The sequence below is a fragment of the Rhinolophus sinicus genome, chromosome 1, assembly GCF_057876585.1.
Source record: "Rhinolophus sinicus isolate RSI-liver-muscle chromosome 1, RSI-T2T, whole genome shotgun sequence".
Taxonomy (NCBI): Eukaryota; Metazoa; Chordata; class Mammalia; order Chiroptera; family Rhinolophidae; genus Rhinolophus; species Rhinolophus sinicus.
In genome coordinates, this window is record NC_142501.1 from 28,644,211 (window position 1) to 28,932,568 (window position 288,358).

At 41.8% G+C, this 288,358-nt stretch overlaps 1 protein-coding gene, 1 long non-coding RNA gene and 1 pseudogene across 5 annotated transcripts; 2 read left to right on the forward strand and 1 right to left on the reverse strand.

The window, feature by feature from the left end:
* The first annotated feature begins 16,311 nt into the window (after positions 1-16,311).
* ETV6 (ETS variant transcription factor 6) lies at positions 16,312-235,412 on the forward strand. Of its 4 annotated transcripts, none has more exons than XM_019744764.3 (8): positions 16,322-16,785; positions 107,407-107,536; positions 189,779-189,943; positions 202,406-202,540; positions 215,944-216,489; positions 228,774-228,916; positions 230,835-230,935; positions 234,889-235,412. In XM_019744764.3, the coding sequence occupies exons 1-8, from the start codon at positions 16,753-16,755 to the stop codon at positions 234,992-234,994; spliced, it is 1,359 nt and encodes a 452-aa protein (XP_019600323.1). In that variant the 5' UTR covers positions 16,322-16,752; the 3' UTR covers positions 234,995-235,412. The 4 variants fall into 4 exon arrangements, with proteins under 4 accessions (XP_019600325.1, XP_019600326.1, XP_019600323.1 ...); XM_019744765.3 differs by having other exon boundaries at positions 107,410-107,536; XM_019744766.3 differs by lacking the exon at positions 189,779-189,943 and having other exon boundaries at positions 16,312-16,785.
* LOC141568799 (uncharacterized) lies at positions 81,903-93,405 on the reverse strand. Its single transcript, XR_012492011.2, has 3 exons — positions 93,343-93,405; positions 84,877-85,013; positions 81,903-83,953 (listed from the first exon to the last, which is right to left on the reverse strand). It is a non-coding gene; the product is annotated as an uncharacterized LOC141568799 (long non-coding RNA).
* LOC148759041 (small ribosomal subunit protein eS6 pseudogene) lies at positions 158,286-160,287 on the forward strand (annotated as a pseudogene).
* Positions 235,413-288,358: the final 52,946 nt, after the last annotated feature.

A 288,358-nucleotide genomic window follows, 5' to 3' on the forward strand; every position in this document is an offset into this window, starting at 1 on the left:
CATTGACTCTTCACACTGTTTAGTAAGAATAAACTTCATGTTGTGATCGACAGGTTGTCTAGGCAAAAGAGCCTATATCAGTTGTCACAAAGTCTGTGTGGAGTCTTGCCCAGGACTGAAGTCTTCCTGCCCCACAGATCAGATCTTTCCTATCCTTCCTGCTTCTCTGCTCCATCTTTGCGTGCATGAGTACTGATCAGCTCCTGCCCCTTCCCCCTAATCATTATCCACCTTCTGTCCCAGGAGACAGGCTGCTGTGTTGGTTGTATAAGTTGTACCCTTACATACGGGCCCACCAAAGTGGCACCGTGCAGAGGAGGTGAATGGAGGCTGAAATCTAGCCGTGCTTTCCTGACCAGACTCTATGGTGGGGGAATGCCTTTTTCTAATTCACACAAAGGTACCTGATGAGCTAGCCATAGCCATGCCAGTAATCCCTGCATTGTATTTTTGGGCATATCTGACTCTACAGTAGTTTTTTGAAAGAAACTTCTCTTAACATACTCTCTGGATTAACCCATACTTCTCATGCCCTGTGTAACACATACTGACAAATGCCATCGCACACCCATGCCAGCAATTGGTAGACACTCTCTAGTATGCTGTGGGCACGTCGACTCCCTCCAGTTATGTTCTATGTATGTCAAGCATCCCAATTTGTTCCCAGACTGGTTTCTACCAGTTCTACTTGTTTTAATTATCCAAATTAATTAAATACTGAATGAACTGATGACAGTGTAAAAAGAGAGAGGGTTGTGGTTTCTGTGACAACTAAGCTTAACACTTTGCAAAGATTGGAAAGGGATAAATACTAGAAATAGCTATACTCAATTATTTTATATGTGATTTAAAGTTCTCAATTCACTTTAAAGAAATTCAAGCTAGAAATCATAGACTATGAATTATGTGTGTGGTTTATGAAAGAAAGATGTGTTACTGTAATCTGCAGACCATGTTACAAACAAAAAGTAATAAAACATCTTTTTTAAAAAAAGCTTTGGCTGTATATGAAAAAATCATATATTTACATGTTTCAAGGCAAAACACTCACTTAAGAAATATTTTAATCAATTTTCCAATTAATCAGCTGTCAATACCCAGTATAGATGTTGTCATACAGGGAAGTTTCTATAGAATTTATGCCTAATGAGATTTGTCTAAAGAAGCTCTACCTTTGTTGCCTTTCCATGAAACTTTAAGTATCTTTTAGTATATCTGCTTTTGTTAACGATAGTTTTTGTTTTTGAACTTTTTTATTTTTAAAACACTGACAATATTTTTGAAAACAAAGCAATAATGTACCACATGAGAAGAGCCATTCTCGATGACAGCCATACAATCATACCTACGAATTGAAAATGTAAAAAATATTCTTTTGAATCCAATTTAACTTTATGAAATATACTTTATCACAGGTTAGAACAGGACACAATCTATCTGGCAACCACAAATCAATATTTGTCACCTCTGCTGGGAGTTTTGTAAAAATTGCCTTTTAAGTTGAAACTGTCTAGAAGACAGGTGGCTGTAACAAATTCAGAACTTGTATTAGGAAGGATGACTCAATGTGAGGTTAATTATTCATGAAGGGAGGAAGGAAGAAGGCTGGAAAAGAAGTTTTTTTCCCCATCATTTCCATTTGGAATCAAAGAATCATGTGGATTAAAACTGGGGAGAAACTTAAAATCCAACGGTTATGCCTTTCTCTCATGGCAGAAATTTCTCCTTTAGATTAAATGATGCCCCACTATTCTATTACCATCAAAAATGAGATGTCTCCACACTAGAACAGAGTATGCTTCATTATTGAAAAGCTCAATTGAGAAAATTCTTTCTTAATGTGAGTTTTGCTCTGTCATTTTATTACCTCCACTTTTTAAAAAAATTATAATTGACTTTCAGTATTATTTTATATCAGTTTCAGGTGTACAGCATAGTGGTTAGACATTCATATAATTTATGAAGTGACCCTCCCAATAAGTCTAGTACCCACCTGGCACTATACATAGTTATTACAATACTATTGACTATATTCCCTGTGTTGTACTTTACATCCCTGTGACTATTTTATAACTACCAATTTGTACTTCTTAATCCCTTCACGTTTTTCACCCAGTCCTCTTCTCCTGCCTCCCATCTGGTAACCATCAATTTGTTCTCTGTATCTATGAGTCTATTTCTGTTTTTTCAGTTTGTTAATTTTGTATTTTAGATTCCACATATAAGTGAGATCATATGGTATTTATCTCTGTCTGACTTATTTCACTTAGCATAATACTCTACAGGTCCATCCATGTTGTCACAAATGGTAAGTTTTCATTTTTTATGGCTGAATAATATTCCATTGTTTATATGTACCACATCTTCTTTATTCAGTCGTCTATCGATGGGCATTTCAGTTGCTTCCATAACTTGGCTATTGTAAATTGCACTGCTGTGAACATAGGGGTTAATATGTCTTTTCAAACTAGTGTTTTGGACTTCTCTGGATAAATATCCAGAAGTAGAATTGCTGAGTCATAAAGTAGTTCCATTTTTAATTTTTTGAGGAAGTGTTCTCAACTTGTTTTCTATAGTGGCTGCACCAATTTGCAATCCCACCAACAGTGCATGAGGGTTCCTTTATCTCTGCATCCTCACCGGCACTTGTTGTTTTTTGATTTATTGGTGGTGGTCATTCTGACAGGTGTGAGGTGGTAGCTCATTGTGGTTTTAATTTGCATTTTTCTGATCATTAGTGATGTTGAGCATCTTTTCACATGTCTATTGGTTATCTGTATGTTCTCTTTGGAAAATGTCTATTGATATCACATCCACTTTTGAATATTCATTCTGAAATCTGCAATTTGAACATTTTAATCCTTGTATATTTTGAGGGAACTGGGTGTATTTATCCTGAAGAAAACAAAATGTGTGTGTGTGTGTGTGTGTGTGTGTATGTGTGTGTCCTAGATGGATTGTGGCTAAGAGTAATAAGCTTCTCAGTTTAAGGAAAAACTGCCTCAGTGATGACCTACTTGGAAGTCTTTAGGATGGGGATCTTAAATTGGATAGAAGGTTAGAATAAGAGGTCTCTAAAGATCCTTCTAAAATTCTGTCTTTAATATACTTGACATTTTCCCTGACTTTCTACTCTATAACTTATTTTGTTTCTTCAAATATCCTTCATATGTATAGCTTCCAGAACTTTTACTATTTTACTTGATCTGCTATGAAAGCATGTTGATGTGACAAATATCCTTAAAACTTTGTATCCAAAATTAAAATTTATAATCAGTGTACATGATGCTGAAATGGAGTCATCAGGATACGGCCTCCTTTTGGTGAAGTTGCTATTGCTAGTAAAAATCAATATGAATGGCATTGTTGCTAAAGAGCCTTGGAAAACCTTAATTTCAACTAACATGGCCAGAACTTACCCTTATAACTAGAATGTCACTAACAGATCAATAAATTAATCAATTACTTTGCAGCATAATAAATACAGGTCAAGAATCCTTTAATCATAATTCCAGAAAAATATGAAAAACAAATTGTTTCATAACTAATTTAGTGGCAGGCTGTGATGTCAACCACTGGAGGCAATTAATTGTCTGTATTTATCCTATTTATTCTGAATAGTCACACATTTAGCTGTTGAATTATTTTAATCTTTGATTTGGAGGTGCACTATATAAACTTTTTAAATCCAAAATGTCTGAATTCAGAAACACACCTGGACAAAGAATTTTGGCTTAGGGATTACAAACTTGTCATATGTGACAGGAGACTGGTTGTGGGCTTCTGTGTATTTGCAAGAAAAAGAGCAGTGATTCCACTTGCAGTAGTGTGGTGCTCCAGACATGCTGAAGGATCCAGCAATGCAAATAAAAACAATTAGATTCTGAATAAAACATGCTTTTAATGCCTTACTGGGCTCCTAAGCAGTAAAGAAACTCTCTCTCTCTCTCTCTCTCTCTCTCTCTCTCTCTCTCTCTCTCTCTCTCCACACACACACACACACACACACACACACACACACACACATAGATCAAATACATTCCAAACCAAAGGGGGAAAAGGAAAAAGAGGAAAAAATTAAATTTTATCATTCCAAGTATTTTAAGATAACATATTAGTCATAATAGGCTACTTTACGCTACAATGATAAATTAACTTCATAATCGCACTGATAATAACACAAACAAAATGTACGTCTTGCTCTTGCTGCACACCACTGTAGGTTGGCTGGAGACTCTGCTCTACACAGTCATTGAAGGACTTGATTGATGAAGGTTTTGCCATCTGGCATGTTGTAAGTTGTTGCAACCGGATAAAAGAACACATGGAGAACTCCAACCCTCCCTTTCCAGCTCTGAACCAGAGGTAACATTCACTTTCATTCCTATTGTTCAGGGTTATTCATGTTGCTTCCTCTAAATGTAGGGCAGCACATGGAATACTTGCCGGTTGACGCTCTGCCATAAAAGGAGAATAAAAGGAGAATAAGGAAACATTGAAAAAGTGGGACAAATAGAAATTTAAAATGACATGGTACAAACAAGTCCAGATAAATCTATAACCACAATACACAACTAGAGTATATTCATAAGTAAAACAGCAGGTAATGTCAGAAGGATTTTTAAAATCTAGTTATATGATGTTCAGAAGAAGTCCACCAAAAATGTTAAAACAAATAAAGCTTTAAAATAAAAAGATAAAAAGGGATAAAACAGGCAAATACTAACCAAAATAAAGCCGATATAGCTATATTTTTACTAGAAATAATAGATGTTAAAATTAAAAAACTATTAAGTAGGGGTGGCCGAATGGCTCGGTTGGTTACAGCGGGAGCTCTGAACAACACAGGGTTGCTGGTTCGATTCCCACATGGGCCAGTGAGCTGCACCCTTCACAACTAGATTGAAGACAACAAGCTGCCACTGAGCTTCCAGAGGGGCTGCTCAGTTGGTTAAAGCATGAGCTCTTAACAAGGTCGCCGGTTCAATTCCCACATGGGCAACTAAGATTGAAAACGGCAACTGGACTTGGAGCTGAACTGCGCCCTTCAGGAAACTAGATTGAAGGATAACGACTTGGAGCTGATGGGCCCTGAAAAATCACTCTGTTCCCCAATATCTCCCCCCAAAAAAACTATTAAGTATTAAGGGGGACACTCATAATAGTTTTTGAAATACCCAATTGACCAAGAAGATATAAAAATCCTAAACTTATGTGCACCTAATAAAATAGCATCAAATTATATAAAGTAAAAATTGATAAGGTGAAGAGAGACTATGTCTCAAAAGCATAAAGTGTTTACTATCTGGCCTTTTACAGAAAAAAATCTGTAGACTTCTGTACATGAAGATAAGACATCTCAGCAAATTTCAAAATATCTGTATCAAAAGACAATACTTTTTGAATCACAATGCTATTGAGTAAGATGTCAATAAAAAAAATAAGCAAAAAAAAAAAATTCCATGCTCCAGAAAATTTAAAAGGAAATCATATTTTTAAATAATTGCATGCGTGAAAGAAGAAATAATAATGGGAATTTTAGAATACTATGTAGTAAATGATAATGACACCATTATATTAGAACTTGATAGATGGCCAAGGGTGGACAATTTGAACATTACTAAGGGCACTACTTGCAATCCCTTAAAACAGATCAACTATGTTTAAATCCATGAGTTTAGATACTTGAGAAAAAGCTAGTAGTAGGTCACCTTGGGAAGATTATAGAGAATCATTCACTATGTTGAGAACTGGTAACAAGAGAAAAAATCAAGTATTTGTCATGCCTTTTCTACATAGACTGTGCCGGTGAGTAGTCAATAATCTATCAAGTGGAAACACTGGCACAGGTGGACAAGTTGAAACTTGCAGGGAAACCCAAGAGGTCAATTATGTCCAGTTGCTCAAAAGAGGGAAGCTGTTGCCTCTGTGGGTAGATCATGGAATTTAAGGAGAGAAAAGACAAGTTTAGCTCCAACAGGGACCTCTGCATCTCTCCATCACCATACTTGACTGCAGCAAATACTGAAAGCAATGGCCACTACTTCACTTCTGCTTTTCAGACTTCATGTAGACTCTTCTTTCAGCCAACTCAGAACTATAAAGGAAAGGGAATTCTGGGAAATAGCAGACTACTGTTTTTCAATTTTGCAGCTGTATACCTTTTAACTACTTCCAAATAGAAATAATAGGAAAAATCACACTTTCACTTAACTAGATATAACTACCCCTCATACAACTGAAAAGCCACTGGTCTCCTTCACAGAATACACAAATGAGATTCATCTCTAGATGATGTCCATTTGTCCTATAGCTGTATCTCACTTCTCCTTTGATATCCTGTAACTTAAATACCAATGTATAATGTTAATATCTTATGTTAGGCAAAAGAATGGAAAGAGAAATAAGAAAAAAAAGTGATACACACACTCGTATAACTATATTTATTTCAGAGAAAATATACTCATAACTACTACAATCCTCATTTCTGCAATTGGTCACATGGTCATAGCTGGTATTGATAACCTCCTTTCCCCACTATCCAGTCAGTATTCTCTGCTCTCAACTTTCCTTGAAGGTGACCCAAACCTTCATTCCTGAGGATCTGTACCATTTTCAGTCCTGCTGTTTTAGATTGTTCTAGTTTGCCATCAACTTTCGTCATGGTACATACGAATATGAAGAGGGGTCTTCAGAGGTTCTGCTGAATTCCAGAGATGCTCCTCCCTGCCCACACTGTGTAGCAACAGGCTAGTTTCCCCTTGAGAACCAGGATCAATCGCACTAGCTAACATAATAGGCCACTTTTTTTGCGACTTGGTTCAGTGTCATAAGGTCAAAATGGCCAGGTAACAGTCTCAGCTTCCAGTTTGATGAAACCATTGTTGTTATTCCCAGTGAAAACACTCTTCTTTGGGAATGGAAACCTCTAAACCAACAGAGCACATGTTTGAGAGGATGGGAAGCACCAATTTTTGCTAGTGGACCATTAGAGTTAGTAAAAAATGGCGCCAATCCCATTTCTACCCCTTAATTCTTGAACTTGAGAGAAAAAGCACAAGATGGTAGTTGCTTCTCAGTGCATATATTGTATCCTGAAAGAATTTACGCTAGGTCCGCAAAGTGTTGCCATTCAGCTGGCACCACTACTGAATCTTCAAAGGGCCATCCCACTATCCTATCAGGCCAACTGCTTCAAAACGATGGGGAACATGATAAAACCAGTGAATTCCATGAGCTTGAGCCCATTGCTGTGACTTATTTGATAAAAAATCAGTTTTGTGTTGGGAAGCAATGCTGTGTGGAATACTGTGAGGAAGAATGACGCATTTTGTAAGTCCACAAAGGGTGGTTTTTCCAGAAGTTTTGCAGACAAAAAAGGCAGATCCATACCCAGTTCTGACCACTGGAAAGATGTTCCATAACTACTAATTTTTTAAAGGCCACTCCTAAGTAGGGCAATAGCCAGAGTTGTCCACTTTCAGGTGGTACCAGCATAACCGCCCCCCGACAAAAACTCCCCATCTGTAATAAGACCTGAACTTATTCTTCCTTAATATAATATAGAGAACCTCCCATGAGACCATAAGTGTAGTTTGAGAGAGAGGACACAGTTTAATAGGACTAAGATCCATAGGAATCTGAGCCAATGGCTCAGGCAATTTACTTGTGCCTTCAGAACCTGCTTAAGCCCAGTCTCGTATATACTTATTACTTCCGCTCATGTTGGAGTGCTGCTGTGCATACCTAACATGACAGCTGAGTGGGTCAAACAAGAACTAGTTCCAAAAGGGCAGTTCAGGGCCCATGACAGTCCAAAGTGAAGCATTCAGCTTCTTCTAGGGTCCTCTAGCAAACCAGAAGCTATTTCTTCCACCCCTCCTCTGGTAGCTTTTATTTTAAAATTTTTATTAAAAATATAGCTAACATACAATATTATATTAGTTTCCAGTGTACACCATAGTTACTCAACTTTGATATATTTAAAGACGTGATCACCATAATAAGTCCAGAAGCTATTTCTTAAAAGGACAATGTTTACGTTTAGAAATGACATAGCTTTGCTCCAAAATCCTAAAGATCTGCACAGTAATTCACCTATAGGATTATGCCAAGGGTCCCATACAACTTCCCTATCTGTCATAGACATGTCAAATATCAGTGGATCCTTTGGATCAAAGAGCTCAAGGGGCAAAGTTGCTGACACACAGCTTGGACCTATTGCAGACCCTTCTCTTACGCTGGGTCCCACTTGAAACTGGACTCCAACTTGATGTTGTATATCTTTATTTGGAGTAGGAAGGGCTAGATGCAGCAACTTGTTCTTCACCTTAGAAGAGATATCTTGACTATATCCCAGATCAGAGGAGGCAGTCACTAAAGTAGAAGACCCCTAAACTTTTATGAAATTTCTTTCTCAACCTCTGGATATTTGCTACTTTCTGCTCCTCAGATCTAGTCAACATGCTATTGTTACTGTAACAGACCAAAATGATATTTTGTGGAATGGAGAGGCAATCAAGGTCTTTTCAGACTAGAATTATGCTAGAGGGCTGTAAAGGTTTGAGATAGGACAGTGAAGTGTATTGCTAGTCCTACCAGTTGAAAGCAAACTGCTTTTTGTAGTCTTGTACTATGAGAGATAAGAAAAAAAATATTAACCAGATCAAGAGCTACATACTAGGTACGAAGGATTATACTGGTTTGCTCCAATTAAGAAACCTCATTTGGAATAACAGATGCAGTTGGAATCATGGCCTGATTAAGTTCACCATAAAATTCATCAACATTCTCCAAGATCTGTCTCTTCTTCACAGACCAAATAGGTGAAATAAATGAGAATGTACTAGAAATCCATTTTTCCATTCTTTAAAGCCTTTATGATGGCACTAGTTCTTGCAATTCCTCCAAGAATGCTAAATTGCCTTTGGTTTATTGTTTTGGCAAGTAAACACAGTTCTAGGAATGTCTTCCTGGACTTTTCTACTATAAAGCCCTCACTACAAAATTTGGAGAACGATGTGGGGATTCTGCTATCTGCTGAATATATAAATTCCAACTCTGCAGTTAAGAACCAGAAAAATAATCATGGGGTGGGTTTGGGTATCCACCAGGCCACTGTGAGTTGGGCTCAAGCCAAAACTTTGTTTATTCCCTGATTTCTGAGGCCCAACTCTAGCACACCAAAGTGACATTTTGGGTTACTAGGAATCAGTGTTAATTCAGAGCTAGTGTGCAATAATCCCACCAAATTCTGGTTATTTGCCCTCCCTCAATGCACATTCACACTGGTAAGTGCCCACAGGTGCCTTTGGGGAAGGGTAGATTTACACTATACGTTTTGGCAGTGTAGCAAGATTCCTCCCCAAAGGACCTGTCTCTCCTTAATTTAAGGGGCTCTGGATCTATTTGATCTGGACTGAATCAAGACTGGAAATCAGTTGAGGATCCAGAACCATCTGTTCTGGGATTCAAGTGAGAATTCTTTACTCCAGACCTAGAGCTTTTTTATGTGTATAAAAATCAAGTAAGACATTAGTAGGGCATATATATATATATATTTCAATCCTAGGAAGATCACAATAAATCAGCCAACACCAAAGATCAAACACTCCTGATGATCACTTCAGCTCTGTCCATTGTGACAACCATATTTCCCTTGTCTCTGGTAGTTAAGATAGTTAAGTTATGTCACTTGCCCCTGTCACTCCAGTATCCCACCATCCCCAATGAATTCAGGGAGCCCAGTTTAATGATAGCATTAATGGCTTACAGAGAATGGCTGCTACAGAACTTGACAAAGATGCTGATGCTTGCTTCAACAATGCATTTCTTAAAGGCTTGATGAAGGGAGTGTCTTCTGAACACTCCCAGGTCATAATTAGGGGACAGCTGAGCAGTTCTTACATAACAAATCCATGCCAGCATTCCAAGTCCTTATCTTTTGGACAGCCTCCATTTATATAGTGTGAGATGGATTTATGAAAGAGGTGGTTTTCAGGTACTACTTGACAGAAAACAAATACTTTCATAGTTAGTGTGTGTGGGTGTAGTTTTGAGTAATATGGGACAAGTCCTAAGGCCAGAAACGGGAGTAATGAAGTAATGAAGTAAGAGATCTGAGCAGAGATGAAAGATCCAGGAGTGAGAATAGATGAAGTATAGAAGTTCGGTGGTGGAAAAGGGAAGTGGCAATAATCCAAAATGGAGAGTTGCTACTCCTGGAAAGATAGAGGAGAATCTGTGAATGAAACAGAGAAATTCGGAAATAGGCAATGTATATGGCATAAAAGAGAGGAGAATGTCAAAAATTATTTTGAGTTTCATTAAGTTGGACGTTCATAATATGGTGGCGTTAGTAAGAAAGATGGGGAAGCCATAGGGAGAAGGTATATGGAATACAATAGTTTGAAGGTTAAATGGGAAAAGATGTGACAGAGTACTGAAACATTCTGAAAATGTAACTGTCGGGGGGACTTATCAAAAGCTGATTATTTTATGTAAAAATTTTGTAATTTGACAACTTGGCTACGTTGAACTACATACCCAGACTTCTCTTCTTTGTGCTTCCAGTTAGGGAGAGTCACCAAAGAGAGTCTTGTGTGATTTGGAAGATAGAAATGAAGCAGCAGACATTTCGTACCTCATACACTTTGCCATTAATCTGTTGCCTCACCACAGTAGGGTGGGGCAGTGGCTGAGCCTGTACCGATCCTCCTTCACTAAGAACCTAGTTCAGCTTCTGCAACTCCTGGGTTGGGGGTGTGTATGTCTAATTTCATGACAAAGGGCCCATATTGTGTAGGACACCCAGGCCATCACAGTCAGAGGCAATTAGAACTGACATGGGTTTTAGTGCATCCTAATGGACTCTAGCTCATGCTTTTGAGTCGTAGTTTATTCTTGATTTTACCCACTTTACATCTGTCTGCTCTTCCCAACTGCCTGCCCTATATATACATTTCCTTTACTGTATCAGAATGAAATCAGAGAAGCAGAATTACTATATACATTTATGTATACATATAATACACACCACACACACACACACACACACACACACACACACGATTCTGCTTCTCTGATTGCACTCTGACTCATATAATAAAGGAAATACATAGTTTAGGGCAGTGATTCTCAAGATTTCAAAATCCATGTCTTATCTGGATAAGCATAAATATTTCTCCTCTTCTTTCCCACCTCACTAGTTACAACACACCCCTCTTAAAGAAGCATGCCCATTAGGTTAAGGAATTCTGGTTTGGCAGAAATATATGGATGGTGTTTCTTATTATAGTTTGTATTGCTTAAAATGTTCTTGTTTTCATTTTTAAAAATATAACACTATACTATGATAATGGCTACAGGTTTTTAAATTAAACACATCCCACTACCACATATTCTTAACTGATCATTCTTCCCCACTCTTTGCCCCTGCCCATCACTCTTCTGGAGAATAAAGATTAGATATTCACATTCCTCTTTCAGTTTGCATGTGGAAAGTCATAAGAGACCATAATCCACTCCCTAACACCTCAAACAAACCAGATAATCTACATAATTATAGTTTTAGAAAAAATCAGCAGGGACATGAGAGCACGGAGGAAACCTAAGTGAACTAAATTTCAGAAAATGATAATCCTTCTTATGAAAGATCCACAATGGTTCTCATCCTGACTAAAGCCTAGAGAGGAGGAATCCACCATAGATGATGGTAAGGAGAAATCAGCCTAGCTTTTAACAAAATTTAATGGCAGTGTGTAGGATGATAAGCCAGGTAAGGATCCAGAAGCATTACAGGCACAGAGCAAATCTGGACTACCTCACAATTCTTTCTTACTTATGTTCACTAAGTACTGGGGTAAGACCATGAAAATAAGGGCAATGAATAATTGCTAAGAGGAACTCTCAGAGGTACACTGGGCTTTCCTGAAGGACTTGTAGATGGGTAGAAAAGCTGGGAGAAAACTCCATACTTTCAGATAAAAAAGATTGAGGTTGGGTTGGGAGAGAAGTGAGATCTTACCCCAAGGCTAAAAACTAAAGAAGACATCAAGAAGGGCAGAAAAGCTGAGACTAACAGCTCTAAGATGATACTTGTTTGTAGGAAAAGTCATGATCCTGCATTCAAAATATTTGAAGCCAGTGGTAAATTGAATCAAACTAAAAAAATTACAAAATACAAGTAGACCAAATTCAGCTCAACTACAAATTATATTTACTCAGCCTCAATTCTAGTGGCCTTATCGGAGAAAGTGTATGGCCCTTTTTGGAGGAAAATATCATTTAATTCATTGCTTACTGTATTTTTACATAAAATGTCCAGCATACATTTAAAAAAGAAAATCAAGACACACACATAAAAGTAAGCAAATGTAACCCATGGTCAAGTAAGATAGCCATCAATAGAAGTTAATCAAGAAATAACCCAGATATTAGAATTATCACCATAAGACAAAAATGCTAAAGGACTTAAAGGAAAAGGCGGAAACCATGTATGAAGATATGGGCAACTTCAGAAAACTGATGGAGAGTATCAAAAATGGAAATTATAAAAAAATATATAGTATTAGAAGTAAAATATTAGTTTGATAGGCTTAACAGCAAGTTGAACAATAAAGAAACTTGAAAAGAGATAAATAAAAACCACCTAAATTGAAAAACAAAGAGAAAAAATTGTTCAAAAAAAGCAGTATTTGAGACCTATAGAACAATGTCATGTGGTCTAACAATTGTATTATTGGATTCATAAAAGGAGAGGAGAGAGAGAATGGGCAGAAACAATATTCAGAATAATTGATGAGAATTTTCCAAAACTGATGAAAGATATCAACTTACAGGTCCAAGCACCACAGCCAACATCAAGCAGAATAAACACATAGAAAAGCACATTTAGGCACATCATAGTCAAATTTCTGAAAACCAGTTTTAGAGAACAGATCTTAAAAACATCCAGAGGAAAATATACACTACACATAGGGAGATAAAATATGAACTGTAAGTGACTTTTAATAAAAAATAATGTAGATAGAGATAGAATGACATATTTAAAGTGCCAGAAGGAAAACAAAAATCTGTCAACCTAAAGTTTTATATACAGTGAAAATTATCCTTCAAAAATGAATGTGAAATAAAGACATCCTCATACAGACAAAAGCTAAGAGACTTCATCTCCAACAAACTGCACTATAAGAAATGTTGTAAAAAAGTTCTTGAGGCCTAAGAGAAATGATATATGATCTGCAAGAAGGAATAAAAATGTACCAGAGAGGACAAATATCTGGGCAAATTAACATATATTTTAGTATCTTCATTATATACATGTATTCACAATTTTTTAAAAATAAAAAACCCTAAAATGTATGTTGGGTTTTAGAAAATATGTAGAAATAAAATATAAGATAGTATCATAAAGCATGAGAGAGGGACAAATGAATTTATGTTGTAAATTTCTTATATTGTCATAAAATAAATAAAATTATTTGAAGATAGACTGTGATCATTAAAGTTGGAAATTGTAATTTTGAGAGCCACCACAATATTTAACATAAAGAAGAAAAGCTATAAAGACAATATAGGAATTTAAACAAAACATGAAAAAAATACCCAATTTACCCAAAAGAAGTCAGGAAACAAGGAAGAGACACTTCTGACAAATGGGAATGAATGAATGAAAAGCTCTCAACCACTATTATTAAACACTGAATGGCTTCGGAGATTAGCTTTTGCTACAGAATTGATAACATTTTTCATGAATTCAACCTAAAACTACAAGGCAAAATAGAACTATATGTGAAGTTTATACTGCAGTTAAATCATTTTGACACAACTAACATTGTTTAAATCGCAAATAATATCAAGCTGCTTTATACACTTTCCATGTTGTCAAAAGTTAAAACAAGAAACAAGATATCCATCCCAACACAAATTTGCAGCATTTATTTTTTCTGAACTCAAACTACTGTTCCAACAGTGGTTTTTGGATTTTGATGTAAGTGAAAAGGAAAATTCCTTATTTAAAATCCACTTAACTGTGCAATTGAGGTGCTTCCATCTAACCTTCAAGAGGTAAGCGATTATGTGCAATGTAATGGCATGCTAAAGGGGAAATATCAAGAGAACTTAGAGAATTCTAATAGAATTGTATAAATGCCTTCTAAGCAATGAATATGCTCAAGAAAAATCATATGCTCATGGATTGATATATTTGGAAATACCTATCTGGTTGAAAAAGTTTTTTCAAAAATGAAATATGTAAAATCTCAATTAAAATCAGTGTTAACAGGTAAACATTTGCAATCAGTTTTGATAATAGAGAACACTTAATTTGCATTGGGGTTTTAACTAAGTGAAATGTTACCCCCCCAAAAGAAGTTACATTCCTCTCATTGTTAGATCTGTATTAGTTATTAGTATTACACCTTACATTTTTGTCAATAAAACATTAATTGAACACATTTAATATATAGCAAGCACTCAAGTAATTGAGCATTTTGTGTATATTATATATTTGCTCATTTAATGCTCACAAGAATCTTATGAGATGGGTATTATTCCTCACCCCCATTTTACAGAAGCTGAGAACGAGTTCCCAACTATCGTATAGATAAGCATGTAATACTGAGGTTTACAACATTTAACCCAGCATTGGGACATCGGAATCAATGTCTGCAACATCAGTGGAGGGATCAAAAGCAGATAGATAATTGTTGTAGGAGGCAGGGGCAGCAAGTGGTCCAAGAGGACTGGGTGTGGACATGAGCTCTCTTGGGGAGGATGGGACTTCCAGGTGATAAAAACTGCTGAGGTCCTTGGAGGCTTACAAACAGCCATTAGTCCCACCTTCCCAGCAACAGGACTCTTCTGCACCCCAACCCCTTTAATAGTAAATTCTAGTTCAGAGTGTTCTGATGAGCGTGTGAAAAAGTCTGAACTTTTGGAGAACTGAAGGACAGCGGGTAGGAAAAATCTGTAGGATGGGAAGATCTGGGAAATCTGTCCTGGTACACACAGACACACACACACTATATTTATACATATATATTTATATAGTTGTAACATAACACATATCCACACATTAAAGCCCTTTGTATGTAACAGCAGGGTTTAAAATTTAAACATAATTATAATGTTTTCAGTCTTCTGAAGTGGACACTTCAGAACATTTAAAGAGACTATAAATAATAAAAAATAATAATCACACTACGTGTACACTAGGCTAGAACCCTCAGCCCCATCGCCTTGACTTCCCCTCACTGTTTTTCCAACCATTTATTGCTACCCTGGCAGGATCCCAGGGACCTCCAGTCCACCGATGACAGTTTCAGAGCAGTAGTCCCGGGGAGGGCTATTATCGTCAGGAACACGTCCTGTCAACTTTGCAGGCGAGTCACCTATTTCGGTTGGTTGCGACCGCTATTTCTTTAAATGGACAGCGGATTTCGAAACGAGAAGAAGGGGGGCCAGGAAAAGGAACTCAACTGCCTTTGATAACTGCCCGGCAGCCTTCCCTTCCCCAGAACGCGTGCTCGGTTAGGGAAGCGCCCGCGGCGGCCGCAGCCCCAACCCAGCGCGCGCGGCGCCTCCTCTTTTCGGGGCGCCCACCGTCGCGGGGACTCCCCCCACCCGGCCGTCCTCCCGCGTCCGCAGCGGGGCCGCCGGGGCTTTGTCTCCGGCGTCGCGCTCGGGCGCTCGCTCTCCCCACATTTCCCGGTGTGCAGGCTGTAATCCGATCTCCCATTTCCTGGTGGATTCTCTTAAAGAGGCAGCGGTCGAGAAGCAGAACAAAGGCTATTGTTTTATTTCCTCCTTTGGATTCCGCGTCCTTACCGGAATGTCCCTTCATATATAATTATTTTCGTCGCGTCTGCGCTTAGGGGGGGAAAAACACCCTTGTGCTTATCAATGTATCTAAGAGACGGAGCTGGGGAAGGTGGGAGGCGTGTAATAAACCTGTTTTGTGGTTTCCTGGGCCCCAGTGTAACGTTTTTTTAACCGTGTCTTCCTTGAGTGAGGCATTTGTTTGGCTCAGCCAAGGAAGCCCGACTCCCGGGCTGGCGGAGGGGCGGCGAGGGCGGGCGCCCGCGCGGGGGCCGCGCTGCGGTGGGTGGGTTGCGCCGCCGGCCTCCCGAGCAGCCCGGCCTCGCGCGGCCCCGCTCCCCCGGGTGTCCTCCGCCCGCAGCCCCGTCGCCGCCCCTCCCCCCGACCGGCTTTTATTTCCCCGATGCCGGGCTGTAACCCGAGCTTTTATTTCCTGGTGGCTCCTTTAAGAGGCAGAGCTCAGTGCTGGGAATTCACGTCAGTTTCTGCACTGAAACTCTCAAGATCAATGAGCAGAGAGCTTTCTCAGTTCTGCCTTTCAGTTTCTCTCTTCCAGGAAGGAAAACATTCGAGAGAGCGAGCGAGGGAGAGCGGCGGGAGGGCGGGGGGCGGGGGCGCCGGCCGCGGGTGGGAGGAGAGAGCGGGAGGCCGGCCGGGCTGCACCCCGGGTCGCCGCGCCGCGCCGCGACCTGCAGACCCCGCCGCCGCGCTCCGGCCCGGCTCCCACGCCCCCGCCGCCCTGCGCACGCAACTCCGCCGGCCGCCCCGCCCGCCCCGCGCGCTCGCAGACCCCCGGGGCGGCTGCCGGGAGAGATGCTGGAAGAAACTTCTTAAATGACCGCGTCCGGCTGGCCGTGGAGCATTTCTGGGTTGGGGAGAGGAAAGGAAAGTGGAAAAAAACTGAGAACTTCCTGATCTCTCTCGCTGTGAGACATGTCTGAGACTCCTGCTCAGTGTAGCATTAAGGTAAAGATCTCCTCCCCCTCCCTCTCCGTGGTCGAAATCCTTGAGCTGCACCAGCCAGGGCAGTCGTGCTGGGCTCTTCAGAGGGGGCTGTTGCAGTTGCTCTGTTCGCAGTAAATTATTTGGGGTGCCAGGAAAGGAGATGCAGCTCGTGGCGGCTGCTGTACCCTTTAGTGTAACCTTGCTACTCCCCTCGTCGAACCCCCTATCGGCTCTTTCGCTCCCACCCCACCCCCTTTCTTTTTGACAATGAAATGCCGGTCACAATTGGTCAGGAGGAGCCGGAGTGGTCTCTAGAATTGTAAAACACCCCGGTAATTAGTGCGCTTTAAAAAAAAAAACCTGCGCCCTACTCCTACTACCGACATGTGACTGCAATGTAACTTTTGTTCCCCAGGGGTGGTCTCCTTAGAAAAAAAGTTCTCCAGCCCCCATTGGGGATGGAATCATTTCTTTTTTAAAGCACTCTCTGGGTCTGATCAGACAGGATTCCGCCCCCCCAATGATAATTGCAAGCGCTTGTCGGAGAGACAGTCCTGGTGTCAGCTTTTCCTGGGCATTGCACAATGAATGCTTTTTTTTTTTTTTTAAACCAAGGTGAATAAAGTTGCTGAATGGTTATTTTACTCCTATGCATATGAAAGTTGAGCAATAAATACCAAAGTAGAAAACTCCTGTGATGCAGGGAGAGAGGGAATTATCTAAGTGACCAAGCAAAATGACCTTCCCTGTTTGACAGTGCAGAGAGGATATCTAAGAGTAGAAATGTGCCGGCTTTCTGGCCATGTTTTGCAGTATTGTAAATGCAGGATGGTGGATATTTGCAAACACTGTACTTGGCTTCCGACTAGTTTTGTGTGTGCATATAGACAGACAGACCGACAGACAGACAGATAGGCTGGCAGTGCTGTGGTTTGTTGCTTCTTAAAAGTTGTTGTAAAGTTTGCCACCGTGAGGAGACGGAATGATTTGTCCATCTTCCCCAATTATTTTTCCCATCGCTGCATTTCTTGGGCACTTTATTCGTTTCACTGTTCTATTAGGTAGAAAACCGTTCTGCTTCTGTGAGAGTCTGAAGCTGCTGAAGTTTGTTTGTTTTTGGTTTGGCCCATTTAGTATGTGTTCATTGAGTGGATACTGCAGAAACAATGAACAAATAACCTGTTTCTTCATCTGTGGGGAATCAGAGAAACCTTTCCTGTTTTAACACTGCTTTTCCATTAGGATCTGTTTAGGGGAAACATAGTATTTTATTATATTTGCTTATTAGGTTTTCATACTTATACTCAGATTTTAGTGTTCATATCGGGAAAGATTTTCATGGGTTTGAAGTAGGGCTAATGTGAACTGAAAAGGTGGGTTGGGTTTCTTTGTTTTTGCCTCACAAAAATGCCCAGTGGATCTGTTGGGCTTCTGTGTTTGTACATATCTGGAGGTAGCAATACTTCTTTGGTGAAGAGGATGTCAGAGTAAAGAATTTAGGGCACTTTGAGGCTTCAAAACCAGTTTGTGTATAAATTAGACTCCTCAACAAGTTCAGGAAAATCCTACGGTATGGATAATCTAATTTATTTGACATTTAATAACACAAACAGAGGTAACTAAATAGTAGGGTATTAAATCAGTAAATTGTTTTTGCTTGGCAATAAATCTGACATCAGGAAAACCTGGATCAACTATGGGGCAGTAATTTTAGGGTGAAAACAACAAAAAAGCAACCCTTTCTGTGACTTCTTTTGATTCTTCTTCTAAAGAGACTTCATATCCCCACTATTCTGATAGGCTTATGTTTGTGTGCTGCCGGCAGAAGTGTTACCAAGTGGCTCATTTCATTGTATTCTACCTAGTGGGAAAAGAGTGCAGCAGCCCCTTTCCGTACACACACGCGCAGAACCAATCCCAAACCCAGACAAAACTCTTGTAAATGTGATATAAAAATTACAGCTGTAGTTTACGTATCATTTTTCCTCCTTATTTCTTACCCTCTCAGTTCTTTTTAGGTGCCTCTTTTCATGACCACGTATTTCTGTGTAATGAAAATAAATTCAGTGTTCTTCACTAGTAATAAAATTACCCAATTTTTCTTTATAGAACCAGTATACAGATTGTTTAGACTGTGTATCTGTTTAGGTACACATATGTGAAGTGTATTTTTCCGTGGAGTTTGTTTAATTCACAATGTTCCAATAATAAGCGCTGGAGATCAAGGACTGGGATTATTCCAGGTCATCTGAAAATGTTCTGGTGATGGGTGCAGTGTTTCATTTAGTCCTTGGGATGTGGTACAGTGACTGCATAATAAAAAATGTTTGCTGGTAACCCACAAGCAAGTACTGGGATTGCTTCTAGAGTCCAGCAAACAATAAACTTTTCTGTCGAGCGGAGAATGGATGTCAGAAGCTTTCAAGGATAAATTTGATGTACTGAAGACATGTGACACAGGAAGCTCTCTGTATGTGGAGAGATTTCCCTCACTCTTCCTCTCTACTCCTGAAACCTTCCTCACTTGCTGTCATTCCTTACAAGCAGCTGGTCAGCAGGCAGGAAGTTCCTCAGCAGCTGGGGTGATGGAGCAGAGAAGGCTGACCAGAGGCAGCCACGGAGGGAAGGACTTTGTTTACTTCTGAATAGTGTCTTTCCTAATAGAAGAGAGTAGTGTATGATTTAGGCGGAATTTCCAAGGTGAAAGTTTCTGAGTCAGGCAGTCAGTGACACCTTTGTATGTATTGCTTACGTGGTGGTGGTTGCCAATGAAGGCCTGATAATGGCTTTTACATTTCTTTTGCGCTTTATAAGCATGTCCCTTCCCATCACCTATATTAAGTTATTATCAGATATGCATTTTATAGTAGAAGACTGGTTGACTAGAGCAGGATCACTCAAACTGTCACTGAGCCCCACTGTTTCTCTGCACTGGGTTGCCCCCCATGCATAGTGGCACTATCCTCATGAGAGTTTAAATGCTTCCATTCCTGACCGTTTGGGGCTTAAATGTAAGGACAGGAACAACTAACTACATAAAAAGACCAGTGATTTTTTTCCCCCAGAGGATTGAGTGGCTGAGTGTGCTGGTCACAGGAGGAAGGAAGAGGCTGTCTTTTCCATCAGCAGCCTTCACCTTCAAGTCACCTGTTCGGTTTTAAGTTCAGCCAAGTTGCAGCGGAAAGTGGTTATGGCCCAGCAGGTACAGTCCTCCGTAAGGCTTGGCACGGCGCTTTAGTCAGGGAGGGCTATCCAGAAAACAAAATCTAGCCGTGTAACTTCCTGGTCCCCCTTTCCCTGTCCTCTGTACTGGTTGGCTTTCTTAGCAGAAGAAAATCTCTTTTTATTTTGGTACTAACTGGGAGACTCTCTGTGTTTCCCCTAATGGACTCTGAGCTCCTTGGGTTTAACAGTGATTAACTTTGTGTCTTAGTACCTAGCTTGGCACCCAACACAGAAATGTTTCTCAGTAATGTTTGCTGATTTGAAGTGAGGCATGGGACGAGGTCAGGGCTCCTTCCTCTATCTGGCCCTGCGTACCTCAGGGTGACTTAACACCTTCATCCACTCGTTCGTACAAAGTACTTGCTAGGGCCACACTGCTGGCCCAGGGAGGCCTGTAGCACTCCCTGGATGTCTGTCCAAAAATTACCATCAGTGGAATTTTGGTATAATAATGATGTTTTATTATTTTGATAAAATGTTCAAAAACTGCTTTTATGTCTAACCAGACTGAAAAAAAAAAAAAAAGGAATTGAGTCAAAGACACAGAAAAGAGGCTTGAGGAATCACTTTAGGAGATTCAGATTAGCAGGCTTCTAAATTTCCCCCAGTTTCTTTGTCAATCAAATCAGGGAACTTTTAGACTTTCCGAGCTGAAAGACCTTAGAGATCAGCTGAGCCAACCTGTTTTTGTAGAGAGGAGGTCCAGAGAGCTAAATGGTTTGCTTCAGCTGATGGGTGAGTAAGTCAGGTTTAAAGCAACAAAGACCTCCTGATTCTCAGGCCACTGCCCTGCATTTGCTAGGTTTACGGTGCAGTCCTATAAAAGGCCAAGGAAATTTGATACAATAGGCCACGCTCTCTCTGGCACTTCCTAGCTTGGTCCATTTTAATCACAAGCCAGCTGGTATGAGGGCATGGAGGTATGTGCCAAGGAAGATGGTGTGTGTGTGTGGGGGGGACATTGGGCCAAGAGGGTATATTGTTAGATGTGAGAAGAGGAAGTAGTAGGAGTAGGGGATGAAGGAAGAAAGGCTTGATGGACTTGTATTTGCACCACTATTTGCAGCACTAATTTTTTTATTATGATACTAAACACAGAACATTAAATTTACCATCTTAACCATTTTTAAGTGTACAGCTCAGTAGTGTTACGTATATTCACATTGTTGTGCAACAGATCTCGAGAACTTTTTCGTCTTGCAACACTGAAACTCTATGCTCACTCATCACTAATTTCTCCTCTCCCCTCCTCCCAGCCCTTAGTAACCACCTTTTTCTTTTCTGTTACCATGACTTTGATGACTTTAGGTATTTCACATGTGTGGAGTCATACATTATTTTTATTTCACCTGACGTAATGCCCTTGAGGTTCATCCATGTTATATAGCATGCAACATGGTTTCCTTCTTTTTTTTTTTTAAGTCTGCACAATATTCCATTTTATGTACATGCCACATTTTCTTTATCCGTTCATCTGTTGATGGACATTTAGGTTACTTCCATCTCATAGCTGTTGTGAATAGAACTGCAATGAACATGGGTATGCAAATATCTCTTCAAGATCCTGCTTTAAGTTCTTTGTACCTACCCTCAAAGATGGGTGGGATGCAACAATACTTTTCTTACAGCGTGTGAAGGCCTGGTACTTGTGCTTTGAGCTGAGGGCACTGGGCCTGTTTAAAAGGGTCTTCTTCTGAGGAATCCTTTAGCAGGCCATAGGCTCTTTTATCCAGAGCAGACAAGCTTACACCTTATTAATGTGTAGTAAGATCCCTGTTTCAAACAGAATCAGCTAAAAACATGGCAGCTGGCCCTAGAGAAATAACTTATTTCCTTAGCATAGGCAAGTCAAGGGCAAAATACATCCCAAATGTGGGCGCCAGAGGAAGGTAGAACTAAACCAAATTTTGTTAAGTCTGAGTTGAGCTGCATTTAGTCACACTGAGGAAAGTCAGGGGCAAGGGAGCAGAGGATTGTTGAGACTAACTTGAAGAGCAGTTGCATTTTATTACTGATTTTCAAAAGTTGCCCTTTGGTGTGGATCTCCCAGCTGAGTGAATGGGTGTCAAATGAAGTCCCCTAGGATATGGCGTATACAAATGACATATTTTTCTCTGTGAATGCTACTTTAGAAAAAGCAGTGGAGTTTGTTTTCTGGCAGAGTCCTTCACTGCTGTATTTGTTGTTAGATGTGTGTAAGAAACCAATCTCTATGTATATTGGTTGAATAGAATGAGTGTGAGAGTATTCAGGGTTCCCACGCCAAAAGGGGCCCAGCTTAAAGACTGTTCACTGGGGAGAGAAAGACCAGACTAAATTCGTGGGGAGTTAGAATTATTGCCTACTACGACATAAGCACAGTTCTATTGATTTTTGAACATATAGGAACCAGGGTAATAAAGTGTTGCTTACTGGGGCATCTCAGGGTGAGCCTCAATGAAGAGGCAAAAATGTCTCATGTTCCACATCTTCTGTTGGTTAGAAACAAGTGCTACTATGCGCTTGAAACTGTTCCTTCCGTGTCGATATATTACCACAGGTACATTATTTGCTCTGTTCATTTGCTTGATAACCCTTTCTTGATGGTGAAAACCTACAGTTCAGCCTGGTCTTTGTCTAAATGATCTGGAGTTTTCAGAGTATGGACTGGGAATGAGGTACTGACTAAGGAAGGCATCCGATGAGCGTAACTGCTTACTCCATCCTATGGACCACACTCATGGAAAACTGTGGAACACATGCATTTGGGGGCTTTATAAATTCTGTGTAATGGAAGTGTTTGTGTGCTGTTATGGTGGTCAGTGCTCCTACATTTCTTCCTCTTCCTCCTCCTCCTCTTTCATCATCATCATCACCACTGTCATTATTGACTACGACTGCCTGCTGGTCCTTGTCCTAAGTGTTTTATTACATTAGCTCCTGTGCTCTTCACAACTCTCTCAGGGATGCAGTATTTGCCCCCATTTTACAAATGAGAACCTGAAACCCAGAGTGGTTAAGTGATGTATTGGCCTCAGATCCCACAGGCTGTGTCCATGGCAAAGGTAGGGCTAGAACCTACATCATGGGACTGTAGTTCCAAAGCATTTCCCATGACACTATTCTCAAGTACGGCCCTCTTTATGAAGAAAATTAGGAAACTAAGAGTGATGCGGGTATGGTGGAGCTTCGAGTAAGCCAAGATGAAAGACAGGAATAGAGCAGGTGGGGATGTTTCCTGACGTCCTGACTTTCCTTCTCTCTCTGGTCTCCTTTCAGGGTGGGTTTTTCTAGCCATTCTCTCATTGTGGGAATAGCCAGGTGGTAACACCACACCACCCATGTTGGAATGAATGTCCAGATCTTCGATTTTTATACCAATCCCTGATATTCTCTAGTCATATTTTGTTCGATGGGTTTCATTTAGGGCCCTTCATTTCTTCTCAGAAACCTTTCATTTCCCTCTCTGCCTCTCTCTTTCCTCCAGTGCCCCATTAATTACTCTTTCATTAAGTGGGTGACAGGCTGAGGCTGTGTCCTCTCGTCCTGCCCTAACTTGGGACTAGACACCTTCTCTGTATCACTTCCTGGTCAGTCTCTTCTTTTTCTGCAACTTATTTTTTTTTCCTTAAAAACTTTTAAAACAATCCATGCACACAATTTTTTTTTTTTTTCCCCAAGCTATTCTCATGTACATCTTTAAAACTGATTTCTAGGAATCTACTTGAAGTCTTTTCAGGTGTTCCCTGATGGTTGTTCATTACCAAAGGAAAAATTTTTTTTTTCCCTCTCTTCTGAGAGCCTGACCATGTTGGCCTTGTTCTAAGTTACTTGAATGAAGAGAGGATTTTGGCTTTTATTTGATAAATTTCTGGATTCAAACAGTTTTAATGAAGCATATCTTTAGAGCAGGTATAGAGAAGGAAGCAGAGAGAGATGTGTTGTGGAGGTAATAAGAGTGGATTAAGAAAGCATAACCCAAATTTTTCATGAAACAGATGAGGAAACTGAGCCCCATGGCATTTAAATAGCATGCCTGAGATCACATTGCTCATTGTGGCTGAGCCAGTCAGAACCAGGTTGTTCTATCCTATGGCCAGGTCTCTCTAACAGTGTGGCCTAGGAAAACAGATAAGACACAGACAACTCAGAAAGCATAGCTTTATTGTGAGGACACATAATGCAGAGAGGTAAACTGATGATATTAATGATTATAATTATGACTTCCAAGTTAAAGACAAACTGTAAATTATGAGATTTAGGAAGTGAGGAAATAATGTAATGCATTTTGGAATGCTATCCAACAAGAATGGCATAAAAATAATGTTAAATTTCAAAAGGCTGCATTTCATTTATCTGGACGAATGACTTACGAAAAATACTTGACTCCCCAGTGAAGGCAGGAAAGAGCTATCCAATAAATCTGCACGCTCACCAGACCTTGTGTTCTTCTCGGGGGTATTTTCCCTTTGTGTGTGGGAGTCAGACATACGGAAGACGATCTCATTTCCTGAGTGACCTGAAAAGGACGCATGGCCCTGGTGGTATGAGCGCTGTGGGTGAATGTGCTCAGTGATGTACGTGTGGCCACAATGCAGTTCCAGTCATGTCTCCTTCAGATTTTGATTTGTATTTTATTGTGTCTGATGTTGTTCTTTGGTTCTTATCTGTAAAAATGATTTCTCTTAAGAGGATTGTAAATTGCTGAGAAGAGAGGTCCACTCATCGCCATACTGTGGAGTGTTTCTAGGGAAAGAACACAGACACAGAGGAGGCAGAACTGAGTGTGAACTTGAACTTGTTCATCTTCTCCTTGAACCTGTTAACTCTTCTGAAGTGGTAATAAAAATACCTATCTCTAAGGGTTTGGGATATGTAAATTGCCTACTGCAGTGCCTTACACTGTTTTTTTTTTTAAAAATAGTGTTTCTCCCTCTTTATGAATCGTCGACATCGTATGAATCTAGAGGGGGCTAGAGATTTTCTAAGTCCTTTGCTTACATTACACAGTTGAGAATACGGAGGCCAGAGATGTGTGAACTGTCTTGCTCAAGTTCATGGCTCATTCATGGCCCTGCCTGAACTAAAATCTAGGCCTCCCAAGTTGGCTGACTCCCAGCAAGTGTGCTTGTCACTATCCCATTCAGTTTCTCATAGGGCTGGGGTCATTCAGTCAGTGCTCAGAAAAGCTCTTATTCTAACTTTAATTGAATATTAGCCTCAATAACAGGAGAGATGAGCCAACTGCAATTACAGGATAATAACAAATGCCTTTTGCATCTTAAAGTTTTGAGGGGATAGCTAGTATGGTTCTGAATAAGCTTCCAAAGATGAAAGAAAAGGAAAAAAAAACCTAAGCCTGGAAGTACTGTACAGTGACTCTAACCAGCATTATTACTCAGCGCTCAAGTATTTGAACCTATTCAGGGATCCGCTTGTTCGTACAGTTGCTTATTATCTGCAACTGGGGTGAGTCTTGAAAGACAGCATCAATTCTTTCGTCTGCGTTTTGTTGAACAGGCAGTTCCATGTCTGTCTGACCACAGAACAGACACTGTTTGCTGTGGGATGGTGAATTTCCAGTTTCAAGAACGGGGAATAGATGGCTATTAGTGGGAGTTTATACAGAAGAGTTGGAAAAAGCCAAATGTGTTACTTTGGGGCATGAGGGAACCTTCATGTTTAGTAGATGTTAAGGAACTGAAGTATCTGTTTTCAGCAGCTGTGTTCTCTTTGCTGTGGACTTAAACTGCATGCCTGCGTTTCCCTTTGTATGTACACGTTAAATGAAAAGGTGAACTACAGACTGGAAAACGACCCTTTTTGAGGAATACTGGAGAGAATGTTAGCTGCATCTTCTCCTGACCCCGTGAAGCAGGTGTGGACATGAAGAAAGAGCTTATTAGGTTTGGAGAGACATCATTTCTCTGCAGTCCTCCTGGAAAACACAAGTGCCAGTTTGTGATTTTCTCCTCAGCTGCCTTGTACCCTCTCTAGAGTGTTATGACGGGCCATGTAACTTGATTGTTCTGAAGACTTATCTGTAGAATGAGGTCAGTAATCCAGCTTCACTCACATCCCCTATACGTGAGGAAGCAGAAACCAAAGATGAGATGCTGACTCGAAAGTATTTCCTGGAAGAAGTGAGCTACAGATAGAAATCAGCCTCGTAATTAAAAAAATCCAACTCCTTGGGGGAGTAGGGTTATCACTTTGTGAGGGGTGAAATGTCTAATTATTACATTGTTTTGTACACCTGAAACTACAAAAAAAAAAAAAAAATTCAACCCCAAAGAACAGCCTGTTTGTCCCTGAAGTTGCCTGTTTCCCTAACACTTGTTCCCTAGTGGAAGTGTGAGTCTAGGTGTGGCACTTGTGGCACTGCTGAGTGACGAGAAAGAGCGGACGGCGCCGATGGCTGCCTTGCTGCGGGTGTGGTCAGGAGTAGTGCTGGGGTCTCTAACAAAGAACCCAGGTCAAGAGACATTGTAGAATTAGTATTGTTCCTGCCTAATGATGACTATTCAGATAAAGAGATCTGCACTGGAGTGGGCAAGAGGAAATGTGATACTTTATAAAAAGGGGAGTGGGAGTTTGCTAAGCGCTTTTCTGGACTGCCTTCAGGAGCTCAGAGAAGGGAAGGAAACTTCTCTCCACACTACTGTTTCCCCGAAAATAAGACCTAGCCGGACAATCAGCTCTAATGCGTCTTTTGGAGCAAAAATTAATATAAGACCCAATCTTATTTTACTATAAAACCGGGTCTTATTTTACTATAATATAAGACTGGGTCTTATGTTAATTTTTGCTCCAAAAGACACATTAGAGCTGATTGTGCGGCTAGGTCTTATTTTCGGGGAAACACTGTAGTTCCTTCATTATTCATTATTGCTTCTAGACCATTTGTCTTTCCCAGACTATCCTTGACCATCCAATCAGACTCCTGCCAGAGCAAACCACGGTGTCCTACCTCAGCCATATGGCCCAGCTCCATATTTTTGTGTATAGATTTGTGATTGCAGGCCGGGCAACCAAAAGAACAGAACTGAATTCTATTTTCTTTGGGCCTCTTTGTGTGTTCCGGCCCAACTTCCTGCCACAGAGTTGGCACACCTGGTTTTGGGGAATGGAAAATTTTAAGGATTGGACCCCGGGTGTATTTTGTAGCTGCTGTGTCCTCCTTTTCACTTAAGTAAGATCTGAAAGATTTTAAAAATCCACGTCAGGAGTTCACTTGACTCTGCTGCTTTCCACTGTTGACACCCAGGGCTCTCCTGACTCACGAGTCTTGACAATAATATCCAGTGATGGGTGGGGGCAGCAGGTCAGGAATCACTCTCACTTTGCACCTTTTGATCTGATCTATATTCCAAGTGATGTGAGCCAGGTGGGAGAGCTGTCATTTTGGCCATGAAGTCTGAGTCATGTAGTTTCCCCAGGTTGGGTAAGTCTCCTCTTCTCCTCGACTTGGAGACCCGAATGACCCGATCTGGCTGACTACATCTCAAATCCCCTGGAAAGCTGCCAGCTCCCTTCTTGACTTTGTGCCATTTAGTGCTTCCCTTAGTCTGCTGACTCGAACACTTCAGGGTGAAAAGAGAGACCATACCAGTTAGAAAGGTAAGAGTCTTTACCCTCGGAGAACCAGAGCAACAGAGGCTCCCTTTCTGAATTTTGCATTGTGTTCTTTTGTGTCTGTGAGGCTCTGTGCATTTTGCGGGGCCATGAGTTAGGTGGTGGGACGCATTGCTCTGCAGGCGGAAGTCAGCTGTAGGTCAGACACAGCTTTTGAACACGATGGAATCCAGGGGGAATCTTGGCGAGCACAGGAATGCCGGAGTGATGATCCTCTAATCGTTTTCAGCATGCTGTAAAGGTATCTAACTTGTACCCAGACAGGCAGGAAGATGGGCAAAGGGACCTGGGTGTTTGGTTGCATCTCAAGTAGGGCACCTATTAGTGTGTCCATCTTCTATGTGCCCACCTTTCCTGGCACCTTGGATTTTCTAAGCTACGTACCCTCAAAAATGAACAAAGAGGCACTGATATCAATAGCAGGCTATTTATATGTTATTTTCTGGGTGCGAGGGCGGTGAACTGTGCTTGGAGATATGTGGGATAAGGCCTCAGAGAGTAAAGAACCTTCAAAGTGCAAGAAGGAACAAAGGCAGAGAGCCATGCAGACCCCAATGGAAGGGTTTGTTATTCCAGCAGAGAGGCAAGAGGTGGACCCAGGGGCACAGGCACTGTTCACATGAGCCGAACTGAGAATTTGTCTATCTTGAAAATTTTGGTAAAATGGCCAAATGGAGCTTCTTGAAGGTAGGGAAAAGGCCTCTGTGTGCTTTTGTGGTTAGCCATTGCGTTGAACAGTCCGATGTAAGGGAAAGATGGTTCTGTGTGCATTTCCATTTCAGCTGTGGTATTTAAAGGTTTACCATGGAGGAGATGTGGGTGGATGAGAGTATAGTCCTCTTGCCTCTTGGTTCATTTATATCTAGGTTATAGGTGAAAGTGAGTTCACAGCACATCCTGTTTCAACTTATTTGGGTACGTTTTTGGATGACCTGCAGAACCTAGGACAAATCCAGTTACTCTGCCTTGATGCTCGTGTTGGTGGACTGCCAGGCAGGCTAAGTGCCCAAGGGGTTGTTGGAAAGAATTCACTTCACAGCTCTGGCCCCCAAACTGGTGACTGGTTCTTCTTGGGGTCTAGAATTCTTAGGGTTCTCTTCTTTTAATCCTTTTGGGACTCCCAGTGGGGACTGTGTAGACAAGATTATATTAATGTGGGGAAGTTCTGGCTGCACACCTCCCCAGGCAGGGTGAGGCAAGTGTTAGTCCAGCTAGCTGCATTTTGGGCAGATGACCATGCTTAGTGCTTCAGGGGTTTCTAGTATACCATTTGCCAGAAAGGCAGTCTCTCTGCCGGTCCTAGTGTCTCCAAGGCACAAATGGGGGAAAATTCACAATTTCAGGTTCCCTCTTTGTTTACATTTGTGTGCATTAATAGCCTCATAAGTGGAGGGCATTGAAAGATTACTCCACACTCCAAAGCCTAGAAAATAGCTTCTTTGGGTCTGGGAAAGGTTCCTGGGTAAAGTTATTGAAGGCTCAGGCTTAAGAATCAACCCTGGAGGTTAGAATTAGCATGTTCTAGGGAGAACAGTGAGAGAGTAGCTGATACCATGCCTTTATCTGCTATTTTTAGGTCTAGGAAGGACTGTATGATAAGGCTTGTGCTTTCTTGGGCATCATTCTGCTTTTATTCCAAAGGTTTGTTTTTGTGACTCTGTTTGCATATGTGCCCATATATGGTATGCTCACAGGAGCCTACGTCCCAGAAATTGTAGTATAAACTGATTTCTAGCTTACAGAGTGAAAGGTGCAAAACCCAGTTTTGTGTCAAAGAAACCTTACATAGAGATGTAAAATATACCTCCTTGGGGTGTTGGCTTTCTGATGGGCTATAAACGGATTGTTAAATAGCAATGTGAAGGCTGTTAACAAGCTGTTTCTAAGAGCATCTCCCTGGTCTGGTCTGGGAAGGTAATGTGGCCATATTGCAGCTACAAAATAGTTCGCCTGTGTGACGTTTATACATTGGTAGATCGTGTGTATGTATCTTCAGTGGCGAATGAACTGACAAAATACTTTTAAATGTTTATTTGCTCCTGTGGTAGCATCCACATTCTACATTGGGGTATATTCTGGTTTGTTTTTTAAGCTGGCTTGAATGAAGAGGTGTTTGGTCAGCCACAGGGCATGAAGCAACCAAACTTCAAAAAGCTTCAGAATGTTTATGATAGTACCCTGAGTATGTAATAGATGCTTTAAGGATTTAGAATACTTGATGAATAGGTAACCGCCTCCCAATAAGCAAACCTGCATTCAGGTTTCCATGTTCAGCAAAGCAGAGTTCCTATTGTGTGTCTAATCTTAGTTGAATTCTTTTCACATTCGGGTGACATAGCTGAAAATCGGTCTGTACCAGTTTCTGCTGCTATTGGATTTTCATGGAACTCTTTCTTGTAACTAGGATGCCGTGCTTCTGTGTTCGCAGCTGCTGTGTTAAAAAACAGGTGTCTCTTATAATCCTCTGACTGGATCAGTTGGCCAGCCTGGCAAAGCCTTATTATTATTGCCTTTATTTATTTGTTTTGCCTCACATAGGTCAGATACTGCCAAGAGGTGTTGATGAGCAGGATTCATGTGAGAGAAGATGGCAACTTTTTTTGTTTTTTCTTCTGGTGGAAGTTTCTGTTAAAAGAATCCATCTAAGAGTGTCATACCATAAAGATAGAGCTAAATAAAATTGTGTGGGATACAAATCACAGTGGAGAATAGCCAAAAGAAGGAGAGTAAATGAATAGTTCTGCCAAGTCACCTCTCTCTCATTTTTCAAAGGCCAACTTAAAGCCAGTGCTGCCACCAAAGCCATCCAGGACTAAGGAGAATGAGGAATGATCTTTCTCTGGCCCATGGTGTACTAACAGACTTATCCAGTTGCTTCTTTAGGCGACTGGATCATAAGCTTCTTGAGGGCAGATGTGCTGTCTTCTTGGGCCTGCAAGGCACCCGGGGCAGTATTCCGCACCCCATATCTCTCACGCTGTTCTTTCTTCTCCTTTCTGACCAGCACTATCTTCCTTTGGGCCCCAGACTCTTCAGTTGTCGCCCATCTGATCTTCCAACATGCGCGCATGCACCTTTCAGTCCACCCGGGGATGTGTTTTGCAAATAAAAATTAGTCACACCAGTTTCTTTGTGACACTGCAGTTCAGGATGAAACTCAGCTCTTTATCATGGCATACAAGGCCCCGGACAGTCTGCCTTTCTAGAATCATCTCCAACCTCCCATTCCATGTTATGTTCCAAACAATAACCTGCTCTTCTCACAAACCATGTAATGAACTTTTATGCCGGGAACCTTCCCCTGATCCTCTTTCTGCCTGGTAGACAACTTGTCACCTGAAGCCCATTTCTTAAGCATTGCTATTGATAGACACAGCCTCCTACCACTCATTGAACATGCTTCTGCTGTTGGCAATGATCCTGTTATAGTTTAATTGTTAATCATCCTCTCACTAGAGTGAAAGCCCACTGAGAGCAGGAGTAGCAGGAGTCTGATGGATTCGTTTTTATATTTCCAGTGTCCAGTACGGTGCCTGGCACAGAGAAGTTTCGATGTGTGTTGGTTGAATAGAATCTGTTAAATCAGCAAGTATTTTTTAAGCTTCTATTCTGGGCTCAGTGGGTGCTAGGCTCTGTGATACAGAGGAGAAGTGTAAGGTAAAGACCTTGCACAGTTGAAATCCTGAGCAAATACTCCTTAAAGGCAGAGGAAGGAAGAAAGGTAGAAACTATTTTTGTTGCGGTGTCAGGACCGCATGGTGGGGCTAACCGCACTGCCTCTCCCGACACGTGAGGCTCTCCCGTGAGACTTAAGCACTGAATAGACATGTGCACATAGAGCATCCATTCATTCTTCCCTCTTGATTGCCCACCTTCCAGGGAGGAACCTAGACAGCTGGAGAAAAGGCTTGAGAACCTTTAAACCCGATGTACAGGAAGCAGCATGGACAGCCCCAAATGAATGAACTTCATCACTTATCTACCCTGTTTTCTTGGCTTGGCTCATGATGCCTCCTGGGTGAGGGAGAGAGAGCTGATAGCTGTTTGTTGCAGCCATGTACAGTCATAACGTTGCTGGCTGTGATACTCTGGGAACCAGTGTCCTGTCACCACTGTGTGGGGCTACCAGTTGTTTCCCTACCTCATTCCTCTGCTAGCTGATCGTTAGCGATAACCTGCAAGAGCAGCGCAGCTTTCTGAGGCCTCTGTGACGTCAGCGATGGCCTTTCCAAGCCTGTGATTGCCTTTCACGTGGGTCAACTCTTTTCAACCCTCTCCTTCAAATCCCGTGTTCTGGTCTACCCTTATCTGAGATGATGATCTCTTTGGACCTCTTATTTCACTCCCAGTGTCTTGCCCTGGAGGACTAAATCAGTGAGAATGACTGAGTATTCCACAGGACTAGAAACACAACTCAGAGTCATGTCTTATGGATGACACGACAGCTGCAACATTTTTGTTTACAGTGGACAACTCAATGTTATTCGCCTAAAGAGAAGACTGTGGGGAGAGTATATTGGGGTTATGGACAATCTGATAAGTGTGAAATGGACCAGTCGGGAGAAATCAGGTCTTTTCAGTAGAAGTAGATATACCTGAACCTTCCACATAAGCCCAAATGGCTTGTTTTCTCCTTATTTTGTTGCTTTTGACACAGAACAGGGATTCGAGGCAATAGGATATGTGAAAGTTTTAACTTCTGAACCTAACGCCACCCCGTGAAGGGTTCTTTTACAGTCCCCCCAAACTGTCATCTGCCAAGTTTTCTTGGCTACCTGCCACGGGCTGTCTTTTCCAGACCCATGCTGCCTGCCAGCCCTCCTGGCCTTGATCTCATCTTGGCTGCAGGTGGGTCATCTTCGTGCTGTTTTACTTCAGGCCTTTTTGTCCTCTCAGGGGTCCAAGCTTGCCCTTTCCCCGCTCAGATAGGCTCCAAGAAGGGTTGTGTGGCAAGTGGAGAGTTGTTAGAGGAATGCTAATCTAAGCTGCTTTGGAGAACAGCAAAGCATAGGTCCGTGTGTTCCCTATGCTTTTAACATAAATCTGTGAAAATCCAGATTTATGAAACTGCTAAGGTGGGAGTGGCTGCTAATGGTGTACCCTGTTGTGAACACTCGGCTCTTATACCTCATTCTTGGACAACGTGCTGCTGTCAGGTTTCCTTGCCCAATATCTCCACTGCCAAGACTGTTGATATAGAGGCCATTTCCTTCCCAGTCCACTTCCTCTCTTTCCTTTTTGCCTTACCAGAGCCAATGGTAAGCTGACCGTTCAGGGAACACGGGAACCTGCAGCTTAGCACTGATGGGACCTAGGGTTCCTGACAATTAGTATGTCACAATCTAATCTTGGGACTGTACCTCATTTAGTTCTATGAGGAATTATGATCCTAGATCTAGCCATGTGCTTAAGAACAAAAATTTGAACCTCTGTGACTCTATTAGGGCTATCAGTTATTGTTTTTCTTTGAAGTTGCTTAAAAATTGACCTGTCTAGGAGAAAATTTCTTAATAAGCTGTTGAAATGTAAATAGGAATAGAATAACAAGTGTCCATGCAATTGTTTGGGAGGAACCCCGCCCCCCCAGCAGAAGTTACCATATTTTCCGAACCCTAAATTGTGATGTGTGATCTGACAAAGGACTTCTCATTGTTCTTTACTTATGGGGCAAGCCTTACAAAAGGACATGCGGTTATATTTTAACAATTCTTATTGAAAATAAAATTGCACGAGATCAGGGCTATCGAGGAATGGCCTTACTTCCAACCAGTCTTTGAGTGGAAGGAGACACTCAGCGATCAAAGACACCACACCATGGGTCTTTTCTGAATTTTCTCCATTTTTACGACCCCTGACTGACGTTGAGAAGGACTCTTCAGTGTGTCTTTCTTCCAGATAAAAGTTACAAGGACACTTAAGCCTTATGCTTCAGGGCAGAATCTGATCACAGGCTGAGATCGGGAAGAAATTTTCCCCCAGTGGTATCAGATTGCACAACTGCCCAGCCAGGTGTGCTACCTCTGTTAAACAAACACACAAGCACACGCCTCCTGCCTCCTCGGGCAATCTTCAGAGCAGGATGTTGGACCTCCTGGGCCAACCGCCTAATCCCTTTGGCAAGTCCTGCACTCCAAGATGGGAGGCAGCCGCCCCATATGCTCCTGCATTGGGCTCTCCTCCAGCTGTGCTGTGCTGAACTCAGGGCCATGTCTTCAGACCCCTTCAACTCTGCAACCCTCACTTTGTGGGAGACGTGAAATTGGGTCTAACTAGATATACACCCACACACGCATGCACACACATCTTTTAAAGAGTTTTCTGTAAACTCAACTTCCCCTTTCCTGGGCTTTACTTTAGTTCCCACACTACATGAAACCCATATGCTTTTCCAGAACATCAAAATGCTGTTTACAGCTAATAGTAGAATTCTTTGACAGAAGGCCCGCAGTTGCCAATCTCAAGCTTGTGTTGTGACTTTGAGGTCTGACCTAAAAGAAGTTGGGGTGGGGGCCAGATGGATCTTTTCTTTTCTTTCTTTCTTTCTTTTTTTTTTTTCCCTTCAAGGTCCTATCTGTGCCACCTCTTGTGCAATAGGATTATTACCAGCGCCTCCCAGGCTCACCCGCCGGCTTCTCTTCCTTTGCATCTCTATCTCCTGTGGTGCAGAACTTCCTTCTGTCTATTATTAGCCTACTTAGCCTTCGCATTCACTTCCCCACCTCTCCCTGGCTGCCTCCTCATCTTCCCCCAGTCTTTCTTTTCCGTTCACCTCTGTAAACTTATTTGGGGAAACTTCTCTTTATTAAAATAAAATACGTTTGTTTCTCCTCCATTTCATCAGGCATTCATTCATAGTGCCCAAAGAGAAACCATTGCCCTCCAGCGCACAATGCCTGGCTTGTGAACCTTTAAACGGGATGTGCTGAAGTGAGTTCTCCAAAAACACTCTTGCTCCGACCCCTGGACTGTGGGCTCTCATACCCTGGGTGCCATGTACTCATCTTCACGGTGTCTCTTGTCCTGCCCTCTGCTTTTTGATTGGAAAGAACCCCAATCATGTTCCTTCCCCAAATTTCTGTTTTAGTACTTAATGGTTCACCTTGTTTTGTTAATTTTGTAGTTTATTTTCAACCTTTACATTTTTCTTGTTCTTGGGGGTATGATAATCTTCCTATTAATTAGAGATTATACCAGTTTTTATTACGTAAATTTGCCAAGCGGACGAAATAGTATTTGGTACTTATATCAAGTATGCCTGTTGGAAATAGGGCAAGACATTTTGGGCAGCTTTTGATATAGCGATTAATTCCAATTTAGAATAATTGAGAAATTGTTCATGTGATTCTGATAGAATAAAAGCTTCATAGTTACTCTTTGTAATTTATGCAGGTCTCATTCAGTTTGGGTAAGAAACCCAGTTTAAATGTGTGACTTTTTCAAATAGTGGCCTTAGAAGTTATTGTAATTATTGCTTTAATTTCAACAACTAATAATTTATTAAGAGTTTTAATGTTTATGATACATTACTGTGCCATATTAGAATACTGGGAATTATCATTTTCTGATTTTATAGTAGAGTTGATCATGTGTGCTGTGCTGTATTTAAGTAGTTAAACTGCATTTTTTTTTTATTAGTTTCAGGTGCACAAGACCAAGTAATACTTAGACATTTATCATTTATATCCCTCACATTGTGTGAACCCCCCACCCCCATCCACTATCCCTCTGACATTGCACAGAGCCATTACATTGCCACTGTCTCTATTCCTAATGCTGTACTCCACTTCTTGTAAGTATATATATAAACTTGTAGTTGACATTCATTATTGTTCAGCTTCAGCTTCAGGTGTACAATGCAGTGATCAGGCATCTACGTCATCCCTGAGGTGGTCTCCCAAATGGGACAAGTGTCCATCGGATACCCTACAAAATCTTCACAACATTATTGATTACATTCCTTAAATTAACTTTTTAACCCCGTGGCCATCTTGTGGTTACTTTCTAATCCCCTCACCTTTCCCCTTATCCCCACCCTCCGGCCCATCTAGCAACCCTCAGTTTTTCCTCTATGTCTCCAAAACTGTTTCTGATTAGTTCATTCACTTATTCTTTTCTTTAGATTCCACATATAAGTGAGATCATATGGTATTTGTCTTTCTCTGTCTGACTTATTTCACTTAACATAATGTTCTCTAGGTCCATCCATGTTGCTGCAAATGGTCAGATTTCTTTCTTCTTTATGGCTGCGTAATACTCCATTGTATAAATGTACCACAGTTTCTTAATCCAGTCATCTACCCATGGGCATTTCGGTTGTTTCCATGTCTTGGCTATTGTGTATAGTGCTGCAGTACACATAGGAGTGCATAAAGATTTTTGAATTACAGTTTTGGATTTCTCCGGATAGATACCTAGGAGTGGAATTGCTGGATCATAAGGTAGTTCTATTTTCAGATTTTTGAGATAACTCCATACTGTTTTCCATAGTGGCTGCACCAATCTGCAATCCCACCAACAGTGCACCAGCGTTCCCTTTTCTCCACATCCGCACCAGCACTTTTTGTTTGTTGATTTATTGATGATAGCCATTTTGACTGGGGTGAGGTGGTATCTCATTGTGGTTTTTATTTGTGTTTCTCTGATGGTTAGTGAGGTTGAGCATTTCTTCATATATCTGTTTGCCACCTGTATGTCCTTTTTAGAAAAATGTCTCTTCATGTCCTCTGCCCATAAACTGCATTTTTTAAAAAAGTCTTTCTTATTCAAACATTTACTGAGATAGCAATACTCTTTGACCCTTTATTATGACCTGTTTGTAGGATTTTTCTGTATAAGGGTAGTTTCATCCTGTTTGCAACATACCCTGTTCTGGGAAGGGATGGAAGGAGTTGAGGGAATTCAGTTTGAGTCATACCCCACCAAAGAGCAACATCATTTAGGAATAAAAGCAGAGAGGTTCTCACTCTTCTAAAAATAATGGAGAGAAGATTTAGAGAGGTGGCTTGGCTTACGAGATCAGTTGTAAGACCAGGCCAGACATACATACTACTTCCCTTGTTGTAAATGAGAAAGTAGCCTTGAATAGCTTTAAAATTTTATTCCACCTAAAGCATGACACTCCTGTAAGTATTATAGTTGAAGCCTGCCTTGTAGGATTCTAAACACGTCCTTTTCAGGATTTTAATCATTTATAATAAAGCAAAGAACCACTGGCATTTGCAGGGACTGTGTGGGTTGTTCTTGCTTTTCCTTATCTATTTTGCCCCTAAGAAGTGATGGGAACAACCAAAACCTTAAAGGTTGGTGTACATTTCCCCTTCTCGGGACGGAGACCCTCTCCCGGTACTTGCCTCCCAGTGGTTCTGCAGAAGAGGGGAGGAGAGAGCTGTTGATTTTTTTTTAGAACTCAGTGTTAACCTCCACAGCAATTCCAAAACAATGACACTAACTCAGACTCAGGCGTCCAGTGGGGTTTAGTGGTTGGGGTAGAAAAACTGGGATTTTCTCGAGACTGCTGCTATAGTCTGAGAGTTGTTTAGGAGGGGCCCGAGTTGGGAGCTTTAGTTCTTTGACTCTTATATCAAACCTAGATTTGCTGTACAGGGCTCTGGTTCTCCGGTCACGATGATAAAGGATCAGAATGAGCAGCATCATACCGTCTATCCAGTCAGTTGTGACTGCTGAGCACTTGTAATTCAGAAGATAGTCATTAGAATAACAGAATTTAGACATTTACAGCTACAGCGTTGAGGAATTTTAGATTAAGGCCCAAACTAGGACCCAGGTCTTCTGGCTCCCAGCTAGCTTACTGATTTTTGATTTGGTAGTTGTTTTTATTTACTTTAGGCTGTATTTTCAAAATAATAGATCCATTCAAGTCAAATCATTCTAATTAGTGGGAAATTTTTTTTAATCAACCAGGTGAACTGAGTGAATATATCTACTTTTCAATTGGGTGTCTTGATCATGTAAAGAAAATCATAAACTCAGAAGGTTTTGAATGCTTCATGTTTGGATTCTTTTCTTTTTTAAACTCAAAAGGAAATAGACCATATACATAATACACCATCGGCTCCCCTGTCTTACCACCTGCCCCTCCATTGGGTGTTTCAGCGCTCATTTTAAGGCGAAAGGTTAGTTCTGGCCCACTGACCGTCCTGTTTCCTTCTGGGGTCGTGAGGTATTTTTTGTTTTTAAAATTTTTATTGGGGAATATTGGGGAACAGTGTGTTTCTCCAGGGCCCATCAGCTCCAAGTCGTTGTCGTTCAATCTAGCTGTTGAGGGCGCAGCTTAGCTCCAAGTCCAGTCGCTGTTTTCAATCGTTAGCTGCAGGGGGCACAGCCCACCATCCCACGCGGGAATTGAACCTGCAACCTTGTTAAGAACTCACGCTCTAACCAACTGAGCCATCTGGATGCCCGTCCAGAAGCTCAGTGCTAGCTCGTTGTCTTCAATCTTGTTGTGGCGGGCGCAGCTCACTGGCCCATGTGGGAATTCAACCGGCAGCCCTGTTCAGCGCTCACGCTCTAACCAACTGAGCCATCCAGCCGCCCCAATGATGTTTTTATTTTACAGTACACTTTGACTATGGAAAGGAACCAACTCCCAATCCAAACAGAATCGCCTCTGCGATCCTATTAAACAGTGAATGCCTTGAACACCACTCTATGAAAATGCTTTTCTAGGAGGAGCTCAAAGCATTTCATCCTCCAAATAAAATCTATCTGTTCGCACTTAGATTGTTCAAAGGCAGATGGTAGGCAATTGAAACCGAGAAGCAAGCTGGCAAAAGGAAAAATAAAACCACAAATATCTATACGTGAAGGTGATCCACGCTCTTGCCAAACCCCCTTCTAACTTCGTTAACACAGCAGTGTAGCAATTAAGTAACATGGGAACTCAGACTCATATGGCTAATACAATTGTCCTCAGTTAATGGGGTGAAACAGAGCTTGCCTATAATATACAGTGCTACATTCACCAAAATGCAGAGCTAAAGGACAGTGAAGAGGGAAATCAGCAGTATAGCCCATAAACCGTGCTACCCATAGCAGACGGCCACCTTATTGAAATCTCACTGACCCTCACCACATGTTAACAGTGGGGTCACCGGTATGAAATGTTTGCTATTATGGAGTTGTGTCTTAAGGAAAGGGACCACTCAGCAATATAGAGCTTCAGATTGGAAGTAAAATGTCCGCATGGTAAGGGAAGGAAGGTGGTGAGCAGAATCACTCGGAACACTGGAAGAATCCATGCAGGTGCTTTGTGGGAAACCCCGAGTTAACTAGGAACGAAAGTTATTGCCTTCTTACTGCTGTGGGAAGGCTGTGTGATGAAAAAGCCCTCTCCATTCCCTCAACCTTTTTACTGACGGAAGAGGACTTTCCAGACTCTAAAATCTGGCACGTCTCACTAACCTTGAACTTGAACATTCAGTGACAGAAGGGAAAGGGAGTGTTTCAGCTGCTGGAGCTGGGTATTTGTGTGGCTGCTTCCTCAGCAGGCCATTTGTGGCTCTGACGGTGCCAAGCTGTGGTGTTCTGAGGGTGTGTGCCTCAGAGGGTGTTGATCCAGACTGCGGAAGGGGGCAGCTCTCTGAGCAGGTGGGCGTGGTGAATGAGGAGGGGACGTGCTGGGCAGGATGTGAGATGAGTTTACAATGCTGAGAAACAATCTGGGGATGTCTGTGAGGAAAAGAAATCTACATGGCTATTGAGAGTGGGTTGATGTAGGAGAGAAGCTCCTAGTGCCAACTAGAATAAAGGAAAGGCTATCTTAGGATCAAAGGGGAAACCACTGTTAGGATATTAAACTTTTTGCTGCCTACGTGCCTAAGGGAAGACGTGGAAGAGTTCAACATGTGAAATGGCAGTAAAATCAGGTCTAACCCTGAACTTTTTCAGTCATACGAAGTTTAAATACGAGGTGTCTGAGGAGCAGTGATTAGAGGAAAAGTATGTTGGATGAATGAATAGGTTCCTTCATAAGTCGATATTTTTTTCCACCCAGGGCCTTCAAATTTTATCGTTGTAGTTATCCCAAATACATCAGTTTATCTCTTACACAAGAGAGCTTGTCTCATTTTATTGCCATATTCCATTTTCAATTGCTTTCTTGCTTAACGGTCCCGTATTTGATCCTGGCCAGATATTGCCAGTGACTATTGTTAGAATGATCTTTTTCCTTTTTTCCCAGCCCAACCTGCCAATGTCCCATGGTCTCACAACAGTGATTCACGACTATTGTGAGTGAAGTTCAGTAATAAAACGCAGGAATGGAATGGCTGTGCTGTGGAATTTGGTCGAAGCAGGTGTAGTGTTTATTCCTCTGCCAATGCAAATCTATCCCAGATAATTTTTCTTTACCCAGAAAGCATGGCCTCCATACCGCCTTCCTCTGAAAGGTACAAGTTCACGGCTATGCATATGCAGTCAGCATTTACCACGGGGCCCGCAGACCACCCCAGCAAGGACAGTACACAGAATCCAGCCAACTGTAAAGAGCGTGTGCTCACGTGGCCAGATCATTAGCTTCCTTCCTTTTTTCCCTGATATTTTGGGAAGTCCTTGCTTCTTACTTCCATAGGCCAGGGGACACAACCATGTAAAATGCCAGAGGAATTTCAAATGAGTGTGTGGAGGAAGAGGGAAAGCAGGAATTCTGGTCCAGAGAGCCGATGGCCGCCCGGTGACCCAGGAAAGGAAGTTCGGGCTTTTAAAGTGAAAAAATAGTAATATTTTCTTTTATGTGTGGTTTTCATTTAGTGATATCATAGCTCCAAGTTGGAGAGTTCCAAAGGTGGTTATAGGGTGCCTGTCCTCAGGGGTTTACAATCCAAAGAGGAGACGGTGTTTTTTAAATGTCATAATGATGCTGTGCAGAAAACAGCCAGAGAAAATGGAAACACCCGTTAGTTTGGCACCTTCTGTGGCCCTGCTAAAGTGTGTGTTCTGTGGCTCAGGGCCTAGGGGATTTTTTTTTTCGGTTTGTTTTTGGTGTTTTCCCCATGATGACCTGGTTTTGCAACCCTGCATTTGGAAGCCAGCTGCTTCCTGCTCCTCTTTTCCAGAAGATCATGAATGTCCATCTCCTGGAATGATGATGGCGGCAAGCGGGCAGGGAGGGAGATAGCTCGGCTCTCTCACTGCTCCCATGTCCTCTAGGAGCCAGAAACCAGGCCCTGCCTCGCTAAGAGTGGTAGGAACCTGGTGGTAATCTGATGAGGGCCACAGTGCTTCTGATGTTGGAGGGAAGCTGTAGCCCCCAGTCAATATTTATTGAAGGCATTGAATATGCTTATGGGCTGTGTAGGTACAGCTGGACCCTCTTTCAGCTCCCCACGACAGGCCTTGCCTCTTTCCACGTACATATTTATTAATAGTTACAGACCTAACAGCAGTCACAGTGGTGAGCCTAGTTTTCTAACCCATAAAAGTTTATTACCACTGGGATGTTTTTTGCCCCAAAGCACCTGCAGCTCCCAGGTGTTTTCACATGGATCTCAGAATTACCCAGAAAATCTTCAGGGAGGACCTTGTAGAGATCACCATTTGTACTTCTGCTATAAAGCACAGAAATCAAGCAAGCAAACAAACAAACAAAAAGCCTGTGGTAGTCCTTTAGTCATAGTAATGTATATTTGAAAAGTATTTTAACTCACTGAGCAGGGGTATCTGTACGTTTCAGACCTTTGAGAAATGCACTCTCTCAGACTTGACGATACAGTCCTCTAAAGTTAGTTAGCACATGTTGTACATTCAAAGGAGATGTTAACTTGAAGCTGAAGACATGGGGCTTTTTCCCCCCTAGAAAACAGTAGTTGAGGAGGAGCTATGTGTACCTAGAAATGGTTACATGAAACACTACTGTGAAAAAAAAAAAAAAAGAGTCATTGAAGGCAAGTTGAAGGTTCCTATCTTGTTCCTGGCCCTATGTTTCTTGCCATAGTCTATGGCCATGTTCATGTCACTTTCCTTGTTAGTTTGCAATGGGACCAGGCTGGGTGATGGCTTTGGATGACTGCAAACAGTCAGTAGGGCCTGGGAGCTGCCCAGGGAGGCAGCGTGATGGAACATACGAGCTCTGTACTTTTTTCTTAGTCTTTCAGCATGGACATGCAGGAGCTGTCATGGCACTACTCCGTCTGCCTCTCCCTCCCTTCAGTTGGCAGGCTTTTCCCAAACTGCTCCAAGAATCCCCTGTTGCCCTCAGGTGAAAGCCCAGCTAACCATGAGAAGGCTGTGAAGCCCTGTGTGATCGGGCCTTGCTTACCTCTCTGGCCTGTCCCTCGCCCCTTACCCTCAGGCTACTCACATCGATGCCTCAGGATTCTAGGAGGTACCATCCTAGCCTCTCCCGGTCTTTGCACATGCCATTCCCTCTTCCTGAAACACTCCTTCCATCTTTCTTCTTCCAACTGACTAGTCATCCTCAAGTCTCACTCCTCAGGAGCCTTTTCCTGGACTCCCTGAGTCTGGTTGAGATATCCCTCTTCTGTACTCTCAAACACCCACTTCGAAACTTCTGTCACACGATCTTGTAGTTGCCTGTTTATATCCATCACTTGACAATAAGCCTATTAAGTCAGGGCCCTTCTGGTTTTGCGCCTATGACCACAGTGTTGGGTGTACAGTTGGTGCTCCATAAATATTTGTTGAATGAAGGAACGTGTAGAAAACAGAATGTGGTCTTTGATTAATTTTGTGTTTGGCTTGGTGTCTGATGCCCCTCCGATCCTTTTTATCAGACTCTGCAGGACGATTAGCTGAGGGTAATGTGTATCTGCAGTTCTGTCAGATGCAGTCAGGTTGCTAGCGGTTTACTTATGCAGAGAACAACATGGATTGTTTTAATTGTGACTTCAGAATCTTCTGTTATACGTGAGCTGCAGTGGTTTGGTTTTTAAATTGAGTTTCTGCTTATTGTTAAATCCAAACCAAATCAGCGAAAGGAAGGTCCCCCTTATCGTTTGCTCCATCCTACAAAGACTCTGTGGCTTGCTTGAATGTTCCTGTAAGACAGGAAAAGCGATCAAAGATCAATTCTAGTTGCAGCCTCTGAAAAAAAGAGAGGAAGATAGATGGGTCTGGCTTTGTGAGGAACCTTCCCTGTCTCTTTCCTCCTACTCTCTCTCTGCCAGTAATTGCAAAGCTGAACTGAAGTGCTACCAAGAATCCAAGTTCTTTCTTGGCTCTGAATAAGAGAACATAGCATCTAGACTCTTTGGAAATACGCAGTCACTTGCTCGCTTGCTCGCTTGCTCACTCACTCACTCACTCACTCTCACACACTCTGCCTCTGCCCTAAAATGATAGCCCTACATGGAGATGTTTCTTTTTTCTTAAGCAGATAGACAGCTAGATTTATGTTTATCTGAATCTTTCTTGGTTAGTTTACTGGGATGTAGCTAACATAACATGGGATGTGGAGTCTGATGACTTGGATTAATTGAACAAATACCGAGTGAGCATCTGTGATGTGGTAGAGACTATCACAATTACTGTAGTAAAGAAGACAACATCTGATTCAAGAGGCTTGCTAGGGAATGGGGTCAAGACAGTGCCACTTACTCTGTCACTTTAGGGAACAAATCATTTACCTCTTTAAACTCCGTTTCTTCACTGTAAAATCAGGGTAGTAGCACCTACATAGGGTTGCTGTGAAGATAGTCACACCTACTTTATAGGGCTGCCAAGAGCATCTGCTGTACTAATGTTTGTTGAATTTCACCTCATAAGCACCTGTTGATCCTTGATACCTCTCGGTGCAGTCACCCAGCCCTTGTTGACCCCCTCTGTTTGAGAGAAGCACGCCCCACCAGAGCTCCACAGTCCTTCACGCAGTCTGCTGGGGCCCTTCACTCCTCACCCGAAGCGTCGCTTGCTCTGGTGCCTGCACCTGTGCCAGTCTCTTCTGGATGAAGAGCCACAGTGTACCTGTCTTCTGTAATCCCAGGGCCCAGCACGATGTTTAACACGTGACACTTGATACATAGTTGTTGCTGAATAAATTAAAGAATGAGGTTTATGAGTGACCAAGTACTGTACATATCAACACATAATCATATTATTACTATAAGACCTTTGGGCAAGCAAATAGACCAATAGAGAGTGCGTTAAGGCTCTGGACGTTGAAAGAGATTTTGGTATACGCAACTCCTATTTTAAGGTTGTAAATGTGTGCCACTTTTTACTATGCTGATCAACTACCTAAGTCTATTTGATCAGACATCAAGGTAAAGAAGCTTCTTGAGGTTGGGGAGGAAGTCTACCTGTGTGTTTAATCTGGAGGTTAGTACCTGGTTTCATTAGCTAACAAAAATTATCAGATCTAGGTGGTTGGCAGGGAGGGGCTCATTCTGATCATTTTATGGCACGTTCTCCACAACTCATATGGTGGCACCTTCTTCCCCCTGGTTTCTTCTCCCGTCACAGAAACAAATGTGTTTCTTCTCTTCTTGGAATCGCCTTTTTTTCCTGCCCTGACCGTACATTTTTGTTGTTGTTGTCCATGTAAATTAGAAAAATTAGCTTGAGTTATTAAAACATTTGAGTTGAAAAATGTTATGTCCATCGCTCGCGTGTCTGTGTGTGTGTGTGTGTGTGTGTGTGTGTGTGCGTGTAAAATCTTCAACATAGTCTGAACGTGTGAGAAATAAGGGGTAAGTGCCTTTGGGAGGAGATCATGCCTTGAAGGATTATTTTTTCTCTTTATCCACCTCTTTGGCTCTCAGCATTGAATTCAAAGAAAGGTCAGATGGTTGTTTAAAAAGAAAGAGCCACTCAGCAGTTCTGTATAGTGTTTGTAGATAGACTAAGTTCTTAGTGCTTGATGAATGAATGAATGAATGAATGAATGAATGGTTGCATTTTTTAAAGAACTTTCCTTCTTGAGTAAAGCTTGGTAATTCTTCCCACAATGTCTGCTTTCATCTCTTCTCTAGTTTCTGTAGATTGGGGTGACAGACTGATTGCCTCCTTCCTTGCGGGACTGCCACAAAGTTCACTTAGGGCATGTTAAATCGTCTTGATGTTTCTCCAATCAATCAATAAATACTTTAAAATGGGGCCATCATGGGATCTGACTGTATTTATTCGTGTCACTCTCTTGTTCTCTCTTCTCAGAGGGAAGTGGCCCATTTAGGAAGAATTTCCCTCATTGGTAACATTTGACGATTTGTGTCTTTCATAGATCATGTCTCTCTCCTGGTATCAGAGCTAGAGAAATGGACAGTTTCTTACTTTCAAACATGCTTGTTCAGGTTTCGTGAGTGGTCTAGTAGAGTGACCACACTCCTGTTGGCCTCCATCGGCATGACATCTTCTGGGTTTCACACATCTTCTTATCATGCATCTCTTCTCAAGTTCACAAATCTCTTCATTGATTTCATTTTAGTTTGGCATCATGATGTAGTGGGACGAGCACTTGGCTGGGGATTAGGACTAACTGTTCCCTTGGATAAGATACTTATCATTCCTGATTTGTAGTTTTTGCCTGTGTAAAAGTTGAGACATCCAGCTTGATAGTTGTCTGGCAGTTAAGTAAGGCATTTTGACTTCTGGAGGCTGAAAGGATGCAGGTGAGATTTCAATCTTTCAGATTTCATACTTTCTGGGAGTATTTTAGTCAGTAATCTATGCGTGATGAGTCGAAAAAATCCTGTGTTCCCATGAGAAGCAAAGGGAACTATGCTGGTCCCTTCAGATGGTAGCTGTTAGAAATAGAAACCTTACAGTTGTTGGTGGCAATTTATTTCAGGTCTATTGATAATAAGCTAGAAACCAAATTGCAAAACTGACCCATGTATATTATTTAATATCATCATCACTGTTCATATATTTAAAAAAAAAAAAAGAAAAATTCTAAGCTACTTCTGATGGCAGAGTATTTTGCTTCCTTTGTTTTGTTTTTTGGTTGAGAACATCTTTGCCCCTTAGTGATGGTGCTTTTTATAGCTGACCTCATGCCAAAAGGCCCATATTACATGTCCAGCTAGGACAGGAGCTGCATCAGGGCAGGCGTCTCTTGTAGAATTTGACTCAACCTGAGCACAATGATTTTCTTGCAGCCAGGGCTTAACACCCTCTATTGAAGACTCATGTGAGGGGAAGAACAGATAGCAAAGTGTTTGTTAAAATGATGGACTGTCCTTATTTCGCCTTCCGGCAGCAAAGTGATCTGCTTGGAAACTAATTAGAGCATTTCCCCGATGGTGTTGATGATCTACTTCTCCTCCTGGCTATAATTTGAACACTCCTGTGGTCTCTTAGACAGTAGTACCACGTGTCAGGACCTGGCTGCGAAGCAGCCGCCCGTCTCCCCATCTTTCTAGCCTGCCTCCCTCGAGTAGAAGAAGAATGCTGAGAATGGCTTCTTCCTTCCAGTGAATCTCAGACCTTTTATTTCAAGCTTGTTTTAAAAGGTGTTTTACTCCTCTGTGATGTTCCCTGCTTTCTGCTTTTTAAAGTCTTTTTTCCTCTTGGATCTTGTGTGGACAGGAAAATGTTCATCATCTTTCATATCATACATAGGGAGTTAGGAGACTTTAAGGCCTTCAAACTTCAAAGTCTGGTCCACACTTTTCTGGCAGCTCAGGAACGAAGCTGATCTTTTCTCTGGAAGCCTGCTGGGCCAGCCTCTCTGCTCTGCATCGTATTGAGTCTAGACTAAATTTCTTTCTAATGTGGCTGGCGTACTTGCCACATAGAGGAGAAGGATGACCTTTTTCACGCCAAGGTAGCTGTAAGCCACTTGTATCTGGGTTCCATAGTGGCTGAAGCATCAAGGCCGTTGGGTTTCTTTGTTTTTCAGGATAAATTTGGTTGGCTCATATAATGAGTGGCAGACACAGCCCACCTTTTCTTTCTGTTAAAGAGTGCTAAAGGTTTGGGTCCTGTGGCCTGAGACATATCGTGTTTCCCCAAAAATAAGACCTAGCCAGACAATCAGCTCTAATGCATCTTTTGGAGCAAAAATTAATATAAGACCAGGTATTATATTATATTATATTAGACCCAGTCTTATGTTTATTATATTATATTATATTATATTATATTATATTATATTATTATATTATATTATACCTGGTCTTATATTATAGTAAAGTAAGACCGGGTTTTATATTAATTTTGCTCCAAAAGACGCATTGGAGCTGATTGTCCAGCTAGGTCTTATTTTTGGGGAAACACGGTAGTTAAAATTAGCTAGTAATACTTGTAAGCCAAATTTTATGCCTCTTTCTGGTGGGTTCCTGGTTGTGTTCACATGTCATAAACCACAAAGTCCAATGACTTGCATGGGATGATGCAGAAAATCAGGATGTAAGAGTGAAATTAGGAATGAAAAGTTCCAGACTATAAGTATGATGCTCATTTTCACCACTGGCTAAAGGGTTCAGGCCACACAGTTCAGTGAGTACATTTACATGGCATAGTTTGATTGTCAAGGCTAATTGTTTTAATTTAAAGATTCTGCCTAATTAGATTCAGTAATTTCTACTAGACATAAACTCGTAAAATTTGTTTGAATTGCTACAAGACCATTTTAATTTCATACTTCACAGATAACACATAGACTTAGCCATACTTTTCATACTGATATCTCCATTACACGTAAGATATTCAGATTATAATGCAACTCAGGTAAGTTAAAAATGTAAAAAGAACCCTAATAAATGAATTCAATTATTCTTTCTTGAGAAATTCATTTATTCATTCATTCATTGATCCATTTTTAGCCATGATTTATACACCACTAGACTGCATGACTTTCTAATTTATGCATAGGGTACAAATACTAGGAATGGAAAGAGGAGCATCAGCTTTTCCTTAATACTCCTTTCTAAGTCTGGCTAGTACTTTCTGTAACTCGTGTGTCTCAAGTGAGAGCAAACTGTGAGCCTGAATTTAAAGTTTGTTTTCCTAGAAATGTCATCAGAATGTAAACTCAGAAACAAATTGCCCAATGAAAAATTCCCTAAAGATTTGTTGTTACTTTTATTTTTATGTTACTGGTTTTCTTGTGGGATTTCATATAATAATATGTACTTCATAAAGTTACTGCCCAAACTTCCCTGCTTAGCTCCTTTTTTAGAAGATGTATTTCTTTAATTACTGTATGAGCATGTGCAGAAAGACGAAAGCCTGACCCTCTTAAACACTGTATTATAAAATTAATTGATAATTAATCCCACAAATGCGTATGGCCACATGGATAGAGGTAAGAATAGTCATTTGTCACAGACATTGACAAATGAGTCAAAAGTGATTTAAGGGAGTTAGCCCTACATTTAGGAAGTTTTAGGGAAACCATGACAATTAATTCTACTTATTTTTCTTTCAGTATTTCACAAGATGAAAGTAAGTATCATATATACATCTAAAAGTTCTTTCAGAAAGTACAAAATAATGTAAATGATAAAGCAGGTTTTTTTTCTTAGTGGTAGATGAATCGGTATATCATGGATGGCTTCTTATCTATGGAGTGTTTTGAATCATCTCTAATTTCATAAACTGAATGAACATCTAGTTTTATTTAGCTTTAAAAAAATTCTTTGTTTTTTCCTTTGATATTTTACTTAGAAAGGCTTTCTCTCCCCTAAGATCAAATAAATATTCAGTTAATTTTATGGAGTATTACCTGTTTCATCTCTCCATTTAGGTTTTAAGATTTTATTAGGGAAATTTCCATACATATTCAAAAGTAAAGAGAACACTATAATAAACTATATATACTCATCACTCAGCTTCTACAATTATCAATACATGACCAATCTTATTCTATCTATATCCACATTTCTCACTCCTTTCCCACCCTATGATTAGAAGCATACATCCCTTATGTAATTTCATCATCTATGTGTATTCAAGTATATCTCTTTAATAGACTTTTAAAAAAAATAAACAAAATGTCATTCTCACAGCTAACGAAGCTGACAGTAGTTTCTTCGTATTAGCTAATTAATATCTGGAGTTCAAATATACCTGATGTTTTTGGCACTGAGGATACAGCCTTTAAAAGTAAGGCCTGTAAGGTTTGGATACCAGTGAGCCAGTATTCTAGTGTGAGGAGGCCTACAGAAAAATAAGTAAAATAAAAACAAGATCTTTCCTGCTAGCCATGAGTGCTCTGAAGCAAACACAATGGGTAATATAATAGGAAAGAGAATGACCCAGGTGAGGGTGGGGCTGTTCCAGGGAGGATGGTCAGGGAAGTCCTGAGTGGATGTCATGGGAGCTGAGACAGGATGAAGAGAAGGAGCGAGAAACAGCTTTCCCCGGGCAGTTGGAGGGATTTGTCAGCTCGCTAAGAGTTTGGTGGGCCTGGGGAGTGTATCATCTAACCAAGCAGACTTTTTTCACTGTTAATGCTGTTTTTAGTTATAGTGTTTTTAGTGTCTAACTTTTTGGCAGGGTGAATAGAGACAACCATTAAAAATACACTGATATTGAACTTTGTGATAATTTTTGGCTGATTTGTTTATCAGATATGCTTAATTGTCCCAGGACAGTCCAGAAAATGACACTGAAAATTCAGGCTACTTAAAGACCCTTTGAAATATGCAAACTCCTAAGGGCACAGAACCATATCTTTGTAATAATAGAGCTCTACTTTCTGCAGGGCAGGTTCCCTCTTGAGATTTTGGGTACTTCCTGGTTTTTTTCTGGGTAAAATAAAAGTGACAACTTCTTTTATTTTTCGTATGACTTTTTAATACTTCTCCTTCTTTGCTGGGTAAAAACCAGGAAGTGGGAAACGAATATATAGAAACCAACAATATACACACATATACACACGTGTATTTTCATGTATATATGAATATATATGTGGGTGATAGGAAGGAGGGAAAGGATGCATAGAGAAGATAGCCTCTAACAAATTTGATTTAAATGTAATAACAAATTAGAATATATTCTTGTCCTAATCTTTTTTGTAATAAAGATAAAATGGGGTATTATGTTCATGACATTGAACAAAGGTGGATGATTCCAGCCTTTTTCTTCTTAGCCATTAACAGAAGAATTTGGGAGAGATAGTCTTTGCATATACATACAAAGAGTTTGTCAGCTTTTCTTTAAACACAGCCAGCCACAGTCAGACTAAACATTGGTAGACATTTCATTTAGTTCACAGTGGAGATATTTGTTGATTCACGTATTTCTTTTTTAAAGGAAATCTTCAAGGTTCCTATTCACTTTAACCCAAAGTAAAATTCCATTGTGTTCCCAATGAGTAAAAAAACAGCTTAAAATGTTATCTTTGATTTAATCTAGAAAGTTCTGTCACCGTCACTTCTGAAAAAGGTTCTGGTATTTTAGGCTTAACCATCAGCTACATTAAAGTCTATGGATAGTTCTGCAGTTTATGAAATTATTACTCTTCCTTATTTGTCTTCTTCGTCTGCTAAACATCAGTGCCCCTGTGTTCATCAGGGACTGACTTTTCTGTTTTTCTTCTTGGTAGGTGGGATGCCAATAGTTGGGATAGGGAATTTATGGGAGATTCAGTTTGTCTTTATTTACTCAACCGCTCTGCAGACCCTGGAGCTGTCAGCTGCGAACCAGGAAATTATTGTTGACACCTGTCAGGAATTCACTGTTCTCTCTTTTAAATGAGCTTTTATGCCCTTCGGAGACCATTCTGTACACCTGGATTGTCAGAAAGGGTCTGCGATATTTTTGGAGTGGTACAGAGATTGCTTCTCAACAACTTAGTCCACTGTGACTCTCAATGCTCTGTAGTATCTGCTTTCGTAAAACTTAAGTTTTTTTGGCAATGACTTTTTTTTTTTTTAAATAAGAAAATAGGTAGACACACCCCTGGGAGCTCACCACTCATTTAGTCAACGTCACTGAGTGTGAGAAATCAATAAATGCAGTGAGTTAATGCATGTGAAGAACTTAACACAGTTCTGGCCAATGTAGAGCTTAATGAGTATTATTGTATTGTTGTTAATCGCAAGTATTTAGTCTGTCCCTGCATTTAAGACACTTTCAAATCTTGTAGGAAAAGAAAAGCACGTGAGCTATGTAGTGTTTACCTTTAGGGAACTTGTAGCCTAATTGAGACAAGACATAAGTGTAAGAAGATAAATAGAATCTAAAAGCAGTATGTAATCAATGCCAAACGCAGATGTGTAGTAAAGAGGTTTACAAGAGGGAGAGAGTTCATCGCAAACTAGACTAATGATAACAATGACAGCAGCCAAACAATGACAAAACCGCTTATTGAGTATTTCCCATGTCCTTGGTCCTGTTCTAGTATTCAACAGGTATTGACTCACTTAATCTTCATGTCAGCCATGTGAGATAGGCATTTCTATTATTATTCCTCTTTTGTAGATCAGGAAACTGAGGCAGGATTTGCTAACTGGCCCAGGGTTACATGCCAAGGAAATGGTGGAGCCGCCATTAGATTCTGGGCGGCCTGACTCCAGAGCCACAGTCTCATCCACACCAGGGTGGTCCAGGAAAACCCCAAGTGAAGGGGGTACCTTTTGGGCAAAGGAAGCATACCACCTCACCGAGGCAGCCGGTATAGACAGGGCCAGAGTGACGTCTCAGGGACATATTGAAAGGCATTTTGACTTGATCAGGAAGGCAGTTGGAGAAACAGTGAACGAACTTATCAAGAAAATAATATGCTCCCAACAACCTGGGGGGACGGACCTCACAGAAGAGCATGGAAGGTGTTGCAGAGCAGCAATCACTGTTTCGAGTTTGGGCTTTCTCATCATTTCTGCTTCAGTCTTGTTGCTGTCTAGTGGTTTGTTTGATTTTCCATTAGCCCTTTCTCCCTTAGCCTTGAGGGATCAATAACTACAAAATCTCAGTCATCAGGCAGTATGAGCTCACTGTCCCACTAGTCTCCCCAGCAATCATACAGGCCTACATGCTTGTGGAGGCTGCTTTGTCAGACAGCAGAAGGTAAAGCCAGGGGGTGTCATTCCCCCTCAGGGATCCCGTTAATCTCCTCTGGATTTGGGGCTAAAGAATGCAAAACCACATTTCAGAGAAACCTTGGAAACTCAGGAGAGTGGTGGTGTGTAGAGATCCTTCCAGAAGAACTGCAGCCCAGCTGCCCCTGGAGGCTTGGCTCTGGGTCCCCAGGGGCTAATTAGAAGAATCCTTTGATCACCTGGTCAAGACTGCATATATTTAGAGAGCATGGTTAGGGGAGTGACCACAGATTTCTGCTCCATGCTGATTAATCTAAGGTTTAAATACAGGCTCCAGAATAAAGTGTACGTGCTGGTAGCTCAAAGAGGCAAACCAAGCTTAACATTAAATGACACGGGAGTCCTAAAAATGTGGGGAGGACTAGGAACAAAGGTTACTCACTACTTCTATAACTCTTTTTAGACAAAGAAAATATGTGATTAAGAAATGTTTTGGCAAGATCTCACCAAGATTATTGACTGGGAAGGAGGCCCAGGACTCAGGCAGGCAGGAAAATGTGGGGTGTTTGCTGGGGTTCTGGAAGAAGAATAAAGTATGGAAGTAGAGTGACTGCCTCTGGAGGGGGAGGGGGAGACAGTACCATAACACAGTTTTGTGCTTTAAAAGACCCCTCCAAAATCCAACATAAGTAGAAGAAAGGCCCTGCTTGAAATTTAGAGACCAGACTGCACGTGGTTGGGAGGGGTAGGGCTCCAACCATCACTCTGCTCATTAATCGTGCTTTGAATTATTAAAGACAGCACAGTACGTTGACTTTTTCGTTGTTGCTGATTTCTTTTATTTTAAACCATGACTAGGTCTTCTTCAGGGAAAAATCTTGATTGTTGTAGTCATCCTGGCATAAAAATGTCCTCAGTTATATGAATGGGAAGGCCTAGGTGAACAGAGAAAATCTGCCTTTCACTATCTAGCTTTCTATAAAAGAAAAAATGAACTGCCATCACCTGAAATTTCAGGCTAGGGGCTTGGTTTGAGGGTGTTTGGAGAAGTGGGAGCTCTTTGACATGTCTTTTGTGGACATTGGACGCCGTTCAGTGTCCTGGCTTTACCACATTTCCCCCTGGGCGCGTTCTCTCCAGAATCATTTGTCTCCCACGGGGAGATTCTTCCCTCCCTCCTCTTTGTCTATTTCTCAGACATCTGCTGCACACTTTTCTGGGCATACAGTCCAGACCATCCAGAGAGAGCTTTGTCTGCTTTGTGTAATTTCTAGAAGAAGATAGAACTGATTGATTTTCATGCACAGAAACAGGGATGTTCTTGCCAGAAGCTCTGCGTACTCAGTGTCACAAGCATGAATTTACGATGCAATTTGAAAAGGGACACAATATCTGAAGATGAGATTAGTGCTGGTCCATGAGTGCTTTTTGGTGCTGGGGTTACCGAAGTGTATCTGGTGTTCTCCAGAGCTCGAGTTCTCCAGCAAACGCAGAGAGGAAAAGGAGCGTGCCATGGATTGACACTGGGACATGTGGATGCACGTATCTTGCCTCCTTTCAGGTCGAAATCTAGACATAGACTGGCTGGTGGAAATCAAATAGTGGCAGAATGTGGCATGAGCTGTCTTCTCGATGCCCTCCTCAACCCCGTGTCGGACACCTGTTCATTTTGCATGGATTCAGGCACCATATTATAATTCTTGTGACTTCATTTTTTTTGTTTTGATATTGGACTTTATATGCCAAGCATTGGATGAATCATAATCCTTACTTCATGACACATTGTCTTCGTATTTTCACTTATTTAAAGGCGACCATAAACCCATTCCCCAAAACAAGCTAGGACCTTGATCCTAACCTGCATCTGATGGTCCTCCCACATCTTATCCCGCTCCTTCCCCTGCCCAAGGTAACCATCACCGGACTCCTGGGTACATCATTCCCTTGCTTTCCTTTCTGCATACTTTCTTTCACCTATATGTAGTACTAAACTGGAAACATAAAACATATGCACATAAAAAGTATGCAACTATACCGATGTATATTTAATTTTACTTTCTTCTAAGTCTATAAAAAAGGTATCAGACTGTGTTACAATCTTTTGGGATTACTTTTTTACTTAACATTTTTGTTGCTATCGGTCATGTGTATTGCTGCGTGTCATTGTAGTTCATTTGCTTCGTTTGCTGTAATGTTCCATTGTGTGATTATACTCAGTTGATTCACTCCCTCTCCCTTTGATGGGCATTCAGGTTGGTGCTAGGTTTTTTGGCTACTGCAAACATGTTTGCTGTAAAGATTCTTGTACATATAGTCAGTTGTCAATGTGTGAGAGATTACTTTGTGTACATGACTTCATTCTTTGGAAGCCAGCAGCAGTACTCTGAGCTGGAGGGACATTTGTGGGAAGCACGTTGAAGATAAATCCTCAGTGCTTTTTATCTCGGTGTGAAGAAGTAGCATGTACACTTTGCATGAGATGGGACACCATTTATTTTCACTTTTCGTTCCAACCATCTTCCCGGTCCTATCCAGTGCTGAAACAGTTCTGAAAGCACTTTCTTTATTCATGCCTTCCGTGTAGTCAGTGCTTGTTGACTTCATTTTACTTGAAGCTCTTTAAAGGTAAGACCATGTTCCTTATGAGACCAGTCTTTTTTGTGCTTCCATGTTTTTAATCGGGTCAATTCTTTGCCTTGTATTATCTAGCGCCTGCCATAAACCCGGCAGGCACCATCTTAAGAAAGCATAGTTCTTGCCCTTAAAGAACTTCCTAGCTAATGCGGGGAGGATGTGTGAAAACTCAGAATTGTAAAGCATTATGATATGTGCTATAACACTTCGGTTATAGAGCAAGGATGCTTATCTTTCCCTGGGACAGAAGACTTCTGGGGTGAAAGGGAGAGAATGTGTGGGATCTGAAATTTAGAGAATGAGTAAGAGTTCACGAGAGAAATTAGGGAGGTGGATGGGGTGGGTTATTTCAGGGAAGTTAGAGGGCTGGGAGAGCATGACACACTCAGGTCCGGGCAAGTGGTTGATTTTTTACTCAAACATGCATTGTGTGCAGTTAAGTGGGCACAGAAGAGAAATCAAATGTGCTTATGTTTTCGTGAGTCTCTTCAGTATTGAGGATTGTAGCTGGACCAAAGTCATTTTCACGTACTCCCAGCCTCTATCCCAGTACCAGTCATCTGGCTGGGGTACTTAGTGACATCCCTGACCCTTCCTCTTCATGGCATATCCTTTTGGTGAAGAAGGCAGACCTGACCATGTACCCAGAGTAGAGGGAAGATCCCAATTACCTCTGGTCCTTGTCAGCCTGTTTGCTTAGACAGTAGAGTTCACCCAAGTTAGGATTCAGGAATAGTCTGTGGTCAAGGAGTTGTGTTTTTCTGTCCAGGGACGAGACCAAGAGAACTCCATTTAGGGACAGCAAAAGTTCATACTGGGAAACGCCTCCGACTTCTGGTGTCTTTTGGCCTCAGTGCTCTTTCTTGACCACATGTCTGCCCTCGGCAGCTTTCACAGATTTGCTTCCTAGCGATGAAGGCCTGGGGGAGCTTCAGGGATGATGGCCTCACCTGCACCCATCCCTGCCCGTCTGTTCTCAGAGACTCTATGCCTGGCACAGGGAGTGATGATTTGGGAGAGGAATTCCAGAGGGGGTTGGTGGACGGCAGACCTCTCTCTTCTCAGAGAAAACAACCAATCCTCTGTGGCCAATTCTCACTCTAACTACAGAGATTATACAGCCACTGCACAGACACACATACTCGGGAAGATTGGATGGCGTTATACCAAATACAATTTTTATTGGAATGGATGGTGGTAGAGAAACACATTTTATTATGCCACAGCATAATATGGTAGTATATTTTGGTTGACGTTTTGGAAGTCTTTATTTTAGGTTTGCCTTATTAGAGATCTAATTTCTTGGTATTCTTGTATTGACCTTGCACAGTGGTTAAGAACACAGCCTTTAAAGTTTGATAGACCTGCCTGTGTTTGAACTATATTTCTGCCACATTGTAGCTCTGTGACTTTTAGCATATCATTTAACCTCTGAGACTCAGTTTTCTTAGATGAAAAATGGGCCACTGATACTTAGCTCCTACACTAGGTTATTGTGAGGTTATGTGAGGTGTAATGCATGTAAACATTTTTACAGTAAACTTTTTATGGAGTTGATTGAATTTTGGACCCATATGACGTTGCTTTTATAAAACAATTCTGTTCGTCCTTTAAGCTGTGTCAGCTTGGCCATCTTGAAACCAAATGGCTGTCTTCCGTAGTATTTTATACACTTTTAATATCGTCCAGTGCAGAGGTTAAATAGAAGGATGATCATATACAGAGTGGGCACCTCTCTGCCTAAACATGGCTCTCTCGCTTTCAAAACAGTGCTTTAAAAATCTCCTCCGCTATGCAACTTTCCCAATAAAAACTCTTTTTCCACCTGGTTATTGTCTCAGTGTTTGTGACAGCCTTCTCTCTGCTTTCATATATTTAGCTCTGCAAAGTCTAAATCATTTATCCACATGTACTTTTGTGTGTGCTTGTCCCTTCTCTCTCTGCTGGTGCGTGGAATGAGATGTGTCCTTCCTTCTCCATGGAAATGTTGTTTTCCCCTCCTCAAGGAGCTAGGAAGGAATTTGGCTTGATTCTCATTATGTGTCAGTTTATTACTATGATTTTCTTCCCTTAGTTTGCCATGTGATTAAAAATAAATAAATAAATAAATTGGGGCAACGGTCATGTAAAGATGGTGTGTCCCTTAGTGTACTTCATCTGTAACTTCTGTATACTGAATTTCCCTGAAACCTGTCAAAGAATACGAGACAGGACCACTTGAAACATTTAATTTTTTGGCATTTTCGTATATGTCAGACTGATCTATCATGAACTGAAGGTACTTGGTCCTTCCTTTTCGTGATGTTATCAAATCTAGCCCAAATCCAAAGGACTCTTAAGAAAATTACTGTACAATGAACAGATTCTAATGAATTGAAATAGAGATTTCTCCACCTTATGTAATCAGCATTTGAGAGTTAAATAATGAAGTGGAGGTTATGGGCAGACAGCCGTAGAACAGTGTGCAGGAAGTTGGAGAGAGGAATAATGAGGAGGTAAAGGGAACAACAGCCTCAAAGACCATTGCTTTGAAGCAATTGGAATTCTTTGATCAGACACTAGTTTGCCCAAGGTCCTCTCTGCTCTCACTGCATCCTGTTCCCCAGTTCAAGTAAGTTGTACTATAATCCTGCCCAGTTCTGCACCTCCTGGGGCTGAAATGGAGAGCATACTAATGGTGCAAGCTAGAGGGAGAAATACTAGTTTAGTCGGGGTGACTTAATACCCACCAAGGCTGTCGTTTCTCAACTTAACTACATTTCACCTGGCAGATCCCAGAAGATAAATGGAGTCAGATTTTGAGGGGTTTCCAGCTCTCACCTTCATGCTTTCTTTACCTAGTAGCCAGGCAGAGGGTGTTGCTCCTAATGGCACCTCCTCTTCCCTCTTCCTCCAATGCTGAAGACCTGGGGGAAGTCTTGCAGGATTGGAAGGAAGCTCAGCCCCTCCCTTTGCCCTCTGACCTGAGCACTGGGGTCTCATGGGGTCAGTGCCCTTCGCATGTGTTCAGTTGACCTTTTACACGTTACTAGTGACATCTTCCTTCTTCTTAGTCATCGACTCATGGAACACTGAAAAAGGCTTTGCAGTTCCTGTAGTCTGACTCCCTCATTTTAGGGGTGAGGACCTCTGTGGCCTGAGGAGGTGAGGTGACAGGCCTACAGAAACTCTTTTTGGATAGAGGCAGAGCTAGGACCAGAACCCAAGTTTCTGGAATTTTGGTCCAGGGCTGTTTTCTTTGCACGATGCCCTTTCTCTCTTCTACTTTGCAGTGTCAGACTTAGAGAACTGCTCTGACATTTTTAGCTGATGAACCTCAAATCTTCGTAAGAAGTTTCTATAAAACCCAATTTTGTTAAAAAAAAAAAAAAGAGCCTATTACTCTTATAATCGGACAAGAAAATAAAGCTCTTTTCAAAAGTTGCTAGTAGGACAGTCAGACCTCCACTCATCTAGCTCTTTTCACACTGCGTTATGGTGCAGAGGCCGTTAGTATAATGGCTTGAACACGGCCTCTGCAGCCACCACTCTGGTACTCATGAGCCCTCAGGTCTCCCCTGGAGTGACACCTTATCTGTGAGGCCTCCATGGACCATGCTTTTCTAAAAAGCAGCCACCCAACCCTCTCCAAACAACCCTTTTATGGTCCCTTCACTGCTTTGTTTTCCTGTATAGCACTTGTCACTCTCTGACAAGAGAGTATCTGATTCTAGTTGTTTTTGCTTAATATTTTTTTCCTTTCACTATTATGTAAACTCCACACGAACAGGGATTTTTTTGGGGTTTTTTTTTTGGGTCTTTTTTTTTTGTTCATTGTTGTATCTCCAGCATCTAGAGCAGTGCCTAGAATACCGTAGGCAAATATTTGTTGAAACAATGAATACATGAACTTTGGGCAAACAACTCAGCCTTTCTGTGCCTTAGTTTTCCTGTGAGTGAAATAAGGGTTAAAAATAAAGCCTAGCTCATTGAGTTGCAGTGAGAACTTGAGAATTCATCCATGCGTATAAAGCAGGTAGAACCACCCAGGCACCTAGTAAATGCTCAGTAAAGGTTCCCTGGTATGATAATAATTATTTAATATTTGACTTCCTCGCTAGACTGTAAACTCCCTGAGGGCACAGATTGTTTCTTACGTCACCTTTTTATTCCTGGTAGCAATGTGCGGCTCACACATGATTGATATTTCGGTGTTTGTTAAGTAGACAAATAAATAAATCACAGAGAAATTGTCAGCAATACCTCTGTAAATGTTTGTTAAATTTAAATGAATAGGTTTCCTTCCTACCTTTCCCCCCAAGCCACAGTTGGTGAATAGTATGGTTACGTTGTACCTTAGCTCTTCGTGTAAGCAGTGGGGCCAGTAATTTCTTTCTGTCGTTGCCATGACTTGGCTAAAACCTCCTGGTGATCGAGAGCCATGGCAGGAACTTGGTGGGTGATGGGTGTCACCCGAGCCTGTATGAGAAACAGCAGTTACTTGAGATCGCTTCCATTCATAGTTGGGACTTCACAGAAATGCTTCTCTGGTGGAGGGGGTGTGTGGCAGAGGCTGCAGGCGTCTGAACAGACAGATGCAAGAAAAGATGAAAGGGAAGGTTAAGAGAGAAACAGACTCCTCCTCTCTGTCCTCAGGCAAGAGTTTAAAGGTTGTAAAAAGATCCAGCTTTTAAACTTCAGCCAGTCATTTGAATTCTGCGGGCCTCACAGTTTTCTTTTAGTAAAATTACAGAATGGGACTGGATGAACTCCTAGGAACCATCTTACTTTTTAAATATCCTGATTCTGTGGAAAATGTTTAAGAAGGCCCCTGACTGAATAAGAATTTAAATGCAAAGGTTTAAGTCGAGATAACTGATAAAATGGAAGGGAATGTTACTGTGGGAGCATTGGGCAAGAGGCTAAATTAATGACATGTAGTGTCTGTCTGTGAGAGGAACTGGAAAATTATAGTATTTAAATAGAAAATGAACTCAGAACCCACATCTTAACGAAAGGCTTTTCTGATCTCTTGGTTTGGGTCAGTTGATTTAATGTGAATTAAGTTGCATGTTGGCTGTCCAGTCTGGGCAGTCTGATTTGTGACTCTTTCCCATAACTAAGTCCCGAGAGATTTCCCATCATGCCTATAAGGTAATGCAGTTTGGCAAGTGGATTTGGGCCTTGACAAAATCTCTTGCCCAATTTGGTTTCCCGAAAGGCTGACGTACCTAATTTGAAAATAAATTGAAAGCAAACTTTTTGGTTGTTACTTGTTTGATGAAATGCTACAGAAAGCTATAATTTTTTTCCCATACCCCATTACTATGGAGAAGATTGTTACCATTTGCTGCTAAATATTTCTCCTTGGTTTACTGTCCTTCCTGCTGTAGTGTTCCAATAAAACTAAATCACTACCACAATGCTATTAAGTCATAGGAGCCTGTGTGTTCATGCATGTATGTGTGTGTACATGTGTATATATTCTGTATGTGTATCTGCCTGCATTCTCCATATTAATATTAGTTTTATATTGCTGCATAATAATTACCACAAACATAGTGGGTCAGGAATCTGGATACAGGTAATCTGTGTCATCAATTTAGGGTTTTACAAAGCTGCAATTAATATGTCAGCCAGGGCTGTGGTCTCATCTGAGGCTTGACTGGGGAAGAATCCACTTTTGTTGGCAGATTAGTACCTTGTAGTTATAGGACAGAGGGTTTCAGTTTCTTGTTAGCTGTTGGCCGGAGGCTCCTTAGCAGGTGAGCCTCCCAATCTAGGCACCCTACACATGGCAGCTTGCTCTTTCAAAACTTGCTCCTTCAAAACTAGGAAGTTTATTGTTTTCCTGTAGCTCACATTTCTTTATAAATGTGACCTCAGTGTTTCCTCGTAAGGTAAGATAATAGTAGGGAGAACCACGAAGCTTCAAAAAAGCTAAATGAAATGTCTAAAGTTGCAAAGCAGCTAGTCGTTGCTTTAAAAACTTACATTTGCTAAATATTTGCTAAATATCCGATACTGTGTGAAGAGCTTTATGTCACTGAATGATCCTTCAATTCTCGGTACCATGCTCTGGGTTAGGTGTTACGGTACTATTACTAAACTATTTAACAGGCCCGGTAATTGAGGATTAGAAAGGTTATATAACCTGCCCAAGGTTTGCAGACAGGAAGTGCCCAGGTTTTAATGTAGGCAGGCAGATTCTAGAAGCCACTACCATCCTACTCTGAAGATTTTGCCATTAGAACATAATGCTCAAAATTCTTCCTCTCTTTTTGTCAGGTACTTTAATCATTGCAGTATTGCAAAGGGATAGTTGTTAATAAGTTGCTCCTCTACAAGTACATTAACAAAATGGAGGGACAATGTTTTTTGTTTTCTACTCTAGCCAGGCTTTGTCATTTTTCTGAAGACATACGGGACAAATTGAAGGAAACCAGAATTTAGTGGGATTTACATGTATTAATAACATTTTTGCTGCATATGCATCTAAAAAAATCAAAATTACAAACTCCTCAAAGTTAATAAAATATACTTTGTTCATTTTAATTCATTTAAAATGTTTTAATTATGCACTATGCATTTCATTATTCCATAAAATGCCAATAATCTGAAAAAGGCAGAATAGGGCCTACTTTTCTACCCTATAAAACCATTTGTGTAGTTAGATCTTGTTGAGAGATGTGCAAGATTTGATTTGAGTATTAGAAACTGAAATTTTAGAAGAAAATAATCTAGTGCGTGCATGTGTGTATTTCTTCTATATTTCTGGAAACCTAGAAAATTATCCTGTAAGATACATTAAAATCTATAAAATACAGAGAAGGTTAGTTGATTATTGAGCTTTTTCATGAGTAGCAGAACGGAGCAGCTGCAGATAGAGGTCAAAAGGGTAGAAAAATGCCACACTGGGTCAGATCCAGCCAAACACCTGAAAGTGGCGTGGGCACCCTTCATGTCACACAACTTGGAGAATGGCAGTGTCCTCTAGCTGGAAGGACCTTTGGGCGTACCAAGTCTCCTCTCTTCATTGCTAGTGGGGATGCAAAGGTGAAAGTGGGCTAAGGTCACCATCCAATATCCTACATTAAATGCTTATAAATTTGCCTTTCTTCAACTCATGTTGGAAATCTTTCTTGAACTTTCCAACTTTCCAATAGGTTTACTATTGTTCTTTCTCCCATATGTCATTTGTATTTCTTTTTATAAACTTCAGTCCAAATCAGTGCAGTGCTATAGTTATTTGGGTGTGTGTCTCATTCTCCCTAGGATGCCGTAGTCTATTTTTAATCAACTTTGATCTCCTTTCAGTGTCTAGCAGGAGGCTGAAACATTGGAGGTGCTCAATAGATACAGTAGCCCCCCTTGCTCATCTGTGGTTTCACTTTTCATGATTTCAATTGCCTGTGGTCAATTGTGGTCCAAAAATATTAAATGGAAAATTTCAGACATTTTGAGAGAGAGAGAGACCACATTCACATAATTTTTATTACAGTATATTGTTATAATTGTTCTACATTATTAATTATTGTTAATATCTGACTGTGCCTAATTTATAAATTAAACTTTATCATAGGTATGTACATATAGGAAAAAATATAGCATACACAGGGTTCAGCACTATCTGTGGTTTCAGGCATGCACTAGGGGTCTTGGAACATATCCCCTGCATTAAGGTGTGTGTGTGTGGGGGGAACGACTGCTATATTGGTTGAATTGTATGAAATGTATTTGAACACATTTAATATACTCATTCCTACTGTGGAAGGCAGGGATTCCAACCATTAGTTCTGAAACTTCCATTGTAAGGCTTTGAGGGGATCCCTCATTCCAGGAATCTGAGAGTTGGTGAACAAATTCAAATCTACTGTGTCACTACGATATATGTATATATATATATATACACACATACACACACACACACATATGTAAATTTTGGAGGGGCTCTCAGCTATTGTCTTTTCTACTTAAAAATATAGTTAAAATATAAAATACACATAACATAAAATTTACCATTTTAACCATTTTTATGTGTACAATTCAGTGTCACTAGGCACAATCACATTGTTGTACAACCGTCTCCACTATTCATCTCCAGAACTTTTCCTCTTCCCTAACTGAAACTCTGTACCCATTACACACTAAGGCCCCCTTCCCCCTTCCCTCCAGTCCTTAGTAATCACTATTCTTTTTGGTCTCTATGAATGTGACTATTCTAAGTACCTCACATAAGTGGAGTTATACAATATTTGTCCTTTTATGATGGCTTATTTCACTTAGCCTAATGTTTTAAGGTACATCACGTCGTAGTCTGTATGAAAATTTCATTCCTTTTTAAATCAACCATTGTCTTTTAGGGCTCAAGAGTTGCAGTGTTTTTAGTTTTTGTAGCCAAAGGTAGATTTTTTTTCTTCCAGACATATCCTTGGCCTTTTCCTGGGATGAAACATCCAAGAGTATGCCCTGTCTTCCTGAGTGGTATTCTTTGGGGGACCTGCATAGCAAAACTGAGGAATTTAATGTCAGTGCAACAAGTGAGCACCTACTGTGTATCAGGGGCTCTGCCTAGGACCAGAGATTACACAGTCTTTTGGAGGAGACAGTTGTATGTATACCAGTACTCAGCTAATTACATAGTACCATGTGCTAAGTGCTAAAGGAGGGGCCGAAATGGATCAGGGACATTTAGGAAGGGTTCAAAGAGGAGGTCATATTTCCAATGGGCCTTGAAGAGTGAATAGGTGTTCAAGCTAGAAAAAGAAGGGATGCCATTCCATGAATAGCCTGAACTCTGGCAAGTGAAAGAAAACACATGGTTTGTTGGAAGAATAGCCAGGAGCAGTGCTGTGGTTGTGGAAAGCATAGCGAGTTGGGGGTGGGGTGGTGAGGATGGTGGGAAGGTGACGGTGCTTGAACACCATGCTGAGGACTTTGAAGGAAGAGGTCACTTGTAGGCCTCATGTAGTTAGAGTGACCTGATTAGATATGTGAGTTGACAGGGTGGTGGATGGATCAGAGTAGAAGTGATGGAGACTGGAGACCAATGTGTATAGAAGGGCGTGGGGAGGCAATGTGGTTGCGACATTTTAAGCAACAGATGATGAGGGCCTGAACCAAGGCAGCCCCAGACAAGAGTTCACTCATAGTCAATATCATCAGGTATGTTGACCCCAGAGTTCACTGGACCATGCCCACCTAGCCTGTCTTTTTATGTTCTGAAATTCTCATAATTTCAACCCCAGTTTAGAGTTCTGTTTTTGTAAAATTTCTATCATACCTTTCCTTATTGTAACCATAGTGGCAAGAAGGAATTGATTTATGAAAGACAATGGGACAGATTCCTGCTTTCCACTCAATAATGCACACTTCGGGGTAGTTTTTCATAGTATTTCATGTGATAAGTGATGTGGTATCTAACATGTAGAAAAAGATACGGCTGCTAAGATAGTATGTAATATAGAACAGATGGAATATAACTGTAGTTAGAATAGCTCAATTGAGCTATACTAGAATTGCCCCCCCCGCCCCCCCCCGTTATCTCTTGGTAACACAAGAACGCAAACAAAACTTTCATGCTAGTTGAATAAACTTAAACTTTGAAGAACAAAGATGGGTTGGCCTCAGAAATCATTGGCGTGGCCATCAGAGTGTATCTAATGGTCCATAAAGAACTTGGCTCTTCACAAAGTGCTTTGATAGTAAGTTTAACAGGAAACACATTCTCCCTGCCCATATGCAGTTTACATTCTAAGTTGTAAAATGTCAGAAATTACTCTGGAAAATTAGAAAAATTGACTTTAGTCAGTACTCTTAAAAAGTGATGTGTAAGGAGGGCCCCAAACATTTACATACAGAAAGGGAAAATACTACTTGGTACGAGTATTGAAAAAAATACCCAGTCGTCGTTAGTTCACTAAGAGATGATTGAGGAAAAAGTGCTGAAATACACTAAACATAATGAGTTTCAAGGAAAATAACCCTTTTACTAACCTTTGCATTAGTCAGTTCCTTATTAGCGTATTTTTTCCTGTTTTAGTCACACTTTAAAAGAGTGTGTATAAATATAGAAGATCAAGAGAAGTGTGATAAAAATAATTTAAGATGTAGAACATGAGTTTTAAAAGAAAAGGTCAGAGAAATTTGGGGATTAAAACAGGCTGACTCAGTTATCTTCAATAAAAAAAAAAAAAATTAAAAGAATATTTATGGGCCAGCCAATGAGAATGTACCAAGAAGTTTAAAACACACACTCTGCCCTTACGGGGTTTAATGGAGTGGCCAGGTTTGCATTATACAGTGACTGATCAATTTTTTAAAAATTTCCCAGGAGCCCTAAGTGAAAGGAAATGCATGTTAGGTTGTGGGAGGTATTTTGAATGATCCTCAGAACCTCACAGAGTGCCTGTAACTACCCATTGGGAAAGGAGGAGTTTCCTTCCTTGGAGGTAGACAGGGCGGAACTGAGGGAATCTGGGCTGAATGATCTCAATTGTGTAATTCCTTTCCATTTAAAGAATGGAGGAAAATTTTAGGAAGAGATAGGTTAGTTACTACCCTGTGAGTATTAGAGTCAACACCTAAAAAAAAAAAAAAGTATATTTCTAAGGTTTTGGAGATAAAGAAACGCTATCTTGGTCATTCCAAACTGTTTTCAGGCCCTCCTTCTGTAGTTTTTATCTCAGACTCTTGTTTGCTTCTTTCTTAGAAGTACTATAAGTTGCAGAAATTTTGTTAGCGTACTCATTATTTTGTCTGTCTTGCCATTACAAGGTAGGCATCATGAGAACGGGGATGTCTCTGTTTAGTTTTTACTGTGTTTCTAGCATCAACCACAGTGTTGACACATAGTAGGTACTCAAGAAATATTGTTGAATGAATGAATGGATGGATGGATGAATGAATGAATGAGAGTAGATCAAGGGGAAAAGAGTGCTCGAAGACCAGAGAGTGGATGGGGATCAACTGGAAGGGATGTTAGCCTGGGGGTTAGAGAAAAAAGAGAGTGGGAAGGGCAAAGCAGAGTGCATTCACAAGACCTATTTTCCCTGTTGTTTTTACCAGTACCTTAGGTAAGAATGTGCTAAAAATGGAAGTCATATAGTGTCATATAAAAATACAGGAGACAACATAGGCTAGTGCCCAGACACTCTAGCTCTGGGAAACAATTCACGATGACTTGCCACTGGGTAAAGTTTGTTAATTTTTTTTCTAAAACAGCCAAAAGCGCTCTAAAACCAAGTTTTTCTGGTGTGTAAATCATTTGGGGTTTTTTTACTGGTAGAGTGTGTGTGGCATCCAACTCCTTTATTTATATTCTCTGCCCTGGCCTTCAGATGTTTTTTGAACAGCTTTAGATTAGATTATCTGCATTGGGATAATGGGGCAATTTTGTGGCAAACCGCCTCAGTGCTGTGGACTGTTCAACTCTTTTCGGCCTGAGGAGTCAAAAAATATCTTGATTTAGTCTAGTCTGGTCTGTTGTAGTCTGACTTAAGGACACAAAGTCCCAGACCTTAGGATGCTTGACTTAAAACATTAATATATTAACAAAAGGGCAAAAAAATAAAAAAATAAAAACAAAAGAGGGAAAAAAAAATCACTTCTTCCAAAACAAATAGTCCTTACTAAACCTAAGTAATTCCACCTTCCAAACTGCCCCATGCTGATGGAGCTTTTCAGGGAAATGTTTTTGAACCACAGGGTTCTGTCATAACTAGAAGAATATTCCAGGGGTAAGATTAGAAGACAGTGAAGACAACTCTAACCCCTGTCAGCCCACCCAAACTCTCACCTCCTCTGCGCTCCCTTCCAGCTGCCTGTGTTTAAGTGCTTTTAAAATCCCAGAAGCATAGAGAAATGAGAGTGAGAGCCTTGATCCTATGGACTTTTCCAGAATTGTTTTGAGGGACTTAACTGTAGTGGTGGGAGTCCCACCTTTTGGCACCACCCTCTGAGCTTCCATGGTGTTACAAATCTTCTAGAGGGCCTTGGACTTCCGAGGCTCGGAGGTTCCCTGCCAAGACCTTGTTGAGACAGGGATGATAAGAAGCAAATGTTCCTCCTCCTGATGTGCCTTGTGTCTGAGCTCTCGATGTCCTCAGTCCCCACGTCCATGTAGGTGACAGGACTGAAAATAACAGTGTCTTTCTGTAAAGCAGCTTTCAAAATATTTGCTTTGGTTATCTTTGTCCATCCTGATAATAACTGTGAGAAAAGCAGGGTAGCGTTCTTATGGTCCTTGTAGGCATGTGGAGAAACTGATGCACAGACGTTAAGTCACCCAGTTTAGTAAAGGGCAGAACAGGGACTAGACTCCATGTCGTTGTGCTGTGAGAGCAAGCTCAAGGGCAAGATTGTCTCTCGTGAAACAGTCCTGATGGGGAAGAAAAAGGAGAGGGCCTGTTGTGAACTTCAGCTTTTTGGAGGCTAACACTCGTTTTCCTCAGTATAGTAGTGAATCCATGTTCTCCAAGCCTCCGTGTGAAGAGGCCTCCTTCCTCCTCAGCCACCCAGGCCTCATCTAGATGGGCACTGAATTTTCTAATGACCTTAAGTTTAAGTGCTTGAGAAACAGTAGGGTTACCTGGACTGTCTTTTGTGAGTAGGACAGATAAGAGAGTAAGTCTTAAGTGAACTGAGCATTAATGGAATTCTGAAATTGGCACGTGGAGACGGCAGGAGCGTCCCGGGGAGGCTTGCTTCTTGCAGCACATCTGCTCTTCCAGGCCTGGACTGTGAAGAGCCGGGTAGTTCCAGGACGATTGCTTCCATAGCTGTATCTATTTGCTTTCTGATGGGGCATATGATTTACCTTTTGAGTTCTGTAATTGGAATTGGGGGTAAAATCTTGACTCCGTTGGACATCTGACCTGCAAGTTGGTTTTTCTTGTTTGGGGAGCCCTCTGCTTCACAGTGAACATTTTGTACAGAAAGGTAGACCTCTCCGCCAGAGGACCGACTCCTGTGTGTTTGAAAAGGAAGACAAACCTGTATTTTGTAGAAAGGGCCTATTGTTCTCAGGGAGTGGCTGTGGCCAACTTCTTGGGCTCCTTGGCTGGCTCTGAAGAAGGAATTGAAGTCAGAATGCTAATCACTGACTTACACAGACATCAACAATCAAACCTCGGGAACTCATAAGAAAGTAAACAAAAGTGCTCAATTTCAGATTCTAGAAGAAGAGCAGTAGTGTGTAAAAGAAGCTTGCGATGAAAAAAATGTTAGTGAGAAAAAAGAAATTTCTCATTCCCTGCTTCTCAAGTGGGTAGTCTTAAAAGTAATGAAGCAATCCTGAGGTGTGGGCTCCTTTTCCAGGACCAGGATTGATGTGGCTGGCAGCCTTACGCTCTTAGAGGCCGTCTGCTTAGCTCAGGGCTGCAGCACAGCTGTGAGAATCACGGCCTATCTAAAATGCAGGATTCCTCCATGTGCGCTGGACAACAGCCTTTTTTATTCTAGTTGTGCTGCATTTCCCATGATGCACTGCATGCTCTCACTTGTTCCCTCTCGTTCCAAACAGCAGGCTTGTGTTGAGAATTCTGTCACCATGAAGGAACATTTTCTTCTAAATGTGAGAAATTTTGGAATTATTGGAACCAATGTGTAAATCCTAGCGGTGGGTCCGTGAAATGTTCTCAGTTTCGTTTAGCCCCTGATGGTTTCCTTCTCTTAGTGTAAGGAGAGAATTATTTCCCCCTCAGGACTGCCCGCCAACCTCTTTTATATAGATTTATGTATTCTAATCTGGACCTTTCTTTGATTCGGTGCCAGTTTCCACAAACTCCAACTCATATATATGGCAGGTGGCCAAAATTATCTACCCTATAGTCAGCGTGGTAAAAAGAGCATTGGCCTTGGAGTGGGGAGATCTGCTTCTAATTCTGACAGTGACTTGACATGTCACTGAGCTGCTCGTGTCACTTCAGAGGGCCATGTTCACCTGTTAATTGATGAGGCTGGACTAGAGACTTGGCTACAGTAATTGGAATTACCTGGTGGGGCATATAATTTACCTTCTCACCCTCTATCTCTCAGCCTTCTCACTTTCTATATTATAACATATGAAGTGACCTTTTAGCAGGATCCATTTATAACCTGTTGGAAGTCTATCCATTCTTCTCTCAGCAGTTGTATTTGTCATTCTCCCAGCCTGATGCCCCAGAGTTCGTGGAGTAGAAATTATCCCCATCCAGCATTCTGTTAGCCTTCTGTATGTGGTGAATATATATCAAAAGCTATACTTTCTCCCCAACAGGAGAGAGCTCTCACCACCACATACAGTCTTGGTCTTCTTTAACCAAAACTGGAATAAGTCAGAGCTGGGGATCCTGGGACAAATGGGAGCATCTCATGTTTAGGGTGGAGGAGTCTTGATGAGAAAAATTAACAGTGTATGGCCTAGGGATTTGAAGATACATGAGCACTCCTCACTGTTGGCTTTTGGGGGAGTCCTGTTATCTTCCTAGCTATTGACTGGACTGGGTAAGAAGCTCGTGAATTGGTTACAAGTGCCATAGTGCCATGTTGCGTTTCCTTATGGACACCTGGGGCTGAGGTGCGCCCTCCCTGGGAGGTGCTGCCCTCTGGCTGTTTGCTGTCTGGACATCACAGATGATCTAGGCCCTCACCTGTCTTGCGTACATCCCCTTCTACAAGCCTGGCTGTGTTATCCTTATTAACACGGGTGCCATTTATAGTCACCACCGTGTGGGATGGGCATTGTTTCATGCCAGGCCTGTAAAAATCATACGTGTGACCCTGCCTGGCTTCTGATCTCTCAAGCCAACTTGTGGAGCTGTTAATGCCTTCCATAAAACTGAAACCCAGTGCCGCTCAAGCACCTCTGCTTTTCCGCTGGTTTATTTTTGTTATCCTTGCCCCCACCCACCTTGTTTTTCAGCCATCAATGAGTTTTTATTGAGTTACTCAGACCTTCAGCCAGACTCTGTGGGGGAATAGAAAGATGTTGTAAGAAACTGTCCCGGAACATAAGGGACTTAAAATCCATTTGAGAAGGGAAGGCCTTAGCACATGAAAAGTTGTCCAACAATATCAGCCCACGGGTAGAGTAAACAGTGTGAGAAGGAGATTTCTGTTCAGGAGTTGTCAGGGGAGGATGTACTGAAGTGGTGGTCTTGCTCCGTGGCCTGAAAGCTGGATTTACCCCCCTTTTTGTTATATGTGCTATTTGATATAATGCAAGGAGATGTGTGAGTTAAAAAGCATCATGATAAAACGAACACCTATGAATTCACCACCCAACTTAAGAACTGGAACGTTACCAGTACTACTGCCCTGCCAGTGTGCTTCTCTCCCCTTCGACCCCCTGTTTTCCCACCTGAGTTAGCCACGATCTTGCATTTTGTTGATTTTATTCCCTTGCCTTTTCTTTTTCTTTTTTGAAGGTGTTTGTAGAACTCATGTTTTCTTCGGAGATCTCGTAATTCTCTGTGATATGGGATCTCTGAAGGCAAAACACCAAGGGCATATGTGATGGCTAATTTTATGTGTCCACTTTGCTGGGCCACTGTGTCCAGATAAGTACTAATGTATTATTCTGGAAGTTTCTGTGAAGGTGTTTATGGATGAGATTGACATTTCAATCTATAGACTGAGAAAAGCAGGTTGCCCTCCATAACGGGAGTGGGCGTCATCCGATCAGTTGGAGGCCTGAACAGAACAAAATCTGACTTTACCAGAGCAAGAGGGAATGTTGCAGCAAATGGCCTTTGGACGTGAACTGTAGCATCAACTCTTGCCTGGGTCGCCAGCCTGCTGACCCACCCTGCAGATTTTGGACTTGCCAGCCTCCATAAATGTATGAGCCAATTCCATAAAATCAATCAATCAATCAATCTCTCTCTCTCTCTCTCTCTCTCTCTCTCTCTCTTTCTCTCTCTTTCTCACTCACACACACACAGACACACACACACTCACACACACAGGCCCATCCTATTGGTTCTGTTTCTCTGGACAGCCCTGACTAATACAGCATATCACACTTCTCTGCATGCCACGTGGATAGCTTTACAGAATTGATTTACAGAGTGTTCTTATGTCAGCAGAGCAACAGTATACTCATAGTTATCACATGCTGGGGAAGCATTTGCCTGATTCTGGCCTAGACCCTGGAAGAGAAAGCTTGATTTTTCTGTAGAAGCAAAGCCCACGCTCTCCATTTAGAGCACGCTTCTCCTTTTCCGTACTCTGTTCCCTTCCAAAGTCCTATGGCTTTCTCTGTTCACTCAGATATCTACCTACCATCCGCTCCCTATACACCCGTCCCTTCCCAACACATGTGCACAATTGTATTTGTGTGATTCCGTACCTTCTATGTAGAACTCTGGTTTCTGCTCATTCCCAGGAAAGACATTAAGCTTCTTTGAGCCCATGTCTCCTCATCAGCCCAGGGTTGGAGGGAGTCATCAAACTGTCGACTGTTCGGTGTCGCAATGTGCCAGGCACTGATCAAGGTGCTTTGCTGGTTTATCCCATGTTATCCTCACAGCAGGTGGTAGCTGCTGTCATCATGCTCACTCTGCAGTGAGAAAAAGGCAAGAAAGTCATAAAAACGGGATTTGGATCCAGGCAGTCTGATCTGACCTTAGATTCCCCCACTCCTTATACTTTTAAAATGCATTATAAACTGGAATGTGCTCTGCAGATGTAAAATATGGTTATTGTTAAAATACGCCCACTGCCTTGGGGCCCTGCGTTCTGCTAGTTGATGTCTTAAGGCGTTTGAGGAGTTGATTCAGGCTGATGAGGTCATTGGTAGGAATGTATAGCCCTTCCTGGAAAGCTCTGGTCTTTGAAAGAAGCCTTCTGGTGGCCACAGTTCTTGAGCCCCAAGGGGCCTTTAGGACCTGACGGTTAGTAGCAGCTCGGATCTTGTTAGCCTCCTCTCAGATCACACCAAGAAAGCCACCCCCTACTTTGTGTTAGATGGGTCCTGCAAGCTGCAGTGTAGCCCACGGAAATGAGGTGACACCATCCTTGACTCAGCTGAGGTCGCCTTAGATTGGAGTGTCAGAGCCCTCAGCAAAGCATGGCAAGTATTTGGCATTTTCTCTCCCTCCCAAGACCATGGCAAATGTTGTTAAATAATCAGAGCACTCTTCAGAATAACCACCATTAACCACTAGATTTGGGCAAATAGCATGAAGGTTCTTTGGCCGTTTGGATATCTGGGTGTCCCAGAGAACTGAGCCTGGATTAGTCTTGCCTCTCCTTTCTCTTTTCTCAACCATATTTCTCCAGGTTTTTGACACTAACTCTGCCCATGAGTCTTATTTCTTCAGTGTTTTTAACGCTTTTTCCTGTCTGTTAAAAAGTAAAATTGTACCATACCGTAACTCAGTTTCCAAAACTGATTCTCAAGGAATCAGTTCCATGTTTTCATAGAGACTCATTCCCCCCCCCCACCTTTTTTCTTTAGTAATGGCAGTACATTGAGAAGGGGGTCACACGCCGAGTCCTAGGAGTATATCTGTGAGGTCAGTTTTCTCTACCCTACTTGCGGAGGGAGCAGAAGTTATTCCATTTAAGTGTAGTAACTTACTTTTTATAATACCTTCTTTCCTTTTTCTTCATATATCCTGGTTCTCTCTCTTTTATACTCTCATGTAGACACTGATATGTAAAGAGATTGTTTCTGACCTCAAATTCCTGTTTTGAAGGAAAGAGAATGTTTGTGTATGCCATTGTTTTCTGTGGGAGATCCGTGCTGCTCCCTCTGCTTTTCAAACATTTCTCCCTAAAGCATTTTCAAAATGTCAGTCCTACAAGGTAACAATAGTCTCTGGGTCCTTTTAGGGGCATTTTCTTAATTACACAAAAATTAATATAATATAGAGGAATACACATCTGAAGTCTTGATTTATATGTCATTTCCTTGCTTTCTTCAGCATCATTATTTTTGAACCAGTAAGTATTTTGACCAACATTTTTTGAGGAAGAAATATATGGTATTTCCCAACCTTCCCCCGTGGGTGGAATTGCATCACTGAATCACTTTTCTCTATTTTTTCCGCTTTCTGTCTCCTGTTTTGTCAAGGCTCCAGCACACTCCAGACTTTTTTCAGTGTTTTTTAGTACCGAAGTTTTAGCATGGCATCTGTGATTGTGTTAATTTCCCATCATTATTTTCCAGCCCATCAAGACAGCCTCATAAAAACAAAGCATTTTGTTGAATCCTCAGGTGGGGGTTTGAACCCTGGTCAACATAGATCCTTCTGTCTCACTTTTTAGCAATCCTAGAATTTGGAAGGCTGGTGATCTCATCAACCATAGACAAAGTGAAGTACATTCCTTTTATTTGCCCTTGCCCTCATTCCTTGTATCATCCACTCAGTCCATTTTAAGGGATTAAAAACATTCCATGTATGGTCAGCTTTTTCAGCATTTTGACCTGGTCTGAGACGTACTAAGATGAAATGCCAGTTTTAATAAAGGCCTTGGGTGGAATACAGGACCTGGAGGCCAGCCTCAGTCCCATCCCTTCCTAGAAGTGTGACCTCTCAGATGCATTATCTCATCCTAGATGGGGATGATATTACTGATTGTGCCCATCTGAAGCAGCCAGGGTTCTTCAGAGAAACAAAACTAATAGGGCGGGTGTTTGTGTGTATGTGTGTGTGTGTGTAAGTATGGAGAGAATGTTATTTTAAAGAATTGGCTCATGCAGTTGTAGAGACACGAAAGTCCAAAATCTGCAGGTGTCCAGAGACCAGGGAAGAGTTGATGTTGCAGCTCAAGTCCAAAGTCAGTCTGGAGGCAGACATCCTGCTTCCTTGGGGGACTTCAGTCTCATCTTTGAAGGCCTTCCAGTGATTAATTGGATGAGACCCACACACATTATAGAGAATCTGCTTTACTCAAAGTCCACAGATGTAAATGTTAACCTCATCTGAAAACTTACCTTCACAGCAGCATCTAGACTAATTATTTGACCAAATATCTGGGTTTCGTGGCCCATCCACATTGACACATAAAATTAATCCTTACACCCTCTCTCAGGGCGTTAGGTTCGTCCGCTGCGAATAGTCAGGAGCGGAAGGCATGTCTGAAGGAGGCAGCTGTCCTTCAGTGCTTCTCGTCTTTTCTCTCTCTGCCTCCTTTACCTCCTGAGATTTTCTTCTCTTCCCTCCCTTGTGCCCTTTTCCTTCCTACGTCTGACATGTGCACTCCTTCCCTCTCCCACCCATTGTGCCTGAGATGGGGGACACACGTAAGAGAGAACATCCCAGTGTGTGCTTAATTCATAGTGTAAAGAGAAAAGATCTTGAAGTCATTCCGACGAGTTAATCTCGCCCTTTTATGATCATGGGCAAGTGAATATACCTCTCTGAGCCTCTGGTCACTTATTTCTAAAAATGTGGATAATGATATTTATCCTATACAATTCTTATGATGATTAAATGACCTAATACAGCCACATGCATTTCTCTTGCTTCTAAATGTTTGCCCATCTCACAGTGCTTTTTAGATTTAAAACATCACTCATTTTGAACTCCTTCAGACCTTGTGTGTCTAGACTTCCCATTAAGATCAGACTAAATAATTTCCTATGATTGTGAACCATTGTTTCAGTAGAGTCTCCTAGTGAATGTTCTCATATGTTAGTCTCCTTTGCTATTTATCAAACATGTCAAGCACACTCCTACCTCAGGGCCTTGGCACATGCTATTTCCTCTACATGGAACTCTTCCCTCGGATAACAGCATGGCTTAGTCCTGCACACCTTTCTGGTATCTGCTCAATGTCACCTCCTCAGAAGGGCCTTCCCTAACAACCTAATATAAAATAACATACTGTCTCTCTTTCTGTTGCACTTAGCTTGCTTTACTTTTTTTCATGGTACTTGTCTGAAATAAATATTTGTTTTCAATCTACATCTCCCACTAGAACAGTGGCTCTCAACCTTGGATGTTCATTGTAATCACCATGGGAGCGTTTTAAAATCTTAATATCATGCTGCACTCCAGAACATTAAATCAGAAACTCAGGGGAAGAGACCCAGGCATCAGTATTTTCTAAAACTTTCCAGGAGGTTTGTGGGGACAGACCCAGGCGTGCAGTTTCCAGGCTCTCAGCCTCACGTGGAAAGGTGCTCACTCAGGTAGTAAATGGCCATCAACTGCGATTGGATGGTCATCAGCTGTGGCTAGTTGGCCATCAGCTGTAACCAGTGAGTCATTGGCCACTAATATAACTGCCGAGGCTACGCTAGCAGAAAATGGGGGCTAGCAAGAAGATGGTGGCTGGGCTGGCAAGCGCGGATTGCAGTTAGCACGGCGGAGTGTGGATTGCGGATTGCAGAGAAGTGTATGGCAGGTTGCGGATAGTGTGGCTCCTGCTTCCTATGTCTCCAACCCAGCTGCCAGCGAGAATATAGTGGTATGACTCCCCTCTCTATGGCTCCGTGGGTGTTCCTTTTTGGCCTCACCGTGTCCTGCATTCTTATGGGGGGAACGGGAGCTGAGACCCCGCGGGCCGCCCTGTATGACAAGGTTCCTATGTGCAGCCAAGTTTGGGAACCAGTGCTCTAGTCTAGAGCCTTTCTACAGAGAATATGGACTGATAGTGTCAGCATCACCTGGGAACTTATTAGAAATACAGGTGCTTGGCTCCCCCCTCGACCCCCTGAGTCCAATTCCACTGCTTTGGCAAGATCCAAGATAATTCAGATGACATTGAAGTTTGAGATGCACTGTGCTAGAATGTCAACTAGTGGCTTCATTTTGCTGTATTCTAGTGCTAGGACAGTGCCTAGCACAGAGGAAGCACTCATTAAATATTTATTAGATGAATGATGAATTAAATGTGGAGATAAGAGAGAGAAAGAGGCGGTAAGGGAGAGAGAATGGAGAGAGGGAAAGGAAGACAAAAGAAAACAGCTTTGCCCTGCCCAAGATTCCTGGGCTCAGGAATAAGCATGGCTGCTCTCCCGGCTCTCTGCTACCAATAAAAACTTAACCAGGCTGGTGTCCATCGTCTCGTGGGCTGGCCTCCAGCTTGCTGTGCTTTCTAAGGTGGTAGCTAACTAATCAAAGACACTGTGATAATAAATTGCCTAACTACCCAGCCCTGCTTCTTCTCTTCATGCATATGTTTAACTAGAGGCCTGCTGAAACCAATTAACCAATTAAGTAATAATTTATTAAGACTTTATGGGCTGCCTACTACATGCCTGCCTTAACATGGCTCAAGAGGCTACGAACCAAAGATGGAAAAGACACAACTTACAGTTCAGCAGTAGAGACAGTCGTTTAGAACATGAGGCAAATGCTGTAAGAGACATGTGGACTGAGTGTTACGGAAAGTCAAGAGTAAGTGATTATTTCAGACTGGGGGATCAGAGTAGACCTCCTGGTGGAGAGGGCCAGAGACATTTGAGTTGGGGATGCGAGTGTCTGGAACACGGGGCAGGTGAGGCCAGCTCATGCGTTTGGCCTGCAGCAAAGGCAGTTAGAAGGCAGTGAAGGTGTTGGAGGAGCATAGTCAGTTCTGTTTTGCGAAGATGAATGATGGCTATGGAAGGTGATGGAAGAAAAGGGTTGATGGATGTATGAGAATCAATTTGGAGATGATTACAGATAATATCCCCGTTAGATGACAAGGCCCTGATTTTGGGCAGTGCCAGTAGGCTGTAAAAAGTGGGGAGAGTTTTGAGAAGTTTTTCACACATGGAAGATTGTCTTTGTTATTTAACATAAACAAGTAGGAATTCTTGAGGTGACAAAATTTGATACCGTGTTTCCCCGAAAATAAGACCTAACCGGAAAATAAGCCCTAGCATGATTTTTCAGGATAATATCCCCTGAACATAAGCCCTAATGCGTATTTTGGTGCAAAAATTAATATAAGATCCGGTCTTATTTTCAGGGAAACATGGTGATATTTTGAGCATATACTTTGAAATGCTGCACTGTTATAGAAGCTGTTTCTCTTTCGTTGGCCATCAGATACACTGGATTAGTGGAGAGTTGAGCACTCTCCTCAGAGGTTCCTGTCCAGACAGAGCCTAGTGATTATTTATTTTGACGCTGAAGAGAATGAGACCAAGATATAAAATGATCATCAGAGCCAGGCCTGGAGCTCCTGCTCGCCGTTATTGGATGTACATTGAGTGTCAGGCAGTGTACACACTGCCTCCTTCAGTCCTCACAGCAATACTATGAAGTGGGTGATGTTATTTTCGTTTTATTTATTTTTCATTGAGATATAATCGACATATAATTTTATACTAGTTTTAGGTGTGCGACATAATGATTGGATATGTGTACATATTGCAAAATGGCTACCACGGTAAGTTTAGTTGACTTCTATCACCACACATAGTTATAAACTGTTTTCTTTTTCTTGTGATGAGAGCTTTTAAGATTTACTGTCTTAGCAACTTTCAGGCAACAGTATTGTTAGTTATAGTCACCATGTCATACATTAGATCCCCGAGATTTATTTATCTTCTACCTGGAAGCTTGTACTTTTTGACCCCCTTCACCCCTTCTAAGACTTAGAGGTTAAGTAACTCATCCAAGGTCGCACAGCTAGTAAGTGGTGTGTCTGGGACTTGAACCCAGCTCTGTCCCATCTAAGCTGTGTTCTTGACTGTTGTGTCCAGCTGCCTCCTGAATCAGCACTCTCTCCCACTACTGATGATGAGTCGACCTTATAAAGAAAAATCGTATTTGTTTTCCTTAATTCTGAACCAAGTTTTGTTTTCCATGATAATTGTACATTGGGGATTTATGAAATCTTATGTCTCTCTGTAACTGTGGTCACAGTGACCTTTTTTGGAAGTTAAGTCTTTGAGTTCCTTTTAAAAAAATCTAAATTGTAAGAGGGAATAGAGGAAAACTAATTCAAATCAGAGAATTTCTATCAGATTTCTTTGTTAGGTTTGTTACAATAATCAATAAATGTTCAGCAATTGTTTCTTCACATAAATGGAAACCCAGGGAAGAACAGTAACTTTTGACCTGTGTTGAGCCGACACCTTGGTGAAAGGGAATGCACTGAGTCCTGTGGTCTGGTACTAGAAAGCTGAAGAAAGCAACATCTTGCTAATTGCCCTTGTCTTTAAGACCCTTTGTGCCTACTTAGGTGGAGACCAGGGCTGTGAATGGGTGAATGGGGACTGACTTATGTCATCCAGGTGAGTTGACCTGAGTGAATGGGACCCATCCAGACTGCTTCAGTTTCTAGACTGGCATTTATATTAGTATTTGGTGGAAGTTGGTCTACTTTGGGTTGAGATTGTAGACGTGGGCAGAGTAGAACTGGTTTCTCTCTGTTGTCCTCTATTCTAGAAATGATTTAAGGAGGTTCAAGAAGACTCACTATTCAGACCAGCAGGTCAGCTACTTTCGCCGTCTCCATTTCTCACCTGTGAAATAAGGGAACCAATCAAGGGGATCACTCTTTCCCCTTGTAGCTCTAAAAGTCTTTAATTTAAAAAAAAAAAATTATTTTATTTTTATTTTTTATTTTTTTACACAGTGAGTGAGCTGAGCTGGTGTGTTAGGTTTATTTCTTCACAGATCGGTATGATTCAACTGCATGTTCATGGCATCCAGTTCTCAGAACACCAGACTGGCCTAACGCAGTTGTACACAGTCCGTAACCCGCTCAGCCACTTATCCCAAGCTCATGAGTAGATGCCGATTCCCTATCTCTTAGATGTAAAATAATTAGGTGGATATTTGATTTTAAGAGTGAAAGGGCCAGTGTGGGAAGCAGCAAGCTCTCCTTCAGGCAGATATTTCAGAAGGTGGTGTCGGGTACTTGTGGTCTCAGTGCACACAGGTGGATGGCTTCCCCTGAACCTCAGGGGAAACCTTTCTTTGGCCTGTCATTGCTCTTCCTGTAGTGTGTACGTTAATGTTCTACTCCAAGGACAGCAGTGTCTCCTCAGCTGTTTGCTTCCTCTTGCCAAGAAGTAGGCAACCAGCTTGTCTTCTCTGCCTTCCCAAGAGAGGACAGACCTGGAGCCAAGAGTGCCACATTTTCATCTTTGATGGCAGTGGCTTCAATTCCCTATGTCGTCACCGCTTTGGATGTGCAGACAGTGCTAAGTGACACATAGCCCATAAAACATACCTGCTTCCTGCTAACTTCATGGTTCTGGAGGAGAGACCGTGCACGGGACTTAAGATAGACGGGAGTACCAAGCAGGGGTGCTGTGGACTGTGGACTCACACTAAGGAGAATAGCTGTCCTCTCGAAGGGAACACAGCTGCTTTCCCCTGTAGTGTAACCCCTGTGTGGTGTGTGTGCATGCTTGCACGCTGAAAAGTAAGGAGTGTCCGTCCATCTCTAGCTGTCACATCTGAGAATGTTAATAAAGGCCTCAACCTCTTATGCCTGCAGGTGATCACAAGACAGCTCTTGAAACATCCAAAAAACCAAAAGTCTTTGTCTTCTGGCTCCTTTTGGGAAAGCTTTCCCAGAGCCTCTTCTTAGCAAATATACTTTGGGGACAGTTCTGTACTTTGCTATTGGTGCTGAGCATTTGGGAAATTTCCATTCCCATTCCATTTCCCATTCCATTTCCATGCCCTAGACTGTGAGTGGCCCCGATATTCCCACCTATCGTCCTGATCGGTGGGGTCTGACCCCGTGTGACTTATGCAGCAACCCAGCTGTAGTTGATGGAGTCTGGGCTTTCAGCAGAGAATAAATAGCCTGGAAGTGGAGTTCTTTCAATCTCAACAACCCTCATCTCATGCAAATTTCTCTCAAGCTGAAAAGAAAAGAACAAACAAATAGAATGCCAACTTTTAAAAGAAATTTATGTAAATCATTGGGGAAAAGTCAGACTGTGTATAAATCAGAGAGACAATGAGGTCCATAATCAAAGATTGAAGATAGATTTGGGGATTTTCGAAAACATAGTGTTCCAAAGCGAGCAATACTTGGCATGTGTATTTGAGAAATTCTTTCTGGTGCCACCATCGCACTGGTGGTGTCGCCCATACCGGGCACTCCCTGTCGCTGGATCAGCTCCCTCTGTAGAGCGGTCACTCTTCATGCCTCAGCTTCCACCCCTCATCCCTGCCAGCCCAAAGCCTCACACGCTGCTTGACGGCACCCTGCTTCTATGGGCACAGCTTCCCACACTTACTAGATGCTTTGAAGTGACTCTGACTGGAATGAACCTGCTCGGCAGGACCTCCTATGTCATTTGTGAGGCCTAGTGCAAAATGAAAACGCCAGGCCCCTTGTTCAGAAATTGTGAAGCATTTCAGCATAGCCACAGCAGAGCATTGAAACAAGTGCTTGAGGTCAAGCTCAAACAAGCCCAGGCCCCTGTGTGACTGCACAGGTCACACACGAAGCCAGCCTGATGCTCAGGATTGTATTTGGGAATTAGCAGAAGTCAGTTTTGAGAGCTAACTGACTCTCCAGCCCAGTCCCTGAGAGGGCGTTTGGCAGATCCCTGACCTGTGATTCAGAAAGAGTCACTTGACAGGAACTACCCAGGGTCTGGGCTTCTCTCTCTTTTCTGAAGTTGTTGAGGCCGTGCAGAATGTATTTGGTGAGTGTTTTCATCCCGTCTGGTTCGGCAGTCAGTGTGGTTTCTCTGGCATCTCCAGAACTGGAAGTAGACCAGATTAAATTAAGGATGTTGAAGCTACCCAAGGACTGGCCAAGCTGCCGTGCTGTGAGTGAGACTGTGGGGAGAGGAAGCTGAAGCCTGGGCCATGGGGAGACACGTTTCTGGAGTCTGGGATCCATTTGCTCCAGGCAGGAGGCCTGCATCTCAAGTTAGGAGGCACTGCCTGGTTGTCTAGCATCGTATCGATGTTCTTTGGTGAAGAAATATGGTCCTTGGCCCAAATTATTTTATAGTCTCTCTGGGCAATGTGATGCATATTAAAAATACCAACAAACGTTAGACCCGTGAAAGGTACCGATCTTCTAGGTCCATGAAATGGTGGAAACAATAAGTGCTATGCATAGGAGAGTGAAGAGATTTTCTTTCCTGAAGGACAAGCTTTTGTAGTGTGTCCTGCACTGAGATTAAGCCATGCTGGCCCATCTTTCACTCACCATGGATGGCAAGGAAGGACTGGCTGATAAATAATGAAGCAAGCCCATTTGTAATCTTACGGGACACGGAATAAAGATGAATTTATCTCTGGTTAGGGTTTCCAGGTGGGAATGGCCGCCCGTTCTCAGGAATTTTTTTTCGCTTTCCCATTCCCGAATCCTGAGATATAAACTGTTTCCTGTTCTCCACAATGAATCGTTTCCACAAAGTGACAGCTGATACTACCAACCACCTGGGTTCAAGGAGCCGATTTTCCCGATTTCCCGGCCAACTTTTCTCGGGATTCGGGAATGGAAAAATGAAAAAAATTCCTGAGAATGGGCTGGAATTCCCACCTGGAAACCCTATCTCTGGCTAACACCATGAGGCCTTGGTGTTTCTCACAGTGAGACTTGAGGTTCTGTGGCTTCTTGGGGTGCTAGGGCAGAGTCGCAGGGAGCAAGCAGCCTGGCCAGTGGGGCTTGGGAAGGAGACAGGCAAGTTCAGGCCCTAAAATCCAGCAAGGATGAGGCTAGGGAAAGGAACAAGAGCAGAAACAGGGGAAGGGAATATGGGGATTAAGAATGTCACAGAGTCACTTCCCCCTTTCTTCCTTCTGCCTTTATACTAGAGCATTTGGCTACTTCCCTCACTGAAGTAGGAAGTGGTCATGTGGTGACATTGAGGGTATGGGCTTCTGCTGCACAGGCTTCCTGGTATACTTGCTGGCCCTGAGTCATAAGGAAGTGAAGGCATCTCTTACGACCTCCTCTACCACCGTGGCCTCAGGCTTCTGCCAGACTGGAAAGCTCTGGTCTCCTACTAACCAGAAACTATGAACAAGACTAGTGGCAGTTTGTACAGATTTGGCATAGGGCTAGCTGGAAGCTGGAGGTTGTTTGTGCCACTGCTGATAGCAGGGGAAACAGTAGATATCTGAAGATAGTATGAGAGGCTTCTGAGGATGCTATTAGTACAGCTCGAATTGTTAGAAGTCATGGAACGCAATTCGCACAGTCATCCCCCAAAGGAGCCTGGCAGCACTGCCATAGCCAGAGTTCTGGGTGGAAGGAAGAAATCTTACCCATGAGGCGGAGTTGTGGAGTGGAAAGAGCATAGGTTTTGGGGTGGGGGTGGTGGAAAGACAGCTCTGTGTTCAAATCTTAGCTCTGGTACTAATTCTAGGACTTAAATTCTCTACATCTCAGTTTCCCTATAAAATCAGGATAAAAGTTTCTTGCCAAGATGTTTTAAAAATAAGCAAGATAATTTTTTTAAGATATCCCCGCAGTCTGGCATCCTAGAATGTAGTAGGTCTAATTAATGTTAGGTACCTTATATTCCTTATGAGAATAAAGGTATACATATTCAGGTCACAGAAAGTTGGAATGGTGGGGAAAGTGAACTGTTGAAATTAAAATGGGATCCATAAACATGTGGTCACTTTTCCGAGACTTTACACCTGTGATCAGAATGACCTTTGACATTTTTAAGAGTTTTGATATAAGAAGATATCATAGGTTACCTCTGTAGAAATTCTAGAATTTGAGCGTTATGCTTCTGTTCATTTGTAAACTGGGCTAACACTATAAAGTTAGGTTGATTTGACTGTATGTGATAATTAGGGGAAGGGAGAGCATGGAAAATTGAAAACCATAGATAATCCCAGTGTCTCATTTTAGCCAATAACAATTCTTCTCCCACCAAGTCTACCAGAACTGCTAACAAGGAAAAAAATTGACTGGTTTGAGCTTCCTCACCTTTTCTTCTCCCCTGCTTATCCTCAGTAGAGGTGCTAATGAACAGTGAGGGGGAGCTGCCCCAGGGAGAAGCAGAAGGCTTAGATAATCCACAAACTGGACAATCGGTTTGAATCATCGAATTAACTCCAGTAGAAAGAACAGACAAATCCGCCTTCAGTGCATTGTTAGAAGTTAAATTAATACATCAGAAGCAAAGCTTTCCTTTTCAAGTTTCATTTTTAATAGTAATGGTAGATATTTTGGGACACTGCACCCTATTAAGTTGAGATGCTGTGAAGGAGTTAAACCATTCTAAGAATATCCAAGGATCCTCACCCCCTTCTAGCCTCCTTACGTCAGGGTGTCAAGTTGGAAAAGCCAAGTCGACTTCTCTGAAAATCAAGAGAATTGAGGTTGTTCTCCCACGCCCCAATCCTAGGCCACTCACTAAACAGAGGAATAGATGACCCAAGTATTTCCACCTTTGCCCATTACCACGTGAGGCCAGTCGCAGTGAGGGTGAGGTATTATCTGTCTTAGATGGAGCCACTGCTATATGCAGAAGTACTGCAGTGTATTATAATTAATGCTTTGGTGCTCAAACTCTCATGTTCACCAGACTCGCCTAGAAAGCTTCTGAAAACAGTTTGGCCCTTCCCCTAGAGTTTCTGGTTGAGTAGGCCTGGTTTGGGACCACGAATTTGCAAATCTGAAAAAATCCCCAGGGAATCACACCTTGAGAATCACAGGTGTAATAGATAAGATGAGCTCTGAAATCAGACGACCTGGGTTTGAATCCCAGATCTCTCACACGATAGTTGTGTGACTGGGTAGGTATAGCTTATGTAATCGCTTAGTGCCCAAGTTTTCTCATTTGTAAAATAGAATACTAATATCTCGTAGGATTGTGAGCATTAAATGAATTAATACACGATAAGCCCAGACACGGTATGCCTGCTATATTGTCAGTGTTCAGTGTAGACTAGCTTGACACAGTTTTAGGCTCTTTATAACAATGAGTATAATGGCTAATATTTGCTGAGCACTTACTGTATGTCAGAGAACCCGACAACACGCTTTATAAGGGTCATCACATTTAATACCCACAACCCTCTATCCCTCCTTTCTTGCTTCCTGCCTTCCTCTTCCCTCTTCTATTATCCCTTCCCCTCCTACCTACCTTCCATTTTGTCTTGCTCTTCATAAACAGTATTGTGACAAAATTGACAAAATTCTCAATGAAAAAGAAAACACACACTTGTTATCATAAAGTGTGACCTTCAAGAGTATGAGCTCTTTGAGGACTGTCCCCGTCTTCTTCATCCTGGCATCCCAGGGTGGTACCAGGCAGGTAATAGGAATTTAGTAAATGCAGATTACACAAATCTTGTCATCCTTACAAATCAAACTGGATTCATCCATTAGTGTTCCCTTCTGCTTCCTTGTCCAGTCCAGGATTCTCCTTGACTGAGTTTCACCTGTGCTGCAGGCATACACATGCCAAGGCAAAGGTGGTATTGCCAACCGTCTACTAACCTTTTGTTTCATTGGTTGTTACTTGGACTACCTGTCAAAGAAATTTTAAACAGGTACCCCCTGGGACAAGGCTAGGGCTCCTTTTGAGCTTCCAGGAAGTATGTGGGACCCCTGGTTGGGGAGGGTGGAACCCACACTCCTGAGGGTTTCCGGAGTGAAAGCAGACCATCTGCAGCCACCCTGTGCCCCTTGACCCAGAAGAATTGGATGGCATTGGTCTGCAGTAGCTTCTGCCCTCCCCACCCCCAACATAATGGCTGCTGCAGGTTAGCTCGTTCGACTCTTGGTCTTACAGGGAAGTTGGTTGTCAAGTATTGCCCAGTTACAGTTGGTTTAAACTCACAACCAAACTGACTGCCTCCGGATCGCAAGCAGGTCAGCTGCCCAAGTCTCCGGTTACTCTTGCAGCTCCGGTTTCCCTCCAACAGGTCCTGATAGGGGCTAGTTTTGCAGAGTTGATGTGGCCAGGGCTTACGTCAAGGTGTAAGGTTTCCATGGACAGCCTTCTTAGCAGGCAGCTTCTAGAGAGGGAGTATGTTCTGAGTGTTTGGAAGGAAGTTTCCTTCCATGCAAGTCATATTCATGCATCTTTAGTACTTGGGACCAATCATCTGGAGTGGACCTGTGCCAGTCAGAACAGGAGAATTTATCCTTGGGAGAATCCATAAACTCTGTGATGTTTCAAGGGCCCGTTTCCTCATTGTTTCTCTGCTTGCCCCAGACTGGGTAATACAGTGAACATTGATTGAGGGTCTACTATATGCCAGGTACTCTGCTAGATACTAGTGGGGGTGGGGAGTAGAACACAAAGATAGGTAAGACCTGGCCTTCAGGAAGCCTTTATTTCTGCTCTGTGTACCAGTAGAGGGTTGAGTTGGTGACAAGAAAAAAGTTAGGGGAAAGGGGGAACTAAACGATAATGATAAATCTTAGGAATAAAGCGTTAGCTTTGAAAATTGTTTAGACTGTTCATGAAGGTATTTGTAGTAAATATGTATCTAGCTATGGGGCTCGTCTGGCTATGTGTGGTGCACACATAGACTCTTGGCAGGCTTCCCACCATTTCTGACTGGCCTGCTCTGCATTAGCATGAAGCTACGTAGGGGGAGCCCTCCTTATTACATGACAACAAGGTTTTGGGTAGAACTACTCCAGTGTCCACACAGATAGGTCCTATCCTCCTGCTCTTGGGTTCTCCCACTTCCCATTTGGGAAGATTGGAGTTTTATGGCCATGTGTTTCTTCTGTCATGACCTGCCTACCACCCGCTTCTCGGCCCATTTTCCCTATCAGGTTCACCTTGCTTCAGGGCACATCTTTTCTCCAGGATCCATTCACTCTCTGCCAGGAATCAGCAGGAAGCTTTTAAGACTTATATTCCCCCCATCTTCCCTTCCGCCACCCCCCGCCCCACTCAGCACCTAATCTAGTGCTGAATACTTACATGTTATGCTGTATGGGTGTGGATGGGCTGGTCAGAATTCCAAGTTTGAGTTGCAAAAAATTTCTTTTGCATTGCAATGTACATGGCTTCATACACAAGAAAAGGTTCTGACAAGTACTTGGCAATCCTGAGAGTGTCTGTGGAATGACATTTGAATTAATAAGTGTTGACCTGTTTTGTAATCGACCAGGATGGGGTTTCCCTTTTACCTACTATTTCAACAAAGTAAGGGCATTAAAGGTCTTATCTCCAAGGTAATGTATATTTAAAATTTCATAATAGTGTTCTCAGGCTGAATTAAGATTTCTTCCTCTTTGTCCCATAGGACTGACATATACACTCTTCTCTTAGTATCTGGTACATTATATTATTTTGAATGTTTTCTTTTCTTTTTTTTTTTGCCTTACCTTTTGACTCCCTCCAGTTGCCGCAAGGGTAAACGAGAGTTGTGTCTTACCATTTCTATGTCCAAGTGTAGAGTCCCAGTGCCTCTTATTGGCACATAGTATGTACTCAGGAAATGTTTGTGCACTCAAGAAGTGATCAGATGAATGAATAACTTGGCTTATGGGTGTCCTTCAGGGCATTGCACATGGCAGAGGTATATGTTTGGAAGAAGGGCCATGGGGAGAAGAAGGGACAGAGGGGCGATCAGCTTCATCCAGAACTCACAGTAGTTTCCTCAGGAAACATTGCCAGATATTATTGGATGTGGGGGAAATGATGCTCTTGTTCAATATCCTAGACCACAGTTGTCATATTGGGTAACCACTGTGTGCACAGCTCATACAGTGGAAAGAAAAAATTAAAATGACAAGATTCTTTACAATCTAGGTAATATATAAACATGAAATAATTAAAAAGTGCGAATCAGTTCAGGATTAAGCATATGAGTACTTAGACTAGAGAGAGAAAGAAACACACCTCCTGTGTGTTTAATACAACGGTAGGAGCCTTAGGGGGGCACACACACACACACACACACACACACACACGACTTTGTTTATTCTGCATAGCCTTTCAAGATAGGTGTCTTTGTCTCCTGTTTCGAGAGGAAGAAACTGAGACTCAGGGCCCAGGTCACTTGTGCAAAATTACACAACTAGTAAATGTCAGTGTCAAAATTTGAACTTGTGGTCACGGAAGAGACATAATGTTGTGGAGGGTAGGTAAACTGTGGATGGTCAGAGGGCAGAGGACACCAATATACAGAGGCCCTGCCTTGCAGTTCTGAGGAGATAGCCTGCCCTTGCATACATATCTAAACACCACCCCAGATGACAGGCTGTTGAATGTGGAGTGTGTATGACTGTCCCAACAGAGAGAGCCATATGGAAGGGACTTCCTCTGTCACAGACATGCTGCATCCCATGGGCTACGGAGGCTGTTTGTACTCACACACGAGCCAATGGCACACCTCACAGAACTGGCTTTTGTGCCATGGGCCCCATGGAAAAAAATACCTTCTAGGGCCCTCTCCCTTGTAGTGGCAGTGTACCGGGGAGCTTCCTTTTCCATTCCTGGTGTCCATATTTCCTTTGATCATTTTGTATTGCTTTGTTCCTTGTCTCCCTCAGCTGTGTCACTCATGAGGTCACTTGAGAAGAAGAGTAATCCTAAAGAAAGACTCAGAAAAGAAGAAATCAGAAGAGCTAAGGAAATACAGCCTCCAGTACTTGGAGCTGATTTTCCAGTTCAGAGGCTTGAATAAAAGTGTGGAGGAATGAATCTGACCTCCATCGTTATAAAAAGTGAAGAAAGTGTGTAGGGAAGACTCTTAAGGGCTTGGTGGTCTTCAGGTGTGTATAGAGTGCTACGGCCAAGTGCCCCTCCTTACCCTGGCAGGAGAAGGTGGCTTCGTTTCCAGTTAGAAGATGGAGTGATCTGTAATTCTGTGAACGGAGCTATAGAAAGCCCTCTGTGGCCTGTTCATTCCTCTTTCCAGCTGGAATTTGTTCAGCACAAAGGAGTAAATTAGGGAAGGATTATACACTAGCAAGCACAAGAGAATAGTCTACACCTTAAAAAATACTAGATTCATTTACTTTGCAGTGGGTGATAGAGGAGATGGGGCTGGGCTGGCTTGAGGCTACCTGGAGACCCCCTTCAAAGCTAAGATTTATGATGCTAGTTTTACTCTCAAGTTGGATCGTAGACATTTATAAATAAGAGATACCATTGAAACTTATTTAACATTTCTTAAATGTTTAAAGCTCTTCAAATGATTTTTTTGAATCGAGCCTTTTTACATAGGTACCAAGTACCTGTACATAGTTACCAAGTACCTGACTTCTTCAGGGCTTTAGCCACATGCTCACACAGTCGGTCCACAATTGTTATCGGTGTGTACTTACAATTTAATATTCTACGTTCAGCATTTTATATCAAAATAATCACATGTCATATTGTATGTAGTGCTTTATAGTTTCAAAACACTGTGACATACATGCTCTTTGTTATTTTTGATGGTTTTGTGACATTCCATTGACCAGTTTAAGGTTCTATTTCTAAACTGATTTCTGCTCAAGTGTGAGAAACCATAGCAGTCAACGTGAACTAGCTTTATTTTTAGCCTTATCACCGCTTCCTGCGCGGGCAGGTAAGATCTGCTAAAGGAAGGAACAGTTGCCAAATGGCCAGGTGTGCCAGTTTGTGGCCTAGGAGGGGCAGCTGTGGGTTGAACTTTGCCCATGTTTTCAAGATTTTATTTGATCTTAGTACACTCTTGTGGGTGGGAGAGTTAGGATCGAGACCTTGTCAAAGGCCTTGTACTTTTAACTGAAGAATATTTCTGAAGGTCCTCAGAGCTGTTAGGCAGCCATCTTGGAACAGAGTGGTGGGTGTGTATTCATGCCTAATCAGTGGACTCTTCCAGAATATGAGAGGGTTGCTCCCTGGGTGTCACTTACTGTACTAGGAAAGGAAAAGGGGATACGCCAGGAGTAGCCAGTTTCCCAGTCCTATTTGGTGTTACTGTTGGCAGTTTGATGAGTCCCTCCTTAACCCTGAGGCAATCTCAGTATGACTGACTCATACCACGCAGAAGATACTGGCATTTGAACTCTTGGTTCTAAACACTCTTGACCTTGGTTAGATACCATCTTGACCTCTAAAAAGAACTGTGCCCTGGGCTACTGTTTTATTGATTCTTCTCTCCAAAAAATAACTGGTGTATTTTAAGATTTTTTTTTTTTTTTAATCTTTTATGTCTAAAGTTGAAGGTCATCTCCTCTGTAGTGAAAAAACACAAAACAAAACAAAACCATTTTCTTTGTGGTGTGCCGGATATCTGGGTTAAAGCAGGAAGACTGGCTGTCCTAGGTTCTATCCCTAGGTTTTTTGCTGATTCACAAAGACATTTAATTTCTTTCTACTACTTTTTCTAGATCTACAAAATAGAGAGGGAAGTTTATGAAGATCTTTGTGCTCCTGGGAGATATTTCTAGGCAAGTGAAAATTATTATTGATACAACCGCAGGACTTGCCGCCTGCTTCAAGGGGTGTATTTTACTCTCTCTGGAGTGAGGCCAGCCATAATGATAGAAACACAGTGCATTTGACTTTGACCTTACTTCTGACAACTCTTCCCTTACAATCTTTAAAAACACACTCCACCACTTAAGAGAACAGCGGCAGGCCTTCAGCGAAGCCTATGGCCTATGAAAGCCTTTGTATGTCTTTGGGATTGTGGTGAGAAAACCCTATTCTTCGTTTGCTTCCTGATATCTTGGTATTTTAGAAGTGTCTGGAAGAAAAGTGGCAGAAAAACTGCATAACCTGCTTGACAAGTCTTGTATAAACAGAGGAAGTCCAATAAGGCTCCTGGTCTGGGATTGCCAGGCTCAAAGAAGCCAATTGTAATGTGCACAAAGGTGCAAGTCACTGAGGCCCAGCGAGCTCCCCGAAGGCCCGCACACGGGCAGAAGTCTAATCAAGGACGGGAAGTCCATCGCAGCCCAGGGGGCGAGCTGAGGTCAATGACTGTAGAGTCTTTGGTGAGGTGGCATTGTTTGTGATGAACTGGCCATGTTGCTGGGTGGACATTTGACAGTTGTTCCTGCTCTGTTCTCCTGTCACCCTGTCATCTCTGTTCTCTAGACTTCATCCTATAGGTACCTAGAATGGTGTCAGCAGCTCTCTCCACTGCAGAGTGTAGGTGGATTTGTGAGCTTAATTTTAACTTTCCTCTTTTGTTTTGGAGGCTACAACAGTCAGCCCATTGGAGTGGAGGTGGCAGGAAAGAAAGCCTTTCCCAGGGCCCTCTGGCCCTTCAGTGGGCTGCCATTCTGGGCTTCCCTAGAATCTTATATTATTCAAGTCATGCTTCCAGGAGATCAGAGAAGGTAGGAGAATGCTTTTCCCAAATATGTTTACAGGGCAGCTTTAAGCTGTTCTTGTGAGTAAGGCAACCGATTGACGTGTGCCCCAGTGTAATAACCCCTTTGTTGGCTCACATCCTTTCTACCCCATTTTAAGCCGAGTGCCTCCCGTGTGTTTGGTGACTCAGAAGTGGTGAAAGTAAGACAGCTTTTTGTGGCACTGCTCTTTTTGAATGGGAAGTTCTGCCTGGGAGAAATTATTTAATTGTGAAGTTTTTTTGTGCGGGACGGCTCTCTTTCTCCCGTGCAATAAGAAGATTCGTGAGTAAATCTAAAAAGGCAGTTTTTGATCTTTAGGATACTGTGATATGTGAAAGAAAAACGTATTCTCCTTATTTAATGTTGTCTTGTCAGCACTTAGCACAGTGCTTAACAATAAAAATTTTTGATTCAAAATATAACTAGATGGCTGAATGAATGGGTGTTACCTAAGCGCACATACTTATCTTTCCTAATCCAATGGTTTTATACTTACCCCAAATTACATGTAGCAGAATTTAAGATGCTTATGGAGAAAAATGAGAGCTGTTTGTTTTCCCATAATATTTCTATATGAGAACAAGAGCTTGCTAAACTTTGAAAGTCTTTGGAGGTTTTGAAATTCCCCACTGTTATTCTTAAGAAAAGAAGAGAGAACACTTTTTTTTTTTTCTACCTTCTTGGCCGATAGGGAAAAGCGAATTTCAGAAAAACATGGGACAGAACAGGAAGTGTTTAGAGGTTTAGTCATACTTGTTAGGTATGAAAAAGCCCCACTGCGTTCTCATATTGTTTCTTTTATGGACCTAACACTTCCTACTTTGAGAATACCTTCCTCCCCAAGGGCTCAAAGCCCTTTATACTCATTAATCTTCATCCTGCTTCTTTTCTAAAAAACTGGAAATGTTAACTACCATTTAGCTGGTGTCAGATCGACTGAAACTTCCAGCTAAATGCCATTTATCTGTTTGGATCTTTTAGCTCAATTGTATATGTGGCCCTACTGAAGGCAATAGGGAGACCAACTTGTCCTGGTTTCCCTGGGACTTTGCTGGTTTTAGCACTGAAATCCCACATCCCAGGAACCCCCTCAGTCCCAGGCAAACCAGGGTGGTTGGTTATCGCCAAGAAGGCGAATAGTGCAGGGAGCCCTGTATAAAGAGAAATCCCTCCACCCCACAATCCTTACCTCCAACCTGACTGGGTGCCTTAGAAATGACCTAGGCAGTAATTTGTGAATGATACAGTACAAATCTTTAATGTCACTTGGTAGAAGATTCAAAGCACACAGTCCTGGAGGTAGCCGAATTCAAGACACATAGGGATATCTTTGTGTCTACAAAGTAAAATTTCTGGTTTCTTGTTTTTTTTTTATTTTTTCTTTTTTTTCCTTTTAAATCTATCCTGGCTCTCTTTACTACGGTATATGGTGAAAAACGAAAACAAGAACTGATACCTACCTGATTTCTGAAACAAGAAGTGTGATTTGAAATACTTCTGTTGCTCTCAGATTTTTCATCTGAGAAATTAGGATGCTGTTCTCGATTTCTAGGGCCCCTTTCTGTTCAAACTTACTATAAGGAAAGAAGCAGGAAGTAGGAAGCAGGAGAGTTCAAAAAGAAAATGGACTCCATCTCTTTTAATAAGCTGTGTTCACAGGAGGGCATTTTCCTTTAAATAGCAATCTTTCAACATATTTAGGGTATTTCCACCCATGATAGCCACGTTATCTTTTTCTACCATCTTACATGATGATGTTTGAATGTGCTGCTTTGTCAGTGTCAGGGAGGGAGTGGGCGGCTGCCATGGTTCTCCTGGTGCACTTGACATACAAACAGACATCCCTTCCTTTTCCTCCCTCTAGAGGACCTAGAACAACTCTTGCGCTTAGGGGTACGCTGACACTGGGCCTAAATACATTATCCTGGTTGTCAGAATATGCTCTCATATTTAAATTGCCCAACTCCAGGTTTGCAGTCATCGTGTAGAACACTGGAACTTCCAAAAACTTTCTAATATATTTTTTTACTATCTTCCATGATTCCGTGGTACCACTTTCATTCTGCCAAAGATCCTTACTCCTCATTTTGGGGAGAAAATGTAGACGGATCATGGCTTTGGACTGTGACATACCTTGATTCAAATTCTAGCACCACTTATTGTATGACATTGTAAAATAAGTTCTTTAAGCTTGCTGAGAGTTAGTTTATTTCATTTATAAAACCGAAAGGTACCACATCTTCAGTGTCTGGCACATAGAAGGTGCTGAATGTATTTTATTTACCTCTTCATTTTCCGTTAGCCCTTCTGCCTGCACCATGCTCCCTGACACATCACCTTGTTTTCCTTCTTTCCCCTCTGTTTAATTTCAGAGGTTACAGGAAAGGTTACAAGTAAAAGAGAGTAAATGCACAATGAGTGGGTACTGATTGAATAATTATACCAGGCTCTCCTCCTGACAACTCATACTCGGCCACGCTGCCCCTGAATGTTTATGGAACCAACTGGAAAAGAGGTGTCATTAGCAAAGAACCGGTTACCGCAATGCAATAAATGAAATGTGTTCATTATTGGAGCAAGGCAGGCACTTTCCACACCAACCCCTTCTGCATGCTCAGTGGTATTGCACAGTTGATCTGTAAGTCCAGGTGAAGCTGACGCTGACAGATGGCCGACTGTACTGATTGTTGTAGCAGACAGCGGGGAAACCTCTGCCCAGCAGACCACTTGGCGTTTCATGCAGTCACTAACATGTTAATCAAAGGAACCAAATGCATGTTTTCCCTTTGGGCAGAACATGGATATTATGTTACAGAAATTACCTTGAAATATCTCTATTTAAGTATCTACCCAATCCGGGTAGATGGATTATCCATTCATGCCAGAACATGCAAACGTGGCAGTGGCTACCTCTGTTGCAGCATCTTTATAGGAATCGAGTCTTTTAATTTCCATTTTTCCACTTTGCCCACTGTTTTTTCCCCTGCTTAAAAACAGATGATTTGCAAAGCCTCTTGAAAGTGGCTTAAAATAGATAATAGTTTTACATGAGCATTGTGTTTTTTGTTATGTAGTTCTCTATGTAATTATGTGATATCTTGAGCGTACCACAGATGGAGCCACCAAACCATCTCAGAAATGACCATGTCTATATGTGCATATATCTGTATGTTCTTAAGATTTGTCACAACACTGGCAACATGTCATTGGTAGTTATTAAACTTTTTATGTGCCAAGCCCTATGCTAAGTTCTAGTTACATTATCTCTTTTCAATCCTCACAACCTTTTCAGGTCAAGCCAGTGCTGTTATGACCCCATCCTGTAGATGAAGAAGCTGAGTCTTGGGGGAGTTTAAGTAACTTGTACAAAGCCATGCAGTTTAAGGGCATGAGCCAAGATTCAAAACGAGGCTGATGCCTCTGAGCAATAGCTCTTAACCACCACCCTGAACTGCTCAAAAATATATTGAGAACTGACTGAAGAAGTCTACATGACTAGCTACAGGATAGGGAAACGCGGTGCCTAGATTCTAATGTTGTTTGTTTGTTTGTTTGTTTGTTGTCTTTTTGTCATAATGTGAAACTTTTGTCCCTTTAAGATGTCACTGAAATGAAACTTGAAAGGCTCCATTCTTCATCTTCTCCTTAGTAAGAATGGGCAAAATGTCTTGGCAATTTACGGCCCAAAGGTGGCCACTTTTAGTGACACTAGTTCCTGCTAACAAGCCTCCTTCTTCCTTCCAGCTCCATGTGTACCAGTGTTTATCTACTGCTTAATCTACTCACCCCCTCTTTAGGCATTTGTAGGTTTACCAACTTCACATGACAACTTCTACTAAAAGGACCTTCACCCCAACCTCAGCACAGAACGGGGGTCATGGATATCTGATTAAGTAAGCCTTACTTCTTGATGCGTGTAGGAATAAGGGCAAAGCAGCTGGTCTTTGGAGTACTTTTAGTGAGATGAGAGTTGATGTGTCACCTGACGTGATTTCTAGAGTACTGTGGGATAAGGCTAAAAAAGGATATTTGCCTGCGCTCAAATATCCATGTAAGTCTTTTTTCCTTCAGAGTTTAAAAGCCGTCACTTATAAGACAAAACACTTACTTGAATTGTACACGCCTTGCCTGGTGTCATGGAGGGAAGGACGTAGGTTTTGCTGTCTCTAGGCTCTGGGTTCAAAGACTGGCTTGTCACTTATTAACATTAGGCAAGTTGTGTAACATTGCCGAATCCCAGTTGCTTAATCTTTAAAATAGGGATTAAAATATCCCTCTCATTTGATTGCTAGGAAATTTAAAGGAAGTAATATATGTGCCTGTTACATAAGAGTTGACAATAAATAATACTTTGTTTTCCTTTCCCCTTATTTTGTATTCCCCTCTAGACTTTAAGCTCCTTAAAGAAGATTTTTTTTTTTTTCTTACGCACGTCCATAGTCTCATCACCTAGCAGTGCCAGGCAGGTATTTGTTGAATCAAAGAAAAATCTTTTGGAAAGGTCTTCACATTATTCTTTCATTCACTCACTACTAATTAGTTGTATATCTGCAGTGTATTAGGGACTGACTGAGCTGGGGGAGTGCAGTGCACAACACAAACATCGTCTGTGTCACCACTTTTGTGTGTATACCTGGGAGAGAAACAGTACACAGATATTAGAGTAATGAACAACTTTGGTCTTCCCATGGGATTTAAATTTTAGAAACAGCTGGAATCATTTGGCATCAAGTCTGATGAGTAAGGTACACGAAAGAGCAATAAACCATTATCTATAACTGGCACTAAGTCCTAAAAGAAATGTTTCTAAAGTACTTTTGAGGAATCATCATTCCTCAAAATTGGAATAAGGACAAGCACATTATAGAGTATCTATCTTAGAAGGCAGCAGAGTTTCTGGGATAAGGTCCTAGGAAGTAAGGTATTCCAGGAACTTGTAACCACCTGGAATAAGGCCTAAAAACAAGTCACATAACTGGATAATCGGACAGTGAATGTGTCCCTGGAGAGGAGAAGTATGAGGTGGGGTAGTATTGACAGCTTGTAGCAAGATGTTTATGTAGACAGTTTGACTTAAAACTTTGTCACTAAGTCGCTAGATGGCCCTAAGGAAAACACAGGACAAAAGATGAGTTTAGAAATGCTCTGAGAAATTAAGAAATGCTCTGAGATCGTCTCATGTGGCTCATTCATTCATTCATTCATTCATTCATTCATTCATTCAGGAAATACTTAACAAGTGCCTACTGTGAGCCAACAGGCACCGTTCGACATGCAGAGGATGTGGTAGTGAACGAGACAGGCAAGGTCCCTGCTCATGGAGGATTTTCTGCTAATGACAACCTCCTCTCCTGGGTGAGTGGGAGGGCCTGGGGCTCCAGTTTGGTGTTGGGATCTGAAGATGGGTAAAGGTAAGGTAGGCCCCCAAACACGGATGTGGACATAGGAAAATCAACGTTCAAGCTCCAGCAAACCATTGCCCGGAAACAAGGAACTGTTGTTGCCTTAGAGCCAAACTCAAGGGCAGTGTCTGCTGAGGAGGTCAGGTGAGCATGGACTTGGGAGACTTGGTCTGGGGCTTGAGGAGAGGCAGGAGGGGAAGCCCTGCATGAGGGCCTGCATCTGAGTCCACGGACGGGGAGGGAACTACTTAAAGTGGTGAATCAGGATGATAGAGTTAGAAACCTACAATCAACTGTAAGAAGTTTTCTAAACACCTTTATTGAACTAGAGTGTTTATTGACAGTGGTTTGAAATGAGTGGGATTATTATTTAGGTCTTAGGATACTGAAGGTCATGCAGAGGTTTTCATCTTCTCGGTGTTTGTCCCGTAATCTAAAGGTAACACATTCAAGGCCAACTTCTGAAAATTAGACTGATTTATTTTTGTAGTCTCCATGTTGGAACTGTTGTTGACACCATTGGTAAGGCTTGCCTGGTGATACTGCCGCGTGCTTTCACAGCTTGGTTTGCCAGTTGCTTTCTAAAGATGCAAAGAGAATTACTGTCTACTCTAGTAGTTTCAACATCTGAGTGAATTTCAGATGATAACGTCAGGTTCGTGTCACAATTCTATCACTGTTTTAGAACTGTATTTTGCTTAAAGGAAGAAGAGAGGAAATACTAGTACCATCAAAATGGTTGGAAACTGTTGAAAATTTTGTTTTATAGGAAGAACTTGAGTTCTTTAAGTGCCAGTGGGTTTTTTATTTTTATTTATGTTTTTGAGAAAGTTTTTATCAAGGAATGAATAAATCAGTCAGCTGGTTCTTAAGTAAGTAAGCTGCTCCTCCCATGCAGTCACTTCATACACAGACTTTATCCTGATAACCAAGATTTTAAAAAGCATGATAGGCAGAAGGTAACTGGAGAAAGATGACAACTTTGGGTTCAGGGCTGCTAGCTCCATCCAGAGAAAGTAGGTGATTCATCCGAGAATGTCGTTAACCCTTCAACCTCAATTCTTATATCTATCAAGTGGGTTTTGTGCTACTTCTGGTGCCGTGACTCTAGGGGTATTAGAAGGACACAGCAGCATGGAACAGAAGGACTATAAACTGTCTTGGTTAAAAGCCTTAGTAGGCGCTTTCCTTCTAGGCTTCTAAGATTTTATTGTAGTAGTCAGCTACTTGGAGTACAAGGCATTTCTTCAAGTTATAATCAGTTGATAGTTCATTGTGCAAAACCAAAGACCTAAACACTAGTAGCAAGGTTACTTTGGGGGGAAAAAAACCATGTCCACCTCACCACGTTAGAATGGCACCAATGCAGCCCTGATAGCCATCGTGAGCATCACACACTTAGGGAAAAAAGGCTCTTCAGTTTCCAGGCTGCTTGATATGGATTCATTTGTGAGCAGAAGGGGGTCTGGGGCTTGTTCACGTGAAGACAGAGTCTTCTGGGTAGGAGAGCAGGAAGTGAGGGCAGGCCAGAAATGGAATGGTTTTTATTCCTTCTCGTTTTTCTTTGATTAACCTTCTCTTGCTCCTGATACACACTTCAAGTGCAGCCGGAGCTGAAAACATGGGCTCCATGAGAAGCTCTAGAAAGTGAAGCTGCTCAGCCTTCCTGGGGTTAGAGGATGAGGGAACTCCAAGGGCAGTTGGGGGAGAGGAGGAGCCACTGTAGACACACCTGTCTGGGCAGTTATTAATATATAGGTCAGGTAGTCATCATGCAGGAACTTCCTGTATTGCACTGATAATCTCCATTTTACGGTTAAAGGCAGAACGATAGCCATTTACTCAGGAGGGAAGGACAATTAACACATTGGTTCATAAGGTTTCTAAAAACCGATTGTGAAAATCGTTTAAGATGCATCTTGCCTTACTCTGTTTATTTATGTCTTGATTTAAGACAGTGATTCTCAGCCTCATCCCTGTGCATATTGGAATCACATGGGGAGCTTTAAAAATACTGATGCCTGGCTGAGTTATGTGGATACTGGGAACTTTTTTTCTTAAAGCTTCTCCAGATGATTCTGGTGGGCAGCCAAGAGTCAGAATACCTGCTTTAAAATGTGTGTTTCCTAAATGGTGAGCTGAGCCTCAGTTCCCGAAGTATGTGGACATTCAAGCATAATTTTCATTTGCTGTTGAGCACTGAAAGCACAGGATCTTACGCAAAATAAACTATCGATTAGTCTCAACCACAGGGCTACACGTGTACAACACATGAATTTCTTTATTATTTCAAGCTGCTTAATATTCTGTTAATCACTGTTAGCATGGTACACACACATTTATGTTTTATTCTCATCCCTGTCTTTATATTTTTAGAATGACATTCACACCGATGGCATTTTTTTTTTTAATAGTAACACTCACCTTGTCAGTAGTAAACAGGTGCCAAAAACCAAACTCCCAGATCTTTCTAACTGTGACCACACGGCAGGGGAAGATGCCTTTTCTGAGCTCCTATAAGGAGTCTTTTGTCTAAGAATTAGGGAATTTCTATGAGTTTTGACAAGTAGAGGTAGAAATTACTTGCCAAGATGGTTATTACTTCTGGAAAAATTTATCCAGAAGAGGAAATGCAGTTGTATGACTCTCTTAATCAGCATTCAGTGTTACTTATATGTTACTTCTTAGAGTTATAGAGGTTGGAGGAAAAAAGATAAATTCGGCCCTAATTACTCAGTCATATAGTGAAGTCATTGTCAGTCTTCAGTCGTTTCAATTAAGTAAATTTCCCATTTTACAACATAAAGACAAGTTTAATTATTAAAGCATACATAAAAAGTAATACTTTATTTGGGACTTCTCAAATTCCTCATAATAACAATGCTTTGCATTTACAGAGAGCCTGTGTTTCAAGAAACTCATAATATTTTATAATCTTCATCTCCTTTATCTTTAAAATAATATTATGTGACAGTAAAGGTTGGGTGTGGTTATGCCAATTTCTCAGACAGCAACACTGAGGCGATACTGACTTATTTCTTTTATGTTGCTCTTTAAGCATAGTGTTCTTACATGGTTTTATTGAAAATTATTTTGGAAGTAAACATTTTATAGAGATATAAATCTTTTCCAGATCTAATTTGCAGTTGTAACTCCAGGTATAGTTTACAAGGCTTTTTCTATTTCTCTGCCTGAGGCAACCCAGGAATTATCTGATATGTAGAGCAAGGGAATTTGTTCAGTTTGACCATAGCAGTGGTTGAAACCCAGCCTTCTTCCTTACCGATTGAAGCATGTGGGGTTGGGGGTGTCTCCTGGTTCATTGGAAATGGGCTGGATCCAGTCAGGTCCTTGTAGGACTTCGTGCAAACAGCTTCCTTGGGTCTCCCATTTTAGAGACTTCATTCTGCGTTTCTACACATCACTCTCATGTAGAATTGGAATGTAAATCTTGCTCTGGTATCAAGTCTTTCAAACCTTTTTATTCGGCACGTGGTCCATTTAAGCTATAGATATTTTGTAAAGATGGATCACAGGGCCCCACCCCCCCAAAATATCTTTTTAGTTTTAAAGGAGGTCTGTCTGAATTGCCTCCCCTCCAACCACCCCCAGCAACCAGCTGGGGTTGTGGGTTTGAGCCATAGTTTCTCTTTATCTCTCTTCCTTTTTATAAGACGTTCAGATACAGCCATTCGAGAGATGACGATGAGCAAAGCCCAGAGTGACGTTGGAACAGAAAGAAGAAAGCTGGTTGGGGACGGGGTGAAGGGTTTATGAGGCACGAAAGGCAGGTGAGACAGGAGGGAGGAATAATGGTTAATGCACAGGTTTGAAGTAACCCTTTGGGCTCCTTCTGCCTCTGGGCTCTGCAGAAGCCTGATCCTCATGTTTCCTCTGCCCAGGTTTTAAGGTCTCAGGATTCCAGGGGAGGTTCCACCCCAGGGGCACTGTACGTGCTGTAGGAGGGCAGTCACATGGCAGGTAGAATATGCCTGGAAGGTATCTCTCCATTGGGGGGAGAAATTGAGAAGCCTCTGTAATGGTGCCCTTGATACAACTAAATAGCAGCTCTCGCAGTTCATTACTCATTAGCCCCAGGCAGGGACACTGCAGATTGGTTAATTGTAATAGCCAAACCATTACAGGGAATAGCATTAATAGAGGAGAAAGCAGCTAATAAAGAGCCGAACTTGGCCACTTTGTTGAGCCCAGGATCTAAACTGCTGTTAATTTAAGTACCTGTTTTTTCTGCTATTAGAATTAGTTTGGAAGAAAGGATTTAGTTGACCCTCTTTCTAAAGGTTGATCAAAAGCTTAGGGGCATTTCTGGATAAATCCAACAGCAATACTTTATTTTTTCCCAGAAGTAATGCCTGCCTGTTCTGTATAAATAAAGTCACACCACCTTTCTTATACTGAAATGACCCACTCTCAGTAGTCCATGCACTTTCCTGGGGTTTCCAGGAATGGTGATGTGTGGTGCTGAGCTCACCTAATCTCCACTTTGAGCTAAAGCAGTCATCTGCATCATGGCAGGCATAAGGGGTGTAATCTGAGGCATGGAGTGGCCCGCATTTAATTGTCTGACCCAGGTCCAAAGCCTGTGACCTCTGCATCAGCACTGGGTTCCAGCCAAATGAGCTGAGCACCCTTTGAGCAAAACACATCCCTGGAAACCACAACCTGGCAAGAAAAAGAATCACAGCTTGAGATTCTGCTTACTATTCATGTCAGAAATATTTAAGAAATTCAGAAAAAATATCCATAGCATCTCAAGGTTGGAAAGGATCTTAATTAAAATGTTTTAAAATTACAACAATAAAGAAATCTATTTGAGTTTTTTTGCTTTGGGGGCTTGTCTATAAAGGGGTTGCTTTTAGTTCTAGGCACTAGTGCTGTTTCTAATTATATTAGGTAGAACCCTAGGATCCTGTGAGGGGACTCGGGGGACTAATCAATAGAGAAGGAGATTGTGGTATGTATTCATGTTTTGTTTGGATCTGTTCTGCCCACACTGTAATTAATAACCTTTGACGTGTCAGTAGATGTAAGATCATTTAGAAGCAGCATCTTAGAGTTATGAGTCACTTCAAATTCCACCTGAGCTCCTTCCCAGTGCAGGAACCCCTTTCAAAGTTACCTTCTAGTCTCAGCTTAAATCAGCTTTTGGGGGAACAATAAGTGACACACATATTTCTGGTGCACAGATATATGTTACTGGCCCTGACATTTGAGATGCTACAGGTCAGCCTTAACCCTTTCCTACATTCATCCTTCCTGTGTCTGAAGACATTTAGGAGGGTCCTTTAAATCTTTCCCCCGCCACAGGCTACATATGTCCTTAGTGCCTTCATCCATTCCTTATTTGAGAGAAGGGGAATCTGCATCTGCAGGCCGTTAGAGAAGCCTTGTTGGATTGTGGCCACTGTGCTTTCTGGAAGCAGACTCAGCTCCTTCTTGGTATAGAAATCTGCACACTGCAGGTTCCAAATAAATGTTGACAGGGGCCTTTCCTCCTCACTGCTCCTATCTCACCTGTACGTTTAGATTTGCTACTCTTGGATAAATGCAAAGAAGTCGAGTAAGGGAAATATATTTTGTTGTTGTTGAAGAAAATGTTAGAGACAAAAGTAATGTATTTTTACTCAATAGTTACCTAAGATTTCTGCACAAGGTGATGTCATTGTATGCAGAAGCCATCTGTAAATGCGCTGTTGGCCCTGCTGATCTTGTCCACAGGTAATACACATCCCTGGATGAATATTGATGGCTGCAGAGAGCATGCCAGGAGAACTTCTCTCGTACATCGTATTTGGACCCCTTCCTTAAGCTAAATGCATTGACTCCATCCATCCATGCTCCCCGTAGGATAAGAAACACGCTTAAGAAAGTTGGCAGGCTGGCTTGGGTGGCTCTGTGGACTGACCCTCAGGAACTCCACTACAATTCTGTGAGAAATGAGGGTACAAAGCATTGAAATATTCTAAAGCTGTAACAATTCTCACCAGCTTGAGCTTGTCTCTTGGGATTCCCCATACGTTGTGAAGCCACTGTGGAGTGGCCAGTGCTACTTAAATGTAATTTCTTATTTCTCCTTTATACCAACCTTCCCGTTTCCCAAGCTGATGACTTGAACAGATTGCTCAACCCCTGCAGTCTTCAGATCAGTTTCCTCATGTGGAATGGAGATAATGATGCTTTCCTTACAGGGTTATTGTGAGTCTGAAATAAAGGCTTCATGGGAAGCCCATTCCAAGGGCTCTCTTAATGCTAGCTGCCCTTCCTACAGTGACTGTATTTTCCAACTAAGATTGGGACATATGTTCTGAGGGTTATAAGTACTATGCATAAGTACCTATATGTATTTATGGGTAAATGACACAGAATTTTTAGTGTTAGGGCCATCTTGGAAATTCTAGGACTTATGGCGGCAACATGCGTAATGCTGAGTACAGGCCATGGCTCCTAGTGGATACATGATGAATCCTAAAATGTTTCATGACAATCATAGGGAAGAAAAAACCTGAATGACCTTTTACAGCGATGCTTGATTGCTGGGTCTATTTCTAACGCTTCTTTTTATTCACCTCATTGTGTATAGATAACATAGTTCTGGGTAAAGGGAGACATAAGATGCTTTGACTTAATTGTATTTGTTTGACAGACACAATACACTGCCTTCTGATTTTAGAAGGTAATAGGCCAGGAAGGTGAGGAAAGGGACTATTTCAGTTCTAACTATGGAGGAGTCTGCATATTTTAGGTTCCAAACCCATCTCCTTCAATGTCTAAAGCAAGAGCACTTCTTAGACTGGTAAAGCTGAGCTCCTAGGAAGATCCCCATATCAGTGTGAGTGTGGTTTGTTGCCCCGTCCCCCACCCCAGGGCTAAATGGGTGTCTGGGTGACCAAGGGAAGAAGCTCCAGAGACCAGGAGTGTAGTTCCCACTCACCCTGATTTTCACAGGGTTCTCCCATTTTCTTTCCCTGAAATTATTTCAAGCATGGTAAAAGCCAAAAGCCAAAGACCAATTGGGTTGTAAAAACCTAATGACTCAACACCCAGAGAGACGTTTCTGTCAGGAGAGGAGCTAGACACTAAGAGGAGAGTTGCCTCGTGCTGCTGGTTTAGACGTCTTCTGGAACCTCTAAGGGATGAAGACATAGCATCGCAACTTCAGGGCCGTGATTCGGTGGGTCTTCAAAATTCATATTTGAACACCTCAGATCCTAAGATATATCCCTGATCCTAAGGTATACTGTTTCTTTCTAGGGAGATGCCAACAGTGCCATGGTCTGTGGCTGTGTGAACAGTGTATATTATTTAAAAAAAAAAAAAAAAGTCCAGCATTTGCATCTTTTCTCAAGATCTTTAAGTTGGTCTCACAAAATTTTGGGGGTAAACAAAATATTCAACATAGTTGTTCAAGTAAAGAAATTGACATTAAAGAGTCTGTTTGTATCCATGGTACCAAGCACCTAGAAAATTGTGCAGCTGAAATTTCAGTCTCGTTCATTTTTTTGGTAATGCGCCGCTTCTGCTTGTTAATGAAAGCTTGTTTAAGGATAGCCAAAGTCAGCACCTTGAATCATTTTGCAGCCAGAAGAGTGTACTTAAATAATTGTGTATTCAGACCTCAGTTTAGCAAATCTCAATAAATTGCTTCCCATAGGAGAAATTTCTTCTGTTCAATCTACAGAAAACAACTATAGTACAAGCATCAGCTTTCCTAAAAACCTGCAGGGTAGAAAAGAGTCTTTCCCTCAAAATAGTGACTATTACCCGCATGACTGCTGTATCTCTGGTGCCTGCTGTTTTCCATCTTGTCTGGGTTGCTGATTTTCAGTGCAGTGATGGGACCCCAAAGTGCTGCAGGATGCAAAGGGTACCTGTGGCATTTTTACTACAGTGCCCCAGAAAATGGCCATGGTCACCACTCTTTCCACGATACTCTTCCTCCTCGGGAGTAAACACAGGCTTCAGAAACCATCATTGGGGTAATCCTGGCATTTATAATGGAGATGAGGACTATTTCTGGACAAAGATGCTAAACCAAGGATATCTCCGCTCTCCAGTGAGGAATCTTTGAAATTACCTATTATGAACCCTCCTTTTGCAAGTACAACCAAACTTTATTTCTGTCTTTCTCTATTCCAGAAATGCTTTATCTATATTTTCCGAAAGTTAATATTTCATTAGCAATAGTTTCTCAACTTTTCAGCCTTTTCAAAGAATTAATGGTGTAAAAAGAAATGCATAAATACACTAGATGGATCCCCATGATTTACAGAAGCTCTGTATTGAATAGCTTTGAATAAGAAAGACTTTTTTGGTAGTGAGAATATTCACTTTTTGACTCTTTCGTAATGTGCAGCCATGAGGTGGGGATGGGGAGAAATGCCACTTTTCTACTCAGCACAAAATGTTAAGCTTGTTTTACATGATAGTCACAGGTTCCTAAGCAATCTGTTTAAAAATGAGCAGAAGTAGATGGGTACCCTTCATTGGCCCTTCATAGTTGGGGGAAGAATTGAGGAGAGAGAGTAGAACACAGTCTGGTTTCAGGAGTTGTGCTTGCAACCGCCCTATTCTATTTTCCATTAAAAAATTTTTTTCAAGCTTCCTATAATGGTTAGTAAAATTTGCATTTGCATCTCTTGCCTACAGTTATTTTTAGCCTTATTTTCTCTTTTCAGAGCTTGGTGCTGCTCTTCCTCGCCCGGTGCCCCCACCCTTCTCATAGGTATTACAATTGGCCTTAGAAATGGCAGGGCCTCCCTTTTGAGCTGCCAGTTGGTTTGACGGGGTCTGTCTACAAATTTGGGAGCAGCCTGTTTGATATTTTCAGCATCTAAACAATAATGTAAGCACGTCACGGCATTTTTTTGTCACATCATTGACCTCCTCTGGCAGTTTATCCCCCTACAACACTTGAATGCATTAATATCACTGTCTGTAGCATTGTAATTTAATTAGCGCAGTGGTTATAATCCTCTTGGGAAAATTGTTATCCTCTCTGTAATGTTAAAATGAAACACGTTTGGTTTTCCTCCAACTAACTATTTAGTGATGAATGAGCTCTAAGGAGGTGCTCCCCTTCTCACGGTTGGGGTCAGATCAGAGAAGCAGTCGTGAGAATAAAGAGGGTTCCCCTTATTTGGGAAATTGGATGTTAGTCTCCGTTAGCTTCTCTGTCTCGATGTCTCCATCTGAGATAGCGGGATTTGTTTCATTTTTCTAATTGCTGGTAGTCTGCTAAATGTGCCACTGTAGATGTTAAGTGCATGGTTATAGTAATAGATTAAAAAATGTGGACCACGTGAGTCACCCTAGAGGTTAACAAAAAGGAAAACCAAAGGAGATAAGTCTGTGGTGTGGGATTCCTAGGTGAGTGTGTTGTTCTCCTCAGAAGGGAGCCCACGCCCTGGGCTGCATCCTTTCCGGGATCCCTGGAATGCTCTGCTGGCCCCTGAGCCCAGAATCATGGTAGGTGTGTAATGGCTTCTAGCAAATCGTTCGAGACCCTAGAAGTGCATTCTGCTTTTCCCCATCTTGGTCACGATAAAGGTGCCCACTCTTCTGTTACTGATACTGAACCATTTCAAAAGAGCTTCTGGTGCCAAGCTTATGGTGTCACAATCTTGCGGAGTAGAAACCGTCATTAATAATGAGAGGCATTCAGGGTCCACAGTCATTCAGTCTCTGGCCTTCTTTTTATTGGTTTCGTCATCAAACAGCACAGTGGTCTCCTTCTAGAATTGTTTGGACATACATGGGTGGGGAGGGGGCATAAAATCCCAGGGCAAGCACTGAAGTGTGGCATTTCAATGTATCAGTAAGGATGGACGGACCATGCAGAAATGCTCACACACTGGGGGCTGCCTCCAGAGAAAGTACAGTGAAATGAAGGTACAACGCAGCGGTATTTAGCAAGTCAGAATATACACATTTTAAAGATGATAGCTAGCTTGACTCTTTTATAACTAGGCCAGAGGTAAATGTCCTCCCAAGTAAAGTAAAATCAGCTTCGAAGGCTGGGTTTCTCCCAGCTTGTCTTCAATGGAGTGGTGAGGAGTGAGGGAGCTGGCACGAGGTATCCTGTCACTCCTATGGACTAGTTACTGGATCTTGAGAGTTTCTCCTTGTTTTAAAGAGAAAGTCACCATCGCATTATGAAATGCCATCTTTTTGTCTCATACTTATGCCATTTGAAAACTCTTTGTACAATGTTTTCTTCATCAACAGTTTCACTTCTGCAAAAAAAAAACAAAAAAACAACCCTAACAAAACAGAAAAAACTATTTCTGGGAATAAAGTTAACGGTAGATAAACTATCTAGATATATATTGGGACTGGGGGGTTATTCAAGGGTTGAAGTGTATGGAGAATTTGTTACCCTAAGAAAATAGACTATTTTAAAAAGCCTATATCACCTCAAAAAACCCCTAAGCAGATTTTGTATGTTTCCCATATGTGTGTTTATGCCTTTGCCTCTTTCACCCCCAAAACCCCAAACCAAACACCAAAAATATAACATCCTTATGTTAGAGTTGTTCAAAATATGTGTGATGTTTGGTAAAGTTCAAGAAAAGTGAAGGGGAAGGTTTCGCCTCTGGGTGACCTTTTTCAGGATGTCTTGATTAATACAGAAATGAAATTTAGGATGCCTTTAATTTAAAAATTCACCAGGAAACTTTAGGGTGTCTGTTTAAACAGAAATACTCCAAATGCCCTAGTTTCTGGTAGAGCATGCCTCAGGGAAGGTATAGCGATTCCATTCGGAAATTAGCAAAAATGTGCATATATTCATTTAAAATCGAAACTTCCTACCACAACCCCCAAACTTTCCAGACTATGAGCAGAAAAAAAGTTTTAATTTGGTTATAGGGCTGGGGGATGCCCCTGTTTCCCTTTGCACTTTGATGAAATGTAAAATGTTAGAGAACTGTCTTTCCAAAACATAAACACCCCTTTGCTTTATTTTAATCTGTGATTTCTCTTTTGTTCCTGATTTCTATTTTCATAATGGCATCTTACTGATCTTTTTCCCCCCAACCTATTTTTGGACCTTGTGTGTCCCACTTTACTTTGCCCAATTAAACCACAGAAACTAACAGAAGTTATGTTTAGTATGTATAGACTGCAAATCAAACTAGTGGGTATATAGGCTGTATCATGTGCATTACACTGCTCTTCTGGCTGAACACGATAGTTGGTTTCTTGCCATTATTTGCCATGTTTTAACTTCAAACAAATAATAATCCTTCCCATCCCATCCAGTTGTTTTGATTGATCTAACAAATACCGCCTGTTTGAATTTAAACAGTGGATCTGCTGAAGCTCCCCTCCCCCTTTTCTTGTCATTTGAATAAGTACTTCAGTTAAACAGTACTTTTCTTTCTTTTTTTAAATAGTATTTTATTTATTTGTAGAAGTTCTTTTTTTTTTTTTTTTTTTAAGATTTTATTGGCGAAGGGGAACAGGACTTTATTGGGGGAACAGTGTGTATTTCCAGGACTTTTTTTCCAAGTCAAATTGTCCTTTCAATCTTAGTTGTGGAGGGCGCAGCTCAGCTCCAGGTCCAGTTGCCATTGCTCGTTGCAGGGGGCGCTGCCCACCATCCCTTGCAGGAGTCGAACCAGCAACCTTGTGGTTGAGAGGATGTGCTCCAACCAACTGAGCCATCTGGGAGCTCAGCGGCAGCTCAGCTCAAGGTGCCGTGTTCAATCTTAGTTGCAGGGGGCACAGCCCACCATCCCTTGCGGGAGTCGAACCGGCAACCTTGTGGTTGAGAGCCCACGCTCCAACCAACTGAGCCATCCGGGAGGCAGCTCAGCTCAAGGTGCCGTGTTCAATCTTAGTTGCTGGGGGCGCTGCCCACCATCCATTGCGGGACTCGAGGAATTGAACTGGCAACCTTGTGGTTGAGAGCCCACTGGCCCATGTGGGAATTGAACTGGTAGCCTTTGGAGTTAGGAGCATGGAGCTCTAACCGCCTGAGCCACCGGGCGGGCCCGAACAGTACTTTTCTTAAAAGCAGATGATTCTTTGAGCTCTGAACTACTTCAGAAGGAAAGGAAATATTGATTCTGAGATGGAGAAAAAAGGAACAAGGAGATACTCTTAATGTTACAGACAATTCCTTACTTCGAAGAAAAAACTTAAAACATTAGATATTTTTGGTGATTATTGTATAATGAGATAGGTAGATAACAGAAAAATATTGCTTGTAGATTTATTAACTAAATCTAGAATGTATAATCTGTCACTGTGAGCTCACCTCTCATTGGATGTGCGTACAGGATCATACTTGGATTAGAAGCTGAGGATTTGGCAGAGAAGAGGAAACGTGGTTTTAATGTATTGGTGACATTAATTATGTGACTTGGAAAAGTCCTTTTTGAGAGTAGTCTTTAAAGCCATTCTCTTGGACCTACCGCTTCATTTCCTCCTCTTGCGTCCCCTTTGTACTTGAACTAATCACTAGTATAAAGAGAGAAAAAAATGGACATCTATTGACCCCTAGTCCAAAGGCAAAACCCTGTTTTAAACATTTCCAGAGTTTTGTTATAAATCCCAAATGCTGGAGAACTGAAAGACAACCCTATAGTGTCTAGAGAGGGGGTAGGTGGGATTGCTGTGAAGCCTGGCTCTGCCCGTGTTCAGATGCAACCCCCCCCTTATGCCCCCCTTTCCCTGATTTCACACCTCAATTCCAAGTGTTCACTGTCTTTTCCCCCCTCCCCTCTTCCTGTCCTTGTTTTTAACAGCAGGAACGAATTTCATATACACCTCCCGAGAGCCCAGTGCCCAGTTACGCTTCCTCGACTCCACTTCATGTTCCAGTGCCCCGAGCGCTCAGGATGGAGGAAGACTCGATCCGCCTGCCCGCGCACCTGCGTGAGTGTCTGCGCGCGCCAGGGACGGGGAAGGACAGACTGACAGACGGACAGCCAGCCAGAGGGACTGCAGGGTCAGAAGGATTGACTGAGCAGGGCCAGGGGGCAGGGCCCCAAGCTGGAGAAGGGCAAGCTCTGAGATGGTTTTCCCGTGACTTCGCGAAGCTGCTTTGCAGTCTTTCGCCCCCTGCCCAGCATGGTTTTGAAAACCTTGAGATTTCTGCCTCTTGTTTCTCAGTGGATTCACTTCCGCTCTATGACATGTTGCCCCCAAATCTGGAAATGGGCACTCTATGGCAGAGCCAACTGAATCTCCTAAGAGGTGAGGTGACTTTGTTGGGACAGCTGATCCTCCTAAATTCACACTAACTCCCCTTTAATGTTTTCTTAGGCCTTAAATTTTGCTCAGCTTCTGAGTCAGACTCACTCCCTGCTTTGCTTTTTATGCTCTGTGCTCTTCCTGTCTTTACAGAGCCTGCCTCCACCCGCCTTTTCCATGCTGGATGCTTTTCTCTCCTTCATTTTCTGTGCCTAGAAATGGCCTTTTCCTCTTGCCTTTTTTCTGCTCCCCTCTCTCTTGCTTCGCTTATGCCGGCATGCCTTCACAGCTTCAGTCAGTTTGTAGTGTTTTCACCTTTCTCTCCCAGATCATCTCTACCCCTTGCCTCTACCACCTCTTCTGTCTGAATCTTCAGCTGCAACTTGGCAGGGCATCAGGGCCAAGACACTTGTGCTGCTGGGGCCAAGCTCCAAAGCAGCCGACACCTGTCATTTCCTTTTTTGTCTTTCTTTCCTGTGCTGCCACCCAGCCCAGATGATACAATGTGATGGGGGCAGCTGGGGAGAATGAATCACCTGATTCCCACCCTGATCACAGTGTCCAAGAAAATGCCAAATTCTCTGGCTTGAGTATTATCCTGAGGGCACAAGTCCAGGTGATGGAGGACACTGGGGGTCACCTTGGCCCTTCCCTAGTTAATTCCTAATAACTTAAATTGTGGCGCGGTTGTGCTTGCCGTCTCTTTCTGGCATGGTATGGCCCCCAGGTTATTCTCCTCCTCTTGTTCCATCCCTCCTCAAAAGCCAGAAGGTTGCTTGCTGAAAGTGGAGAACAATAGGAGACAGAGGATGCAGGTCTCTCTTTCCTCTTTCTGTGATAATTCAGGGAATCAGATGACTGATGCTGGGATGTACTAGGGGCATATTGCTGGCTTATCCTTCCTCCCCCACAGTAAGGATGGTGGCTGGGCTTTTGGCAAGGAGTTGGGGTCCATAAGAATTCTCCTCCTGCAGCTTGCTGTGTTGGTCAAGATTTCCAAAGTTGCTACATGTTACGATCAGTGCATTCCCGCTTCACTTGGGCCAGGAGATAAAGGGCAGAGCTCCACTATACCATCTTCTCCACAGTGAACTCTTATTAAAGATGAGATTGGGACTGTAAAGGTGCCAAGGTCATGGCTGCAGGCACTGTTGTCCTTAGTAAACTGGCGTGTTGTGTGGTACCATTGGAACAGACAGGATTGCAAAAGAAACCACAGCCAGGCAATAGCATCTTTCCCCCAGAAACTGTCCTATGACTGGTATACTCACCTCAGGATGGAACACACACATGCTATGAATACTCCTACTACCTAATTTCATTCATTTATTCATTGAACGAATAGTTATTGATTAGCTGTGCTGTGCCAAGCACGCTTCTGGATGCAGGGGATACAGAAGTGAACAAGCAGACCAAACACCCTCGCCTCGTACAGAGAGAAAGAAACTGGGAACACTTGTCCCAAAGGGGCTGCTGTTTCTTTCATAGCTTTGTATTCCTACACTTTGACGCATCCTTCCAAGGAGGCCCTAATTCCTGGTTCGACTCTGTATGCCTTCGCATGTGTCGGCTCTTCTAGCATAGAACCGCTCTCCATAGGAAGTTGTCATAGTAAAACTAACATACACACCTAACTTGCAATCGGGAAATCTTAATTCTTAACTAGTTCTTCTGTTAAACCAACTGTTTGACTGTGAGTCAGTCACTGTAATACTCAGTTTTCCTACCGTACAATATTGTGATTGGATAAGAGAATATTTAATAGCCCTCTTAACTTAAAAATGTTATGATTGTCACCTAAGGGATTAATCTCTCTATTTGAAACTGTTTCTTCCATACCAGCACTTTAATTTTGGGGGGAGTAGACGGTTTCCTCGTTGAACCACAGCTGTGCTGCTTCACCACTGTTTTGCCAGGCCCTATTATGTGCCTAGCACACAATCATAACAGCTAATGTTTATTGTGGATTACCCTGTACCAGGTACTGTGTAAAGTCCTTTATGTAAATTATCTTATTTAATTCTCACAGCAGTACTTGTACGATCCATATTCTTTTTACATCCATGTCACATAAGGAGTGTAGGGCTTAGAGAATTTAAGTGTCTTGCCAAAGTCACACAGTAAGAGATAAAGTCAGGATTCAAACTCAATTCTGTCTGATTCTAAAGCTTAGGCTCTTACCTATTGTGCCACTATGTGTGTTCAGTAAATATTTTTTGGATGGATGGATGAATTCAGGGTTGGCACTTAGCCATTATTCACTGATATGGCCATAGCATTGGTTTATGGCTGGAATCTGTTTAACTGATTCTATGCTCTGTTACAACATAGAATCTAACAGTCTGTTCTAAGTGATTCAGTGTTCAACTATGGTCAATCAGTTGTTGAAGGGTTTGCTCCACTAGGTGACTGGATGATGGAAGATGGATGGATGGATCGACGGATTCCCACATAATTATCAGATGCAGGACTATGTCACATTATTGCTGACCTTAGAATATAATCAGTTGTTAGATTATGGATTCAGGTCAGGGTGATAATTTTGCCAGGGTGCCTATTCTCTGGCACCTGACGTTAGAGACCTCCTTGGTAATCTGCATGAGCCCTGGTGTGACAGCAGTAGTTGTAACATTTGGAATGAGTCCTCCGAAAGTGGAGGTTCCCAGGCTCTTGCTGCTTGTCCGCAGCTGGGGCTTTCCACAGGAGGCTGAAAGGCCCTCCTTCCTGTCCTGTTCCAGGACTCGGCTGCCCATCAGGCTGCTTGAGAAACATTTCGTGTAGCCCCTAGGATGGTGGAGTATACTTGAAGATGCATCCCAGCTGGGTTTCCAAACCTAAAAGAAAATAAATATTCTAACAAGGGAGTTGGGTTATTGCTGTTTTAATCTGGGATTCCAGACAATTCCCGGTGGAATGCTCATGGAAAGTACGGGGAAGAATCTGGAAGCCAAGACAGCAGCAGGACATTTATGGTATTGCTAGGTTGAAAGCATTTTTAGCTGCTTATTTTAAAGAGATACTCACCAGACTGGTGTGCCTCAAAGTGGCTTCTCTTCACTATTTATCCTCATTGATCTCCAGATAAACCCTCTCTCTTAGATCTTTCTTTTTCTCCTTTCATTCTTAAATTAAAATATATCCTTTCCAAGTTGGAGGGAGGGCAGGGATCATAGTGTTTAAGGTTCTCTGACCAAGGGTTTCTCATCGTCTTGTTCTGCAAATGTAGGGCTGTACCCAAACCGAAGACACAGTGTGACAAATTAGCAAGCCATTGAGAAGTGGAAAGTAATGCCTTTTCCTTTTATTTGCCTGTGATAAAAACAAAGTGATAAATGGAGCAGAGTGTTAAGTGGTGATTGTAGAGGCCTTGAAAGGGACAGGCAGGGGCAGTCTGAGCCTAAGAAAGGAGGAGAGTCAAGAGGGGCAGGGCCAAACCTCTGCCATCTTGGTCTGGCTTCCTCACTGCCCCATGTGCAGGCCAGTGCCCTTTAACAATCCGACAGCAGGTTCCTGGAACTTCCTGTTTCATCAGGAGAGCAAACACAGTATGTTTATTGAGAAGATAGAAAAGGCTTTTTTTTTTCCCTTCCATAAAGAGTGCTGAATATTTTTTTTAAGCTTGAGGGTAGAAGAGCTAAAGTATGCCAATTATAGCAGTTAGATAAAAACAAAAAATTCCATTCTTTAAAGGGAGCCATGAGTCTTTCATCGTAGCTTGAAAACACTTAAAAGGACCAAAGACCCCCAAGAGTTCCTTGACAAGACCTGCTTGATTCTCTAAGCAGTGAAGGGCTGTTGCTTGGAGCAAGGCATGCCTTTTTCTGATTCTCACTAGAGAGCTCATGGTGTGAGGAAGAGACTTTTTCTCATTTGTCTGCCCAGGGGCCTCCTTTTTCTAAATTCATGGAGGTGTGAGTGCTGAGGGCACAGCAAAAGGTGCCTCATGAAGTTGTGCCAGCCCTGTGAAACACTTGGCCTCAAACAGTGATTCAGTGCTACCCATATAATAACAATAAGCATGTTTCAGATTGATGGGGCATTTAAATAAGGAAATGTCTTTATTCTACATCCCTTCCATCATCATTTCACATTTAGTTGATATAATTGCATCTAATTACATAATCGCCATTTGCCCAAAGACTTTGCGTTCTGCAGAGCCAGTTTGGTTTTCTAAAATCCCTGTGAACTGGTATTTAAAATTCGGAACCTAGGACTCATTCATCGTATTTAATAGGGTTACAGTTTATGATATTGCGGGTTAATAAATAGCCATAATAGCTGCTTGGAGTTTTCTAGAGTCAGAACACCAGAAATAGTCCCTTGGCTCTACTTCCTCTCCTTGTGAATCTTTCAAAATTCTTACATTACTACTTCTACTGTGTGTGTTTAATAATTAATTTAATGCCTTCCTCTGGAAACGTTACCTCGCCGCTCACATACTTGGCAATTTTGCATTCTCAGCAGACTGAGTTTAAGACAGTCATGTGACAAGCAAAGCTATATTAGAACGAGGACAGTGAGTGAAAAGAGATGCAGTGGCTCTTGTTTCTAATTAGCTGGAGCAACCAACAATTTTATAACTTTCAAGTTATTTTTGTTCCCCAAGAAGAGGCAAAAATGGGAATTCAGTATAATCGCAGTTAGTACTCTATATTGTCATAAGTAACAAAATGCATTCATATATACCATCTCATTTAATCGTGCAACAGTCCTTGAAGTAGGTATTACTAATTTTGTTTTATTGATGAGATGACAGTGGCTCAGATAAGCCCACTGAATTGTCCAGATTCACACAGCACATGAAAAAGCTAATGTAATTTCTATTTCAGAAGTCTCACGGCAGAGTCTCACGGACTTGAAAGTGGAGGCATTGCTCACTATTGGAGTGTGGGAGACCATGGGCACGGGGATGGGCGTAGTTATGGCTCTAGTGATGCACTTGACTAGTAATTTGCGCTGAACCACCAACAGGCTGGCTTTCATCAGGAATGCGATCCTGTTACTATGGGCAATTCATTCTGGTTTTGCTCACCCATTTCTACTGCTCTTTACTCTCTTGTGAACAAAAGTTGAAGTTCAGTTTATCTCTGCAACCAAAAGGACAGAGCTGGCTGTAAAGGCCTCAGATGGCCAGCACTGGAAGTGGAGCTCAACCAAGTACCCCCATTCCCTGGCATTTCACCTCCTGGGAACAGTTCCCATTTTCCTTGCATTTTTTCCAAGTGAAAAGTCATGGTAATAGGAGGGCCTTGGGATCAGACAGACCCGAGTGGGCTTGATTCCCGGGGCTCCTCTCTCTGTTGATTTAAGCTTGCTAAGACTCAAATTTCTCATATACCTACTGATGAGGGTTTCCTTACACGTATCAGAGCTAATTTATATATAACACCTAGCACAATGCCTGGCAGACAGTGGCCAGGTAACTCACTAGAGCTCAATTTCAGTTTCCCAAGCTGGTAAAGAGCCTCTTTTAGGATGTGGCTTTCCCATTTTCAAGGGCCAAGAGAAGCGTATATATCATTGTCTGTTTCATGAAAGAAAAGGCCTAGAGTTCTGTCTACCCAGTATTGAGACTGATTTCCCTAAGTGACTATGAAAATCAGCTTCGTTTTCTAACCATTCCCTGTGATTTCTAGGAACCCAGTTCTGCTCTGGGGCACTCTATCCCAGAGCCTAATCCGTACCCACACCATATCGGTACCTCTCTCTGTAACTGTTTGCTTTGCTAGCCTTGCCTGAGCTGTAAGCCTCCTTCCTCAGCTTTCCCCACCCTTCTTCTAAGACCTAGCAAGCCCTCCCCTGTCGTTTGCCATTATCAGTGTTCCAAAAATGGCCTCTCCTCACACAGCTGCCTGTGACGTATTGTGACATCACCAGCAGAGTTGAGGCAAGGACATGGGGAAGAAGATTTAATTCTCAGGATCTTGACAAAGCAATAATGACTTCTCACGAAGATGGTCAGCCACCAGTATTTTATACTGTGTTCCCCTGAAGCCTTCCTTTGAGTGCCTGTATATTTGACATTCAAATGCTTGAAGGCTTTCTACTTTTCCAGCAGCCCCTGCAGCTGTACCACGGCGGCCCAGGCTAGCTGCTTCAAACAGCTTGAAGAGAAAAAACAGTCTACAACAGACCAGCCAGGATGCTTTGGAAGGGAAATTTCCTTTTTGGGTTTGCTGTCTGAAAGAATTTCCGATGCAGGCAGACGTTAATTCCTAGCTCCATGCTTCCTGATAAGGAAGCAGCTTCAATAAATGCAGCTATTTTTAGATGCCTTTTTAAAATACATATATATAACCAGAGGTCTATTGACCTTTTCTTTCACTTCACATTTCATGCCATGCACTCCGTGCACATTTAAGGCAGTTCCTCCAGCATAAGCTCTGACAGGGTGGCTGTGATCCTGTGGGGATGGGGAGAGCAGGGCTCTCAATGTCCTCAGCATTCTGAAGTAGACATTTGGATGCTATTGGCACTTGGTTGTCCCTACCTGGTACTGTGGGTTATTTATGTGAGCCCAGAGATGCCCAGCTCTATTCTAGACCCAATATTGAAAGTTTATGACAGAGTAAGCGAGAGAGCCACTTAAAAATAAATGTTCTATGAGTAGAGACTTGAACAACAAAAGATAAGAAATGACATTTTGATTTTTTTTCTGTCTCCTCTCAACTATCTCCCCTTGGATTTTCCCAACCATTAGTGCCTCTGTGGTCTTTCTCTTGGCATATCAGAGTTCTGCAGAACAGGAGGTGCCTGTCCATATGTTCCAGGATTGGTCTCATGTATACCTCCAGAATTCTGCTGGCAGGTGTGGTAAAGATTCAGTGTGACGCCGGCTCGAACTATGCTTTCTAGGTTATTTGCCATCTCCTCTACATGATCTCAGAGCATTGATTGGGCTGAGTCTACACCAATATGTTAACGTTTCCCTTCCCAAATAACAGATATTGTCTTCATGTTTGAATTAAACCTCATCAGTAGCTCAGATTCTTGGAGGTTCTGACAGGAATGGCTTTGACTGCTTCATCTTGGTGCTTTTCCGGAGGTAAATGTTACCAAGGCCCTTCGGGTGTTACTGATTTCACTGTTGCCGTAGGAGGGTTCTGGGTCAGTTGCCTGAACCATCCAGTGTGTGTTGGGGGTTCTTTTCTCTGGTCTCTTCTGAAGCAAGATAGAGCAGGATTTGAAAGATTTAAACTGTTCCTGTTTCTGGCCACATGCTGACTGTAAATTCCCAAGAATTAATTAGTCACCCTCCCGTGATATTTACTGCTTCCATCTTGGGTAGGTGGACTTAACCCCATTCTTTTTGAAATTAGTCTCTATTTCTGTTTCCTCTAGATCATAGATAGAAATAGCCTCCAGTGGAGCTATAAGACTTCAGTGATAGAAATGCAGATTGCGGATATGGATGCTGGATGGAGAGCTGTGGATGTGTGGTGGGTACAGATTGGATCCCTGGAAGGAAGAGTAACCCGTGCAGTGCTTCACCCATTTAGCTGGGGCTGAATTCTCCACTCCACGGGTGGAACATTAACTAAAGTAGTTCACTGAGGAGGGTGGAGGTTTGTCAGGAGAGATGCCACTATCATTAAAAAACAAAACAAAAGCAAAAGGTGCCTAGGTGAATGTTGTAGGGTGTGGAAGAGCACTACCTTAAGGGGGTATCCAACATTATGTGGCTCCACTTTAGAGGTAACAATGTTAGGGTCCAATTACCCATGTGTTTTCCAGAAGTGGCTTACCTTTGCAAATGAGTTTGTTTGTCTTCATACCCCACCTGCCAGTTTAGGAGCTGTGCTCTTCCGTAGGAGCCATTCTGAGGCCACCTGTGTATAAGAGGCCACTCTAGAGAATCACTGTTACAATACTGTGTGAAATAAGTAATCATTGTCACTCCTATTTACTGAGTACCTTCTAGTGCCAGGAACTTTAGACATATTATTCTGAATAATTGCTAACACTACAAGGTGGATATTATATCTGTTTTACATTTTGCTCAGAGTGGTAAATCCCTTGCCAGATACGCGCAGAGAGAAAGTGGCAGAGCCACAATTTGAATCCAGCTCTAATTCCAAAACCCAGGCCTTTTTTCACTTCACCATGTGGCTTCTTAAAAATATTAGGAACTGATGAAAGTTATTTCCTTCTAGCTGTTGGTTAGAAGGAGAAAAGCCAAGCTAAGAGGTTTTTTTTTTCTTTCTTCAATTTAAACAAAGTTTATATAAACCACAGACAAGAAAGGCCAAAGGGGTAAAATCAGAGACATAAACTAAATTGTCTTTTGAACTTATAAAGGAAGATAAAATTTCAAATTCAGTTCTCTATGCAGACTGTTACCTACAGCGTGTTTTCAGGTACCCATATAAATTCTAAAGTGTTAGAAACAAAATCAAATGAAGCAAAAAGAGGTTCCTGGAGTCCATGATGTTTCATCTTTTTAAAAGAGATGATCTACCTCCCAGATTATTATTATACAGTAAGGAAGGTGTTGTGCTCAAATGGAGATTGTATTACTGGGTTCACAAATGAAAGAATTTTACTGCCTAATACTTTTGTTTAATCTGACCTGCTTCAGAAAGGTTGTCTGATATTTTGTGCCTCAGTTTAACCTACCTGGCAGATGTGCTGGGAAATTCTACCCCCGGGCAACAGAGCAGGAGGTGCACTTGTCTTGGTGACCATCCTCTGAGCACTGGCCCAGTGTGGTGACTAATGGAGTCACCCCAAACGATTCATTCCTTCTTTGCAGGCTGCTGTAGTTTGCTCATCTGTAAAGGTAGCCTGGATGTATGATTCATCAGGTTCTTCTCACCTCAACCGTTTCTAATTCCAGAAGAGAAATCCAAGGGGTATCAGCCGTGGAGCATTATCTATAAATGCTAAGAATCATGGTCATTCACTTGATTTCGGGCATTCAACACAACATCACATTTTCGTGCAGATAGATGGTGGTATTTAAGTGACACAGGAAATTGGCCTCTACTTTCACTGATTGTTCTGTGAGGACGCAAGGAAATATGGAAATGCCACACCTGACACTGTTGGACGCTTTCCTACGCTGCCCATGATTGAGATCCAGGACGGAGCCAGCTCCTAAGACTCAGGTCTTCTGAGGGCTGTCATGGCCTCTTGAACCTTATGCTGGTTCCCAGGACCTTACAGTCAAATCTCAGGCCTGCTTCCCTGTTCTCATAGCACCCCTTTCGGCCTGAGAATTGTCTGTGAGTTGGCCCTTTGCCCAGAGCATTATGTACAGGTGTGGCTTCTGGTAACTACCTACTTGACCCCAACTGTATGATTTGTGGAAATGCCCTCTGCAACTTGAGACATGTTGGCCTTTCCTGTAACCTGTAAAAATGACTGTGCATTTTGCTCCCTCTCTAGATGCTATCCGTCGGATTGAGGGCTTTACAGAGCCAGCTGATCTGCATGGATAGGCCACACTATCCTCCTTCAGCCAGCCCCATAGCACATGCACAATTAATACTGCATTAATTAATTATGGGGAAAAATAGCACAGTTGGCAAGGGAATGAAGGCTTTCAGCTTCTAAAGTGAAGGCTTTGATGGCTGAGCTTTAAAGTACATTTCCACCCGCCCCGCCAGCAGAGAGAATCTGTGACACTTATACCATCCCCTGGGCATGAAAACTCACACCCAAGAAACTATTTCTAAATGGAGGCCCTGAACTAGTTGCTCCAATCATCTACTCTTTGCCACAGGCTATGAAAAGGGAGTGTGGGATTAGGGAGAAAAGAATTGCCCAAAGCAACAGTGATTCGTGAATAAAGCCGAATCAATGTTGCCTCCTTCAACTATCTCTTGCATCACCAACATCAGGACCCCTTTGTAGAGAAGTAAATATGAGCAAATGATTTAGTGCCAACCCTCTTGAGTAAATAAAAGTACTCATTGCTCGTCCTCCCTGTATGCCTTACTTCAGGAGGCAGCCCAAAGGCAGAGCAAATTCACAAACGTGTTATTCTCATGGGTTGGAGGTTTGTCTGTTTTGGGCATATTTTCATACTAGAAGTGAACAAAGTGGGGGAGAAACTCTTTCCTTTCTTTTTTATTCTGATTCCTTCCACACCGTTGTTCTCACAGAACTGAACTCCCACACTTACCCTTTTCACTTCTCATGCAAGGTGATGGAGAAGCCACCTCCCAAAATTCCCGCCCTGCACAGGTAGTTTTCGTTCTCTATTTCCAACGTCATCCTTTTGTGTGGGGCTCTTGCTGACCTTAAAATTCGGCCACAATTCCAATAGTCACCCAGATATTTCGGGTTTTATTTAAAGGTCTTTTAGGAACACAAAAGTAGAAATTCCCTAAGAGAGATACTCCTCATTTGAGAGTCATGGGTTAGAAAAGTCGTTTTAAACTACACTTTAATTCTCTGATCATACTGAGAGGGACTTCAGAGACCTACAGAAATCTAAACTGATAGAAAATTTGTTTGGCCCTTATAAAAGGAAGATTTTTTTCCTTTTGATTCTTAGGCAAAGAAAAATTTTACTTCAGATGTCTCTAAGTGTGTGTGTGTGTGTGTGTGTGTGTGTGTGTGTGTGTGGTTTGGATGGTCTCATAGCTGTTATTCCAGTTTGCTTCATGGAGCCTCTGTGATGATTTTCACCACCCAAAGTGATCCAGGGAAAGAACTTGAAGACACACAACTGGGTATTGTAGCACTGGCATTGCGCATCCAGCTGTGTAACAGTCTCATATCTGGTACTTCTTTGTTTGCTGAAGGAGAATTGATATTCAGAAAGTGGCTGGCTTCTAAACTTTTATTGTCTGGAAGGGCACTGCTCTGGATCCAAGACAGAGGACTTATATAGTTGTCTGTGAACAGGGCCAGTGTTATGCTACAGCAGGATACGTCGTCACTCAGTTGCAGTGATTTCAGACATCCCTGAACTTAAATATCTCCCATGATGAACTACTGTGGTACCTGAAATTCCACTATTAAGATAGATTCCTTTTGGACCCAGCATTGTTTCTGCCTAGCTCTACTTTTAAGAGTAAAGAATTATCATCGCAGCTAGTACACCTTGGATAAAGATGATACCTTAAGTCCCTGATACCTTAATGAAAATTAGTTTATCGAATCTCTTGACTCTTTTGAAATAGAAGAATCATGGCCAGCATGGAAAGTCAAAGGAGGTAACAGAGTTGTCAATAAACTTTATATTTTGCTTGCGACTGGCCTTCTCCACGGAGGAGACAGACATAAAATTAGATGGAAAATCCAGGCCCTTTGATTTAGACAAAACATTGTGAATCTGGACCTCTGAGACCAAGATGAGTAATCTCACACTTCCTGTGCCCAGCTTTTGGTCTCCAGACATCGCTAGCATGAGTATTGGCCAAAGTTGGGCCCCCTCTAGCACACTGTCAACTTGAGAATGTGCAAGTCATCTGTATTGCCTTGAGAGGAGTAATGAATTTTGGAATGTAAATCAGAACTCTGAAGCCTTTCAAACCGTTCTCTGGGGTGACAAATGTTCGATCGTAATGCCTAGACCATGCAGATGTACAAAGGACCTGTTCATCCAAGTCTCAAGTTGAAGTCAGGAAAATCTTGACTTGTGGGTAACTTAAAGGAGCTAGCCGAAAGTGAGTGGCTCAAATGATGAGTGGGTGTGTGGAATTGGGAAGAAAGATCCCTGGTAGCTCTCCATGCAGAGTAATAACTTCATTTATTGAGTACTTACGGTAGGTACTTTTCACATGTTTTGTATCATTTAATCCTCACAACAGTCCTAGGTACTAAGTTTTCTTATCCTCACTTTACTGATGTTCAATGAGGTTTAAAGAGGTTAAGGGACTTGGCTAAAGCCACAGAGCTGGTAGGTGTCAGCACGGGTCCATCAGATTCTCCACCTTTCCTCCCAATATAAGCCAAAGACCCATTCCCCAGACCAGTCTCTTTAAGAATATGAAAAATAATGTTGGGTCCCCCTCTGAAATCCAGCTGTGGTTAAAACCTCATGCGTTTTAGAAAAATAGAATAACTCATTAAAATGAAATTATAAATCTACTCCACAAGAAAAAAAAAAAATCTACCACAACCCAAAACCTCAGAGTTAACATATTCAGATTTCAGTGAGCTATATGATTCTCTCTAGTCCCTTAAATATCGCTGTTTCCTGGTCAGTAATATCCTTTACAGAGTCCTGGCACTTGAATAGTGTAATGAGATCAGATCCTATCATCCTGCGATTCTAGTGCAATCTAATTGCAGGGTGAAAATCCAGGGCAGGTCTTAGTTCCTCATCTGTCAGTGTCCCCCTTGGTCCCTCTCTTGCTCTACAGTGTGACGCTCAGTGCTACTCCCTCTTTTTGTGCTTTTGGTCTCTATGTTGTTTTCTTTTCACAACTGTTTTTTTTCTTCTTCTTTTAATGAAGTGATTTGAAATGGAAAATTAAGGACTTAACTGTGAGCCTGGCAGTTTCCTGCTAATGCCTCTCTGCTAAGAAGCATCATAAAATCCTATACATTATTATTCACTTCAGCACAGCTGCTTTGGGCTCTCACCCGCTTAGTCATTCACAGTATGTCTGAGAGATTAATTTTCATAAGGCTGTGGATGGAGATATTTCCCCCCTCCATGTTTTACTTAAAATCCTCAGTGGGGAAGTGTATTTAAAAAAAAAAAATCCACCATCCTTGATAAAAGGTAATTTGGTAATATACATGCTTTAGGAACTCTAATTGGTTATTTTATCTGCGTGCACCCTCTTCATTTGAAATACTGCCATCTTTCTACCAGAAGTCTCAAGTGTGTAGAGGAGGACTGAGGGGGAACAAGAATTGGTGGTTCGTGTTGAAGTGTGGGTGCCTGTTTGTTAGAGTGTGCGATGTATGTAAGTCTACACACATACCTGTTGACTGATGAAGGTTGCAGGTACTGATGCCCTCTTGGAGAGTTAAAGCTCTCGGTGTTACACAGAATGTGAGGGGGGCGAGGGAACAGGAGAATGATGAAGAGGGAGGAAGAGGTGGGCCAGGGTCCATTTCAGAGGGGTCCCCACACCCTGGGTGAGAGCTCAACTTTTATGCTGACATTCCAGCAGCCGCAGAAAACCAGGGGTGTTTTCAAGACTCAGCTGCCAAAGTTTCTTGAAGCAGCTCTACTCAAAGGCATATGCTGGGCTCAATTCTGAGGGAAATTTCCTTTTTGGGGAAGTTGAAGCAAAGGAATTTCCTGTGTGGGCAGACAGAGCTTCCTGACTTGAAGGCTTCTTGGAAGGGAAACAGTTTCATAATGAAATGACAAATTAAAGACATACCAGCCGGGTTCACTTCAAAACAGCTATTGAGAGTGCAGGCAAAGCCCTATTATACTCCCTCACAGAACAAAAATAAATCCCATCCTGACAGGTTTCTGTATGCTGGATTATATCCGTCCCCCCGCACCTTCCTTCACAGGCTCCGTCTCCCTTCCTCCCACCCCCGCCATTAGCTGCCACCATCTCTGTCTTTAATAGCTCCCTGGAGCAACCGGCAAGGAGATTTGGGGCATACCTCTTGCTGCCTTTCTTTGTGACTTTACCCATCCCTGACCTACACAGGGGCCTTATGGGTTATGTTACAGCCCCATGCTGCCAAGACTCACAGAAGTGACCTCTTTCCTTCCCCCTTTGACACAAAGCAATGATTGAAGATATCTTCAGCAATAGGGTATTAAAAAAAATGCAGCTGTTTCCTTGGGCTGGCCTTTAAAATCTTGTAGGCAATAAACGTAAGGGCTAGTCTGATGTTGGGATCTGGGTCTGAAGGCTTCGTTCGCTTTGTTGAAGGAAATGAGGGTTTGTGTTGGACAGAGGATGTTCTTATACCTGAAGATATCATTATCTACCGTCAGTCAGCCTGCCTTTTTAAAAAGTTGACACGAAGATGCCTTAAGAATTAAGTTTCTTTTTTTTTTTTTTTAATGGAACAGACTAGGAGAAAGAATGATATTGGTATCCTTTGGGGTCAGCATTAATTAAGCTTAGGCAGTGAAGTAGAAACAACACAGGTTTTAGAATCAGATATTTAAGTTCAAGTGCTAGCTCTAGCAGTGTACAACTAGCAGTATAACCTTGGACAAGTCCTTCAACTTCTTGACTTCAGCTTCCTTATCTCTAAAATGGGTACAGCAATACCCTTTTCACATTGTGAGGAAATTATTAGATTATGATTTTAAAAACACTTTGTAAACTCCACTAAAGTCTTCACCAAATAGCACTTGTTATTTAACCACTGTTGGGATCTTTTGGGATTGAAATACAATGCTAGGTTACAACAGCAGAATAGTAGATTGGTAGATCAATTTAGCAAATATTTATTAGGGGTTTTCTATGTGAGCAGTATGCTTGGGCTCTGTGAAGGAAAGTAAACTATGATATTTAAAGCACCCACATAATATAGCAGAAAAAAATCTTGGACTTAGAGTCAGGAGGCCAGGATTCAATTCCAACTGGCACTCAGTAGCTCTGTGACTTGGGGCGAACTGTTTAACCTTTATGAGTCTCATCTGCTCATCTGTAAAATTGGGAGACATGAAACTCTATGACTTTAATAAGTTCTGTCCAACTCTGACATTGTATAATCAGTTTTTAGTGGTCCCTGCCTTTTGCAGTTGTTTATAAGATTTATTCTATAGAGTAAAGGAGACGTATTCACTGTATAACAGCCTGTCTGATGAAGAAACTTGCGTCAAAAAGCTCGATTATTTTTTTTATATCAGATGTAAACAGGAAAAATTGGTGCTTGCCAGATATGTCAGCTATAGCAATTTGGTTTTGGGTGTTTCTGAGTGAATGCTGACTTGAAAATAACTAGGGTCATGGGTTAAACATGGCAGTTTCCCCAAGACAATTTGTCTCGGGGCTTTGGTTTACCTTCTCCCAGCTGTTCCAGGGAACCCTCAGGATGTTTCCAAATGGTTGTTCATTTAAGCCATTCCGGTCATGGAGATTCTTGTTCAAATAGGTATTCAGGATAGAGGCCACAGTGTTGCCAGTTACGTATTATTATGTGCTGATATGTTATTTTAGGACAGCCACATTCTTCCTCTATTTTTCAATTTGTATAAGTATAGGACTATTACTAATTTTGCCTCAAAAACAGTCTTCTCAGCACCCATTTTGGATTTGAGAAAACCGAGGTACTAGAAAAATTAGATACCATGTCTATAAAATCACAATTGCAAAATGGTGACATCCAAAGCACTAAGTAAAAACAGCTGCCATTTACTGGGTGTGTGCTATGTGTTACAGGTCTGGGAGGTAGGTGATACTATCTTTGCTTTACAGGTACAGAAAGGAGGGCTTTGAAATGTTCCGTAATTTGCTTAAGGCCACAGAACTGGTTGGTGTTAGAGCCAGAATTTGTACCCAGGTCTTTCTGCTCTGGAATCTGTGTTCTTTCAGTGCATCCCATCTGTGTTATTGATTGTTATTAAATTGACCGCAGTGCTTAGACGTGAAGTCCAATCTATCCCAGGTCCCTGAAGAGAAACAAAACTAACGTCATAGTCAACATACTCTTATAATGGCCGAAAAGCCTGCAGCTTCTCATTGTGGAAAATAACCTACCAGGGCAATAAACTGAGCAAACATAACCCTGCCCCTGGCCTCTGGAAGAAGGCCTGTTCTGTTTCATCCTAGGGCCAACTTGGCCTAGAACCCCAGTGGCCAGTTCTGGTTACACCTTGCAGATTCGGACAGAAAGCTGCCAGCCATGTTTCAGATAGGTAAGGAAAGTGACCAGCAGCAGGTGCCATTCTTTTCCATGTGAAATTCTTTGGAAATACCATTTGTGGATGCCTGGGCTTGTTCTGAAGAAAATTCAAATCTTATTCTATTCAACAAGGATTTATAGAAGTACCACTAAATTCAAATCTCATTCTATTCAACAAGCATTGATTGAAGAACCACTTTGTTTAGTGCTCGGAATACAAAGATGAGTTAGGTAGGAACTCAATCTAAGAAAACAAAAACTCAGATAATCTTATGTCATAAAACTAGTATTTACTGAGCACCCACTGTGCCCAATAGAATGATCATTAAGGGAGATAAATATCTAAAACTGACAAGGATATGTGTTATATCTCCACAGATAGTATATTTTTTTCTTGATTCTAGGTTTGATTTTATTAACGTTTCCTCTGTACAAAGTAAGCTTATCGTGTGTTTCCTATTAAGTCCAAAGTTGTTTTTCCCCGCTTATGTGACTATAGTGTAAATCACTCCAGAATTAATTTCTTCTCCTCATTCCCATCATTAATCTTATTTTTCTTCCCCAAAGAATATAGTCTTTCAAAACTATTTTTCAATAAAGGCCAAGATAGTTTTTAAATTCACTTATATTTAAAACACAGATAACTTCCAGGAGAAAAATCTGAGAAAAAAAATACCATTTTGGTGGTACCTAATTATAAAAGACTCACAGTGCTAAGTTATTCTTTGGCATATGTAGCAAAACACTGTGTAGATGTCATTTTGAGTTCATAGTAAAGGGAGAAATGGGTGTCGTTTCTCCTGTAGAGAAATGGAATCTCTCTTTTTAATCTTTCATTGGCCTCTAGCAGCCAGGGGGTTCTTTTTAAAAAATTCCTTTTCTTCATTACTTTGTATTCTCCCTTTGGCCTTATGGTACCAAAAAAAAAAAAAAAAAAAAAATAGTACTGTTGGAATGCTATGACCAAAGTAAACTTCAGTGTGCTCTTTTGCTCCTCTGGTGAGGAAGTGAGGGGATGGGGAAGAGATTGATTGATTTATTATTTACTTTGGTTGGAAGTGAGAAGGGAGGTAGAGGGGAGGGTTTGGAATAAGAGCTGGTGTGCATTCCCCTACATCTCAGTCCTGTGATTCCTTGGGTGCTTTTCTTACCTGGCACTCTCAGGCAGCATTGCTAGGAGAGAATACATTAGGAGGAGGATATTAATGGAGAAGTCGCAGGAGCTGAAGAGGTGTTAAAAGGAGCAAGACAACTGACAGGTGGATGAAATTCAATATCCTTTCTGTTCTTTTTAACTTTTCTTTCCTTTAAAAAAGGAAAGTTGCTAATTATTAAGTGTGAGTTATGTCCTTTTCAGTATCCCCTGCTCTTCACACACAGGTGAAAAAAATCCACTGCGCTTGAGGTTGCTAAGCAGAGCGGCAGACCGTGGACGTTGGGAGTTGACAGTGTCTTCTTCCTCAGGCCTAACAGTGTCACTGGACCACCAAGGCCCCAGGTGATAGAGCCAGCGGCCCAGGTTTAACTCTGGGTGTGCAGAGAAACGAAGCTCCACCTCCTTTGTTCACCCCACACTTGTTGGATGCTGGTAGCCTCTGGCAATCTTAAAGGAAACCAGAGACCTTGATGTGGTCCAGGCCCTTCCTGAAGCCTGAGGCTTCTAAACATAAACATGTCAGATCCAGCCTCCTTCCCATAATTGCTGGGAATCCCTAACCGAGAGGGTCCTATGCAGCCACTGTCAACCCAAGGATAGGTCATAGCCCCTCTTCCCTCCTCCTGCCCTATAACAACCTTTGGATTTAGGGGAAATTAAAATAGACCTCCTAGGAAGGTATCACATTCTCATGCACAAATGTAGCTTTTTTTTGACTCTAGAGAAAAAAAGCCTTTTGACGTCTGGTAACAGGAATAAGCAATGGCTAAGTCCACCCTCCTGGATGATCCAGGGGTCTTGCCTAAGACCCAGAGTGATTCGGACACGCTTTAACGGATGGCCAACATCAAGTCTTTTTAATTCTCCCATTAAAGACTGATTGTGACAGCACTGCCATTGACCTGCCACATACAGGAACTCCGGTTTCTGGGAATGTCGTGGACTATTAGGGATTGACACCGAGTAATGCTTTAACATTGCACAACTCACAGTAGTGAGCTAGATGCTGTAGAAACAGTGCATTGCAGATGGTCCGTACGTGTTAGGTAGTAATTCCAATGGTGTGTGCATTCCAGTTTTACTTGTGGTTCTTTGTCAAGTAATGTAATAACCGAGTTCATAATTCTAACCTAGGGAGGAATTGCTATATGTGAACTTTGTTGCTTTAATATCTTGAGACATGCTTTCCTTACCTCCCTCTTTGTCTCCGAGGATTTATATTTTTAATGGCATTCAAAAGTCAATCTCCAAACACTTTAGAGCTAAATCCTAGCAGAGACGAGCTTTAAACTGGCGGGAGTCAGAGGTAGAGAGTCAGAATGAGATACTGTATGTCTGGATGGTGGCAGGTTTGTATATTACCAGAGTGATCGACATGGCACCAGTGAGAGCTCTGCACTCAGCGCTGTAGGTTCCCATGAGAAAGTGGATTCTCATAGCCAACAGAGGGGAAGAAACTGAGGACTGTGGATGCATGCTCCCCTTCCTTGTAGAGTTCTGGTCACGATGTTTTAGTCCATATAACCAACGGCATGGCCTCTTTAACCACTTGGGTTCCTCTGAGTAAACCAAGACTCTTCAGAGAATGAATGGTGTTCTCTTGAATGTCAGCTAAACTCATACAAGGTTTAAACAGGCTTTCCCAGTGAAGAACTACATTGCAGTGGAATGAGACTGTGACTTGGAGTCAGGAAGCCAGACCCAGCTCTGACGACATTGCCTTGCAGGTCCTTACTTTCCAGATTGTCAAGCTCCCACCGGTTCTAACAGTCAATCATCCAATTATACTGAAAGCCCCTAGTACATATATGATACATTGGCAGTAAAAAAGATAGCTGACTAAATATAATACAGTGTACCATGCTCACTGCCATCAAAGGTATAATGATGTTGTGATCATATGTATGCAAAGTTTTAAACACCTGAAAAGGAGAAGGTGTGATTCATCTCGATTAAAGATTAATCTGAACGTGACAACCAAAATCTGGAGGCTGGTCAGCCAACAGAAGAGTTCATTTTTCTTTAGCCTTTCTTACAAAAGGTTATTAAGTTTAAAGAAAGAATCAACAATCACTTGTTTATCTTAAACCACAAGAGAACAGTTGTGAATTCAGAAGAACAATTATGTAATTGGGTAGTTTCTTGGGCCTCTTCCCTGGGGAATTTTATAACTCAGTGATCAAAGGTATCAGAGTAGTGAAGACAGTTTTCCTTGGTCAGGTCTGTGCCCCGGGCTGGGCTTGGGTACACTCTGAAGTGAGATGCTTTGTGGCCAAGACCTCAGGGTGTTTGGGAATGGATGATTTGGGTGGTGGTTTCTGTTGTATACATTTAAAGGGGAACAGTTTTTCACCAAAGGGAAATTTCTAAGGAATTTATTTCTACGGCTATGGGGAATTAAACCCACTGAGTAAAGGAAAGGAGGTAACTGATTGATATTTCCTGTAAAAGGCAACTATGAATTTGATATTGACTACAGCAAAACAGCAGCTCCTTTCTACCACAGAGTCAGAATATTTCTTTACCGCACTTTGCAAGAATTGAAAGAACAACTAATAATGGTAGTGTTCAGTTTGAACTTATCTTGTGATTCTTCCTGATCTGTCTTTAACCAACAAATATCTACAATGTTTATTTTAGAATCGTAATGCTGGAGGAACTTTAGATTGCCTACATCATAACACTGCTTCTAAGATTCATTTTAGGAAGGTCTATGCTCAGGATTTAAGTATGAAAAATCTTGATCTTATCTTACTCCCGTTGTCACTTCTTTGTCTTAAGTTTACTGTGTTGAAATAAAAAGAATTTTTGTTTAGTTCGGCAAGAGCTAAAAGAGCCATATACAGAGGGTGCCAAAAGTATACCCATTTTTAAAAAGGAAAAAAACTATTAAAATTGTAATACAATGAATGATGCTAGCAGTCATTTGATTAACGCCATCTTTTGAGCAAACATCATACTACACATTGCTACCATATTTTAATTCAGCTTCGAAAAGTAATACATAGATAACATCTCTTAAAATGTGTACTTTTTTGGCACCCCTGGTATATGTGTGTGTGTGTGTGTGTGTGTGTATTAATAAAGATACTTTTGCGTGAGAATTAGCTGTGCTTGAGACTGTTTCAATTAAAAATGGGAAAGTTCTTGAAGTGACATCAGAATGGACAAAGTGGAGATTTAGAATTTCAGAGCATGGTTTTATTACTGTGCAATTCCAGTTCCAGAACGTGAGCAGTGTTTATGTTCAAATGTAGATAAATATCCATTCATTATTTTATTGTTATCTGCTAGTTTACATTTTTGATTTTGCTTATAATAAAGAGGTAACTTGATAGTTATGAGCCTTCTTAAAAGAGACTTTTTACATGCATCAGTCCAGGTAAGCTAAGGTTCTAGGAGAAAAAGGAGGGCAGTCGAGGAAAACAGAGCATGTATTTATAAGGAGAACATTCTGTCGTTCCCTTCAAAACACACACACACAAAAAAACCAACCAACCAACAAACAAAAAACCTCAGACTCTCAATCCCAGGTCTGGAAGGAAATCACATCATTTTAAGGTTTCTCTGCAGCCTCCTCCCCTATGGCTTCTGGAGGAGGAGCAGTGTTTCTGGGGCTGCAGCATATATTTTTAACTGAAAGTTGGGGAAGGGGAATATGGTCAGCTGCCGTGCTAGTGTGTGCCCTCCTCCTTCTCTTGGTGCTGCCAGAGAAATGAGAGAGAGAGTGAAGAGAGCAGGGATAGACAGATATACAGTGACATGGATGAGAGTGGACCCCAAGCCCAGAGGGATGAGGACCCCTGTGGGGAGCAGGTCCCAAGTCAAGGCCGATCTCAGAAAGGGGAGGGAAAGAGAGGTGTTTTGCTTGTTTACTTTGTTTTTGCTTTTGATGAAAGAGGGAGAGTTAAATGAGAAAGGAGGATGAGTTAGGAAGGTTCTGGGCTGTTTTATGTCCGGGATTGAGAGAGATTCTTCCCAGTCAGCGAACTGCCAGGATTTCATTGAAGTGTGGCCTACCCACCTAGGGAACTACACAAAAATCCTGAGTTTTAACTACCCAAGAGAGTTTAAATTAGAACATGGGGGCTTGTACAAACAGAACTCAGAAAGTGAAGGGCTGGATTTGGACAAAGACTGTGGACTCCACCTTCAGTGTCATCCATGTCCTGCACACCTGCCTGTCCTGGGCCCTGGGAAAATAAGAAATTACAGGGCTGATCTTCATCTAGAATGTGTGACCCAAAACTTTGTTGATACTTGGAGTGTGCCACCACCCCAAGATGCATAAAGAAATGTAGTTAAATGGTGTTCAGATGTTCATTTAGCTCGCAAAAGCCCACATAACTCATAGTCTCTCTGAATTATACTTCAGGTAGACCTGTTTCAACTAACTACCTTTTTTAGCATAATTTATCTGGCAAAATACATGCTCAGATTCCAACCAGAGTACACTGAGGAGCATTTTATAACCACTGCCCTGCCCCTTGAAAGAACTTGGGAGAAAATGAACAACTAGGGACTTGTTAAGTAGCCTCTGGATGAGGGACGGTGCTGCTTTAGACAGCCCCCAGGAATCCTGAATTGTACAGCAGGGGCAGTCGCTGGGGGCAGGCCAGGGAATTAGACCCCCTTCTTCCTTCATGTGGGTCTCTACTGAGTGTCTCTGATCAGGAACTCCGTGTATAAAAACATGATCTCTGCAGATCAGGGCATGGCTAGATGCCATCCTTGTCTGCTGTATCTCTAATTCTCTTCCTATCTGTGGTCTCCACCTTGCAGGACACTTTGCGCCAGAGGACAATCGGTTTTCTCTAATCAAAACCATGGTTGGAGAGTTTGGCTGTTAATGTAGAAAGTGAAGGAACATGTTGGAATCTGGAAGGGTAAAGCTGATGTCCCCAGAACTATAAGGAGTATGAAGCATGGATGGTGGCTGCAGAGTGGATGGGAGAGGCAGGGAGGCTGATGGTGTGCTGCAGTCTCCTTCACTCAGATTCTAATCTGGGAAGTTAACTGAAGAAGACGAGGTAGCCATTCGCGACACACATTTACCAAACTAATGTTGTGGGGGCTGGGGTTATCCTATGGATAAAATATGGACACTACTCTCCTTATTACTTATTAAAATGTCCTTATGTAAGTTTGTGTTCACTTAACTTCTTCAGCACATATTAATGGAGCATCTTTCATGTGCCAGGTAGGTGCTAGACACTATGGAAACCGTGGTGAACATTTTCCTTTTTGATTCACGGAATTTACAATCTAGAGGGGAGACCCCACCTATCAGATGCATGCAGGCGACACTGTCTACCTTGGATCGAGCATTAAAATTAAATAATTTGCCAGAGAATAAATAGTATATACTAGTAATAATAAAATTTTTGGTTTTTTTAACTGGCACCTTTTTTTAAAAAAAAGTTAATTCTGAACTCACATGGAGTTGTGGGGAGATGGGCACATTTATTTGTACCTGACACAGCTTGTCACTTCCAAACTTCTAGCAGCTCACACAAGAGGCATTCATGTGTAAGTGAAGTAAAAAACCACCGGTAGCGACCTGAGAACAAAAATATAATTCAGTGAGCGTAACCTTTCTAGAAACATTTGACAATACGGGTAAAGAACCTTAAAACAGTTTTACTCATTGGTTCAGTAATTCCTTTTCTAAAAATCCATCACTGGGATATGCTGTCAGATGCTGACAAAGACTCTTATCCGTGGTTGTGCAGAACAGTGGGCGCCAACAGGAATCCGTTAAATACATTAGGGCAGGTCATTATGCTGGAATATTATTCAGCAATTAAAAATCACGTTTTTTAAATGCTCACCTGATGTGAGCATTTAATCTAAGAGGCAGGATACAAATCTCTCTCCTCAAAATAATCCCTTTTTTTTAAATCCATAAAAACAGACCAGAAGGAAATGCAAGAAAACAGTTATTGTGGTTAATCCCTAGATGAAAGGATTGTGAGTAGAGTTCTTTCCTTTTGTTACTGTAATTTTTTCTGGCATTACCTAGGATTATTTTTGTCCATAGGGGCCTATGAAATCGTGATCCGTCTATTCCCAGCTGGCCATTTTACACCTAGATTTATTGTGTTAAAATGCAAAGTTGGGCATGTGTTTTCCATTGTCCCTCTCTATCCCCTGAAAACGCTTCAAGGCCCTCCCACTGAATGTAGGATAAATGCAGCAGCCTGCCAGGTCTTGCAGGGTCACCTCTGCAGTTTCATTTTGTACACACACCTCTTGGCTCAGGGAATCCGGGCCTTTCCTAAACTCCTCTGTGGGTCACATGCTCTGTCATCTTCCTTCTGGCTGCAACAGTCATCTCTATACTGAGCCCTTCCTTCTGATCTACCACATACCCCTAACTTAGCAAGATAAATTCAATAGAAATCTAGTTCATCCTTTTCATCACCCCGGACCTCACTGAGGCCTCAGTGTAAGTCACCCCGGACCTCACTGAGGTCTCGCCAGCACCCCCAGGGTGCTTCCAGCAGGCTCTCAACTTCCCTTCTTACAACACGCATTCGCTGTCTGTCTTCACCACTGGACCACAAGCTCCCTAAGGGCTGGGCTGTATCGATCACCACTGTGTTTCTCAGAACATAGCATAGGGTTCAGCTCACTGTAGATGGTTCTGAAGTATGGATGCGTGGGTGACTCTCATCAAAGTGGACGGAATCTCCTGTTCTCAGGGCAAGCCATGCCTGGCAGTAGAAAATGCATGGGCTTGGGTGCCCTGCAGACCAGCATGTCACAGAGTCTCATTTTCCTCATCCCTAAAAGGGGGAGAGGGGATCACAAAGACCTATTGTGCACCGTTGTTGTGAGTTAATTGTTTACCAAGTGCCTAGTGTTTAGCGCTTGGTGGATGCACAGTAGATGATATACACTGTCGTCATGGGTAGCCTGCAGTGCTCGGCCACAAAGCCAGGCCTGGCACACACCTGTTTTTAATATGACCTTGTCTGTTGTAAGTCACTTGAGGGAAGGGTCCCCCAGAAGAAATATCTTTTTTCCAGAAAATGAGGTCTGGTTAGTTCTCATCATGAGCTCCGGGGAGGCAGCATTTTGTCTTCACCATCTTGGATTCTTAGGGCCCAGCACAGTGCCTGAGACTCGGCGTACATGTGCTGAACTGGACCAGAACCAGACTGAGGCCCTATGGGACCCCTAGGTGTCCACCTGCTTCCTTTTCCTCATGGATACAAATCATTCTGAACTCTGCCTGAAACTGTTTGACACCTGGTTGGAAGAAGAGAAAGATACCTCCTCGGATGAGCCAAACAAGCTCTTATTTTCCCTTTCTAAAAATCACTGTTTTTTCAAACACCATTAAACTAGCCCAATTGTGTACACTCGGCTTGAATGGCACGGTGTAAAAGCCAAGTTCTTTCTTTGATGTTGGAGCCTTATACGTGGGTGATTTCAGGTAAAAGGCCTTAGAGGTTCAGACACAATTGTTCTTTTATAAAACTGATTGTTCAATCACTACAACCCCAGGCCTGTCCACCTTATTATAGCTTCTTAAACATTGTCAACCTGTCAAACATGAGCTGGTGGTTATTTATCTTCCCAACAACGAAAACCAGATTTATGTTGGAAGTAGATATTAGTCTGGGCTTTGTCCCTCTATATCTGGACCCCGAGTAGTTCAGAACTGGATTCATTACTTTGCTCTACATTTTCATAGATTTGGGCTTCTAGCAAACATGAAAATTGGGCCTACTGACCTCCCTCTGTGTGTAGGCACACATGCATCTCTGTGTTTATATGTGCATGCTTTCCCGAATAAGTCCCTCTTTAAGACTCAACCTTTCATCATTTAAGAAATGATTTGACGTTTTACAGCTTGTACTTTTCATGGTTCTTGGAAGATCAGTGCAGCAAATGTGTTTGGCAGAAAGCACACAGCCCTTCCCCAGAACTCAGTACCAAATTTGCTGGGTTCCCATCTTCAAAACTTGAGATTCTTTTTGACTTTTCCTGTGATGTACTCATTTCTGATCTAAAACTGTAGTTAAAATTCACATCAAGACAGGAAAGAATTTCTCAAAAAAGAAGTCAGGTACTAAAAATAGCTTCCTATACTGTTAAGGCCCACTTACTCTCCTACCTGGGGAATCGAGACAGAAGCATTTCCAGGATGGAAATGACATTGTTCAAGTGATGCAAACATTTGGCTGCATGCTATTTTCTTCTTTTCTGCCAGAAAGAAAATATATAATATCAGGTAGAAAATTTTCTCCAGAGTTATTAAAGTAATCATGGTAATAACTTTAGTATGATACCCTGAAAATTTGGATCGTTAGAATTGTTCATTTCTAAGGTTTTTCCAGATAGCCAGATTTTTACTCAAATATTGGTTGGTCTAGCAGTTCCCACTGTTAACAGTTCATCTGGCGCAGAGAAGGCTTTCAATAAGTGCTGAATGATTGAACCAGTCTATGAGTCGTAATTTAATTTATCACATAGTTGATTAATGGAGGTATGATTATCTCCTCTAGTTTAACAGATATAGCTGAATTTTTTTTAGGTTGGGATTTTCTCTGTCACTGAGATGCCAGATTTCTAGAAGAACAAACATCTTGGGTTTATATTAGAAGTGGTTTTTAGGTTTAGTAGCATATATACGCATTGTATGTGTGTGTGTGTGTGTGTGTGTATGTATGTGTGTGTGTATTTTTTCACTACATTGGGACAAGAGGAAATATTCAGCCAAAGTCATTCTGTGATATAACACGGGTAGAAGTGTGCTGGTTCTTACTTGGAAATAACATCAACAAAAAAGTTATGTTTGACTTAATCAGAAAAAGGTTTGAAAATATATGGGGTAGCTCATTGGCTCAATTAAAAACAAAAAAAAGTAGCAGAAACCAAGGCAGGCCTGGCAGCCAAGAGCTCAGCCAAGGGACAGTCTGCTTAGGATGTCACTGTAGTATGGCTGCTAGTAGACACATGAATTTACGAGGCTGACACCACTTCCGTGAATAATATCTCACCATACCTGGGGAATTGGCCACTCCCTTAAGATAAAAAAAAACCAACTGGGGCAGGTATATCTGTTGGCCCAGGTTATGTTCCTGGGAACAGGTAAGCAAGCACTACCAATCTTGGGATTCCCCCACACAGAAAGGGTGTGTGGATGCTGAGTAGACAAAAAATATAGATGTCTAGCATAAGATTGTAAATTATTGTATGGTAGTGTATCTCATCTTGTTTATATGTCCTATAGAAGCTTTATTCACAACAAAGCTAAGTTGCTTCACATTTGCATTCCCCATGTCAGCACACACAATGTCAGTGGATTGTCATCTTTGTCATTTCTGCTCCACTTTCATGTATGAGGCTTTAGAAGAGGGTGCAAATCTCAATGAGTTTTTGTTTCCAAATTCTGCTAGCATGCTAAGAAGCTTGTCTGTACCATGAAACAATGGCAAAGCCCTACTTCCAAGAAAAAGATGGGCCTGGCTTTTTAACATGTACAGTGCAACTATTTGGAAGTGTTTATTCACTTTTCAAAAAATGCTTTTAGTAATTTCTGATACATATCAATGAGTCTAAGAGCTGTAAGGGACCTCAGAGATGATATTTTTCAACTTGTCACCCAAGTCATGAATGTCTCTACAGCATCCCAGATACAGCAAGACATTCAACTTCCGCTTGTATATGTTCAGTGAGGAGTACGTCACTGCCCCTTTTATATCCCCTTCCAGGTGGGATAAGCCATTACTGAAATTCACCTCATAGTCACTTTGCTCCTTGGTTTTTGTTTTGTCATGTGGGACCAAATGGGACATGTTCCTTCTACATTAATTCCAGAGAAAGGCAAAGCCTTGGAAACAGATTCCCACCTTTGCCATTTACCAGCTGTGTAAATTTTAAGCAAATTATAGAATCTTTTTTTTTTTTTCACTTTTATTTTCTTTCAATTACAGTTGACATTCAGTATTATTTTATATTAGTTTCGGGTGTACAGCATAGTGGTTAGACATTTATATAATTTACGAAGTGATCCCCCTGATTGGTCTAGTACCTACCCTTCACCTTACATAGTTATTACAATATTATTGACTATATTCCCTATGCTTTATTTTACATCCCCATGAACAATTTGTATTTCTTAATCCCTTCACCTTTTTCACCCAGCCCCCCACGCCCTCTCCCATCTGGCAACCATCAGTTCGTTCTCTGTAGTTATGAGTCTGTTTCTGTTATATAATCTTTTTTTGAAATGCTGTTTCCTTATTGGTTAAAAAAAAAAGACATACCTACTTTGCAGGGATTAAAATATAATAGAGAGTTCCTTACGCTGTGCTTGGCCCATAGGCTCCTTAATAAATGCTAACTGCACTCATTATTATTAATCATATATTTGAAGATGGTTGTCTTGTCCCTTCAGTCTTCTCTTTTCTGTGTTAAACCTCTTCTCACTGGAGATGAATCCTGCTGAGTAATTTACCATTCTGGTCTTCCTCTTGAGCTCCTTCTGTCACTGTTCTCCCAAATTTATTAATGTTTGTGTGAAAATGTGGTCTGCGCACTAACTGGGCTTAGGGGAATGGGACTATTACTTCCTGTATCAGTATTTTTCTTCCAGTAGGTGCAAACTAATTGTTGAATGATACATAGACAATTATCATATCAGTGTGACATAAGATTATGTTGGCATTTTAGTATCTGTGTTAGGTTGATCATTTTTACTTGGACTATAGCCAAAGTCATAGTTCTCCTCCCGTATGCTTTAGTGGGTCTTTTTTTCCCCCCTAAATAACTGGCATGCATTCTTTTTTTTTTTTAACTTTTATTTTAAGTGTGTTTTTTCAGGACCCATCAGCTCCAAGTCAAGCAGTTGTCCCAATATAGTTGTGGAGGGCACAGCTCACACTGGCCTATGCGGGGATCGAACCGGTAACCCTGGTGCTACAAGCATCATGCTCCACCAACTGAGCTAACCAGCTGCCCTTAGTGGGTCTATTATTATTATTATTATTATTATTTTAACTTAAATATATGCCTGTGTATTAAATTTCATTTAGATTGTCTGAGGTAATTTTGACCTCATCCTTCCCTAGAATCTCTTTTTTTCTACTTTATGTCATCCAGTTTAGATGAGTATTCCGTATCTGCCGTTATGTTAATTATTTGGAAGGTAAAAAGGATTGAATGGGACAGGATCAGTGAAAGAGCCCTGTGTCATACCACTACAGACAGCCTTCCAGGTAACCACAGGCTCATCTTTATAATTAACAAGTACAAGTGTTTTATGGCATATAAGTCTCTTTTTATATGCCATATATACATCCTCATAAATGATGCATCCTCATCTTTGCAAATATGTACAGCAGTACTACATTTCTACTTAACCCAGGTGAAAATGTTAAGATAGACTGTCAAATCACTGGCTGAAAGGAAGATGTACGTCTTGGCTCTCCTGAAAAATCTTTATCAAGCACCGTCTTTTCACTTTCCTAATCTGTTCATGGTGGACCGAACTCCTTATAGTTAGGCTTATGGGAGAGGTCTTCTTGGGTCATTGGTAATAACAGACAGTTTATCAATCTATATACTCTCAGTGCTTTCAAGAGAGAAAAAGAATTGTAGTTTTGTCTGAGAGTTTTTAACCTGGCCAGACAGCTAAAACATATCTCAAATCTACTAGTGAGAGAATGTTTTTTTCTTTTTATTCATGACAGTATGTGGATGTGTATATTTGTGTTTCTTCCATTGAACACTTATGATAATGGGCTTGTATATTTAATTTTTCATTGTTAAATGGACTGTGGAATGCTTACTAATGTAATGGAAAGATAGAAGGATTTGGGGATCACTGAGAAATGCTTGGAATCAATCCATTATTTCGATATTCAGAGTAACGAGTTCAGACGGGGACAACTTTTCTTGCTTATATGCTATTTCTCCCTAAATATCTTTTTGGAAAATTCTCAAAAGATAAAAAAAAAATTTGAGGTGTACATATGTGTAAAATAATAACTACAAATCTATTTACTGGCTAAAGAAGGAAATAGGAGCTGGTTTTTGAGTGGCCTAAGGTATACCATGCTAAAGAATTTAGATTTTACCCTGAAAGTGGTAAGGGTACCATTCAGGGAATTTAAATAGGGGACAAAAATGACCAGATTTATGTTTAAAAGCTTCCGTAGGTATCAACACACAGAATGGGATGAGGTAAAAAGGTATTGCCATGATCCAGGTGAGAAGAAATACAAGTGCAAACTAAGGCAACGTCATTGCGGATCGAGTGAATGGGAAATACTCAAGTGATATTAAGTAGATTCAGTGAGTAATGTTTGACGGATGAGATGAGGAAGGGACAGAAGCAGAAAAGGTGAGTCTCTGTGGAGCCCATTATCTAGGGTGGCAAGATGAAAAGCAAGAGCCGATAAAGAACCCAGAGAGGTTGGGAGGGAAGTCATGCAGAGGCCAAGGAACGAGGATTTCAGAAAGGAAAGGGTGATCCTGCATAACCAAAGGTAAGATGAGGACTGAGGATCTCCTTGGCTTTCACAAGTCATCAGTGACTGAAGCAAAACAGTTTTTGAGGTGGAGAGAGGCAAGTGGAAACCTGATGGCTGTGGGTTGAAATGTGGAAGAAAGTGATTATCAGTGTCTCTTTAATTGACTGTGGATTGGAATAGAGAGATGAGGGGAGGTGGACGGCAACAGTGCATAAAGGGAGGTCTTTGTTTTGTTTGTTTGTTCAATGGAAGATATTTGTCCATGAAGAATTGCTGGTAGTAGTTGAGAGTTGAAAATATAGGAGAAATAAGGGTGATTTATGAAACTGGGTCTTGTAGAAGTAGGAAAAACGAGATGCAAAATGCAAATGGAGGGATTCTTTAGTTATCATAGGAGGGTGGATTCATTCTACTGAAACTAGATGAAAGGCATGTATACATATAGGATAATTGTATGGGAGGAGGCTTAATGGAAATTCCCCACACAAAAAAAAAAAAACTTTTTTTTTTTCTTTTTTTTTTTTTGAGAAGCCATAGATAGAGGAGGTGGCAATGAAGGAAATGGGAGAGCAGCTGACTGAGCCAGAGAAAGACGGCTTGGCAAGTTGGGGGCCTGGCCTGGCCTCCCAGTGGGAGACTGTGAGTCAGTGTTTTTACATGTCTGTTTATCTGTGTGGTTCTCCCATGTGCTGTTCAACACCGTGGTGTGGTAGAGGAGAGAGAAGATGGTGAGACTCATTCTTTCAGTAAGCACTGACTACCTGCTATGTTCCATTCCGTTGAGAGACAGCAGTCAACAAAACAGAAGTGAGGAAGTGAGCCACATGGCTCACCGGATTAAATGTATTCCAAGCACAGAGAGCAATAAAGGCCCTGAGAAGGGTATATGTTGGGTGCATTTAAAGGACCAGTAAGGAGCAAGTGTGTCTGAAGTGATGTATGGCAGGTGAGGGACAGTTAGGTTTGGAAGGGAAGGGAGGGAGTAGGAGGATCTGGGAGACCCTGTAGGCCACTGTAAAGAGTTTAGTTTTAATTTGCCCATGAGAATTTTAAGCAGAGGTCTGGCATAGTCTGGCTGATTTTTCATGGATCATTCTAGCTGCTGTCGGATAAGAGGAAAGAGAGTGGGAAGAGGGAGTGCGAAAGCAGGGAGGCCTGTTAGGAGCCTGTTAACAATAAGTCTGGCAAACCGTGATGAAAGGATAGACCAAGCATGTTCCTACCTCAGGGCCTTTGCATTTTCTCTTCTCTCTTGCTGAGATATTCTTCTCCCAGCTTTTTCCCATGGCCCACACGCTCCCCTCCTTCAGATGTGTGCGTGATGGTGGCCCTCACCCACTCACCAGCATACCCTTTCTGTGACCTTTTTTCTCTCCATGACACTTACCACTATGTGACAGACTGTACGTTTCACCTGTTTATTTATTTGTTATTTGTTTTTCCTGACTAGAGCATTAGCTCCTTATGAGCAGGGATTTGTCTGTTTTGTTCATTGCTGTCTGCCTGCTACCTAGAACAAGGAAGTTCTCCCATCTGCATTATCACCAATACCACCTCCACCATTATAATTAGTAAGAACAATGGCAGTGCTAATATTATTTTTTCCTTACCATATCTCCATTTATGGAAAGATGTGACACATCACGCTTCACATCTCTTCCTCTGTAGAGTAGAAGTATGTCACTAAGCCATGGATTTGATTTCTTGGCTCCTTATATAGCAAGCAGCCTTGCATTTGGTTTGTGTCAGTCTTTGCATCTTTTTTTAGTCACGTTGCTCACGCTCTTTAGAATCCTGTAGCTTAAACTCTTGAGTAACTCTGGACATTGGAGTTAGCTGGGAACTTGAGAACCAGATGAAGGATACTGCCAACAACATGCCTTCTGTGCTTGGCATCTAATTTTGGCACTGGATTTAGCAAGTTTGATTGCATAATTCAGCCATTGACTACCAAAAAGTGACCACATATCCAGGGGGAAAGGAGAGATGTGGAGGCACAAGACAAAAGCTCTTCCAGGATTCAGAGGATGGGTTAGGGTTCTTGGTTTTAAATATACCTGCATTTCCAGTATTCTTGGGATTATTCCAGGCCTTATACATCAACCATCACTGACTATCACTTCCTTCGGAGAGTATGGTTTAATGCTCTTGTGTGGGGTCCTTTCATACTAAGTCTCCTTTGTTATTATAGTTTCCGTGCCTGAATCCCATGTTTCACACTATTTTCTCTCCTACAAAATCTGTATCAATTAAGTACAACTAATTTGTTTTCCCACTTTTCCCTAATTAAAGACATATGAGGTATGATCAAAATATATGGTGAATGTTTAAATTAAAAAAAATTTATTACAGTAAAAAACAAATTGCCAGTAATCCCCCTGAAAATACTCCCCCTCGCTGCAAACACATTTATCCCATTGTTCTTGCCACTTTCTGAAGCAGTTGTGGAAGTCCTCTTTTGTGACTGTCTTTAGTTGCACTGTCGTGGCTGCCTCGATGTCCTGAATCGATTCAAAACGTTTACCTTGCATGGTCATTTTGAGTTTGGGAAAGAGCCAGAAGTCTTACGGTGCCATATCTGGTGAATAAAGTGGATGAGGACACACTGTAATGTTTTTATTTGACAGAAACTGCCATATACCATAAGTGATGTGTGACACAGAGCCTTTCCGTTGTGATAAAAAAATATGGTGAATGCTGCTGCCAAGTGCGACCCAACGGAAATGCAGGGGTCTTCAATAAGGAAAGCGGCGCATCGAACATTAGTGACAGTGTGTCAAGTTTCAACTTGCTCGGTGCAGTCTGTTGAGTGTGAGCTACGGTTGAGAGAAGGTGTGTTTTAAAGTGTGCCGTAAGTCATCCTCCATCATGACAACGCTCCATGTCAGACATCATTTATGGTACACAGCAGTTTCTGTCAAATAAAAACATTACACTGTATCCTCACCCGTCTTATTCACTGGATCTGGCACCGTGTGACTTCTGGCTCTTCCCCAAAGTCAAAATGATTCAGGGCATCGAGGCAGCCATGAAATCTCAACTAAAGACACTCACGAAAGAGGACTTCCAGAACTGCTTCAGAAAATGGCAAGAACAATGGAATGAGTGTGTTTGAAGCGAGGGGGAAGGGTATTTTGAGGGGGATTAATGGCAATGTATCTTTTACTGCAATAAATGTTTTTTATTTAAACATTCACCAGATGGTTTGATAACACTTTATATGTGTAGACTATTGTTCAGAACTTCTGATAAATGCACTGAAAATAGTGCATTTAATTGATAGAATTCCAAAATAAAAGCAAAGTGTTTGTAGACTTAGTCCTTACACCCTCACTGTGGGTCAGTAATAGATGTCTGATATTCTTGAATGTACAAATATGATGCCTTCTGAGAAAGCCTCAGTTCATTTCTAGAAGAGAGACTTCAGAGTTGTTCGTTTTGTTTTTAATGTGTGGAATCTGAGTTGTAGGTGAAAAAAGCACTGCATCCTGAGGTAGGACAGTAGTTCTGTTCCTAAACAGTTATGTCATCTTGGAGAGGAGAGATACATGGAGAGTACTGAACCAGATGATTTCTCAAGACTCTTACACCATGCAAGTTCAGTAATGTTCTGCGTACGCCGTGCCTGTTGTCTCTTTCTGCAGCATTCAGGGTTAATCGGAGCTGTTGGGGGCACTGTGACCTTGGAGGGAAATGGCTCATGTCAGGAGACCAGATGCCAGTGCCCTCTAGTCCTCTCCCTGGGCAGACGACCAATTCCCTATTCAAAACCCAGAATATTTACATAACTGATGGTACCTACAAAATTGATACTGTTGCCAGTGATCGAATGCTGGAAATTACCAAATGATAGAGCTGAAAGAGCCCCTATGGTATTATCCAGTCCAGCGATGGCCCCCAAGCCTCTAAGAGTCTGAAAAGAGTAATGGAGGTGCGTCCACAAGCCAATTTTAGTCTTCCCAATGCCCCATGGTAATTCAGTATTGGAGGACAATACTGTAAGGTTAATCACACTATAGAAGCATGAGGTTGCTCTGCTGTTGGCTGGAGTGATAAATGGGAGACTACATCAGTTATTCCTAGTAACTGCCCTTGGGTAAGAAAAATCTTTCAAAATCAGTGTCTATAGCTGTATTGTCCCATACAATGGGTGCCTCTGGCCACCCATTGTTATCAAGTACAGTACTTGAAACACCGCTAATCCTTATCAAACTGTGCTACAAGTGTAAGATGCATGCCAGATATTGAAAACCTGCTGTAAAAAATGTGAGCTATCTCATAAATTTTTATATTGATTACATGTTGAAATGATAATATTTTAGATATACTGGGTTAAATAAAATATTTTATTGAAAGTAATATCAACTTTTTTTTTTTAACTTTTTACCATGAGGACCAAAACATTTTAAATTACATTATGTGGCTCACATTAGATTTCTCTGAAAGCGCTGGTTTACAGTGAGAGATTTCTGGGTGGTGAAAAGGCTGGGAGGCATTCTTCATTTTGTAGACTCACAAAGTTAGATCAGAGAGGTTAGGCCGCTTGTTCATGATCACACAGCGAGTTGGTAGCTGAGCCTGGCTTAGGCCAGTAGGTTTTCCATTATCACAAATGGCCTAAGGGATCACATCTATTTGTTTTACCTGGAGTCTGTAAAATTGCTGCTTTGAGTAAAAGATGAGGCTCTTGTATAGATTATTAGCACTTTTCCAAGCATGAGCCCCCAGTTATATCCCTTCAGTAATAAATCTAACCAAATTAAAGAGAAAAGAAGGAAGAAAAGGAAAAGGGGGAAAAAAAGCCTTCTTTTGTAGGACCCAGTGAGAAACCCCCAGCGTTCATTCTGAGCAGATTTCTTTCACCCCATCACCCTGGCGTGGAACATTAATTGCTGAAAAAAACCACAGTAAGAAAACATTTACAAGGAGCCCAACCCTCATTCATCATGCTTTTCCCTTCAATACAACAAGAATCCCTTTGACACATACCCATTAAGAGATTAAGGCTGACCAAGAATCAATTGTTTCTTGGTCCCCAGACAGGCAGTTCACTTGATATAATTTCCTCAGGATTAGAAACCCCATGGATATGTGTTTAGCATGGGGCTATGTTAATACTATATAGTATTGTTCTAAAAAGTTTGAAAATATTTTTTTTAAATACTGAGCTAATAAGACTTTAATGTGGTGAATAATCATAATAATATTTTGCCCGCAAGTGGAGTCTTTTTTTCCTTTCCGCAGTGTGTAACCAAACCCAACTATTCTGCCTTTAAAAAAAAAAAAAATGTAAAAAGCAGTCTATGAAGTATCGTTTTTTGTCTGAGCACTTGAGGAACTGTGTTATTGAACAGAAAGGAGATTTAGCATCTAAATGTACTTGCTCCTTGGTCCCTTCTCCTCTGAGCCATCATTTCTCCTCTGGTAACTTTGTTTGGTTTTTGTGGTTATCAATATTGTTATGTACAGAGTTTAAAGCAGCTAACAATTCTACAAGGTTTTGTTACAAAAATATTCTGTGCCCCCCACTCTGCTGACCCCACTCTTGACTTCTTGTTCTCCAGAGGCCAACCACTTTCAAATCTTTATCTAATTTTTTTGTCTTTTACCTCTAGTTCTTAAATCACATGCTCTCGTTGCTCTGTCTTTATTTTCGGTTCTAGACACTGTGGAAGATGACTGAGAATAAATCATTTATCCCTTTTGCTCCCTACCCCATTCCTACCATAGAAGCACCCCAGAAATAGTGATGTTGGGCAGATCAATATTTAGTGTTTAGATATTGTGGTTACTATATACATACTATTTGCCTCTGACTTCTGTACTTTATTAAGATTACTTTTCCTTTCTTATAACCTTTAGTTTTCCCTGGAGTTAATAACTATGGTGTTTTCACCTTCTGCTTACTCTTTTAAAGTTTTTGTATACTTATGCTTATTCAAACTCTGCCTCATCTTTCTTTCTTCAGTTCAGAAGCAGTTACGGGTTACAAGTCCTGATGCAAAGTCTCTCAGAGCCTTCCAGTTGCTCCAGGCTTGGCTTTAGCTTGGTGCCCATTTACCATCTGGACCTATCTTTACTTTATCTCCTCTTTGAATTTGATTCCATTTCCTGAATTCCATGCTTTTCCTGTTTTAGTATATACCCTGGTTTACTGGAAGACAGTTGCCAATAGCTTCCTGAGGTGGGATGGGATGCTCGACGGGGAGTAAATTTTTTTGAGATCTTGCATGTCGGAAAATATCTTTATTCTCTTTTCATACTTGATAATTTGACTTGAGCTGATAATTCCAGGCAGGAAATAATTTTCCTCCAGAATTTTGAAGGCATTTTTCATTGTATTGTCTTTCAGTGCTACTCTTGAGGAGACCATGCCATTCTGATTCTTAATCCTTTGTATGTAACTCTTTTTGTTTGCTTGTTTGTCCTCTGGAAACATTTTTATCTATCAAGTTCAAAATCTCATTGTCATGTGCCTTGGTGTGGGTTTGTTTTAATCCATTCATGCCATTTCAGTCTACACATTCATTTCCTTGAGTTCTGGGAAATTTCCTTCCTTTTTCTCAACTCTTTCTCTGCAACTCCCATTATTATAGGATGTTAGTTTTATGGTTTTCTTGTCTTTTTTATTTTCTACCTGTGTATATCTTTTTAATTTTTTTTAACTGGGGAATATTGGGGAACAGTGTGTTTTTCCAGGACCCATAATCTCCAAGTTAAGTTGTTGTTGTTTTTTTCCAATCTAGTTGTGGAGGGCACAACTCAGCTCCAAGTCAAGTCGTTGGTTTTCAATCTAGTTGTCAAATCGTTGCCTTCAATCTAGTTGTGGAGGGCGCAGCTCACTGGCCCATGTGGGAATCGAACCGGTGACCTGGGTGTTATGAGCACTGCGCTCTAACCAACTGAGCCAACCGGCTGCCCCCACCTGTATATATTTTGAGCTCCTCTTTGGGAGATTCCTCAACTTTATTTTCCAATACTTCTATTGACTCTTTATTCTTGACATCATACTTTTAATATTCAAGTGGTGTTTTTTGTTGTTACTCTGGACATGTTCCTTGTTATAGTATCTTGTTCTTGTCTCAGAGATGCAATATCTTCCCCTAATTATCAAAGGATAATAAGAATTATAGTTCTTATTTTTTTACTTTTCTTGCATTGTCTTTATTTTCTCCATGCTGCCTTTTTCTTTTTTTTTTTTTCTATTGCTCTCTGCCTTTTTTACTCAAATGCCTGGTGATCTACACTTGTCTGCTCATATTTAAGAGATGAGAGAGCACAAAGCACTGATTGGAAGTTATACATGTATGGGTGGGCTTGAACCTGAGGGTTACTGGCCTGGGCCTTTCCTTAGGATGCCTTTGGCATGAACATCTCCAGGTCTTTTGTCTTTGACTACTCACATTGCCCAGAGATGGATGACTCTTCTTCCGTTCTGGAGGGTATAAGTCTAGCTGCCAACCTCCTGGGAGTGCAGTGGGAAAAGGGGTCAGGGGAAATCTCAATGGTCAACATATACACATTCTTCTAGTCCTCCCTGTATAAATTTTCAACTATTCCACCTAGTCATTTTGGTGTCAACTCTTTCTGGTGTCACTGTACTCGACTGTCTCTAGAGCATGATTTCTAATCTTCTGCCATGGTAGAGGAGGAACAGTGACTCGCTTGTCCAGATTTTCTGATGTAACTAGTGCCTCCAATTCCCAGGCCTTATTTCTCTTTTTCTCCCCCTCTTTCTCCTCCCTTTACCCTTTTGCTCTTCCTTCTTCTTGTTTTGTATCTCCTCTTCTGGTATCTTTGTCCTTGTGCCTTCTTCAAAATCTCTTTGCTGTTATTGTAGAGGAGTTTGGGGAAAAAGATCAGAGCTAAAATTTACTTCCTCAATCTCGAAGGAATTTTGACAATCGCTGCCATAGGGAGATTGTCTAAAATACATGTGTTCTTATATATACATCACGCTTGAGCTTCCCAGGAAGAAAATTCCTTGTAAATTGAAATTATTATTACTGTTGATAATTTTTTTACCCTTAGACAAGTACAACTTGTATCACAAGTGTTGCCTGTGTAGAATTCCCGTAAGGTGCTACTTAAGGGACAGGTAGTTGTATCTTTGTATTCCTGTGTCCTATTGAGGGAAACAAATTGTTACATCTTCTTTGTTACAGGAAATCGATAGAAGAATCTGGCTAAAACCCAGTTAGATTTTCGTTTCGTTTTTATACCAACATACTTTAATTCAATAAAGAAATCAATGTATGTATTAATAAAAAGTAGTTAATAATGTAAAGCTTTTAGAACCATGTCTGGAACATACCACAATGTAAGTGTTAATTGCTACCATTATTGTTACATTTTGTTGCTTTTATACTACTTCTAAATTTTCCAAGAGTTATAATATCCAATGGTTCTCAAACCCAGCTGCACAACAGATTCACCTGACCATCCTTTAAACAAGATTCCAATTCCTACCTCAGAGCTACTTAATCACAATCTTCAGGGGTGGGTTCCAAGCACATAACAAAATAGAGCCCCATTTTTCTGGGGAAGAGATAAATGAGATATTTTGAGAATCACTCTGCTGGGTGTCATCACATCACTGATAGAATGTATCACGTGGATCGTGGTTTAAGAAGACAGCAAGATGAAGCAAAGGAGCCAGCTCTGAGAGCTGAGGCTAAATGCAAAGTATGTGTACACAACAAATAAATAACTTTATACAACAAGTAAAGTACATGTTTATACGGTAAATACACACAGCCTGGAACCCAAGGCATTATGCTTAGTCCTCCTTCTATACAGGACATGTAGGCAGTATGTTGCCCTTTCTTTATGCTCTTTTGCCCCCTTTTCAGTCATATTTTACCTGGAGAGAATTCGCACAAGAAGTTCATGTGGATGGATGTGTGTGTATTCCTGCACCCCCAGTGGCAGGCATTTGTGGCGCCTTGACCAGAGGCAGCTAAGCATTTACTTTAGACAAAATCCACACTCCCGAATGGGATCCACATGGGGGATATAAATGGATTACATTTAAATTAATCCTTGTTCAGATTTAGGTCTCATCTGTTAATGGGGTTCAATTTGCATTCATTCCTCTACTGTAAAATCAAATAACCCTTATTTGCAGCTGAGATAGGGAACAGGGAGGAAATAAAAAAGCATTACTTTGTATTTCCATGTAAGTGACTCAGAAAGCTCTAAATGGTTATTTTATTTGAGAATTAACAGTAACCCTTTATTTGACTAAAACAGTCAGTGTTGGAAGAATAATTTATAGAATAATAGAGTTACATAATTATAGAATAATTAATAGAAATCATAGTTGGGGGCTGGGAGGAGGGGTGGCAGATACAAAATGTAAAATTGCAGAATGACCAAATTCACATCCACTAATGTTTTTTACATTATAAAAATTGTAAAGCTTGATTCTAAGAAATACTCCTTTATAAAAAAAAAAAAGCAGCAACAACTAATAATTATCTCTATAGTCTTTGAACAATGGAGAATAACACCAGAGCTTTTGGTTAGTAAAATAAGAATAACTAACGCTTATTGTGTACTAACTATGGGCAGTCGTCGTCCTAAGCACTTTCCATCAACTAACATATAATCCTCACCGTGGCCTTTTAAGAAGGTTCTGTGAAGATGAGGAAACTGAGGCACAGGAGGCTAACTTGCCAATAAGTGGTGGAGCTCCCCTGTCGCTAACCACTTTGCTGTAGTGCTTTGGGATGCTCGCCACAGGTGCTCGGCCCAGACGATGGTATGTTCTGGACGAGGCTGGTAAGGCTGTGGAAGGTGTTTTAGACATAAGCCAAAGGAAGCCAATATGTTCCTATTCTTCGTTCCACATGCTGTCTCATTCAAAACCAACAGTAACTCTCCTAGGGGGCCTGTTAGGACCAGTGAGGCTCAGAGAACTTAACTGCATTACTCAAGGTCTCAGAGATGGACCGTGGCAGCCAGGATTCAATCCAAGTCAGACTCTGAAGCCAGTGGAATGCCTCCCTTCTTTTCTTTTACTGTGTTTTGCCTCCCAGGAGGCGGGAAAGAAAGCCAGGGATGACTAGGTTACCTTGTGTAGTGCTGTATGACTCATGTCTGTTTCCCAGGCATAAACCTGGCTGCACAGCAAATAAAGCCCAGGGAGGAAGGTAGTGCCTTCCTTTTGTGACTAGAAGAAATGCATTCTTTTGCCTTGGTGCGAGAGAACTGAGCCCACCAACTCTGTTTACTTTTTTTTCTTCTCCCTTTTTCTTTTTTTCTTCATCAAAAAAATATGAACGCTGAGATCACCCCAGAGAAATCTAGAATAAATAGTCCCTCTGGAAGGCATCTTGTCCTCCTGCTGTTTGTAATTGTAAAGAACTCAGCAACTGGGCAGCTGGATGGATATAAATATAGCCCACAGCCCTGACGCCCGCTGAATCCTGCTTTCTTAGAAGCACAGTGGGAACCCACGGAAGCCAGAGAAGGAGCAGTAAAGCCCAGTCAGTCAGTCAGCCTCCCTCCCTCCCTCCCTCTCTCCCTGTTTTTCTCTCTCCATCCTGGACCTCACTGTGGGTGTGAGCATAGAATCAGCTCTAAGAGTGCACTTAAAATAGCTCTTGGAACTGGACGCTGCCTGAGCTCAAAGACAGGGAAGATGCTCTCTTTACAACCAGCCCTGTCTGACCCTTAAGTCCAGGGTTACTTTGACCATTCTGGTCTGAGGATCTGGGAGCACGACCTTTGTAAGCCCAGCCACTTGGGCACAAGCAAGTTTTCTACTGTGAGCCCCAAGCAGGGGTGCCTCACTGCTGCTCAGGACTCAGGTAGCTTATTCTAACCAGACTTCACTGTCTAAAGCCTGGGGATTAAAAATAGCCTCCAGGTGCTACTGTGGAATTGAAGGCGAGATACTCAGTGAGCAGAGGTCAGCTTTACTCAAGGCACTTGACTCTCGTGCCTGTGGGTTCCATTGTACCTACGTGTTTAATCTCTGGAGGTTGTTTTAGTTTTAGGCTATCCCAGGGCCCATTTTTTTATGGCTATGCAAGATAAAGCAGTTCGCTTAGATTTGTGGCATCAGTATCATTAGGAGTCTCGATTTTGGCAGGAGAACACCATTATTTTACTTGGTGCTTCCCAGAAACAAATTGTCTAGTTATCTTTCCATGCAGACCTCCGTGGTATTTGATACATACATTTATTTGTTACCGCTTTCCCCTTTGGCGGCAAATACTTCAAAGAAAAGAACCTGTGTGGTGTCCTCCACTTTCATTGTAACTCCCCACAAAACTTAATAAATCCTCTTACACATCTTAATGTGTTTTGTGACTATTGAACTGACCAAAACAACCTTTCTGTAATATCCATGGCACGCCTCTAGAAAAGGGCATAAATCCTATGTTATTTGCCTACCATTCCATTGTTGAAGGTTCTGTGTTCACCAATAGCCTGAGAGTAATCACTACGTGCATGTGTATTTAATAGTTTCATTGGCTATAAACTGCCTCTGTGCTTTCTCTAAAAAACATTTCTACGATTGCTTCCTTCAAATTGAACCTCCGAGTACAATATTTGCAAAAATAAAGCAGAAGCCATTAGAATAGATTTAAAATGTAAATTTAAACATGGATACACTGGGGAGGGCCTTGAAGTTGAAAAGTAGGGGCTGTGTCAGGCCACTGGTGGCCAGAGCGCTAGGCATAGGGCCTTCCTCACAGAACATCCTGCCCCCAGTTCCCTGTCCTTTGAACTAGAGCCCTGTTAGCACAAGAGCACCAGCTGCTCTGGCCTTGATAGTGACTCGTAGAGGAGGGGCCCTGTACGAGGAACACAGCCCCACCACACAGAGACTTCACAGAGCCAAGGTGAACAACTGGCGATCTAATCGGGAGCCCTTGCAGATGCTACAGAACTTTAAGGGTTGATTTTCTAAAGTCCATTCACGTAGTACAGTGCCTGGCACATAGTAAGGACTCAGTGAATGTGAGCTAAGGCGCAAAGAGGCTTCCACCCTTATCTGTTAGCTCAACTTCAAAAAGCCTAGAAAAATAACGGTGAATTTGAGCTGAGTGGCCATAGCAAGTTCATTCCCTCAACTGGTAATGCTCCAATGACATCAGCCACATTTTTCAGATTTTCCTTTTTGCCTCAGAGTGAAGAACCCACTTTTACACAGGGAAAACACAAGCACCTCAGCCTCCAGTTCAGCTATTGCCCTGTAAAGAAGAAAAGTACATTGCAAGTGAAAGTCATATGGAAAAGACTGGTTATGACATGGTGGAGACAAGAGGACAGACAGATGGAGTTTTAGGCTTTATACACATCCCACAGAGGAAAGGAGAAAAGCGCATTGCCCTAAATCATCTGCTCCTTGGCCAAGAATCCCATCTTCCTGTCCTGGCCATATTCATCTTCACCCCATTACGTGTGGCCCTGTGACATTTATCATTTCCTTTAACCCTCACAACAACCCACAAGCTGGGTGGTGTTATCCAGCCTACAGATGAGGAGACTGAGACTTGGTGAGCGAGATGACTTGTCTAGGGTCACAGAGCTAGTAAATGACAGAGTGAAACAGTGGAAACAGCCATCCAACCCTCCCAGAGTGTTTCCGGGGTTTAAAGGTACTGCCCGTCTTAAAGGTGGCCCTTATAGGTCACTTAGCATTGAAACCAGAGATTTCTCTGTGTATTTGTCCAGGCCTAGAACCCATCAAGGACACCGAGGCTGTGCACTGACAGGCTTTCTTGCTACAAGCTTTCTTTTCTCTGTTTTTGGTTTTAAGAAATTGAGTAGCACTGAGGGATCCTTTCTTGCAGTAGGACTCGACCTCCTTCTTCTTTTTGAGAGGCACGTAGATGTCCTTTGTTCAGTGGAGGAGCCTTTCTCTCCTGTAAGAACCTAGAAGTTGTTTGTTGGTCCTCTGCTATGCTGTTCCTGACAAATCCAAACCATGCCATACATAAAACTCAGTTTTTGAGAGGCTGTGCATTCTTTCAAACACTATTATTTTTATTCGTACAATGTGCCTAGGCCAGGGCTGGGAACATAGACATGAAAGGATATTGTCTTCAAGAAATTCGCTGTTCCAGAACCTCAGCGGTGCCCACAGTGGCAGGGCAATTAGGGAAGTGTCAGTATCAGACAGTGGGAGGAAGCCCAGGACTGCCAGTCGTTGGTGAGTGTGGTAAGGAGGCAGGCTGCTGACAGTTGGGAGCTGGGGCCTAACATTGACCTTGGAAACATGAACTCAAGGAGCAGATTGCAGAAGCCCAGCCATAGAAACTGGGATTCCGTCATGGCACTTCAGTTACGGAGAAGGACGCGATGAGAATGCTGGGTGGGAAACCAAGATAAGGGACCCCATTTTTCTGGGTGACAGAGCAAGGCCCAGTAAAGCCAGCGGTTGGGATGATTCAATACTGATTCCCTGAATGACTGGTCCCAAGGTTCTTCTTGACAAAGGGCAGGGTTGGGTGCTCGGAGTCTGGGTGGCGCTGAACTTACGGAGAGGGGTTAAGTAAGCCCAGCTGGAAAGGTTATAGGGCTATAGGGGCAGACAGGCAACCATCTCACTATAGTTAAGACCCCAGTTAAAAAAAACCACAGGACTTATGTTGTGCACAAACCTCTCATATAGGACAGAATGATTTGCAGGAAAGAATTTCAGTTTTGTGAGTCTTGTAAACTAAGTGAGAAGATTGCTAGAATGCTTATGATGTAAGTTTTGTGTGGTCTGTTTATTTATTTATTTATAGCAGAAACAAAAGAACATTCCTGTAGTTTTTATTTCCACACAAGGATAAGATTTCAAGAGATTATCTTTCCAACAAATACCTATGAACTGTCTACTCTGTGTCAGGCAGTCCTTTGTATGTGATTCCAAGGACAAATAAGGTAGTTCCTGCCGTCAGCAAACTTGTTATCTCTTGGGGAAGACCAAGAACTAAACCACAAATTGGAACGTAGGCTGATGGGGGGGGTGCATTTCATGTCGTTGGCCCACAGAGAAGACGTGATTGCCTTAGAGTAGGAGAAAGTGTTTAAGTGGGTCATGAAGGAAAGTAAAAGTAATGAAGAGTCCGAGGAAGGCAGACAGAAATGTAGGTGCATGATTGGTTCTACAAACTACCAGAAGCTGGTGGCTGGAGTGAAGGGGAGTGGTGGAAAATAAAAGTAGAAAGCTAGGCCTGAAGATAGGCTGTGCTAAACGGAAGAATTAAAATTTACCCCCAAACCAGTGGGTGGCCATTGTAGGATTTTAGACAAAGACGTGATGCACCCCTTTTTTGTGTTTAGGAAGAATACTTTGGGAACTATGCGAAGGGCGGATTATAAGACAGGAATCAATAAGGCTAGTTGGGAGAGAAAATGGTGCTGGTAATGCCCAAATGCATGCATTTGTCCCATACCACTGTCACAGCTCCAAAAGTGTAGCCTCAACTACAGAGAAGCCACACAAATGTGAAATACTGGCTTGTGAGCCACACAGAAAGGGTACACTGGCACCTAAAAGTGGGGGAGATTGAAATGATTCTGTAATAAGGAAATAAGTTATGTTGGGGCACATCTGTAAGGAAATGGCAGAAAAGTTTCAAATCTAAATCACTTTGAAGCCATGATATTTATAAGAACCAAACCAAATGGTTTGAAGTTGGCCCCCCAAAAGCCTGCCTACCTTCATTTTGAGTTACAAAAAAAAAACAAAAATTCAAATGTTGCATAGCTGTGTAAGTGGTATTTACATTCTCACACATTTCAGATCTCTTGAGTCCCTTTTGCTAGTATTTGTTTTCCTTTGAGGTAGGAGTTAATTTAGTCACACTTTCTTCTCCCGACAATAACTGCATTCCCCCCCACCCCCAAGTAGCTTTCTCTCCAACCGTTTCTTGTTGTTCTTACCCAAGACCCAGTATCTGCCAAAACAAATGTATGTGAGTGATAAACGCTGAGAGGAATGTCTGTTGGACCACAGGAAATTTCCTGTTCAGGAAGAGATCTTGGGAACTTCCTGTGGAGGAGTGCATTGTGGGGCTTTTGGCTGCAGGCCCTTGACCACAGCTGCAATTAACTAAAAGCAAGGGGGGAAGGGAGAGGAAGAAGAGGAGACAGCTACCCACAGCCATTTTTATCCCTGTAGCCTGTGGAGAGAATGGGCTAATACAGGTTCAAGATTTTCCAAGTGACCTAGATGTCTAGTGTATAACAAGGTCACTGGTACCCAGTCTCCTTTATTGCCACCCATCTTTCATAGCATCCCAGATGCTTCTGTAGGGTTCCTAGAAACAAGCACTGTCACGTTATCCATGTGTGTCCAGTCGCTGGTAACCCTGCGCGAAGTGTTCACCTCCTCTTGAGCCCCACCAACGGGTTGGAATCTCCTAATCAGGCTCAGAACCACTCGTGGCTACTGGTTGCCCAGGCCGTGGAGTTGGGGATCTTTTTTTTTTTTCTATCTTGAGTTAGGTGTAGAAGAGAGAAGAAGAGCAATATTAGCTTTTTGGCTTAACCTCTATTTGACTCAAAACATTCAAGACACATTACTGAATTATAATGAAAGACCATGTTAATAAACCCAGTGTATAAACACAGTCAAAAGGAATGGGAGAACCCTGCATTCTTGTTCTGCACTGCCATTCGGGTGTGAAGTCCTGATTAATGCCTCACAGCCAATCTTCTCAGCTCCTCTGGGTGGACTGCATGGCTGAGCTGGATCCCACACCACAGGGAAGTTTCCGGGGCCCTGTGGCAGGGAGATACGATGGCAGGAGTTGGAGCTTCAAAGCTGAGGCTGATGGCAGGGATGTGACTGCGTAACCCCCAGCTGGGTGAAGGGCAAGCCACTTTATCTCTCTGCATTTCAGCTTCTTTGTCTAACCTGGGGAACAAACAGATTTCCCCTTTTCAGGATTGGTGTGAGGATTAGATCAGATAATGTATAGAAAAAAGCCTCACCCAAAGTAGACGCTGAGAGTTTCAGGTGTATTTTCCCTAGAGTCTATTGTCGTCACAAATTGGAAATTACTTCTCTGTGGTTCTAGTGAGCGTCAGAGGAGACACTCTGAGTAGCCTATCACCCTCAGCTTCTGTGATTTGTATTTAAGTAATTTTTTTTCTAGAGCTTCTACTTTTCATCCAAGTGCCTGTTATGTCTTTACAGCCTCCACTCACCACTTTATGGAGTCCATCTCTGAAGAACAGGGCTTATGTTTGAGTTTCAGAATCAAAGTTGCACTGTGGTGGCAGGTTATATCTCACTCCAGCAGGGGTGGCGGGCAGTGACCTTCTAAGGACCAAAAAGCAGCCCACACACCGTTTCTGGGTCACATCCTGCCCACTACATATCATCCACCTCCCCGTCCATCCCGCTCACTCTGCCGTCACGTGCACAGCTCGTAGTCATCTACAGGGCTGATTGCTAGACATGACGTTGTATTGCATTGTACTTATTTGTGTGTCTACATTGCCTTCTAGAATGTGACTCTTTGAGGACAGGGGCCATGTCTGCCACTTGGTATGTGCTTCATAAAGCATTGTGCAGTTGAATCAGCTTGATTTTAGGGGGACAGTTTCAAAGAGGCCATCACCATAGGACTTAAATATAAGACCCTTGTGATACTTTGTTGTACAATATCATATTAGCCAGGCTGAATGTTCTTTATTATGATTAAAAATATGTGTCTATCTGCTCTGCTGACTGTAAGTATGTGTTATCCTCCCTTGTCATTTGGCTTACATGCTCCACTGTCACATTTTTGAGTTTCCATTTGTATGACCCCCATTTCTTCAGAAATTGTGTTGTTTTTTTCTTCTTTCTGTTTTTGGTTTCCCTCTTTCCTGCTTTAGAAGTTTGAAATACAGGCCTATTTTTGCAACAGGTCTGTAAACAAGCACAGTAGTATTGACCCCTGCTAGAACAAGACCCCAGAATTATCTTGAAAAATGGGGTTCAACTTGAAAAATGTTTTTCAACGGCATGCAACCACGTGTTCACCAGAAGGAATTAAAAAGTGAGAGTATTTTGCAGCAAACATTGTCTGAGTGTTTAATCCACCCTCTGAAGTAGTGCATTTACATCACGGTTTTAAAAATGAAGGCAAAAATACAGTGAAAACAGAAAAAGGGAACTGCATTCATTGAAAAATTCTCACTCATCCCAGGTGATCTTGTTTTATATTATTCTGAGGAGACTCCCCACCCACATCAGAATGGCAAATATGCAAACAGAAACATAAATTAACTGGAAGAGAGCAAAATAGACCTCTTCACTGACCTTTCTTTCTAAAACTCTGACCTTGGCCTTTAGAAGAAAAAGGCAAAAAAAAAAAAAAAAAAAATTTTTTTTTTTTTTTAAGTTATCTGATTTAGTTCAAAAGACAGCTCTCTGGTTATAGCTTAGAGGAATTACCAGTTTCCTACATTTTAAAAATGCTTCTTACAGTTGGAAAAATAAAGGTTTGTTTAATGAATCTTGATGTAACCAAAGAGTTCAGGTAATCAGAATGCTTCATTTCTGTAGCTGGTGCTCTGTTTAATTCAGATTGCCTGAAAAAGACTGGGAAATAGAATGGTCCTGCCAGGGACAGACCTCACTATTCTGTAGATAACGTACCATCATTTAGGAGGCATTTGCTGTCGTGAAAGTATTGTTATGGTTAAACAAGTGCTATCATATTTATATGATACTTTACAGTTTACTAGTATCAATGTATTTATTAATCTATCTCATTTAATCATCGGCGCCTCTATACCTGTAGGGTAATAGACTCATGCAGGTTGAGGGTGAAGGTCAACCAGCAGAACCTGCATTCACATTAGGTCTTCTCTCTCCAAGTTCAGTTTGGCCTGCGGTGAAGCTGCTGGCCAGGAGGTGAAAGCCAACCAGTGCCAGTTAGTAAGCAATTTCCTGACAAATCCAAGGACAAGGGAAGTGAAATAACTTCTTTGTTTCCCTCCATTTCTTCCCATGCCGTTCATCCCTCATCAACCCCCTTCCCCCTTCCACCGTATTCTCACCCACCTTTTCTGCCCACACTGCCTCAGCCCCCTCTGCAGTTTCTGTGGGGAGCTGAGGAGCCCTTTGTTGATGCAGTAAGGGCTTCCTCACAGGAAATTTCCTATGATGGAAACTCTGGGGAAACTTCCTGTTGGTTAGGACACTGCTGGGCCTGATAACATGAACCACTTAAACCTCCAAACCTCACCTTCCAAGGAGGATGGGATGGTCCTTCCCCGCTTTCTCAAAGTCTGGGACAGGGCAAGAAAGGGCAACTGTACAGAAGCCTCAAGAGTCTCACTTGGGTAGCATTTTCCAGAAGCTAAAAGCTACAGCTGTGATCAGCAAGTTCTCCTAGAAGGTCAACACCTTCATGGTTAAATGGACTGCTTAGATTTTTGACGAGACTAGTCCCTGCAGGAACATTCTGGAAGCATTGAGGGCTCTGGAAACTGTCTCAAGGTTCTGGATCTGATTCTTTCCATTATCATTTTAAAACACATTCCTGTTATCCTTCAATATTATGGGTTTTGGGGTACTATAAACATTTATTTTCAGCTGTTCCTTATGGACTGGGAATTTTAATTAATACTTGTCATTGTAGGCACAGTTAACTATGTATGTGAATGGTTCACTTAACACCAAGTATAAATCGTCTGGGTCATATACCAGAGGATGACCGATCTTGAGCCATAGCATAAAATTCTCCAGTAGGCTTTACATTCATCCGACCTACGATACTCTGGACCTCTGGTGGATTATTTTATTGTTTGCTAGCATTTGGGCAAAGTTAATTATTCCTAAGTCATCCCTTGGAGTTGAGCTTAGCTTTGAATATCTCCAATGTTGGGAATTCTGTAGGTTCCCTTAGAAGCTCTCATAGCCCAATTCATAGTTTAAAACTTTGGTCTCCTAATTTCCCTGGTGACCTGTAGATCCATTACTACTTGCCCTAACCTTGTTGCATAATAAAAATAATTAACCTCTTTTTCTATTCCCATTTGACTAGACAGTTACTTAAATGATATATCTGAATTATTTGACTTGCCCCAACCCAAGTCTATTTCTCTATAACTTTCTTAATAGGTATCGTTTTCCTGAATTGAAGGGTTAATGTAGCTTTGTTTTCCTAAAATGCACTAGATTTAATGGAAGCTTCTACTTCCCACCTCCCTAAACTTCTGGTGTTCTTTCTTGCTTTCTTTATAGGAAATGATCATTCCAGCATCAGAATAAATCATTAAAATGGACATATTTGTAGGTGGGGTTTTGTTGTTATATTCTTGGTTCACATTGCAAATGAGGGAAGCCTGAAAGAAATTGCAATTATCCAGGAAGAAATTTGTTGGCTGATAAGAAGTCTGCCTGTTAGACTCCTAGAAGACAGAGACCCTTGTTCATTTTTGCATACACGTTATTTTATAATCTTTTGGCACATAGGCTCAATACATGTTTATTGAATGAATGAATCCTCAAAGTCGAAAGGGAACACATTTTGGGACTTAGTTTGTTTCAAAAGTGTGTGAAAGTTGTGAGCTTTTTTAACTTAACTGTAAGGATAAACTGGCTTCATGAAGTGAGTATTGATGTTCAAGATGGTGAATGATCAATGATGAGTAATGCTGCATGTGATGTACTTAAAAAGGCTAAGAAAAACATCTTTGTAAAAATGTGTCGGGATAAGCTTTAAATATGGAAATGCAAAATAGTGATTTAGTTTGGGGCATTCAGAAGAAGAACAGGACCTGTTTAAATTTTTACCATATTACTTTCTTTTCGGTTTGATGTTTGATTTTATATTATAGAACGGGATTAAACTAGTTTATGTTATAAATAGATATTGTCATTGTGGACTAACATTAAGCAACTAAGCAACATTTATGTACATAAGCATAATTGCCATTTTCAATGCATTCTTACACAGATCACAGTGATGTTATAATATACAGACTGAAAAACAAGGTATTATTATTATTATCATTATTATTATTATTATATGGGCTTCATTAAAATTGTATTCAAGTACTATAGGACTCTGCTAGGTATGCTTCTTTTTAATAAATCTACTTAGTGTATTAGAATGACACTTACCAAGAAATTAATCAGCACCAGCCATATAGTCCATTTCCCACACAGCAATCAGAGTAATCTGTTGTAAAATATAAGTGAAGTTGTGTCATTTCACTGCTGCAAAACCTGCCTTGGTTTCCAGTTACATTCAGAAACATTCTGAGCTGTCGGTATGAGCTGCCATGCATCGTAAACATGGTAACCCTCTGCAACCTCATTCTCTATTGCCTTTTGTTCTGCTCATTGCTCTTTAGGTCTTGCTATTCTTAGAACACTGCAACTATGCTCCCACCTGAGGGCCTTTGCATTTGCTGCCCTTCAGCCTATCAAGTTGTTCCTCTAGATTTTCCCAGGGCCCAGTCTCTCACCTTATCCCAGTCTCTGCCCAACTGTCACCTCCTCAGAGAAGCTTCCCTGACAGCTCTATCCAAAATGGCCCCCTCTGTCATTCCCATTCCCTTTACCCCTGCACTGTTTCCCTTCACAGCACTTTTTACCACCTAATTTGTAATTTTCAAAAATTGGGTGGTGACCCTGAACTGTCTATTTAAAAAGACAATTAATTGGTAATTGTCTGTGTGCAGAAGTGGGGCTTGATGCCTGGTGGGTAGACTCTAAAAGTCTTTTGAGCAAGAGCGTGTGCCCAAAAGAAATCCTGTGGTCTCCTGCTTGGAAGGAGACAAGCTGGGAAGGCGTTTGAGCTTTTATCATTCATTACACAGAGTTCACTGAATTCCCCTGTGTTCTCCTTGTCCTTGCTGTCTCCTGGACCTGGTGCTGTCTCACTCAACCTGATTCAAGTAAGCAGATGTCCTAGCATCTAGCAGAAGGAGTACCACCGGGCTGGGGGAAGATGGAATACAGATATGCCACAGATCCTTTTATTGGTAGCCTCTTCTGCTCCCCTCCTGCCTTCAGAGATACTTGGGCTCCAGTTCTGAGGTTTTTTGAGGTTCTGTTAGGAAAACCAGTTTGTTTCTTGTTGGTGTCTCCCCCTGCAGACAGGAGGGGGTCAGCTGTTCCGCTCTGTTAAGTTGGATACCAATTGTCCATCTGCTTTCCATCCTCTAAAATTTTGTGTACCTCTCTCAACTGCCATTGTTTCTTCTCCCATTCTGTCTCTTTCTGCATTTATACCTTTTTTATTCCTCTGCTGTGGTTTAGCAGGCTCTTAGACAGAAGCAGGGATAGACACAGATATGACTCATCTACTTAGTTACACTTGAGGCTAAGTGCATGGACACGGCGCTACAGGATGCTTTGAAAGCATAAAGTGCGGGAACTTGGCCTAGTCTATGGCATACGTTTAAGAGGAGACTTAAAAGCTTAGTAGGAGTTAATCGGGAAAAGAGGTGGTAGGATTATTTCTGGGAAGGGTAATAAGATGTGTAAACATGCCGAGACTAGAAGAGGATTTGGTCTTCAAGAAAAGGAAATGCCAGCCAAATGATATTTGGTGAATTTGTTGCAGAACTTCAAGGGGTGAAGATGGTGAGGTAGAAAGAGGCGAAGTCGTGTTAATGATTTTAGTCTTTATCCTAAAGACAACAAGCAGCCGTGACTGTGTGACCTGTGTAACCTTGGTTCTTCTTTTGTAAGCCAGGCAAGGGGATCTCTACAGAGCTGTGAGCATTAAATGGCATCATGGATACACTATATCAACTTAAAATCATCACACTTCTTTGCTGAATTTGATCTTTTGAGAGAATGACAAGTCACTGTAGCCCCTCAGAACAGTATGAACAAAATGTCAAGTTGAGGAATAATCCTTGAAGTCAGGTTAGTGAAAGATAGAAGGAAACAATGGAGGGGCATTGTTACGGGACCCACAAGTCTAATAAAAGGGAAGTTGCACACCTCAGACTAAGGTTGACTTTCACGATGGTGTAAAGGTTAAAGGGTAAGAATTCGATGGTATTCTAGCGGCACTTCAGAACAAACACTGCATGAAGAGTAAGAAATTTATGAGCTGTGTTTCCTTATACCTCAGAGGTGGGCAGCTACTTCAGGATGAAGCTGAATATCTCTTTCCCAGCCACTGGCTGCCAGAAACTCACTGAAGTGGACGATGAATGCAAACCTTTTATGAGAAGCGTATGGCCACAGAAGTTGCTGCTGACGCCCTGGGTGAAGAATGGAAGGGTTATGTGGTTCGAATCAGTGGTGGGAATGACAGACAGGGTTTCCCCATGAAGCAGGTATCTTGACCCATGGCCGTGTCCACCTGCTCCTGAGTAAAGGGTGTTCCTGTTATACACCAAAGAGGACTGGAGAGAGCAGAGAGCAAGCACAAGTCTGTTTGGAGTTGCATTGTTGGTGCCAATCTTAGTGTTCTCAACTTGGTCATTGTAAAAAAAAAAAGGGGGGGAGAAAGATATTCCCCCCCTCATGGCTTGGGGCCCAAGAGCACTAGAAGAATCCACAAACTATTCATTCTCTCTAAAGATGACATCTGCTAATCTGTTGTGAGAAAACACCCTAAACAAAGAAGGTACGAAACCTAGGACCAAAGCACCCAAGATTCAGCGTCTTGTTACTCCATGCATCCTGCAACACAAACGTTGGTGTATTGCTCTGAAGAAACAGCGTACTAAGGAAAATAAGGAAGAGGCCGCAGAATATGCTCAACTTTTGGCCAAGAGAATGAAGGACGCCAAAGAAAAACACCAGAAAGAGATTGCAAAAAGACGTAGGCTGTCCTCTCTGAGAACTTCTACCTCTAAGTCTGAGTTGCATTAAAAATGAGATTTTCTAAGAGTAACAAATAAATAAGCTCAGACATTTAAAAAAAAAAAGTTTATGAATTGGTGGTTGGGAATTAAAGAGGATCAGGCACAAAAAAAAAGATGGATAGCTCTATACATCTGTGTCCTGGGCGATGTAAGTTGATAATGAAGCCGTCATCTTAGGTCATTTTGTAAAAAGATGTTCTGCTGATGTGCCTGGCAATGTGTGAAGCACTATAGATAATAGACAATAAAATATTAAAAGAGGAGGCTTTTGTCTTCACGGAACTTTTAAGCTTTAATATATATATTTTTTGAGTTGTAATATATTTTATTATTTTAAAGAATTGGCCAGAGAGTTGCACCTTCAGTGCAGGGATAAATTGACTGGTTTCAGGCCTCTGAGATTTGTGACACACATACTTGGTCTTTATTCTGCCTGTTGCCAGCCAGCACCGAAGAAGCTGATGAGCTCAACTCTGTGAGCTCACCCTTTGAGCGTAGAAATCAGCCTTAACTCATGACCTGACATTTCTGAACATGCTGAACATTTCTTAAAGGAAAGCAGTGACTTTTAAGAATCACTTGATAGGTTTCTCCCACCAATCAAGTCAATAAATGGAATTGTCACATTGGCGAATGTTCTTGGGTTTCTAGAATTTATTCTATCTTTTAAAGTTGTGGGCAGATTCTGAGGCCCACCGGTTTCAGGTTGCCAGGTAAATGTAGGCTATAAAGTTATCTATAAAGAGGCACTGTGGTTCACAGGCAATTGATGTAACTGATGTAATTGTATTGCTTTTTACAGCTCAGTAGAAATTACTTGCAGCTGTAAATTGTAGTAGAAACAGGCATCCATTTCATTTTGATCTTAGAGAATTTCAAAGAAAATAAATGCACACTAGAGAGTAGGTGGGTTTTGATAGCATATTTCAAACATCACTTTTTATTAAGCACTTGCAGAAATGTGTAGAGAAAATTGGTAGAGTAAAGAAAAGTACGGGCAGATTCACATGGGCTTTCAATGAACGCGTGCATGGTCAGGCTGCCAGTTAGGAAACAGGGCTCTGGGAAGGGATCTCTATGTTTGCCAGGTTCATTAGGCATGAGCAGGTGAGGCTCAAGGCTGTTAGGTTGACAGCTGTACCGTGAAACCTCAGAATTGAAAGCTTTTTTCATTGCTGAGCCTGTTGAAAGGTGGATAGAGGGAAAGGATAGTCTCATAATAAAATAATATGTAAAGACTAACCAAATACCCTACTTTAGGTTTTACTGCCCGGCAGGCAGAAACTCGTCATGTTTAAAGAGGGGAGGCTTTACCTAAATCTGTCTATGTAAACTACCTTCCCAATGCAATAGATGCACCTGTCTAGAGGTGTCTTTGTTCCTAGAGCAAGGGATGTTCGATTGGACTGACAGATTTAATTTCTTTTTTGGAAAAAAAAAATAGTAATTGTAGGTGGTATCAAGTCACCTGTTCACTTGCCCCAAGAACTTTTGCAAAAATAGGAATTCCTTTTAGAACTTGAGGAACCAGTTATTTGACCTACATTTTTTTGTACCTTGGCACATTCTTCTAAAGTGATAGCAATATACATTTTTCTCTTTGATACTCTGCAGCTCCCTTCCCCAGTGGTCATCAGCGATATGCCCACTCATAAATCAGGGAAAGGATCAGGAAAGAGAAACATAAACTTCACTTGAAAAAGAATACCTATAAAGCATTCCTAGAATTTTCAATATAAGTCACTTTCTTGTCAGCAAAGTTAATTGTTCTCAAACATTTGATAACAAGGATGGCATACCTAGTTCCATGCAAAATCTCAGTTATATGACAGATGCAAGGCGAATGGAATTGGTCCCCACAAACTATTGTGTCATAGGTTAGCACCAGCTTTACCATGAATTTTATATTTTTCTCTACAATTCCAGCCACACCACCTCCACCCATCCACTGCTCATTGCCCCCATAGGATACAATAAGAATAAAAAAATACCTGACAAGGCATACTAGAAAGCTACACTGAAGAGGATTATAGCAGGTGTAAAGTACTAAGAGAAAACAATAGAGGAGCGTAGGGTACCTAGGAAAAATAAAGGAGCACTTGGAAGAGGAAGGATAGTAGAGAAATGTGACTTCAGGGAATTCATTGATAGCTGGATGACCTATTTAAAAATGACAGTGAGTGAGTGAAAGAGAAGCTATAGGTAAAGGGATGCTGGAATGTGCAATAGTCAACAGGAGGAAGGAAAGGAGGAAGAAAAGTACCGCAGGATGAGAAGGAAAAATACGAAATGAATATAGGAAAGAAACTGAAGTGATGTGAAGGAAAAGGGAGAAAGACAGTTGTAAGTGGGGAGGAATAAAAATAAACAAGTAAAAGAGGAATTGAGTTTCCGCTGTGTTCAACCATAGCTATAGAAGAAGCATATAATCAACAATTTTCTATTCTCATGAAAAGGAGAATGAGATGGATAATCCAAAATAATGGTTCATTTCCAAATCATTAGTATGTTTTGACTTAGGGTATGTTTTTTATAATTATGTTAAACTATATAAAGGTATTTTTGTTGTTTTAATTTTTTTTAATAACACAGAGAAGCCACAGAAACAGGGTTGATTAAGTAGAACCAGCTCTTTATGCCCTAGTTTAGTTCCTTTCTTAATACTCCTTTGGGCTGGGAGGGATCCATGTCTGCAGATGTCCCTTAGGCTACTTGTATAGTTAGGCCAGATCCCCTCCTCGCTCTCCATAAGTCCTAATCTCAGCGATTGCTTGGACACTGGGAAGAAATAGAGCATTTCACTGAAAACCTTCTGTGAGCTGACCCTGAGCGTGGGTAGTGAACCCCAACCCCCTTTTCTCCTGATTCTTTCTGGACTATGATGTTCCAGAGCCAGAATCCACAGAGGGGTTAAAAGTGATAAAATAGCCCCATGTCTCCTGTAGAAAATTCATGAATGTAAATCCATTGAAGAAAAACACTTCTTCAGAAAGAACACAGAAGCCTAGCAATTTAAATGCCTTTTCAAAGACCTAAAAAGAGCTGGGCATGACTTCAGTCTGGAGGGTGCTCTGGTGAGTGTCTGTGCCTTTATGAGGGTTGTGAAACTCACAACTGCATCTGCGTGCCGCGATCCAGGGTGCTCAATGTCACAGAGTATGGGGAAAAGTGTAAGTATGAATTAGTGTGAGAGAAGCCACACTAAAACAAAACTACCTATTGTGTCTTGAGGTTCTAGTCGGCAAGATGGAACATAAAACTTGTACGATTATCACCATTGGCAAGATCCGCACATCAGATTTTCCTCTCTGCTTCTGATTACGAATAATCTGGAAAGCTGGGTTGGGTTCATCTTTAAAAACAGCAGATACCTTCTGGGAGATTTGAAATTATTCTTTTTCCTTTGCTGCTGCTTTTAAAGGTTTATTTCAGGACTCTTGGGGTTAGAAGGACGTTCCAGGTCTTCTAGCCTCCCCTGGCCGGTACTGGCGTTCCACCTGTGGCACCAGTGAGTGCTGACCCTCCACTTTCTGCTTGGACACTTCGGTGGAGGGGACCTTACTGTGTCCTAGGCAGTCTTGCCATTTTTAAACAAGACCAATTGTCAGACAGTTCTGTAAATTCTTAGATGCATGACATTTAGTAAAACAAAGCCTCATACCACTTGCGTAGTGGTGGTACAGCAAATAATTGGTCCTCTGTGTGTCTTCTTCTCGGACTCTGATCATTGCCCGGATATTGCTTATTACAGGACCTTAATCTCAACCACGCTGTCTGCCTTTACCTTGTGTTCCAGTGGTATCTAGAATATGGGACTCATTTAGAATCTAACTAAAAGTGAGAAATGCTCTGTTTCCATCAATACAAAGCTTGTCAATCGATAGGAAAAGGAAAGGCAGTTTAGCAAAGGCTGGTGATACTTCCAAGAAGTGGTGTCTTTTGGAACATCCGATGGTGACCCTGCCACTGGAGTTATCTGCTTATCTGTCTGGTTTCAGAGTTTCCAGAAAAGACTTGCTGCCTTCAGAATACTTCCTGGCCCTTCCTTTGGTGCCTAGATTTCTACCCTTAGCACTTTACTCCTCAAGCATGGGTTTTTGTTTTGTTTTGTTTTTTTCATAAAACAAAACAAAAAAAAACCCATAGACCAGGGAGATGGTTCATTAAGCTCTGGGTGGACATTTCACTTAAGCATTAATCATTTTTAGATCCCTTCCTGGAAGCGTGTTTTAATGGGGTGAAGGGGGTGGGGGGAACAAGGATGTGTAGATCACTAGGGCACAGGTTTCAGGGGAAAGTATGAGTAGGGAGGGAAAAAGAAAAAGAAAAGTAACATTTCTGAGCGCCTGCTGAGGAGCCAGCACTTTCACACTTACAGTTTTCACAACAATCCCTGTTGAGTTGAGATCTACTTTTTACAGATGAGTGAATAGGAGAGGAAGTGTCCTGCCCGGGTCATATGCTAGTCCGGGAGAGCACTGGGATTTAACCCAGAGCTGCCTAAACCAAAGCCTGAGCTCTTATTATTCTGTGATGCCGTCCTCGAAGGGGAAAAGACAAAGAACTGGAAAGCTCAAATGGAATTTGCCTACTGCAGAATTTTGCTTAAGACCAGCCCTGTCTAAAAGCAACACTTGGAAATCATATGCATGTGGCAGTAAAAATGTCCTAACGCTAACTAAGTTTAAGTCTTGCCTTTATCTCACATTTATATAACACTATAAAATATTGTACTTGTAATGAGGCATTTGTTTATAAGGAAGCTTTCTCCACTTGAGCAGAATACTTTTTATTTTCTTATTTCTTATTATGGATATTTCCCCTTTGGGGGGAAATGGACTGTGTTCACACTCTTCGCGTGAATCTTGCACAAATCTTGCGTTATTACCAGAAGGCTGGTGAAGGTCAACTCTGAGGGCCATTGCACCTCGAATTCCGTGGAGTATTTTGGCTGTATGCTGTTACACTAGATCTCAGGAAGCAGACTGCTGATTTTCTGCACAGGTCCCCTTAGGGAATGATATGGGAATAATTCTCAGGTATCCCCCCACATTAGTCATGGCAACCAATGCAGCAAAGTCCCTTTAACTCCCTTCCTATCACCAATACTCATTCTCTCATATATATTTAATGCTTGTCAAGGATTATTTCCTACCTCTCACTTTGACACTTTTGGGAGAGCATTGGGGGTACACAGCCTTTGGGTGAATTTCCCAGTTTTCCTGAAACAGGCCACCATCAAGTAGACTTTGGGAGAGGATCTAGTGGGAGGCAGGTCTGTTTCTGCCCCCCACTCAGTATTCTTTTGCAGCAACCACAAAACTACGCGTTCTCTATTAAGTACACATTCTAGGACTCTAACAAAAGGCTTCTGTGAGCCTGGAAGCAGCCAAGGGAGGGTTCAACGTGAGGGACGGAAGATTTAAAGGGTTTCATTTCTTCCTTGCTGAGGACTGTATTGTGTTTGAATGCAGTTTGGAATCTGCTTCCCCACCACAAGGGGAAATAGAAATCTGCCCTAAAGCTGCACAGGGACCCTGGCGGGTCTTTATCCTCATAGCTTAGTGATTTCCTGCCACCCAAGCAAGCTGCGGGGTTCCCCTACATGCAGGAGGCTCCAGGAAGCCCGGCAGGTAGACTGTGGGGATGGGGCTCCGAGTTCACCAGTGTGACCAGCATCCCTTTGCTGAGCAGCACCTCAGCCAGGCCCCCAGCCTCCAGCCAGAGCTCACAACTGCAGCTAACCTGCCTTCTGGCGTGTAGGTTTCATTGTTTTAGAAGAGATACAGGAAGTCAGAATTTTTCATCCTTCCCAACTGGGGAGAATTGAATTCTAAAGAGAAAGTAACTAGCACTGAAAAGAATGTCCCCTCCCCTCTGCAGCACACCCCGAGGGCACACCGTCCTGCCATCTTGCATTTGACAGAAACCTGCTTTCCTGCCGAATAGTACCAGGCACTGGGAACCATGGGTTTGGCTGTGCTGCCTTTGGCTGTGCTGCCAAGCTCTTGCTTTTTCAGTAGCAGAGTTAATGTGGCCATGACTCAGAATTATGGGACCCCAGATGCTAAGAAAGTGAACTAACTTCTTTTGGGCTCACAGCGGACTCGTAGTCAACAGAATAGGTTTCATGTTCTAATGAAACAGCGTAGAAACTCAGTCCTTGGTGGCTAAGTGGTATGTGGTGTGATTCTGATTCTCTCCCTCTCTATTCCTCTTCTTCCCTCTCTCCTTCATTACCTCCTTTCTTTTCTTTTCTTTTCTTTTCTTTTCTTTTCTTTTCTTTTCTTTTCTTTTCTTTTCTTTTCTTTTCTTTTCTTTCCTTTTCTTCCCTTCTCCTTCCTTCCTTCCTTCCGTCCTTCCTTCCTTCCTTCCTTCCTTCCTTCCTTCCTTCCTTCCTTCCTTCCCTCCTTCCCTCCTTCCCTCCCCTTCCCTTCCTCTCTCTCTCTCTCTCTCTCTCTCTCTCTCTCTCTCTCTTTCTCTCTCTCTCTCTCTCTCTCTCTCTCTCTCCCCCCCCCCCATCAGAGCTGAGAACTGTAATTCCAGCCCAAATTCCTTTAAGCAAAGGGTCCTTCTAAATATGACCTTGAAAAGATTTCTTGTGATAGGCTCATCCACAGTTGCATTTTGTTCCTGGGATTTAGGAAACACTGGAGAAATCTTCCACTTCATTTAGAGAGAGCCTGTATAGTTAGTGGATAGGACCTCAGGTAACCGCATTCACACAATAATGCGAAGAACTCCACCTGCAAAATAAAAACTTGGTAATGAATAACAACTTACAATTATAGAGCATTTTTCTTCTGAGGAATACGACGCACTTCCTTGTAAATTCTGCCCTATTCTCACCGAGCATGAATTACTTCCTAGAAATGATTTAGGCTCTTGGAAAATGCATTGATTCTTTTAACCATCGTGATTCCAGTTACAGTAAAACCCCTATTATCTGATTTTCTGTGAATCTGTAAAGCTATTATTAACTGGCACATTATATATTTCACCAGTACAATGACAGCTGATGTTTATAATGATGACCTTGGATTTCTGAAAGATCCTGAATTACCCACTCAGGAATCAAACAAAGATTAAATTGGATTCAATAGAGTTTTTTAATGTTGTGTCTATTTTATTATATTCAAATCCTTTTTAGAGAAGTCCAAGTATATATCCACTACAATTTTCCAGGGTAGCACCAATTTAAAATATTTTTTCTTAGAATTATAAACCAAACCTTGTAAAAAAATAATTTCAATATTTGGGTCTAAACTACAGATGATTAAATCTCAAACCTGATGGAAACAAAATTTTTTTTTTGGGGGGGCTGGTGTAGCAGATAGGAAATATCCTAAATACGATCACCAAAGTGTGGGACAGATCACCCCAAAACACTCCCCACTGTTCCTCTTTCAGGTCTTAGCCCATCTCTACGTATGTTTCTGGGTTTGACACCATCATTCAGAGGCAGACGACAGTTTAGCATTCACATCGTGTGGCTGAGATCGATGGCTCTCCTCCTTGAGCTCTGCAGCTCTCTCTCAGGCTTTGTGAGATGTGCTTGGTATCATTTTCCTTGAAGGAAACCTTATATAGAAAACTAAATGCAATACACAATGAGGCGACTTTGACCAAGACATTAGAATTCTACAAGCATCTAGGCAAGGGGTTAGGACAAAACCCACCCAGGGGAAGAGATGCCAGCAGAATGCCCCTCCCCCACTGCCTCTGCTTTGCATCACACTCTTCCCTGGGAAGCCTGACGCACGCTGCCTTCAGGGTAGCAGGGTCCAGGGGCAAGGGCCTCAGTGCTGCTTCTGCAGGTTAAGCTCAGAAAGCCAAGAGCTGGAGCCCCACAAGAGAAGGAAACAAGACAGAAAAGGGTGTGCTCTGCTCCTGTGTGCTCTATCACACACTTAGCTGAAGAAGTCAGAGCTTTCCATGAATAGGGTATCTACTTATCAATCATTGGTGCCGTATAGTGGTGTTGAAGATCCTCTCTATCCATGGCTTCATTTGATCTCATGACAGCCCTGTGGTATGGGCTTGATAGAAATTGTTACTCCCACATCACAGATGAAAAAACAGGCTCAAAGACCATGAGTGCCTTAGGTAAGTTCTCTCCAAACAGGGCAGGTGACTAAAGCACAGGGTTTCTAATTCCTTATCCATGATTCCCTGATGGAATAGGTCACCCTTTAGGTGACTGGTCCCCCATGGCCCTATTGTAAGCAGGTAGATGGGGATGAAGCGGACCTGACAGGATGCTGACCCACAAGACCACCTTTACTTTTAGAGTCCAGTTAGATGAACCCTGGAATGAGAGCCAGAAGACCTCAATTCTAATCCTGGCCCTGCCTCTAAGTAGTTAAGCAACTTTGAGCAAACCAATTAGCCTCCTTCCCTTCTGGTTGCTTAGCTGGAAATAAGAATAGGACGGTCTACACCGCTGACCCACCTGGCTATTCTGAAGGCCAAATAAAGTGTTTGAAAGCCCTGTGTTGCTAGATATAAGGTCACATCTCCATTTCTCATGATTTGTCTCAGAGGGGAAGGACATCCAGGTGACACAGCAAATAAGTTCATTTGGTGGGGGGCAGAGAACAGTATGCTGATTATAGTAGAAGTGCCTGGAACCTGCGATCATAGAGTTTGAAACTCAAAAATGATGCAAAAGTTCCATTACGGTTTCTACTGTGTGTGTGTGTGTGTGTGTGTGTGTGTGTGTGTGTGTGCGCACGCACTATTTGTCACCTCTGAGGATGGTGTGTCCAGTCCTTTCTGGGTGGTAGGTTATAAAAGGACTTCACAAAGAAGGTGACCCTTGAGGAATCTTAGTATATTTTGAAGTGTGCATATTTTACCTGGCAGAAAACAAATAGCCCATCCCAGGCAGAGGGGGTAGCCTGTGCACAGACCAGAGAACACAGTGCCTCTAGGAATTGCAAGCATGTCCGTGTGCCTGGAGCGGGGTCAGCCAGACGGCGACATGACAAGTTAGGCAGGAACTTAGGTGGCCTAGGAAGCTTCTGAAAATGTTTAAGCAAAGCACTAACACAGTCAGCTTTATGTTTTAAAAAGATTACCGCCTCAAACCTGGTGCTCAGCTACCTGACCTTTTTGTTTTTATTGGATACAAGAAAGATCTGAAGATCTACAAAGACTAATGAGCAGAGAATCAGAAGTTGTCCTGCCCCCTGCACCTCCCTCCATGTGCCTGCTGTCAGCCATCTTTCTCTGTCTAAGCTGAAGGATGGTGGGACACACAGAGCTGGGAGCTGACTAAGAAAGGGTGGGAAGTAGTTGGCTGTAGGGTCTACACTACTGTTGACAATTTGATAGCACTAAGTCACTCAAATTAAACTGTCTCCTGCTTTTCCTTTGATATTTCAATGTAGCAAATGGAAAGTTTGACCAGACGCCAACTACTTTCCATCTTTCCATTGGACTCACAGCCCACTTAGAATTCAGACATTCGAAGTCCTAAGCCAGCGAGAGCATGTGCTATTCCCGTCCTTAGGGTGGGTGGAGGGGCTACACTCTTCAGCCTTTACAACCATCTGGTGATGTGCTGTGACACAGGGGGCCTGAGGGACCTGAACTTTGGAGTCAGAAAGATTGGGCTGTGCGTGTTGGTTCATCGGTTATTTAACCCCTCTGCCCATGTCTGCATTTTCTCATCTGGAAAATGGGAACAGTAATCTCTACTTGCCATTGCTTTTGTGAGGACCAAACAGATAGTTATCGTCAAAGTTCCAGGTATATAGTAAAATCTCAATTTATGTTTTTCCTTCAAATACCAGAAGTTAATAGTCTTTCAGTAATTATTCTCTTAGAAGCAAACAAGAGAGACCTAGTGTGTCTGATGCTCCTACATCTGCTCTACTGTATTATGGAAATTGAAGAAATAGGAATTAATGATGAAGTATATCAGAAAGGAAACTGTCTCTAAGATGCCAAGCAAGGGAAACTTAGGAAGGAAGAGCCAATAAATAAATCAAGTGATTAGGGGTCAAAATGTTCTGTACGCCAGCCTAATACAACTCCAAGGACTAATTTCAACTGATGACCCCAATACCTACTCAACCAATAATACGTATGCTTTTTGAGCCAGAAAGGTACCACTTATAATGTATATTCAATTTTAATACACAAATCACTATTACTTGTCAAAAAGTCTTCTTGCTCACTTCATGGCTGCAAACAGTACACGTTGGCCTGCCACCATGCCAAGTCAAGTTCGTGAACACTACCAGGGTGGGTTCCATGGTGGGGCACCAAATCAAACACAAATGGACTTGCATGTGGGGCTTATTACCTAGTAATAAGGGAAAAGGCTTAAGCATGGGTAAATCACACAGCTGCTGGAAATTCTATATATGGTTTCAGAGTCCTCTGGAAGCAAAAAGATAGGCGAAAAGAAGGCTTCATGGAAAGTATGACTTTAGTTCCAGGCCTTAAAGGAGGGATGAGTTTCAGAAGGCAAAGATGGAGGGTAAGTGTAGGACAATCGGAAGTGGCAAGCCGGTGAGCAAAGGCACTCTGGGGAGTGCCCAGATCGGGGCAGGTATAGGGAGTGTCATGTAGAAAGTCTTGGGGATCCAAGGGGAGACAGGTCAGGGTGTTGAATGCCTCCTTAAAAGAGTGATTTTACTATGTGTGCTTTTGGTGTGGAACCTTGAAAGTTACTAATCAAAGGAGCAGTGGGAATGGCTCTTAAGGAGGATTTCTCTGGGAACGCTATATATTCTCAGTGAATAGTTTTTTGTGGTTTTTATACCAATTACAATGTGGAGCTTGGTATCTCTGAGCCTACAGTCTGCATTTCCAGAAGAGAGTTGGTCGATTTTTGCTTTGTTCACTATACATCCCTCAGCTGGACACGGCTCTTCAAGCCTTAGAGTCTCTAGTCAGTGCTCTTCTAGTCCCTGCAGCTGTTAACTGCAGTCAGGAGCCATGTTTTCCAACCTATCATCCCACCCCTTGCTCCTTCACAGGCGTCTGTCAGCATTCCTCGCTCCCTCAGCTTATCTGCATTGTTGCCCAGGCTCACTGCTCCCTCCAGTCACAATGCAAGAGACCTTCACTGCACTGCATACGGGACCCTTTCCCTGAGCTCGGGCTCCTCTACCCCGTCTCCCCAGCTGGTTATCTTCTCTCTTCTCTACACTCAGCTTCTTTCTCATTTGCATTCAGTTCCTTCCGTCTTAAACCTGCCTAGATTCTCCGTCACTCTTCACTGCCACCCCATCTCTTTTTTCCTTCACAGCCAAGTAGTTCAGAGTTATCCACTCAAACTCCTCATTTCCTCACCTTCCATTAGTGACTCAGCCCATTGTGACCTGGTTTCTACCCCTGTCACACCTCTGTTCCGACTAGAATCACCAGATGCTCAATCCAGTGGACATGCTTCCCTCCTCCTTATCTTGACTGCAGCACAGGATGTGGCCAGCTACTTCCTGAGACTCACTCTGCCCTGGCTTGCACCGTAGCACCCTTCCCTAGTTTGTCGACGGCTGCCTCATCATCCTTCAAGGATATACCTTTTGGGAATGGCTTGGTTCTTAAATGTTTTCTTTAAATCCCATCTATTCCAGTGGCTTCAACACTTACCAGTATGATGGTGACTCCCAAATATCTTTTGTATCTAGCCTAGATCTGTCTCTTCAGTATCAGAGGCATGTGTACAGATGCCTACTGGGCCTCTTCACCTAGCTGGTCCCACCCTCACTTCATTAAACAGAACTGAATGGATTTTCTCCTGTGCAGCCCGCTGTGGGCTGGGATAGATGGACACCACCATTAGTTGCAGGGATCAGAAGCCTGGATTTTGTTACTGACTGCTTCCTCCACATTAAGTTAATCCCCAAGTTTCATCCACTCTACCTCTAATATCTTGAGCCCATCCTTTCCCTATTCCTTCTGCTTTCGTCCAGGCTAACAGTATCTGTCATCTCCATTTCTACGTCAGCCTTCTAACTGGTCTCGTGCCAGTCTTGCCCTGTGCTAATTATTCCTCCACTCTGCAGCTGGAGTGATCCTTCAAAAACATCTGATTGTGTTACTCCCTTGTTTAAAATCCTTCAGTGACTCCAAGTAGCCTTAATATAAAGTCTGAACTCCTTTAGTACAGCAGACAAGGCCCTTCATAACAATGGCTGACATTTATCAAGTGCTTAATCTGTGCCAGGCACTGTTCTAAGTGATAACACACGCCTCCACACACCGAACGCTCACAAGTCCCTGATGGAGCCCCTGTTACTATCCCAGTTTTACAGTTGAGGAAACCAAAGCACAGAAGGTAAGTACCTTGCCTAAGATCCCACAGCTAGTAAGTTAGGGAGCCAAGCTTCAAACTCAGGAAGGCTGGCTCTACGGCCACACTCTTAGCCACTATGTTACACTGTCTCTCCTTCATAGGGCTTAGCTTCTCATTCATTCAAAACTATTTTTTGAATACCTGAAATGTGAGAGAGACTTCGTGAAGCATTGGGATATAGCAATAATCAAAACAGTTCCTTCACTGCTAACTTAGATTCTTGTAACTAATTACAGTAAAGACCAAATATATTTAGTCAGGAATCTACCTGTGGAGCCATAGCAAAGACTGTTTGAAAGCCTCTTATTCAGAGACTGGATGTCAAGATAAAATAACTTTAATGATAGTAATAGTTGTTTCACTTAGATTTCCAGATTATAAAATTTCATTTGAAATTTTTTTAAATGGGCATATCTTTTGTTCCTCTGAACACCGAATGAATGAATGAATGAATGAATAACAGCAGGTTAAGAAACAAAAATCTGTGTACATTCTAGTGAAGAAAATGAATAATAAACAAGATAAATAGTAAAATATATATAAAGGGGAAAAATAAAGCAGGAAAGAAGTTAAGGAGGAGCCAAAGAACAGATTTGTAGTTTTATATGGAACGTCTAGGGAAGACTTGAAGGAAGTGAGGGTATCTGGGAGCATAATACTCCAGCTAAAGAAGCAGCAAGTACAAAGGCCCTGAGGTAGGAATGTGCCTGGTATGTTTGAGGAACAGCAAAGAGATCAGTATGGCTGGAGCAGAATGAGGACGGGGAAGAATGGAAAGGGATGAGTGCAGATGGGGTCAGATCAAACAGAGCCCAAAAGGTCATTTTAAGGGCTTTGACATTAGCTCTGAGTGAGATGGGAGGCCACTGGAGGATTTTGAGCAGAGGAGTGACAAGTTTTAAATGGATCCCTCTGGCTGGTATGTTGAGAATAGACTGTAAGGGAACGAAAGTGGAAACTGGGAGACCCGTTAGGGACCAATAACAATAATCCAGGTGAGAGATGATGGTGGCTGGGACTAGAGCAACAGAGGTGAAGAAAGTGGTCAGATTCTGGATACATTTTGAAGGCAGAACCAAGGCATTTGCTGATGGATTAGATGACTGTAAGGTGTGGGTCCTTGGCAACTGGAGCTGGCATTCTCTGAGAAGGGAGAGATCGGGAACGGCAGATTTGGGCAGGTGATAGCAGGACAGTTTGGGGCATAAATTATGTCTAACATGCCTATTAAGCATCAGAATGGAGCTGCTCTATCACTTCTCCTTACTTAAACCCATGCTCATATGCATTTCATTTTTGTCCTTCTGAACTACTCCAGGTTTCCCAAACTGGTTGTGCCTTTGTATCAGCTGTTCCCTCTGTCAAGAAAGCTGTCACCCCATCCTTCAGGAAGTCTTCCCTGGTCCTGCACTAATGCACGGACTTGTCAATCTCTCTTTATGTTCCTTTCTTCCCTCCCTGACTTTAAAATCTGTACGTCATTCACCTTGACACACCCTGCACCTCATACAAGGTGCAATACATAATGGGCACCTAATCAGTTAGATGGGTGGGTGAGTGGGTGGATGGAAAGCTGGACAGTTGAGCTCTCAGCACTGTTTAGACCAAACCGTGTTCTGATGGGAATGATGGGAATTCCCCTGGAACATTGCCAGGTGACATGATCACCCCAGACTGAAAATGAAAGAAGCAGCAGATGTCAGGAAATTTCTGTGTTAATCCTGACATGAGTGTTAGAACACTCCAGCACAGGTCCCCCTTTCCCGCACACTCTCCCCACCTTCCTGCCCCAGTTCTGGCTCCTGGTCTTGTTAATCTCTAGCATCAGTGAGCATACACCCTCTACTTTACACGTCCAGGTCTGTAGGGGAAATTTTGTTATAAAACCGGAAGAGTGTTTAACCTAATGTAGTGCTGCAAGCTTGCTTTCCTCGGGCCTCCGGGTCTGCCAAAACGATCAGGCCTCATTATTTAGGAAGCTGCCTCAGCCAGGCATTACTAATTTGGGCATTTACTAATTCGGATGCCTATTCAGGCAAATGAGCAATGAATGCAAAATGCTTTTGTCAGTGAATTGTAAGTGAAGAGAAGAGGGAGGGGTGAAGTAAAGGGAAGGTGAGAGAATGTTTGAGTTTTGCCTCATTTCCAGAAAGGACAGTCATTGCTTCCTGGAAGCTGCACTTGGCAACAGGCATGGGGAATGGGAAAGATTTATTCCCCTTTGCCAAGGCTCAATAATTCAGCTTGAGTATTTCAAATCGATACATTTCTTGCAAAGTTTCCAAGGGCTGCATTAAAAAAGCCATTTTTTAAAATTATCATGTGGGAGCATCCTCTGAGGAGACTGGCATGTGAGGATGAGTTGGGCCTTCCAAACACACAAAACTCTAATGAGAAAGGAGACTCTTAAAAGCAGGAAAGCCGAGTGAGAGCTAGTGCTAGCAAGACCTGTCGCACTTGCAGAGCCTCTGGCGTTGCATGGCCTGTTGCTCTCTGGGGCTCTTTCTGAGGCGAGCAGCGGCCTGGCTCCTCCTCGGCTGATGTGGGAAATCGGTGACTAATACAAAACTCCATATTTCTTTGAGCTTCACTTTGTCACTGAGCATGAGATAGACTCACTTGGGGAGATCTCCGTGATCTGGGATTACTGAGCTGTCTAGCCTACTCAAATTTTCTAGCCTACTGAGTCACTCACATTTTTGTGAATTTAAAAAAACTTTGCAGTTCTGACTTCCGACATGCTTGACTTTTGGGGATAGGAGGTGTAGAAAGAGGTTGAGTGTCTTTATTGTTGCCATCATTGCTGTTGTTTTAATCTCCACCAGAAACTCCTTCCATTTGGAAGTTTTATCTTCACTAGAATAGTTCCTTAGTTCTTTAAATAAGAGAAGCCAGGTATTCCCTCCCTTGAGGTCCGATGCCCATTGAAGATCGCAGTTATTGTATCACCTGTCTTCCCTCTGGGTGCTGTCTCTATGCCTCGTTACTCTTTGGTGTGGTCAGAGACCCCTCGGATTCATTATCACACCTGTTTTCTCTTATTGCCGCAAAACTGAGCAATAGTTCGCCAAGAGACGCAAGAAGATTGGTACTCTTTTTTTATGAGACACCATAGTGATGCTGTCCTTGCAAATATGTAATATTCTGGGACAGTCTGGGAAGATGGCACGGGCAGCAGCATCATTTTTAATCTCTTAGAACCCCCAGGTAAGAGCAGAGCACCTCAATAGCAACACTGAAAACCCAGGGAAATGATATTATAAGACTAGGTGACAATATAGCCCCCAAGATACAATGGGGGTTTTGATGGACATCAGAACAGGAAAAGCCCCAAACAGCCAAAAGGTATTCAGTGGAAAACATGGAGTGTCCGTTTGAGAGCAGCAGCTGAAAGTGGAAATCTTTTTGCAAATTCCATGAGCAGTGAGTATAAGTGATCTCCAGCAAGGTTGAAAGGGTCTGGAGATCTTTAGTCTCTGAACTCTGGAACTAAGCAGCCAGGTCCTCCTTCGAGGACGACCCTACGCTGAGAACCTGCCGGGAGTGGAATCAAATTGAACAGGATAGGACCAATAGAGACTTAGGAAAAAGGTCCCCAAAAGGGAGCAGAATCAGGAAATTTCAGCAACCAAGCGACCATATATTTGAATACTCCATGAATACAGTAGAAGAACTTTGCAAAGTGAGAACCACGCCATGTTCTAGAAGTTCAGGAAAATGATTTTCACGGAAAACAAGCAATAGAAAAGCAGTGAGGTCCAATCCCGTACAAGGCTTTTATAAGACAAATAAAAATAAGGAGCAGAATAGCATTCCTAAAGAAAGCATGCCAAAACAACATGGTTTTGGAACCGTTCAGGACTATAACCTATGTCCTAATGAGCTAAAAGACGTGAAGAAAATCATATAAAACATGGGGAAAAAACATAAATCAGAATTAGGAAAACTTAGGAAGGAGATGAGAGAACTCAGGAAAGAATGAAAAATGAAAGCCATGAAGAGTACACCAGTAAGAATCCAAGATGCATATATACAAAAGGTAATTTTTAAGAGAAACAGAAGGTGAAAGCTAGAACATTTTAAAACTGAAAAAAAAAATACGGTGTGGGGAGGACAAAGAGGGTAAAGGAGATCAAATATATGGTGACAGGAGGAGACTAGACTTTGGGTGGTGAGGACACAATAGAATATACAGATGTCGTGTTACATAGTTGCATACCTGAAATTTATATAATGTTTTTAACCAATGTTACCCCAATACATTTAATTTTTTAAAAATGAGGTTAAAGAATTCAAGAGGAAGTGACAAATATTGAAGAGAGGCCAAGGAATTTCAATATGTGGATAACAGGAGTCTTTGAAGAAGGAAACCAAAGCAAGCTTGTGTCTGCATGACTCTAGTCTCTGCCTCTGCCTTCATGGGACCTTCTCCTCATCTGTGTCTCTCCTCTGTGTTCTCTCATAAGGACACTTGTCATTAGATTTAGGGCCCATCCAAATAATCCAGGACAATCTCATCTCAGGATCCTTAACTTAATTTCATCTGCAAAGACCTTTTCTCACAGGCTCCGGGGGTAAATGATATGGACATACTTTTTGAGGGGTCGGGGGGAAGGGAGCGGGGATACCATACAACCTTCTACAGTCACTGAGCTAATAGAGGACACAAACGGGATTTGAATTTTGTTTTATAATGAAGTAGCTAAAGGAAAATCTTAACATTTCCAGCAAATTAGCTATTCTTGCCAAGAAAAAAAAAAGTAGATAGCATGCTTTTATAAATAGCAGGAGAGTAGGAGGCCAGGCTGCAGAGCACCTGGAGACCCTCACCTGGTTCACTCTCTGCCCAGCCTCAGGGAAGCATTTATACACTTTGTGAATGAACATTACTTGTGCCACCAACAATGTGCCACTTATTCTGTTCATCTTTTCCTCAGACTCTCAAGTCAAAGTTAAAAAACAGACATAGTCTCTCTGCAGAACTCAAAACAATCACATCTATATGATAGTAGAACTCATACTTTAATGCAGAACTAAAAGCTCCTTTGAAGAGTCATAAACCATAAACAGCTACAGGCAAAAATGAGCAAAGTTTTTTGTTTTTTGTTTTTTTTAACTATTCTGCCTCTGGGCTGCTCGGGACCCCCCACCATCCTTAAAATTTCAGGGTCCTCTCACTCATTCCTCTGAATCACCATCTGACTACCTAACAAAGCTAGAGTGTGAACCGATTCTATTGATTTGGCGTGTTCCCTTTACTAGCGTCCCCTTCCACAGATGTCTTCATGCCTTCATCCAAAGGAGGGAATACTATAAACCTTTAGACAGGATGACAAAGACAAAGAGAAAGATTTTGTGTGACAAGGGAGAGTCACTAGGTGCCCCTTTGGCCACTGAGCTGGTCCAGCCACTCCATCTCTCAGCGTCTACAATCTCAGACCAGCCTAGGGCCAGTGGTAAAGCACAAAACAGCCTCCAGTTGCATGTCTGCTGTCCTGGAAGGGGGCATGGGGTTCTGTTTTGTTTTTTAATTTTTCTGATTCCAAGTGACCATCTTAAACCCCGAAACCAGGAGATTAATAATCTGCACAACTCTGAAATCAGGGAATATAACTGGTGAGAAAAAAATGATGTTTTTTAATGGGTAAATCTACGAAAGCCATTTCCCTGTGAATATTCTCAGTAAAGAAGGAACAAGGGGCTGAGGAATGGAGAGCCGTCTGTGACACACACACGTACATGCACGCGCTCACGCACAGATGCAACACAATTATCTTTAAATAGAAGTCGCTTCTCCAAGTTTGATTTTTTTGTTTGTTTGTTTGTTTCATGAGGCATCTGCACCGCTGGTAAAATGATTTCATCCTGCCTGTGTTGCTAGAGTCAGTCTGCCCCCTCGTAATGCTGAATCAGCATCGCCCAGGCGGCCACAGAAAGGCGCCCAAAGGGCCTTTGAAAACACCAGGAATCACTCTCCAAAGAGTCCGGGAAGAGGAGAAGGAAGGGCGAGGGGCTTGTGGAGTTCTCCTTAAAAGGCATTTTCCAGAAAAGCATTGCTGTATGAGTTAGGTTGCTTGAACTCGTGGCCAAAGCTGCCTTGCAGGCCCCGCATGTCTTTTCTGAGGTCTGCCGAGTTAACATTGTAAACACTTATCTCAAGTCTCCTTGACTTGGCCCCTCCCCACTGTGCACACACACCCTCCACCCCAAGCCTCTCCTGTTCACCTCACAGGAGTCAGTGATAATGGGGACTGTCTCCATCCTGAGAAAAGGCAGCCTGCTTTTCCAAGTGTCCTTGGAATAAAGAGAACCCTGGAGGGAAGGGACCAGGCGCAGCTGAACCACACAAAGGAAAGCCTCTCCCATGCCAGTGACTGGGCGGACCAGGCCCGTCCAGAATGAGAATGAGTTCTACTCTCGTTGCGTTTTGCAAAGGAATGTTCTGTAGGCTGTGGTGGGCACGAGAGATGATCCTGTGTGGTGTAAAGGAGCAAGAGGGGAGAGAAACAATATTCATTCTTCTTGACTCAGACACCCATAGGAGATGATCTAAGTTTTGTGGATCACGCCAGACCAACAAAATCTGGATGTTTTCTGTATACCATCTATTTCCACTCAGGATTAAAAAAACCTTCTTGCTCACTCCATCTATCTGAAGAACATTTCGACTCTTAATATCTATTTTCCTACATTTTTTCCTTCTTAAAAATGGGCTTCTTCGTGTGCATAAATGTCAGCAAACTTGAAAATAAAATGTATCTTTCTGCCCTGCAGTATGGGAAATTCAGCCCTTAATTGCCTCTTTCCTTTAAAAAAATTTGTCTTTCAATAGAATTTCTTCTTGCTCAGCCCAGTTTCCTCCCTGCTCATAAATTAAGATAATTTGCAGTGATTAACCTTCACTAGTATGAATAAAAACTTGCAATATGTTAGCAATGATTTTTAAACTACCTGAAGAAGGGACATTCCACATTTAAGGTAAGGTGTGTGCATTTCATAAGGAAATGACCCCCAGAGTCAGCTTTCATCATTTTATTGCCCCCACACACACACACACACACACACACTTCAGAGTGAAAGGAGGACACCCTTTCTGACTCTCTCTCTTCCTCCCCCAAATATCAGTAGAGATGTATGTGTTTCTCTTCTCAAATCTAATTTGGCTGTTGCATTATATCACTAGTATATATTATGAGACCCATTTGCATACATGAGGCTAAAAAATTCTAAGCTGATTCTCCAGGGGTCTATAGATAAACTTGAGCTAGTTCATAAACTTTGAAATTGCAGGCAAATATTGGTGTGCATGTGCCTGTGCATTTTGAAAGAGGGTCAGTAGCTTTCACTGCGTTCTCACAGGGATCCTCCAAGCCTTAAGAAGTACTGCTCTCATCTGTCGCCCTCCTGTCACCTGTCTTGTCACTATCACTTTAGTTAAAATGTTGATATTTTGTTCATCATTAGTTACATTTATTTTGGTTTTTAAAGAATGCATATGCCTATTGTTATTTTTTATGATTGCTGAGTGTTTTGGCACAACCTTAAATTTTGCCCCTGAGGTGAGTGCCACACTTGCCTCACTCTTATCCCAGATCTGAGTGGGCTCCTAGTCTGAAATTCCTTCCTCCAGCGTCTCACCTCCAGTCCTCTCGCGACACTTCCTTCTGAGCCATTTTCCCCATTTGTACACTGATGATACCTGCCCCTCCTCCAAGCCTTGTATTATTAGCCTCATAGCTCCTACAGGAGCCGTCACACAGCTTACAGAGTCATGTTCTTGTAAGTGAGCTGCAGAAAGTATTTCAGTCCCCTGGAAACACGTGACAAAGTGCAACTAATCTGCTCTCCAGTCTCTGTCCTACCCAACTCCCCAAATTTCACGGAGTGTTTCCTGTGTACCAGGCACGGTGCAAAGTCTTTAGGTGGATTATCTCATTTCATACTTAAATTTGCTCTTGAGGGTAAGTATTCTTCTTGGCCCCATCTTACTGCTGGGGAAACTGAGGTTCAGAGATGTAACTTACTCAAGGCCACTGTAGATGGCAGGACCAGTATTTGAACTCAGGACTGTCTGAGTTCAAAACCCAGGTTTATCTAAAATACTACATGCCTCTCACCATGTTGGGCTTGCTACTCAAAAGCAGAAATTAGAAGGAATCATAAGTCATGTTTGTGAGGGTGAGTGGCAGGCCCCAGGCCAGTTTTACTGTCAACAGGTTTGCTGATAATAACCCGTTTGTGGATAAAACTGAGTGAAAGCCAGAAAAATCCACAAAATGAAGTTTGTAAGAAAAACATTATTTGAGGGAATTAAATAGGACATTGAATCTTAACATGAACATATAGTATTCTTCCTCTTGGGGTTTTAGCCAAAAGACATGAGTATAACCTTCCAACGTCCACTTGGAAACTGAGTGCTGAGATACAGGGTAACCTTGGGGACAAAAATAGGAAATGTTTTGGAACTTCCAATTCCCTGGTAACAGAATTTGTGTGTTGAAAGCAGTTTTGATCAAATAGCACATCCAAAGTTCGAGGCGGACCCAGAGGAATGAGAATGCTGGAGCTTTTGGGAGTGCATCCAAGACCAGTACGTCCAAACCAGTGTGGGAGTCTGAAGGACATGACCTGGCCAGTGGGAAGGGAAAGGAGTCAGAAAATTCCCCTGGAAAGTGCTCTGGAAAGCAGCTTGAAGGGCTCTGATGATACTTTGTTGTATTGCGGAGAGTTTCTTTATTCTAGCGTAAATCCTGCTACTGCAAGCCCTTTGCAGCGGTCAGAAGGGGCTCTCTGGGCACTGCTCAGAGTTCTGGCGCTACAGCTAAACCTGAGCTGCCATAAGAAGTTTCTGGCTTATTGTTCCTGAATCCCTTGCATTTTTACAGTGGGTGTTAGAGTGGAAAGGGCTTTTATATCTATTATTGCCGTTTATCCCCAGGATGTTCGCTAGACTGATACAGGAGAGCTCAAGCTGGAGTTGTGGTCCTAGGCCCAGTGTGACCTTTGGAAAGTCCCTCAACCTCTTTGAGCTTCAGGTTTCTTCTGCAGACACAGTAGTGCTCCTCACAGAACAGTTGCTGGAATAACGTGGGTGTAGAAGCATCTGATAATGGTGAAGAGCCGCAAAGATCGGAAGTGTCCTACTTGATGAGAATGGGGTCAGGTGGGATACGGCTGGCAGTCGCAGGCTGCAGAGCTGGCCCAGAGGTAGATTAGTAAGTAGTCCTGGGGATCTTTGGCTGTACAGTCTGGCATTACTGGGTGTGCCAAACATGGTGTGAGCCTCACTGAGCAATCCCCTTCTGCTACATGCATGTGCATTGTAACTCTTAACACATGTACCTAACAGCAATTTTATTTCTCAGGAGGTAGAAGAAGCAACGAGGGGTGGTGCTAATTTGGACTCGAGTCTGACAAATAAGGAGGATTTGGTTGGCAACGTAGAAATGATGGGAACTTTTGATGAGAATGAAAACATCATCTTAGAATTAGGAGAGGGAAATGAAAGGCCTGATTAGATGTGCTCTTTAGAAAGCAAATTTTAAAAATTTAGAGAAAAAGTACCTATGGCCCCGTGACCTGAAATGTTAAAACACAAATCAAAAGAGTCAGGGTGCTTTTGAAAATGAAATTCTGACTTATCAATTGCACATGACACTTACTGGAATAAGAAGGAAGAAAGATACCCAGAGAATCTGATGAGGCTGTATTGGGGACATTCTCTGATGAGCTCAATCTTTAAATAGATTTTTTAAAATATAGAAGTAACACATGCTTAATATAGAGAATTGGAAGATAAAAATGAAAAGGTAACACTAAATATCACCTATAATTCTGTTGAGTGACAGTTGCTATTAATAGTTTCATGTTTTATTTTAATATTTTTTGTGCATTGGGATTATAATATATATGTACACATGCTATTTGGTGGTTTTCACATGAATAGATACTCTTTATAGATATTGTTATTGGTTGCATAATTTTCTATCAGAGATGTCGTCCATGTTTACTTAACTATTCCCTTACTGATGTTCCGAATTTCCCACTATTAAAAATAACACTGAAATGGACAGTTTTGTGCATGAACGATTTCTCTGTATCCTAAATTATTTCTTTAAGGTAGATTCTCAGAAGTTAACATTTACAGGGCTCTTAAACTATCACCAAGTTGTTTGCCAGGAAGATCATGCCAATTTGTCTTCCCACTGTTTTACATACCAATTTAATGAGCTCAAATTTTAAAAAGATGTATATAGTGGATGACAGAGCAACTTACTGAAAAGAAAAAATAAAAGATTTTTAGATCGAGAATGTGAAAGTGATCTTAGAACGATAGAAGACGTTTAAGAAAACAAAAGCCACGGGTATTGGGGGGCAGTATAAGAATAAGCATGGTATCAGCATGCGTATTGGGTTGGATGCAGTGACGTTTACCGATGGTAAAAAGAAAACTGTTCAACTTCTCTCTTCACTCTCTTCCATCAAGGAGGGTGATCGTCAGACTGAAACAGGTAGTGCAAACATTGACATAAGGGAGTTGAAGCCCAAGATGGGCGAATTTATTGTAAAAGCGAATCTAAGTTGTTCTAAATAAATTCAAGGCCCTTGGCCCAGACAAATGACATCCCAAAATAGAGAACTTACAAGGGTAAAAGATAGGCCACTGACAGTGATCCCTAAGGGTTATGGGAAAAGGAAGAGGCACTAAATGAAATAATATGAGCCGCTCTTTACCTGATATTCACAATAGTGAAGGAAAAAAAGGGTATATGTACAGATTAAAAACAGCTACCCTGATATAACTTTCAGGTGACGTTCAGGACAGATTTTAATACATATGTGTTAGACATTTAGGGAAAAGTTATCCCTTAGGAACCAACCCCCCTTTCCCCTTCTCTTCCTCTTCAATAAGGTTGCTGTAAATTTTGTAGTTACTGAATTTCTGGGCATCAGGAAAACAGTTCATTGAACTTCGGATGGTACCTTTCTGGCTGACCTTGGAAAAAGTAATGCAAATGCCAAAGTATTTAGATGGATTGGTCATTGAGCACCTGTACCCAAAAGGAGCCAATAACTTGATTAGTACCCATCTGAAAGGAGGTGGCTGGTGTGTCACCAGGGTGCTCCCATCTCAGCCCTCACCTAATCAGCACGTTGTCAGTAACCTGTTGAGGTGACAGATGCGTATCAAAGCTACAGATGACATGAAACTACAAAGTATACATGATACTAGAAATAGATCTAAATCTAGAGGGACTGGAATAATGGTGAAAAATAACAAGGTGACATCTAATGTTGATTAACATACATGCTTACAGTTGGGTTCCAAACACCAGCTATATATGTACAAGGTGGGGTGATTGCAAAAATGATAATGGTAATAACAGTAGCAGAAAAACAATAGCTAATATTTATTAAATGCTTGCTCTGTGACAGATACTGTCTGTCCTATGTGGTTATATATCATCTTATTCTATATTAGCTTTATGTCATCTGCAGATTTGATGAGCTTGTTTTCTGTGATTCACTAGTACTTCCAGTGAAGGTTGAAAGTTGTCTCCATTTTCCAGTGGAGACAAGTAAGACACAAAGAGGTTAGGTAACTTGTCCAAGGTCACACAGTTGGGAAATAGAGTTTCCATGCTGGTGCTCAGCGCCTACATTTTTCAACACTGTGGAGATTCACACAATCACTAAAACTTTTCTCTCTCACTTTTTTAAATCATGAATTTAATTGATATCCTGCCAAAATACCAAATAAGCTTAGACAGAGAAATAAGTGGTTAATAATATGGGCGTTGGGCCAAATCAGCTGCGTTCCCATGTTGGCTCTTCCATTTCCTGGCTGTATGACTTTGGCCAAGTCCCTTAACTTCCCTGTGCTCCAGTTTTCTCCTCTGTAAATGGGGATGGTGATTGTTTATCATACAGGATTGCTGTGGGTACTCAGTGCATTCTGTACAAAAAGCATTTAGAACAGTGCCTCCCAGTAAATGCTTGTAAGTGTTTGCTGTTATTATTAGGCTCCTGGAGAAGCAACACAGTGGGGTGTTAAGAGTTGGAACCAGACCAGTTGGGTTTTCAATCCTAGCACCACCATTTCCATCTTAGCACCACCATTTCCATCTGTTGTGGGCTGCAGTTTTCTCCTTTATAAAATGAGAATAATAATCGTTGTAGTGAAGATTCAGTGTAAGTGCTCAATAATTGTTAGCTATTACTGTCGATAGAAGTATATTGTCCAGAGAAAGAAAGGTTTTAGTACTGCTTCTGGTACTCCATTTAGGAATGGGATCCAAACAGGATCACTAAAGGAGGCAGGCAAGTTGGTGAGGATCTAAAAACTACAAAACAGAACTTATATTTGGACCAGTTAAGAACATTTAATCCAAAGGCAAGGTGATGAATCAAGGAAGTGATAACTTTCCTTGCTTATGTCAAGGGTTGTAGAATTGTTTTGTGTCATCAAATCAAGTTATGAGACAACGTGAGATGTTGAAAAGAGTCAGGGAACCTGGGGCAGCTTGATTGTGGTTCAATCCCTTAACTTCTCCCATGTCAGTTTCCTAATGAGTAAGATGGGGTGGGGGTTGAACTGGATCGTCGCTAAGGTGCCTTCTGTCTTTTATGGTTCTATCCTCCTAAGCCATAGAATCTGTAGCAAATTCCTGTTTATACAGAAAGTTTAGGATAAAGGGTGTTTTTGATGAATGTATACCATAGCAAAAGAGCTTGAACTGAGGATTGTTCAAACCAGTAAAATCATCTAATAACTCTGAGGCCCCTAATTCCTCCTGTGATAAACTGAAGTGACAATACGGCTGATTTCACAGGGCTTGTGTGAGAATTCCTTGTCAAGACTTCATGTTCATTATTGCCATAGCCAGGTTATAACTTTTCTAAAAATTAGAATATAATAAAACATGCTTAAGCACGACACTCTATTTTGAAGTAACCTAATCTGTTTTCCATGATTCAGGAGATCATGAAGACGTTACAAAATCTCAGGGTCATTGTCGTGAGCGTGGTGTAGTTCTGCAGGAGAAAGGTCTTGGCTTGCTTGTATTCTTTGTGTTGTAGGTTTCAAGTTAAATGGGAGCATATTGACTGTATTAAACCCGGGAGGAAATAGAGCTCACATGCTCTAAGCCCCTCATTTTACAGATGAAATCACTGAGCCGGGAAAACTGAGTGGCCTGCCCAGAATCCAAGGTTAATTCATGGCAGATCTGGGAGTAAAATCCAGGCTCCCGACTCACAACATGCTTTTTCATCGTTAGTTTAAACATAACTAAGAAAGTCTAAAATGAGGCTGAGAATATACCGATGAACATAGCTGCACCTTTGAACATCGAATCAAAGAAATATTAGAAGGAAGTTGAAGGGCCAGGGGATGAATGACACACCCGTCAATGGACAGGTATGGCACCTTGAACTTGACTTGACCCACTTGGGAAACAAAGTGCAGTGGAATTCTTAGTTATTTTCTTAATCATAGCAGTTCATTTCTTCTGCGCAAAATTCACTTCAAGTGTGCTGTGAAATTAATTGGCATTAAACATGCTGGTCTTAGTATGGCTCTCACAGGCTTGTGTATGCAGGAAGTACCATAACATAGGTGCAAAATAAAGGTCTCTCTCTTTTTTCACTTTTTACCCATGGTCATTAACAGCAACGTAGCTTTGTTCTTCAGCGTTGTTGAGTTGAAGTTGCAAGAGATGATTGTAAAACAAGTGCTACGTGTCTCCCTCGTCTTGCCCATGTGGCTTCTATTACCTCAGTAGCTGTGAGCCATGTGAGGTTTGAGGACCAGTGCCTTTGAGCAGTGAGCAAGTAGCTGGGGAAGGCAGCACTTTATTCCTGGATGGGGTAAAGGCAGAGTTCCACTGCCACCTCCTTCCTCTTCCCATGTAAAAATCTATTTCTCCAGGGATCTACAGATTTTTTTTTCTCTATTTTTAGTCTATTGATAGCTTGAGAAAGCATCCAAGGATCAAAGTCTTGGGTGGGGAGGACTCAGTTCACTCACTCTTGTCTGAATCCCTAATAGTGAACAAAAATCCATCAGAATCTGAACCTAGCTGGGAAATGCATGAGTAAACAGTGTGGGGAATACGAGCACAGACTCTGAAACCAGACTGCCTGGGTTCAGATCTCAGCTTCTCTTGTCACTATGGCCATATGACCGTGGGTAAGTCCCTTGAATACTTTGGGCCTTGGTTCCCTCATCTGAAACCCTGTCTCATAGGGTTGCTATGAGCATACAATTAAATGAACTAATATGTATAAAGTGCTTAGAATAGTGCTAGGTGATACAAGGGCTTCATAAATGACTACTGAGTAAATTAAATAGTCCTGATCAGACCAGAGTTGCCTCTGGGTCCAAGGTTGTATTCCATTAATTAGAGGCTGTAATACCCAGGCCTTAGGGCCCTTGGTTTGAGGAAAGGGGGCTTCTTTTTCCTCTATTAAAATTGCAAAGCGCATCCAATACCACACCCTTTTTATTCCATTGAACTAAAAAGGCCATGGCAGAGGGACTTGGCTTTGAACACCAAAGTTTTTCAAGCTGCTTCCCAACTCATTGACTATGTCTGCCATTTCTCTTTAGGCTAATGGAAGGGCAGTGACTGATACATTTATTGACTGGCCTCAAGCAGGTAGCTTGCTCTATCGGGGTCACTTTTGTAAAACTGCTAGGATTGCCATGGTATTCCCTGGACTGACTGTAAGTCCCTGGGTCCCTTTTGCACACAAGCCCAGAGCATTCACTCGGGTACCTGGTGAGGGGGTTTCCGTGTGGTGGCTGTACTTGCTGCAGGGGTTGGGCTGTGGGAGAGATTAATGGGAAGTGAAAAGAGAAACTGTTGTTCTTAACCGGCAGGCCTGTTTGGAGTGTGTGACTCTCGTATTTAGGGAAAAGATTACTCATGACTATTTTCTTCCGTAGAATATAAAGAACCTCAAATTACTACTTGCGTCCCCCACCCCCTTCGCACCCGCCTCCCTCTGTTTCGGTGTGTCCTCTGTAGAAACTTCAGCATTTTACTCTCGTTTCCCCTCCCCCGCGGGATTCAGTTCTGTATTTGCTTTGACACTCGAACCTCCAGTAAGGCTCCCCCATACTTTTTTCCTGTTTCTGACAGAGCGTCTTCTGCTCTGTGGTCCTCTTACCACCAGACACTCACCTAGGCCAATCTTGACTGGAACTTCACATTTGTCCCCACATGATTGGCTGTACTCAGACTCCTGGTGTGCAGGAGAGGAAGGGAAAAGTCCCTAGTAACAAATCACTATGTCGTTCCTGTTTAAAGATGACACTAATAGGAAGTAAACTTGAAGGTTCTTTACCAGTTAAAAAGTTGAGATTTTGCTGAGCCATCCTCACGCCCACTCCCACCTCACTGTGATTTCAGATACACGGTTTCAAGGTCATTGCAAAGAGTTGGGGTGCCCCCTGTAGCCAACGACCATTTTTAATAGGCATTGCTTCTTAGCCCAGTCAAGAATCAAAAACGAAACCTTAAATTTTTGAATGGCTGTTTTATTCTAAAGATCATAGAGCAGTAACATACTACACATTATTATTTTATAATGCCACTCTTTCCATGTGAAAAAACAAACAAACAAAAAAACTTAAAAACCAAGGGAAAAACTCTTAAATGCTCATCTGTGGTTATTCCAATGCCCATAGTTCTTTATTGGTGCCCTACACCCACATGGACCAATTTCAAAAGGACCTCCACAGAGTTCAAGGAAGCCAGCTACCATTCTTCAAAACTAGACTTTGCAAAGGCGCCACCTGGAAGACAGAACCAAAGTCTTGCCTGGAGGCCCTGGACCTTCTCCAGGAGATCTGAGCCATTGTTCCAGGTCCATCAAGGAGGACGAGCAGCCTATCCAAGTAGATCAGACAGTTCTTTGTAAGGCCTGATTTAAAGATGAAAGGTGATTCTTTCCAGGATCTAACTGAAGGTCACTTTCATAGCACACTCATGGAGTCTCCTTAGCAAGTTTAAGTAACTAAATAGAGAGACTGAAGCTCCTCTTAGCAAACACTGATTCCATTGTGTTTGAACTATTAATTCACACAATACGATTTTAGAGAATGAAACTCTGTTGAGCATCCAGCTGCTTCTAACCCATCAGTTCTCAAACAGTTTGGTCTCAGGACTCCTTTTGAATCTTAAAAATTATTGAAGACCCCAAAGAGCTTTGCTCATATAGGTTATATCTATCTGTAGAAAATATATCTATCATGTTAGAAAATAAAACTGAGAATTTAAAAAAAATGTTTGTTACTGAAAAATAAGCCAAGCATATATTGACATAAATATATATTTATGAATATATTTTCCAAAAAAAAAAAGGAGTGACAAGAGTGGCATTATTTTACATTTTTGTAAGTCGCTTTAATGCCTAGCTTCATCGAAGATGGTAGATTCTCGTATCTGCTGCAATATCACATGTTGTGTAGCCTCTTGAAAATTCCACTATATACTCACAAAACAATGAGAGTGAAAAAAGGCAAATAACCGCTTCATATTGTTGAGAAAAGAGTTTTGACTTCCTAGATACCCAGAAAAGGTCTTAGGAACCCTGAGAGGGCCCCAGATCACACTTTGAGACTCACTGTTCTAAACCACTTGAATGGTATCTAAGAGTTTTCATAACAGCAAACTAAAATAAAAATGTGGACTCCCAGTCAGCCTTCCAGACAGAGATGCAACCTGAGCCACCCTCTCAGCCTGAGCTGCAGCCCTCCTTTTGACCCACTTCTGCTCCTACTCAGCGTCCAAGGACCACCCCCACCCAGAAGTTCTCACATCACCAAGTAGAACAAAAAGGCAAAAGACCTTTTATCCTTACCTTGCCCTCTTATTCCCAGAGACTAGCCTGATAGTTTCCCAGAGGCTGAATGACTTGCTCTTCCTGGAAGAAGTTTCAGGGAACACTTCATTATTTGGCAGCCCTGGAAGGTCAAGCCTAGCTCTGGAACATTCTCACTTCAAAAGATCGCTAGGCTACAATCAGCTCTAAATGTAAGATCCCCTCCAAAGTGTGTTGACATTTGTCATGACTTCACGCCCCCTTGGGTGCATCAGGCCACTGTAGAGCAGCACGTTTAGGGCAAATCTAGAGTCCAGACAGCCCCTGGAATGGGACAAGCAATGTCAGGGGTCTAAGATCTATGGTCCCTTAAAGACGTAAAAGAGGATTTTTCCCCCTCATTTTGCCTCTAAATAAAAAGTTCGTTTGATACCATTCTTTGGCCCTTACGAAGCTTGAGTTTTAACCTGGGATGCAGAGTTGAACATAAAGGGCTCTTCAGACATGGAGACTCAATTGGGTTAACCATTCAGAAATCTTTCCCCTTTATTCCAACCATCTAACTGACAAGACCCTTTTTTTCTCTCTTTCTTTCTGCCTTGCTCTCTCTCCAACAGGCTTGCAGCCAATTTACTGGAGCAGGGATGATGTAGCCCAGTGGCTCAAGTGGGCTGAAAATGAGTTTTCTTTAAGGCCAATTGACAGCAACACGTTTGAAATGAATGGCAAAGCTCTCCTGCTGCTGACCAAAGAGGACTTTCGCTATCGATCTCCTCATTCAGGTGAGAGTCTGGACTTGTGACACGTGCTCAGCTTAGGAAATCTGTCAGTCCGTGGTTGGTCTTTGCCACCACTCATCCTGCCCAAAGAGTTCCCCGCTCTGGGTCACCATGGCACAAGGACAGTGGCCTGGCTCAGTACAGGAAAGATCCTGCTGACATATGTTAGTTTGAGGGGAGAAGAGAAAGAGTGTCCAGATCAAGGGGAAACTTATAAGTCACCCAGTTAGGACCTACAGACACTAGAACTTAAGGGATATCGTTGTGCCACCACATAAAGAAGAAAATGCATCCCAGCCCTTTCTTTCTATCTTGCTGAGTCTGAAGACTTAAAAGAGATGCCTGAGAGTAAGTGTAGGTTGTGAGCTGCTCAGTTAACCACAAAGACAGGAGAGGCAGGGGAATGTGCTCTGCTGAGGTAGCTGGAGTAGAAAGCAGAGAAGAAAGAGGGAACAGGAGATAAGGACTGGGAAAGGTGGAGATCTAGAAGCCAAGGCAAGTTTAAAAATAAGCTCAAAGGGCCTCAGGTGATTTTGGGGGGAAAGTACCGAGTTTTTTTAAGTAATGCATCTGTAGCTTAGAGAAATCATAAACAATACAAGTGGAAGTTTCCTCAGGCTCATCTAACTAGGTGGATTTTTTCAAATGAGGGTCCCCACAAGAAAAGATTTAAGTCAGTAAGGAGTGTTTGTACCTGCAAACTGTATTAATGATGTAGACAACACTTCAAATATACTTTCCAATTTCATTTCTAAACTGTGTGGATATTTAGATGGTAGCTATTTGGGAACTCCATATAACAAAGGGAAGTCCCAGTAGGCCTTCCTTCTATCGAGTCCCGTTATGGCCCCCAACTGTGATGTAAGTTGTCTGGCAGAGACCCTTTTTCCCTTGACCAAGGACAAATATCCTGCAAAAGGTCTTGGCATAGTCCCCAACTCCATTCAGCCCTTATTTACTCCTGGAGGCCTGCCAGCAGTTAATAAACTAACCGTCATGAGGAAATGTCCCCCATCACAGGGGGTGAGATAAGGATAGAGAACAGGACCTCTCCTGCTTTTCCCAACTGCAGCAGACCGTTTCTATGAGGAAATGATAAAAAGGGAAGTTTCCCCTAGAAATATAGATGTTATTGAAACTTGAAAGCTTGCATCTCTGAAAAACAGGTCAGTTTTAAAGTTTTATAAGGGACATAAACATACCTGAAACATTTTGTCTCAAATCATTGATTTTTTTTCTGTAGTCTCAGAATAAGAAAACTGTAAAACAACCACATAAATAAAACTAACGTAAAAGGAACCTAGATAGTTCCTTTTAGATAGTTCCTTTTAATTTAATGCAAAAATACTCCCCTTTTCTGTTCCAGTGGAAGCTCTAAGATAATTACATTCAAAGAGACAAAGTTACCTACCTGGAAGAAAAGAACTCTTAAGTCTTTTGTGTTCCAGAGAAACCATTCATGTAAGGCAAACAAAGGAATGTGTTTTGACTTGACTTGACTTAGACCTTGGGCTAGCTTTCCTCCCTGAGTCTTTGCAGATACCTCCCCCCTCATCATATCTCACGTGCTCCTTTTTGCTGCTGCTTTCTTTTTCTTTCCAATGACCTCTCGGCTTTACTTATGAAACCATATTCCCTCTGCTCAAAGCTGGACATAAAGATATGCAGAAGCCTGTCAGTAGTTTCTTGCCAATTTGACCAGTCTTTGCCGGGGTGGGCTGTGTGGAAGACTGGACAAGATCCTGCTGTCCACTTCGATAAGCAGGATTGCATTGAACCTAAAGGCAGAAGAAGCTGGAGAAGGGAAAGAACCGAGCGGATGGGTCTCGTGAAAGAGGGAATGGAGTTGGTCTACAACATGAAGGATGGGTGGAATGGAATAGGCAGAGGAGAGGAGAGCACTCTGAATAATTGGAGCAGCATTAGCCTAGTACATTGGGGTGACTGTGAGAAAGCCCATCTGATGCATGAATGGAAGAGGCAGGAGGCAGGAAAGCCAGCTAAGGCGGATGCACTAGTCTGGAAATGAGATGCTGTAGACCAGTTAGGTGGGCACAGTAAAAATTCATTAAAAATTCATTCCATGAGTATTCCCTGAGCAACTCCAGGCCAGTGGTACCGAAGTACAGGCTAAGGAAGGTGAGGGTTAAGAGAGGTGATTTCTAGCTGGATGATCAAAGGAAGCGCAAGTGTATGGTCATGGAGCTGGACTTGGAAAGCTTAGAAAGGAAAGCTGTTAAGGAGATGTAGGCCAGTTTGTGTGGAGAACGAGTTCAGAGATAAGGCCACACAAGCTAGGTCTTCCGTTTGAACTACGTCATCGTCATTCGTCATCCCTCCCTCACTTGTCTAATTGCCTCTTCATATTTCAAATTCTGCTACTTTCTCTAGGAAAACTTTCCTGACTCCCATCCCCACTTCCCTGATTCTGCCCCACCTTCCTTTCCTCCACTTCAGACTGGCATAGGTGCTGTTCCTCTTTTATCCGAGAGCTTTCCCTAATTCTGCCATGGTCCCTGACACACACGTACACACATGTCCCTGCAGACATGCGCGCGCACGCACACAACACACTGTGTTATATGTGATAGTTTTCTATTCCGTATCCCTCCCCTAGAGTAGAAAGTTCAGCTTGGACGGGGTGGTGTCCTGTTAAGGTACCTTGTCTCCAACATCTAGCACAGTGCATAACATCCAATTGGTTATGCATTAAATATTGTGTGGATTATGACTCAACGTGAGAGGACCTTAAAGCCCAGGTTAGGAAGCTTGGGTTTTATTTTGCATGTAATGGGAAACCACTGAAAAGTTTTGATCAGGGGGATGATAAGATTGGAGTGCTCCCTTTGGAACAGATGTTTGCCATCGGAGCATGGGGTAGGTTCATTGGGCCACTAAAAGCAGGAAAGTTAGTTAGAATGCTGCTGTTACAATCCTAACGTGAGACAGTGAAGTCCAGAACTAGATCAATGAGACCAAAATAATAGATAGTACTTTAGGCACATAATGGTTAGCTCAGATAGGGAGCTCATCTGGAAGCTGTGGTTAGGGTTTGTCTTGGCCAAGAGATGCCAGGGCATGCAGGAAGATGTGTCCTGTTCTGCAATTGGAAATCTGAGACAAGAGCCAGGCCAGAGCTGGGAATAATAGTTATGAGCACCATCCTCATTACGTTAAGCGGGGAATAAAGATAAATTGTTACGTAATTCAATTAAGGCGTCACCCAGAAAGCCATGGACAGAATGTCAAGGTGATACCTGCCAGTAGGGGTTACAAGAAAACACAAAACAGAGCAGTGTTGTCAGAGGGCTTAGAAGACAGAACTAAGAAGGGGTTGAGAAGGCCCTTCTCTTGAAGCGGCTACCCAGCAGAGTAAGCAAACCGTGATATATAATATACCTGCTCGTGTTCTCCATAGATAGAGACGAGGTAGAAATAGAAAGTCTTTTTTATCTCTCAGGTGTAACATTTGCTACTGCTGCTTCTGACATGGGCTTTCTGCTTTCTCATTGGGGTAGTCGATGTCCGGAGGCCAGGTTCTTCCCCATATCACATCACATCACATCACTTCATCTACCCTTATTTTCCTCATTCATATGAGATGTTCACCCCATGGCTCCTAAACTCCCTTCAACTCTTAACAGTTCGACACAACTTCAACCGCTGAAACAGTGTTAAGCTTCCAGTAAACAGTACAACTTCCCACCCTGCAGGCAATGAGTAAATACTTTGATCTCCTATAATTTACATACCTTATAAAACTTACACTTCACCCAATTTTGTCCTGACTTTCCTTGAATCTTCTCTGCTGCCTAAGAAGACTCAGCAGCAGCGTCTCACTAATCGTGGGGCTGCTGGACTGAAACAAAAGGATCTAGTTGCCCCGTCACAGAGAGTGGATGTTTATAGCTTCCTCCTGGCCTCGTTTCCTGCCTGGCCTCACCCAGCATTATGCTGTCTGAATATGGACATGACATTCTTTAACACAACTCTTGTCAAATGTAGAGAGAACAGGACTCAATGAATTATAATTACCTGAAACGTTAACATCCCTTAGGTCAAAATATGGTAGTCTCTCTGAATGCCACCTTTTTCAGCCAATTTAACAAACTGCACTTATTTCGTCCACTTCGGGAACAACGGTCCTCCATTTTCAACCACTAGAATAAAGCAGGGAACATTCAGAATGTGCTTTAAATAACTATATCATCTCCAAACAGAATAGTTCCAAGTTGAAGATAAATGGGATATTTTCTTTGGAATACTCTCCCAATTAGAGGTTATAACAAGATGATAAATTTGTAACATTTGCAAAACTGAAGAATAAATGTAAAGGAATCTCCATTTTATAAAACCTCACATGGACAGGATAATTTTACCTAGTCCTTGAGCTGCCATATAGTTACCACATGAAATGGTCTGGGATGATTTAAATTCAAAGGAGTATTTGATTACTTGACCACTTTGAAACTCTGAGAAAACATTTATAAGCAGGAACAGACAGTATTGACTTAACTTTCATTTAGAGGGATCCATTATAAGACATTCAGGTGGAATGGATTTAGGTATAATATTTATATGAACCAAAAAAGTCACAAGTTATCAATTTAATTCATGTTAGACTTGCTGTCAGTTCCAAAAAAAAAAAGAAAACAAAGAAAGGAAAATAAAAATATTTTCTAGGTTCCTTCAACTCAATTTAGCGAAAAGTATATTGGGGATTTAGTTAAGTAAATTAGTCTTTTAGTATACTGGAGTGTGACGTTACAAATGATTTATTTCCTTTCAAACCCACCAGAAGAACCTTTGTCTTTGGAAATAGACTTTGCTTGTGACCTTCAAATACAGTAAAATTCCCTTTCAAGGCTAAACGGAAAATCCTGGTCTTTATCTACATATAGTTCCTTGGACCAACTTGTCTGTTAATTTATAGTAAGCAATAGTAGGTGGCCTGCTGGATTAAATGGCTGTCAGCTGGCTGTTTTAGAATCAAGTCATAGAGTCTGAGGGTACTGGTCACAGAGGAGCTGTAGCCCTGAAGGGTAGGAGTTGGAGCAGACATGGAGATACCTAGACTTGGATCTTTCTTCTCTTGCTGTATCTTTGAGCAAAGCCAAAAAAACAAAAAACAAAAAGTATCACACATCAGAGAAATGCTTAAATAAGTCAATTACAGTAAAGTCATTTAATTTCTGAGCACTTTACTTGCCCCCATTTATGAAATGGTGGTGATAACTGATCCCTCCGCTCTACAGAGCAATATTAGAACATGTAAAACAACAGCACTTCTTTAATAAAACACAGACCTCTTTCACAATACTTTTATTTTCTCATGGGCTTATTCTTGTGTTTGTCTTACCTTATATTCTTTATCCAACGATAGGCAATTGTCTTACTAGCTGTCCTTTCTAATGGCTTTATTTTTTGTCTTAAATACAATATTCAAATTTTTCCACAACCTGCTCCCCTTTTCTCAGGATCTCTGTGTCTAAAACATAGACATGAAGCTAAATTTCACATATTGTTCCTAAGTAAGAGACTAGTTTATTTTTATGGTCACTGAAGGCACTTTGTATTAAAATAAAAGGTTTGTAATCCATTCAGCCTGCCAAAATAGATTGAATGGCATGCTGGGAAAATGAGAGCAAACAGAGTGAGAAAGCCAAGCAGTCCGTGACAGCAATGGGCCTATGATGGCTGCCGGTGGGATCCCCTAGGCCTGGACTGCACTGATGTTTCCATTGTTGAGTTTATAATGAAACGTAAGGGACTGAGATGTGAGAATTTATTCCGAACCTGTCACAGGCAGAAAGGACCCAGCAGAGAGAATGTTCTGACAAATCTGAAAAGTATCCCTCCCACACCATGGATGCTTCTATTTTTTTAAAGAATTGGTCAGAAGGAAACTGAAATCGCTGAATAAAAACAAAAGAGAGAGAAAGAGAAAAGAGAACAGTTTACAAATATAAGAATGTGTTACTTCAGATAATCTTCATATGAGGATATGTACATATTAAATCATCACCTGAAAAATGCAAATTTTAACAATGTTAAGATTCTGCTTTAAACCTCCTAAACTTTGAGAAGTCAAACGTTGTGAAACCCCAGGGGAAAGGCCCTGGGTAGCATTGTAGATGCCACTATGCATTGGTCCCAGCCTTCTGGAGAACAAGCAGTGTATATAACAGGACTTTTAAAAGGAATCATAACCTTTCACTGATGATACCATCCATTTTAAGAAAAAAATCCTAAGGAAGCAATCCAATAGGGGTAAAAAAAAAAAAAAAAAAAAAAAAGAGAAAGAGTCCTTAGGAATTCTATTTATAAGGGTAAAAACTGGAAGTGCCCCAGCCACCCCAATATCGGACTTGCTAAACGAACTCGAAGAATGTAAATATAAAGGAACACACTGCAGCTTTCTGACCATTCATGGAGTCACTTATTTCTTTAGTAGATTATACAGGGCCTTGCAGATCATGTTCAGGACTGTCAATGTTACTTTAAACACAGGTAGAAACCATTCAGGGTTTTAAGCGGAGGTTGGCGAGACAAAGTGCGGAGGTGAAAAGCGGGTGTCGGACAGTCGGTTTGGCTGGCATCTAGGAGCAACAGTGGTGACTTGATCTAAGACGGAGCCTGCAGGGAGAAGGGGGTGATTCAAGGAATATTTAAAAGGCAGAGTCTGTAAGTCTTGGTGACTGATTAGATGTTGGATGAGAGCAAGAGAGGAGTTAAGGAAAACTCCAATCAACAGGACATTTAATGAACTAGAAATACCATGTGGGTTGTAAAGACTCATTTTAGACACATTAAATGTGTGGTACCCAAATGGCACGTGAGAGGAAGTATCTAGGAGATAACTGAAGGTTCTGGAGTTGAGAAGAAAGGCCTGGCTGGAATAGATTTAGCATAGACAAGCTGATGGAAGCCATGGGGGTAGATGAGATTGATTACCCAGGAGGAAAGACTAGTGAGGCTTAAAGAGCCTTACTGTGGACGCATTGGACAAGGAGGAAGAGCAGAGAGGTGGGAAGAAAACCAGGAAAAGTCAGACTCGCTGACACCATAGAATGTTCTCAGAGGAGGAAGATAGTGATTCCTGGTGATGATGAATGCTGCTGAGAGGGCAGACAGGTACTCAGGTACCAACCGTTGTCTTTTGGGTTTGACAGCAGGGAGGTGGCCTGAGCAAGAGCAGTTTGGAGAAAGATTGAAGTGGAGATGAGAATGAAGGGCCCTGAGGAGTGGAAGGGAAGAGAATTGGCAATAACAGAGTTGGACAGCTCCTCAGAGATGTTGGGCTGCTACTGGAGAAGAGAAACAGGAATGCCTGGAGCGGAAGATGAGGACAAAGGGAAGGGGTGTGTGTGTGTGTGTGTGTGTGTGTGTGTAGACAGGAAAAACTTGAAACTACTTAAACGCTAAAGGGAAGAAACCCATAGAAAGAGGTTGAAGATAGACTGTGAACTAGAGAGAGAGAGAGAGAGAGAGAGAGAGAGAGAGAGAGAGAGAGACTGTGAACTAGAAATGTCTGTGTAAAATGATGTCAACTGGAAAACAATGTCATATGTATGAATGAAACTTTATTAAACTTATGCATGTGCTTTAAACTCAAAAGTATTGAAGCAAAGCAAATAGTTTCCAGATTTTTGAGACACATCTGTTAATAATTAATAACCACGAGGGGTACCATCTATTGAGCACATACTATAGCACCCATGGGCTGGTGCTTGTTCGTATTATCTCATTTAATCCTCATAACAGCCCTGCCAAGTCTGTGGAATTATTCTCATTTGAGATAAAGACTATTTAACTCAGTCTTGAACTAAAGCTCAAAGAAGAAAAACAGTTTGCCTAAGAGCATGCAGCCCACAAATAGAGGAACCAGGATTCAAACTTGGGACTTCATTGCTCTAGAGCCCAAGCTTTTTCCTCTAAAAGTAAAGAAGCTTAGGTAAATTTAACCACCTAAACAGTATCTGTATGTTCTTGCTCTTCAGACACTAGAGAAATTGGTAAGAAACTTGCAACAGTTTTGCTCACTCTCTCTACTATCCATTTGGAGCAAATTGCACATAAAATAATAGAATTTAGGATTCTCAGAGTAGGTACCTGGCGATTCATGTCCAGATCACCAGTGCAAAATTGTATGTGTGTTTAATTTATGGGTTTCTGTGAATGTGTGTATGTCTGTGCACACACATGTATGCATGCATGCAAGTTCTGCGTGTGTCACGTGTGTTCATCTGTTTTATGGGGCTTGAAGTTTATAATTTGGGGGACACGAATAGTTCTAGGGCTTCTCCCAGGGGACTATACAAATGAAGGCCCCGGAAACTCATGAGCTTCATGGCAAATCCACCTCTGCACGTGCATGTGTGTACATGAACTGCATATGAAGGCATGCAGCTATATGGAGTACTAACTATTTATAGTTAGTACTAGTTATTTCTTTTTGGGGAAGACAGAGAAGATTTATTAAGAATTTAATAGGCCAAGAACTTTCTGAAAAGTGCGTTTTGAATTCACACCAATGATCATTAGCTAAGTTAGATATACAGTGCTAGGGCTCATGCTCTTATTTTCAGCAAGCAAATAAATATAACATTTTAAAATATCCTCTTTATTCCAGAGATCTTTTTGTTAATACTACTTTTTAGATACGACCTCCTGCCTATTTGAAGATTTTAAAATTGTACCAAGAGAACAGGCTGGGTGTTGGAGGAATGAGGGGACAGTTGAGATGGAAGCGGGTAGGAGGCCATCTTTATTTATTTAGAAAAGCGTCATAAACAGGACGCATGTTCTGTGATGCCCCAGAAGCCAAAACGAAGGACCAAAGCATATGAGATGGCAGGAGAGGCCGGATTCCAACTCAGCAGAAGAACTTTCTGTCAACTAGAGCTGTCCATAAATGGTTTGCTTATGTTGTTGGCCAGCTGCCCACATTGGAAGTACTGCACCAAAGCTACCTCTTGGCAGAGGAAGGGGAGGCAAGGGACTTCTACTAAACACAAGTTTGAGTTGATGTAAGAAACCTCTAGAATCCTCTCTAGGTCTAAGATTCCAAGCTGTTATCAGGCACAAACTATTACTGCCAATCATACACACACAGGGTATATGCACAGTAAGTGGGTTCCTCCCGCCCCCCACAGTAGTGGCGAGTTTGTGCCAAGCCACCCACATTCCCAAACTGAGCCTCTGGTTGCTGAGGAAACATGTCTGTGAATGGACGGATCTAGCTATGGCTATGTTCCACGACCTTAGAATTAAGATTTTCCTGGCCTGGAACCTGGGACTTTGGGCCTTTGCTCCCACCCATTAGCCAGCTGTCACAGGTGGTGCTTATGAATGTTATCTTACTAGTTCTCACAATAGGCTTATGGTTTAGGGAAGGAACTGGCAGAGTTCCATTTCATTTGCTCCTCCCCCTGCCCCCCCCCCCCCCCCCCCCCCCGCACACTCAGAGACAGACCTTCTCTGCCTGGCACCCTTTGCAACTTTGGGATGAGAGGCAGAGAGAGCCAGCACAGAAGACTGGGAAAGTAAAAGGCAGAGCACATGTCAGCCCCACTGTGGACTTAGTCCACCAGGCCAGAGAGGCCAAGAAAGGTGAATGACTTCAGTTAACCTTTACCCTTTGTGGAGGTGGAACATAGCACTGACCATGCCCAGACACTCCTCCTTTGTTCAATATATGAGACCTCCATAGCGGCCTAGAAGTCTGTCCTAAACCACTTTAATGATATCAATAATAATGATGGTGGTGGTGGTGGTGGTGGTGGTGACAGATGTGGTCATAGCAACATCTAGTGTTTGCTGAGTTATTACTGTTTGCCAGATGCGGTGATGAGTTCATGACATGAAGTACCTCACCGACTCCTCACAATAATCCCATGAGGTCGATGCTGTTAACAAGCCATTGTTTAGAGGAGGGAACTGAGGCCTAGAGGTGTTCAAGTACGTGCCTATGACACTGGTCTGACTCCAGAGCACAGACTCTTCCCATTCCACTGTATTGCATTACTCTGTCCACACGTCGAAAAATGGAAACACAGCAAAGAAAGTGACCTGCCCACTCTCCAGCTCTGTCTTTAGCCACCACATGTCGGAGCTTCTCCAACCCTAAGAGGGACCTCCAGGAAGAGGTTAGGGTGTAACAGACCCTGCTCGAATGGAGCTTCACAACATTCCCCTCATTTAATCCTCAACAGTAAAGAGGTGGATGATGTTGTTAGCGTCTTTTGCAGAGAAGTTCGGGGACTTGGTCAAGGTCACCTGGGCGGACAAGGTCACTCCAGCCTGAGGAGCCCACATCTGCAGTCTGTGCCTTCCTGCCACGTCTACATGCCTCTCTAAATGAACAAAGTTAGACACCTTCACAGTCACTAAATTTATATTTCCTGATCTCCCCTTCCAAAATGGATACACTAATTACTGACCCTTTTTTTTTTTTTTAGTAATAGTAATCATCAGGAACACGTATTTCAGTGTTTTCATTTTCTCTTCTGCATATTATAGAAATAAAGCATTGCTCAAACCTATGGGATAAAACCCAGCGAGTGTGAGGCCATGTAAATTAAGAAAAGTTCAGGAAGACATTACAATATACCAAAACAGAATGTTGATTGGGGACTTATTTTTGTAAGCGATTAAGAATATGAATCATTAAAATAGGACTGTATTTCAGGCTCTGTAACCTCGTCTCATCACAGACATTACCACGACTGCTAGGTTTGGATTCCATGAGCTCCAAAGTCTTCCCAGGTCATGGAATCCAAACCTGCGTCCCAAAACGCAATTGTGTGTGCCACAGTTCTACCTTATATAGAACAGTTTTAAAAGTCTGATTAGACTACCTCTGCGTCTTCTTGCCCAATTTCATTAAAAGGAAATACCCAAGTGACCTGGTATCTTCAGCTCTTTAAAGTGTTTTGCTTTAACTTAGTCGTAATAGTAAATAGTGGCAGTAAGTTATATTAATATCAACCAAAATTCAAAGGTAGAGGAAAGAACAAAGTCAAAGCAAAGACACAAGGGACCTCAGAAACCCCTTAGAATAGAATATGATGGAGCTTTATTTGGTACAAATGGAAAAGGAGTAGCGGTTCGCAGAAAGAAATTAATGTGGAGTGTTTCTCAGGTTCAAGCTGAGTGTAAAAGAAAAAATAAGTTAACAATATCTACAGCCCAAAATATGTAGTTAAATTAAGTTGTTAATTAAAGAATCTGTTAAAAATGGCTAAAATTAGAGTTAAAAGCCCATTGTTTGCTACAATTGTTAACTTCATATCTATATGTGGAAGGGGGTGGGGAGACAGTCAAAAGCCTGTGGTATTTTAAGGATTAATCATCCACACCTAAGGGGCTTTGAGGCACCCACCTGCATTTTAAACTTGGATCTAAGCCAAAGGGGTGGGACAAGATCATGACAGGTTTTTGGTATTTTGTTTTTTGGGGGGTTTTGGCTAATTATCTCCTCCATGGACACTTCAAATACCAAATGTATCAGAACAGAGTGCTCCAGCTCAAACTAGCCCTACGACCCTCTGCAAAGAGCTGACACGTGAAGGTTTTCTGGAGATTCTGGAACCTTGGAGCAATGCCCGTGTTGTATTTTTAAAGGAAGAAAGCATCCCACAACGTGCCAGTTCTCTGTAGGGTATCTTCAGTAGTTAGTACCTCTGACCAGACTAGTGAATTTTTTTCATATTTATTCTCTTCCTGCCTGCGATCTGGTTGGGTAGAAAAGCATGTTGTTTGGTTCTTGTTTTGTTTTTCTGCAGGAAAGATTTCTATGAAAAATCTCTGAGTTGTCATCAGCACATTAAAAATTTTCATACTTAATAACTTCATAATTCTTTGAATAATCTGAAATGCAGGCAAAGACATAGGTGAAAGAATATTTTTCACAACAATAATAGCAATAAATTGGGACAACTCACAATTCAAATAAAGTCTGGTACATCCGTGTGATGCACTGTCATTACGCAGCTACTAAGAGGGATACTAAGCTATGATCAGCCTGGTCCTAAGTCTATAACTATAGGTAGGATGAACAGGGCTCCTTTCTCTTGTGATAGGATAATAGCTGAGTTTTGTTTCCTTTCTGGTTTTCAGCATTTTGAAAACTTATTGCATATTACTTTCATAATCAAAAAGTTCGATTAAGGAAAGATCACGAGGCTCTGACTTTCTGGGTTCCAAGTGGCACCTCTGTCTGTCCCCTGTAAGCTCTAGGAGAGTAGCTGGCATGCCCATCTTGCTCATGTGACGTTGTGTCCTTTGTCCAGTGCCACGCATCGAGTCGAAGCCCAGTACATAGTAGAATAAGTAAATATCTAACTATTATGTTGCTTTGTACACCTGAAACTAATTAAAAAAAAAAGAAAAGATGCTAAAAAAAAAAAAAAAGTTGAATAAAATGTTCCAGTTTCACTATTTCTCTTTTCTGTTTCCTTCCAGGTGACGTGCTCTATGAACTCCTTCAGCATATTCTGAAGCAGAGGAAACCCCGGATTCTTTTTTCACCGTTCTTCCACCCTGGAAACTCTATCCACACACAGCCGGAAGTCATACTGCATCAGAACCACGAAGAAGGTACCCGAGGACACTTCTCTTTCCTTGCCTGAGACTGAGACATATCCAAGAGATTTCATTGCTAATTTGATAAGTTGTTCTTTTTCATGTGATTCATTTTTCACTCGACAAACAAATCATTGAGTGCCTATTAACAAGTGTAAGATCCTGGGGGAAATGCCAAGATGAACAAGATATACTCTTACTTCTCTGTGACTCACAATCTAGGTGAAGAAATGAGATAGATACACCCGTAAGTGTCTAAGCATAACTGTCATAGGAAGCAGTTATGTCTGAAGAGGTAGTCGAAGGGGAATGACATCCAGGTACAGGCAGCAGGGTCAGCTTCATGAAAGAGGTGTCTCTGGGCGATTCCTTGATGGTCCAGCAGGATTTTGATAAGCAGGGATTAAATGGAGAACATTCTAGACTCAGGGAATGACAGGCTGGAGTAAGTCCTTGGGACAGAGAGCAGTCAGATGGCTTGGGTTGTAGAGTCTATCTTTTTTTTTTTTTTCCCTCCAATCTTTTGTTATCAAAAACTTTCAAACATATCCCAAAGAGAGAGCATGAACTAAATACACTTCTGTGAGCCATCACCCTGCTTCAGCAATGATCAACTTGTTGCCTTTGCAGAGCTAGTCCCAGGAGGTTAGATTGGAACCACCAATCTATGTGGAGGACAGTAATGGGGAGGCATTGGAGAGTTGTGAGCAGAGGGTAGTAAAAGCGGGGTTGGGGGGGGGTGGGAATACCCAAACCCTGTGAACTGTGTGGTGGGCCGGAGGTTCCTCTTCATGCACCAAAAGCAGTTTCTCAGTCTTCTCCTTGTCTGCTGATCGTCATAAAACCACCGGTAGAAAACAGAACAAAAGACCAGAATTGAATTGCGGCCCTGGACATAGTTGCAAAGCAAGTGTTTGGGTACAGAAATAGGGTATAAAAATCTCACTCTGTGCACCATCCATTGAACAGTGATGGGTAGTGCCCCTGCTGAGTGTTAAGCCCACGTGTTGTTCCTGCCAGGATCGCTTAGATAACAGACGTGAGGACACAAAGTAATACTTTTAAACCTGTGCTTTTTCTTAGGACCAGATTACTAGGGGCCTGAAACCCTGGTGCCTTGGAGTATTTCCTTACATTGATAGATCATGCCCCAAGAGCAGGGCTAATAATTTTGTTTTGTTATTGGCAAGTTTAGAGAATGAGAAGTTATTTGTTTTCTTAATTAACACTTCACAAAAGAGAGCCTGACTCCAGGCGATGGCATCTCTTTCTTGTGCCAAGTGTTTCACAGCAGGTCCCTTCGCTTCCGCTTCCGTGATGGGGAATAAACGAGCATTTCTTGCCTGCTCCCTGCCTGTTTCTCTCATCCTTTCTTCCTCTCGCTTTATTCTTGCTAACTTTAACAGCTGCCCCCCCCCCACCCCCAACTCAGTTTCTTCTGGGTTTTTTTGCTCTTCCTGTGGGTATATTTCCAGCTTGCATAATAGTCAGCAGCTACTCCAGACAAGAGGAGGTGGGTTTACTGAAGCTTGACTTTAAGGCAAGAATCATTTTACCTTTAAGGCAAGAATCATATTACTTTGCCTTCCTCTTCAGATACAAAAGGGGTGTGATGGGTTCTGGTTTTGGTTTTGGTTTTGGTTTTTCCTTTTCGCTCTTTTTCTCATTATAAAAAAAAAAAAAAAAAATACCATTTGGAATTTCTATTCCCCCCTATATTCCCACATGTGATTGGAGGCTGACGGTCTCACCTCATCACAGATCCTTCCTCCTTGGCCTGATTTGACTCATAAGTAGGTGTGTTTGTTGTTGTTCTCATTTGCAAGAGCTAATCAATAGAGAAAGCTGGCTTACTCTCAGAGCTACTCTCAAACCAAGTAAATACAGATGTGCCGCAACCTACGCAGTAATGAGTTGTGAGTTATGCTCTCGAGTGTCATGATGGTGGTGGTGAGCTCAGTCGGTAAAAGAATGGAGCAAATGAGACCAAGGTCAAGGCTTCATCGCCCTGTGAACCAGTTACCTCTGCTTCAGACCCAGCTCTGAAAAGTACTGTGTTTTCAGGGACCATTCCTTAAAGTTGTCAGCGAGGAAACAGAATCTGAGAGTACGTGCCCTCTCCTTCACCCGATCAGATGTGGGGCATGCCCTCAGATGAACACGTGGACATACAAGAAGGGAAGTGTAGGTCTTTATCAAATCATAGCAAATAGGAAGAGCCGTAGAAGGCACAGAGGTGACATGAAGAGGTTGCTTGCCCCCAGACCGCCAGATATATGGGTGCCTTTGGTGACAAAGGAACCATCGAGAGGTGAATGGACCGTACAATTTCCCTACCTCCAACCACTTCCCACCTCTTTCTCTTTGTCTCCACCAATGAGAAAAAATATCCAGCTCAACATGCATTGTCTCTAGAATCAATACTGTATCTATACTGTTATATGTACTTGTGATGGTAACACATTAATGTGGGCATATGTTAACATACAGAAAGATCTGGCCCTGGGGGAAAAAAAGTCTGTAAAGTGAAATCACACATCTCAAATATTATATCCCCAATGATTTAGTGTTCATAATTGGGAATACAGTACCATGTAATAGTATGTTGCTGTTGACTTGGCACAGAGAGAAATACGACAGAATGGAAGGAGAACAGAGGCATTTCAGACAGGGCCTGACTCAGCCCCGAAAGAGGCTGGCACAGCGAGGCATGCAGAGTGAAGTACAAACACAGAGCTTCATTCAACCCCCCTGTGACTTCACCTCATCACTGCCACCGGCTTAACCAATTCAGACATTCATAATTTCACAATAGGAATTTATATCACAATACAGATGTACCTTGCGTAATCAGCAGCAGTTCCCTGCAAATACCTCATACGAGCACATGACATTGGAATCTCACCTTCCTTACTAGCAGCCACCTGGCAGTGCCAGAAGCTAGGAAGTTGGCCTTCGCTCAGAGGCCCCCCCTCCAGGCTCTGACAGGAGAGGAGGGTGATCATACTAATTCAAACCCTTTATTTTGTAAACACTCCTTATCTCCCAAAGGGACACTGTTCTGAAATCACATCATGCCTTATGCAAAGCAGTCTTCACACTACCACCAAGGCCTAGGAGAACCAGCATTTCCATTCTCCCTTATTTACTTATGGGAAGAGTGCAATATTATATAACTATGGTAACTTTATAATTTTTCATTCATACTGAGACATTTATGACAATAAAATGGGACGCTAACAAGTAAACTAGGACAATATGTATGAACCAGAACCACCCCTGACAAACTGGAACACATAATCAGCTTAGATAAAAATTTTTAAAGACTGAGATGGACGTCAGGAAAGCAGGTTCTAACCCTCCATTCTTCCAGGACAGTCATAAGGGCTGTTTCTCATTGCTCTGGCCCTCAGTTTCCCCATTTGTAAGATAGGGGATTAGAATACATGGTCTCACATCTTACAGCACTCAAATCCTAACCTTCTATCCAAGGTCTGAGCCTTCCTGGGTAATACGAAGATGAAAAAGAGACATTCTCTACCTTCAGGGTCATAGGCAACTAGACTCCAGAAAATCCTAAGTGTGTCTGCCTGGAGTTGCTCAGAGACAGTTGAACATCTCTCTTCTGTTCTCATTTGTCTGCCTTATCAAGAACTTCTGGTAATATTACCCCTCTTAGTAGTCAAAACCAAGAGTAGTGTCATTCACTTGTTTCACGATGAAAATCTCACTTTAAATAGATTCCTTTTTTTTTCATTGTTGTGACCCATTTTATCTGCATAATATGAATAAAGGAAGGAGACAAAATAAACAATGATACAACTTTTTCACCAAAACCAGGAGGCAAAACATGTTTAAGACATTTTAGACCAGCAAATGATTATAAAATAAGTTTGTTCTGTCACACAACGGTTGTAATATCAGCTTCTTTTGATATCATAGGTTCCAAAATCAGTTACTTTTAGCGCCCATGGAATACTTAAAAGAAAAGGTTTGTCCCCAAGTATATATTCAATTGCCACTGGTCCTTTGGTGTTAGAATTATTTAAATAGTGATTTCCTAAAAGCTCACAAAGCATTATAAAATATGCTTTCAGTCTGGGCTCGTCTCCGAATGGCAGTTATCTGGTTTACGTGGACACACACGAGTCTCTAGGGAGAAGGGACAAAACCTTTGTTTCTTAAATGTTCTTATTCCGTGACTCCTTTGCGGAACCCTCTTACAGTTTCAGCTCTTCCACCCCACCCTCTCCTATGCCCCATCTAAGAGACTGGGAGGGGATGTTTAGTCACTTTAATTTGAAAATAGTTACGTGTGCAGTGCTGTGATTGTTTCTGCAGCAGTGGACACAGTTTTAAGGTGAAAGTTCTGCCCTTGGGCAGCTGTGTCACCAGGTGGACGTGGAAGTTGGAAGCGATGATGAGAAATTTCAAGTGTCGAAATGGTATTGTTCTCAGTTTTCTTTACAACCAACTCAGGGTAATGGCCCAGAGAGTAGAGAGACATCACGTGTTTGTCGGGGGTGGGGATGGTGGCCTGCGTTCTGGGATGGCGCTCAGTCTTATTTATATGATTACTTTATTGAAGTAAATACTACCCCTATTCCCTCCCCTACCCATAAAATCCAAGTGCCCAAAGACTGCTTTGGAGGAAGGACAGCTTACAAAAGTTAAATGAGATAATTACAGATGATGAAGTGTATAGATCTGCTTCATAATAACAAAATGAGAGTTAACACTTATTGGGTCCTTGTTGCATACCATGTCCTGTTTTGAGCTCTTACATGTTTAAATCATTTAATCTTCACAACCAGCCTTGAAAGAAGCAATATTATTCCCACTTTATAGATGAAGAAATTGGGGCTAGAGCAGTAAAATAAAATCTGCCCAAATCATACAGCTACAAAGGAGCAAAGCTCAGACTTAACCCTAGGTCACTTGACTCAAGTGCCGTGTTCGTCACACAGCAGCATGAAGGAGCCAACCAAAATCACATTTTTATTAATGTCTTTTGTGCAAGCACCCTGAAAATGGAACAAAGGAATGAGGATGAGTGGAATTGCAGAGATTAGGATGCCAAGTCAGGTCCTCTACCTGGGACACACCGTGACAGGTCCCAGCGTGCCTGCTCATACCTTTTCTGCTTCATAGTACTTCAACTGCCAAATCTACACAAAAAGAAAAAGTCAAAGATAACTTTTGAGACACCAGTGTATGTCTTCAATTCATGATATTAAAAACGCATACTAACTTAGACTGAATGAACGCGCACAGCTCATTGACTGCCTCGGGATGAATGGACTTCGCACGCCAGACATCCCCCCGCCTGTGAGAAATGTGGGTTCTGAGTCAGGCACTGGCTTCTGAGAGCAGAAACATTGGCCATCGTCCCCGTTGAGAACCAGCCCCACAGGACATCTGCTGAGTAGGCAACAGGGTAGATGAAGTTTTGAGCTGCTTGGGCCACATCTTATTACTGATTATTGTAAAAACATCCCCAATTCTTTAGTCTTGGCGGTATCACATTGATGACTGAAGTGTCAGGGAGGCCATTGGCTGGGGTCTGTCATCTTTGTAATCCATAGTAATCGTGTAATGCACGATGGAGCCAGCGAGCTTAGTGGTGTGTGTGTGTGTGCACTCTGGATCCAGACCACCTGTTCAAATCCCAGCTCCCCAGTTCACCAGCTCTGTGACTTTAGGCAAGTTACTTAACTTCCTGTGTCTCGGTTTCCATTTGTAAAAGAAGGAAAACAGCAGTACCTATCGACTAGGACTAATGTAAGAAAGGAGCACGTTGATATGGGAAATGCCCTTAGAATAGCATCCGTCGCATAGCAAGCAATAAATGCTATTATTATTATTTGATATTTCTTAGCACTATTTGGTTAGGTGTTTTTCCCCCTTCTTTTTTTCTTTAAACTTAAAAAAAGGCAAATTTCAAAAAAACAAGTAAATAAACTTAAAAAGTTAATTTTGATAAAATACACATAACATTTGGCATCTTAACCACTTACAAGTGTACAGCTCTACATTTAGTATTACATTTAGTGTTAAGTGTATTCACATTATTGTGCAATAGTCGGTTGTTTTCTTACCTCCTGTCTTGTTAACCATTCCCATTACTGCAACTGCATGCACTTTGTGCAAACATCACATTTGTGCATCCTGGATATAGGAAAGGCCTGTTGCCTTCCCACGCCGTTATCCTAGAACCCCTTCATGGATTAACTGGGTACTCTCTGTGGCACTATTTTTATGGGAAAATACATTGAAAGTGCCAGCCTTGATTACTTTCAGGACACAGCCTGTTTTGAAAATGAGCACTGTTTGTACTTTGTTACCTCACAATACCTGGCACATGGTAGGTCCTCCATGACCCCTTTGGAACCTATTTGTCTTCTGGCTGTCTCCTCTCACATTTAAGAACTATAAGATTAACCTTTTTTGTGCCCCTTTCAATGCTGTGATTCTTGGATCTGACAGGAGGTGGTGAGGGCCCATCAGAGGAAAAGTAGGCCCAGAGCTTGGCTTCTTGTCCCCAGGGAACTAGTTAACAGCTTTGCCCCTGACCAGGCCTCATTCCACTCTTCTCTAACTCTTTTCCTCTTCAGGACCTCTTCTTTCTGCTTTACGTCCTATATTTCAGGGTCTGGGGCAGCATGACCTTTTACCCTTTGACCTTACCCCAATACAGCATTTGATTGTGATGGGGAAATGTGGAGGCACTGGGTGATGGATGGACTTGCCTTCCCTGCTTTCTCTGGCTTCCTTCAATGAATGCTGTAGAGGCTGCTCTTAGCCCAGAAGTTTAGGGGCAGAAGATCCTAATACGTACAAATAACTCCCCCCAAGGTAGCCAGGAAGTCTTCAAGAAACTTCCTTCCTCTTACCTGTCGGGAAATGTCATCTGATTTCTCTGAGATAAGGGCACTGAGAGCAGTGTGGGTTCACTTCCAGAGAAGGAAGCCTTCAGTTGGCATTCTCTTGCTCTTTCCCCTTCCGGCACTCCTCCGCCTTATCTTGGTACCACCCTGACCACCCTGTAAATGATTTACAAGGTTTACCCCCACAGGTCTAAGGGCTCATTTGAAATCTGATCCCTTGATTTCTTCATTCACTTCTTTTGTGCTGCTTTATTGAGCCCGAGGGAGATTCCTCTGCACCCGCCGGCCTGCAAACACAGCTTGCAGCCAGGAGCCCTGCTTCTGCTCTCCGTACTGAGCCACTGGTGGAGGTAGCCTGTTTGGAGGCCATCCCACCCACAGTAATGGAGATTAAGCCTCAGAGTCCTGCAAGTCACCTGTGTTGTTTCTCTCAGGCCCTTTCACCAAATGCTTATAAAATTCTAGGAGCTTACATAGGATTTATTGTGTATGACCTCAAACATCTGTGAATCATACCCTCCACACGAAAGCCCTACAAGGGAATTCAACACTGACAACTTGTTGAGATGAATACATTGAACGGGGCAGGAAAAGGGTCAGTGAAAAGTCTCGGCTGATTCTATCCTACTCCAATATGACCTTATTTAACTAATTACATCTACAACGACCCTATTTCCACATAAGTTCACATTCTGAGATACTGGGATTGGGACTTCAACATACGAATTTTTTTTGAGTGGGAAGAAGCACAGTTCCACCCATAACGGGATGATAGAACCTAAGTGTGTATATGAAATCTGTTTTGAATTCTATCTCAAGACCTAAAGCCTTTAATCTCTATATAGCTCTTTATATCATTCAGGGTACCCACTAATCTTTTACAATATATTGTGCTGGGAAATGGTCCCTTCCTGAACATCGTGGGACACTGGGGACTGATGCTGTGAGTGAGATTTCCTTGCTGGGCTTGTTGATTTGCATCTCCCTGAGACTTCTTCTCTCCTCAGCAAACATGGCCTTGGGGAAAGCATGATGGTGAACATGTGATCCTGGTGTGTAAGATACAAACTTGATCTTAGCCTTTGTTCTACCCTGGAAATTTCCCAGTCAAAATCCATGACTTTAACCAAAGGCAGTTTTGTTTTTTCTTTTTAGGTTTACTAGTTTTTCATTATTTATAACATGATTAAATTGGGTCGAATTTTGATGATTTTTAAAGTAGAGAACCTTTCCTAATAAGTTAAAAGGAAAGAGGACAAGAAAAGAAATCAGACTTTTTTTGTAATCGTCACATTTAAAGTACTAATTTATTTTGGGCTGTTTGGTAGTGAGAAGGGATTCTTTGTGTCTAAAAGAGGTCTACAAAGAGAAAGGTTTGGGATCAGAAAACACTTTCAACCAGAATAGGTTCCCTACCAGTCCTTAGTCTTTTCCCCCCCTTCCCCCCTTCTTTCCATGCCCACACTGACTAATTATGTGTGACTTTCCCTCCTTCTTCCTTGAGCATTTCCCTCCTATATCAAGACCTTCAGACCAATGACAATGTGGATAATTTCCCAGCTTTCCAGCTGGGCAATTCACCAAGAACAAACCCAGACATCAAGGCCAGACCAAAAAAATCTTCTTGTTTTAGACAGAAGACTCCTACATCTGGGGGATTTAATGCACCCACTGTCCGTTCAGTGCATTTCCTGTGTCCGGAGCTTCTCTGCCTGCCGGCTCTGGTCTCATAAGTTTCCATACCCTGCTGCCAACTTATAATAACAGAGGCAGCAGGCAGCAGGGTAGGCACGTCACAGCCGTCTCCATCCGTGGGCGCATGCTTTGCAAACTCAAACAAAAGCTTGGAAGGTCTCATTGCAGGCCTTTCAGCCTTGACAGTAGTTGTGCCCAGACCACCAGAAGCCTGGAATTAAATACCTGTGGATCCAGTTCTCTACCATTAATGTTATCAACTTCATCAAGTACTTCCTCTTTGAGTTGTGTCTGCAGAGAAAGAAATAAATCAAGCTCCTCCAAGTCCTGTTTCTGCCGGGATCCTGAGTCAAAAGTAAAATCTGAGTTGATTATCCAGAGCACTGTCTCCCGCCTTCATTGTTCCCAACGATCTGGGCAGGAACAGAGAGTGAAATCTCTCCAGGACATTACATCAGTTCCTCTTCTACCCTTGGCATGAAAGTTCTTCCTCTCGTAGTCCTCCCAGACTTCCTAAGGCTTGCCCTGAGTGCACACCCATACACTGAGCCTGGCAGCACAGGACATCAAAGAAAGCCTGCAGGTAACCAGAGTGCTGGCCGACGCCTGTGTCCATTTTAAAAGTTATAAGACAGGAAATGGATTCAGGAAATACGATTTTTCAATACAGGTCATCATCCTTAAGTATTTTTAAACCTTAATAAGCTTTTCAGGAAAAGGAGACATTCTGTCAATGGCATTGAGAAGAAAATACATGAAACTTCAAAATGCAAATGTCTTAAATAGTTGCTTACAATGATCATATGCTGTAACAAATGAAAAGTAAACCATGGACAAAAGATAAACTCATTTTTGTGGACAGCAGAATTGAGATCCATATTAGCTATGAAGAGAAAACTTGCCTCATCCCCAAAAGATTGTAGATCATTTCTTTCGTATTAATAAGCTCAGCCATGAAAGTTAACTCCATGGGCCTAACCAGTACCCTGTAAGCTTTTATTTGCATTTGGGTTCAAGTGAGGAAGTTAGTACTTACCATCCCAACCTGTATTCTTGCAAGGTTGATTAAGCACTTAAAAAAAACTTTTTATAGTGTAAAATATTAAACTGATACGGAAGTAAAGAGTATTATATAATGAGCCACTGTGTACCCATCACCAGTTTCAATGACCAATTATGGCCAATCTTGTTTCCTCTCTGCCACACCTACTCTCTGCTTCACCATCCCAGGATATTGTAAAGCAAATCCCAGATACGTATTTTCATTTGTAAATATATCAATACAGATGTGAAAAGATGAGGACCTTTATAAAATAATCACAGAGCTGTCACATCACCTGAAAACTAATAGTTCCTCAATATCATCAAATATCCTGTTAATATTCACATTTTCCCAACTATCTCATAAATGTTTTTTCAGTTTGTTTGAATCAGAATTCAAGCAAGGGTCTATACATTGCAAATGGTTGATGTGTCTCTTAAGTCTCTTTCAATCTATAGGTCTCCATCCATAGCTTTCTTGTGCACGTGTTTGTTTCTCTCTCTCTCTCTCTCTCTCTCTCTCTCTCTCTGTTTGAAAAAGAAGTTAGCCATAGGTAACATAACTTTTTCCCATAATTTTTTCTCTGGTTACTTTCAAGATTTTCATTTGACTATGATGTACCTGGGTGTAGCTTTCATTGTATGTATCTTGCTTGGGATTTGCTGAGCTTGTTGGATCTTTAAGTTTTGTTTTGTTGTTATTGTTGCTAAATTTGGGGACAATTTGGCCACTATTTCTTCAATTTTTTTTTGCCCCATTCTTTCTGTTCTCGCCTTAGACTCCAATTACTTGTCTGTTAGACCACTTAATATTGTTCCACGGGTCACTGAGGATCTGTTTGTTGTTAATTTTTATTGATCTGTCCTGAAATTTACTAACTTTTTTTTCTGTCATTGCCAACCTGCTATTAAATCCATCCAATGCAGTCTTTCATTTCAGATATTGTATTTTTTTTCAGTCTTAGAATCTTTTTTTGTTTGTTTCCATTTCTCTTCTGACGGTCTCCATCTGTTATTACTCATTATGAGCATCATTTCAGGTGCTTAAGCTTTAAAGTAGGTTTTTGTTTTGTTTTGTTTTGTTTTGTTTTGTTTTGTTTCTGATTTTAACATCTAGATTATCTCAGTCTGTTTCTGTTGATTGCCTTTCCTCTTGTTTTGGGGTCACATTTTTCTGTTTCTTCGCATGTCTGTAAAACCTTTGTTGGCTAGATAACACACTGTTGAGACTCTGGATTATGTTATATTCCTCTGAACGGTATTGCTTTTTGTTCTATCAGGCAGTTAAAGACTAGCCAGTCACTTTGAATTCGTGGAGACTTGGTCTTACATTTGGTTAGGGCAGCTATATTTCAGTTTTGCCTTTAGCCCTCAGGTAAATCCCTTTGTCCTGGAGCTTATTCCTTACTCCTAAGATGTGGCCTTCTGGGGTAATAAATAGCCTAAGATGCGTACAGAGTCTTTGTTCATAGGATTTAAACTCTGAACTCTGTCTCCAGTAACTGGCCAGTAGCAGAGATTTCTGTTCATATCTTTCAATCATACAGCTGTTGCTTTTCACTGAGCTCCTTAGAGTTTCCCCTGCACATGTGCTGTTCAGGAGCACATGTTAAGGATTTGAGAGAACTTTATGTGCCAGATTGTGGCTAAGGCTCCCTGCTTTATGGAATTTGCTCTCTCAATTTTTTGCCATTCTGACAGCTCCATACTCTATTCCCTGATATCTCAAGCAACTTTCTGTTCATTTTTTAGCTGCCCCACACTGTATGGACTTGGAAGCATCATCAAAGCAAAAGCTGTACAAATGTGGATCTCACTCTGTGCAGTTCCCTTTTTTCAAGAGTGAAATCCCCTTCGGTTTTCTCCAGTACCTTCCAATAGCTTTTATATATGTACCGGTCTTATTTTACTATAATATAATCATATAATACCGGGTCTTATATTAATTTTTTCTCCAAAAGATGCGTTAGAACTGATTGTCTGGCTAGGTCTTATTTTCAGGGAAACATGGTATTTTATCCAGATTCTATCATTTCCATATGTAGAAAGGTTAGTCTAATACAAGCCACTTTGCCAGTATTTAAACTGGAATCCCCTTCTCCTTTATTAGAAAAACGGTATCATACCATAAATACTGCATCTTACTTTGCTTATCTGACCATGGAACCTGGAGACTAGTCCTTAGCACAATACTGAGATGCTCCTCATTCTATTTTATAGCTGCATAGCCATCCATTGTTCAGAGATATAGCATAATTTATTAACCAGTCTCCCACTGGTAGCTATTACAATGATTAAGTACTTTTAAATTCATGGCATCAGGTTATACCGTAGTTATAACATTAACCCTTTTCCTTCAGGAAGATCATCTTTCAGTGATCACGAACAATATTTCTTTTGTTCACAGTCTCATGTGATCGGTGAGAGCCAGTGGAGTCCTCATTTTCCTCATAATCCTGTTTAAAACTTTCTAAGAAACCACCACCTCTGTCTTTGCTAACTCTGTGAGATTCCCATGTCCTGTTTATATGTTCTTCATAGAGATATCATAATGAACAAAGGAGATATCTTTAACTTGCTTTGCTTCGAACCATGGAGAAGTCTTTGACGAGAACAGGGACTTGCAAGCATGCCCGTCCTTTTGGTGAGACAGCTCTGGGAACAGATGCAGCCAGCAAAACCTCACTAAGATGACTGAAGCCCTGTAGGAAACTCCATTCCGAGAACAGATTTCACTCCTTCCTATCCTTAGCAGGGAAGCCACATGTGTGCTGGTCTTTCTCAACCCAGCTCACAGAGCTACTTCTGTTGCTGAGCTATGTACATGTCTGATATTGTCCTTGCTCAAATGTAACCAACTTGCAAGTTCCAGTGGGATGGCGTAGAGGGATGCTGAGTCTTTCCCTCCTTCTTACTTACCTCTACTGGTCTCAGGTAGAGTCTGTGCACTCAGACACGAGGTAATCCTAAACGTTCTTTCAAGTACAAGATTATCGTTCTGTGGATTAGGCCCACTTTTCATGCTTAGAGCAGTTTTTGATATGACCTCCCCCCTGCCCCCCAGTTTCTACATAGCAAAGTGGTAAATATTGTAATGGGTACATAGGTTCTTAGGTTGGTGCAAAAGTAATTGCGGTTTGAAAGGTTAAAAATAATTACAAAAACCACAATTACTTTTGCTCCAACCTAATAGAATCTGATTGGAGTGTGGTTCTAATTCCCTAACTGGCTGTGTGACATTGAGTAAGCTGTTTAACTTCTTTATGCCTCCATTTTCTCACTTGTAAAATAGGAGCAATGTAGTTAGTATCTCCTACTTAGGAGTATTGTAAATTTTAAATTATATAATCCAGTACCTTGGGTATAGTAATTGCATTATTATTATTATTACCAATAACTCCTGGCCGTAGACAATATGAAAATTTGGATATGAAAATGTAAGTCAGTGAAAGCATCTAGAGAGAGAGACCCTTAAGAAACCCCGAAAACCACATCAAAGAGTCAATAATAAAAAGATAAAGAAGAAAAGTTTTGGCTTCCTTGTGTTTATAAGCCACTCGTAGGTGATTAATGGAATATTTGCAGACATTCTTGGCTTGTCTAGTGATAGGAAAAGAATTTTAAATATGTGCACTTTAATTTTTATTTTAGCAGCAAAATCGACACTCTGCATCCTGGGAAGAAAGGTGCTACATTGTATGCCCACATGCTCCACTCTACTACTTTAGAACGCAGTGAGGTCCTTGTCCCAACAAGTCACTGGGGTCTGTGATTGTCTTTCCCTTTGCTCCACAGATAACTGTGTCCAGAGGACCCCACGGCCACCAGTGGAGAACGTGCACCACAACCCCCCCACCATTGAACTGTTGCACCGCTCTAGATCACCCGTCACGACCAATCACCGGCCGTCTCCTGACCCCGAGCAGCGGCCCCTCCGTTCCCCCCTGGACAACATGATTCGTCGCCTCTCCCCGGCCGAGAGGGCCCAGGGACCGAGGCTCCACCAGGAGAACAACCACCAAGAGTCCTACCCCCTGTCAGTGTCTCCCATGGAGAATAATCACTGCCCACCGTCCTCCGAGTCCCACCAGAAGCCATCCAGTCCCCGGCAGGAGAGCACACGCGTGATCCAGCTGATGCCCAGCCCCATCATGCACCCTTTGATCCTGAACCCCCGGCACTCCGTGGATTTCAAACAGTCCAGGCTCTCTGAGGATGGGCTGCATAGGGAAGGGAAACCCATCAACCTGTCCCATCGGGAAGACCTGGCGTACATGAACCACATCATGGTCTCTGTGTCCCCGCCGGAGGAGCACGCCATGCCCATTGGGAGAATAGCAGGTAAGTGAGTGCTCCCCTTCACCGCCAGTCATCCTCCCGGGAGACCTGACAAAGCCCCGCTCTCTCCTTAGAGCCTTACAGCTTGCCTCACACCCTCCCAGTTAAATGCCCTCAAAGGCTCTGTGATGGCAAGTGGAGGCTTCGCCTGGATGAGGGAAACCCCTAATGGGCTAGTTAATGAGCCGCTAGGACATAGTCGTTAATGAGCCTGAGAAATGTTAAGAAACAAATGTCCTACGTCCAGCTTATAAGGAGAGTCACATCAGAATCCCAGCTGAGCGAAAACATTTAAAATAAAAGGTTTATGAGCATGTTAATGGCCCTGTCCTGAAATTTCCAGCCGCTAATTAATAACCAGACACAGCATAAAGAACCTTTGTCTCAAATTCAGGCCTGTAATTCCATCCTATGGGCAGTAACTCACTGTAGCCTCAACCTTGGGAATGGGTAGGATTGAAAAACAGGACTATGATGTTGGAGGCAGGTGTTGCTGGGTCGGTTGTTTGGACAAAGAAAACCACTCCCAGATTCTTTTGCTTTTATAATGACAAGCCCAAGTTTGTTTCCCTAAGACAAGACACCAGTGGAAAGCTACACATTGTATTTTTGCTAGCCTTCCCATAATTTGCATGAAGTCATCCTCCAGAAGCTTAATCCTCTAACCATTTGGCAAGATTAGCTCTTTTCCTAGAGATTCGCTCCTTTCATGAGACATTTGTTGAGTACCAACTATGCACAGATAAACACATTAGGAAGTAGGGGGTGTAGAGCTGATTTAACACAATTATTTCCTTAAGGAATTGAAAATTTACTGAGAGAGACAGATGTGAAAACCATTAACTGAAATATAAGGCAGAATGAAATAAGGCCTATGCACAAGCATTTATTCACTTATTTATTACTCACTGTGCTAGCACAATTAAGTACTACGGAAGCAAAACAGAAAAGGTGCATTTTGACTGGAGAAATTGAGGAAGGCTTTGCAGGGAAGTAGAGCAATGCTGAAGGTGATTATGTGTTCAATAGTGGGAGGAATGCATGGAGGCAGGAGACGTGAAGTCCTGTTCCAGGAAAGATGAGACATGTCCCCTTTTCCATGAGCTGATGCCCCAGCACAGAGCTCCCGCCAAACCCCAGGATGGAGCCATGTTCCTAACAGTCTGACAGCATGGAGTCCTACAGGCTACTTTACCTCTGCTTTGACTCATTGTCCCCCTTTTTTATTTGAATTATCTGTTTCCAGATTTTTCTCTGGCCCCAAGGGCACCTCCAATGTTGCCTCCATTTTATTGTTATAAACAATTTACACCAGGAATGTTGAATCAAGAAAATAAAATGGCAAAGAAATCTGACTTACATATTTTAAAAACCATGGAAAATGAAATGATCTATGGCTGGGATTTGATTCAAAATGATCCTCAAAGGTTGAGCATGAGGAATGGGTGGGGCAAAATAAGGTTAGCCATGAGCTGGTGGCTGTATGGCTGGGTGATGGATGCACTGGGGTTCAAATTACTGTTTTCTCTGCCTTTGTGTGTGTGTGTGTGTGTGTGTGTGTGTGTGTGTACGCATGCATGCTCGCGCGTGCACACACACACACACACATATATGCATTTTTAATAATAAAAAGAAAAAGAAACTGCAAAAAGAAAGAAAAGGGGATAAAGAAGCAAAGCTTAGACAAAACATGTGAATTTCCCCCAGATAATTGGAGAAAGAGGGAGGGTCAGTGTATTACTATAAATAATATAAATTACCCATCCTGTGCTTTCCTGCAAGACTCTTCTTGTCTATGGATCCACTTCTTGTCTTATGTTTTGCATAGTCTGCACAGCAGGCCTGGACATTTTGCAGATACTTCCTCCTTGTTTATAATTCTCAGGACAGCTCTTTGAGGTAGCTTATTACTGCTGCATTCATTTTCTATGGAAGGGTCATGTGGACAGGGGAAACCACGGAGGAAACTGAGCCCCAGAGAAGCCAAGGTCACATAGGGGTTGGATGACAGCCCTTGCTGCCCCACTGGCTGCTGTCTGTAGCGCTACCCACGTGGACCTGCCTCCTTCATGGAGCTCTGTCGTGTCCACCTCCTCCATGATGCTATCTTCACCACAGACTTCTTAGGAATCTAAGATAAGCCTGTACATCAAGAAAGTTAAATTGTTTAGATTTACGGAATTATTTTCCCCTTGTTTAGTAGGTGTGTAAATTTTAAAATATTAGTCTCTTAAAAGTTGTGCTATTGTTTTTTGTTTTGGGATTTTTTTTTTTCAATTTTATTCCTGAACATCAGAATTGTTGGCTGATGGATATAGTCTCATCAGTAAGACACGCTCTGGAATATTGTACCAACCAAGTGGTGAAGCTTGGTGCCTGTGGATGCCCTCTCTCTGTCTCAAAAATCCACAGAAGAGGGGATCTGTGCTTTTCTTTATGACTCTGGGAAGTCAGAATTTTCATGTAAAATAACCCTAGGGCCCAGATCCTTTGGGGGATGCATTAACTCTTTCCAGTATGATCGAAACCCCTAAAATTGTTCATAATTAATACTCTAATGGTATATTCAAAAGTTTAAACATCTCCAGGTGTATGTCTTAACTAATACAACCAAACCCACAATAAGCTAATTTAACTGAAAGGCGCTGTTTTTCTCTGGGGTGAAACGAGAGCGTTGGAAAGTCTGCAATCTCACTGCAGCTCCAAAAGTCTATGATTTAACACTTAGTCTGTATTCTGTAACTCTCTGAAGAGAACTCATCACTGTTCTAGGCCCCTTTGTTTCCTTTGGGATATCCCTGTCTCTCCACCCCAACCCTTCCGGTGTCTTTTTGGATTACCCGGACCCTTGTAAAATTGATTCTGTTCACTGAAGGTCGAATTCATTGGGTTATTTCTATGTACAATGTAAAGTTCTGCCCTTACTCAGCAGCCATAATAATCCTTCAAACCTCTATAAAGCAGATGAGAAAAGTTAGTTCCTAAAGTTTTTTGAGCGCATCGCAGAAAGAAACGATGGTGAAATGAAGGTGCCGCTGAATTGGTCACGAATAGAAACGCTACTTAGGAATGTGGATCAGAAAGTAAAGCCAAAGTCTGACCCATTCAGATATAACCTGATCAGGTGCACAAGGATTTAGGAATCTGGGTACCTTCCGCATTTAAGGCACTGGATTGCATTCGGGCGGTGGGGGGGGTGTCCAGTGTCCATAGTCTTCATGTGGAAGAGCTGAACGCAGCTGTAAGGGCAATATGTGTGTGGCATCTTGAAAGGACTCCATTTAAATACCATAGGAGGTTGGAGAAGGCATATCAGGAAGGCTTCATGGAAGGGCTGGCTTTTAGCTGGGCTTAGATGAATGCTTAGAATATAGACAGATGATTAGGGAAAAATAAGTCATTCCTGGTGGAGAAAAGTCCAAAACAGTGTAAGGCCCGGTCTATTTTTTTCCATTTCAGTTAGCAATGTAAATCCAAGAATCCAGATTCATTAAAATCCATCATATTACATCAATTTTTTTTGTTTTTTCACTTTTTAATATCTCTGAAATCATACAATTAAGAGATTACATACACAGTTATGATAGTTTACTTAGGCATTTACCTTGTGGCAAAACTAAAATAATCAATAAAGGAAATTCAGTAAATGGTGACCGGTTAAATACAAACCATAAATTAGATGTCTTTAAATATAACACGTAGCTTATTTTTAAAGATGTTACTTATTTTTCAAAGGATAAGAAGGATTATTATTGAGTTTAACAAGTTGGAATGGCTGGCATTTCTCGGGGAGCGTTTAACATAGGCCGGAGTGAGACAAGACCCTGAATTTTATATTCTTATTGAATAGCCAATGGTATATGTAACAATGTGCAAGTTGCTTCCTTCTGTGCTTATTTTCTATTCATGAGCCTCAGGAAGGAATTGTTGGGGGATGGGGCAACATCTGTCAACCTCCTAACAGTTTTCTCAGCCCACAAAAGTTTTACTGGCCTGTGTCTTGCCAATGTGTTTGCTTCATACTCAAAGAGGATATTGACAGTGAGCGCCATTGGTTGATGAGGTGTAGTTCTGCTGATTCCGTGAGTCATGTTTTCAGTATATGTTGAAATTCATTCTTAGAACTTGATGATTTCAAAGTTAAAAGGGTCTTTTACAGAACCGATAATCGGACCCATCAAGAGTCCAGCCTCAAGCTTCCACCCAGTGTTCTTTCCAGCACACTTGTTTCCTTCTGGCCTGGGACTCCAGGGCCGGCAATGGAAATTCTGGCCCATGGGCCAAAGCAGCCACCGCCTGTTTTTGTAAATCGAGTTTTATTGGCACACAACCACACCACTTAGTTATTGTTGATGGCTGCTTTTGTGCTGCAAAGGCAGAGTTGAATAGTTGCAGCAGAGATGGTATGGCCAGCAAAGCCTATACTATTATAGTTACTGATTAGCCTTTTACAGAAAATCTTTGCTGCCCCCTGTCCTACAGCTTTGTCTACTTGTCTGGTCAGAATCATAGGCATAACGCAGATGTGGAAGTAGAAAACACCATCTCTCCCGTCTCGAGGAATTACTTGCACCTTAAAGACTGAGGCTGCCTAAGCCATGTGGGAGGAACAATAACAAGTGAGTTAGAAAGGAGACAAGTTCTAGACAGCAGGCTTGTTTGCAGACCAGTCTGGGATTGTTACAATAACATCATCAACGTAAATAAAATATAGCTAAGTAAAAGAAATTATTTCTTTGCATACTTGAATTATGTAGTTGAATCATTCATTCATTCATTCATTCTTTCAAAAATTACCATGTATTTCTATGTGCCCAGCATTTTTCTAGGTGATAGGGTAGAGCATCTCTAAATGCGAAATTTTGCGTCTTTGCTGGCATAGGCAGTATCCCTCTTACTTTATGCCATCACACAAACTAAGCTCCTAGTTTGGTTTTAACTGTAGACAGCTAAGTCTTAAAAGAAAAATTTTAAGTCGTTTTGGCTTTCTCTTAAAGTTCTTCAATTCCATTAAAACCTGAGTGATCAGACTTCCTGTCGATGTGTCCCTTCGTTGGCCTTAATCCAAAAATCTGCTAAGGAAGCAAGATTCATTAGCACAGTGGTTTATAATCCATTCATAGCCCCTCATTTGCTACACAAAAGTGGGGACTTTGGAGGTCTGTACAGATCTGGTTGCTCAAAGCCCATAACCCATCTAAAAAGGAGACTATTTCTTATCTTATGCTCATCTCACCGCTTGTTGTGTAAGCCTCTCCATTTCCATCATAAACATGAACCTCTTCATGGTTTGTGAGGATTTCATTGGTTGGTTGATATCCATAAGACATAGACTCACACCCCAGCCCCATCGTGCTCTCTCCGCTGCCCACCCTCATGCAACATACATCATGGCCACCTTTCCCCTTAAAGGGACTTTAAAAAATATATGTTGCTAATCTCTCAAGGTTACATTTTTAACAGAAACAAAGGGATTCTAATCGGGGAGACATCAAGTCTCCTGTATTGCTGATTTGTCACCAGACTAGACCAACATACTTTTCTTGATTTGGTTGTATTGACTGGATGAGTTTTATATGCACAGAAAGTCAATCCTGGAAGCCTCTCATCTTAAATCAGATGAAGAAAAATAAGCCTGAGACTCCAGGAGAAGCAGGTGGAGGCTAACCCTCAGGGATGAGGGGAAGTCGCCCTGGCTTCCTCCCCCACAATACTTAGTCCTGGTGAAATTGTTTCACAGGCGGCTCATGGACTGTTCTTTTACAAATGCACCTCAGTAGCAGCCTTGAAGGGAAAAAGTTGTCATAAAAGAGAAATCTAAAGGGATTAGCATGGAAGTCATGACAGGCCTTTGCGGTAAGATGCGGGAGGTGCAGGCAAGGGTGTGCCTTTGCACGCACCGTATGTGCGTAAATGTGTTTGGAACAAAGGGAAAGGTTGTGGGATGTCTCCATAAGCCAGAGGGTCTCAGGAGGTTAGTAGCAGCTGAAAGAGCTACCACATCCTCCCACAGTAGCGCAGGCAGATATCCCGCTGCAGACCCTTGCAGCCCAGAACCCTGTAGGGTGCCTGGCCCAAGGTCCTAATTGACAGCTGGCCTAGAGTGTTCCTGGGCAAGCAGTGCAAGCCTGTGTGACAGCATGGACTCTGGAGTCAGCAGGATTGGACTCCAGTCTTTGTCTCTCAAGCAAAGGTCCTTAATGTCCCTGAGGCCTAGTTACCTTATCCATAATATTGAGAACACTAATACCCATTTCTGGGTACTTTTTAGTACTAATGGGACAATATGTGAATATGTGCACAGGTACGTTAATTCCTAAGTATTAGTGTCCCTTCTCTGCTCCATTTTTCTTTGCTCTACTCCAGGGCTTCAGAGAGCGAGGGGAGAGTAACGGGTACAGCCAGCACCGCTGCCCACTGGAGCTGGCATGGGACATTGACCCAGAGGCCTATGTCTGGGGCATCATTTCAAGTGATGCTGGCCTGCAAAGGGTGCCCCTTCGAGGAGCCCTGGTTTCCTTATTTCCTTGGAGATTAACCTCTGCATTCCCTGTCACCTCCTCTGAGGCGTTGCCTGCTGTCCATATTTAGAGGACATGTATGAGAGCCCTGGGGAAGGGAGGGTCTCACTCCAACAGGACTGTCCTGAGTGGCTCTGACCTCTCACACTCTGGCTGAATCACCACACTGTATTTTCACTGTGAACTACTGAGAAATCAATGTGCCCTGAAAGAGAAACACATTTCAGGACAACGTTTTTAAAAGATAAAGAGTAACCGCATGGAAAATAATAAAAAGGGCTTGAAGAGACTGGAAAATTCCACTTTGTTTGAGGGTACACATTTCTGTAATACAGCGTCCCTACCTCCCACAGTCCCTGGATGTGAATTCCCAGGCAGTGCCACACCTGAGCAAAAGCAGGGGCTTGGTGTTACTGGGTTCCAGCAAGGGGCTCCGTCTCAGCTATAAGGCTTGAGTTGCCATACCAGCATTTCCCAGCCTTGTTCCACACCTGCAACCAGAGGTGAAAAGATCCAGCCTTGTTTGCAGCTGTGTTCCCACTGCCCTGAAGAAGCCCGGAAGCATAGATCTGTTTTCTTTGCCTCAGCTTCTCCCTCCCCCGACCCCGCTTGCCACTGTGCGCATATGGTTTCTGTTTTCCTAAGCCACAGCCAAACACAAGCAATTATCCATTATAAACACACCTCTGAGTATCAACACAGGGTTGGCTGCACTGGATTTATCAACTTTTTGCTTCTAGGTAATGGCTTATCTAGAATTAGTAAAGGAAAAAACAAAACTGAGCTGCAGATTGCCCCCTGCATGTTGTAAATCCCTTGTTTCTGTAAGTAGGGTTTCTCAAGCTTGGCACTCTTGCTGTTTGGGCCAAATAATTCTTTGATATGAGGGGTTGTCCTGTGCATTCCAAGATACTTAGCAGCATGCCAGACCTTTACCCACTAGATGCGAGTAGCATCCTCTACCCCAGTTGTAACAACCAAAATTGCCTCCAAACATAGCCAAATACCCCATACGGTACAAGATTGCCCCTAGTTTAGAAACACTATTATAATGCAGAGTAGCAAAAAAAAAAAAGATACTTACCTGTTTTGCGGCTGAATCTGAAATAAGTTTATTAATTTTTCATAATAAATTTAAAGAAATTAAACAGGGACATGCAGCCTGTTTTTGTTGGAGATCATACCCACAGAACTCCGGTTTACAGACCTTCATTTAAAATTCCATTTGGGCAGTAAAAAGAACATAAAATTACTCTCTTAGAAGCTTTCCCGAAATTTAAATTAATCACCATCATTAAAGATTCTTTTTGTCAATAGTTTGACTTCCCACTCAGATTTTATAAACATCAGTTTTGTCTAGCATGGTTTTTTTCATTGGAAATCATGTTGGCTATGTGTGGATTGCCAATCCTTTTTACAACCTCTGCTCAATGAGCTTATACAATGAGTTTCTGGTAAGAGACAGACAGACGTGGGAGTGAAAATACTTCCTAACCACAGGAAGGGAATTTTTTTTTTTTTTTTTTACAATGCCTTTAGCTGCGGACACCCAGGGTACCTCACCCAGCAGGAAAAAGAGAGAATTCTCTTTCTGCAATTGGAAAATGACACTTGACGATGACACTTCTCTCGAGCTTAAACCCTTTCATACACTTCCTCTTATGGAAGAGAAAATCCAAATAATGGGCGTTTGTTTAAAATGCCCACATGCCTTGCTATAGAAGGCCCTTTAGTATAGGAGAAGTTTTTTCACATGCATATTCAAGTGTTTTGTAATGGGATAAACTTTTATTTATAGAGTTTGATGAATTTTATTATATAGTATTAAGTGTTTTCATTGATGATCAAAGAATATTGTATCACAGAGAACAGAATGATGCTTCCCAGAGGGGAGGGGGTTGGGGGTGGGCAAAATGGGTGAAGGGGGTACAAACTTCCAGTTATAAAATAACTAAGTCGTAGGGATGTAATACACAGCATGGTGACTAGAGTCAATAACATTGTAGTACATATATTTGAAAGTTACCAAGAGAGTAAATCTTAAAATTTCTCATCACATGCATACAAAAATTATAACTTTGTATGGTAACAGATGGTAACTAGACTTATTGTCATGATCACTTTGCAATATATAGAAACACCAAATCATTATGTAATGTCGTACACCTGAAACTGATACTATAATGTTACATGTAAATTATGCCTCAATTTAAAAAAAAAAAAGAACATTGTATCTGTGAAGACATGAATTTCGACAAAGCTGAAAAATTGCAGGTAGTCTGTGGTAACAGCTTCCGGAGAATCTAGGACACTAAGAAGGAACTGCCTTTTATTTAATTGAAATCTTAAAAACAAAAATAACTCATAAGGCTTGTGCTTCAATTGTAAAAAAAGAAAGAAAAAGAAAAGAAAAAAACTTGTGTGGTTAGGCAGTAAAATTCTGGCATAATTTTAACTAAAGAAACAAAACAATCAATAGTGTTATAAAAACCACTTATACTCTGAGCTTGAAACAACTGCTTCATGCCACAAAATTCCTGTTGCTACCTCCATTAGTGACTGAGTAATTCAATATGTCTTGAATGTCAACATATTTTTATTACTCAGCTAAAGTTTGCTTTGCTGGATTAAATGCCATTTAAAATGATCAATTGGCAGCTGGTTTGGGGTTATTTTCACATTTATGAGAGGGAAAAGTTTACAAGATACAAATGTTCTTGAAACTTACAGGTAACGTCTGTTCTCTGGTAAGCCCACCTTTCGTTTACCAACCAGAGAGCACATAACCTTTTAGATCTTTTTTAGTAAATGGTTTACATCAAGGTCCCAGTTTGATGCCTCTCTGAAATCCCAGAATGATACCCAGTGCTGGGTAAGCCCTAAGAAATGGCCTGGTTCACATTTTACCATCTTATGAGAAATAGACTGTACCAAGACAGTAAAAGAAAAGCGATAGAGACGATGAAAATGAAAATCCTTCTGAAGATGGGGACGAGAGGAGAACCAGCCACTTGCAGTTTTAGGTCCAGTTGGCCTAAGCCAAGAGCACTGCCAAAATACTGCTCTCCTTCATATTAGCAAAGTTTCTTTATATCAAAATACAAAAGACCACCAGATTGTTTTTTAATTAAGTTGTATTAATATGAATACTCTAGAGAATCACAGTCCCAATTCAGATGAATCCAAAGGTGTCATCGAGCCCCTTTGTGGTAAAAGTGATTTAACACTGTAGGAAACAGGCGTTATACACAACTGCCCGCACACCCCCCACCCCCTGCTTTGTTCCTCCTGTTTACCGGCATTTTATTTGATAATACTTGGTTTTGTCAGATGTTTTCCAGTTGGAAAAGATTGTGGGAAGTTAAAACGTATCTGCTATTTGATGGCAGGACAGAAACTGGACAATTAAACCACAGCTCAGTTCTCTATTTTCCATTTTCAGTAAAAATGTTGCAAGACTAAGGAGGTTGGGATGGGGGGCGGGGGGTGATTAAGACCCTTTGCCTGTATCACTGCTTTGCCTAGAAACTAGAGTCGTCCTCTTACTAGAGGTAGATGATTCTCAGTCAGCAGTAGCACGACACTGATTTCTCTAGGTACTTTATGATGCCAGGACTCGTCCCCCTGCTTTCTGCCCCCATCTCAGCCCACCGTCTGGCAATAAGGACACAGTGGCAGGTAGGCTTGGTGATGGAAGTAGTTGGCCAGCTTCTGGTAAACTTGCGTTCCAATTTTAAGAACACCACTTGTCCTTTCCAAAACACAGTAAATCACACATCGCATTAAATTCTAGACACAGATAATTGGAGGAAAAAGGATACAGTAAGGGATACTAAAGATTTATGGTCATTTTAAGTTTAATGGTGGTAGTTCCTTGAAAGATGAAGCCTCCTGAGAAATGCCACATTTTATGCCAGTTCCCTTCTGCTGTTCAGACAAAAGGCTGGATTTCACAAAGGATGCACTAAACAGAGCTAAATCTTGCTCTGGAAAGTCCTAAAATTGTACAGATCTATACCTGTTAACCAGCTTCTCTGAGAATAGAAATCGCATCGGGAAGTGTGGCATAGCATAGGCTTTAGAGTCACGCAGAGCCTAGAATCCTGCATGTGTCTCTCACAAGCTGTGCCCTTTGAGTATATTACCAAACCCTCTATGCCCCAGCTTCTTTGTCCATAAAATAGGAAAAACAACAGCACCGGCCTCATCAAATGTCACAAGGGTCAAATGCAACCGTGCTCGCAGAATACACAGCAGAGTGACCGCAAATAGCACCAATAAATATCGTTGTTGTTATTTTCATTACTTTCTCTTCACTGGTATTATCACTCATCCAATAATCCTACAAAGTAAGGGTTGTTATTCCCGTCTCATAAGTAAGGAAACAGAACCTCAGGGAGATTTAAGAAACTTGTCCAAGGTGACCTGACTCAATCCCTTTGTAAATATACTCCAGAGAAGGGTGTGTTTATTTCTGTGGGAGGTGAACGTGTTGGCTCTAAGATACTCCAAGTCCAACCCAGACACTCCCCACCCCACGCCTCCCAGGTCTCACCCAACGTAAGGAAGTTAGCACACTGTGGTACAGGAGCCCCAGAGTTTGAATCCCAGGACCACAGGCATTAGAGAATTAAAATAATGAATATAAAGTGCTGAGCGCATGCGCGGCATTCAGTAATTTGTCATTTATTACCAGCCATTCTGGTTAGTGCCTATCAAAGCTTCCAGAATCAGCAGTGAACACCTGGAAATTGGGGCCTCTTATTCTCATCTGGGGTCCAGTCCAACATCAACTAGACCTAGAAAGTACCTGTCTATTCCCCTCACCCACCCACCCCACTGTCAAGGCCCTGCTGGAGGGTAAACCACATACCTTTATGGCACAAACCCAGGAAGCACTGCAATAAAGGAAAGGCGTGTGGTACATGTCTTTTCTTTGAATTTGCCAACCCACAGCTAAAAGGTGAGGCCTAGCCCAGTGCCTGGCCGATACTAATTCACTTAGTAAATATTTGTTGCCTAAGCAAAGGATCCAACGTCAGTTGTACAAGTGGAGAAAGGGACATTGGGCACTGGGTTTCTTTCTACCCTGATTCCATTACAATAACACCATTTTAAAGACCTCCAAAGGATGCTATAATGAGCTCTGTATTCTTTTGAAACCCATGCTAGTCACAGCTCCCATGTGAGTCACCAAGACACATCATTTGTGTTTTCCCACCACCTTTTACGCATCACACCTCTTTTTCTGCCATTTTTCAGCAGACCCAGGCTTCTTAGCTGGATCCGTTCAGTATCACACTCCAACACCAAAGTAATCTGAATGCCACAGTGATACCACACTGCTCTCCCTGGAACACTGGGATTCACTTTCTGCCCTGTCACCCTGCCTGCCCACTTCCAGAGCCGACATGTTTGCAGTGAGAGCTAGCTCTCTGGCTCTTCCACAGGCTCTGCTCAAGTTCAAGTCATTGGTCATGACCATGGACAAATCACTTCCTCTCTCCAGGTCACTGTGTCCCCATCTATGGAAAGAGGCCGTTGACCTGGATGGTCTCTAAGGCCTCCACAGGTGAAAGGTCACCCTTCTCCAACACCATCCCACAGGCCTCTCTGGGCCTTGGTCTCCTCTCTGCCAAACGAGGAAGTTAGTCCATCCAAAGTAGGCAAAAGCACTTACTTATTCAACTGTTTTTTTTATTCTTGTTCTTAGGGCCTCAAAAATAAACATTTTCAACAGTGTGCTCTTGCCCTTTTCCTCTGTAGACTGCAGACTGCTTTGGGATTACGTCTACCAGTTGCTTTCCGACAGCCGGTACGAAAACTTCATCCGATGGGAAGACAAAGAATCCAAAATATTCCGGATAGTGGATCCCAATGGACTGGCTCGACTGTGGGGAAACCATAAGGTAAAAGGGCACCAGATATTTGCTCTGTCAACGTGTGCCAAGATAAAGCCTATATCCGTGGGCAGGAGGATAATTGTCTCTCTTCTGCTTCCTATGTCTGCTCGTAATTATTTCACATCTTCCTTACTGGGCAAACCATTACACAGTTGAAAAGGGCAGGAGAGAATTAAAAATGCCCCTTTGCGTTTTTGACTTATGCCAGGTGCCAGTTCACTCAGCATATCCCAGTCTGAGAGGACCGAGGTCTGAGTTAGTGTCACTCCCATTCCCTTGACCTGGCCCTGCCACCCACCGTCCTTAGGAACCAGGGAGCAGGGAAGTGCTGTGGGGCTCTCTGACTCACAGGGGAGCTTTGGGAAGTGTCGCGTCTGTTCTACTCAGTGAGAAACGCCCATGTTCCCAAAAGCCCATTTCTACATGGAAAATACTTACATTCTGACTTGAAATCATCCCCCTTTAAGAGCAACCAGTGCAGCAAGAAGCAGGATTGCCCCATAACTTTCCACACTGGGAAGAGGGAATGGAATTTAAAAGATAAAGTCTTTTGGAGTTAGGAAAACAGTTCAAGTGTGTAGAGGTAAAAAATGTGTAACACAACCAAAATGTCCATCAATGGATGAATGGAGAAAGAAACAGTGGTCTATATATACAATGGAATGTTATTCAGCCTTAAAAAAAAAAAAAAAAAAGAAAATGCTGCAATATGTGACAACATAGGGGAACCTGGAGGACATTATGCTAAGTGTAACAAGCCAGTCACAGAAAGACAAATAGCGTCTAATTCTACTTACTGAAGTACCTAAAATAGGCAAATTCATGGAATCAAACAGTGGACTGGTATTGCCAGGGGTTGTTGGGAGAGGGAGAAATGGGGCGTTGCTAGTCAGCGGGCATCAAGTTTTCATTAATAAGCAAGATGGGTAAGTTCTAGAGACTTGCCACACAACATTGGACCCATACTTAACATTGTGTCATGCACTTAAAAATTCGTTAAGATGGTAGATCTCAAGTGTTCTTACCACAATACGATGAAGTAAAATAAATAGAGCAAAGAGTCCCCCCTCGAAAAAAATTTGAATAAATAAATCTATATTCCTATTAAAAAATAAAAAAGCAAGTAACCAAGATCCAGGCCTGACCACAGATGGGTGGAACGTGGGGCAAAGCCAGCAAGGCACTGCGGTGGCCCAATGCCAGATCTCCCAAATGAGAGGGGACAGAGGCAGACACAGCCAGGGAGATCCACCCTGGCTGCAGCCTTTGAGGACCTAATGCAGGCCATGACCAAATATGGCAAGGCCCATTGACAGACACTTCAATGTGTGAGTCACTGAGAAAAATCCCTGTGCAACTCCCACTTTGTACCATAGCCCCAGGGCTCAGAACCACTGTATTCTTGCTTCCACAATAGGAATTTAAACAAACAAACAAATCTCTTCCTTAAAATGACAAACCAGAAACACAATTTGAGAAAGGTTACTGCAACCAAAAAGAGAAAGCGAGAGAGAGGGAGAGAGAGAAGGAAAGAAAAAGAAAGAAATTAATTCTCTGGGTCAGAAGGTGAAAGATGACCCACTGATAGTGGGAACCTGCCTGAAATTCCTTGGGTACAGCAGAGCGCAGTCTTGGGAAAGGAAATAATGGAAGTTGCTTTAGGATATACTTGATTAGCTCAGCTCTGAGACTTCTGAAAAGGGTGATTCACTTGAAAAATCTTGGCGACTGCCGGTGTAAAAGCAAAGGGGTGGGAGCTAATGGGCCTAGAAGGCCGAAGATTAGCAGGTAGCTTTCCCAGACTGGCAGGACTGCATGAGCAGCTGAAGAGCTTTCATTTTAATAGCTCCCCCAGCGCCTTTTCTGAGGTTCATTTCATTGTGTCTTTGTGCTTTTTTTTTCTCTTCCTCCTTTGAACAAACAGAACAGAACAAACATGACCTATGAGAAAATGTCCAGAGCCCTGCGCCACTACTACAAACTAAACATTATCAGGAAGGAGCCAGGACAAAGGCTTTTGTTCAGGTAGCACTTCCTTTTTCTCCTTTCCTTCTTTTGGGAGGATATTGTTTTCTTTAAATAAGAGGGAGGAGGGAGACTGTGACGATCTCTACCTGCCTATCTGATAATCAAAGCCATCCTTGCTACAAATCGGATACCAACTGCTGGTTTGTTTGAATTTAAGAAAAACAAAACTTTTTTATGTCTGTCCTATAGGTAAACCAAAACTAAATAAACACAATCTGACTCGCCTTTAAAATAATGCAGTGATCAAATAGTATTATCTGGCATTAACAGCCAGTGAAGTGATAAGGAGCAAATCAGAGTAACGTTTCAATGGCAAAGCAAGGAATTAAACTTAGACCTCCAGGTTACCGATTCCGTCAGCTACTTTCTGAACCAGTGTTTGTCAAACTGCAATCATGACCCATGAGTGAATCATGAAATAGAGTTAATGAGTCAGTCACAACTTTTGTTTTTAAACTTTTATTTATTTCAAGTGTGATTTTCCAGGACCCATCAGCTCCAAGTCAAGTAGTTGTTTCAATCTCACTGTGGAAGGTGCAGCTCACAGTGGCCCAGGCGGGGATCAAACCGGCAACCTTGTTGTGAAGAGCACCCCGCTCTAACCAACTGAGCTAACCAGCTGCCCCACAACTTTTTTTTTCCTTAATGAAATAGAACAGAATTGATCAAGCTAGGATGGAGTTGAAAATATCAGACTTTATCACATGAAATTAAGAGTGACCATTGATTCATGAAAATTTTGTTTCAGGGGTGTGTGTATGTGTGTGTGTGAGTATGTGAGGGTGTGATGAGTCGTGATGTAAAATGTATTTATTACAATGCATGATAATCAGAAAAATCTGAAAGCTGCTGTACTAGACATTTCTTTTCCCAGAACTCACAGCTAATGAGTTCCAACCACTTGCCTACCACATAGACTGTGGTTTAAGTACTATGTAAAAGAAGAGAAAGAATTAGAAGAGGAAGAAGACGGGATCTAAAGCACCAATCAGGAGAGGTAGAACACTGGTGTCCACTGGTGGTAGTTGATGGGGTGAGACCAAGAGAAGGTTGGAAGAAAATGGGATCAACAAACATGACCTTAGGTGGGACAGAAAAGAATTACAGACGGGGCTAGAGATACAGATTTGGAATTATTTATGTACAGGTAGAAAATGACACTGTGTATGAACAGATGAGCTATCTCACTGGGATAAGCACTTACTGGAAAGAGCAGAGACCCTGGGTTTTACATTGAGAAAGTATGGTAATTTAGGGGTGGTAAAAGCAATTGAGATATTCAAAAGAAAGAGAAAAGGCTGTTCAAGAGATGGAAGCAAGGGAATGACAGAAAACAAAACCTCCTTTCTCTGGCTCTACTGATGCCTTCCCTGCGTCCTTCTCCCTAAACTTGGTGCTTGGCTCCTATTCTTCCAGCTCTACACTTTTTTCCTGGATGAATTGATCCCATTGCACAGTGTGAGTTATCACCTCAGTGGTTAGACTCTTAAATCTCTATTATCAAGTCTCTAAAATCTCCCTGAAATTCCAAATCTGAATTTCCAAGAGCTTCTTATAGGACATGTCCCCTTAAACATCACGTTAATATCTCAGCCATGAAATATTCAAGACAGAGCTTCACATACTAGAAATCTCCCTCCCTCACCCCCGCAACCCTCAGAATTCTTGTTTCTCATCAGTGGCCTCATCACTGTTTTAAACAACCAACCTTGACACTAGAGTTACCTGTGACTCTTCCTATATCCAAGTCAGTCATTGTGCTGCAGTATCCATTGGGTCTTTAGCACAATTCCCACTCTATTCTATGTTACAGGGGCTAGAGGCCTGGGAACCACATTTCACAAGAAGTCTTACCTACAGGTCTAGGTTGGAGTCTACCAATGAGAAGCACTTCCTTGAGATTTGGAAGGTGAAAGAAAGGCAAAAGTATTGTTTTTGCTTCCCTGTCAGTGGAGACTGGTATCTAGACTTCATGATTTACACCCAACATTCTCTTTCTACGTCGGGTCCACTTTCCTGCCTCCCAAATTCATAAGGTACATTACCAGCTGCCCTGCAACACTAACATGATTCCCTGTGCCAGAAACAGATATCCCTTTAACTTGGGCTTTTTAAATACACATACCCTCTAGATCCATCCCAAGTCTAGTGCCCTTTATGAGGCCTTCTTCAACTGCTCAAACACATACAGATATCTTCTTCCATCATCTCTTGGGTTCCTGTGGCCCTAACCCACATCGTGATTCACATTTTTGATAGTTGTATGTGTGAAGTCCTCCCCACAACTAGTCCATAAATCCCGAGAAGGTAGAGGATTGTATTTTATATAATTGTGTTTTGTACCTTATGGAGCCTTTCCATAAATGTTTCTTGACAAGCCTGGTATGGAGTATCACAAACTAAATACGGAAAAGTAGTCAAAAGAAGAAAGGGGTGGTTTGAAGGGCCAGATACAGCGTATCTGAGGACTTTGCCTGGAGGGAATTATTAGTGACTGCAGTTGTTGAGGGAGAAGTTTCGCTAGGGGGTAAAAGCAAAAGACAGACTGCAGGCGCTACAGATTGTACAGCCTGAGAAGTTCAGTAATAATGGGCAGAAAAGAAAAGTAATAGTAGTTGGAAGGTTCACAGGTTTCCCCGTAGTAATTTTCAACAAGATAAAAGAATGGTGTCATTAGTAAGGAGAGATAGTCATTTTTGAGAAAATCAGTGTTGGAAGCCAGACGTGCCACAAAATGAAGGCTTCTTGGTGTAAAACCCAGTGTGTAATCAAGTTAAGTGTTAAATTGTGGTACTCTTTACAAGATTTATAGGAGTCGAGGGAAGGGAGGTTTCCGTGTAGACTGGTGCCGTTAAGCAGCTCTTTGATGATGAGGCAGAATTCAAAGAATGAGTAGGGCTCCAACAGTGAAAGGAGTAAAGAGGGTTCCGAATAAGGGCAAAGCTCGAGGTTTGGAGGATAGCATGAGCCATGATTACATAAGAAAGAAGACTGGCCAGCCTGGAATGGAGGATTCATGCTAGTAAATAGTGGGAACCAAGAGTTTCCTGGGTAGAAATAACAAAGGACGCCATTGGGCAGGCCAAAGAGCATATCCTTGACTTGATAAGTGGTCATCATAGGCTTTTGAACATGGAGGAATGAGAGAACAGTGTATATTTTAAGACAGTTCATCTGGTGCAGGGCAGAGTATATGGGAAGGGAAAGGTGTGTGGACACAGAGTGGGGCTGTGGAAAGGGCTCTCCTGCAGTAGGGCAGAGCGTTTGCACCCAGGCTGCCTTCTGGAACCATGTAAATCATAGTCAAAACATGTCACTGAAGTTATTTCCAAATGAACCCAATGAACAAGAAGATAAGGCTTGCAGTGTGCACCTAGCTGCAAAGGAAGATAGACTAGAGGGGATTAAATGGCTAGCATTTTGGCTGCTTCAGTGATCACATTAAAAAAGATTCTTTTTGCCTTTCTTGTTTGCAAAAGCACCACCAACTGGCCTCGTTATCAAAATCTTCCATTCAGCATTTACCTGTATCCTTTGAGTTAAACTCAGGTTTTTGAATACCATTCCTTGGACTCATGGTCCAGAATGGAAATGGATCTAGAGCCCTCATGGGTCATTGCAAAATCTAACTCTCTAAAAATCAGAACCTCAGACAAGTGAGCTGTGCCAGGGTTCCCTCGTACGGTGATGCAGGAGTGTACTGCAGAGCTCCAAGGGAAGCTGTTTACCTCAGTCCTCCTAGCCTTGTTTCATAATTATTTCACTTTTTTTCAGGCAGTCAGGGGAAGGGGTACCTTTTTCTAATTAGCACTAACTTAGCAAGAATAGCTGGGTTCCGTAGCTCTCTAGCTGTATGAGGTGAGGAAGCCTTTCTTTTTAGTTTTGAGTTCAGGGTGAAAACAACTTTAGGAAAATGTAATCTCTTTAATCCTCCATTTCCTCTTCCAAAGGTTTATGAAAACTCCAGATGAAATCATGAGCGGCCGAACAGACCGTCTGGAGCACCTTGAGTCCCAGGAGCTGGATGAACAAATATACCAAGAAGATGAATGCTGAAGGCACCAACCCTCCCTCTCAGTGGGCTGGTGGCCGAGGGAACTCCTGCCCACCAGGACTGCCAGAGGCGTGATGGAGCAGGCGGACTGAGAGTAGACAAGGAAGAGACCCAGGAATGGCAGTGACCCTTCTCTTGCATACCAGGAGCGACCCAAGAGCACCTTAGACAAACCACCCAGCAAAGGCGGGGCTGGAATTCTGGCCGAGGGCACGAGCCTGGGACTCGGGTTACACGATCCCTACTATTTCGGAATCTCTCCATCTGTAATTCCTCACCCTCACCCTTCCACCTATTGTTAGTTTCATGGTGTTTTTGTTTTTGTTTTCAAACCATGCAGTTTGACTTTTCATCATTCATCTAGGGGAAGACATCCAAGGTTGTTTTCATATGGAAATATATATCTATTATATATATATATATATATATTTTTTTTTTTTGCAAATCTCACAAAGTGCAGCAAATCCAGCTGGTCAGGAAAGAGAATACTTGCAAAAGGGTTCAGGTTCCTCTTTATCCTACCACATGGATCAGGTTTGTTCCTGTTGCTGTTGGATCTTGTCTGAAAAAAAGAAGAAAGAAAGGAAAAAAACAAACAAAAAACTATGCTTTTAGAAAAGATAAAGTGAAAAGGAGAGCTCGCTTTTTCTCTCTCTTGCTCTCTTTCCTTCCCTGCCTGCCCTCTGCCCTTCCTCTCCCCACCTGCTGTTGAGCTTCAGACACCTTTCGGCAGAGTTCAGCCTCTTGGAGAGTCTGGGGAATGGTTGGCACCTAAACAGTCGGTGGCCTGGGTGCTTTGGGGCCAGCACCACTAAATCAAACCCACATCCCAGCATTTGGCCACCTGTCGGAGGGAGACGCTGCTGTCCTTCAGAAGCAGGCTGCCTCTCACGCGGCTGTGAGAAACATGCGGCTCGTGGCTCCGCAGAGCATCAGATGAAGCGGGAAGGCTGTCCACGTTGTTTGGAAGGACTCAGCACCTGGGGGTCAGCTTGCAAGTGCTGCAAAACGGCAAATACGGAAAGACCACACAGGCCTGATGGTCCAGAAATAGGGGGGAGGGGAATCTGTTATCCCCAAGCAGGTTAGAAGATACTAGCAAGGCAGGAGGGGTCTTCTCTGCTCTGTCCCAAAGGCCATCGTGTGGTCATTTCACGTCCTCCCCTAAAACTAATTTTTTCTTTTTTCTTTTTTTTCAATTCCTAGGCTTTTTTTTTTTTTCTTTTCATAAGTTTCCTGGTCCCCATAGGACACAGGGCATTTGAGAGGGGAGGACCCTGGAGTGTGCAGTCTCAGTTGCTAACAGCATTGGCCCAGCCTTGGCAGACAGGAAATTCCTCAGATACATTACTGTTCCCTTCTTTCCTTCTTGCATAGCTGTGTTTCAGAATGGACCTATTCGTGGCTCTTTTACACCTCAAAATAAAGTTGATAGTATCTTGTAAGATGAGGGAAGCGCCACTCCGTAGTACTTTTGATGGTAACATATTTTTAGAGAGCAGCTTGGATTTGCTTTCCTTTTCTAGCCGTCTAAATTGACTCTTACAATACAGGTTCAGAATCCAATATTAGGCGTACGGGGTTTTCTTAATCCAGAAGATTAGACCTGCCTTACAAAGTACCCCCTCCTCGTTTCTCTGTTTCCTCGCCTCGGTAGAGTGAGTAGCACACAGCTCGCCCAGGGTCGGCATGTGACTTGTCAGCAGCAGGTCCCAGGTGAAGCTGCCAGACACCCACCCCACACATGCACGCACACACACACACACACACACACACACACCCAAACCCAACTTTCTCTTCCAGCCGTTTCTGAGTTGAGTCAGGCACAACACACAGGCACGACGAGTTCTCTCCTGGACCGCTGACGAGAACATCAGCCTGGGGGGAGACAGGCCCTGATAGACTGACTATGGTTTAAGGACACTGGAATTGAGGAGCAGACCAGGTCTGCCCTTCAGTCTTGCTCTGTTCTGCGTCTTATCAGACCACACGTAGACACAGGGAAGTGGCCAGCCGGCTCACACTGCCACACATCCCCCCTGCTCTACCTTCCAGAATATTGGGCTTCAGTGAAGTCTGGGATCTTGAGTATGAGGCTAAAGGCTCCCATTATGAAGGGTTTGGTCTGGCTCCTTGAATGGTGATGAAATGCCACTGGATCTCAGGGTGCCACAGATGTCTTTCAAGAGTGTTCAGCACACACAGTGATACGTTTTCCAGCCTCTGTGATGACTGATGCTGTATCTCAAATGGAGAGAGTAAGCCAAATACCTGGTGTGTTGTGAAAGCCATTGAGTTTAAGAGCTGGAGAGAGAGGGTGGATTTTTACTGACGTCCTTTGTGTGACAAATCAGAGACAAGGGCACGATGCAGCTGGTCCCTAAGATTAGGAGACCTCATCCTGGTCACTTAACCCAAGTAGGAGGACTCAGACTCTTTGTATTCAAAGAATTTTATGATTGAATTATGGGGGGAAATTCCCTTTTGATCCAAGGATTTCTGTATTTGAAGCAATATCCTGTAAGAATCTGTAAGCGTTAGGATGACACCTTCAGCCACTTGAGGAAGAAATAGAAGGTGCTAATTCCAGTGTAGTCTTTATTTCCCGCCCAGGTATTACCCATAATGATTTTCTGTTGATTCCCTTAACAGCAAAAAGTCCTTCCCATTTGTTCTTTGAGAGAATACCTGGACAGTGCTGACACAGAGGTACAGTAGTTACACACTGCAGACCCCAAAGATTGCAGACTCAATTTAGCAAACCTTGAAAATCACCTGCTAGGCACTGGGAGGAATTCAATGAGGTGGGCACAATTCTGCCCTCCGACAGCTTACAGTCTACCTGTAGAATCTATTCCAGCATGATATTTCTCACTTCAACACTAAGTACTAGGGGTGATGAAGATTTCACCAGGGACCAAGGTAAAAAGTACATCTATGAACGGAATAGTTGGTCTTCCCCCATCATGGGAATTCTTGGTTTGTGAGACCAGAAATTGGAAAGGGAAAATGCAGAAGATACTGCAGAGCAGAATTTCCTGCAGCTGTGTCCAGGGTGGACGCGCTCACTTGCATCTTGAAATTCTATAGCATCTTCTGCTCCTTGCACCTTGAGTCAGCCAGGCTGCCTCTTCTCCATCAGAAGACAGCAGCAGCAATTGGCTAGACTGGACTGTGTGGACGTAACATTAGCTCTAAGATCTTTTGTCCCAAGGAAACTGGGTCTGGCCTAAGGCAGCATCTCCAAAGTTCCAAATCTTTTTGGGGGGTCCCCACAGGAAAAGGAATAACAGATTGATGGATTTGCTCCTTTCAACAGTATCTTTGGAACTCTCTGGTCCATTGTCTTTTTACACTGACCCTTGCCCAAATCAGAACATAGATTTAGCTGAAACATAAATGGCTATGACAGTATTTAGCTAAATGACTGAGTGACTACCATTTCCACCTTTTCCCTGCTTAGGCTCCAACTCTGAGTACATTTTTGAAACATTAACTCTCTTGTGCAGAAGAGAAACCTGAGTATCAGAAAGGTAATGCGACTCGCCCTAGGAGCAGACAGCCTGCCAGGGACAGAGTTAGGACTAAGATCCAGTCCAGCCATACCCCCGTTTGACCCATTCCCACCCAGGAAGCTGAAGATAAAAGATTTGGGAAAATACACAAAGAACAAAGGGCAGTTTTCTTTGCCCAAGCATTCGGTGCTAGTTAGTTTTCACCCACTCAGCCTGCTCCTCTTCTGGGCAGAAACCTGGAATGAAGGGAGTGATACAAGAAAACCAATGCGGGGTTGTGGGGGGGTGGATGAGATGGCAATAATCCCTGCCTGTCTAAAAACCACAGAAGACTAACCTAATACTCTTGGCCCGTCTGCATCAACACTAAACAACTACAAACCCTGACTCTTTCACATATGCCAAGTGAACATTCTTGAAGATTTCTCTTGCGACTACAACCACCTGCAAACCAGAACGAATCCAGAATTTCTTTCTTGTTCTTTTTTTTTGTTTAATTTCTGATCTCTTGTTGTTTATGAGGTGTGGGGTTTATAAGGGACTGAATCAAATGAATGTAACAAAGAAAAAAAAAAAAAACGAAAAAAAATGCCTTTTCTCAGGGCCAGTGAGTTGCAAATAATTTTTAAAGAAAAGCCTATAATTGCATCATCTCAATAAATTTTTTATAAAAAAAAAAAAAAAGAAGAAAAAGAAGTCCCAAGTCTCTGTTTTTAATAAGATGAAATGGAGTCAGACAGGCAAGGTGCTCCAATGAGGTAAATCCTGTGTCCACTCAATTATGCTATAAAGTGCAGTCATGGTTTTCACTGGCAGGAAGCCTCTGTCACAGAGCAGTCTGCAGGCAGACTTTAGACAGGCGACACCAGAAAGGTCAGAGCAAACAGTTCAAAGCGGGGTAGCTGCCACAGGTGGGGAAATTTGCCAGAAGGAACCCCGATCAGAGGTGTTGGGATCCTGTGCTTTGCCAAAGACTTACCAGTTCCCTGTGGACTGAGGCAGTTCGAGAGTTAAAGGACCATAGGTCCTTTCACAATGTAACAGCTCCTTAATTCTACTGAAGCCACGGATGTGACCCTCCAGGTGATGAGGGCATAAATGGGGGTCCAGCCCATAACTACACACAGGACCATGCTGACCTGGAAGGTCATCACACAGCTCAGCCCAGCCCCATGGTTAGAATGTCAGCCACACTGGCCGGTGGAGCCACCTGCCAACCCGTAGGCCCTTATGATTTCAACATCAAACACCCTACAGTCAACCAGAACTCTCTCTGCCGTCAGAGGTGGGTAGAAACTAAGGGAAGAAGGGAAAATGAAGCAAGTTACATTATGATCTACTCAAATGTAGTTTGGGAAGCAGAAGTTTGAAATCCATGGTCTCAGAGAATGTTGTTAGATTATTTCTGTATTTGCCCTAGGTACTCTGTCTCCCATGACCGTCGGTTGCTGAAATTTGGCCCTATATTCTGTATGGTCAGAGCACAGCATCAAGTAATAAGGGTCTAAGTAATGCCTGTGGTGCTAAAATTGCAGCAGCCGAAGCTACTATTTCTATAAGCCGGCATTAGTATCACCTGGGAATTGGGAGAAATGCAAAATATCTTCCCACCACTTAAACTGAACCAAAAACTTTGGTGGAGGAGCTTAGCAATCTGTTTTAACAAGCTCTCCAGGTGATTCCCGTACACGCTCAAGTTTGGGAACCACTGCCAGGATCAATTTATTCATCGTAGTACGAAAAAGAGTACGTGGCCGTTTGAACAGCAAGTACATAGAATAATTGATGACAAGTAATTTGCATTAGCAGTACACACAATAAGGCTGCACTTTCCTAATACTAGATACACTGTGGAATGAGGCTACATGGATGCAGAATCACACACCAACATCCTCTTCTTGCCTCCTGCTAACCTCTTAAGCGCTCCGTTTGCTATAAAAATGAGCTGTTTTAAAGGGTAACTCTTAACAGCTGACCTGCCCTTGCAAATTAGAGCACAGCAATTTATTCACTGATGCCCATTTACCTGTCTAGCCAGCCTAATCTAAAAATAAAAGTAAAAAGATCATGCTCATCTGCTGACTGACCTTGGCTATCTGTCCCTGGAATTACTGAGCTGAGCCCAGTTGACCAAGCAGCCAGGGAATTTTCAGGGGACTACAGAATCACTGGACTAGACCAGTGCTTCTCAAACCTGAAAAGTGCTTATGAATCACCCGGAGATCTTGGTAAAAAGCAGATTTTGCCATAGTATCAACATCTCAGTGAATATGGGCAGGAGAGCTGCTCTCCTACCCTACCCCTGGGAGAGGCTTGAGATTAGCGTTTCCAACAAGTGCCCCAGCAATCGGATGCTGCTGGTCCTCAGACCACAGTTGGAGTAGCAAGAGACCAATGCTCTCCCGTCAAGCCCCGAGATTCTGATCCTAACGCAAAACTGAGCTGGTCTTTCTCTTAGCTGTATTCCTTTGCCAAGTCCTCCCTAGAAGAGTCCTGGGTGCCAATCCTGCTCTGCAAGAAGTTTACTTGTTCTCCTTTTAGTGCAGCAACAAGAGTAAACACAATCAAAAGCCTTTCACCCAGTGAAGGAAGAGCCGTTCGTGTAATGGACCTTAATACTAGCGCTCATAACCAGATACCTCACAGTCACCATCCTTATCAGAGGGAATGAAAATTCCTGGTGTCACTGCCTCTCCTTCAGCCTCTAGAAGGACCAATCTTGATCACTGTGAGCAGAGAGAAAGCTGATGATGACATTCTCGTTGTTCCAAAAGACAACATGATAGATGAGCCACTGTCATGCAGGGAGGCCTGCGGGGTCTCTGCTCCCGCTCCCCACACAAGAACGCAGGATATGGTGAGGCCAAAAAGGAACACCCACGGAGCCATAGGTAGGGGAGTCATACCACTATATTCTCTCTGGCGGCACTATACTCTCACTGGAGGCTGGATCCACACTGTCCGCAAACCGCCATCCACGCTTGCCAGCCCAGCCGCCATCTTCTTGCTAGCCCCCATTCTTCCTCTCCTAGCGTAGCCACAGCAGTTACATTAGTGGCCAATGGCTCACTGGTTACAGCTGACGGCCAACTAGCCACAGCTGATGGCCATGCAATCTCAGTTGATGGCCATTTACTACCTGAGCCAGCACCTGTCTATGTGAGGCCGAGAGCCTGGAAACTGCTTTCTGGGGCTCTGTCCCCACAGCCACTCTACCATCCAAACTGCCTGAGATGTTGACATTAAAAGGGAACAATCTTGGGGCAGTGTGCTGTCAGTATTTACACATTCCATCTTTTTTTTTCTTTTTTTAATTAAGGACCTCCGTCCTGCTAGACTGGAGAGGTAGATCTCCACTAGTAAAAATCACCAGGTAAATTCTGCCTAATCTCTTTTAAGGCAGAAGGCTATGCTTTTTCTCCCTAACCCCTCTTCACAACACTCCTCTAGAGTCCTCGGAGGGTCTCTGTGACTTTCCCCCAACCAGAGTTTTGGTCATGAGATGTCATACCAGACCACCTGAGTTGAACTTTGCTTCCTCCCATGGCTCTGGTAGCGCTACACACTCCCTTGGTGCCCCAGCTGCAAGTGCTTCTGGAGAAAGAACAAAATGCCCGCTTGCTATGGATTACTCATGTGCCTCTGTCTCCTACTGGAGCTCTCTCGGACAGGAGTGTTTTACTCACTTTTCTACAACCAACCTGTTTCATGGTGCCTGGCACAAGTGTATCTTAAGTGTTTTGAATAAGGGAGTGAAGTCAAACCTTGGATTACACAAAGATTTCATAGATAATGACACCAAAAACACAATCTAGTAAAGAAAAGAATGTAACATTAAAAATTGCTCTTCAAAATATACCGTGAAGAAAATGAAAAGACAAGCTACACACTGGGAGAAAAGATGACCCTTTTATGTACAAAATAAGAAAGGTATTACATGATGTGGGGACAGAACCCCAAAAAGCAGTTTCCAGGCTCTCAGCCTTACATAGACAGGTGCTGGCTCAGGTAGTAAATGGCCATCAACTGTGATTGCATGGCCATCAGCTGTGGCTAGTTGGCTATCAGCTGTAACCAGTGAGCCATTGGCCACTAATATAACTGCTGTGGCTACGCTAGCAGGAAATGGGGGCTAGCAAGAAGATGGCGGCTGGGCTGGCAAGCGCGATTGCAGTTAGGATGGCTGGTTGCGGACAGTGTGGATCCAGCCTCCAGTGAGAGTACAGTGCCACCAGAGAGAATATAGCGGTATGACTCCCCTACTTATGGCTCCGTGGGTGTTCCTTTTTGGCCTCACTGTATCCTGCGTTCTTGTGTGGGGAGCGGGAGCTGAGACCCCGCAGGCTGCCCTGCATTATAAATGGCGCAGCGAGCAGGGTCTCCCACATGACAAATGGCGCAGCGAGCAGGGTCTCCCTGCATGACACATGAACTGAACGTATCTTCACATTTTTATCTTACCTAAAACTATCTTGAAAGACAGTTATCTTTCCCATAACTAATGTTAGTCACTCACACATAAAAGACAGATACATTACATGTCTACTATAATAAAACCATCTTCAAAATGTATTTTTAAATTATTTCTTCTGTCTGTCATGTTGGCAAAACACTTTTCACTGTTCTGTAGTTCATAGTCCCACTTCCCTTCCTTTTTGTGAATTTCTGAAGTAGGCAGCGTCTTAGGAGTTATATTAAAGGGTTTTAAAATTAGATGATGTAGGGACGGAGTCCCGGAGAGCAGTTTCCAGTCTCTTGACCTCATGTGGAAAGGTGCTGGCTCGGGTGGTAGATGGCCATCAGCTGTGATCAGATGGCCATCAGCTGTAACTAGTTGGCCACCAGCTGTGACCAATTAGCCATTGGACACTAATATAGCTGCCGTGGCTATGCTGGCAAGCGCGGATTGTAGTTAGCAAGTGCAGTTGGTAGAGAAGCTGACGGTGGATTGCAGATCGTGTGGCTCCTGCTTCCTGTGTCTCCAACCCAGCCGCCAGCAAGAATATAGGGGTATGAACCCCCTATCCATGGCTCCGTTGGTGTGCCTTTTCTCACCTTATTCTGTGTCCACCCGCGAAGAGCGGGACCAGAGACCTTGCATTACAGTAATAAAATAGATCACTCACTTCTGGTCAACAGCATTACATGCTGTGTCATTTGGGCCTCACAACTTTAGTCTATTGAAACTACAGGCAAAACAACATTTTTATGTTGAATAACTATAGTGTACACCTGAAACTAATATAATATTGTGTGTTAGCTACATTTTAATAAAAATCTTTAAAAATACTACAAGACAAGAATAATATTTATAATCTTTGAGGGAAAGAAAATGTAACAACAATTTTATACTTAAGATGTCGTTCAATTCTAGAGACAGTAGGCATTCATGATTCTTAAAATGTTTGTACTTGGAAATAGTTCAAGAATATACTGTGTGATATTAAAAACAACAACAACAACAACAAAAACTAAAAGCAACATTTTTAGACAATGGGCCTCAGGGCTGGGAGAACACCCTTCAAAGTCAAGGTGTGACCTGCTGGGTCAGCAGCAAAACTGCCATCAGAGATAGGGCAGTACTAGCGAGGATATCGGTTTTGTCCATCAGAGTGTTCTGCCTCCTTGGACTTCAGTGTCCAGCTTTCGTTTGGCCAGTCACATCAGGAATCCCTGATAGAGACCCGAGTTCATGATTGGTGACACGTTTCTGATGTATTCCATTCTGATTTTGTGTCCCTTACGTAGATTGGTGGTCAACACACCCGGCTGGCTAGCTGGCCTGAGAAAGCAACAGAGCAGAGTGATTAAACCAGTGTGATCCTAGTCAGAATGCCTGAATCTAAACGCCACACTTCCTCTCACTAGCTGGATGACCTCAGGCCATTTACTTAACCTCTCTGTGCCTCAGTTTCCTCAGACATAAAATTGGGATGAGAATAATACTACTTCCTACCTCAGAAGGATGGTTGTGAGGATTAGATGAGTTATTACAGAGAAAGGACTTAGGCACGTGCACAGCACTGTAAATATTACCCTTTATTATTTTTATACATTATTCTGGATCTACTGAGCCACCAACTGCTGCTTCACCCAGAGCTGCTCTGCTTTGATCAGTTCTACACATCAGATTCCCCCAAAAAGATACCTTACAAAAAGAATTTTCCACTGCTTCTGTTTTATTTTGTTTTAGTTTGAACACTGTAGAAAGAGTGCAACACCATTACTTTACAGATGAGGGGTCTGAGACCCAGCCAGGTAAGGGCCACCTGAGCCCTCTCGAACCCCACAGCTGCCAGAGCCAGGGCCCTAAGCCTGGCCTCTTCCACGGGCCAAGTTCTCAGCCTCAGAGAACCTGAGCACTCAGTGATATTTATTTGTGGCAACAGACTCAACCCAAGGGAAATAGTGGCTTGATTCAGGTTTACTGAGAATATTTTCATCTGGTTTGGTTCCAGCTCAGAGGTTTTCGGAAATGTGTATGTATTGTTCTATTTAAATTGGTTTGTGAGGTACCTTGATTTTGTTTGCTCCTTCTTGTTGAAGAAGTCCTGGCTCAGATAACATGTGCACAAAACATGTTTCTGGGGTTCAATTTCGGGACTGGAAATTAGAATGTAACTTTATCCCTAGAAGTGTGGCCATTTGGGAAACCAGGAGGTCCAGCCATGAGACACTCCTGACCATCTTGCTCATACTGGACTCCTGGCTTCCTTTTTGAAAAGAGAAAAAAAGCACACGACCAGGTTCAGAGTGTTCTTTCTAGTCGAGATGAATCTTCGTACAGAACAGTACAGCCATACTGGGTTCTAGGCCCATCTAACCACTATCGCAAACATTTCACTGAAGGTCTGGGCCTTGGCATCTTGGAGAATTATTGTCCTCAAAGCACTGTAAACCAAAAACAACAAAAGAACACGACAAACAAATGAGAAACAAAAACTCATAGACACAGACAATAGTTTAGTGGTTACCAGAGGGTAAGGGGGGTGGGGGGTGGGGGATGAGGGTAAGGGGGATCAAATATATGGTGATGGAAGGAGAAAAAGAAATGTTAAAATTAAGAAAACATGTAACAATCCTAGCACATACTTGTACAGGTTAGTTCCTTTCCCTTTCCTGCCTGCCAAACCCACCCCTCAACCTGCACACACACTGCCCTTCCAGCACTAAATTTCTATAATTCTGATTCTATAGAATTCCAAGTGGGAAAAACACCCAATGACAATTGCTGAGGGATGTGAGACTTTTTGTTTCTAATCAACTGAATTGTCACTTTACCTCCTCAAGACATCTATGACCCCTAGTCAAGACCCTGACCCAAATAAGGTAGAATGCCCTTCAATACAAACTGGGGAATCAGAACATCAATTCCCTGCCAGCCTTTCCAAAGAGGAGCCTCCCCAAGATTGGAAGTCTGTGAGTTCCTCCCCTCCCCCAGCCTCTTCCTCCTAGGAAAAGCCTGGATGTGCCATTTGCATCAGCTTGGAATTGGTTAGTCAAATCAATAGATGAATGCAAATTCTCCAAGGAATTTGAAATGTGCGTAGGGCAATCTAGTTGGGAGCTTTTCCCTTTCCTTTCCATTACAGTCCCAATCCCGGTTCCTACCTGAGGAAATCCCAGGAGAACACGGAAATCTTCAGAGATGGCTTTCTCCCCAAACCAAAGATTTTCTATTGAAAGGGAAATTTTGGTATTTGTTTACCCTTCATAGGTATAATCAAGGTTTTAGACACTCAAATAAAGCTCCCTTGCTAGTGGATGCTTCATTCTGTTCTCCCTCTGTTCTCAGCGTTTACCACCATGGTCCTCTTCAAATATTGCCTCAGTGACAATAATGGGATGGCACCTGGCCACATGCAAGGGCAAGCCACCCTGAGGACCACTGAGCCCTTTCTCATCAAGGGTGTGGACTCCGATTCAAATTCAACATGAGGGGAGGACGAGGTGGGCACTTCAGGGTCTCCTGGACTAGGCCACTCTGCTGAGACATTTGCCATGAAGAACACCCAGTTCAGTTAGTTCTATGCTTCCCTACAAAGGCGTCTTCCACTTCAGACATGTAACGTGGATTAACCAGCAGTCGAGCAGGAATTACACCAAGGTAAAATAATTATACAGTGTCATGATGTAGCCGCCCCTTTAGTCTCCCTCACTTTGTAATTTTGGGTGCCAACCTTTGGATGGATTCAGACTTGCCAAAGCATGTTTCATACTAGGTGTTCCACAGAGGACCCTATTCTGGGGACACCGCTCAGGCCACAGCATAGTTCTAACAGGTCTAGTCCCTGGGCCTTCAGGCCAACTTTAAATTATTTTGAAATATGCCTGCCCTTTGTTGTTTTGAACATATTCTGAAGGAGATCTAGGTGCCTCAGGTGGTGGGTAGCTTCTGAGATGGATCTGTAAGCTTACTCAGGGAAGGAAGATCAGGGCGGTCTGGTGGAAAGAGCACAGCTTTGGGGTCAGACAAAGCTGAATTTGGAACCTGGCTTTACCCTTTGCAGCAATGTGAACTTATAAAAAATCACTCATCTTCTTTTAGTAGCCATTTCCTTCTCTACAGTTCTGAAGGGGTTCTTTGAAAAGTCGAAATAATGTATATAAAGTGCACGGCATACTGTAGATGTTCAATAAATAGTACATATGATTATTCAACTGGATGGGTCCTTTCTCCAGAAAATAGATGGATGGGCAGATACAAAATCCTCCGTCCAAAAATTTTATCTTTCATTCACCAAATCTTACCTAGATTCTCTCTTCTTATTTTGTTCTTTTTCCCCTTCTTAATTCAAAGATTCTCTCTTCTTATTTTGTTTTTTTCCTTCTTAATTTAAGAAGAAGCAACTTCAGCAAAAGGACTGTTCTAGTTTTATTTTTTTCCAAATGAATCAGCCTCTTTCCCACTTAGTAATTGGGAAACATTTTAAAATCCTGAGTAAAAATCTTTATGCTTGCATACCTTACATCTGAAAATCCTATAACAACGACATGAAAAGTGAAAAAGAAACTGAGCCTCAAGAGAGGGTAAGTTACCTGGTCCAGTTCACATAGATAGGAAGCAGGAGAGCTTGGTTTCAAACCAAGATCTTCCAATTCCTTTTTTCATGTTCTGTCATGTTATCCAGGTTAGGACACTTTTCAAACCACTGTCAGCCATTGACATAAATGTTTTTGACATAAATGTTTCTTGATTTGGCTACTAGAGAACAGGGCTCTTAAGCAGTGAACATAGGACAAGTAAGTCTGGCTAGAACGAGGGTGGGACGTGGTCATGATCTAGAACTTGGAGTCCTGAGAACAAGCTGAAGTTCCCGCTCGTGTCTTCTAAGGCAGCAAGCAAGGAGTAGTCTGAGAGCACTGGAAATGTGGGGTACCAAAGGAAGGAAACGTGTCTGAAAAAGATACGGAATAATACTGACAATAAATTTCCCCTAAATTATAATTTCACCTTGAGCCAGTCTCACCTCTCTTCTTTACTATACTGACTTCATAAACTTTTCCAAGTTTTTCCATGGCCTTTCCTCAGGAATCCTGTCACTCACAAGAATGTAGCCCAGGTCATATACTGGGAAGGGCCAGGGACATAGCAGAATGGAAATCCACCATCCCAGGTGAGGCCATCCGGAAGGAGATGGTCTGGTAAAGGGATGAAGGAGGACAACCCTGGTGAACTCAGCAGGCAGAGGTGGCGTACAAGTCCAGGAGCATAGCTGTACAGATTACCAGGTATCTGGAATGGGTAAAAGCCAGATTCAAGAATATAGGCACTACTTGCAGAGCAAGGAACAGGCAGCCAGATATATGGCAAGAATTACAGGATATACTGAAGCAGCATCTAAGAGTGAGGATGATCAAAACTAGAAGCGTCAGAGGATAAGGAGAGAGGAGGGTGTGTGTGCGTGTGTGTGCGCGTATACAAGTGATAATATTGCTAAAGCAGCTCCAACCCCACCCCCTGCTGGGCAGTGTTTGCGTGTCACTAAAACGTACAGTTCAAGTGGTAAGATCATAGAATATTAGACCTAGAAGGAATCTTAGATCCCTCCACATAAGGTGGAGCCCAGAGGAGTTGAGTGACTGACCTAAAGTCACACAACCACTCGGTGGCATACCCAGCATGTTTTCTGTATGGTTCGTTGGCTTTGACAAAGAAGAGTCAGCAAAACTCCTTGGCGAGGAATCCAAGGTAAAGAATGAAAACAGTCCTCAAAAGTTACCAGCTAACAGCATAAACATGAAGGTAAAAAGAAGAGAGGAAAGTATTTCAGAAAGCACAAGTTCAAATATCAAAAGTGCCACACATGAGAAGACAATTTAACCTAGGATAAACAGATCCTAAAAGTGGAAAAGGCATAAGACACTGTCTCAGAAGTAAATGCAAACAAATAAATAAATACCCACACAAAGAAAGATGAATTTTATGGACAGCTTGATGCCGAAGTGTTATAATAAAGTACATGCCATAAATACTTGATTTTGTGAGAAGAAATACAAGGAACTGATTTGTGTGAGAGAAGCTTGGATGCTCACTGCTATTTAAATTTAAAAAGAGGATGAATAAACCTAGTTTATTAAGTGAAAGTCTGCAATTGGGTGTTCCAATAAAGTGGCTTCCTCCAGGCTTCTTAGCAATTTATAAATACACATGGATAGTCTCAGAAGCAAGAAATCCACTGAGACTATAAACTAAGCTTTGGTTTTCACTCTTGTCCCTGAAGATATTAAGTAAAATAGTGCCTAAAATCACAAAACTTTAAAAGAAATGAGGTTAGAGCAAAAGTTGTAGTATTGTAGTGTGGGATTTATAACATATAGAAAAGTAATACATATGGCAATTAAGGTATAAATGACAGTGGGCAAACCGGTAAACAGACCTATATGGTTACCAGGTTCTTACATTGTACATGAAGTAGTATAATATTAACTCTAAGACTCTGAAAAGTTAAAACTATATATTGTAATGTCTAACCAATTACTTTAAAATGCAAAAAGGCTAACAGATAAATTAAAATGGAACTGTGAAAAATATTCAGTCAACCCAAAAGAAACCAGGGAAGGTGTATGTAACAGAGAAAAAGAATAGATGGAACAAATTGAAAGCAAAAAAAAAACAAAAAAAAAAAACAAATGTGGACCTAAATGCAATAAAATTCATAATTACATTAAATGTAAAAGAACTAAGCACTCCAAATAAAAGACAGAGGTTGTCAGAATGGATAAAATAGCAAGACCCGAGTATATGCTGCTTATAAGAGACACACTTGAAATATAAGGACACAGATAGATTAAAAATAAGTGGATAGAATAATATGCCATGCTGGGTGGCCGGTTAGCTCAGTTGGTTAGAGCGTGGTGCTAATAACACCAAGGTTGCTGGTTCAATCCCCGAATGGGTCACGGTGAGCTGCACCCTCCTTAAAAAATAATAATAAATTAATTAAAGTATTAAAAAAAAGAAGAAAGAAAAAAAAAGACAAATATGCCATGCAAACAACAAGAATAAGAAGGCTGGAGCAACTATTAGGTTGGTGCAAAAGTAATTGAGGGTTTTGTAATTCTTTTTAACCTTTTAGACCACAATTACCTTTGCACCAACCTAATACATTAATATTAGACAAAGTAGACTTCAAGGCAGAAAGTATTACTATAAATAAACAAAATAGGAGCTTCTAGGAATAAGCATTAATTTGCCAACGACAGAACCTAAAGACTCAAAAAAGTCAAAGTGAGGACAGGGTGTTGTGTGTACAAGCATTTCCCCAAATTTCCTCTAGTTTATCTTGGACATAATTGAAGACAACTTAGTTCAAGCACAACTAACTTCCTAAGTTCTTACTAGGGAACACAAAGGTAAATTTTTAAAAAATAATAGCTCTTCGATTAGAAATTTGAGAACACTGAGCTGTGTGGACCCTCCAGCATTATATATAATTTAAATAAATGGGGAATGACCAATCATGTGTTTAACAAATATGTATTAAGTTTTCACACTGTGCCAGAAACTAGGCTAAGCAGTGGGTGAACACTGTAAACACAGCCCTGTCCTCATCTATAAAACAAAATGAACAAACCAACAAGTCACCAAGCTAGCTATAAATTGTAATAATTATTACCAAGAAAATACTCATTATGCTGAGAGGGAGAATGACAAATAAGAGGGGAAACCTGCCTGAAATAGGATGATCAGAGAAAGACTTCAGAGGAGGTGACATTTCCTGCACAAAGGGCTGGTGAGGTCAAAGCAATAGTATGTCCAAAGGCATTCAGAGAGAGAGCTCCAAAGTTTTTAAGGAACTAAATCAGAGTGGCTGGAGCCCAGAGAATGGGGGTCAGGGACGACATCTTATGAGATAGTTCTACCAAACCTTCAAGGAACATAAAATCCAATCTTATATAAAATTGTCCATGAAGTAAAAAATAAAAGAAGTAATAACTTCCTAACTCAAAAGACTACCATTACCTTGATACCAAAACCATATAAGGACGATACAAAAATGGAAATTATGGGACAATCACCCTCATCAAGTAGATATAAAAATGCCAAATCCAGCAAATAGTGATAACAACACTTATATAGACCCTGGGATGTATTACGAAATAGCCCAAAGCATCACATTCTGAAAACTGGCAAAACAATTCATTGTTGCTTTTTATAATACTGGAAAGTTTGCACCTTACTGAGATGTAAACAAATTTGCAGTGGGCAGCACTTATGATCCTAGATACACTAAGTTTTCAGATTTTATATTGCAGGCGAGAAATGGCCCTATGCAAATTTGTAAATAGGTAAATTTTGCCTTTGGAAACTAGTCTGCTCCTTTCCCTAGTCTCAATCCACAATCCCATCTTGAATGGTACTATTACATTTCCCTCTGGGGGGTTGGGGTTGGCCGTTTTGCTATCTGTATAACTTCTCTGTAAAATAGTGACAAGACCTAATTTTTTTAAGTTGCTGTGTAATGACAAAATGGAATACTGTATAGTAGATGTCTACTGTAACACTTGGAAAAGAGCAGGAATTCAATCATTTTTTTCTGCTTGTAGAATGAAAGGTTTTACTCTGTGTTCTAGGATTGCTGGTCCTTCAAGAGCAGAGAGAAGTGTGCTGGAAATAGAGCCCATGATACAAAACCTCAAAGGTTTACACATAGAGCAATAAGTCAACCAGATTCTAAAGCGTACTTTGAGAAAGAATATCAATCAAGAGCTTAATTTTATTTGTTCCCAAATAGAGTTTAAATTGCCTTTGGTCAGTCCTTTTTCTATCCTATAAACAATCTCCTTCTTTTAAAAATCTTAGCTGCTCATATCCAACAAAGGATCTCATTAAACCCCAGACTTTCTCTTAATGACTTAATAAATATTTAGACTGAACGAACCAAATGTAAACATATTGCTTTTAAAGGACATCGTTGCCATTTGTAGGTCAAATTAAGTGAGTATTATTAAGTCCATATCAAAGTCATCTAACACTTGGTATCTTGGGAGTTCAAAATTCAGTCAGACGAGTAGCATCCAAAAGTAAAACCAGATTTCTCCACTCAAAAGAGGAGGTGTTTGTCTGTTTCACAACTAAATATAGCACACTGATGCTTTATGAACTCTCCATGCCTCGCTCCCTATATTCAATTCTGTAGCAGAAGGGGAAATAATGGAGTGACTTGGGAACATCTGATATAGCTAAGGCATTTATCTTGAGAGTCCATTACAAGATAAAGTGTGTATCACCTCACCAAAAGCTATTGCTCTATCTTTTCTTACAGCTCTTTCCACTATATAGGGCACACTATGAAAGTGCATCAGCCAAAAAAGACTGAAGACTATCTTTTTTAAACATACCCAGAAACTAAATTCCAAACCACAATTAGCCCCAAATTAGCTGATAGTGATTATCTTATTTCTTTGAATATACTGGTTCCCAATAATGATTATTTGGATTCTGACTTGATGTTTAATTATTTATGTATTTCTTTGCTGTCCCTCATCCCATCCCAAATTTCTTAAGCTCCAGGAAGGCAGAACCATGATTGACTCATGTCATCTGTGCTTTATTGCCCTTGCATCTGGGAAATACTCTCAGGGAAGAAGGATTAAGGCATAGGTAGCTATCTGTGTGGGAGGCACTGGAGGAATGGACTGGGGCAGAAAGGAAGATTTGACCATCCAAATCACCAAGTCCAGAAAAGGAGGGGCAGGCTGGGATCTGAGCCATACATGAAACAACAGCAGAAGCAGCGGAAGGGGACGGGGTCTCAGGGGAGCACTGAGAGATGGGAAAGATGGGTGGGGCTCCCTAAAGGTTTGGGCTCCTCCACATCGTTACAGGATGACTGCTGAAATCCTGTTTCTAAAGCAGACTTCTCTGGTTGGAGGAAAGGAATAGCCAGTTATTTGAGGACATGGGAAACCAAAATCAGCCCCAACAAAGTAAAGAGATCCTATCAGACGTAAGACCATCTCCTAATGAATCAACAAATATTCAATAGATTGAATAGATCAAATGTAAACACATCGCTTTTCCAGAGCACTTTTGTCATTTCTTGATGCATCTAAGAATCCCTTGGGCTTTCCACTGGCAAGATTCACCTGCATGGTACATAGGAAAAGGCAAATCGTTGAAAACGCATTCTAAACAATTTTGACCTCTTCCTGGTTGTAACCCATCCAATCAAGTTGTCCAGCTCCTGGTTAGACTGATTGATTCAGCAATGACTAGAATCAATTCTACTACCTAGGTAGACCCTATTTCTCCACAGACATCTTTGCTTCTCCCTGTCATAAACTATATCCTTTTCCCCACCTTTAGAAACAGGGATAGAGTAACAGATGTAAATGCCATGATGAAATCCTGTCAAGTGGTAATAATCTGGTTTTGCAGAAGCCACATCTGTGCATGGTACTGGCCAGTCTCTGTCTCTGAAACCCACCTATGGCTTTTACTGTGAGTCACACTTTTACTGTGAATCTTCTTTCAGACTCCATCTTGCTTTTCTACTTGCTCCCAGTTTCTGACTCCTTATGGACAATATTCCTTTTGGGTGAACCCCAGCCTCTGTCAAGGTCAATCCTTGCCAATGAGCCAAGATTCCTAGCCCCAACTATACATAGACTCAACCCAAGAGCTCAGCTGAGATCTCCCCAGGCAATAAAAAAGGGCAGAATGGGCTATATTTAAATATAGTCCCCTGTGGAGTTTCTTGCAGTAACTTATTTATCTTCTGATAGTCATGCAAAGGCTTTGCTCCTTCATGGCAATCACCAATGAAAGCTTAGCTTCCAAGGTGGACAGCCCATTCTCACCTTTGCCTAAATATAAATCTGTAACACTGGAAGAACCCAGGAAGTAGAAAGTCAGGTAATGTGCTTCTTTCTTCTAAAAAGGACCTATTCCATAGGTCAAATAAAGGAATAACTCAATGAGAATATTCTTACTCTCTTTCCTAATTCATATTTGTAAGATCCTCTACTGAATTCTCTGTAGCCCAAGTGAAATCCAAAACTAAAATATTTTGCAAAACCCCCAAACTTATTGCATTTTCAATACTTTTAGAATTCAAAATTCTGTTTAATGAACAAATAATTCATTTGTCATGCATATTGGTGATATAAAGTGTAAATAAATTTTTCAGAACATTGAAATTAATATTTTAAGTCCTGAATGACTTTTTGTTTGTTTGTTTTAATATACTTTATTTTTTGAGAGCCGTTTTAGGTTCACAGCAAAATTGAGAGGAAGGTACAGAGATTTCCCATGTACCCCTGTTCCCACACATGCATCACCTCTCCATTATCAATAGCCCCCACCAGAGTGGTGCATTTGTTACAATTGATGAACCTACATTGACACTTCCTTATCATTCAAAGACCACAGTTTACATTAGGCTTCCCTCTTGGTGTTGTACATTTTATGGGTCTGGAGAACTATATAATGACAAGTGTCTACCATTATAGTATCACACGGAGTAGTGTCACTGCCCTAAAAATCTCTGTGTTCCGTTTATTCACCCCTTCTTTCCTAATCTCTGGCAACCACTGATCTTTTCACTCTGTCTATAGTTTTGCCTTTTCCAGGATGTCATATAGTTGGAATCATACAGTATGTAACCTTTTCAGATTGGCCTCTTTCACTTAGTAATATCCATGTCTTTTCATGCTTTAGTGGATCATTTCTTTTGAGTGCTGAGTAATATGCCATTGTCTGGATGGACTACAGTTTACTTATCCATCACTTTCTGAAGGACATCTTGGTTGCTTCCAAGTTTGGGCACTTATGAATAAAGCTGTTATAAATATCTGTATGCAGGCTTTTTGTGGACATAGGTTTTTAATTCATTTAGATAAATACATGAAGCATGATTGCTGGATCATACGGTAAGACTACGTTTAGTTTTGTCAAGAAACTGCCAAGCTGTCATGCAAAGTGACCGTACCATTTTGCAGTCCCATCAGCAATGAATGAGAATTCTTGTTGCTCCACATCCTCACCAGCAATTAGTGTTGTTAGTGTTCTGGATTCCGGCCATTCTAATGTGTATGTAGTAATATCTCATTATTGTTTTAATCTGCATTTCCCTGGTGACATATGATGTGAAGCATCTTTTCATAAGCTTATTTGCCATCTGTATATCTTCTTTGGTGAGGTGTGTGTTAAGGTCTTTGGTCCATGTTTTTAACGAGTTGTTTGTTTACCTATTGTTGAGTTTTAAGAGTCTTTATATATTGTGGGAACAAGCCTTTATCAGAGGTGTTTCTTATGAATATTTTCTCCTAGTGTGTGGCCTGTCTTTTTGTGCTGTTGACAGTGTCTTTCACAAAGCAGAATTTTTCCATTTTAATGGAGTCCAGCTTATCAATTCTTTCTTTCATAGATTGTGCCTTTGGTGTTGTATCCAAACCCAAGGGCATCCTGTGTTAGATTTTCTCCTGTGTTATCTTCCAAAAGTTTTATTGTTTTGCATTTACATTTAGGTCTATGATCCATATTTTGAGTAAGTTTTTGTGAAGCATGTACGGTCTGTATTTAAATGCTTTTTTTTTTTTTTTTTTTGCATGTAGATGTCCAGTTGTTCCAGCACCATTTGTTGAAAAGATTATCTTTGCTTCGTTACATTGTCTTTTCTCCTTTGTAAAAGTCAGTTGAATATATTATGTGTGTCTATTTCTGGACTCTATTCTGTTCTATTGATCTATTTGTTTATTCTTTTGTCAATACCACACTGTCTTGATTACTATAACTTTAAAATTTATTAAAACCTTTTTAAAATAGAAGCTTTATCACCATTATAATTCCTTGGCTTATTAAACATACCGTATTTATATATTTTAATTTTTTGCTGACTCAGAAACATATGTATTATTGTTTACCCACACACAAGATGACTCCAGAATTCATGATACTTTGGTGAGTCTGCTATTTCTATAACTTCTCTTTCTCCTTTATCCCTTCAGTTCCCTTCCAGCCGTCCTCCTTCATACCCAATGCCATCTACTTAAGTGGAAATAAAATGAGGTTTCCAAAGGAGATATGTTTTACACTCAATTTTAAGATAAATGGTCCGAGTTCCTGAGAAGAACTTTGTATGTTTCTTCTGGGGAGTGAATTACTGATGCTTAGAAGCTCAGAGGCATGCTCTGGGCAACCATGCTACCCAAAATCCTTATCTCACGATATGACAAACTGTTCTAATACAACTATAATAATAACAACTGTAATTAACAGGTAAATATTAACTGCATCTCTCGTCTTCAGAAACCCAATTTCTGGGAATTTTTCCTCTTCTTTTCCCCTTTCCCTCACTTCATTTTTACAACATTAAAAAGCAACTCGTGTTCTCTCAGAACCTTTAAAACTATATGGATGTCACTCTTAGCAGTCACCAAAATCTGCATCTATCAGTGACACATTCCTCCCCAAATTCCTCCTTCAGACACCTGCAGGTTACTTTTCAATGTTTCTGTGGATCTACAGATATGAGAAGGACTGCAGCTCGGGAAGAATTACACAGCTCAGGGATTAGAATTGATCTCATGAAAGTTGATAAGACTTGTTTGCCTGGGGTCATTGATTTGCAGCCAAGCCAGCTCAATGGGTCCTGTTTCTAACTCACCACTTTTCACCCTTCATCAAGAGCAGGCACTGGAAAGACAGCTGAATCCACAAAGCCAGTATTGTCTATTGTGATTAAAAAGAGTGTGGGATTCACTTTCTCTAACACAAGGGGGAAACCGAAGCTGCCTCAACCAAGAGGAGGGCAAGAAGAGTTGGCCAGTGTCACTTCACCTGGAGAGGGAATCCAGAGAAGACTGGGGTTTCCATTGTACAGTGTCTGGGGAATGCTAGCAGAACAGGGCTTTCTTTGTTTCACTTCCAGCATTTAACTACCACAGATGAGAGCTTCCTTTCTACTTATTACCTATGGTCCAGAATTGCTGGGAGAGGTAATCAAACCATACTGTAACATCCTTTGAACTCCCTGGAGAGCTTGAATGACAGTAAAGCATGTGGGATCGTTATCAACACTAACTCTCTTGGGTCTTCCTCTCCCATCTTTGTCACCTGTGTACAGTCACTCAACCTGGTTCAGGCATTCTTCATTCTTTGCTACTCTTGTTTGTTTCAAGTCATTGAAAGCTCACTCCAGGAAGTAAAAAATAACATAAAAACCCGTGTCAGTCTTCCAAGAATCAAAGCACAACCTGGGGGGTTTAGCATGAATTCAGCCTCTTTGCAAATACTCAAGTAATGACAGTACATATTTATTCTGCAAACTTAAAACCATCAAAAGGAGCCTTAGTCGTTATTGTGCCTAACCTTCCCCAGAAGGAAAAACACTAACTTTTTTCTCCACATTCTTCTCTCCTTCATTAACTCCAAATTAGGAGTTTCATTATTTTTCACATTAAAAAAAAAGACGTTTTACAAAACGGTCTACAGATTTTAAGGATCCTAACAAAAAAGAGCAAATATGAATGGAAACACTTTTTCAACATGTATTTCTTTCCAAAAAGACCTGAACCATACAAGTATGTGGAAGAACAGGGGGTCATTTCAAAATATGCTGTGTTGGATTTAACCTTCAAATATGAGCAACAGTTCAGTCTGATGGTTAAGTATCTGGGCAATACAGAAGTGGATACTATTTGCAAGTAAGTAAAATGTTTTACTGCAATATGCTCCACTTGAAAACTTTCCCTTGACCCTCTTATAAACTTAATCATTGCACTACTGTCTGGATATCGTTTTCTCACTAACCTTTCTTCTGTACTGTTTTGAATATCACCAAAATTGTCAGTAAATCTAAAATTCAAGGGCTTAGATCTTAATTCTATTTTTCAAAATAAGATTTTCAAGAGGTGTCAGTCAAAAACTCTTATAATAGGAATAGATGGATAGTTTCTTGGGAATATTACATATGAATATATACACACATATATAAAACAAGATGTATATTCATATATACATCTAGAGTATATATATGTGTATATATATATATATATGCTCTACTAAATCATAATAAGACAAGGCTGTCAACTACCACCATTTCTTTTCCTGTTTAACATTATTCTGTTAGTATTTTTCAAATCAACTAGATAAGAAGAAAAAAGAAAGGTGTAATATTTAATGATACTGTATTTGCCTAGAAAGCCCACCAAAAAATCCAATAAAATTTATTACAAATATAAGAAATTGAAGTCCAGATACAAAATTAATATTTAAAAATCAGCAGTCTTCATGTGTGTGAACAACATCTGCTTAGAATTTATAATGGAAGAAAAGGTCCCATTTATAATAGAAACAAAAGATAAAACATATAGGCATAACTCAAAAAATATACAAGAAAATTGTAAAATGCTAAAGAGGGAATCCTCCCTAAATCTTAAATAAATGAAAAATAGTATGTGTTCTTAGACAAGAAGACTTAACATCATGAAGATGTTAATTCTCCCTAAATTAACCTAAAATGTATGTCATCATCATAAAATATCAACAGAAAATGTTTTTAAACTTGACAAAGTGATTCTAAAGTTCATTTGGAGCATAAACATGCAAGAATTGCCAAGATAATTCTGGAGGAAAAAGCAGGGAAGAAGTCTATTCAACCAAATTGTAGCTAGTTAAAACAATATGGTACTTGTTCATAAATATATCAATAAGATAGACTAGAAAATCAAGAAATTGACTCAAATTCAAAGAGAAATCTTGTATAAGATAAAGATGGAATTTTAAATCAAGATGGATAGTCATAAATTGTGTTAAGACAACTGAGCTGTTATCTTTAGGAAAAAATTATATCTGTATTCCAAAATTAATAGTAATATACGAACTAAGTAAATCAAATATTAAAATGAGAAAATTAAAGCCATAAAAGTATTAGAAGAAAACACAGGAAAATTGTTTTTACTATCTTATAGTGGGGAACGTCCTTTCTAATGTGCCAAACACTGGGAGTTGTCTGTCCGTTATATCCATTCTCCACTTTCTCACTTCTTCCCAGCTAAATAGAACCCCAGTTCTGTTCAGGGTGGCCAAAGGCCCACCCCCAAAAGGAAGGTCATGATGACAGTCCTGTTCTTCACTTTCCCAGCCTCCCTTTCAGCTATGGTGGCTGTGACTTGGTTTTGGTCAGTGAAACTTAAGTGGAAATCAGCTAGGAAATTTTCTTGCTTTCCCAGTAAAAATGGACAAGCATAGTGGCACCCTATTTTCTTTGAAAGGCTAGTCCTATATAAACCATCTTGGGACCAGAAGGGAAAGGCCAAGAGAGAATAAGAGACATCAACCCTGAAATTGGTGAATGGCTGAACCAATGGCAGCAGCCGCGTATCCTTACACTTCTCACTATGAGACAAAAAATATTATTGACTTGTGCCACTGTGTTTAGACTTTGGGTTTCTTGCAGCTGTGTGATATTTGCAATCCTAACTGACAAGCTAAGGATGCCATAAAACTCAGAAACCTTAGAGGACAAGATTGAGCAATTTGACCTCATGAAAATTTTTAATTTCTTTGCAAGAAAAGAAAAGGACACCAAAAGGAAAAAAAAAAAAAAAACCCCTGAAATTTAAATAAGATATTTTTAACGTACATTACATTCAAAGGGTTAATATCTTTACTGAATAAAGAGCTCAACAAATAAAAAGTAAAAAGACTATAGCCCACTAGAAACATGGGCAAGGGATAGGAACACTGTTCATAAAAAAATAAAAAATATAAAAAGGAATACAGATGGCTCTTAATCAAATGAAAAGATGTTCAATTTCACTCATAATAAAATAACAAAATAAACTATAGAACATATTCTTATCAATTTGTTTGGCAGACATTTAAAACAAAGTTTGACAAAACAAAGTATTTTTGAGGAAACTGATATTCTCAGACATTTCTATTAGAAGAGAAAACAGGAATAACTTTCATGGAGAGCAACTTGGCATGTCACTAAAATTACAAATGCCTCCCTGCAATTGCTACCTGTTTATAAAATTTAAGGACTGAAAATAATCTAAAGAGTTAGTTATATAAATTATGAAACATTTATACCGTCATGCCCACATAATGACGTTTCAGTCAACAACGGACCATGTATATGCCTGTGGTCCCACAAGATCATAATGGTGCTGAAAAATTCCTGTGCCCTCGTGACAGCTGAGGTGTCTTAGCACACACATTATGCACATGTTTGTGGTGAGGCTGGTGTCAACAAACCTACTGCTATGCCAGTCGTATAAAATCATAGCACATACAAGTATGTACAGTCTGTAATACTTGAAAAGGATTATAAATGACTGTTACAGGTTTATGTATTTTCTCTATTATACTTTTTATTGTTATTGTAGGGTGTGGTTTTTCTACTTATTTTTTTTAAAGTTTGTTGTAAAACAGGATGCTGTGTTTTACAACACAGGAGCCTCAGACATCTTGTTTACCGTGTCTCTTGATTGCATCATTTTCTCTTGTGCTTGATTTAATCTCATGTTGTTTTATAAATGTAGTGTAGCCTAGGAGCACAGGGTTTATAAAGCCTACAGTGGTGTACAGTAGCCCCAGGCTTCACATTCACTCACCACTCACTGACGCACCCACAGCAACCTCCAGTCCTGCGAGCTCACTTCATGGTAAGTGCCCTCTATAGGTGTCCATTTTTTATCTTTATACTGTATTTTCACTGCACCTTTTCTATGTTTAGATATATTCATATACACAACTACTTACCATGATGTTACAATTGCCTACAGTATTCAGTACAGTAACAAGCTGTATAGGCTTATAGCCCAGGAGGGACAGGCTACACCATACAGCTTAGGTGTGTAGTAGGCTGTACCAGCTAGGGTTGGGTCGGTGCACTCAGTGATGTCCGCACAATAACAAAATCACCTAATGCATTTCTCAGAATGTATCCCTGTCATTAAGCTGTGCTTGACTCCATAATAAAATATTATGCATCTTTAAAAGAGAATGAAAACGCTCTATACGTATAGTTGAAGAATGTTTAAGATATGGTGTTAAATGAAAAAAATCAAAGTGCAGAACAATGTGTATGGTATGCAACCATTTGTATTAAAAATATATTAAAAGGAAAAATATGTGATTTCATATTTATAAAATACCTTCGATATAATCCACAAGACACTAGTAATGGTGTTTGTCTCTGAGAAAGGGAACTGAATCGCTGGGTATTCCAATTATCTATAACTGAATAATGAACCACCCCAAAGCTTAATGGCATAAAACCACATCCATTTTATCACACTCACAGATTCTGTGGGTCGGGAATTTGGCCAGGGCACGGGGGGTGGGAGGGTGACTCACCTCTGCTCATTGATGTCTGGAGCTCCACTACGAAGAACTGATTGAGAGCATGTGACTCAAATGGCTGGAGCTGGAAACATCTGAAGTCTTCTTCACTCCCCTGCCTGACACCTCCCCTGCATGACTCAGCTGGCATTGTTAACCAGTGTGTCTACAAGTGACCTCTCCATGTGGCTGGGTGGTCCTCACAGCATGGCAGCCTCAGAGTACTCAGATCGCCTATGTGGTAACTCAGGGCTCCAGAGCAAGTGTTCCAACAAATTAGGCAGGTGCTGTGCGGCCTGATGGCTAGCCTCCGAAATCACATAGCGTCACTTCCACCATCCTCTGTCGCCTGGAGGACTCACAAACCTGCTCAGATGCAAGGAACAGAGAAATAGAAGTTGAAGTACATCAGTTTGATACCAGTAGTTATCTCTAGGGAATGGAACTCGGGGAGATTTTAATTTACCTCTTTTTGCCTATCTTTATTTCCTAATTTCTCTAAATAAGCAGGTATTACGTGTGTTATAAAACAAGTGTTTTAGAAAAATCATGGATCTCTCTTAAGATTCTCTCTTGTGGAGTACAGCAAAATCATGTTACTCGTGCATTTACCTTGTGAGTTTGAAATAGTGACAGAGTTCCTAGATACACCCATATTTTTAAAAATAAACTCTGTACACAACACATCATATAAGAAGCATTATGGGCACATAGGAACGCATGTGTGAAAGTACCTCTTCTTCACGTGGAGCACGTTCCCTTGGCAGAATCAGGTTCTGTAGGCAGAGAGACACTGCTTTATTTGACTTTCCCTGGACCTTATCCAGCTGTGTGGCATCGCTCTGTGGCACCTCCATCCTCAGTTCTCGTCATACGGTTGTGAAGCAAGCTCAAGACCGTGAGGAGCTGACCTGCATTTGTCTTCTTGCCTGGCTGTCACACGTTTAGAAGACACTTTTCTCGCTCTGTCTCTGTCCCTTCTTCAACCTTTACTCTTCCTTTTCTCCCCACACATTTGCCCTCTTCAGATGTTTCTTTTTTAATGTACTTCTTCTTCAGCTCTCTCTACTCTCCCCTTTTCTCCCCGCTCCACACCCACCTCCACAAGGTCTAGACAAAAACACCATGTAAAGGCAAGTGAGGCAGGGGAGGAGGAAGGGAGACCAGCCTAAATGAAAAAAAACAGGGCACTGCTGCCTTTTCTCAGCTACCAGTTTGGGAGTTATTTTTCATACATTCTGTTTTAGTTCATCAGTGGTCTTCACATTACCTGACTCTTTCTAATGTCCTTTTTTTTATTGTGGTAAAATGTATATGTAACATGAAATTTATCATTTTAACCATTTTTAAGTGTCCAGTTCGGCAGCATTAAGTACATTCACATTGTTGTGCAGCCATCACCACCATCCATCTCCAGAACTTTTCCATCTTCCAAAACTGAAACTTAATCCGTTAAACACCAACTCCCCATTTCCCATTCCCAATCCCTGGCAACTACCATTTCTAGCTTTAGTCTCTATGAATTTGAGTACACTAGGTTATTTCTTGTAAGTGGAATCATATAGTAATTGGCTTTTTTGTGTCTGGAGTATTTCACTAAGCATAATGTCTTCTAGTCCATCCATGTTATGGCATATGTCACTGTTTATTTCCTTTTCAAGGCTGAGTAATATTCCATTGTTTGTACATACCACATTGGGTTAATCCATTCATCTGTCGATGGACACTTGGGTTCTCAGCTACCAGTTTTTTTCAATGTAAGGTAGGCCTTTACCTTCTCCTCACCTCAGAGATAGGATACCCTCCCCTTCCCCAGCTCCTTCATTCCTGACCCACAGGCTCTCTGCTCTCCTGCTGGAGTTCCTCAGGCCTGGGTCCTGTGCTCTGGTCTCACCTCTTCCTACACTCTCCTGACTGACGGCATCTATTTCCATGGCCTTGAAGACCCTCCAGTGTGGATAATTTCAGGTTTCTTTCTCCAAACAGGACTTCTCCTCAGAGCCCCAAGCCTTATGCCCACCTACATAGCTCACAGTTCTACTTACGAGTATCTCATAATATGTTCAAAACCAGATTTCTTGGTTTTTCCCCCACCCCTCCACCCTCAGGATAAAAGTAACTAGAACCCTTCCCTAAATCAGACAGGAGACCAGAGGTTTAGAGAAATTGAGGCTTGCTGCTCCATGTCTGGACACCAGCTACAGAAGAGGGTGAGAGTGAGATTCAGAGCTGAAAATGAAACAATTAGTAGGAAGTCAAACTGTATGTTCTATGGTAGAAAGCAGACGCAGCCCCCTTTATCTGCTATGCTCCCAGAACAATAGGAGTCAAAGGTGAGTCCCCAGGCCAGAGATTGGAATTTTCTCCCCTGGAGAAACTGAGTGATCCCACAGAAATGACCTTCAGACACTGATGCTTGGCCAGTTGACTGCCTGTTCCCTTTCTGAAGATGTCTCTTGGTCCCCAAGAACAAGGCCAGCCATGCACACAAAGCTTTAACCCATGCACTAGACTCTCTCTTTTAAATGTAAATAAACAACCAAGGATCAACAGGCATTTAAGGAAAATAGCAATGTATCCATATTATCTAGAAATTTAGAGATAAATACCACGAAAATAGCTTAAGAGTTAAAGATGGTTGCCTCTAGGGAGCAAAACTGTGGGATAGGAAAGGACTGGATTTTCAGTTATACATTTTTTTAGTACTGTTTAATTTTTGAAATTAGCTTTATTGAGTTAACACTGGTTAATAACATTATACAAATTTCAGGTGTATAACATTATAATTCAATATCTGTGTACTCTGTTGATGCTCACCACCCAAAGCATAGTTTCATTCCATTACTCTATATTTGACCATCTTCACCCAACTCACCCTCGTCTGTCCCACCCGCTCTCGTAATCAACATTATATTGTCTGTATCTATGAGGTTTTTTTGTTTGTTTTGTTAGTTTGTTACTTTTTTGTTTTATATTCCATATATGAGTAAAATCATACAGTTTTTGTCCTGTTCCATCTGACTTATTTAACTTAGCATAATACCCTCAAGATTCATCTATGTGGCCGCAATGGCAATATTTCATCTTTTCTATGGCTGAGCAATATTCCATTGTATATATGTACCACATCTTCTTTATCCAACCATCCATCGAAGGACACTTAGATTGATGCCATGTCTTGACAATTATAAATATTCTGCAATGAACATACAGGTGCATGTATCTTTATGAATCAGTGTTTTCAAATTTTTGAGTAAATATGCAGAAGAACAATGACTAGATCATATAGTAGTTCTATTCTTAATTTTTTTTATATTGGTAAAAATAATTCAAAAAAAGAACATATGAGTACCACCACCTACCTAGCTGCTCAAGACTGGAGAAATCTAGAAATTCTCTGATTCCTCCCTTTTTTTCATCCCACAATATCTAATATACCATTAAGACCCATCAACTTCACATCCACAATAGTTCTTGATCCATCCATTTCTTCCCATTTTTGCCACCACCATCCTCACACAAGCCACAAACACCTCTCCTCAGATACACACAGCCCCTTACTGGCCTCCTTTCCAAACCTCCAATTTGTTCTCCTGAGGGCACTAAAGGTGATCTTCTGAAAAGGTCAAGCTGGTCACGTAAAATCCTACAGTATCTTCCCATTACCCTTAGAATAGAATACAACTGCAATGGTAACCCCTAAGGCCCTGCTTGATATGCCTCCTGCCTGCCTCTTCAACCATATCTTGCTTTGTTTCATTCTCTTCCTTGTTCACTAAGCTCCAGACTCACTGTTGTCCTTGTCTTCAATTCCTTTTGAAAAGTCAACATCTTAGCTGCTTCAGCCCTTTACATACACTCTTCCACATCCACGGAAAGATTTTGTCTTGCTCTTCATCTGGCTGGTCCCTTCCTCTCCTTCAAGTCTCAGCATAAATATCACCTTCTCCAACCAATCTGTCAAAAGTAAGTCACCCCTGTTATTCTCTAATTCATCCTTTTACTTGCTTCCTTCATAATATTTTGTAATTGTTTTATTTTTTATCTACTCATTTGCTTTAGTTTTCTGCTCCCTCGGTAGAAAATTAGGTCCATGAAGGCAAGGACCATTTCCTATCTCTAGTATCTAGCACAGTACCTGTTTGAATACTTTGTATCCGAAACTGAATGCAATTCTCGGTTTGCACCTCTCTGAGCCGTTTTCTGGGTTGTACTATTATTCAGAGTAAGTGCAACCAACTTGGCTAAAGATTAAAGATGTATGACAACAGATGCTCTCTAATGTGTGGCACAGGATCAGCCTCACCCCAAACTGCTAAGACATCTCCTTTATGAGGCTTGTGTAGCAGTTCATCTACTTAAGTTGGAGAGAGCAGAGGATAGGAAAAACATGCACACAAATTGATTTGGGGATGGAGGGAATGCTCTTTTTTAATGGCTCAATAAATATCCCTTAGATAATAGGGAGGAACCCCTATCTTGATGGACTTTGGGAAGTGGGAGTCAAATGCCAATTTTCATTTGAATCACATTAGTGTGGGTGACATAACAGCTTAGTACTTAATTGTTATGATGAATACTAAAGTAGTAATAGCCCAAGAGAACAGGAAATCAGATGATGAAAAGGAACAGGGAGGGAAAATACCCTCAGCTGTGTTCTCCAGACATTTCAGTTATATCTAAACCATGTCTTCATCAAAAAGATCTGCAGGTAATTAGGATAGTGCTAGTGATAAGGTGTTTGTACTCTGTCTGACCCGGAAAGAAATATCTACTTTGTTACTTTAAAATTCAATCATGTCACTTCTATAACCCATCCTGTCTAAAATCATGGTGACTTATTTCAAGCGCTATTGGACACATATTGGAAAGGAGAGGCGTGCATTATGCTGATGCTGAAATCTGAAATCACCTACCTTCTGTCCTACTTACCATGGACTAGAAGCTCAAGTCCTGCCTTGAGGACAAGGAAGGATCAAACGATTCCTCAACCTCCCTTCCAGCTCTAAGATTCAAGAACTTGATGACTCATCATTTGCTGAAGAAAATTAGGTTAGGCAATTGGATGGTGGTAAGCTGTGAAATTTATAAGCCTGATCATACTTACTGAGCTGCTAAATCTATACATTAGTATTCTAAAAAAAAAAAAGCGGGGGGGAAGCTCGGAGAAGAGAAAGAGTAAACATCAAATTTTATAGCCACAGAAACCAGGAGGGATGAGGATCTACTCATTTATTTTCTCATTAAGAAAACATTCATTTAGCACTCACTATATAACTGGCGCAGCGCTTGAAATGGGGGCAGATACGTAAAATAAATCCCTGGACTCAAAGAGTAGTGGCGAGAGACTCAAAAGTAAACAATTATAGCACAGTTTGATGATTTCTATGGTAGGGATCAGTGCTGCAAAATTCTATAGGAACCCAGAGGGATGAGTAGCTCTACTGAGGGAGTTAGAAAGACTTTATCAAGGAGATGCTACCTGAAATGGGCTTTGATGGATGAGTAAGAGTTTTCTGGTAAAGAAGGGGAAGTGGATTTCAAGAAGAAGGAATGGAAAAGATAAAGGCTTAGAGATATGAAAGAGCACGGCAGGGGAAAAAAAGAAATATTTGGAATGAGTGGAGCAGGGGTACATACAGAAGAGAGACTAGAATCAAGGCAGACAGGGAAATGATCGTTAAGAATTTTGTATGCCATGCTAAAGCTTAAATTTCTCCTACAAACAATACAGATGACTTTTACCAAGAGTGTTTCATGAGCTGATTGTTTTTGTTGGAAAGAATTCCCTAGTGGGACTGTAGAAAATTAAAAGAGAATAAAGTCAAGGAAACCAGTTAGAAGGCCACTGTAATAGTCTAGTCAAGAAATAAGTTCTGCCTTAGCACATGAAAATATGCTCAGGTTTACTACGAGAGAAATTCAAACTAAACTCACACCAAGTATTATTTCTTACCTACCAAGATGGCAAAAATTGAAATTCTTGAGAATACGCTCAGTTGGTGAGGCTGTGGAAAAACAAGCCCTCTTATATATTGCTGGTGGGAGTGAAAAATAGTACAACCCATATGGAGGAGGGTTTGGCAATTTCCAATAAAACAATACATGTCTTTATTCTTTGACCTAATGATCACACTTTAAGGAATTTACCCTGAAGATATACTTCTACAAATATAAAACAATGTACCTATAACATTATTCAACTATAACATTATTCATAATAACAAAACACTGGAATTAACCTAAATGCTTATTCAGAGAAGTCTGTTTCAATAAACTATGGTGGATCCACACAGTAGAAAATTATGCAGCCATGAAAATATATGAAGACCCCTGTGACTCGGTATTAATGATTTTCAGAATATATTGTGAAAAACATAAAGCCAGGTTCTGAAGAGTATATATAGTATGTCACCTTTTGTTTAAGAATAAAGAGATAATTAAAATAAAAATACATATTGGCTTATTTTTGCAAATAAAGAAAGAAACAGGAAATATAAATCAGAAATAAATGAAAGCAGTTAGCAAGAGAAAGTGGATGAGAATGAGGTAGAAAGGATAAGGATAAAAGTGATACACATACAGATTTTTTTAAGTGAAGCCTAAAATTGGATGCAAATATCAAAAATTAACCTTAGGAACAAGGAAAGGATGTCCCTTCTCACACTGCTTTTCAACATCATACTCAAAGACCTAACTAATGCAATAAGACATAGGAAATAAAAGGTATACAGATATGAAAGGAAGACATAAAACTGTCTTTGTTCACAGATTATATGATCATCTATGTTGAAAATCCAAAGAATCAACAAAAATCTTCTAGAAGTAATAAGTGATTATAGCAAGGTTGCAGGATACAAGGTTAACATAAATGAGTCAATCACTTTTCTGTATAAAAGTAATGAATAAGTGGAATTGGAAATTAAAAACACATTACCAGTAACATTAGCACCCCCCAAAATGAAATTATTGGGTAAATAAATGGAACAGAATAGACAGCCCCAAAATAGACCAACATAACATAGTCAACTAATCTTTACGAAAGAGGAAATGCAATACAATGAAGAAATGATAGCCTTTCAAACAGATGGTGATGGAACGACTGGACACCCACGTGCAAAAGAATTAATCTAGACATAGACTTTGCATCCTTCATACAAATGAACTCAAAATAGATCACAGAGCTAAATGTAAAATGCAAAACAATAAAAGTTTTAAAAGATAACATAGGAGAAAACCTGGATGACCGTGGGTATGGTGATGACTTTTTTGATACATCACCAAAGGTGTGATCATGAAATAAAGAATTGAGAAGCTGGACTTCATTAAAGTTTCTAAATTCTGCTCTGCAAAATATATTGTCAATTGAATGTGAAGAAACGTCACAGACTGGGAGAAAATATTTGCAAAAGGCACATGTAATAAAAGACTGTTACTCAAAATATATTAAGAACTTTTAAAATTTAACCATAAGAAAACAACTTGATTTTATAATGGGCAACATGAATACTAGATTGATCAGGGTGATTACTTCATAAGGTATATAAATGTCTAATCGCTATGTTGTACACCTGAAACTAATATAATATTGTATGCCAACTATAATTTAAAAAACTAAATTTTTAAATAAATAAAATAGGTAAAAGATCTGAACAGACACTTCTTCTTTGATGAGTAAACTCACATTGGTGAGATGGCAAGTAAGCATATGAAAAGATGTTCAACAACATATATCATTTGGGAATTGCAAATTAAAACAAAAATGAGATATTGCTACATACTTATTAAAATAGCCAAAACCCAAAACACTGACAGGACCAAATTCTAGCAAGGGTGTGGAACAACAGGAAGTCTCACTCATTGCTGGTGGGAAGGCAAAATGGTATGGCCACTTTGGAAGACAGTTTGCAGTTTTTTACAAAACAAAGCATAGTCTTACCATAGCGTCTAGCAATAACACTCCTTGGTATTTACCTAAATGAACTGAAAACGTCCACACAGAAACCTGCACATAGATATTTATTGCTATAACTATTTGAAGTTAATTTATAATTGCCAAAACTTGGAAGCAACCACGATGTCCTTCAGTAGGTGAATGGATAAACTGTGGTCCATCCAGAAAAAGGAATATTATAAGCATTAGAAAAAAATGAGCTATCAATAGAGTAAATGAGCTAGGTCATAGAGGAAATTTAACTGCATATTACTAAGTGGAAGAAGCCAATCTGAAAAAGCTACCTACTATATGATTCCAATATTATGACATTCTGAAAGAGGAAATACTATGGAAATTGTGGATCTCCATATGGTAGATACATGTCATTATATGTTTGTCCAAGCCCATAGACTGTCCAACACCAAGCATGAACCCTAAGGTGAAATATGGATTTTGAGTGATGATGTGTCCATACGTAGGTTCCTTAATTGTGACATATGTCCATCCCACTGTGGTGCCGAATGTTGACAATGGGAGAAGGTATGCTTGTCTGAGGACAGAGGGTATATGGGGACTCTCTGTTCAATTTTGCTGTGAACCTAAAACTGCTCTGAAAAATAAAGTTTATTAATTTAAAAAAAACTAACCTAACTTTATGTAAATTCAACAGCATAACCACACTAAGAAGTAACTCAAGTAATTTTTAAACATGGTATTCTCTATATTCTTAGTGAAATATATATTCTAAAGACAAAAGAACTGCAAATAAATCTTAAATTTTACTTAGTGGGTTTATTGAGAGTTGTAATAATGGTATTATGTTCCAAATATATTTTATGTATATACTAGGATAAAGCAAATAAACAAATATATGAATGTGATTAGCAACCAAGATTTTCACTGTGAGAGAAAAGAGATAAAAATTTAAAATTAAAAAAGGTAAGAATAAATTTGAATTGTAAATATCAGTCAACTCAAAATTTTTGAAAATACAGTTTCTATTACTCCCATTGAAAGGGCCTAGGTGTGATAACACACCAGTAGCATCAAGCACAGTAGCAATCAGATATTAGTGTCTTAATACCATTCTCCACTAAAAGGGACCAGTGTTCCTTGGTCTGAGGCCAGAAAAATACAAATTGAGCCTTGGATCTCTTATTTTGCCCAAAGTAAGGAAGTACACAAAGACCATGAGTTATGTTAAAGGGTCGCAGGACCTGGCCTGAAGGGACTCCCACTGACCACATTTGGGTCAATTCAGCCAATCTGTAAAAAACGGATTCACACAGGAATTATCAGTAGATACTGAAACCACTGGGTAAACCTGGTTGTGCATCAGGATAGTCACAGCATCTCAAATTATTACCCACAGGTTGCTTACTAATTACAAACGGGAGAAGTTACATTTACAATTGAGAGCTATGATTAATGTCGTGCAGGGAAGCCTGCGGGGTCTCTGCTCCCACTCCCCATACAAGAACGCAGGATATGGTGAGGCCAAAAAGGAACACCCACGGAGCCATAGGTAGGGGAGTCATACCACTATGGTCTCACTGGAGGCTGGGTTCACTGGATGTGCGACCTGCTGTCCGTTTTCTCTGCAACCGACCAACGACTCTCCTTCACTCTCCTTCACTCTCCTCCACTCTCCTCCACTCTCCTCGGCTCTCCTTCGTAGCCGCAGCAGTTATATTAGTGGCCAATGGCTCAATGGCCACAGCTGACGGCCAATCAGCCACAGCTGATGGCTATCTATTACCTGAGCCAGCACCCCTCTACGTGAGGCCGAGAGCCTGTAAACTACTTTCTGGGGCTCTGCCCCCACAATTAATATTACCTCTTTCTCATTTCTAGAATTTTCTTTTTCTAGGATGCTGACCAACCTTACTATCTGTGCCGGCATGGAACTGTATCAGCTTAGCTACGCTGGAACCGAGTTCCTCAGAATTCCCTTCCCTATAGAAGCTGGTCACACGAGACATTCATGAGTGGTTTAAAAGGTGGACATGAAGCCGCAGAGTCAATGAAGTACAGTTTTCTGGGGCTGAAATTCCACTGAGTTAAGAGCCATGCAACCCATCTGTTCCTCCATCTAGTCCTCACTGCTTCCATTTCTAGGAGGTTAGGTCAATGTTAGCTTAGCAAGTAGAAGCACAGGATTAGTGTGTTGTTTTTTTTCTTCCTTATTTTCCTCTTCATACCATAGCTTGTCCTGGAAACCATGAAAAGAAAAAAACAAAACAAAACAAAAAAACCCTACAATTATTGGACATCTCAACCTCACCCACATGTGGGATCCGGGAATTATATAAAGTTCCTGTGTGTCTGGGCATGAAGAAAGAATCTCATTTAAATATCTGTGATGTCAACGGAACAGACACTAATTGGACAGATGGACAATGACATTTTTAGTATAATATGCCTTATAAAGCTTGCAGAAAAATCACTCAGCCCACTATGATGTGAGTCATGGGTGTTAATAGTGACAGTTCATAACTCTACTGAGACTACAGCCAATTTCTCCTTATCCACAAATAGATTATTACTTTGCCAAGTGTTTGCACAGCAATCTGTTCCAGCCTAGGCCGGCACTGTAGGCCCCAGCTTGGGCTGGGTGAGGGCTGTTTAAGGTAACGTGAAGGACGGGGCTGGGAGTAGAATATAGCGTGAAGGGTAAAGGAGTACTTTCACTCGAGCATGTGCCTAATGATATTCTAAGGTGACATGGCATTCATCTGTGTCATCAACTATTTACTGAGCACCTACTGTGAGTGGGACACTGAGCAAGTCAGTATTCAAAGCTATAAAATAGGATCCGTAGTTCAGGAACCTTAGACTAGAGTTTAGGATACAAATCATCAACATAAAACCGTATGTATCAATATTCACTGGCAATGATAAATGCCCAAGTGTGTGACGCAGGCATAGAGAGTAGAGAAGGAGAATTATCTACTACACAGATGTGACAGATGAATCACAAGACTGAGTGAATTCTCCCCAGAGCAAGGAGAAAGCAACCAGAGCAAGAAATGTTTATTAAGCAGCTACTCATGATACTGCTAACAGCTACCATTTGGGGGCATTTAATAATTGACAAGTGCTTTACCTGTGCTTCCTCATTTAATTTTTGCAACCACCATATGACCAAGTGAATTATGATTCTTATAGTATAGTTGACTAAGTGCAGTCTCAGATAAATACCCCAAGGTCTCACAATCTCTAAACAACTGATCAGAACTCACATATAGGTTTATCCAACTCCGAATTCATGCTCTTTCTGTTTCATGGTCTGGGCTCACCCTTCTGTGTCTTTCCATACTAGAAACACGTCACATATGTCATGTGTAACCTCCATGGCCTCTGCCTTCAAGGAGAAAGTCACGTGCACAAGGTGGTGGGGGACAAGAAAATATCAAACCGAAGGATGATTGAGTGCCTACATGTATGACAGAGATAATTTGTGTGGGCGTGGGGAGCTTGGGTGGGGTCTTGGTGCCCTGGGGAGAGGATGCCCTTCTTAGAACATCAGGTCCCTCTAGCTGCCTCCATGGAATTCTACCAGTGTTCCCAGACAAATTCCAGGAGAAAAATTGTAAGTGGCAACAACAGCCGCTCAAGGACGGTGCTGCACAATGGGGCAACTCGATTATGCTTCAATAGCAGACAAATGACCCACAGGTGGCTTGACTGGGCCAGTAGACTGTGGATATAAGATGTAGCTGTCATTCCCACGGCCCAGCCACCCACCTGAGTGATAACAACTCTCCAGGGACAGAGAATATGACCTGTGTTTGTAATGGGACTAACTGGTGTCAATATTTACAGAGGAACTCAAGAGACAACAGATGGATGGAATCAACCAAAAGGCGGCCACTGCCCAGTCTTCAGTTTGACATCTCTGCGGTAGGAAAGGAGGAGCCATTCGAGGAAGTGATGCTCCACTCTCACCTTAGCGAACTCGATCACCTCCCCTTAAACAGCAGAGGAACTCCCCAGTGAAACCTGGGACATAAATGGCAAGAGTTCAGTGAAGTGTTAGCATTTCTGTCTTAGGATAAAGCAAATCCTCTTCCTTCCCTCCAACTGTAATTTTCTTCTGTATAATTTTCTAGCAGGACTTGGCAGGTTTGGGAGTCACCAGCCCACAGTCATTAGCTGTTAGAATGACAGCGGATGATATGTAGAGTCCAGAGGGAAGAGAACTGGCCAAGAAAAACCCTGGGAGTGCCAACATTTAAGACTGTGATGTGAAGAAGAGGAGCCCATGAACTCTAGGTGACCATGGATGCATGAAAAGAACAAGAACTGGAAGGTGTCCTAGGTGCTCCAAAGGGCCCGGTGCAGCAGGAAAACCCAGGAAGAAGGCAACTAAAAAATGTCCCCTGTTGTTTGCTACATAGGTCATAAATTACCTTATCACAAGAGTTCTGGTAGAGTGGTGCAGTTCAGAAGACAGGCACACGTAGGATAAGTAGCAAAAGAAGGTGAGGAAGCAGAGACCAAGAGGAGAGGTGAGTTTTCAGAGAAGCTTGACTATACCGGCAGGGGAGGATCAAGGAAGAATAATTTTTTTCAAGATGGGAATTGTTTGAGTGTGATGAGAGGTTCAGGGGAAAGATCCAACAGGAATGAGACGTCCTAATGGGGGTGGAGGAACTGATGGAGGGACACCAGGAGACCATACAGAGACAGCCTGGAACATGCGCTCCGCAGCCAGACTCTCAAGCTTTTCTCAAAAATCTATAAACAACTGAAATTGTTTTCGCTGATCTCCCTTGGTGACCTATTCAAGAACAGGAGGCCCAGACTGGCCATCTTTGCTGGCTGCCAGCTAATCAGTTTACCGCCCAAAAAAGGACAGGCAAGATTTACTGTGTATAGATTATCTTACTGTTTCCTCACCCCCCACCACCCTTATGCATAAATCTTTACTTCAGCTTAAGAACTGATTCCCTGACATATGAGGAAACAATTTGCATACAAAATAATTAATTAACATGCAAACTAATTCATGTTTTTGAGTTATTCTTTGAGAATAGAAAGAAAGGCAGAAGATGCAGGAGCAGATGGCAATGACTGATAAAGCAAGGTCCAAAGAAGGTGGCAGCAGATAGGGTCTGAGGTACTATGATGAATAAGTAGGAGAAGAGGACCCCAGTCTGACCCTGGAGGAAATGTAGGGAGGGTACATACGACTGGCAGGGAGACAGTGGGTACGGAGGGGTGTGGAGGAGGTGAGGGGTGAGTAGAATAGGAAGTTCAAGGGCCATCTGCTAAGAGTGAAGAGCGCAGGTAGGTAGGGAATGGGGGAAGTTTTGAATTGTTGTTGAAGAGAAAGGGAGATGCACATGACAAGAGAAAGAAAAGGATGGCTAGGTGTCCACGTGACCCACCTGAGGCTGAGACACACATGGCAACAGTCTGCACTGGCTACATGATTTGCCCCCACAACCTGCCCAGCTGCCCAGGTGTAGGGGGAAAGGAGAGCCGGGGTAGGTATTCAGTTGGGTGGGAGTAGAGGAAGGATGGTGGGGGGAGGCATGAAGCTCAGATGGTCATAGGACTTGAACTTGAGCTGGGATGGGAAGGGAGAAAGGCAAGGAGGGTGCTCATAGTGGCCAGTGTTGTAGTTAGAACAGAATCCACTCCAGCTAGCTTCAGCAGAAACAGATAGAGGGAGCTCAAAAAATCACCGAGAAATGTAAAGAAACAGACTCTGGCTGAGCGTCCAGGAATGACCACACATACGCACACACGCACACACACACGCACACACGCACACTGCAGGACTGGCCCATCAGAGGAGCTAGACCTCCACCATAATCATGAAGCTTTAGTGCAGAGGCCAGCCCACAGCTGCCAGCTATAGAATCAAACTCCACTGATCACCATGTTCCCAGGAAAAAAACGCCCCTGATCTGCCTTCTCTATATAACCCAGTTTTGCCTCAAAGACTCACAGGTGCATTAGGTTGGTGGAAAGGAGCAATGGAGGCTGAGATCTTAACGTGTGCATGTTTTGTCTCCCTTCCCCTCCACACCCTCAGTTGGGAGGTTGGTATCTGCACTGTGGAGAAAGTGTTCAAGAGCTTGGGGCAGCCGTCCACCACAGGGCATGTCAGGGCTGCTGCAGCCTACTCGCTGCCTCTGGGAACACTTCTTTCTTTGTTTCGTTTTTGGGGGGAGGGAGGGTTTAAAGGTAACATTTTATTTTGTGATTATTTATTTATTTATTTATTTTATTAGTTTCATGTGCACAAAACACTGTAATAGTTAGACATTTATCATTTATATCCTCACAAAGTGATAACCCCACTCCCCCCATCTACTACCCCTCTGACATCGCATACAGCTATTACATTTCCATTGTCTCTATTCCTTATGCTGTACTCCACTTCTTGTGACTACATGTATATATGTTAAATTGTAGTTGACATTCATTGTTGTTCAGCTTCAGCTTCAGGTGTACAGTGCAGTGATCAGGCATCTACATCTTCCCTGAGATGGTCTCCCTAATGGGATAAGTGACCATCAGATAACCTCCAAAATCTTTACAACATTATTGATGACACTCCCCAAATTGGCTTGCGTATCCCCGTGGCCATCTTGTGGTTACCGATTGTGCTTTCTAATCCCCTCACCTTCCCCCTTATCCCCACCCTCCTCCCATCTAGCAACCCTCAGTTTTTCCTCTATGTCTCTGAGACTGTTTCTGATTAGTTCGTTCATTTATTCTATTCTTTAGATTCCACATATAAGTGAGATCATATGGTATTTGTCTTTTTCTGTTTCACTTAGCATAATGTTCTCTAGGTCCATCCATATTGTTGCAAATGGTAAGAATTCATTCTTCTTTATGGCTGCTTAATACTCCGTTGTATAAATGTACCACAGTTTCTTAATCCAGTCGTCTACTGATGGGCATTTTCGTTGTTTCCATGTCTTGGCTAATGTGAATAGTGCTGCAATAAACAGGGGTGCATAGATTTTTTTCGAATTAGCATTTTGGAATTCTCTGGATAGATACCCAAGAGTGGAATTGCTGGGTCATAAGGTAGTTTCATTTTCAATTTTTTGAGATACCTCCATACTGTTTTCCATAGTGGCTGCACCAATCTGCAATCCCACCAACAGTGTACAGGGTTCCCTTTTCTCCACATCCTCGCCAGCACTTGTTGTTTGTTGATTTATTGATGATAGCCATTCTGACCAGAGTGAGATGGTATCTCATTGTGGTTTTTATTTGCATTTCTCTAATGATTAGTGAGGTTGAGCATTTTTTCATATGTCTGACATCTGTATGTCCTCTTTAGAAAAATGTCTCTTCATGTTCTCTGCCTGTTTTTTTAATTGGATTGTTTGTTTCTTTGGTTTTCAGTTGACTGAGTTCTTTTATGAATTTTGGATATTAACCCCTTATCAGATATGTCATTGACAAATGTCGTCTCCCATTCAGTAGGCTCCCTTTTGGTTTTATTGATGGTTTCCTTAGCTGTGAAAAAACTTTTTAGTTTGACATAATCCCATGTTTATTTTTTCTCTTACTTCCCTTGTCCAAGGGAATATATCAGTAAAAATATTACTCCAGGTAATATCTGTAAACTTTCTTCCTATATTTTCTTCTAGGAGTTTTATGGTTTCAGTTCTTACATTTAAGTCTTTAATCCATTTTGAATTTATTCTTGTATAGGGTGTAAGGAGGTGGTCCAGCTTCATTTTTTGCATGTGTCTGTCCAGGTTTCCCAACACCATTTATGGAATAGACTGAGTGAACACTTTTTTCAATGCTCTGCTGGGCACATGCAATCCTGTGGGCACATGGCTTGGTAAGAAGAAAAAGGTGCTCCTTCTTTCTGGGGACACTGGCTTGCCCAGTGTACAGCTTACCAAGCAAAGTGCTGGTTGGATTTCAGCTCTCACCCTGCTCCTCAGCTGGCAGAATCTGTGTAATACGGAAAGGGCACAAGCAATTGGGACAATCTGGAGCTTACTAAACTGGGAAGAAATGGAGGGATCAAGGGTCAAGAAATCTCCATAAAGACAAAGAGCGTGCGCAGTGGGAAGGAGACTCTGGGAGCCAGAGGGACAGGTCCTGTGGTCACAGCACGGAATGCAGGAGTCTGCGGGTTCGAAGAGGAGCTCTCTGTGGGAATAACAAGTGCCCATGGAGGGGTGAAGTGCAAGGCAGGTTAGGACACCTGGAAATGGAGGAAGCAGTTTGAGAGACAGACCATCAACATGGATGTTAAGTATCGAATTGGAGGAAGTGGAAGAAGGGAGCCAGATTCCAAAGTTCTCCCTGAGAGAGTGACAGGGAGAGAGTGGGTGACAGCCACCAGGAGAAGGAGGCAATAACCTCAAAACAGGAAGGACTTTATGCCAGGTGGGAGGTAGCAGCTGTGAGCAAATAACCACGAAATCCCAGTTTTCCCCTGCTCGCCCCTTGCTACCGGGGATATTGATGTGGCCATTTAAGCAAATAGTTAGGGAACCTCCATGTCTTATTCAGTTGGGGCTGCCATAGCCAAATACTGCAGACTGGGTGGCATAAACAACAGACATTTCTTCTCACAGTTGTGGAGGTGGGAAGCCAAGTTCAAGGTGCTGGCATGACCAGGTTCTAGAGAGGGCCCTCTTTTTGGCTTGCAGATGGCTGCTTTCTCCCTATGTCCTCACATGATATATAGAGAGAGACGGCAAGCTCTCTGGTGTCTGTTCTTATAAGGGCACTAATCCCATCATGGGGGTCTCACCCTCATGACCTCATCCAACCCTAATCATCTTCCAAAGACCCCATCTCTAAATACCATCATATTGGGGGTTAGGACTTCAACATATAAATTTGTGGGCGGAAGCAATTCATTCCACAGAACACCACTAATTGTGAACAAAACAAAATCCCTATTCTCAAGGAGCTTATGTTCTAATGGAGGAAGATAATAAGCAAAAAAATAAATATACAATATGTTAGGGTAGTAAGTACTATTTAAAAAACCTAGATTGGTGAGGTAAAGGCGAGCCAGGGCATTACTGTGTAGAGAGTAGATACGAAAGAAGAAGGGACTGAGACATCAAATATCTGGTGGAAGGGTATTACAGCCTGAGAGAGCAGCAAGTGCAAAGGCCCTGAGGTAGGATCAGGAGAGGAACGAGGGAAAGTGGAGAGTAGAGAGGGAAAAGGAGGACAGGAGTAGGATTTGTTGTCATTGGAGGATAACAGGGACAGATCACTCAGGGACATTGTATGGACTTCTGCTTTTACTCTGAGGTGGAAAGCCACTATAGGTTAATGGAGAGAGGAGTGACATGATCCAGAAATGGGAGAATGGGAAAACTACAGCGGAGAAAGTTATACAGGTGGTGTTCCTTAGAGGAAAGGTGGGTTGCAAGGAGAACAGGGGCTGGGGGAAAAATGGGTTGAGGAGGTTGAACTCTCAAGAGGTGAGGGTTCACAGGGCACAGTGGAATAAGTTAGGTGGGGAGGACCAGAGTGAGGAAGGGCAGAGCAGCAGGGGCCTGAGAGAGCGAGAGAGAGGACAGAAGGTGGGGAGGGTGCCTTGGAGATCCAAGATGAAAGGTGAGGTGACACTGGGCCAAGATGCGTTGAGGCAGGATGGGGTCAAGTGTCACAGTATAGGAAGAGCTACCAAAGTCTGCAGAGATGGTATAATTTAGAAGCCACCAGAAGTTCCCATAGGTTTCAGGATGTGTGTGGGGGGGACACGGATGGGGAAGCTGGGACATGACCCCAGTGTTCAGAATGTCACCCTAGACAGCAGAAGGAATGCAAGAGACTTTCTGGCCATGATCTGTCTCATGGTAAATTTTGAGGGAAAAGTAGAAAAAAGAAAAAAGAAAAAAAGAAAGAAGGGAAAGCTGGAAAGCCATCCAGCAGCGCAGGAAAAGCCCTTACCGCATGGGATCTGGCAGGAGGTGGGGGAGCTGAAATTCTGATGCCCGGTGATCAGGCAGGAAGAGCTTGCCAGGGACAGAGAGACTGAACAGAGAAAGGAAAAGGAGGAAGTGAAAGGGCTGCAGCCTGGGACACTTCCTCCTTCCTGGCTTCGCCCTCTCAGTGACCCAGGCCTGCAAGAGACGGGCAAACATGAGGCTGCGCATTTTGAAGGAGAATAAGCCACAAAGTAGATCTAATCAAGAACCACTCTCCATTTTGCAATTTGCATTTGCAATTCAGTTGCTTCTTTGGCAAAAGGCCCCATGCAGCTGTTCTGCCCAGAGAGCCGTTGCCAGGTGAACCGGGGGTTTGGGGGGCGGGGCTGTGCAGGATGTGTCCCAGCTGCCTGCCTGAAGGCTGCAGGACTCACAGTCTCCTCTCTCCCAGCTTTCCTGACTCCAGGCTTTTAGGCCCAAGTTGTACTGGGGGACAGGTGAGGGAGTAGGCCCAGGCACAAGCAGGGAACACTAGATTTCCCCTCCTTCCCTTGTTGAAGCAAGACACAAGGCCCTCTTTGATCTGAGCCCTCCGCCAGTTCTGGAAGGACTGTGCTTGTCACAGCTCCAAAAAAAAAAGAGAAAAAGCAGGAGGTTACTTAGCTATGGATGAATAATAATTGGGCATTTGTCTAACAGTTACTGTACTGATGAATAATTAAAATTTTTATTACAATTGAGGCGAAAAGCACTCTACCTACATGGATGGTCTGTCAGCTGTGCCGGGGGAATGCAGGTAATGAAAGAATACCTTCCACGTTCTGAAATAATCGTCATTATGATGGTTACGATGGCTGGACAAAAAGCTGGGGATCTTTGGGAAAGCTATAGATGAAGCAGACCCTAATACAGAGTTCCTTTCCTTTATACTCCTGTTCAGGATGTAATAAGATAAATCCACTGGGGCAGGATTTGGGCATGCAAATGGCTGAAACAGCTGGGGAAAACTAGAAGTGAAAACCAGGAGGCAACAGAGATAAAGAGAAGCAGGTAATAACTCAGCCATGCAAATATCCTTACAGCATAGCCAATGATGATGACTTTGCTGACAATAGAAAGGGGACAGCTGGAGCATAATGGGAAAAGTGCTGAACTCGGGCGTCAGAACACTCCGGTTCAATGGCTTGACCACTTCTTGGGTGTGACCTTGGGCAAACGCACTAACCCTCCACAAAACTCCTTTTCTGCATCTATGAAATGAGGACAATACTACTTAATCACTGTGTTGTCCTAACAATTAAGCAACATGGTGTTAATGAGAGTATTTGGTAATTAGAAAAACAAATAGCAAATGCAAGCAATTATAACTCAAAAATCAGAATTAAAGGTAACTGTGTCCAAACAGCTTAAGAGTTGGGATAGGATGAGTGAATTAGGATTCAGAAATAATGGAAAAGAAAATCTGTGGTATTTGGATTAGATACGAAATTGCCAATGGGATTTCATAAGTTTCATCTTAAATGCATTGTACAAGGTAAATAAATATCCCTTTAGTTGTTAGATAGTTGAAAGATAAAATTAGTGTTTTATCATTCTCTGTTTTGTCAACATGACAGTCTGCTTAAAAGAGAGACCCCTAAATGCTAATTATTTTGATGAGAGAGTGCCTATAGAATCCATCCATCCAGCCATAAATATTGACGCAGTGGAAAGTGCCCATGGGCAGGAGGGACTAATTTTGAGAACATGTGATGTGCAATACAACCTTGACCTACCTGAGGGACAAATCCCAAGATTGCCCTGACTCCCCACATACGGAGGAATAATATGGCGTAGACAGTGGCTTAATCTTCCTCTATGCAACGAATAGTCTTGAAGTCCGTTTGATTCAAGTTCACGATGAGAACCAAAAAATAGTAAATGTATAAAGGCTGAGCATTCATCAAATATCATCTCCTTTAATCTTCCCAACACTCCTGTGGTCCCCATTTTACATAGAATGAAGCTAAGACTATGACAGGCTTAAAAATTAACCCACGGTCCCAAGGCTACTAACGCGTAGAGCCAGAATTTGAAGCTTCTTGATTTCTCAAAAGCCATCAACACATTCACTAACCTACTCCCCTTCGTAGTTCATATGGGGATGCAACTTTGACCTTGACAAGTTCCCTTTCCCTTATAATCTACTAAGAGAGATGATAGTGTGACAAATTAATTCATTATTTGTTAGGTACCTTTGTTCAAGGTGCTGGGGATCCACAGATAAATGAGAGAGATGAAGCCCTATGCTTGGAAACGACTATGAGGTGAAGGCCATGTGTGTGGTGTGGACCCAGTAACAGAGTCCTTGCAGGGCCCCTCACGAGCTCTTGGTGGTGAATCCCCTTATGTTCTTGCCTTTGGATGTCCATAGATGCAGCTATTGCCCAACCAGCCCCCATCAGATTTGGGCATCCAGCCGCCGGTGCACGGCAGGCAAGCTGATGTAGAAATAGAACAGGGATGTGAAAACAGAACCCTGGGTCCAGTTCTGGGCTCACCATTCCTAGACCTGTGACCGTCTGTGGGCCCCTCAACCTTCAAGTCAGTTTTTTTTTTTTTTGTAAATGGGGACATTATTGAGTAGAGAGGTGCTGGTGAGACATTGTCTAAAAGTGCCTTGAAAATAATATGTGAAAAGTAGCTTTTATTATCCTTTTATGTTTCTGCAATCAAACCCAGGATAGTTTGTGTTTTCATCCATGCATGAGGTTCCATCAAACACAATGACCTCTGAATATTTCAAACTGCTCCTCTGTTGCATAAAGCTTCTGGCCTTGATAGGGAGTGCTGTTGCAGGAGGTGAAGGGCCACACAAGAAAATGAGTGCCAGACATCTTTCCATGCCAGCTCCTGCTTTCCATCTCTTCTTGGGCATAGATCTATGTAGCACATGCTGGAAATTTGGGTAGTTTTAATGAATGAAGAGCTAGGTGGGAAGAGAAGGAATTTCTAAAACTTGTGCTAGACATGCTGAACTATTTAGCTACACTGGAGTTCCCCTCACACAGCAGTTGCTGCCACCCTCCCTGTGACTCTGGCCTGATTCCATGTCTGAATGATTGTGCGCTGACCACTGAGCTCCGTATGTTGGGAATGCTGCCTCATCTCAGAATAACAAAGCAGTGGCTGTCCCACCATCTGAATGGACCTGGACATCTGTCTGGTGTCCTTCCAAAGGGCTTGATCCTGAGCAGTCCTCAAGCTAAATACTCCAACCTTCCATTGTGCACTCGGGCCAGGACCATGTGCTTGACTGTTAGCAGCCAGCTGCTGAGCTCCAAATGAGACGAGTCATGACCAGTGGGCTGGTATTGCAGGCCTTCCTGAAGCCAAATCAAACGTGACAGAGGAGCAGCCAAATTTACTTGCCCAGCTCTAAACTCTTGCACCGCTCAGAAACAGAGACAAACTCTAAAATGCCATAAACGTCGTCTTCACTGACTTGTCCTTTACTTCTTAGCTTTTTCAAGTTGTTTATAGGAGGGCTGTAAGCAATTTGCCCACAGGTATCCAAGGATGAACATCTTATAACATTTCACTGAATCTTCTGTCTTCTCCTAAAATTCAAGTATGTTTGAGGTTGGCTCATCTGCAGATGCAGTGTCCCTGCAGTACCTCAGAGGTGGGGAGACGGTGATATTTGTGTTCTCCACTCTCCCATCCTGGTGCCAGTGGGATGGTAAGGAGAGGAGACAGTGCTGTAAGAACAAAGGAGAGAAAGGCCATACTGTTCAGATAAGCAGCCACCCCCTGAAGCTAGACCTCCTCATACAACCTGCCTTCCAAGGGCCAACCTGAAACCACCCAAGACATCCCCAACAGGAGGCTCCCAGCTTGATGTGCTTAAACCTCCTTGGAGCTCGCTGCGTGAAGCAGCCCCATGCCCTGATTCACATTCAATTATTTGGAAAACATTTTCCTTATATTGAAATGAAACCAGTTTCTCTAGAATATTTTTCCATTGCTCCATTAGATGTACCATATTTGTATAATACTTTCAGAAAACAGGAGCGGCCAAAAGAAGAGGAACAGGTGTCTCCCTTCCAGATCCTTCTCGTAACTTATCCACACAAAGGTATTTTATCTGTGTTCTGACTTGCTTTAAAAAGGCAGGTACTCAGACTCATATCTTGGTTAATTATGAAAGGCTTTCTCTAGTGTATTCCTTTTCCTGTGCCTCTTGTCTGTCCTCCTAGATATCACACAACCCTCCAATCATCACAGTATCCAGCACATGCATACGTATAGAGAATCTGAGGCAAAGGCCAACATAAGTGACTGTGAACATCAAGAAAAAGACATTTGGAAAAAGAAGAAAAAGAAAAAGACAGCTGGGGCTGCTCCTCGATGCTTATTAGAGACAAAAATAAAACCCACAATGGTAAGCTTTATATTTTCCAGTGGTGTCTCAACCCAGGCATTGACCCATAGCTTTAACTTCTCTCCAAAATTATTTGTCCAAACGTATCAACATTGCTCTGAATAAAAGGTGCAGGAATACTTTACCGACGTGAATCATCATCAGAAAATCACCCCATCTTCCCACGATCACTCCCATATGCCCGAGCGCTCCCCGGTGGTGGGAAGGGAGATGGTGGAGAGCAAAACATTAACCAGTTAGTAGATCTTTTCAAAAGTTCAGTTGAATGAACTTTTTTGTTCCCATAGCATTAAGGGGCTGGAAAAAAAACAAAACAAAACAAAACTTAAGGAATCATAACCCAGCAACTTTACTGTATTCATTTATTGTTTCTAATAGCTTTTTAGTAGAGTCCTTAGGGTTTTCTATATAAAGAATCATAGGTACTAAAATTATGGACCTTGGGTTCAAAGAGGATTTTATGAATTTGACCTCAAAGGCAAGGGGAGTAAAAGCTAAAATAAATGAATGGGACTATATCAAATTAAGAAGCTTCTGCACAGCAAAAGAAACCATCAACAAAACAAAAAGGCAACCAACTGAATGGGAGAAGATATTTGCAAACAATGCCTCTGATAAGGGGCTAATATCCAAAATATATAAACTCAACAACAAAACACCAAACAATCCAATTAAAAAAATGGCCAGAGGACCTGCACAGGCACTTCTCCCAAGAAGACATACAAATGGCCAACAGATATATGAAAAGATGCTCAACTTCACTAGCTATTAGAGAAATGTAAATCAAAACCACAATGAGATATCACCTCACACCTGTTCGTATGGCTGTCGTCAATAAGACAGATAATAACAAGTATTGGTTGTGGAGTAAAAGGAACCCTCATACACTATTGGTGGGAATGTAAATTGGTACAGCCACTATGGAAAACAGTATGGAGGTTTCTCAAAAAATTAAAAATAGAATTAGCATATGACCCAGCAATTCCTCTCCCAAAGAATCTGAAAACATTTATCCATAAAGATATATGTACTCCTATGTTCATTGCAGCATTATTTACGGTGGCCAAGACATAGAAACCATCAAAGCATCCTTCAGTAGATGACTGAATAAAGATGTGGTATATATACACAATGGAATACTACTCTGCCATAAGAAAAGATGAAATATTGCCATTGTGACAACATGGATGGTTCTTGAGATTATTATATTAAGCAAAATAAGTCAGACAGAAAAAATCGAGAATCATATGACTTCACTCACACCCTGTTTCCCTGAAAATAAGACATAGCGAGACAATCAGCTCTAATGTGCCTTTTGGAGCAAAAATTAATATAAGACCTGATTTATATTATATTATATTATATTATATTATATTATATTATATTATATTATATTATATTATATTATATTAAAAACCCAGTCTTATATTATGGTAAAATAAAACTGGGTCTTATATTAATTTTTGCTCCAAAAGTTGCATTAGAGCTGATTGTCTGGTCAGGTCTTATTTTCAGGGAAACATGGTATGTGGGATATAAAACTGAAAGCAACAAAGAAACAAGACAAAGAAACAAAGAAATAAAAACTCAGAGACACAGACAATAGTTTAGTGGTTATCAGAAGGTAAGGGGGGGAGTCAAATATATGGTGATGGAAGGAGAACTGATTCTGGGTGGTGAGCACATAATTTGATATATAGATCATGTGTTATTGAATTATACACTTGAAACCCATGTAATTTTACTAAACATTGTCACCTCAATAAATTTAATTAAAAAAGGAATCATAACCCATGCCCCATATAGTTTGGTAGATCTGTAATTGAAACCCTCCAAGTGGGAGAGAATACCTTTATTGTTGTTGACGATTGATGATGATGATGATATTTTTGTGTTTGCTTGTTTTACATTGTGAAGTATACTAACATAAAGAAAGCACTATAGACAGTAATAAAACAAATATTTGTGTAGCCACCAAATTTTCACATTATTAACAATTTACCTTATTTGGTTCAGGTTTCGGTGAAAAATAAAGCAGTTAGAGGCACCAATGCTGTACGTTGCAGCAATGCTGAATGTTGCTCCTGGATCCCATTCACTTCCCTCTCTTCCCGTAGGTAACCACTGGCCTGAAACTGATGGCATCAGTACCATGAACTCTTCTTTAAGAAATATTTACTACATATATACTCATAAATAAATGACGAAGTATTTTTTTGTATTTTACATTTCTAATAAAATTATGTCATGCTGACTGTTCTAATCTACACTTGCTTTTTTTACTCAACAGTATGCTTTTGAGATATATCCACAATGATGCATGCAACTCTGAGTCATACATCCCGACTGCTATTATTTCTCCAATCATAAAAATAAAACTTCCATTGACTTTGCCAGCCACTTACTGCCCTCTCCTTTGCTCTCTTCACCCCTACACCGTCTCGCCCCACCCCCGTTTTTATTGCAATAAAATTCCCTAAAAGTGTTGTCTATGCTCACTGTCTCTAAGTTTTCTCTCAAACTCTCTCAACCCACTCCGGTCAGGCCCCCTGGACTCCACCAGCAGGAGACGTGGGCGTGACAGCTAAAAATCCTTCCTATTTAGAACTCCTGAGTTGCTTCCTGAATGGCCAAGGAGAAGCATCACATCTCTGTTCTTGGCGGTGGTTTTTGTGGTGCCCACGCAGCTTTAGAGCGCCTTCCTCAGCTGATCTTTCCTGAACTTTGGGACCTGAGGCCATGCCGCCTCACAGGCTGGCCCACCTCAAGAACGGCAATTCTGCCACCAATGCCGCTATGTGATCGTCTTAGGAACATTGCACATGTAAAGAGTCCCAAACTAGAGGTCCTTTCTGACAACTTCTAGGGAGAGACGTAAACATTGTTGAATTTGTTCTTCCCTTGTGAACACTGTCATGTGAGAGGAGGACCCCCTACCCTTGATGGATCTTGGCCTCCACTCAGCAAACCCGCAGAAGTCCCTAGCTGCTCCTAGCATAGAGGCGCCGCAGTGTGGGACAAGAGTACGTAGCTTGTCAACCCATCTCTTCCACTCCTGAAAACATACGTTATTGGCATTTGCACTTAAGGGTTCATGAATGAGCGTTTAGATTCCCCTTTAGGGAGAAGACTTAGAGCTCATGAAGAAGCATGTCACCTGTGAACATTGCGACCACGACCTTCTCTGCCCACCCCACTCATAGAGAAAGACGGACTCATAGGGTAAGAAGCCTAACTATACTGATACATCTCACAGATGCACAAGTCAGACTCACATGGTGACAGGCATTTCATTCTTTTACTTTTCCATTCTTTTTACTACTTTTCATCTCAGTGTATACTGAAATATGGGTGGATATGCACAAGTTCCAAACTTCCCAATGTCTTGCTTAGGAAATGTGGAAAAACAAAATAGACACTGCGATTATTCTCTCCACACCCCAGCACTAAGAAACAAATGGCCTGTGCAGAGAAAAACCACAAATAGATGCTGCTTATCCTGTCAATATATTTTATGGATTAATTTTTATTTTGCATTATGCTTTTCATACAACTGCATTCTAAAGAGATCTTAACAATGATCGGTGTAAATGCGTATTAATGATTGCAGAGAGAGGGAAATAATATAAGGTGTAGTCAAAGAGAAATATTTTACCGAAGATTTTGGAAAGCAGGATCATCTAGGGCAAATAAAAATTTTTAAATGGGTGCTGTATAATTAAGTAGTCCGAGAAATGACAAGACAAATTATCGTTTTCTCTTTTTTTACATTACTTGTCTTGAGTTAGTTCTCTCTTGGATAAGACAGCCAGATTTTGAATCTTGGCTCTCCCACTCTGTGACTTTGGGAAATTTACTTCACCTCCAAAAGCCTCAGTTTTGTCATCTGTAAAATAAAAGATAATTAGAGCACCCATCTTTTTGGGTGGCTATGAGTATTAACTGTGAATGCAGCACCCAGCACATTGCCTGGCACAGCTAACAGGTATAGCTGAGAATATTATTAATATTCCCTTTACAAATTTCACAATATTTATTTCCTCCCGTTTAACCCCCTTTGGCCCTGCAATTCCCTGCAACTACCTTCTGCCCCCTGCCTCTTCACTGCTTTCATTCCCACCTCTTTCAGCCAGGTTCACAAGTCCCTTCATAATCTACCTCACTCTGTCGTTACAACCCCAAATACTTCCCTTGCTCCCTAAACTCACCCTCTGCACTGGCCACACTGAGCTCTTCCCAGGCCTTGGTGAAGGCAGCTCTTTGGAGTTGCTCTGTCCTTACTTCCTTTGTGCTCTTTTCCTTAAATGCCCTTCTCTTGTCCTACTCAACAAAATCTGTCCTTCATAGCTCTTTGAACCCACCTCTGATACTGCATTTGTCTCATTGTATTGCCAAGTTTTGTTTATGGAATACACTTCTTAGCCATATTGTGAGCTATATATCTATATATAGACCTATCTAGATATAGATAGATAGATAGATAGATAGATAGATAGATAGATGATAGATAGATAGATAGATAGATAGATAGATAGATAGATAGATAGATAGATGAATCATGGATAGATAGACTGTATGCAGATAACTACAGATATTAATCTACATATCCCCTCCTAGTAGGTGCTCAAGGCATGCTTGTAGAATGAAGGAGAGAGCAGAATATTTCATTTGAGCTGTTCTAATTTTGCTAGGCCTCTTGGGAGAACTTCCAGGGACACCAGATCAATACACAAAGTATGTAAGACAGGCCACTCAGACAAATTTTCCAGATTGAAAACACAGGCCTGAGTGCATTTGACTCTCA

Coding starts and splice junctions, on each gene's coding strand:
- ETV6 (XM_019744764.3), top strand. CDS start 16,753: ATGTCTGAGACTCCTGCTCAGTGTAGCATTAAG. Junction 16,786..107,406: donor CTGCTCAGTGTAGCATTAAG/GTAAAGATCTCC, acceptor TGTTTTTAACAG/CAGGAACGAATTTCATATAC. Junction 107,537..189,778: donor CCGCCTGCCCGCGCACCTGC/GTGAGTGTCTGC, acceptor TCTCTCCAACAG/GCTTGCAGCCAATTTACTGG.